The following is a 288,358-nucleotide window of genomic DNA, read 5'->3' on the forward strand; positions in this document are numbered from 1 at the left end:
CAAACTTTCTCTCATCAGCACATTTTCGAGACAAATTGGATAAAATCATTGCATTTGCCATGCAAAATGGCGGAATTGCTGTAGCAAAATCAAGCTCTTTTGCCTGCAAATATCACAGAAAATCCCGCAAAATCCTGGAGGGATTGTTAAACATTAAAACCAATCCCATCATTATCCTATTTCCCAGAATGCTCTATTGCTGGTTGATTTTCAGAATTGTTTGTTTCAATATCTGTGTTTTTGCATGTACATTGATTGTTTGATTATGCTACACGAAGATAAATAACATACATTTATAATTCTAATACTTATCCTATCTGTTAGTAGTTGGACTTATTGCACACGTTACTGAGATGGTTGTTCCAGTTTAGATGATTTAGGTCAGGCGTATCAAACTCATGCCACGGAGGGCTTACTGTCTGTTGGTTTTAGATTTTTTGCTTTCAATTAAGACCTAGACATCCAGTTGAGGAGGGATTCTATGAAGAACCCTAAATAGACCTCTCTGAAAAGGGTTCCCCTATGGGGAAAAACCGAAGAACCCTATGTGGTTCTATTTAGCATCTTTCTTTTCTAAGAGTGTAGCCAGCCTATTTGTTGGTAAATGTAATCTCATGCAAGAAAATGGACAGTGTTGCTTGAATTGTTTAAGAACCCATTGAGCTATAGCTTACTTCCAGATAGGTTGAAAATGTCGGCAAAGTTCTCTAACAGTTTGGATCTCAAACACAACTCACCGTTGCTTGAGATCGTTGCATTGACCATCTGAGATTCAATGCCATCGGGTTTGCGGTGAAAAATCGACAGCGCAGGCGCACCAGGACAAGCTCGTAGCCTGCGGAGCTGCTATAGCTCTGTGATAAAGAATCTACATCAAACCAGCCTCGGTGCACTGTTACCATGAGCTTCTTCATCCCACAGACACCTACTTATCTAGACTATTTCACTTTTGCGACCAGCTTTCATAAAGCTTGAAGCCCCGAACGACACCTCCTGACCACAGAATGCATGGGGGAAAAAGAGGTTTGGTGGCACCTCAGAACACTTTTTTGGAGAACATTGTCCGGCGCTCAAGTGGTAAGAGTTCCCTCTGTCAGTAGCATTAAATGGTTCAAATGCATGTAGAAACAAGTGTAGACTAGCCTACAATTACCAAATCTGTTGAATTTCGCTAAGGATGTCAAACGCAATTTTCTGAATGAAATGATGCTGGGCATTAATTTCATAAATTTCAGGGCAATTAGGCATAATTATTATTATTTGTCGGCGAATAAGCAGATGCAATAGCCTGTGGTTGCGAACCTGATACTGTATTTTTTTGTAGATAAGCAAGGTCTGTGAATAGCAGCGCCACTGTTGTTTATTGAAAAACTCCAAGACACCCTCTGTTGGCAGTTTATAGATGGGCCTATACAGAAAACGATCATGTGCCACTTAATAATAACTTACTGCGCTTTATGCGACGCATACAATTTATTGATGTAGCCAAGTTTATGCGTAGGCAAAATTGTATTTGTTTATCACATTATCATTTTTTTTGAACAAGGCTGTGCATAGCGTAAGGTTTTCTCAGGGACCTTCGCATTGCGCGTTGAATGTTTTGGGATAGCCTGATTGACATTAGAATGTGTGCTCCCCGATATGATTATCGCCAGAATCGGGTTGTGTCCTAAAAAGCCTTCCTTAAACGTGTTGTCCATATAATTTTCATGACTGTAAATGGGGCAAATATTCGGAGAAGATATCATTTATGCTTTTATTTATAACGAAGCCCCAAAGTTTGTTGCTTTGATAATTAATGGTAGTGATTTAAAGGCTAATATGAGTTAATGAGGCATACTTTAGTAAGCTACATTAATTATTATGAATGTAACATCAACAGCTTTTGGGATAGGCAGTAATATAAAAGCTATGTTTACTAGACCGACTATATGCAACTTAAATTTGAAATAAATATGAACATTGCATGCGACAATATGCACAGTAAGGTGAGTTATTTCAATGCGTTTTAGTCATGATATAGCCAGTTGGTTTGTGATGTGAAATTATTATTACTACCAGCCTATCCTAATGTTTCAGCGCCAGGCTACCACCTGAGAAGTGAATGAGTCAATTGAAGAGGCGCTACACTACATGACCAAAAGTATGTGGGCACCTGCTCATCGAAAGTCATTGCTGCAGGGACTTGCTTCCATTCAGCCACAAGAGAATTAGTGAGGTTGGGCGATTCATCCCAAAAGGTATTCGATGGGGTTCCGGTCAGGGCTCTGTGCAGGCCAGTCAAGTTATTCCACACTGATCTCGACAAACCATTTCTGTATGGACCTCGCTTTGTGCACAGGGGCATTGTCATGCTTAAACAGAAAAGAGCCTTCCCTAAACTGTTGCCACAAAGTTGTAAGCACATAATCGTCTAGATTGTCATTGTATGCTGTAGCATTACGATGTCCCTTCACTGGAACTAAGGGGCCTAGCCCGAACCATGAAAAACAGCCCCGGACCATTATTCCGCCTCCACCAAACTTTAGTTGGTACTATGCATTGGTGCAGGTAGCATTCTCCTGGCATCCGCCAAACCCAGATTCGTCCATTGGACTGCCAGATGGTGAAGCATGATTCATCACTCTGGAGAACACGTTTCCACTGCTCCAGAGTCCAATGGTGGCGAGCTTTACACTACTCCAGCCGACACTTGGCATTGCGCATGGGGATCATAGGCTTGTGTGCAGCTGCTCTGCCATGGAAACCCATTTCATGAAGCTCCCGACGAACAGTTATTTTGCTGACGTTGCTTCCATGCACAGTAAGGTCTCAGTTTGGAAATCGGTAGTGAGTGTTGCAACCGAGGACAGACAATTTTTACGCATTATCCACTTTAGCAATAAGTGGTCCGGTTCTGTGAGCTTGTGTTCCCAACCACTTCTGGGCTGAGCTGTTGTTGCTCCTAGACGTTTCCACTTCACAATAACAGCACTTACCATTGACTGAGGCAGCTCTTGCAGGGCAGAAATTTGACGAACTGACTTGTTGGAAAGGTGGCATCCTGTGACAGTGCCACGTTGAAAGTCCATTCTACTGCCAATGTTTGTCTATGGAGATTGCATGGCTGCATGCTCTATTTTATACACCTGTCAGCAACGGTGTGACTGAACAGCCGTATCCACTAATTTGAAAGGGTGTCGACATACTTTTGTATATATAGTGTATTTGTAACTAGGCTACACTCAGAGAAAAAGGCAATTGAGGGGTTCTTTGTCAGGGGTGAGGGTTATATGTTGAACCATTTTCACCAAAAGGTCATTTGCATATCAGGAATGGTTATTTTTTAGCCTGCTGCTGTGATGGTTGTGAAGAACCTTTTATGCCATGAAATGCTACACTGTTAAAAAGTTCCAGTAATTTTACGCTACACTACAGGCTGTAGTGAAAGTACAGTAAAGAACAACAAGTTACTGTATTCTTACAGCGGAAATAAGGTGTTATTGCTGTAAAAAGGCAGTATGCTGCTGAATGCTGATTACTTGGGACTATACTGTACCTCACTTGGGATTAGAACTCACAAACTCTTGGTTGCTAATAACCTGAATTTCCTGCTACACCACCAGGTCTGTGGCCACAGATTTATGTCTCGTTCAAAACAACTAGGAACTCGGAACTGGGAACTTGGAAATCTGACTTCCGACTTTGGTGCATTCAAAACAACTGGGAACAAGCTCTGATTTGAACGGTCATCCAACTTGGAATTCCATCTCGGGAACTCGGGCCTCTTTCTAGAGCTACGACTTTCCGACTTGAAGATCAATGACGTCATGACTTGACCTCGTATTTTTCAGAGGTCCCAGTTGTGAACGCAGCATTATTGCCAAGTAGTGCTGTCACGATACCAGAATTTTGACTTCGATACTTATACCAGTGGTGTGTTCAGTTCGCTTCAACATTTGCTAAGTTTCCAAACAGTTTGTACTGAACGCCAAGTTTCCCCAAAACGTTCTTGAAAAGACTTTGAGGTACGTTTGCTCCCATTTGGTGGGTGTGGCGAGGTGTGGCTTAAAGCAAGAAGTTTAAAGGGCCAGTCATTCAGTACAGCACCATTGCATTCTATTAAACGTTCCAAAACGTAAAAATGTACTGAATGCAGTCCTGGTTTAGTATTACGATACTTGATACCATCACAATACTCAATACTAAATGATACCAAAACAATACCACAGCAAAAAAATAGGGCATATTAGCCAAAGTCACAGAATGGCACTTGATCCAGACAGAGAAACTAAGCTACTGCTCTGTTCAATAGTTGGGCATTTTTGAGTGAAATATGATTTCATTTTAAATGTTTTGCGTCAAAAACGTTCTGCGGCAGCCATGTACAGTATGCATTTATGAATAAATCATACAGTCAATTTGACTTTGTTTTTACCAATCTAACTACATAACAACAATGGCAATCATTTATTTGCATGGTAAATCTCTGTAGCCTAGGCCTATTCACAGTACAGGTGAATGCGTTTTTCAATAGGAGTGCATTGAGTTATTGAGCTTGTTTTGGTTGATTTCGTGGGTCTACAGTTCAAAAACTATCTGTTTCCCATTTGCATAGAAGTAGCTTATTTTATAAAAGTGCGCGCTGTCTCTTTAAGAGGGGGCGGCCCATCAGAGCTCTATTCACACACACAGTCAGTTTGCTGAGGCAATAGATCATCTTTAAAAGACATGAGAGAGACAGATTAAGTGAAAGAAAAAAGTTTTGGTGGCAATCAGCTTTGAAATCAAAATTTTTTCTGTTATGGTTTGCATATAATCTCAAACAAAGTACTAGGGTAGTGAATTGATGTTAGTTTCAAAAGCTAGCAAAGAAAGTTAGCCTACAAAGCTGAAAGCTACCGGCATCTTCTTGCATTGTAAAGTGTCCTCGTCTGTGGGAACATTGTTTTGCGAACAGTAATTCAGTTTCAACATTTCTACATGCCGTGTCGCATTATTCAATTGTGCTAACAACTTTGAAGCGAGAGTGGGGAGCTAGTATGCAGCCCAGACTCCCGGTGCAGGCTAATAGGTGGTGGGCCTATGCCAAAAACAGTGAAGTTGATTGATCTATATCGAGGGAGGAGCAATTTTTTTTTGTATATGACAAATAAATATTCTTATGATTACTGTAAAATGTATTGGCACCTTAAATTCTTGCACATTTTCTCAGAAAGTCTATTTATACACTGTCTGTTCAGGCAAACTGCTGAACTTGGAACCAATCAGAAATCCCACATATACCCCTCATGATGAAGGCAGCCAATGGGCCGGCTTCTATCGAAAACGTAAACACTCCAAAGACTGAAAGAAGATAAATATCTGTTTTCGAGTGCACTTGAAGTATGTAGCATGCAATAGGAATGGTTTTGATTATATGAAGAGGTAACTCCGTTGACCATTTATCCAATTTATTGAAAGCTAGCCAATGTTACCGTTGACTAGCCTAGCCAGCTACTGTAAACGTCAATGTGTCTGCTCAGGTAGCTAGTGCTTCATTAGCTATCTCTCTGTCAGTGAATTCAATTTTGAATCATGTTTGTCATGAATGTTTCATCTCAAGTAACTAGCTGCAGGCTTAAATAAACATTAAATCATACAATTTGCATAGAAATCTAAATATAAACATGTAGATAGAATATATATATATGACAGCTGCATATGCATATTAGCTAGCAATACATAATCCCCACCCATACACATATAGCATACCTTGAAATAAAATCTTCTCTAAAATAGTTGTAAAATGCGCTATGCAATAAAATAACCAGAGTTTGATATCTAAACCAGATGAGTTCTTAAATAGCAGCTGCCAATACCATGGTGGGCCTGCATAACGTTGGATGCAGTGGAATATAAGGTATGGAGAATAATAGAGCCTGTAGGATTATAGAAAAAGCAGTAGGGAAATGAATGTTTGAGTTACAAATACTAAATGTTCTGTGAATGTGAGTATATTTAGGTGGTTTAAATTATTAACATTCCTACTAACTTTCTTAAAGATGCCGATATCAAAATCTTGCCAATCCCTTCATTTTTCTAATAACTATGACTGAGTGAGACATGTTTTCCATAATGTATGTTTCATGCATATACATTCGAACAAAGAACACCATCACAAATAGTGTTTCACCATTTATTGAGTACGGAGACAAATACTAAAGGTGTCTCAGGCAGTATTTGAAGTATCTAAATATAGTGTAACCAATCAATGTATATCAGATGCCATTAAAGGCACAATCTTACAATGTTGCAGTCCAGAAATGAGAGCTTTACCATCTGCCAAACGCCTGGGCCTCTGATGGAGACTGTACAACTGTCATCAACGCATGCTTCAGTATTCCTCCTCCTCTCTAGGAGCATTTGTGTGCCCAGGCCCCATAGGAGACAAGTGCTTTAGCAGAATGCAATCTAAAGCTTGTATGGTCCAGAGACGAACTCGACCATCTATGGCAAAAGCCTGGCCTCCTGACGGGGACAATAGAATTCTCACCACTGCATAGTAAAATAATCTGTCACTTGTCAAACTAATTCTAGATTGAATTTAGTCTTTGAGATGCTCAAACAAGCACGTGTATCTGTAGTGGGTGTTCTTCAACTCTAAAATGCACTAGACTGTGTAAGACAAAATCCACAAAGAAAAGACAACAGGCAAATGTGGTCCCAATGTCTAAATAGTGATGGCAGGGCTAGTTCAAACTGCAGTAGGTGAGTGAATCAGCCCATGCTTGGTGAATAGCACTTGGTTGATCTCTGGGAGCGGGACACAGGAGACCTGAATAGATCATGTGAGACAAAAGTGAGAGACAAGAATGAATACAATAAATCATCACAGTAAAGGAATGTAGTTTGTGAGCTAGAAAATGAACATCCTGACAGTCTGAGGCAGGGTGCTCTGCATTCATCCTACTCCAACTATAGAGAGGAATAATGTGGAATTTCTTATTTGTCAGTATGAATTAATCTAGTGGGTCCTGCCTTGTCTTTACACTGTGTATTAGCTTTACACTACCTGTCCTATAGATGTGTGTAGTCTTAAATTATTACTTGGAATAAACTGATAACTAAAAAACTTATTGTCCCGGAATGACATGCTGGCTTGCGTGTGATAAAATTCTCTGCTCCTGCTACATAGCAACAAATCTACTTGTTGTAACTAGCTGGCTAACTAGAAAGCTACCTACATTACTAAGGTTGCTGCGTTCTAAGGTGGGAGTCATTTTACAGCTCGCTTTGATGGTATCATGTTTCTATAACTAAAAAGTTAGATTACAAAACCCCAAAATTACTTTACCTGATAGAAGTTTGTCAGATGGAGATCTCTCTCGAGCTGTCACCAGCTGTCTACTACCTTAAGTACTCGGCGGCATTTGCCTGTCCAGCTAGCGAACATAGTATTTAGAAAGTATTTAGAAAATGTTTTGAAGAATTGACAACAAATGGAAATGTGTTCAGAATAAATAAATACACACAATATGGAAAAACCATCTCCTCCCTCGAGAGATAGCGATCATCTCGAAAGCTAAAGCAGATGGCTTGCTATTACCCACTGGCTATAAGTGGAGCAGGCACAGTGCTCTCGCTTGAATTATAAGGGGGACATTGTCTGTGCTGATAGACAGACTTGATCCGTGAGACACATTTGACAGAAGTACCTAAAGCAAACAAAATTCTACTACTGAAACATTTTGAATGGTCTAGTATTGAAAAAGTACAGATGTTTTGGTATACCATGCAACACTATAGCCAAGAATACAGTTGAAGTCAGAAGTTTACATACACTTAGGTTGGAGTCATTAAAACTCATTTTTCAACCACTCCACAAATTTCTTGTTAACAAACTATAGTTTTGGCAAGTCGGGTAGGACATCTACTTTGTGCATGACACACTTATAATTCACTGTATCACAATTCCAGTGGGTCAGAAGTTTACATACACTAAGTTGACTGGGCCTTTAAACAGCTTGGAAAATTCCAGAAAATTATGTCATGGCGTCAGAAGCTTCTGATAAGCTAATTGACATCATTTGAGTCAATTGGAGGTGTACCTGTGGATGTACCTGTACCTCAAGGCCTACCGTCAAACTCAGTGCCTCTTTGCTTGACATCATGGGAAAATCAAAAGAAATCAGCCAAGATCTCAGAAAAGAAATTGTAGACCTCCACAAGTCTGGTTTATCCTTGGGAGCAATTTCCAAACGCCTGAAGGTACCACGTTCATCTGTATAAACAATGGTACGCAAGTATAAACACCATGGGACTATGCAGCCGTCATACCGCTCAGGAAGGAGATGCGTTCTGTCTCCTAGAGATGACTGTACTTTTGTGCAAAAAGTGCAAATCAATCCCAGAACAACAGCAAAGGACCTTGTGAAGATGCAGGAGGAAACGGGTACAAAAATATCTATATCCACAGTAAAACGAGTCCTATATCAACATAACCTGAAAGGCCGCTCAGCAAGAAAGAAGCCACTGCTCCAAAACAGCCATAAAAAAGCCAGACTCCGGTTTGCAACTGCACATGGGGACAAATATTGAGAAATGTCCTCTGGTCTGATGAAACAAAAATATAACTATTTGGCCATAATGACCATTGTTATGTTTGGAGGAAAAAGGGGGAGGCTTGCAAGTCGAAGAACACCATCCCAACCGTGAAGCACGGGGGTGGCAGCATCATGTTTTGGGGGTGCTTTGCTGCAGGAGGGACTGGTGCACTTCACAAAATAGATCATCATGAGGAAGGAAAATGATGTGGATATATTAAAGCAACATCTCAAGACATCAGTCAGGAAGTTAAAACTTGGTCGCAAATGGGTCTTACAAATGGACATTGACCCCAAGCATACTTCCAAAGTTATGGCAAATGGCTTAAGGACAACAAAGTCAAGGTATTGGAGTGGCCATCACAAAGCCCTGACCTCAATCCCATAGAACATTTGTGGGCAGAACTGAAAAAGCGAGTGCGAGCAAGGAGGCCTACAAACCTGACTCAGTTACACCAGCTCTGTCTGGAGGAATGGGCCAAAATTCACCCAACTTGTTGTGGGAAGCTTGTGGAAGACTACCCAAAACGTTTCACCCAAGTTAAACAATTGAAATGCAATGCTACCAAATACTAATTGAGTGTATGTAAACTTCTGACCTACTGGGAATGTAATGAAAGAAATAAAAGCTGAAATAAATCATTCTCTCTACTATTATTCTGACTTTTCACATTCTTAAAATAAAGTGGTGATCCTAACTGACCTAAGACAGGGAATTTGGATTAAATATCAGGAATTGTGAAAAACTGAGTTTAAATGTATTTGGCTAAGGTGTATGTAAACTTCAGACTTCAACTGTACATTTCTGCACTTTGCTTACAGTTGCAGTAAAGTAAATGTTCAACAACTTGAATGTATTATCGCTGTAAAATGACAGTATGCTGCTGTATTCTGATGACAGTATACTCTAAAAGTATGATATTTACTGTATTTTAACTGCAACTCAGTAAGTTAATGTGACTTTATAGGATAACTTCTTTGGGCTGCAAGCCCGAAGTCGGGCACAATATGACAACAGCCAGTCCAAGTGCAGGGCGCGAAATTCAAAATATATTTTTTAGAAATATTTAACTTTCACACATTAACAAGTCCAATACAGCAAATGAAAGATAAACATCTTGTGAATCCAGCCAACATGTCCGATTTTTAAAATGTTTTACAGCGAAAACACCACGTATATTTATGTTAGCTCACCACTAAATACAAAAAAGCACTGACATTTTTCACAGCACAGGTGGCTTGCACAAAACCAACCAAACTAACCAAGAACCAACCAAACTAACCAAGAAACAACTTCATCAGATGACAGTCTTATAACATGTTATACAATAAATCTATGTTTTGTTCGAAAAATGTGCATATTTGAGGTATAAATCATAGTTTTACATTGCAGCTACAATCGGAAATAGCACCGAAGCAGCTAGAACAATTACAGAGACCAAATTGAAATACCTAAATACTCATCATAAAACATTTATGAAAAATACATGGTGTACAGCAAATGAAAGACAAACATCTTGTGAAGCCAGCCAATATTTCCGATTCTTTAAGTGTTTTACAGCGAAAACACAATATAGCATTATATTAGCTTACTACAATAGCCAACCACACAACAGCATTGATTCAAGGCAACAGTAGCGATAGCGACGAAACCAGCAAAAGATATTAATTATTTCACTAACCTTCATAAACTTCATCAGATGACAGTCCTATAACATCATATTACACAGTACATATATGGTTTGTTCGAAAATGTGCATATTTAGAGCTGAAATCCGTGGTTATACATTGTGAAAACGTAGCAAATATTTTCCAGAATCTCCGGATATATTTCTGACACTCACCTATTCTGACCAAATAACTAAACATAAACGTTACTAAAAAAATACTTGTTGTACAGCAAATGATAGATACACTAGTTCTTAATGCAATCGCCGTGTTAGAATTCTAAAAATAACTTTAGTACGACATGCAGCTTACGTTATAGCGAGACAGCGCCAAAAATCAAGGCGGAAAACACAACAACACATTTTCGACAGAAATAGGAAATAACATCATAAATGGGTCCTACTTTTGTTGAGCTTCCATCAGAATCTTGTACAAGTGGTCCTTTGTCCAGAACAATCGTTGTTTGGATTTAGAATGTCCTTTTTCCCTCTCGAATTAGCAAGCAAAACTTGCCAAGTGGCGCGAAGCTGTCCATCGTCAACAAACGCAGAGAACGGAACACGGCAAAACTCCCGAAAAAATTTCAATAATCTGATTAAACTATATTGAAAAAACATACTTTACGATGATATTGTCACATTTATCAAATAAAATCAAAACCGGAGATATTAGCCGTCTATAACAAAAGCTTTTCAGAAGCCAATGCGGAAGTCCTTTCCGCGTCTTCCTGAACAAAGGAAATTGGGGTCCTGTCATTCAAAGCTCTCTCTTTTGACCATAGAAATAGCTATACACTCCATTTCACCTCTCACAGCCTATTGACATCTCGTGTAAGGCGTATGAAGTGCATGTATACTAATAGATTTCAAGCAAATGATTAGGGAGGCCCTGGAACAGAGCCTCGATTTCAGATTTTTCACTTTCTGACAGGAAGTTTGCTGCAAAATGAGTTCTGTTTTACTCACAGATATAATTCAAACGGTTTTAGAAACTTGAGAGTGTTTTCTATCCAATAGTAATAATAATATGCATATTGTACGAGCAAGAATTGAGTACGAGGTCGTTTGAAATGGGCACCTTTTATCCAAGCTACTCAATACTGCCCCTGCAGCCATAAGAAGATAACTAATACAGTAAAATAATGTAAAAGTATATACTGTGAGCACACTTGGGACTCAACTGGGATTTGAACTCACAACCTTTTGGTTTCGAGCAACCTGAAATGTTCCTGCTATGCCTCAAACTGTGGGCATGACAAAGATTGGCCACAGATTTTGTCAATAATTGTCTGATTATTTGATGACACCAATGTAAAAAAATAGCAGTGCTAAGGGACACTTGACGTGAAGAGTGCATAAATGCTTTGGGGATATGAAGTGCATTAATGTTGTAAAATTACAATAACTGACTGGCTACTGAGTTGCATTTTAAAATACACAAAATATATATAATTTACAAGAATGTATTTTAATCAGAATACAGTAGCATGCAACAACACCTTAATTAAACTGTCAAAAATATAGTTTAGCTGTAAAAAATACAATATACGTTTCAAACTGTGTTTTCACTGCAGCTCAGTAGATGGTAACTTACTGTCAATTACATGAAAAGTGCATTATCCTATAATCATAACTGTAATTGTAAGTGAGGCATGCTGAGATAATTTACCAGACGGTCCAAAAAGTGCCCAAGTGCATTGTGATTGACAGTAAATATACATCAAAAGAATGACACAGTATGATTATTTTTTTTACACCACATTTAACAGCAATTGCCAAAAGTGTAGAGGGTTGTACCTGGCACCCAAAATGGTTTGACATGGACAAATGAAGAACCCTCTGAACAACCCTCTTCATGAGAGGGTACTAGGAAGCACCCTAAAGGGTTCGCTTACAGGGACGAGGGTTCCTCATGAAAGGGTTCTAAATGGAACTCAAAATGGTTCCATGGTTCCTCTATAGGGACAAATCAAAGGGTTCTACATTGCACTCAAAAGGATTCCCACAGTGGGACAAATGACAGATTCCTCTTATCTCTAATCTTTTAACAATCTCGATCATACCCACAGACCTGATGGTGTAGCAGGAAATTCAGGCAGCATACTGTACCTCACAGTAATAACACCTTCATTCAGCCCAAAATACAGTAACTTGTATATTTACCATTTAATGCAACCAGTAGCCAGGATTTTGTTTTTACAGTTAAATTAAAAAAGTTTTTGTTCCTAATGGAACCGTCCGCGGATGGTTACGCTATACAAAGAACCAATATTAAAGGTTATCCACAGCGCAAAGAGGGTTCCCCTACTGGGAAAAAAATAAAAACAGCCCTTTTTTGGTACACTAGAACCTTTTTCTCTGAGAGTGTAGCCTACTCAAACAGTAACTATTCAAAAAAGAATTGTTTAACACACACAAATTGAATTTGCCTCTAAAATCCGTTTTGTTACAATAAAAAAAATATATAAACACTAAACAGCAGCTGTACGGGCTATTTATGTCAGTCTTACTAATTACACATTTAAATGACAGCCAGCCTATCTGTATCCACCAGGGAATAGCTTCACATACCCTCCTTCAATAGTAAAGCTAGGCATACATTAGACAACAACAAAAATCTTGACATCTTGGCAGGACTCACATTATGCAAAATGTCTGCATAATGTTGTCATCCTGAAGTCTGCGACCGGTGTGCTCACGTTACACGAGTTTGCTCACATTGCAACCTGGCTCTAGACCCCTCCCTTTCCAGCTGGGCATGGCACCAGTGGTTTTAAGAAGTGTCATCATTACCCCTCACTACACAACATACTACCGAAAATGTATGTCATGTTAGAAAAATTATCGGGACCTAAGATGCCCATAATTACACGTCTCTCACCTGCTCATATTACACAACCTACTACTACACAATTTACCTGCGATCTCAGAAATTTACCGTGGATCCCAAATCCTTGCAAAATCTCAGTTTAAAATCGTGTAATGTATGGCCATCTTAACCCGTTATTGGGTGTTCATTTGTCTCTCTCCCTTGCTCTCTCTTGCTCTCAACTACTGTCTTGGCTACAATTACTTTTGCCCCTTAAGTGGCTTTTTAAATTAATTATTGTTTAAAGTTGGTATAATATTTAAAATGACACATCATTGATCAGCCATAGTAACTTTTAAAATGTTGTGGAATGTAAAAAAATAAAAAAAATCACCACTATGATGGGCCAATCCCGGTAGGTTTAAGCATATCCCCAAAAACAATGCTAAAAAATAAACAATGAATAGGAATACATATTTTAATTCACCCATTACTGTCTCACATAAAATGGACAAGGAACCTCTTACAAGAATTGTAATCTGAATGAGGAGTTGATGTAAGACAGGACTGACTCACAACACACCCCTTTAGAGCTTAGCGTGAGCATGCGGTGCTTTCATGCGTCTGAAAAAGATACAGGTGTAGCATTGTGTTTTTTTTTATGGACTCACTGCAGCTACTTTCAACCAGAGCAATGCCACTTTGGTTGTACTGTACTGTACATATTGATGGTCGTAAAATGGAGCATCTTGGTGCCCTTTCAACCCTCTCCCCAGTACATTTGGTTAAAAAAAATTTGACAAGCTAGTTTCATGAACCCAGTCGATGGCCTCTCCATTCTATGTTGGTGTTCACGATTCAGGACTCCAGAGTGGGATTGTGAATTGGCCTGTCTGTCCTTCAGTGCTCATCCTCATCACCTTTCAATGCACCGGTGGACACTTTTCCACTAGGACAGGTGACACATCCCCCTCTCGAAATGGCCCTCTGTTTGCCTGTTGTGGCAGAGTACGCCTCTGACCCCTACACTATAGTTGTGGCACAAACTACGATTCACCACCCAATCATGCACTCTCCTCAGTAAACAAACACTCTTTGCCGATGGGACATTCATTGTACGATGCAGTTTGGTTAGGAAACTATGGAGGGAGGTCGTCATGGTGATGGTCCTTCTGCTCTTTCCCCCTGTCACTGCAGTTCTCTGGATCATTGTAGTGACTTTTCCTCTTTTGCTCCAATGATATTAAAATCAGGGAGTGGAGACCATCATACTCATCCTTTAAAGGTTTCACCATGGGTTTGTGACATTGCATTTTGTACAAGTAAGAGGCTGAGTATGAATGACTTTAACTGAACTCTGTGGGTGGCACCTGTAGGCTGCCAATCAGTGTCTACAGTGCCTTCAGAAAGTATTCATACACCTTGACTTGCTCCACGTTTTGCTGTGTTACAGCCTGAATAAAAAATAGATTAAATAGATGTATTTTCTCACTCATCTAATCACAATACCCCATAATGACAAAGTGAAAACATGTTTTAAGAAATGTGTTCACATATATAGAAAATTAAATACAGAAATATCTAGTTTACATAACTATTCACACCCCTGAGAAAATACTTTGTAGAAGCACCTTTGGCAGCGATTACAGCTGTGAGTCTTTCTGGGTAAGTCTCTAAGAGCCTTTCACACCTGGATTGTGCAACATTTTTCAAAATTCTTCAAGCTCTGTCAAATTGTTTGTTGATCATTGCTAGACAACCATTTTCAGATCTAGTCATAGATTTTCAAGTTGATTTAAGTCAAAACTGTAACTGGCCCACTCAGGAACATTCACTGTCTTCTTGGTATGCAACTCCAGTGAAGATTTGGCCTTGTGTTTTAGGCTATTGTCCTGCTGAAAGGTGAATTAATCTCCCAGTGTCTGGTGGAAAGCAAACTTAACCAGGTTTTCCTCTAGGATTTTAACTGTGGCTAGTTCCATGCCGTTTCTTTTTTACCCTGAAAAACTCCCCAGTCCTTAACGATTGCAAGCATACCCATAACATGATGCAGCCACCACTATGCTTGAAAATATGGAGAGTATTGCTCATTTATGTGTTGTATTAGATTTGACCCAAACATAACACTTGGTATTCAGGACAAAAAGTTACTTGCTTTGCCACATAAAAAAAAAAAAAGTGTTACTTTAGTGCCATGTTGCAAACAGAATGCATGTTTTGAAATATTTGTATTCTGTACAGGCTTCCTTCTTTTCACTCTGTCAATTAGGTAAGTATTGTGGAGTAACTGCAATTTTGTTGATCCATCCTCAGTTTTATTCTATCACAGCCATTAAACTCTGTAATTGTTTTAAAGTCACCATTGGCCTCATGGCGAAATCTTTGAGGGGTTTCCTTCCTCTCTGGCAACTGAGTTAGGAAGGGCGCCTGTATCTTTGTAGTGACTGGGTGTATTGATACACCATCCAAAGTGTAATTAATAACTATTAATGTTGAAATGCGTCTATTACTTTAACTCTGTGTTGCATTTATTTGGGCTGCAGTTTCTGAGGCTGGTAACTCTAATTAACTTATTCTCTGCAGTAGAGGTAACTCTGGTTCTTCCATTCCTTTGGCGGTCCTCAGAGCCAGTTTCATCATAGCGCTTGATGGTTTTTGCGACTGCACTTGAAGAAACTTTCTTGAACTTTTCCATATTGACTGTCCTTCATGTCTTAAAGTAATGATGGACTGTCGTTTCTATTTGCTTATTTGAGCTGTTATTGCCATGATATGGCCTTGGCTATCTTCTGTATACCCCACCTTGTCACAACACAACTGATTGGCTCAAATGCATTAATAAGGAAAGAAATTCCACAAATGAACTTTTAAGAAGGCACACCTGTTAATCAAAATGCCTTCCAGGTGACTACCTCATGAAGCTGGTTGAGAAAATGCCAAGAGTGTGCAAAGCTGTCATCAACACAAAGGGTGGCTATTTGAAGAATCTCAAATGTAAAGTATATTTGATTTGTTTAACACTTTTTTGGTTACTACATGATTCCATATGTGTTATTTCATCGTTTTGATATCTTCACTATATTCTACAATGTAGAAAATAGTAAAATTAAAGAAAAACCCTTTAATGAGTAGGTGTTCTAAAACCTTTGACCGGTAGTGTATATTAGGCAAGTCCTTCTTCAGCCACGACTTCAAGAAACATAGGATATTGCAGTTATTCAGTTCCCATTGATAGGATAGTCTCGAACGGAGCTTGTCCAGTTTGTTTTCTAGTGATTGTACGTTCGCCAAAAGAACAGAGGGTAGAGGCGGTTTATTTTCTCGATGATGTAGTCTAGACAATGGACCCGCTCGTTTGCCTCTCTTGCGCAATCTATTCCAGTTTCGAGGCACGGGGATTAGGGCCTGGTCCGCAATGAGGAGTACATCCACAGCTGCCGACTTGTTGAAGTAGAAATCTTCATCCAAATTGAGGTTAGTGATCGCTATTCTGATGTCCAGAAACGGTTTTTGGTCATCGGAAATGACGGCGGAAATATTATGTAAATAAAAAGTTAAGATCAGTGTAAAAAATAACATAAAATAACAGAATTGGTCAGGAGTCCGTAAAATGGCAGCTATCCACTTCAGCGCCATCTTCACATTTGAATGTTGTTTATCCTAACCTAGTTTTGTAGGATGGGTTATAACCATGCTGTTGTAGCATGCATATACATGTGCTATAACAGCTTATTACATTTCGCTTTCATCGACAGCGCTCTACAACTTAAAATCAGATTGAATCCTCTCCTAATTCTGTGCAACCAACCATCCAGGTTGTCCTCGCAACTGTATATTGACGGTATATTGCATAGTGATCTAAAGCCTGTAATTTCATGTTTCACTTTAGGGCACTCATCACGCAAATATAATTCAGCCATGCACCTCCACTACAGGTGTAAGCCATTTTTCTCAGATGAGACTAAATCTCTTAAGGGGGTAAAAAATATATATATAATAGAGGGGCAGCAACAGTTCTCTTTTTCATTGCATATATTAAATAACTTCAGTGCTGAATAAATGCTGTTCACCCCCCTCAAATCCCAACCCCTTAGACCTGGGGGCATTGACTGATGGGGTTTTGTATCTAGTGTAAGTGTCCCTTGTGGGGTCCAGTGTAGGCCTCTTGTTTTGCACAACTGGCCATCTCTCCCCATCCAGAAGAGAGCATCTCCTTTTTCACAGGGCTTACATAAGACTACTCGCTATAGCTAGGAGCCATACTCAGCATGCAGCATGGACTGGTGCATTACAATAAATAGAAGGGGTGTGCTGAAAAATAGGGGGCGAGGGCTAAAGGCTCTATTCAATCTGTGTCGCTGAAGCGTAACAAATTGCGTGATAGAAATCTGAAGGTAATTTCTGTTTGAGCCAACATATGCAGCGTTTACCGTGAACGCAGTTTCCGCCAACACGGGAATATTGTGCTTTAGCACTGAACTTCTGCGATACGGATTGAATAGAGCCCTAAATCAGTGAATTCAATCGGACAAAAAAAAGAGACAGAGATAGACTAGAAGAAAGGTGGAAAAATGACATATGAGGGAAAGACAGAGAGGAATAGGAGGAATCAGGAAAATGGAAGATGGTACTGAGGAAACTGGGAGATATAGGTATTTATTAGACAGATCAAAAAAAACATTGGAGATAGAATAGAGATACAGAAGACAGTGTGGTAGAAGACAAAAAAGGTAAATCAGGTACTAAATTGTTTATGTTCTGGGAGGATGTCTCTTCATTTTAAGGTTGTTTTGTTTCACAAAGAGCTGACTCTTTGCTGGCACGACAACCAAACTGTCTGCCGTGGTGGCACTTTGCTTCCTGCCTCATGAATATTACAGTTGCCTTTGAATATGTATCAGTAAATCAGCTCAGATATTTCTAGTGTATACCCACTACATAGCCACATTAGGTAATTAAAATGTGCCCTGGAAGCGTACTGGCACATACAGTACCAATCAAACGTTTGGACACACCTACTCATTCAAGGGTTTTTCTTTATTTTGTACTAAGTAATCATTAATGATTTGCATTATCTCAATTAGGCCTATCATTATGCCACTGCATGACAATTTTTTTTATTTTTTTTATTTTACCGTTATTTTACCAGGTAAGTTGACTGAGAACACGTTCTCATTTGCAGCAACGACCTGGGGAATAGTTACAGGGGAGAGGAGGGGGATGAATGAGCCAATTGTAAACTGGGGATTATTAGGTGACCGTGATGGTTGAGGGCCAGATTGGGAATTTAGAATTTACAATGCACATTAATTATAACTTACAATTCTTATTGTCTTTGAAGCCAAAAACAGGATGTGTATTTGGGGGAAATGCTCTAAATAGCAAGTTGTTATTTTCATAACAATACATGAAACCAAAATTGCACTAGCCTACTGGGTAAGTTAATGAAAATATCACAACCTATATTTTAATAGTAATAAAGCAGGCTTGAGAAGCGGTGGGTGCACGATCAATATCTACCTTCGTAACATGCATGAAGCCTGAGCTGGAATGTGAAGCTAACTGCTTGCTAATTTTAGAAAAGCCTGAGTACATCTAGCATCGAGTCGTAGTTTAGGCCTGTGGTAGTGACTAGTTACGCAATCATTTGAGACTTGCTGCCACTCCAATCTGTCCCCGAAATACATTCAATTGTTGGGAAACTATTACTACCACCACCACATCAGTTAAATTGGCACAGCACTCTCACTAACGGGTGCAACAAATGTAGCCTCTTACAAGGCACACCTCAAAATATGATAATGAGCCAGAAACAACAATACCATGCACCCACTAGTGGTCAAACGTTTTTTGGCACTCCAAAAATACTGTACACCATTCAAAATACAGCAATTCTTTCCCCTCCCATATTTTTCCACAATGCACCATAATTGACAGTATGCTGCAATATGTTCCACAGTACTTTACTGTTGATAAATGTACCAATGCATTGTAGAAATCACAGTTTTCCATTACCGTGTAATATTCGTTATAATACATTTTTGTAAATCAACTGGCAACTTCAGAAGGTTTCCAGTTGACAATTCCATAATGCTGTGCTGTGACAGTAATGTACTGTTAAAGTTTCTTTGGCATTTACGCTATAATTTACCATTTACCCCTACAATCACCCAGAGTGCATTGCCATATATGGCATTTTACTGTAAATAGTGGATATGGTACTTTACTATTAGTTTTATTGTATAATACTGTAAAAACAACCAGATTTTCTTTACAGTGTAGTTATCAGGTATGTTAGCGTATTTGACTAACATAAACGTATATTAGTTTAAATGAATCGGCAAAGCTAATGTAATAACTACCTACCTTGACAATCCAACTTCTATTGTGGCGATATCCCTCCCAATAAACTGCGCTGCCTTCAAAGTGAATGATTTGCTTCAAAACTAATTTCAAAAGTTGGAGTAGTTTTCTTGGAATGATTCCTGGAATTAATAAATAAACACATTCTTGCAAAACAATATGATGCGTTGTGTATTTCTGGCACTGATATTGTTCCCATTGCATATTAACACTTTTGGATGACTGCTCATTTAGACCCTTGACAAATATGAACAATTATCTTTTTAAAATGTATTAATAGCTAAATGTATCCCATGAATTTATTCAAACACCATTAACTCATTATGATTATAGAACCCTTATTGTAAAGTGTAACCTTATCTTTTTTTCTAAACAAACCACCTTTCTAAATAGGTTGCGGTGGTACAGTTTGCGATATCAATGGTGATATACTGTACAGGTCAAAAGCAGAAGCTTTCTCACTAGTTAGGTATTCAACATTCTCGCTAAGGTAAAAGCCAAATGTCTCTTGCACTGCAAAAATACATGTTTAGATAAGTGTATTCAACAAAACAGTGTTGACAGTATGAGACAAACACAAAACAGAATGTTAATTAAAAAAACATCTTGGTGTTGAATGAATTGTATCTTTAACTTATCCCATCAACCCAGTTAACAGTTCAGATTAAATAGGGCCCTTATTCTGAGAACTGGATAACAGCCCAGCAGCTGCAGCCCTGCCTCCCACACGCACCGGGAAAACACGGTGCTACATCTTTCATCCAAAGCAATATGCCTCCTATTCATCACCCTCATGATAAGCTGTCGCCAGCACCACCATCATATCATAAGCCCACATATATGCTGAAGGAGTGTCTTTGTCACATAATAACGACAGAAGGACCCTGAAAACATTGCCGTGGTTAAGCCTGGCATGTGACGTCAATATGCATTTTTTAGCACCTTAGGTTTGGGGCAAATCTAATTCAACACATTACTGAGTACCACTCTCCATATTTTCAGGCATAGTGGTGGCTGTATCATGTTATGGGTATGCTTGTAATCGTTTAGAACTGGGGAGTTTTTCAGAATAAAAAATATACGGAATGGAACTAGCCACATGTCTTAAACGTTGCTACGTTTTGTAAATAGTGAAGAACATGTGTAATCTGCTTCACGTATTAAAGTTACTCATCTTAACTTAAATTAGGCTGTAATGATCTCCAAAACGCATGAGGTCATCACACCGTCGATATAGCAACATTCCTAGAGGAAAATCTGGTTCCTTCTGCTTTCCACCAGACACTGGGAGATGAATTCACCTCTCAGCAGGACAATAATCAAAAACACAAGGCCAAATCTACACTGGAGTTGCTTAACAAGAAGGCAGTGAATGTTTCGGCTTGGCCAAGATAGTTTTGACTTAAATCTGCTTGAAATTCTATGGTAAGACCTGAAAATGGTTGCTTAGCAATGATCAAAAACCAACTTGACAGAGCTTGAAGAATTATGAAAAGAATAATGGGCAAATATTGTACAATCCAGGAGTGCAAAGCTCTTAGACTTTCCCAGAAAGACTCACAGCTGTAATCGCTGCCAAATGAGATATTTCTATATTTAATTTTCAATAAATTTGCTTACATTTCTTAAACATGTTTTCACTTTGTCATTATTGGGTATTGTGTGTAGGTGGGTGATATATATATATATACTTTTAATCCATTTTGATATCAGGCTGTAACACAACAAGTCAAGGGATATGAATACTTTCTGAAGGCACTGTACATTTCAAGATTGACATAACACAGGTATTTTTATTGGGTTTTGATGCAAAGTCACACGGGTCCTTATTTGTTTAAATGTCAACTGCAGTAGATGCTGACGCTGAAGTCTTCGCCTTTGTGCTCTTTGATGCGTAATGTACAATGATTGAATTCCTCTGACTTTTGTATGAGAACTTGAGATTTGAATACTGACATGTTAACTATAACACACAAGCTACCCTACTGTACACATTATGGAACAACATCAGAGTGCAATGCTAAACTGCCAAACTATGACAGCGATTAGCCTGGCTGTAGTGGAGTCTAAGTTACTTCTCTGGCTGTATCAGTGATGTTGCTCTTCTTTTGTGAGAGGAGGGGAGTTTATCACCAGTGACAGTGGGCACATAATTAGCTACATCTGAAGGCTCCGATCTCGGGCCAAGATCTGGGTCACCTCAGCCCTTGGGGCCCGTCCATTCCTCTGACCCTTGACCCCTGAGGCCACTAAAGCTTTAGCCACAGTCGATCAGCTTCTATAATGAGCCCTGGACTCTTACAGATGTACAGAGTGGGAGCAAGGCAAGGAGACAAGAGAGAGTGGGAGAATGAGGTTTATTCAGCTGGAGATGGATGCTGCTGCCCCATTTAGTAGCTGTGTCAAGTACTCCTCTCTCCATCCCACCTCCTCTCTCATTCTGTCTTTGTTACTCTCTCACTTACTTGTTTCTTCACTCTCTCTCTCTCTCTTTCTCAATACACAAAAAAGGGGAATTGTGTCATCATAGGTATGTAATGTTTGGAATAAATGCCCTGAATCCATCAGAGTGCTATGCCATTGTGTCCTGTTTAGCTGTCTATTTTTGGTCTTTCCTGAAGAAACAGTTTTTTTGCTGAATCAGTTCTCAACTGGGGAGAGACACAAGAGTTACTAAAAAGTTGCTAAGTTGTGTAGAAAAAAGTAAGTGTCCTAAAACTTTAATAAACCTAGAAGCGCCAACCGGTGTCAAAAAACGTTGTAATTTCTAAACATTTTTTTATCCTAAAATTGTAGGACTTTGTCAAGCAACTAGTTACCCCCTCATTTGTAGATATTTTTACCAAAAAGTAGAACCCAACTCAGTCCCAATTCCATCTGAAAGATGAGATTCTCAACTTGGTAGAGAGCAGGGGTCTCCAACAGGTAGATCTCAAGCTACCATTAGCTCACAGTCAACCTATGAGTAACTTGCCAATCAGTTCTGAAAGTACAAGCATTTTTTTATATTCCAACTACTAGCCAATCAAAGCAACATTGACATTATCTTACCCCTAAAAAGCCAAACATAACACAATATCGGCCAATTAATTTCCAGCCAGATTGCTCCTCTCTGTCTGTTTGGTGCACGTGTTTATCTATCACGCTATATGTAGCCAGTTAATGATAACCATCGTGTGGGTAGACAGAAAGATTTTCCCCAAAACCTTCTCAATTAAATGTTAACTGCAAAGTAGGTTTACCTGGCAGAACTATATCATTATTATTTGTATCAATTGGGTGGTGATTGTTTTGAGTGTAGTAGGTGTAACAGCAAAAACACTAGACTGACACATCCCTCTCTTGCTAGATTCGCAATTAAGGGGGAATTACATGTATTTTTTATTACTATGATCATGTCTTCTGATGTGATTTAAGAATTGACATGGATTCAGAACATCTATTTTAGTTGTTTCTCTATGAATAATTGTAAAATTGAGAGTAAAAAAATGTAATATTCCCAAACCAGGAAAAATAAAACTGAGAAAAGAGAATTCAGGAAAAGAAAAACATTATTTTATGGGGCCCCCTTAGAGTTGTTTATTAACCATTATTTTACCAGGTATATTGACAGAAAATACATCTCTTGTACACCATGGACCCGGGAAAGAGTTGCAGGCTAAAGGAGATGAATGTACCCCTGGTATAGAGGCATTGACTGGAGGCTAATATGTATTTATATTTTTGAGTTACATGGGCAAAAATATGGGTGCAACTGTACAACTGCAAATTGACCCAGAAAGTGACCACCTACTAGGCATAGACTTCAGTTCTGAAAATATTCAGAACCCTTGACTTTTACTACATTTTGTTATGTTACAGCTTTATTCTAAAAATGATTAAATGTATATATTTTTTCTCATCAATTTACACACAATACCCCATAATGACCAAGCGAAAATAGGTTTTTAGAAATACCATATTTACATAAGTATTCAGACCCTTTGCTATGAGACACGAAATTGAGCACAGGTGCATCCTGTTTCCATTGATCATCCTTGATGTTTTGACAACTTGATTGGAGTCTACCTGTGGTAAATTCAATTGATTGGACATGATTTGGAAAGGCACACACCTGTCTATTTAAGGTCACACAGTTGATAGTGCATGTCAGAGCAAAAACCAAGCCATGAGGTCGAAGGAATTGTCTGTAGAGCTCTGAGACATGATTGTGTCAAGGCACAGATCTGGGGAAGGGGACCAAAACATTTTTGCAGCATTGAAGATCCCCAAGAACACAGTGGCCTCCAGAATTCTTAAATGGAAGAAGTTTGGAACCACCAAGACTCTTCCTAGAGCTGGTCGCCTGGCCAAACTGAGCAATCGGGGGAGAAGGGCCTTGCTTAGGGAGGTGACCAAGATTCCGATGGTCACTCTGACAGAGCTCCAGAGTTCCTCTGTGGTGATGTGTGAACTTTCCAGAAGGACAACCATCTCTGCAGCACTCCACCAATCAGGCCTTTATGGTAAAGTGGCCAGACGGAAGCCACTCTTTAGTAAAAGGCACATGACAGCCGGCTTGGAGTTTTCCAAAAGGCAACAAAGACTCTCAGACCATGAGAAGCAAGATTCTCTGGTCAGATGAAACCAAGATTGAACTTGTTGTCCTGAATACCAAGCGTCTGGAGGAAACCTGGCACCATTCCTACGGTGAAGCATGGTGGTGGCAGCATCATGCTGTGGGGATGTTTTTCAGCGGCAGGGACTGGGATACTAGTCAGGATTGAGGAAAAGATGAACGGAGCAAAGTACAGAGAGATCCTTGATGAAAACCTGCTCCAGAGCGCTCTGGACCTCAGACTGACGTGAAGGTTCATCTTCCAACAGGACAATGACCCTAAGACCACAGCCAAGACAATGCTGGAGTGGCTTTGGGACAAGTCTCTGAATGTCCTTGAGTGAGCCAGCCAGAGCCCGGACTTAAACCCGATTGAACATCTCTGGAGAGACTTGAAAATAGCTGTGCAGCAATGCTCCCCATCCAATCTGACAGAGCTTGAGAGGATCTGCTGAAAAGAAGGGGAGAAACTCTCCAAATACAGGTTTGCCAAGCTTGTAGCGTCATACCGTCATACATATATTGTTCCACCTCCTACATATGCGATGACATCACCTGGTTTAAACGTCTCTAGAGACTATATCTCTCTCATCATTACTCAATGCCTAGGTTTACCTCCAATGTACTCACATCCTACCATAGCTTTGTCTGTACACTATGCCTTGAATCTATGCTATCGAGCGCAGAAACCTGCTCCTTTTACTCTCTGTTCTGAACGTGCTAGACGGCCAGTTCGTATAGCATTTAGCCGTACCCTTATCCTACTTCTCCTCTGTTCCTCTGGTGATGTTGAGGTTAATCCAGGTCCTGCAGTGCCTAGCCCCACTCCCACTCCCAGGTGCTCTCATTTGTTGACTTCTGTAACCGTAAAAGCCTTGGTTTCATGCATGTTAACATTAGAAGCCTACTCCCTAAGTTTGTTTTACTCACTGCTTTAGCACACTCTGCCAACCCGGTTGTCTTAGCCGTGTCTGAATCCTGGCTTAGGAAAACAACCAAAAACCCTGAAATCTCCATCGCTAACTGTAACATTTTCCGCCAAGATAGAACTGCCAAAGGGGGCGGTGTTGCAATCTACTGCAAAGATAGCCTGCAGAGTTCTGTATTACTATACAAGTCTGTATCCAAACAATTCAAGCTTCTACTTCTAAAAATTCACCTTTCCAGAAACAAGTCTCTCACTGTTGCCGCTTGCTATAGACCTCCCTCTGCCCCCAGCTGTGCCCTCGATACCATATGTGAATTGATTGCCCCCCATCTATCTTCTGAGCTCGTGCTAATAAGTGACCTAAACTGGGACATGCTTTAACACCCTGGCCATCCTACAATCTAAGCTTGATGCCCTCAATCTCACACAACTTATCAATGAACCTACCAGGTACAACTCCAAATCCGGAAACACGGGCACCGTCATAGATGTCATCCTAACTAACTCGCCCTCCAAATACACCTCTGCTGTTTTCAATCAAGATCTCAGCGATCACTGCCTCATTGCCTGCATACGTAATGTGTCTGCGACCAAACGACCACCCCTCATCACTGTCAAACGCTCCCTAAAACACTTCTGCGAGCAGGCCTTTCTAATCAACCTGGCCGGGGTCTCCTGGAATGACATTGACCTCATCCTGTCGGTAGATGATGCCTGGCTATTCTTTAAAAGTGCCTTCCTCACCATCTTAAATAAGCATGCCCCATTTAAAAAATGTAGAACTAGGAACATATATAGTCCTTGGTTCACTCCAGACCTGTCTGCCCTTGACCAGCACAAAAACATCCAGTGGCGTTCTGCATTAGCATCGAATAGCCCCCGTGATATGCAACTTTTCAGGGAAGTTAGAAACAAATATAGACAGGCAGTTAGAAAAGCTAAGGCTAGCTCATTTCAACCAGACATTTCCATCCTGTAGTACTAACTCAAAAAAGTTCTGGGACACTGTAAAGTCCATGGAGAATAAGAGCACCTCCTCCCAGCTGCCCACTGCTCTGTGGCTAGGAAACACTGTCACCACCGATAAATCCACTATAATTGAGAATTTCAATAAGCATTTCACAACGGCTGGCCATGCTTTCCACCTGGCTACCCCTACCCCGGTCAACTGCCCGGCACCCTCCAAAGCAACCCGCCAAAGCCCCCACCATTTCTCCTTCTCCCAAATCCAGATAGCTGAAGTTCTGAAAGAGCTGCAAAATCTGGACCCCTACAAATAAGCCGGGCAAGACAATCTGGACCCTCTCTTTCTAAAATTATCTGCCGAAATTGTTGCAACCCCTATTACTAGCCTGTTCAACCTCTCTTTCGTATCGTCTGAGATTCCCAAAGATTGGAAAGCTGACGCGGTCATCCCCATCTTCAAAGGGGGTGACACTCTAGACCCAAACTGCTACAGACCTATATCTATCCTACCCTGTCTTTCTAAGGTCTTCGAAAGACAAGTTAACAAACAGATTACCGACCATTTCGAATCCCACCGTACCTTCTCCGCTATGCAATCTGGTTTCAGAGCTGGTCATGGGTGCACCTCAGCCACGCTCAAGGTCCTAAACGACATCATAACCGCCATCGATAAGAGACATTACTGCGCAACCGTATTCATCGACCTGGCCAAGGCTTTCGACTCTGTCAATCACCACATTCTTTTTGGCAGACTCGACAGCCTTGGTTTCTCAAATGATTGCCTCGCCTGGTTTACCAACTACTTCTCTGATAGAGTTCAGTGTGTCAAATCGGAGGGCCTGTTGTCCGGACCTCTGGCAGTCTCTATGGGGGTGCCACAGGGTTCAATCATCGGGCCGACTCTCTTCTCTGTATACATCAATGATGTTGCTCTTGCTGCTGGTGATTCTCTGATACACCTCTACGCAGACGACACCATTCTGTATACTTCTGGCCCCTCTTTGGACACTGTGTTAACTAACCTCCAGACGAGCTTCAATGCCATACAACTCTCCTTCCGTGGCCTCCAACTGCTCTTAAACGCAAGTAAAACTAAATGCATGCTATTCAACCGATCACTGCCCGCACTGCTCGCCCGTCCAGCATCACTACTCTGGACGGCTCTGACTTAGAATATGTGGACAACTACAAATACCTAGGTGTCTGGTTAGACTGTAAACTCTCCTTCCAGACTCACATTAAGCATCTCCAATCCAAAATTAAATCTAGAATCGGCTTCCTATTTCGCAACAAAGCATCCTTCACTCATGCTGCCAAACATACCCTCGTAAAACTGACCATCCTACCGATCCTTGACTTCGGTGATGTCATCTATAAAATAGCCTCCAACACTCTACTCAACAAACTGGATGCAGTATATCACAGTGCCATGCGTTATGTCACCAAAGCCCCATACACTACCCACCATTGCGACCTATACGCTCTCGTTGGTTGGCCCTCACTTCAAACTCATCACCAAACCCACTGGCTACAGGTTATCTACAAGTCTCTGCTAGGTAAAGCCCCGCCTTATCTCAGCTCACTGGTCACCATAGCAGCACCCACTTGTAGCACGCACTCCAGCAGGTATATCTCACTGGTCGGTCACCCCCAAAGCCAATTCCTTCTTTGGTCGTCTTTCCTTCCAGTTCTCTGCTGCCAATGACTGGAACAAACTGCAAAAATCTCTGAAGCTGGAAACACTTATCTCCCTCACTAGCTTTAAGCACCAGCTGTCAGAGCAGCTCACAGATTACTGCACCTGTACATAGCCCATCTATAATTTAGCCCAAACAACTACCTCTTCCCCTACTGTATTTATTTAGCTCCTTTGCACCCCATTATTTCTATTTCTACTTTGCACATTCTTCCACTGCAAATCTACCATTCCAGTGTTTACTTGCTATATTGTATTTACCTCGCCACCATGGCCTTTTTTTTGCCTTTACCTCCCTTATCTCACCTCATTTGCTCACATTGTATATAGACTTATTTTTCTACTGTATTATTGACTGTATGTTTTGTTTATTCCATGTGTAACTCTGTGTTGTATGTGTCGAATTGCTATGCTTTATCTTGGCCAGGTCGCAGTTGCAAATGAGAACTTGTTCTCAACTATCCTACCTGGTTAAATAAAGGTGAAATAAAAATAAAAAAATACCCAAGAAGACTTGAGGCTGTAATCGCTGCCAAATATGCTTCAACTAAGTACTGAGTAAAGGATCTGAATACTTATGTAAATATATATTTATTTTTAAAATATTTGCTAACATTTCAAAAAAAAATGTTTTTGCCTTGTCATTATGGAGTATTGTGTGTAGATTGATGAGGGAAAAAACAATTTAATACATTTTAGAATAAGGCTGTAACGCATCAAAATGTGGAAAAAGTTAAGGGGTCTGAATACTTTCCAAATGCACTGTATATGTGACTTGCTCTATCATAATCATTCACTTTGTCCCCGAAACACAGTTTTATACTGTGCTGGAAAGAGGAGAATGCTAGCTCTCTAATGAGACCAATATAATCTCTCTACTCCAAATATCAAGTGAGTTACGTGCCATTACCTGCTGATTTGGCACCAAATGTTTTAGAGAAAAACACAGTCAAAGTTTGCATTTACTTTTAAGACATTTATTCAAATAATTAATAAGAACTATTTACTTAATACCAAACACAATACATGAAATCCATTGACATGAGTGCCCATGTTCTTCTTTTTCTCACTCAGTCAATCTCACTTACACGCTAATTCTCTCTCTCTCTCACACACACACACACACACACATACACACACACACACACACACACACACACACACACACACACACACATAGAGGCTACATATAATTACATCTTGCTCTAACTATACAGACAGTGTCTGTCTGCATCGTTGTTGCGCATCCACATGCATGTATATGCATACACGTGCACATGTATACGTGCACATGTACAGTATATGTGTGCATGTGTATACGTGCAAACGCTTGCACATATGATTGTAGACATACACGCAACAAAATGTATTGGCTACATTCACTTGTTTTCACACATATGCGCATGTGCGTTCGCGCATGGACATCGTGTGGACATAGTTTTGACATAGTGGACGATTCGCTGAATGTCCTCGTAGGACAGCACCCGTTTGCTGGCGAGACGACCCCGATACCTCTTCTTCCTTGGAGCCACACCATGTTCCTTGTCGAACTTTATCACTGCAGTCAACTTTTTGTGGAAATTCTGAAACCAGAAGAGAACTGATTTAAAACATGCCTTTAATATGTGCTGAAAGGCACTATGTATTCTCAGCTCTTGTATTTCTATTCATGATACAGCCTACTACCTCATGAACTTTTGAATAATGTTGCTGCCCCAATAATAACAGAAACATCAAGAAAACTAACGCTTGTAAGAACTTGAATGTTTCTCTGCAGATTTGCTGGCTATCAAGGAACTATGATGTCCTCTGTTGTTTGGTTTCTTTTTGTTTTCTCCTTTTCGACTGTTTCCGTGCAGAGGTTAATCAAACCTGCGATCTTGCCAATGAGCACTAGATGTTTTCATCTATAAAATAATTATTTAACACACACACACACCACAATCAGTACACACTTTTTAACTAGTATTGTAGATGGGTCATGTTTGATATAAAGGTATGGGAAAATGTCATACACTGAACAAGAATATAAATGCAACATGCAAAAATTTCAAAGATCTTACTGAATTACAGTTCATATAAGGAAATCAGTCAATTGAAATAAATACATTAGGCCATAATCTATGGATTTCACGACTGGGCATAGTTCAGAGATACGATAACAAATGTTAGGCTGGGTATCAGTCAAGTAAGACCTGATGAGAATGATGATATGTGCCCTAGCCTACCACACAAAGGCACTATTGATTTATGTTCCCTGGTTGACACAGACATGCTCAGGAAAGTGATACCTGCCTTCTCGATCCTATCCCCACCAAAATAGTTTTTAATTGCATATCTGAAGAAGTATAATCCACTTCACTAAAAACTGCTATGGTGAAAATCCTTCGGAAGAAAAGTAATCTAGATTCTTCAGCTCTTACATATTTTTGGCCAATCTCCAACCTTAAGCAAAGTTCTGGAGAAATTGGTTTTAAAACGGCTGAATTATTTTGTATTTTTGAAAAATTCCAATCTGGTTTTTGGGCCCACTACAGCACAGAGACATCCTTAGTTAAAGTGGTAAATAATCTTAGAACCAACACAGATGCCAAACAGCTCTCTGTCCTTGTACTCTTGGATTTAAGTGCTGCATTAACCTGGAGAGGTTGGTTGGCCTCTCCGGTCCAGTTCTAAATTGGTTTAGGACTTATTTAACCGGTAAAGAGTTTTTTGTCACCCTTGGTGAACATAACTCAGAGAAAATACATATCACATGTGGCGTTCCACAAGGTTCGATTTTGGGTCCGGTACTGTCCGGTTTATATACTGTATGTTACCCCTTGGCAGCGTTGTCAGAAAGCACAGCATTTATTTTCACTGCTACGTAGACGATACACAACTTTATATTTCTTTGTACCCAGAGGATTTCAGCTCCACAGATAAATTATTAGACTGTATTAGTGATTTAATACTTGGATGGCTCACAACTTCCTCCAGCTAAATCAATGCAAGACCGAGGTACTTATTGTTGGAGCCAAACCACAGAGAGAGAATCTGGCTGCACATTTTAATTCACGGGTAATAAAGATAGAACACTAGGTAAAAAACCTAATTGTTATTTTAGATTCTGAACTCAATTTCGAATTACACATTAGCAATGTGACCAAAATAGCTTTTTACCACCAGAGGTACATTGCCAAGGTGCGGCTGTTTCTCTCTCAAGCTGATACAGAGACTCATCCATGCTTTCATTAAAAGCAGGCTTGACTACAGTAATGCTCTCCTGTCTGATCTACTGAAGAAAGCCGTTGGTCATCTGCAAAACATACAGAATGCTGCAGGAGGGGTACTGACCAAGACCAGACGGAGAGCACACATTACACCGGTTTTAAGGTCTCTGCACTGGCTGCCTGTGAGTTTTAGAATTCATTGTAAGATTCTTTCATTGGTTTTTAAATCAATCCACGGTTGTGCACCCCAATATATGTCAGACATGGTTTTAAGTTATGTCCCTCAGGTCCTATGGCACTGGCCTTTTAACTATCCCAAATCCTAGGACCAAGAGGCATGAAGAGGCAGCTTTTAGTTAATATGCCCCCAGCCGAAACGGTGGACATTTTTAAGAGATCTTAAAACACACATTTTTAGCTTTGCTTTTCCTTAGGGTGCTTTTTAGTCATTCAGTATTTATTGTTATTGTTTTTTACCCTCTTATGTTTGTTGTGAAGTAAATATTAAAGTTTTTATTTTTATTGTTTTTATTCATTTTTTTCCTGTGAAGCACAATTTGTTGCATTCCAGGTCTGAAATGTGCTGTATAAATAAAGCTTGATTTGATTTGATCTGGGCAGGGGTGTACTTGGCAGCCAGGCCAACCCACTTGGGAGCCAGGCCCATCCAATCAGAATGAGTTTTTCCCCACAAAAGGGCTTTATTACAGACAGAAATACTCATCAGCACCCCCCACACCCCCCCAGACGATCCCGCAGGTGAAGAAGTCGGATGAGGAGGTCCTGGGCTGGTCTGAGGTCGTGAGGTCCTGGGATGTCTGAGGTCGTGAGGCCGGTTGGACATACTGCCAAATTATCTAAAACAACATTGGAGGCAGTTTATGGTACAGAAAGTAACATTACATTATCTGGCAACAGCTATGGTGGACATTCCTGCAGTCAGAATGCCAATTGCACGCTCCCTCAAAACATCTGTGGCATTGTGTTGTGTGACAAATGTGCACATTTTTAAGTGGCCATTACACAAGGTGCACCTGTGTAATGGTCAAGCTGATTAATCAGCTGCTTGGTATGCCACACCTGTCAAGGGGAAGGATTATCTTGGCAAAGGAGAAATGCTCACTAACAGGGATGTAAACAAATCTGTGCACAACATTTTGGAGAAATACACTTTGTGTGGTCATGGTACACTTGGGATCTTTTATTCCAGCTCATGAAACATGGGACCAACACTTTAGATGTTGCGTTTATATTTTTGTTCAGTGATGATGATCATTTCATGCATTTATGTAACCAGTCTTTAGGACAAATAGGACAAATATAAGCACCCATCATGCACGCATGCATACACACACAGAAACACAGACAGACAGGTCCCATAAGTTACTGCAAATGTTTTATGCGCTACACATTCCTCATCTCTTGCTCGCTCTCATGCGTCCACACACACACACACTCACTCACTCAATTACACCCTCACCCACTCAATTACATACACACACAAACACACAAGTCCCATAAGTTACTAGCTACATAGCTAGCTAGGTTGCATGGGCTACACATCCCCCCTCTTCTCTCTAACTCTCTCGCTCCCATGCCACACATTTACTCAGTCACACACACACACTTGGCTTTAATATAATAGCAAGCTAGCTAGTCAGTTTACTTGTGCCTTATCACACACACACACACCAACACAGACACTGACAGATAGGCAGACACAGAAACACGCATACATTACACTTTACTCACTCACATCCAACTAAACTTGACTAATAGTTGAATGGCAAGCACTTACCATTGGTGAGTTAATTCATCTGGTCACTTTTCTTGACCATCTCCTCATGGATAAAAAGCAAATAGTAGGGCTTTCTTTGTTGGTCTTGCAAGTGCACCTGAACTCGTGAGCCTTTTCAATTTCTTTCCCAGCATCACTGATATATTCCCCGTTGACTGACTGAAGCGCCGTAATTGACGGATCCACCATTAACGGGGGTCTTCCTCGGTTGCCTCCTCAAGGGGCTCGGCCTCGACTTCGGTGAGCTCGTTTGAGTAGCTGTCTGCGGAGTCGCTGATGGTGACGCTCTCCGGCTTAGTGTCAAAAAGTAGTTGCCAATAAGTTGACGCCACTGATCGTCTGAACCAGTTCCCAGCACAACATTATTATATAAAAATGTCGATTTCCGATTTCTCTCTCTCCGGAATCCATCGATGCAGTAGAAAGCTAAGCTAGCTAGCTAAGGTGGCAGTAGTAACAGTGTGACTATGTGTGATGGGTTTTGAAGTGCGAGAGTGTAACCTGAGGTACACTTTGTTGTTCCATGGTTGATACGTTACAGTAGCTTTTGATTGGGCAAACAGGAAAATGAACCGATTGAATAGCCTATTGTAGCTTGATTCAAAATATATAGCTAGCTAGCTAGTTTGTAATTCATTCATGATTTCGGAATAGGGGAGGGTTGTAATAGTGCAGTTAAGATACAGCCGTGAAAGCCTGATATATTGCAAGCTAGCATCCAGCGGACCAATGTGAAAGTGCTTCGTTGCTATGTCTCATCCTACATTTATAAGATTAAAAACTATATTTATACTCTGAATTTGGCAATAATACATACAGATTATGAAAGCAAAGACATTGTTTTGTTAAAACCAGATGAAACCCCCAACAGCGACAAATGTAAATGTTAACAAAAACACCATTTATATCCAAATTAAGCTTTTGCGATTTCCGACGGATTATGATAGAGTGCATCACATATCCTCCGGGGGTTTAGTGGGGCCTCTACCTCATAGGCACCACCTGTTTAGGGGGTGCCAGAGGACTGTTGGTTATTGAATGCAATGACACACACACAACTTACTTTTTGTAACTTTTGTTGGATCCTTCAAATGTCTCATGATTTTGTCAAACAACTTGTTTTTTGTACATCCGTGTCCTTGTTTGTATTCTTTGCATCAATATGAACGTATTGGTTTTAGTAGTTGTGTTGACTGATGGAAGCATTTTCTTGTAGGAGTAATATTTAGTGGTACACACACAGTGGGGGGAGGGGAATTTGAACCTCTATCAGAGTGGTGCAATTCAAGCTCAATAGAGGCTGCACATCTTCATGTTATTTGTGTCCTAAATCTTCTGTTCATGTTCAAATACAAATACAATAGTACCATAGATTTAGTTGACATTTTTATGATTATTCCACTAAAATTCATATTTTAGTCATATTTTATTACAATATTGAAAAGACCGCTCATTAGCTATGACTGACATGCATGGAACAAGATGGAAGTCATTTTGGCTACCTGTGGCACTTTTCACAATTTGTGCCCCATATCAGGCACTTTCCGGGTCAAATTAACTCAATAATATAAATACGTATTTGGCCTCCAGTCAACATCTCTATACCAGGTTGGAAATCCCAGCTTTCAGATGCAATTGGAACTGAATTGATTGCCCATGGCATTCTGAAGTTAGAGCTGAAAGTCTGATTGGGCACCAGCGCCCATATTGCCCATATCGGCTGCCATCTTAGGTCGTACCGGTATGTCAGATCAGAGATACTGGATATAATGATGAGATGTCCACAGAGCCAAAGATTTTATAGTAGTCCATTTTCTTCTTCTTTATTGGCTGATTGCACCCAACTCGTAGGAGTCCTCACCCAGTTGACTAATTTAAAATGGTGGAAGCCCTCAATGGCAATGCCCATGCTTAAACGGGTTATATTCATGTTGAGTCCTCTATCTATCTCATGACAACAGGCACAACTCTGATATAAAGTTGTTTTATTCAAAGTTGCCGAAATGCTATGTGCGTCCACTTATATCAGTGCATTCGTAACAACCTAGTCTCTCGTTGCCATACCTCCAAGATCACGTTGTTGTCACACCTCCCTTGGAGGTCTGGAAAATGTTGTATTGCAACAACGGTTTGAGTGGTCCACTGGCTCCCAAGCGCCAAGATTTTGATTGGATGTTACATTTCAAGGACCCTCACCCCACACGCCTGTTGAAGGGGTCCTGTGTGTTATATGCATCCCTGTTTTTCATTGGGGTAGTTGTTGCCTGTGCTAGTTTCAAGTGCTAGTTTTCAAATTATCACATGTGGCCGACAGTCTGCGATTTATATTTATTTAGATTGGATTACTCTGGTAACGTCAAATGTCACAATACGTTCTAAACTGCTCTTGTGACAAACAAACGTTTTACCTTGTCTCCATTCATCCACATGGCTGCTATCTGCACTTTGCTACCACCAAAAATATTGTGAAGATTGCCCATTATTTAGTTTTTCTAAGGACTAAAAACACATAGGCAGTGGGATAACCTCTTCAAGTAAGTAAATACATGTTTTTAATGTTAAAGTATGTATTATTAGCTAGCTAGCTGGCGACAGTAGGCCACTTTGAAGGCTAACTTATCTGATCGCTGTTAGCTAGCTAACTTTACACACTGTTTAACTAAGTGAATTAAATGTCATCAGCTAGCTAACTTCCTATGAGCTAGCTATCTTGATGTAATCATTGTACATAAAAAACACAGTCCAAATGCATTTGTAGATAACAGCCATGGAAGAGGGTGAAATTGTAGCTCCACCTGGCAGTAAAGGGAGAGTGTAGGCTATTGAATAGGGCAGGTCATTTTGTGGGAGGACATCATTAAAAGATTCTCCAGTTCCAGTCCCTAGAGGGGAAAACTTTGCGGACAGAGAGATAATAGCAACATAATATTCAGTGCTGTCTAATTTGATTATAATATTTTCTGTCCTCAGATATGGAAAGCTGTGAAAGCCTGTTAGCAGATGAAGAGAAAGGTCCCAATAAATGAGACTACGGGTATATCCTATATGTTATATGTGTAGGTCTACCTATGTTAGCAAATTATGTATGCAAAAATACAGTTAAACATCACACACAATGGACAAATCTATTACAATTGGAGCAGGCCAACCCTGCTGGAGGTCTGCTGGGTGTGCAGGGTTCTGTTTCAGCCCAGCAATAATGCGCCTGATTTAACGTATAACATCAGATGAGTTTATAATCAAGTCTGCTATTGCTGGGCAGGAATAGAATACAGTAGATCAGGGATCAGTGGAGCAAGGTTGGTCACCGCTGGTATGAAGATTTGTTCACCTGAAATGATGCTTTAGTAATAATAGCCTACATGAAGCTAGTACTAAATGATCTATTGTTGTTTAGACCAATCTTTACATACCACAATGGAGGCTGCTGAGGAGAGGATGGCTCATAATAATGGATGGAATGGAGTCAATGGAGTGGAATCAACCACATGGAAACCACGTCTTTGATGTGTATTATACTATTCCATTGACTCCATTCCAGCCATTATTATGAGCCGTCCTCCCCTCAGCAGCCTCCACTGACATACGAGTTAGCTTATTTGTACATTTTGAAGTGATAAAATGTGGATTCAAGTGTTTAAACCTGTTTTAATTGTTAAACTATTATTCAAAATGAACTAGTGTCAATGTTGATTAATCAGATCACAATCCTGCAATAAAGAGGGGAAGGAGTTCTGTCTCTAATGTGTCTGTTTCTCAAATAAACACTTCATTTTTGTCTAGTTGTAAGATCTCCAATCTGTTTTATTCGATTGTCACCCTCTCTCAGTATTAAGATATGTCAATCCATTTTGCAGCTTATCCATTTTGCAGCTTATCATATGGCATGCATTGCCAATGCAGCCATAGATCTACAGTATTATGGCATTACTGGCATTGTGGGCATCTGTCATCAAGCCGAGAATAGCTAAACTCACACATTGTTTACATGTTGAGCTATATACTGAGTATACCAAACATTAGGAGCACCTTCCTAATATTGAGTTGACCCACAACCCCCCCACACATTTTTGCCCACAGAACAGACTCAATTTGTCAGGGCATGGACTCTACTAGGTGCCGAAAGCATTTCACAGGGCCCATGTTGACTCCAATGCTTCCCACAGTTGTGTCAAGTTGGCTGGATGTCCTTTGGGTGGTGGACCCTTCTTGATACACAAAGGAAACTGTTGAGTGTGAAAAACCCAGCAGCATTGCAGCTCAACCAGTGCACCTGGCACCCACTACCATACCCCGTTCAAAGGCACTTAAATATTTTTCACCCTCTGAATGGCATGCATACATAATCCATGTCTCAATTGTCTCGAGGCTTAAAAATCCTTCTTTAAGCTGTCTCCTCCCCTTCATCTACACTGATTGAAGTGGATTTAACAAGTGACATCAATAAGGGATCATAGCTTTCACTTGGATTCACCTGGTCAATCTATGTCATGGAAAGAGCAGGTGTTCTTAGTATTTTTAATATTTTGTGTATGTTCTCAATTAAATATTATACCAGTAGACAATGTATATGAGGCTAACAGATTTTGTACATCCCTTTTAAGTGATGACATATAACATTGTTTAGTGCAAATCCAACCCTTGTTATTTAGGTACAGTATGAAAATAAGGGTGACAATTAACCTGCAGGAGATGAGCGTTACAGTTAACATTTTATGAAGTTGATTTAAATGTATTTGATTAATTTTAGCAATGTTGGTTGCAAAATGATTTGCAGTTGTTCCCATGGACAGACAGTACATGGGTGCTTTATGCATCACTAGCGACTGGGCTAACACAGCTAACCTTTTTGGTCAATAATAATATGTTGTTTTTATTTAAAAAATGGAGAGAAATGTAACTACTGTAGCTATTAGCTAGCTAGTTAGTTATACCTAGGTAACGTACAAGGTTAGCTGACTTTTCTAAACACAAACCTCATTGTGACTAGATACTTTTTGTCCTTCATGCTAGCCTTTACAGTCAAATATCACTTCAGAAATATCAACATAAAATATTGATATGGCCAGCATTGTAGACCATTTCTCCCTTCTGGCTGCAGCTTTAGCTCATCTCGAAATAACAGAAATGCTTTGAAAACCAACGTGCTGCAAACACTAAAAGGTTTTGTCACCAGTGCTTGTTTTGTTGATTTTTTTTGTGCTCACGCACTAATCTGGTGAGCACCTTTGGAGATCCGCCCAAGCAAGCCATTTCCTTGTTTTGACGTATTGTGAGACGTCACTGATTTACATCGAGGTTCGACCCCACTTTAGCTGAGTTCTGCCATGGAACTTACCCAGGCTTCCCGACGAGGCTATTAAGAACCTAACTATTCCCGAAACTTCTATTAGATCAAGCCTTATGTAGCAAATTAGCAAATATTTTCTTTGTTGACCAATTTTGACACTCTCATTGACTTCCGTACAAAAATGATTCACTTTGTGGGCTTATTTTCATGGACAGATTTTAGCCGGAGTAAACCCACTCACTTTGCCTCTTCCTCTCAGGTCAGATTAGCTAAATCGCCAATTTCTCAGCCTCTGAGTATCACAGAAACACAACACTTTCAATGAATAACAGAAAAAAGTTTATGACAAGTTGCTGTGGATGAAATTGATCAAAATAACTTTTAAAAACATATATTTTTAAACATCAAATTTAACTACAAATGTGTGAACATTGAAAAAATATATTATTGATTATTTTATAATAAATATTTATTATTAAAAAAACATTGGAGGTGGGGAATTTAAACCATTTGCTTGTGTTACAAGAGATTCATAAAATGAAAAGTGCTACTGCTTGACAGACAGTGTAGTGTCTGCTATCATTACCAATTTGGAGCTTTCAAATATATAAATATGTTGGCGCTTTTAGGGTTCATAAGACAGTAAGTCTGGGTGGATTAGGGAGACAACAGAGGTAGTTACACATCTCTTTGTAGCAACTCATAGCTAATTGTAAGAGCAAAGGGATGTCAGAATAAACAGAGAACATGAATAGTATGGCACCATAGTACGATGCCCTATGTAGCAAATACTGTACAGTATGTTACATCTCCCTATATGCATTGTAGACACTACTAATAGGCCTATTGGTATTATTTCTGTGATCTAAGTAGGATGGTTTTTCGGGCAGATGGCAGTTTGCAATCTAGGGCAAGGAACCTCTCATCTCTCACACAGTTGTATACCATTTAAAGGACCAGAACCAATAATGGGAAACTATTGCTCACTGTAGTCTAAATCAACATTAACTATTTCAAAAGTTGCCTTGCAGGATAACGAGATGAGATCAAATGATCAAACCTGTATATGAGACAAATCTGCACAGGCATTATCAAATTTCTCCTGCACCATAGAAAACAAATTATGTTTAGCCTTGTGATTAATTAGACAATGTTCAGGGTGTAAACAAAACAAGGTTATTTACGGCGTCCTACTAATAACTCAAAACTACTCAAAGCAACCCCAAAATACCCAAACAACCCATTTACCATTTCCATATTTAGCGATACAAGTGGTGAAGGAACGATGGGATTTTTCTACAGCTCGGAATGTTTACACTTTATTTTAAGGGCAGGTGTGGTTTCATGTCAATATCCAATAACAATGACCACAGTTGGAGCATTTTGAGAGGTATGTCAGTTTTAAAGTAGTTATCACCTCTTAAACCGCAATGTGGGTTTACTTGTTATTTATCTACAATTGTTTACATTTTGGGACTAAACTCACTTTCTATAATTCTTTATATTTTCTGCTTTTTCCCATGGCTGTGTTTCAGAAACAAGTTTCCTGTTGGGGAATGCCCAGATAGTGGAATGGCCAGTAGTATACAGTAATGACGGGTTTTGTAAGCTGTCGGGGTACCACAGGGCAGAAGTCATGCAAAAGAGCAGTACATGCAGGTAAGAACTGGGTCTCTGTCCCTGTCCTGTCATTCATTTATTTCCACTGTTCACAGAAGCTTAACACATCCAATGACGGTTTGCACATGCATGTAATGGGAGTTGACAGTGGGAAAAGGACTAAAGCAGGTCATTACACAGTCCAGTTTTAGTACACACACAAGGTATATGTAGAATATCCAACTGCTCTGTGATCACATTTTTTTTTAAACAGTTGAATAAAAAAATTGGTTTAATTATAACCCATCTGCTGTAAGGTTTTATCCTTTGATTGATTGGATTCATAAAGCATTCATATAGGCTTCGTAAGCACTGCATAAATCACAAATCATCTATAACCTTATTTCATGCTCTATAAAAGATTAATAAATGTAAACAAATAAATGTATGTCACATTATGAATATTTATACAGCATGATGTACAGTTATAGATGATTTGTGAAGCATCTATGTAGTGCTTATATTCCTGACCCCTTCCACACATGCTTTTCATTTCATTTTTTATGTTTACAAATCTGTAAACAAATACACTGAGTGTACAAAACATTAGGAACACCTTCCTAATATTGAGTTTCACCCCCCTCCCCAATTTTGCCCTCAGAACAGCCTCAATTTGTTGGGGCCATGGACTCTACAAGGTGTCGAAAGCGTTCCACAGGGATGCTGGCCTGTGTTGACTCCAATTCTTCCCACAGTTGTGTCAAGTCGGCTGGATGTCCTTTGGGTGGTGGACCATTCTTGATACACACGGGAAACTGATGACCGTGAAAACCCCAGCAGCCTTGCAGTTCTTGACACACTCAAACCAGTGCGCCTGTCACCTACTACCATACCCCGTTCAAAGACACTTACATTTTTTATCTTGCCCATTCACCCTCTGAATGGCACACACATATTTCTCAATTGTCTCAATGCTTAAAAATCCTTTAACCTGTCTCCTCCCCTTCAGCTACACTGATTGAAGTGGATTTAACCAGTGACATCAATAAGGGACCATAGCTTTCACCTGAAATCGCCTGGTCAGTCTGTCATGGAAAGAGCAGATGTTTCTAATGTTTTGTATGCTCAGTGTATGTATGCAAAAAAAATTACTGACAATGCTGAACAACTTCCTCTGTGGATAATACTTGATAATGCGTGTGCAAATTGTGCAGTTATAAGCTGCTGCTGTTTTAACACTTTGTGTTTCCCTCTCAAAGAACTCATGAAACAGTAATGGTAATTGCGTCTTTCTGTACTTGGTGGAATGTTCAGTATATTTGTATAGTATTATCTAAGGTTTCTCTGCTCCAGTCCTGGGGGCCCCGTATACAGGATGTAATATTAACGAATCACTCCGATTAAGAAGGCTCAATTGCATGGCCGAAACAGCTGGCTTGTCCTTGTATATAAGCAAGGATTGGCAATTTAACAGTCTAACATCAGCTTGCTTGTGCTGAGGTGGGAGGGGAGGCGTTATTCATACTGTATAAATAGTAACTTTAATGGATTATAAACTGTTGGAGAGGAAATGATGAGATATCTTTGACGTGATACATTCTCGATTTAAAGTATTTTAATTAGGGTGTCCTGCACACTTGTAATGCCCAAAGGAGTGGGATTTGCTGTCATGCAGGAGATGAAGCGTTAAATTGTCCCCATGAAATTTACAACACCCCTCCCTCCTCATTTTTGCCATGTCTTGATGTCAATGCATGCTCACAGAACCAAATAGATACTTTGACACATAGCAAGAGTGCTTACGTTTCTTTACTGAAGCTGGGCACACTGAACTTGCAGACACTGACAGTACTGAGGCTTCTGAAAATAACCCCCACATGCTGCACACTGTCCTTCCTAAGAAATAGACAGACAAAGATACAAAAGCTGTTGCTATGGGGATATCTTCCATAAAAAATACTTTCTTTTTCACCTGATAATGATCAGTGTAACCAGAATGATAGGAGATAAAAGTTGGAGAGGATGGGAGGGATTGACGGAAGTGGCTTTAATTTGCAGACTTAGGCCTAGATCAGATCAGTGTTAACCGGCGGTAACTGACAATCGCATAGCATATGATTGTTTTTTTTCTTTAGGCGATGTCGGAGGTATAACACGTTGGAGCTGTCAAATTGGTGAGCGGCTCTTGTGGTCATTGTCACGAAACCCCACCCATCCTTATATCCCACCCGTGTTGTACAGTGCCTTCAGAAAGTATTCACATCCCTTGACTTTTTCCACATTTTGTGTTACAGACAGAATTTAAAGTAGATTAAATTGTGATTGTGTGCCACTGATCTACACACAATACCCCACATTTTTTTTTTAATTAATACAAAATTAAAAGCTAAAATGTCTTTAGTCAATAAGTATTCAACACTTTTGTTATGGCAAGCCTAAATATGCTCAGAAAAAATGTGCTTTACAAGTCACATAATTAATCGCATGGACTCCCTCTGTGTGCAATAATAGTGGTTAACTAGATTTTTAAATATTACCCGTCTCTGTATCCCACACATATACAATTACCTGTAAGATCCCTCAGTCAGATTCAACCACAAAGACCAGGGAGGTTTTCCAATGCCTCGCAAAGAAGGGCACCTATCGGTAGATGGGTCAAAAAAAAGCAGACACTGAATATCCCTTTGAGCATGGTGAAGTTATTGATTACGCTTTGGATGGTGTATCACTACAACCAGTCACTACAAAGATACAGCCGTCCTTCCTAACACAGTTGCCCGGAGAGGAAGGAAACTGCTCAGGGATTTCACCATGAGGCCAACGGGTGGCTTTAAAACAGTTACAGTGTTTAATGGCTGATCAAATAAAACTGAGGATGGATCAACAACATTTTAGTTACTCCACAATACTAACCTAATTGACAGAGTGAAAAGATGGAAGTCTGTACAGAATACAAATATTTCAAAACATGCATCCTGTTTGCAGTAAGGCACTAAAATAATACTGCAAAAAATGTGGCAAAGAAATTCACTTTTTGTCCTGAATTCAAAGCATTATGTTTGGGGTAAATCCAGCACAACACATCACTGAGTACCACTCTCCATATTTTCAAGCATGGTGGTGGCTGCATCATGTTATGGGTATGCATGTCATCGGCAAGGACTAGATCATTTTTGGGGGGGATAAAAATAAATGGAATAGAACTGAGCACAGGCAAAATCCTAGAGGAAAACCTGGTTTAGTCTGCTTTCCAACAGACACCTTTCAGCAGGAAAATAACTTATAACTGAAGGCCAAATATACACTGGAGTTGCTTAACAAGACGACATTGAATGTTCCTGAGTGGCCTGCTGAAACTCAGTTGTAAGACTTGAACATGTCTGTCTAGCAATGATCAAAAAACAACTTGACAGAGCTTGAAGAGTTTAAAAAAGAATAATGGTCAAATATTGTATAAGGTGTGCAAAACTCTTAGAGACTTACCCTAAAAGACAAGGGGATTCTAACATGTATTGACTCAGGTGGTTGAATACTTATCTAATCAAGATATATACGTATTAGTGTTTTATCTTTCATTAAAAAAATTTTTTTTAGCATTTGTCTTCCACTTTAACAGAGTATTTTGTGTATATCGTAAAAAAAGAGACACTTAAATCAATTTTAATCCCAATTTGTAACAACAAAATGTGGAAAAAGTCAAGAGGTGTGAATACTTTCTGAAGGCACTAAGTTCAGAACGAGAAAGTGTAGTCTATATAGAAAAAAAATACACTAACATTCTAAATCATCAAACAAAATGATAAGGATTTATATCAGCCTAATCGAGGTGTTGCCTTGTGGTTTGAGGTTAAGACCATCTTCAACATTAGACATCTTCAGCTCCTCAATTTAAACACACTTTAATCTTTTTTTCTGGGCCAGGTAGACAGCCACTTGTTGGGGTAAATCTTCACCCTCTTGGCCCAAGCAAAAGGAAAACATATTTGGCTTCACCACGGTCAAAGAATATGCGATAGTCTGATTGAATGTTTTCAGAACTTTTGAAGAGTTCTGTGCATCCTTAAACTAACATTGTGTGATGATGTGTATAACTGGACACATCCACCACAGGCAGGGAGCAGCAAAGGGTCATCCGCAGAGCAGGTTAGGGTTTGATCAGGGGTACAATGGCAATAGTTTACATGGAGAAAATATTCTGATTTAGGCTTACCATAGGATGTTAAGAATTTGAATTTAATGTTGCAATCAAAATATGAAATATTTAATCATGATATAGCGTGATACAACTGCCAACATTTAGGAAATGCTGCAAAAACACTCAAAACACAGCTTTTAAAATGGTAATCACTCTGATGTTGCATCAATGTTCCATGTTTATCCACAGTTCACCAGGGTTGGGAGGTTATCATGTTGTCAGCTCCCTCTTGTTTACTCGGGCCTCTCTTTTGTTCAACACAAGCACTGTATCAATAGGATTTGACAGTCAATGTCATCACAATCCCATGAGCAAAATTACAGTTCAGTGAGTGATAAAATGGTGTCTGTTGTGTGAATGTTCATGCCACACAGGTTTGCACGACTAACCCTCTCTCTTTGTTTTCCCCATCTGTCTTTCAAACTAACCCTACCTACCACGCCTTTTTGACCCTCTCCTTCTTTGGCTCCCGCAGTTTCATGTATGGGGACCTGACAGACAAGAACACAATAGATGAAGTCAGGCAGACCTTTGATAACTATGAATCACATTGCTTTGAAGTGCTGCTCTATAAGAAGAACAGTGAGTATAAAGATGTCACTAGCTAACATTGTCAATTTAGCATAGGGGTTTACCCCTGTAAGGATGGGGTTAAAGTGGCTACTGTTTTTAGAAACGTTTTATTACTGAAGTTCCCTCCGGGGAAAATCACATTATTCTACAGTATTCTATTCTCACTGACATTATATTATTATAATACACTTTATATACTTAAAGGTGCTTTATGCAACAATTCCACCTGCAATATTCCTAAGTATCAATGGTATGTACAGTGGGGAGAACAAGTATTTGATACACTGCCGATTTTGCAGGTTTTCCTACTTACAAAGCATGTAGAGGTCTGTAATTTTTATCATAGGTACACTTTAACTGTGAGAGACGGAATCTAAAACAAAAATCCAGAAAATCACATTGTATGATTTTTAAGTAATTAATTTGCATTTTATTGCATGACATAAGTATTTGATACATCAGAAAAGCAGAACTTAATATTTGGTACAGAAACCGTTTATGGTTCATTGAACAAGCATGGGAAACAGTGTTTAAACCCTTTACAATGAAGATCTGTGAAGTTATTTGGATTTTTACGAATTATCTTTGAAAGACAGGGTCCTGAAAAAGGGACCTTTCTTTTTTTGCTGAGTTTATGAACAAAACACTTGTTTGTTTCTTTGGTATTCATTGGGATCTATTGAAATAAGCCCCAATAGTCTCCATTTAGTACCAGGTACAGATGTAGGATCTTAATTTGATCACCCTGTTGCAGGAAAACTTTTGTGCAATGCAGGACATTTTAAACTTGTAGTGTATTTTAGGTTTTAAAAAGATTCTGAAGTTTGTAATTTCCACTTAGAAATTTCAGAATTGATTTCCCCTTATGAAATATGTATGAACCACGACAAAAATGTCCATTAATTATAATCCACATAATAATTTTCTGTTGCTGCAGGTTTATATTCCTGCTGTAGTAAACTGGCTCAAATTAAGAGCCTACATCTGTAGTTACCATTTGTGTTTAAATAGAAAGAAGTACCAGAGATGACCTAATGATACCACATATTTTCCTATTATGTAGCCTTTTACACTCCTTCCTTGGTTCCCTTCTCTTCTTTTACCCTGCAGGGACACCCATATGGCTGTACATGCAGGTGGCTCCCATCAGGAATGAGAACGACAAGGTGGTTCTGTTCCTGTGTACCTTCAAAGACATAACTGTCTTCAAGCAGCCTATTGAGGACGAATCCACCAAGGGTGAGATACCTAATATCAATTAAGTAAAAAAGTATATTCTGTTCCTACGTGACCTAATGAAGGCCTAATGAAGGCTATTGCAGCCGTAAAGTTGTCTAGTATGTTGTGGATGACATCCAAGCAGCTGGGGCATACTGTGTGTGGGCTTTCTTTATGTATTCAAAGAATCTATTATTGGCCCAGGACCTGTTTGAGGATTTGGGATGTGTATACGACTCGCACATCCTTTAAAAGTTTGTTACCTGTCAACTAATAGAACATGCTCTTGTCCCTTGTTCAGTAGGCTGATGGTTGCTTGGATGTTTTATGTTTTTGTGTTCTGGCGGTTCTGTAAAGTGGGGCTTTGTATCCGGGTCTGAAGTTTGCGTTGGTCATGGATTGGGTGAGAGGTGTCGTTAGTTATGCTGTAAGGCTTTGCACGTTGCCCTTATTTTGATAAGGGAAGGGATGTCCTGGCATCTTACAACCCACAGATGGTTTTAACTAATCACTACAAAGTTGATAGCAGAGGGCTTCTTGGAGATCACATGTTATGCACTTGAGGCCACAAACTTCAGCAGCAGAGGAGTGTTGCAAGACAGATAAGCTGTCTGCTTATGTCTGGCCATGGTTCTTTCTAGAGAATGGAAGACTGAGTGACAGGGCTCTCCTCTGGTATAAGTGATTTATGTGCAGTGTGAGATCTCTTCCTTCACCCACCTTCCTCTCTCTTGTTGGTCTCTCTTGCTAGCAGCAACATTAAACTGTGTAGTTTGTCTATCAACAGAGAGCTTTGATCAAAATATATAAGGTGTTTCATTTGAGCGAAACCAACTGGTGATTTAAAAGACAAAGATACGTTTCTAATTTGCCTTGTGGTTTGAGGTTTAGACCATCTCAAACATTGTAGACATCTTCAGTTCCTCATCTTAAACACACTTTTATATTTCTTCTGGGCCAGGTAGACAGCCTCTTGCTGAGGCAACCTTTTACCCTCTTGGCCCAAGCAAAAGGAAAACATATTTGGCGTCATCACGGTCAAAGGATATGCGATAGTCTGTTTGAATGTTTTGGGAACTTTTGAAGAACAACAAAGTAGCTTTTTGTGAACATTCTTGCACCCTCAAGGGAAAGTTCTGAGCACCCTAAAACATTGTTTGATGATGCGTAAAACTGGACAGATTTTATGTTTATACTGATACTTTTTGGCAATGTTCTTACACCTTTGCTGACAATCTAATGAAATGTTCTGGAAACATTCCCATAAGCATATTTAGTTTACATGGCATACTGTAGCTACATGTGACATGGCCACACACTGTACTTATTGGCCCAGATGTTGTTTGTCTGAATAGATGGATGTGTGCGTCTCCCCTGGGTCCACACCGACACGTCCCTGGGGATCATGTGCAGCAGTGTGACTAAGTATGTAATGGCAAGCAGATGGCAAGGACAACTCACTTCATATTTGATGGAGTGACAGATGCAACTGCTTATGTCCATCACAAAAGGAATGCTCATTCATTTAACAGCCAACTGGACCTCATTCTGTTAATTATGTTGAGAAATAGCGTACACCAACTGTCAGGATGACTGAATGTTAAGTAACTGGAATTTTCATTTGTTTAAAGGCCCACTGTGATATTTGACAGCAGTTTTTATCATTTAAATGAATATTATAACCATTGTATCTTGAAGAATGTCTCATGAGCTGTCTAGCCCCATCATAACCCAACATTTACTGCATTGTTTCTAAACAGCCTGCGGATGGGGACTTCCTGGGGCATATCTACATTATAAATGCATAAATGAAGCCATCCCTCAGCTTTATAGCTAACCAAGTAGTGGGGCTTTAATTCCTTGCAAGCACACTGCTGTGTGATACACACAGTATACAGAACAAACAGTTAGCATTAGAGATGTTGGCCTGAATAAGTTACTTTTTTTGCCCTCCCATATGGCTCACACTTTATTTGCGTGCTGAACTGAAAGGGCTGAGACAGGCCAGCAAACTATTTTAATCCGCCCCACCAATCATTGAACATGGTTGAGTTCACCCCCTTAACCCTTGAATGATTTAATGTGTCTGTGCTTCAGTATTTCTCTGCTTGCTTTTCTCTGCATTGTCGGGGTGATGGGCAAAGAAAAAAAGTCCACAAGGGACTTGGCTTAGTGATGTCATATGTTCTTGTTGTTATCGGTTTACATTCACCAAAATGACTTCAATGGAACTTTAACATTATCTTTTTTATTCATCCAAGCCAACCAGATTTTATCTGCGAAACCTACCATTGGTGTGCGTAGAAGCAGTCAACGATCATTTGAGAGAAATCTGGACTTGTAACTATGCATTCTGCGCGTCTCTCTTTTCCAAAACTCCAAAGGCCAAAGCCATCAGCCTCCCAAAGCTGTGGGAGAGTGGTTAAAAAGAAAACTTTTGGCTGTTAAATAATGTATGATAGGGATTGCATCAAACGAGACGCTCAGCTGGGTTCTCATGTCTCACACCATAATGCTGCCATTCAGTTTGAAGTCAAAAAGAGATATTGTACTCTTATTAGGTCCCTCAGGGCATTACAATCTTCCTAAAAGCTCCAGAAGAAAAGAGCGGTGGTTATGTTTGTAGCTTGTTGACAGGGACATGTAAGGTTATAGATGGAGAGCAGAGTGGTACACTACGATGCCAGCTAGATCTACTCAGGATTTTATAAAGCTAGCCAACTTCAGTTAGCTTCACATTCCAGCTCAGGCTTCATCCATGTTACGAAGGTGGATATTGATCCTCCACCTGCCGTTAACTCCAGCCAGGCTTGTAACTGTGCTCGCATGTCACACGTGGATAAGCCCAGCAAGCTGAACACCAATCCATTGGCGAGTGAGTGCCACATTTGCCAAATCAACATTAAAAGAAAAATGATCTTCCAAATTCAGCAGGCTATGGTGTGAAATAGGTTATTAGAGGTCCCCGGTTTCTTTTATTACTTATTGTTAATGCCATCTTTGGTGTGTTGCCAAAGTTTTCCTGTGCATGAAGTTTCAAATGCATCCGGTCATTTCTAAATGTGTAATGTATGCATGTATTTTAATATTTCATTTTTTTTACACAAAAAAACTATTTATTCAGTCGACTTCATCAAATAAATTGGATGATGATGCAATCATTGCGAGGGAGGGAATCTGATTTCCTTGGTCCTCAACTCGCGGCTCAAACACTTAATTCAGGATAAGTGGAGTTAGCCCTGAGTCAGCCTGCCCCAGAGCAGGTTAGTGTTAGTTCTTAAGGATTAGTTGCCATGGAAATATACCTTGCTTAAAGGTGAGCTACTTTCGTGTCAACGGTTATCCCGAGTTGAACTCATAGTTGACCAAATCAGACAACTATATCCTCTAACTCACTTTGTAGTACACCCCTTTGGTACACACATCATATCTGAATTAGATTGCCTCAGGTGGTGAAAATTAGGCTTTCTCGCTTTTGTCCATGCAATACACCAAATGGTGGTATGCCATTAGCTATATATCCTTTATAGAAGCTGGGAGACCCTATATTCTGAGACCAGAGTCACTGCAGATTGTGCCCACAAATGTGTCCTGTGGTCTTCCGGGAAGTTTTTGTCCATAAGAGGAGACCTACAGTTTAAGTTTACTAATGGCCTCTCTGATGTAAGTAAATATATGATAGAAGCAGACTCAATATGAGGCAGTGAAAGATTAAGACAATGGCGGTCAGAGAATATTATTTTTTATGGTGATTTTGCTCAATGGACTTCTGCTCATCTCTGGCAGGATGGAACAAGTTTGCCCGGCTGACGCGGGCACTGACCAGCAACAGCCGCAGCAACATGCAGCAGCTGACGCCCATGAACCAAGTCAACGAGGTCAGCCACAAACACTCCAGACTGGCTGAGGTGAGCATCTCACTGGAAAAGAATAATACAGTCCTGACCATATGTATTTGGACAGTCAAGATACATTTATAAATGTTGGCTCTGTACTATAGCATTTTCGACAGTTCAGAATGTTACCTTTCATTTGAGGGTATTTTCATACGTGTCTGTTTGACAATTTAGACATAAATCCACTTGATGTACCTAGTCCCCCCGGCAGAAGGAGTCATAAGTATTTGGCCAAATTATCATATAATTTCACACAATAACTATATCAAGGTTGTGACTCTACAAATACATTAGATGCATTCGCAGTTTGTTTTGGGTGTGTTTGGGTCATGTCTTGCCCAATAGTAGTGAATGATGTCAGTAGTCATTTTGGAGTCACTTTTTTGTAAGTGAGATTAGAAGATGTTTCTGAATACTCATGTTTCTGACAACAATCATGAATAATGATGGGTGAGAAAGTCAGAGGCACAACGGTGATACTCCCCAAAATGCTAACCTTTCCTGTTATTGGTAATGGTGAGAGGTTAGCATCGGTTATAGCCTTTCATACTCATCATCATGCATGATCCATTCTTACATTTTCTTAATCATGGCAGCATCAGGATGAATTTAAGTGTTCAGATACATCTTCTCTGTTCATTTAGAAAGAAAATGACTCAAAATCACCTTTTAGTTACTAATGTCCCAAAATACACCTAAAACAAACTACAAATATACCCAAAACAAACTGCAAATGCACCCAACGAGTTTGTAGAGTTGCAAGCTCGATGTAGTCATTGGGTGCAAGCGATATGGGACCAAAACGAACATTTAGACCATTTTAATACACTATAAAGTAGATTTATAAAGTGATTTTATGTCTAAGTGGTAAAATAGATATGTATGAAAATACCCCCCCCCCGGCAGAGGCAATCAGGTTTTTGACTAAAATGACCTGGTAGTGCATAAAGTTAATGATGCCGCTGACCCTAACGTGAGCCCCTGAATCAGTGGAAGCAAAATAGCCCCATTACATCAAAGATCCACCACCATATTTTATAGTAAGTATGGGGTTCTTCTCTGCATATGCATCTTTCTTTGGACGCACTAGTGTGCGTGGCCAAAGAGCTCTATTTTCATATCATCCAACAAATGTAAATGCCTGGAGTTAGCAGAATGGCATTGACAATTGGATTGGAACCGGTGCTATGGTCAGATTACATGGAAATAGAGCTCTTTGGCCACCCACACCAGTGGTGGGTTCTGCATCAAAATAAGGATGCATAAGCAGAAAAGAAATCCACACCTACAGTAAAATATGGTCTTGGATCTTTGATGTTATGGTGCTATTTTTCTTCCACTGGGTCCTGGGTATGGTCGTAAAGGAAAGGTATATTACTGGAAACTTTCAAAGTTTACCAGTAAACTGCCAAAATGTTGGTATATTTCAAGGATTTTATGTAATCTATTACAAGACATCTAGTGGCCATTTTAGGTCCTTCAGATTATCACAGGTGTCTGTAATAATCTCTGACAATCATTTAATAAGATGATAAAAAAAAAATAGAATGACAAAGCTGTAAAACATTGTCCTAATGTTCAGCAAGACACACATCAAAATCCACAATAAATTGTTAAATGACCACAAAATCAACATTTTGCAATGGCCATGTCAGTCTCCGGAACATTGTAAGAGGGCAGTCCATAAGCGCAGACAAAGGATATCAAGGATCTGGAAAGATTCTGTATGGTGGAATGGTGTAAAATCACTCCCAATTTGTTCTCCAATCTCATAAAACATTTTAGAAAAAGGCTCAGTGTCGTTATCCTCGCCAGGTGAGGTATTGAAAGGTATTGAAAACAGGGGTGTACCTTTGAGAAAAAAAATATTACCTGTTAAACAAAATCTCTTTCACAGAGCAATGGTATTAGCATAAAATAATATAATTACCCCATTTTTATATTCAGTGTCTGATTTGTTACTTTTGCCCATCAACCAATCGCTGTTCTTCATTATGAGGCATTGGAAAAGTTCCCTGGTCTTTGTAGTTGTAAGGGGTGCGTACTGGCGGCAGAGAAGTCAGGCACAGGAGAGCAAAAACTGTATTACAATGGCGCAGTTTAATAATAAAAATCACCGTAAACAGAACAATAAATACAATGGGTACAAAACCCGTCGCACACCAGAAATAATGTGCACAAGCACTTACAATAAACAATTCTGGACAAGGACATGAGGGGAACAGAGGGTGTGTGGGAAGACAAGACAAAACAAATGGAAAATGAAAAGTGGATCGGTGATGGCTAGAAGACCGCCGACCGCCGAATGCCGCCCAAACAAGGAGAGGAACCAACTTCGGCGGAAGTCGTGACAGTACCCCGCCTTGACGCGCGCCGACACTGGCCTCAGGGACAACCCGGAGGGCGAGGCGCAGGGCGATCCGGACAAAGACCGTGGAACTCCTGCAGCATTGAAGGGTCCAACACGTCCTCGACCGGAACCCAGCACCTTTCCTCCGGACCGTACCCCAGAGCCTTGCACTGGGCGCACACCGAGCAGGAGGAAACATAAACCCTCACGTCCTTAGCCAAGGTAGGCCACCAGTACCTCCCGCTCAAACAGCGCACTGTCCGACCGATCCCAGGATGACCAGAGGAGGGTGACGTATGGGCCCAATAGATCAACCGGTCACGAACAGTAGACAGGACGTACAGACGCCCAGCGGGACACTGGACGGGAGCGGGTTTTGCACGTAACACCTGCTCAATGTCCGCGTCCAGCTCCCACACTACCGGCACCACCAGGCAGGAGGCGGGGAGTATGGGAGTGGGATCCATGGGCCGCTCCTCTGTGTCATACAGCCGGGACAGTGCGTCTGCCTTCACATTCTGGGATCCTGGTCTGTAGGAAAGGGTGAACACAAAACGGGTGAAAAACATGGCCCACCTTGCCTGGCGAGGTTTCAGTCTCCTCGCTGCCCAGATGTACTCCAGATTGCGGTGGTCAGTCCAGATGAGAAAAGGGTGTTTAGCCCCCTCAAGCCAATGTGTCCACACCTTCAAGGCCTTGACGACAGCCAACAGCTCCCGGTCCCCCACGTCATAGTTTCGCTCTGCCGGGCTGAGCCTCTTCGAGAAGAAGGCACAGGGGCGGAGCTTCGGTGGCGTACCTGAGTGCTGAGAGAGCACAGCTCCTATCCCAGCCTCGGACGCATCCACCTCCACTATGAACGCCAAAGAGGGATCCGGATTGGCCAGCATGGGATCCAAGGTAAACAGAGCCCTCGGGTGACCAAAAGCCCTGTCCGCCTCAGCCGACCACTGTAATGGGAGCCGCTACCTGACCAAAACCCTGGATAAACCTCCGGTAGTAGTTGGCAAACCCTACGAACCGCTGCACCTCCTTTACCGTGGTGGGAGTCGGCCAATTACGCACGGCTGAAATGCGGTCAATCTCCATCTTCACCCCTGAGGTGGAAATGCGGTATCCTCGGAAGGATACGAACTTCTGGAAGAACAGGCATTTCTCAGCCTTGACGTACAGGTCATGCTCCAAAAGGCGACCAAGCACCCTGCACACCAGGGACACATGCTCGGCGCGTGTAGCGGAGTATATCAGAATGTTATCAATATACACCACTACACCCTGCCCGTGCAGATCCCTGAAAATCTCATCTACAAAGGCTTGGAAGACTGATGGAGCATTCATCAACCCGTACGGCATGACGAGGTACTCATAGTGCCCTGAGGTGGTACTGAAAGCCGTCTTCCACTCGTCTCCCTCCCGGATATGCACCAGGTTGTAAGCGCTCCTGAGATCTAGTTTGGTGAAGAAGTGCGCCCCGTGCATTGACTCAATCGCTGTGGCTATGAGCGGTAGCGGGTAACTATACCTCACAGTGATCTGGTTCAGACCTCGATATTCAATACACGGGCGCAGACCTCCCTCCTTCTTCACAAAAAAGAAACTCGAGAAGGCGGGTGAAGTGGAGGACCGAATGTACCCCTGACGCAGGGATTCGGAGACATATGTTTCCATAGCCGCCGTCTCCGCCTGTGAGAGGGGATACATGTGACTCCTGGGAAGTGCAGCGTCTACCAGGCGATCTGTCGCACAATCGCCCCGTCGATGGGGTGGTAATTGGGTTGCCTTCGTTTTGGAGAAGGCGAGAGCCAAATCGGCATATTCAGGGGGAATGCGCACGGTAGAGACCTGGTCTGGACTTTCCACCGTAGTAGCACCAACGGAAACCCCTAAACACCTCCCCGAGCACTCTCACGACCACCCCGTGAGAGCCCTCTGTTGCCAAGAAACAGTGGGGTCATGACAAGCTAACCAGGGTAGGCCTAGCACCAGGGGAAACGCAGGAGAGTCAATAAGGAAGAGACTAATTCTCTCCTTGTGACCTCCCTGCGTCACCATGCCCAGAGGAGCGGTGGCCTCCCTAATCATCCCTGACCCTAATGGTCGACTATCTAAGGCGGGGAAAGGCACAGCCACGGGAACAATGGGGATCCCTAAACTATGGGCGAACGATCTATCTATAAATTCCCAGCCATGCCTGAATCAACGAGCGCCTTATGCTGGGAATCGATACCCAGAGGAACCAACCCGGCACCGACCGGCAGTGTGACCTCTGCAGCCACAGATGGTGCACGAGCTGGAACCCCCTCCGCTCTCCCTGCGCACCGCCCCTCCCAGCTCCATGGGTATCGGAGAGAGATTGCGGGGGGATGGAACCAACAGACCCTGAACTGAACGTCCGCGGGTAGCCAGCATGTTATCCAGCCGGATGGACAGGTCCACCAGCTGGTCGAATGTGAGGGTGGTGTCTCTACAGGCCAACTCCCGACGAACGTCCTCGCGTAGACTGCAGCAATAATGGTCGATCAGGGCCCTGTCGTTCCATCCCGCGCCGGCAGCCAGGGTCCAAAACTCCAGGGCGAACTCCTGGGCGCTCCTCGTCCCCTGCCTCAGATGGAAGAGGCGTTCACCCGCCGCTCTACCCTCGGGCGGGTGGTCGAAAACTGTGAACTCCTCAAACTGGTCCAACGCCGCATCTCCCTCTCTCCACACAGCGTTGGTCCATTCCAGGGCTTTCCCGGTGAGGCACGAGACGAGGTCAGACACCCTCTCACGGCCCGAAGGAGCCAGGTGGACGGTTGCCAGGTATAAGTCTAGCTGCAACAGGAACCCCTGGCAGTTCACAGCCGACACATCGTATTCCTGGGGAAGGGAGAGACGAATCCCACTGGGACCAGGAGAAGGAGGGGCGCGTAGTGGAGACCCCGGTTGTGCTGGTGGAAGGCGCTGGTAGAACTCCCTGTCTCTCCCAGCGGTCCATTGTCTGGACAACGCGGTCCATGGTGGTGCCAAGATGGAGGAAGGGGTGCGTACTGGCGGCAGAGAAGTCAGGTGCAGGAGAGCAAAAACTGTGTTACAACAGAGCAGTTTAATAATAAAAATCACCGTAAACATAACAATAAATACAATGGGTACAAAACCCGTCGCACACCAGAAATAACTTGCACAAGCACTTACAGTAAACAATTCCGGACAAGGACATGGGGGGGAACAGAGGGTTAAATACACAACATGTAATGATGGAATTGAAACCAGGTGTGTGGGAAGACAAGACAAAACAAATGGAAAATGAAAAGTTGATCGATGATGGCTAGAAGACCGGCGACGCCGACCGCCAAACACCGCCCGAACAAGGAGAGGAACCAACTTCGGCGGAAGTCGTGACAGTAGTTTACTCCATGCTTGAAATTCACTACTCGACTGAGGAACCTTACAGAGGTTGTATGTATGGGGAAATCTTTCAAAAATCATGTTGACCCCTGCAACTTATTATGTGATTTGTTATGCCAATTTTTTCTCATGAACTAATTTAGGCTTGCCATAACAAAGGGGTAAATAATTTTACAACCAATACATTTAAGTTATTTCTATTTCATTTTCATTTGTAAACATTTATAGAATGTACTTTTCACTTTCACATTATGGAGTATTTGTCTATGCAGATCAATGACAAAGAAAATCCAAATTAAATCAATTTCAATTCCACTTTGTAACACAACGAAGGTGAATACTTATTATAGGCACTGCAAGTAGATATCAGGTAAATAGCATCTGAAACAGTAATGTAATATAAAGGGTTACTTTAACAGTCTTCCTCTTTTCTATGTGGACCTCAGGCTCTCCAGCTGGGCTCGGACATTCTCCCCCAGTACAAGCAGGAGGCGCCCAAGACGCCACCCCACATCATCCTCCATTACTGCACCTTTAAGACCACCTGGGACTGGGTCATCCTCATCCTCACCTTCTACACAGCCATCATGGTACCCTACAATGTCTCTTTCAAGACCAAGCAGAACAATTTGGCCTGGCTCGTGCTGGACAGCGTGGTAGATGTCATCTTCCTTGTGGACATTGTGCTCAACTTCCACACCACCTTCGTTGGGCCTGGTGGAGAGGTCATTTCGGACCCAAAGCTGATTCGAATGAACTACCTGAAGACCTGGTTCGTCATTGACCTGCTGTCCTGCCTGCCCTACGACATCATCAATGCCTTTGAAAACGTAAATGAGGTAGGCCCTGAACATACTTGAAATGTTGTTCTCCATAGTTTTTGACCAAGGGCATACTCAATCAGTATACCCTTTTAACATTTTTGTCCTCAGAAAGATTGATCTGAATTATGGTCCCCCAGTCAAATCAGAGAGTAGAAGGGGAGGCTCAGTTAAGTCTAGGTATGTCAGAGAAGCACAGTGATATATTTACTTTTAGTCTTAGCTTGATTGTTTCCCAGGCAACATGCATCATTTCCCTTCTGAGGCTTACTAGTAGGTGAATCCTCAGCATGGGTGGAATGCAATTAAGCATCAAAATTACTCTGAGCCAATATTTCAATAATGGGGTGCTTTTCGGTGACATCTGGGGCTTGGGATATTGTTCAATCAATTTTGATGCACTTAAAGTCCAATAGACAGAGTCTTGCTTTGGCATGTGGGAATCAACATGGACGGCAAGCTCTTGTCTCTGTCAGTATTGCCCTTTTAATTCCTGTATGAATGGGAGAAGATGTATAGAAAGGTTATTAGCCTAACAATAAATGCAGTCTCTCTTCCATAGCTGCCCACATACCTTTCCTTCATGCTTATATGGGAAAACATATATACAATACAATAAATGTGTGGGATATACTATTTACACTGAACAAAAATATAAACACAACATGTAAAGTGTGTGTCACATGTTTCATGAGCTGAAATAACAGATCCCAGAAATGTTCCACACGCACAAAGCTTAGTAATGGTTGCTGTTAATGGGCCTCTGTAGGCCTATGTAGATATTCCATTAAAAATCAGACGTTTCCAGCAACAATAGTCATTTACAACATTAACAATGTCTACACTGTATTTCTGATCAATTTTATGTTATTTTAATGGGCAATTTTTAAAAATGTTCTTTCAAAAACAAGGACTTTTCTAAGTGACCCCAAACTTTTGAACGGTAGTACACACACACACACACACACACACACACACACACACACACACACACACACACACACACACACACACACACACACACACACACACACACACACACACACACAAACACACAAACACACAAACAAACAAGACAATCACAATATAATAAACCACAGGCACCAAAAAGGCAGACCATATGCTATCCTGGGCATTTCCCTCTCTGCCACCTACTTTAATCTTACCACTTACTTTTGAGACATGCTATTATTTAGCAATTTTTTCAGTGAGAACTTTAAACTACCTATAGAGGTTATACATTTCAAATTCTTTGGAAGATTATTCCAAAGAATGGCAGCTGAGTATAAAAACGTTTCTTTCCCCATACCACTTTTAAATCTAAAAGGAACAACGTCAGTTTCACTCCTTCTAGTTGAGTAGTTATGGTTATCCCTTACTAAGTTAAAGTAGTTACACAAGTATCTGGGGACCATACTGTGGACAATCTTATGTACAAGACACAATTTTATCTGAGCAACTCTCTCCTCCTCTTTAAGCCATCTAAGCCTTTCAAAGTGGGAATAGTCAAGATGCGTAAGTGCTGGAAGTTTAAGAATAATCCTGACTAATTTGTTCTGAGATGTCTGCAATTTATTTTTTAATATCTGGGGGGCACTATTGTACCAGTAAGAGCATGCATAGTCAAAGTGGCACTGAACAAGAGCTCCTACCAATGTCCCCATTGCATTCTTATCGAGATATTTGGAGGTCCTAGCCAGGAACCTAATTTTATGGTTCACTTTGGCGATAACATTTTGTGCCATGCTCTCCCCTGTCAGATGGTTATCTAGCACACATCCAAGATACTAAACATATTATTTTGCTGTGACTACTATGTCACCTACTACCACCTTAAAATCTGGGGATTTCCTCAGTTTCACTTTGGACCCGAACAAGATGGACTCTGTTTTTCCAAGGTGAAGTGACAGCTTATTGTCATACAGCCATTTACTGACATTCAGAAGTTCAGCACTGAGGACTTTCTCAACCACTTTTTTGTCTTTGTGGGAAACCAACAGTGCAGAATCATCCGCATATAGTAAAAGGTCACATGTACAGGCAGATTTCAGATCATTTATATACAATAGAAATAAAAGTGGACCCAGCACACTCCCTTGGGGTACCCCACAGTTCAAGATTTTGGGTTTAGACAGGGTCCCATCCACATCCACCATCTGTTTTCTTCCTTGCAGGTAAGAGCTGAACCATTTTCCTGCTAAGTTGTTAAAGCCCATGGCCCTTAGTTTGATTAACAGAATGTCATGATCCACTGTATCGAACGCCTTTTGGAGATCTAACATAACCATACCTAAAAATCACCCTCCATCTACTTCCTTATGTAATCAGCCAGATATAGTAGACAGGTGTCAGTGGAATGGGATTTCCTGAAGCCAGATTGGAGCTCATAGAATAGGTTATGTAAGGAAATATAACTGTCAATCTGCTTGAACATAATCTTTTCCATGACCTTCGATAAAGCACACAGGATTGAGACAGGAAGATAGTTTCCATGATCTAACTTATTCCCTTTTTATATAAAGAAATGACCCTTGCAAGTTTTAGTTCACTGGGAAAACAGCCTAGTTCAATAGACAGATTCACAATGTGAGTTACACAGGGGGTGATAATTACCGCAGCATCCTTTAGAAATCTGTCAGTAATGTTGTCAAGACCAGTTGCTTTGGAAAGGTCAAGTTCTTTCAGCCTCTCTAGCACAGTTGACTCAGACACCTTTTCAAATGAAAAATCAGTTACTTGAATCCCCTGCTGTGAGTAAAACTGCTGGACATGACTCTCCCCATAGCAACCTGATTGACAAGGTAACTTGCTAACTAATGTATTAGCTTTAGTTGTAAAATAGCTATTCAGACTGTCTGCAACCATGGTCTTGTCTGATGTAACCTTTCCTCCAATGTCCAAGCTGAGATTGAGAGCTTTGGTCTTTAATATGTTACTGTAACCTAACAGCTTCAGACACTTCCATCATTTACTCAGATTGTTCCTATTTTCAACTATTTTGTCATTAAAATATTATTTCTTGGCCTTCTGTATCATCTTGTTGACCTCATTTCTTAATTTCTTATAGTCTATAAATATATAATCTGCCCTGGATTTCCTAAACTCCAGAAAGTGTTCATTTCTATGCTTAATTGCCTTTAAAATGTTATAATTTATCCATGGTTCTGTTCTTTGCTTAATTCTAACCTGTTTTACTGGAGCCTGCTTATCTACAGCATTATTTAAAACAATTATTTAATATTGCCCCAGGATTTCTCCACCTCTTTGCATTTCAATACAGCAGACCAGTCTAATTTGCTCAGACAATTAACAAAAATATCTGCACTATAATTTATCATAGCCCTAATTTTTATTAAGTTATGATAATTAATAACTGTTTTCTGAACCTTCCTACTACAGAAAATGATGGAATGATCACTGAGCCCATAGTTTACAACCCCACTGTTTGATATCCTTGATCTATCCGACACCCAACACAAGGTCAATGATGGTTTGGGTAGGACAGACCCTTTTGGGCTCATTAATCAGCTGGTATAAAGCAAATAGATTACAACAATTATTAAGAGCTTTAAAAGTAGCATGGCCTTTTTGAGCATATCTGTATTAAAATCACCAGTAACAATAACCTCTGATTTAAGTCTGTACAGTTGGAACAAGTCTCCTCCAACAATTCATCAAACTTGTACTGGTCTGGTGGTCTATAATAGATTCCAACTATAATAGCTTTACATTTCAGTAATAAAATGTCCCACCACACAGCTTCAATCTCATCATGGTTTAAATCTGATCTATAGTTGAACCGAATATCAGATTTTACATAAATACAAACTCCCCTGCTTGTGTGATTGCGGACTCTTCTAATTACTACATAATTTTCAACTTCAATTTCAGCTTTTTTTAATCCAACGATGTTTCGGTAAAGCAAAGCTCTCCCACCTTACAGTTACTAGAGAGTAGGCGAATTTCCTCAATCTTAGGAAGAAGACCTCTAACATTGAGATTACATTTTCTATAGTTAAGTTCTCCTCCTCTGTTGGAACTGTCAGCTGAAATTGTTCACTTGAGATGAGTGTTGACTCTGTGCAGTCCAATCGCCGCAATGAAGCTCCTTCCAGGATTCGCACTCGCATTTGAAAGAGATGGTCGTTGCTCTTTCCCTTCTGACCCTCTAAATTATAGCGAATGGATTTATCGCTAGAAAACGGGCCGGGGCACTGATGGACATCTCCAGACAGCAACAGGCATATGGTAATTATTAGGTTTCCACCATCTATTTGGCGTTTTCCCTTGACCATAATTGCCCTTTTGGAGGCCAAAATGGCCAAAATGCTTAGTGCCAATCTGGTCTTCGAACCTCATCTTCTGATTAAAACCGCATACTGTGTCAAAAGGACATCGACTTGATGTACAAAAGGGGACAGTATCGATACACGTTAATATAAAAGTGTGGATAAAAAACGCTGCCAACACGCCAAACTTTCCGGCTGCCATCTTGAAAAGCAGTGTGCTTAAACTAATAAAACACCCCAAAAAAAAAAATCTGGTCTATATTGAATACATCATTTAAACATTCACAGTGTAGGTTGGAAAACGTATGTTAACCCCTAGGCTAATGACTTCTTCAAAAGCAATTAGAGTCAGGAGTCAGCTAACCTGGAGTCCAATCAACGAGATGAGATTGGAGATGTTGGTTTGAGCTGCCTTGCCCTATAAAAAACACTCACAACATTTGAGTTTGCTATTCACAAGAAGCATTGCATGATGTGAACCATGCCTCGAACAAAAGAGATCTCAGAAGACCTAAGATGAAGAATTGTTGACTTGCATAAAGCTGGAAAGGGTTACAAAAGTATCTCTAAAAGCCTTGATGTTCATCAGTTAAGACAAATTGTCTATAAATGGAGAAAGTTGAGCACTGTTGCTACTCTCCCTAGGAGTGGCCGTCCTGCAAAGATGACTGCAAGAGCACAGCGCAGAATGCTCAATGAGATTAAGAAGAATCCTAGAGTGTCAGCTAAAGACTTACAGAAATCTCTGAAACATGCTAACATCTATGTTGACGAGTCTACGATATGTAAAACACTAAACAAGAATGGTGTTCATGGGAGGACGCCACGGAAGAAGCCACTGCTGTCCAAAAAAAACATTGCTGCATGTCTGAAGTTTGCAAAAGTGCACCTGGATGTTCCACAGCGCTACTGGCAAAATATTCTGTGGACAGATGAAACTACATTTGAGTTGTTTGGAAGGAACACACAAAAAAAGTCACAGCACACCAACATCAAAACCTCATCCCAACTGTAAAGTTGGTGGAGGGAGCATCATGGTTTGGGACTGCTTTGCTGCCTCAGGGCCTGGACAGCTTGCTATCGTCAATGAAAAAATGAATTCCCAGGAGAATGTTAGGCTATCTGTCCGCCAATTGAAGCTCAACAGAAGTTGGGTGATGCAACAGGACAACGACCCAGAACACAGAAGTAAATCAACAGAAGAAAATACCCCTTCGGGAGTGGCCTAGACAGAGTACTGACCTCAACCCGATTGAGATGCTGTGGCATGACCTCAAGACAGCAGTTCACACCAGACATCCCAAGAATATTGCTGAACTGAAACAGTTTTGTAAAGAGGAATGGTCCAAAATTCCTCCTGACCGTTGTGCAGGTTTGATCCGCAACTACAGAAAACATTTGGTTGAGGTTATTGCTGCCAAAGGAGGGTCAACCAGTTATTAAATCCAAGGGTTCACATACTTTTTCCACCTGCACGGTGAATGTTTACAATAAAGACATGAAGAACATAAAGACATTTGTGTTATTAGTTAAGCAGTGTCACGGCTTTCTTCCTGGGATGAAGGAGAGGACCAAAATGCAGCGCGGCTAGTGTTCAACATGTTTAATTAGACGAATAAACGGTAACACTAATACAAATAAAAAAATAACAAATGTGAAAACCGAGACAGCCCTATCTGGTGCAGACAAAACCCAGAGACAGGAAACAATCACCCACAAAATCCCAACACAAAACAAGCCTCCTATATATGATTCTCAATCAGGGACAACAATTGACAGCTGCCTCTGATTGAGAACCATATTAGGCTGGACACAGAAACAGACAAACTAGACACACAACATAGAATTCCCACCCAGCTCACGTCCTGACCAACACTAAACAAGCAAAACACATAAGAACTCTGGTCAGGACGTTACAAGCAGACTGTGTTAGTCTATTGTTGTGACCTAGATGAAGATCAGATGAAATTGTATGACCAATTTATGCAGAAATCACGTACTTTTTCTTGCCACTGTATATGGAAAAACACAATTTTCTTAAAGTTTTGTTTTGCAATACATTTTATATTCGTTTTACCTTTAAAGTTATTCAAGATAATTTGTGTGGATAAAAATATGGATGGGCTTGCTTTAAATTGGACAGGCACTGAAATGTGCTACTTAGGCCTTGGGGCCATGGAAACCCTTCATATGCACCCCTTAGGACATTGCAGAAGCTGCTAGACCTTTATATCAGTGTGAGTGCAATATAGGCTCTGGGAAGAGAAACATAGGGAGCGAGAGTCAGGACAGAGATGGAGACAAATGTGGATGGAGATAATTCGGAAGCTGGGAGCAGGGGTGAGTAAAGAATGATTGGAATGAAGAGGTGTGTGGAAATGCAGAGCAAGAGGGAACGGGTAAGAGCACCAGAGGTGTAAAGGAGAGAGAATATTGGAGTATTCATAGTTTACATTACAGAAACTGGACTCTGGAATGGAGAGAGGAGACTCATGGGAAATCAATATTGCCTCTCGTTATTCTGTCTCAAAGCTTTGTCCACCCAGAGCCCTGCAAGATGTGTTTCCACTGAGTGGGATCTCATACAAAAGACCACAGCAGTCCAGGAGCACACACCAGCTGTGAGAATGTCACTCCTCAATTATTGTCACCCTCACAGACACAATAGTGGTCGACCTTAAATGTGTCATCCTTTGGCTGACACTAGCTTATACACATTTTGTCGGCAAGTCGTTTCAACTGCCACTCCCAGACAACACATTTTGGTGAATGTTTAAATCAGTGCATTAATTGTTTTAAAAGCATTTTTGGTGCTGTTCATATTTTTATTAGTCTCCTGCCTATTCTGTGTGCACGTGACGGTATGCATGTGAATGGGGTTAGTTTGTGTTTGTTTGCAAATTCAAAGCAGTGTAGGCCTCAGGTCCTGAGTGCTGAGCGCTCTCCATCCCACACACACATATTTATGTTCGTCCCATAGGGCAATCTCACACAGTCCACACACAGTCATTTGAGGTCAACTTTAATATTTCAAGTGTTACAGAGGCAATTTGCAGTTCAAACAATAACAAAGCGACCACCCTGCCTCCGTTTTGGTAAAGAGCTAAGGGATGGGGCTGGAGAAATGTAACCACTCTCAAATTCATAGACCGAGCTATGGCTGCAAATAATGACCATCCATCAGATAAAATGAACCATGTTTTGAGGCTATGCAGTGTTTGTTTAGAATACAATTGTTTGACAACGATGATGTACAACAAGCTTATATTTTGGGTTCTGATGTGGTACGGCAGTTTAACTAAGCTCATGGGGCACAATAAGTGAAATACTTTAAGAAACAATGGGTGCACGGTATATCATTCACTTAAAGCTAGAACACTTAGTAGCTACATCCCTTTTTGGACTTATAAATGAATGATATAGACCCATTGATTCTTGAAGAATATAACTTAAATGCTTCATGAGCTTAGTTCAACTGTCATACCCCATCAGATCCCAAAATATAAGCTTGTTTTACTCTTTGTAAGCAATGTAAATAAACACTGTAGCCTCAAAACATGATTACATTAATGTTGATATCATGGATGGTCAGTCCTTGCATTTTTATTTAATTTAACCTTTATAAAACTTGGCAAGTCAGTTAAGAACAAATTCTTATTTACAATCACGGCCTATCAAAAGGTTAATGGCCTCCTGTGGGGATGGGGGCTGGGATTAAAAATAAAAATATAGGACAAAACACATCACGACAAGAGATACCACATCCATAGCCCTGTATATGAATGTGAGAGTGGTTACATTTCTCCAGGCCCATCCTGCAGCTTTTTACCAAAACAGAGGCGGGGTTAATGCTGTTACATTCTCCAGCAAGAAAACCAATTTTTTTTGCTAAAACAGAAGGGGGAACTAACAAAGAGTCACTGACAACAACCAAAATGAAACAGGTGGGGTTTTAAGACAATCATTGGGTGTCCATTGAAAGTTGACTACCAACAATAGCTAGGACCTAAAAGACACCCACCATGAGCATCCACTAAATTTGCCCAAGAGGCAAACAAAATAAAAAACCTACACCAAACTTAAAGATAGGAAGCAAACCAAAAAGTGGAGCAAAACAAAAACAGGGAAGATCAGATAAAGGATTATTGTTGTTTCTTCAAAATAGGGAGAGCCAACTGAAGGTGGTAACCATCCACATCTCTCAAGCCAACTGGAGCACTGGGCCAGCTGCTCTTAAATATCACCTGTATGACAAGCCAGCACAGGTGTAAAACATACTGCCTAAAGAGGTGACATCCAAACCTCAAAATATAAATGGAAGAACCAAAGACTGTAACAACGCTTTGAACTAAGGATTCTAGCTTAAAAAGCAGATTGCCCCTTTAATAACATGGGTTATATACAATAATGATGTAAGCACCGTAAATAGTTGTAGATCTCTGCCAAGATGGTGAATGAGTTACTTTTGTTTTACTCTATTTTAGTTTGATGATTTACAAACAGCTATCATCGCAATGTGCAAAAATACTGTATTGCAGCAGCATGTATGTCACTTTCGCTGGAATAAATGTCGGACCAAGGAGCAGCGGATGATGAGTTACACATTATTTATTAGAAAGTGAAACTAAGCAAAGACAAAAACAAATAAACGAACCGTGACTACAGCGTTGCTACGTGCACTAACTCAAAACAATATCCCATAAACACAGGTGGAAAAAGGCTACCTAAATATGATCCCCAATTAGAGACAACGATTACCAGCTGCTTCTAATTGGGAATCATACACAATCACCAACATAGAAAACCAAACCTAGAACCCCACATAGAAATAATAAACTAGACTAACCCCCCAGTCACGCCCTGACCTACTCTACCATAGAAAATAAGGACTATCTATGGTCAGGACGTGACAATGTACCTATTAAGCGTTTGTTTTCATGGTGACCATGAGGGGGCGATGAATTTGTATGCAGATTTATAGTACAGTATACAGTGTTAAAATGTGTTGTATGCCATACAATCACAACCATTACAAACCCATTTTGAATTAAGTTCCAACCAATCGATATGAAATGTTAGGGTTACTTAGGTCAACTTTGTGCACTGTGAAGGCTGTTCTGTGGACAGAAGATGTCACCTATTGATGTAAAAAGCATAAAAGGTGTCACTATTGTCAAAACCCACTTTCAGACATTGAAAACTTGGTCCTCTATTTATTTCAAAACACAAGGTGTGAAATCACTGCTTCCCTACTCTGTTGGCTGCATTACAGAAACAACTCACTGATTCCAGACCATTATTGAGTGTTGTATAAGAGAGACAACCCACTCAAGAGTGAATTATAGATGTCTGAGAGGGAGTGCTCTGTTGCTTTTACTCTTTATGAGTTACAATTGGAGTAAAATGAAAGTTATACCGTGTGTAGATTGGAACTACTAACCTCTTGATTAACAGTATTGATTCATTCATCGCAGGGTCCTGCTTGACTTAGGAGATGCTTGACTTCACTAAAGAGAGGCATATCCCCTTGCCTCAACATATTATTAATAAATACAAATGGCTTCTTAATGATGCAATTAGCTTAATCATTCCCTTATTGAAGAAATGGCAATATTGGTGTATAGTGACTGGTATTCATGCCTAATGAAAGATACATTTTCCAGCAGACGTCACCACATATCAAGTGAATTTAAGCAGTTTTGTGTGGGGGTTGAACAATATAAAGTTTCAATAGATTTAAAAAAATATATATTAAGGTAAATAGATAATATACAGTAGTAGATAGATCATGTATAGAAAGATATCCTCCCATGATCAAACGAGCCTACCTAGGCTTTCCTCAATTGGTGAACTTCTGTAGTGTCCTGCTAATGTAAGTTGTTATATTAACTCGTGATTTTTTGTTCATTTAGGTGCTATCCCCTATCTCTCTCTCTCTCCTGTTTTTATTGAATTAATTTGAATATGAATACCAAATGTCAAGTGTGTACGAGTGATAATAAATATTTTGTCTGTATGTTTCTGTGAAGGATCCCATCTCAGACTCTTCGGCAGTGGGGCACCTGCGAGAGTCATCCAGTTCGCAGAGGAACGCCACAAGGGCAGAAGACTCAGTTCTCCCAGTAAGCAGATTTTCCCTTCCCCTCTGTGGCCTTGACATGCCTGTCTATGTACCTTCACTTAGGCTGTGACCGGATTCTCGTACTTGCGTGTATAGTATGTCCTGTTTAGTAGGCTTTTTGAGTATGCGAGAATAGAGAGTTTTCTAGTGAAAAGTACTAAAATTGGAGTGTGTTTTAAGTGCTGGGATGTCATACTTTTGGTATTTTCATCTTGTATGAATTTACTCCACATTCAAGGAAGAGAGTCCTCTTTTCAGACCCATGTGTCTGACAACAGCTGATGATCACATAAGGGAGAGGCTGTAAAAAAAGAAATATAATAATAATAATCGCAGAGAACAACACGATTCATTGCACAACAGACATCACTTCCTCAGTATTAATGAGCAATAGTATGTTGATATTTGTCACTTACTATATACTGTTCACATCTTTACCAGAATTTTCTAAATAGTATGTATTATGGTTAGTACACACATAAGCTATACTACTAGTAAGCAGCTATGCTATATAGAATTCAGTCACAGCGTTTGTCTCAACTCCTCTATCAGGTTTGGGGTCGGTTCCTTTTCAAGTCGGTCAATTCAGGAAGTCAACTGAAATTCCGATGTTCCTAATTGCTTGAGGATGGTTGTAATAGGGATTTCAATTTACTTTAGATTGACTGACTAGATTGACTGACTTTAAATGGTATTGACCCCAGTCTTGGTTGCCACTCATAGCTAATGCTATATTGCGGCATTTCCTTCGCTTAGTTTTTTGAGCATCAAAAATGTAGAGAACCTTATTTGTGAAAGTTTTATTATGCTACAGCTACAGTCAGGTATTGGCACAAAATGTTTTGACTTTTAAATTAATGATATATAGTCATTGATTCTTGATGAATATAACTTGAGCTTAGTACAACTGCCTTACCCCATCCCCCTCTTCAAAGGGGGTGACACTCTAGACCACAGGTGTCAAACTCATTCCACGGGGGGCCGAGTGTCTGCGGGTTTTCGCTCCTCCCTTGTACTTGATTGATGAATTAACATCACTAATTAGTTAGGAACTCCCCACACCTGGTTGTCTAGGGCTTTATTGAAAGGAAAAACCAAAAACCTGCAGACACTAGGCCCTCCGTGGAATGAGTTTGACACCCCTGCTCTAGACCCAAACTGCTACAGACCTATATCTATCTTACCCTGGCTTTCTAAGGTCTTCGAAAGCCAAGTTAACAAACAGATTACCGACCATTTCGAATCCCACCGTACCCTCTCCGCTATGCAATCTGGTTTCAGAGCTGGTCATGGGTGCACCTCAGCCACGCTCAAGGTCCTAAACGACATCATAACCGCCATCGATAAGAGATGGCATTACTGCGCAGCCTTATTCATCGACCTGGCCAACGCTTTCGACTCTGTCAATCACCACATTCTTTTTGGCAGACTCGACAGCCTTGGTTTCTCAAATGATTGCATCGCCTGGTTTACCAACTACTTCTCTGATAGAGTTCAGTGTGTCAAATCGGAGGGCCTGTTGTCCGGACCTCTGGCAGTCTCTATGGGGGTGCCACAGGGTTCAATCCTCGGGCCGACTCTCTTCTCTGTATACATCAATGATGTTGCTCTTGTTGCTGGTGATTCTCTGATACACCTCTACGCAGACGACACCATTCTATATACTTCTGGCCCCTCTTTGGACACTGTGTTAACTAACCTCCAGATGAGCTTCAATGCCATACAACTCTCCTTCCGTGGCCTCCAACTGCTCTTAAACGCAAGTAAAACTAAATGCATGCTATTCAACCGATCACTGCCCGCACCTGCTCGCCCATCCAGCATCACTACTCTGGACGGTTCTGACTTAGAATACGTGGACAACTACAAATACCTAGGTGTCTGGTTAGACTGTAAACTCTCCTTCCAGACTCACATTAAGCATCTCCAATCCAAGATTAAATCTAGAATCGGCTTCCTATATCGCAACAAAGCATCCTTCACTCATGCTGCCAAACATAACCTCATAAAACTGACCATCCTACCGATCCTCGACTTCGGTGATGTCATCTATAAAATAGCCTCCAACACTCTACTCAACAAACTGGATGCAGTATATCACAGTGCCATCCGTTCTGTCACCAAAGCCCCATACACTACCCACCATTGCGACCTGTACGCTCTCGTTGGTTGGCCCTCGCTTCATACTCGTCGCCAAACCCACTGGCTCCAGGTCATCTACAAGTCTTTGCTAGGTAAAGCCCCGCCTTATCTCAGCTCACTGGTCACCATAGCATCACCCACTCGTAGCACGCGCTCCAGCAGGTATATCTCACTGGTCGGTCACCCCCTAAGCCAATTCCTCCTTTGGTCGTCTTTCCTTCCAGTTCTCTGCTGCAAATGACTGGAACGAACTGCAAAAATCTCTGAAGCTGGAAACACTTATCTCCCTCACTAGCTTTAAGCACCAGCTGTCAGAGCAGCTCACAGATTACTGCACCTGTACATAGCCCATCTATAATTTAGCCCAAACAACTACCTCTTTCCCTACTGTATTTATTTATTTATTTAGCTCCTTTGCACCCCATTATTTCGATTTCTACTTTGCACATTCTTCCACTGTAAATCTACCATTCCAGTGCTTTACTTGCTATATTGTATTTACCTCGCCACCATGGCCTTTTTTTGCCTTTACCTCCCTTATCTCACCTCATTTGCTCACATTGTATATATACTTATTTTTCTACTGTATTATTGACTGTATGTTTTGTTTATTCCATGTGTAACTCTGTGTTGTTGTATGTGTCGAATTGCTATGCTTTATCTTGGCCAGGTCGCGGTTGCAAATGAGAACTTGTTCTCAACTAGCCTACCTGGATAAATAAAGGTGAAATAATAAATTTTTTAAAAGAATCAGAACCAACAATGTACAGTAAAGCTTGAACATGGTTAAAACTATAATGTGGATGTCATGGACTGTCAGTCCTATTAGAGTCTGAGAGGTGTTACATTTCCTTAGCCCCTTTCCTGTGCTGTATACCAAAAAGAGTGGTGGGGTAGCCGTTTCATTGATTTTCGAATTGCAGACTGTAGCTTTGAAAGATTCTGGTCTATGCCTAGTAAAGTCAGCATTTCCCTACTGTAAGAAAGGAATTGGTACTATGTTGCTGTATGGGAGTGTGTATGTACCGTATTGTCTTCTGTCGTTGTCACTGTCTGGTACAGTGGGCTACTACTGTATATCTCTTTACCCTAAAGGGATTGACCCCAAACAATGATAATGACTAGCACATGAATAACCTATCCATCTACAGCAATAGTCAACATGATGTATGTGGTAGTACACATTGGTGGAGGGTGTAGTGACTGAGTTATTACTGAATGTAATTATTAATGGATAATTATTCATGGGTAATGGAATACACATGGCACTAAATATAATTTAAGTAGCCCATTGAGCTTAGGGGCTACATTAATTACAAATAAGGCATAAAGAGGATAGTTGACCATGGAAGCATTGAAGAAGTTAGGACAATGGGATCTCTAATGTACAAGCGACAGGGGCAAACATGTTATTTTTTTATGCTACCTGTCATGAAGAGAGATCAGAAGTACAGGAGTTGGAGGAATTCATCCATACAGTCCCCATATAAACTCATATATTTCCATCCAAATACATGAAATTGTGTTTTTACTGAACCTGTTTACTGATTTAGATCAGATTTCTGCTGTGTAATCATGGCCCCTTCTAGAGATGTGGGGCTGAGTAAACCTCAGTCGCAGCTGATTCAAGGCTCTCATTAGAGTTTAGTATTTGTTTTACAGTTTGCTTCAGTGCTTTTTAATTGCACTGAGTCCATAGGACAGTATTACAAATACACAGAGAGTTGCATGAGGATTTCACTGACAAATTCCCTGTCCTCATGAAATTGTGCCACATAATTTAACAAAAAGAGTGACTATTAGCATGCATTTTTTTCAAGTTGGATTATTTCTAGTTGTCCAGTGTTGTCTAGTGCAGTGGTTCTCAAACTTTTTTGACCCGTGACCCCCAAAAACAAGTGGTTCAAAGCTTGCGCCCGAAGCCCGCAGACCTAGGTCTAAATTGATGTATGAGTGGACCATATTGCAATTGCTCTCTCCCTATCTTTCTCTATATTTATCTCCATCTCCTCTATCGTTCTCCTTTCTCTCTGTCTCTAGGGCCTCAGCAGCCTCTTCAGCTCACTGAAGGTGGTCCGACTTCTCCGCTTGGGCCGCGTGGCCCGGAAGCTTGACCATTACCTGGAGTACGGGGCGGCGGTCTTGGTTCTACTGGTGTGCGTATTCGGCCTGGTGGCCCACTGGCTGGCCTGCATCTGGTACAGCATTGGGGACTACGAGGTCATTGACGAAGTCACCAACACAATCAAGACAGACAGCTGGCTCTACCAGTTGGCCACGAGCATTGGCTCACCCTACCGCTACAACGCCAGCGGCTCTGGCCAGTGGGAGGGCGGCCCAAGCAAGGACACTCTCTACATCTCCTCTCTCTACTTCACCATGACCAGTCTCACCACCATCGGCTTTGGCAACATCGCTCCCACAACAGACGGCGAGAAGATCTTCTCTGTGGCGATGATGATGGTGGGCTGTAAGTATTCATATTTATCTATGACTTTTGTGAAACTAGGTAGGTTATTCTCTTTTACAATAACTAATAGCGCAAAGTTGAAAGGCTCCTCGCCAACTAAAATTCTACATTTCAAGCCAAGAAAGACTACCAATGATCATGTGCAACTACCGGATAGAGTATGGAACATAGTCTAGGGCTGCACAAAGAATCCATTTTTATTTCAAATTGTGATATTGACATGTGCCGTATGCCATTCACCGAGTGGTGCAGCGGTCTAAGGCACTGCATCTCGGTGCAAGCGGTGTCACTACAGTCCCTGATTCGAATCCAGGCTGTATCACATCCTGCCGTGATTGGGAGTCCCATAGGATGGCGCACAATTGGCCCAGCGTTGTCCGGGTTTGGCCGGGGTAGGCCATCATTGTAAATAAGAATTTGTTCTTACCTAGTTAAATTTAAAAAAGGCATATCATAAGAGGCTGCGATTTTTTGAAACCTCACACAGCTACGTGTAAAGCCTTTGACAGTTTACTCCGTTTGTCATCTCTCTCCAGTCTCCCTCTTTCTCCTATTGCGGCTGCTTCCTACTCACACCATGCCCCGCCCCCTGTCACTCAAGCAGGCACAGTTCTGGGTCTGCATACTTATGTTAGCTAGGCCAATGCACGCAGTCAAGAAACAACAACGACTCTGTTTTCAACTTTGCTTCTTCATATAAATCCACATGTTTTCTATGTTATACTGTTAGTTTGTGTATCTTTATCTCTGCAAAACGCCTCCTCATGTGCCTAACACATGAGCTCCACATGTGGTAATGCTAATTACTAACTAACCACTATAGCACTTTCCTTGCTGTTATAAGCATGTATTACCCCTAGCTTCTTCTATAGTTTTTTTCACAGATACATTTTTTGTCAATTGACTGTAATACTGTATGTCCCCTGTTCAAACAGCCTGTTATTTACCTGCTGTTTGCAGACAGACTCATAACCTGTTTTATACAGGTTCCATGACTAGGTCTTGTGCTGGGTTTTTGCAGTTTTTTTACCCCCCTATACAAAAACGGTAAAAACACTCTGTGTGAAAGGGGTTATTGTAAGGCTTATAATATGTTTCATGTCAGGATCGTGATGAGATTATATGAAGACATTATACCCTGCACAGGGAACTTTGAAGCCACAACCTCAGGGCAGTAGGAGCTCAAAAGAGCTGTGGAGAGTAGCGCAAGTCCATACAGCTATGGAGCAATCACCACTTTTGTGCTTACTCATGAAATTAAGAGATAGGCAGTAGGGTTAACACGATCTTTCATGCAGTGGAGTTATCTGAGGGGATTTTTGAGAACATATTTTGATTTGAATCAGAGCAGTTAAAAATAATTAGTAGATCAAGAGGCGCTTGGGTTGCATCATCAAGGCTAGAGGCTTTGGGGATTTCCTGAAACCCCAGCGCAAATTAAGCCATGAGGGACTGATACAATATGGCCTGGCTTTGGATTAGATTAATGAAGGATCAGAGTTGTTGCATTAGGCCAAAGTTGTTGTGTTTAGGGTTTGGCTGGGTTAGGTTGGTAGGGCTAGATTTGTAAAGACGTTCATGGTTTTAGGTGAGGAAAGGAAAGAAAAATCATACTGGAATGCACTAAAATGTGTAAGAAGCGCAAGTTCTCTCACACTTGTTTTTCTGGATGACACAGCATGGTTTTTTTCAACACAAGATTTGTAAAAAAAAAACATATATAAATCTCAGTGTCGGCTGTCCAGCGTGCTATGAATTGAATCCCGGCCAAAATAATGACTTTTCCAGTGTTCTCCTGCAATGTGTGGTTGTGCAGGTAATACTAAATGACTAATCTAATGGCTAATGGTTTACTGTTTTAAGAGTCAAATGAGTAGCATTGATCAATCAGACATTCGGGCTAGTTGCTGTTATATCGGTGCTATAGTGCTGAAGTTCTGCTATACCGATTTAATCGAACCCTTAGAGTTCGGATCCGTCTGACCGCACATCAGATGCATTTTTATTCGACGAAGCGTTCGTTGCCCGACCTGCTATCATACTATGTTCATTAATTGCATTGGTATAAATTGCATATCGGTTCGTGTGAGGAAAAGCTCTGGGGCTTTCGTTCCAAGTTGTTTGTATTTAGATCCCGCTTTAGTCCATCTCTCTCAAAGTCTACAGGGACGGCAGAGATGTTTGTGTGTGTGTGTGTGTGTGTCTACATAAGTGTGGGCGAATACCAACGTCACTGGGACAAGGATGGAGCTCAGGAGACCTGTCCTATCTAATTAATAATAACACATACCTTACGTAACAATCTTCTCAACTCGCCTCTTCCAACATAAACAACACACCACGTTAACACACACACACACACACACACACACACACACACACACACACACACACACACACACACACACACACACACACACACACACACACACACACACACACACACACACACACACACACACACACACACACACATACACACATACATACATACATGCACACACACTTTGAACAGAATAGCCCCGTGGCAATTGGCTGGGGCTCAGCACAACACCTCTGTACTGGCGAGTATTTCATTTTAATTTGAACAGAGGCAATAGAGTACTATATGCTGACTTAGCGAGTCGTATTCTGAGCTGCTCAGTGGTGTCTCACCCACAGAGGGTGTTTATTCTGGGTCACACTGGGAACAGGTATCCCCTGTCTCACAAAAGATCAAGATGGTGATGAGTAAAAGAGGAGCTCTAGTGCCCAGAATATACGGTACTCTATTTAAAAAAAAAAAAAAAAATATTGTACCTTTATTTAACTAGACAAGTCGGTTAAGAACAAATTCTTATTTACAATGACAGCCTACCCCAGCCAAACCTGGACGACGCTGGGCCAATTGTGCGCCGCCCTGCCGGATGTGATACAGCCTGGATTCAAACTAGGGACTGTAGTGAAACCTCTTGCACTGAGATGCAGTGCCTTAGACCGCTGCGCCACTCAGGAGCCTCTGTTCATATTAAAATGGAAGAGAGGTGGCCCTCTTTGGCATCAAATAGGTAGAAACAATGCATTCTGTTCAATTATAAAGCTTTTATGCAAAAACTCCCTCATTACCTAACATTGTTACTAACTTAAAGAAGAAGTACGGGATACCATACCCACTCAGAGGGTTGGCTAACTCTTGAAATTCCTAATAAATCTGTGTTGAGGTAAAATGTAGTCTGTATCTGCTCTGTTCTCTGTTCATAATGAAACAAATAGCTAAACACAAAGAAAAACTAGACCTGTGCACGTAAGGTTTAGAGATAAAGAATGGAGAGATAAACCTGTACTTTGCAATTTACTTTAAAAGATGATTTCTGCTTGAGCCTACATGTTTGAAACCAGGCCCCATGCAGTCACTTAGAATATGTGGTCAATACTGGCCTATAGACCATTTATATGTTAAGCTAGAAAATATTCACAATTGTATTTTAGCAAGCACATTTTTTGTTTTATGTTGGATGCACAGTGATGCCGAAATGTTGGTAAGTACCCATAAATTACTGGGAAATTATATATGGAGTGTGCGACTTTCTTTATTTGGATGCACATTAGTTAACAGCTCAATTGCACTTCACACACATTCAATGTTGTGTGATGTCTTTTGCCCATACCTAGGTTCAGATACATTATTATTTAAATATTTGTATTTTAAGTACTTGTTCTTTGTTTTTTAGTATTTTCAAATAGACTGGCCAAATCAAATACTTATATTTGCAGTATTTCAATGCCTACTTGTAAAACAAAATACAATTTTAGAATGAATTTTTTAAAATACTAATACTACTTAAACTATTTTCAACTATTTTTCCCAAAATAAATGTCAAATACCCTTAAAGGTTGGGCAAAGAGGCAAATGTTTTTATACCATAAATTGATTGATTTACTTTATTTTCCCCAAATGAACTTCAGGTGTGGCAAGTCGAATAAGATAAAGATATATAAAAAATATATAAACAGCAACATTCACACATGACACATACAAATGCTTACTATATATACAAGAATAACATAAGTCACAAACATCTATATCCATTTAAAAGCCTACCGATGCCAGTGCTAAACTGTTATTGGTTCTCATGGTTTTAAGAGGTTAAGACCTGAGTACTGATGGCAGTACTGTAAATATACAGTACTAGTCCAAAGTTTGGAAACACCTACTCATTCAAGGGTTTTGCTTTATTTTTACTATTTTTTACATTGTAGAATAATAGTGAAGACATTAAAACTATGAAATAACACATATGGAATCATGTAGTAACCAAAAAAATAGCCACCTTTTGCCTTGATGACAGCTTTGCACACTCTTGGCATTCTCTCAACCAGCTTCACCTAGAATGTATTTCCAACAGTCTTGAAGGAGTTCCCACATATGCTGAGCACTTGTTGGCTGCTTTTCCTTCACTCTGCGGTCCAACTTATCCCAAACCATCTCAATTGGGTTGAGGTCAGGTGATTGTGGAGGCCAGGTCATCTGATGCAGCACTCCATCACTCCTTCTTGGTCAAATAGCCCTTACACAGCCTGGATGTGTGTTGGGTCATTGTCCTGTTGAAAAACAAATTATAGTCCCATTAAGCACAAACCAGATGGGGTGGTGTATCGCTACAGAATGCTGTGGTAGCCATGCTGGTTAAGTGTGCCTTGAATTCTAAATAAATCACGGACAGTGTTACCAACAAAGCACCCCCACACCATCACACCTCCTCCTCCATACTTCACGGTGGGAATCACACATGCAGAGATCATCCATTTCCCTACTCTGCGTCTCACAAAGACACGGCGGTTGGAAACCAATAATCTCAAATTTGGACACATCAGACCAAAGGACTGTAGTTCTTTGCAACAATTTGACCATGAAGGCCTGATTCACGCAGTCGCCTTTGAACAGTTGATATTGAGATGTATCTGTTACTTGAACTCTCTAATGAACTTATCCTCTGCAGCAGAGGTAACTCCCCTTCCTGTGGCGTTCCTCATGAGAGACAGTTTCATCATAGTGCTTGATGGTTTTTGTGACTGCACTTGAAGAAACATTAAAAGTTCTTGAAATGTTCCGGATTGACTGACCTTCATGTCTTAAAGTAATGATGGACTGTCATTTCTCTTTGCTTATTTGATCTGTTCTTGCCATAATATGGACTTGGTCTATTACCAAATAGGGCTATCTTCTGTATACCAACCCTACTGATTGGCTCGAAATTCCACAAATTTACTTTTAACAAGGCACACCTGTTAATTGAAATGCCTTCCAGGTGACTACCTCATGAAGCTGGTTGAGAGAATGCCACTGATTGGCTCGAAATTCCACAAATTAACTTTTAACAAGGCACACCTGTTAATTGAAATGCCTTCCAGGTGACTACCTCATGAAGCTGGTTGATATATATATATGCCTCCTGTCAGGCTGCATTCGAATGAGGCTCAGCTCCAAGTAGTCGATTGGACTCTGTGGTGAAGGCCCTACATTAATTAAGTGCTGTAGCATCATGCAAGAGTTTTTCTTGGGTCAGGAGATGCTGCTCCTTTGTGTGGACTCTTCAGTGAGCTGTGGTGAGAGAAATAGAGGAGAGAGGAAGAGAATGAGAGTTACCCAGGGAGGGGTTGCTAATCTTATAGTTTCTGCCCAATGCCCAGGCAATTTTTTAAATGTTACCTTTATTTAACTAGGCAAGTCAGTTAAGAACAAATTCTTATTTTCAATGACAGCCTAGGAACAGTGGGCCTTGTTCAGGGGCAGAACGACAGATTTTTACCTTGTCAGCTCGGGGATTTAATCTATGCAACCTTTTGGTTACTAGTCCAATGCTCTTACCACTAGGCTACCTGCCACTAGGCTACCTATGACCTGAGATCTAATAAGTAAAATGAACCCCCTAGTCTAAGGGTCCTGGGCTGAGTTTCTACTAAGCTAACATATGGAATTGTTTTAAGATGGTCATACCAAGGATAATTTAGCTATTTGATTTAGAATTTTAGGACCCCTGTAGGTATCAAAAACAAATATATAAAACATATTTGATGAAACATTTAATTTGGCCTTACTGCTATTAGCCCATAAAAATACATTGAATAACAGATTCATGCATGGAAATCAGATAGTCAAAAAATGTATCAAAAGAAGGTATGTTTTGACCCGTATGTTAGCTTTGACGTGGAAATGCCCTATTCAATTCTATAGATTTTTCGGCCCGGTACCAGGTTACCTTCAGATGAGTTTCATAACACCTGTGGGGGTTTTAAAGCAAAACAGAGCACAACATCGTGTTTGTCATCTTTACATAGAGGGGTCATATTAGCTCAAACCATTCAGACCTACAGACTTTTTCATGAGAAGACCAATTTTCGGGATGTCTCCTGATCTGACAAACACCGCTGTAGCTCTGCCACCTTCGTCCACAGATGTAGTGACTACAATCTGGTTTCAAGTATGGACTATTTTGGCATAGAGGAAACTACGTCACTGCCAACATCACTACTTTGTTCACTTGAATAAAATACAGACTAGTAGCTCGCATGATGGAGGTTATTTTAAATGCATCAACAACACTTTATTTACAATAGTATGTGGACACCCCTTCAAATGAGTGGATTCAGCTAAACTGCCTCTAGAAGCAACATCGGCACAAGAACTGTTCGTCGGGAGCTTCATGAAATGGGTTTCCATGGCCGAGCAGCCGCACACAAGCCTAAGATCACCATGCGCAATGACAAGCGTCGCCTGGAGTGCTGTAAAGCTCGCTGCCATTGAACTCTGGAGCAGTGGAAACGCGTTCTCTGGAGTGATGAATTACGCTTCACCATCTGGCAATCCGACGGACTAATCTGGGTTTGGCGGATGCCAGGAGAACGCTACCTGCCCCAATGCATAGTGCCAACTGTAAAGTTTGGTGGAGGCGGAATAATGATCTTAGGGTGGTTCGTGTTTCATGGTTTGGGCTAGGCCCCTTCGTTCCAGTGAAGGGAAATCATAACACTACAGCATACAATGACATTCTAGACAATTCTGTGCTTCCAACTTTGTGGCAGCAGTTTGGGGTAGGCCTTTTACTGTTTCAGCATGACATTGCCACCATGCACAAAGCGAGGTCCATACAGAAATGGTTTGTCGATACTGGCCTGCTTAGAGCCCTGACCTCAACCCCATCGAACACCTTTTGGATGAATTGGAACACTGACTGCGAGCCAGGCGTAATCGGCTAACCTCACTAATGTTCTTGTGGCTGAATGGAAGCAAGTTCCCGAAGCAATGTTCCAACATCTAGTGGAAAGCTTTCCCAGAAGAGTGGAGGCTGTTATAGCAGCAAAGGGGGGACCAACTCCATATTAATGCCCATGATTTTGGAATGAAAAGTTCAACGAGCAAGTGACCACATACTTTTGGTCATGTAGTGTACCTTAACTAAAAACACTGCAAAGGTTTTGCCTGCAAACTTTGGTTTTAGAATTGCGAACTTCTGTCATGTATGCCTCGTGGCCGGCTGCGACAGAGCCTGGACTCGAACCCAGAATCTCTAGTGCCACTGAGCCACTCGGGAGGCCCTAAACAGATGGATTTTGATGGAGATTTATTTTACTATCATGTGACTATCATTAAATGTGAAGACTATATTATCAACCCAATTCTCTGTATAATTTAATTAAGTGATTAAACTAATCATGTAACTTTAATTAACTAGGAAGTCGGGGCACCACGGAAAAAATGTTGTTTATAGAGTGTCAATTTCCTGAATATAACTCTTCAGATATTTTCATATCATATCACACAGTCGATTATTAATGAATTGTTATTACCTCATCAGTTCTCATTACTGAATGACGCAAACCCTGGATATCTGTACGAACCCTAGCATAAATTATGAATCAGCTATATACAAATTGGTTTATTTATTTATTTATTAACTCACTAATCAAGTCACAGAAATACATGAAAACACACACAATTAGTTCATACATGGGGTATTACATGATACAAAGAAAAAGTCCCTGGCGGATGAAACCGATATGACAGCTTGGTAGACAAAGGAAATGGGGTGTGGACCGCTCAAGAGCGGAAAACTCATAGCTGATAACTACACTCATAGAAATAGCTAATACCTTACATGAACGACCACTCATTCGAAAATAAATAGCAATTTACATATTTACGAGTGTATGTCTTGTTGTCTCTCTCTGTGGTCGCCAGTCCGTCTGCTGGAGAGAGTCGATAGAAAGTCTCTGGTTGTGTTCATAAGAGATCAAAGTCGAAGGTTGTTAGAATAGTTACTTCAGAGTACCATTCGGAAATCTTCTTAGAATCGGATGCATTTACCAGACTAAAGTATTTACTCAGCTGCAGTCTGAACTGTGCATTAGTTAACATAAAACAACCAATTCTCATTTAGAAGACTAAATCACATTGATATCTTTTCAAAAGTATACTTATACTTATTTATCCATCTTATACAACATTCAAAAGTAAAACTGACAGCTGGGAAATGTACACTTTAGGAGATATAGTTATGTGTGTTTCCTGTCCTTTATGAGATCACCAAATGAAACACACTCGACATGACTGTCCCTTAAGTGTCCACGGACCATTCCCACATTCTCAAAAATATAAATATTGTTTAATTCTCACATTTTGGGGATTAGGAGTTTCTAAAGAGGAGCTCTTTGTTCTCCATGGGCTCTCTCCCTCCATACTCCATGGCAGGGAAGAGAGAACGTTTCTAGCAGGAATTTATGACCTTTGTAAAAACCTGATGTGGGAGAGAGAGTGAGAGAGGGGGGAGCCACGATATACACCCCAAAAGGGCCACGTCGTGAAATGCGTCAATCAAATTTTAACCTACTTGGCAATTCTGTCAGTGTTGAGACATAGCTTCTTCAAGATTTTGTACAATGTCATATTTTTTTTTCTCTCCACATCATTCTCACATTGCACCTTCTAACCTTCACTGTCTGCACTTCTGAGCAATTTCCCACTTTATTTTCTTTATATTTATGTTCTCTTGCCCTGCCTGCCAAGGTGGGTCACACTGACGCTGAATTCTCTGGACATGTATGCAGCACGCTATCAGGCAATCATCACCACACTGACCCAGACACCAGTAGTTCCCCTGGGTCCCTTGTGACTTGCCACATTCCAGCTCTCAGTGGCATGATTGGATTCATGCTTCATGCCTGATGGGACGGAATTAGACAGCGGTGTAAGGACTGCTGTCTATTAAATGACTGAAAGGGGAAGTTGAATACTGAAGAGTTAGACAACAGGAGCTGTCTGAGGCCAGGGGCTGGAATGTTCTGGGTGGAGAGGAGGGAGTTTCAACCCACCCATTTCATTAGCTATACATTGAACAGCCCACTACTCTGCACATAAATATAGCCCCGACAAGGACAGAGGTCCATTTGATTTGAAGCCCTGATCCACTCAAAAGATCAGGTCGTTTCTACCTACATTGCAGTCGTGCCCCAACTCTCATAATGCCTGGATAAGTGTTTAACATGTCAGTTACCACATCAATATGGCATTGCAGTCTGATGCCCAACTGCAATCTAGATCAGTGGTTTTCAACCTGTGGTCCGCGAATTCTTCTTTTTAATAGATTGTTTTTCATCAAACAATAATAATTGTTGGTAGTATTATTGGTATTAGAAGCAATTTTACAATACTTTTCGCAATGCCAATTGTTTATAATAATAATAGTTTTGCTACATTCACTGATAAAATTGACTATACATTTGATAGGCAAGACATTTTATGTAATGAAATTATTTGACTCTGCGAATGGTGGTCTTAATGAGCTTTTGACGGTGATTTGGTGGTCCCCGGGAAAATAGAAAGTTGGGAACCTCTGATCTAGATGACTTCATTCAATCATTAGTTAACTGTGCAGCTTTGCAGCTGGTCTGGAACGCGGACGTTAACTTGCAAAAGCTGCATTATGTTGCTTTGTGCGCGGGCCCAATATAATTCAGATATACAGTAATTGGGAATTATAGATCTGTCATTCTCATTGAAAGCAAGTCGGATACGCGGTAGATCCATTCTATATGTGCTATTTCTATGCTTCCCCTTCTTAAGTTTTGTTTTTGCATCTTTTTACTTTCACTAACCAACCAAATCTTGCTTAGGGCCCCCAAAAGTCTAGAGTCGCTTCTGCCCGATGAGCTTCCATTATTTTTTCCCTGAACTTTCCAATACCTTTCTGATGCATTTCAGTGACTTACTGCTGCTAATATAAATTGTTACACCTTTTCTATATTCAAGTCATTTGAAACATATTAAGTTATTAGCCTTATGAACATAGAAACGTGGTTGCAGTTTCTGTGCCACAATGGTTAAATTTTTTACATTGTATCTTTAATACTGGTACTCAATTTGTTTTTATGTGTTAAGTTATATGGTTACAATTTGATTGTTTGAAGTGTGACTTTATGATTTCTAACTAAAAAGGTATTGTTTAAAAGACCCTAAAAAGTTATTGTTTACCTTTTTATATTACTAAATACAAAATGTCTATTTATTTGGCTCGCAGCCCACCACTCGGATTATATTTTGGCCCACCAAGCCCAAAATTCTTAGAACCCCTGCTCTACTCTGTACATTGCTTGTTTTTTAACATAACCTGAAATATGGCGAACATTTTAGAATTTTAGAAACCAGTTAATGGCGGAGCAATTTCAACATATTGAACCTTTTAATGTTGGGTAATGCATCTCCAGGTTGTTTGGCCATTGGTTTTGATCAACTTCCGGTAACACTTTACTTGACACCGAGAGACATAACACGTTATGACACGGTCATAACCATGTCATAACAGTAGCATAAATTGTCATAACCTGTCATAACACTGTCATGACTCATATATTTACACCTGTTATGACATGTATTGCAGTATTTATTGGCTGGTTATGACACCTACAAGAGAGTGTCAAAACCCACATTTATTCAATTTTTTCCCTGTCAAGAAGTTTCCTTTCATTTGAAAGTTTTTTCTTAAGAACGTTGTTGTTGTTGTCAAGAATTCTTTACAGTCATGTTTTTTTTCTACATCATATTTTTTATAACTTGTGAAAAGCATTATGACTATCCTGTGTCACTTTACTTTGACTAAGAACATGCCCTTTATGACACTGTCAAGAAGCATTTTGACCATCATAATCATATAAGCCAGATAGGTCTATCACGTACATGCCCTTATATCAGTCGTCAGTCAAAAAGAGGGTGTCTTGTCCTGCTCCTGAAATCTGCTCTTGCATTCATCCCAGCCATCAGAAACAGAGCATTGGGGTACGTGCATGTGTGACATTAATGTGTGCGCAATTACAGTGCATTTGGAAAGTATTCAGACCCCTTGACTTTTTCCACATTTTTGATTGATTCAACAAAACAAATCTCATCAATCTCCACACAATACCCCATAATGACAAAGCAAAAACAGGTTTTTAGAAATGTTTGCTAATTTATTACAAATAAAAAACTATCACATTTACATAAGTATTCAGACCCTTTACTCAGTACTTTGTTGAAGCACCTTTGGCAGCGATTACAGCTTTGAGTCTTCTTAGGTGTGACGCTACAAGCTTGGCGCACCTGTATTTGTGGAGTTTCTTCCATTCTTCTCTGCAGATCCTCTCCAGCTCTGTCAGGTTGGATGGGGAACGTCGCTCCACAGCTATTTTCAGGTCTCTCCAGAGATGTTGATTGGGTTCAAGTCTGGGCTCTGGCTGGGCCTGTCCCGAAGCCACTCCTGCATTGTCTTGGCTGTGTGCTTAGGGTCGTTGTCCTGTTGGAAGGCAAATCTTTGCCCCAGTCTGAGGTCCTGAGCGCTCTGGAGCAGGTTTTCATCAAGGATCTCTTTTAACTGTTCCGTTCATCTTTCCCTCGATGCTGCCACCACCATGCTCCATGGTAGGGATGGTGTCAGGTTTCCTCCAAACACAACGCTTGGCATTCAGGCCAAAGAGTTCAATCTTGGTTTCCTCAGACCAGAGAATCTTGTTTGTCATGGTCTGAGAGTCTTTAGGCGCCTTTTGGCAAACTCCAAGCGGGCTGTCATGTGCCTTTTACTGAGGAGTGACTTCTGTCTGGCCACCCTACCATAAACGTCTGATTGGTGGAGTGCTGCAGAGATGGATGTCCTTCTGGAAGGTTCTCCCATCTCCACAGAGGCACTCTGGAGCTCTGTCAGAGTGACCATTGGGTTCTTGGTCACCTTCCTGACCAAGGCCCCCCCCCCCCCGATTGCTCAGTTTGGCAGGGCAGCCAGCTCTAGAAAGAGTCTTGGTGGTTCCAAACTTCTTCTATTTAAGAATGATGAAGGCCCCCGTGTTTTTGGGGACATTCAATGCTGCAGACATTTTTTGGTACCCTTTCCCAGATCTGTGACTCGACACAATTCTGTCTCGGCGCTCTACGGACAATTCCTTCGACCTCATGGGTTGGTTTTTGCTCTGACATGCACTGTCAACTGTGGGACCTTTTATAGACAGGTGTGTGCCTTTCCATGTCCAATCAATTTAATTTACCACAGGTGGACTCCAATCAAGTTGTAGAAACATCTCAAGGATGATCACTGGAAACAGGATACACCTGAGCTCAATTTCAAGTCTCATAGCAAAGGGTCTGAATACTTATGTAAATAAGGTATTTCAGTTAGTTTTTTTATTTAAAAAATCGAAAAAACTGTTTTCGCTTTGTCATTATGGGGTATTGTGTGTAGATTGATGAGGAAATGTTTTTATTTAATCAATTTTAGAATAAGGCTGTAACATAACAAAATATCGAACAATGGAAGGGTTCTGATTACTTTCTGAATGCACTGTACAATAATGATTTAATATGGCCAATTTCAGAACCCTATAGGCTATGGTGTAATGGAATGTTTTGTCTTATGTGGTAAGTTTTGATACTTTTATGTAGGTGTCATAACCAGCCATAAAATAACTACTGTGGTAGGTTTTGTTGCTTTTTACACTTTTTAGAAATGTATTTGTTATTTTTATTTTTTATCCTTTTTCTCCCCAATTGTGTGATATCCAATTGATAGTTACAGTCTTGTCCTATCGCTACAACTCCCGTATGGACTCGGGAGAGGCAAAGGTCGAGAGCCATGCGTCCTTCGAAACACGACCCCGCCAAACCGCATTGCTTCTTGACACACTGCTCGCTTAACACGGAAGCCAGCCGTACCAATGTGTCGGAGGAAACACCGTACAGAAGGCGAACCGAAGTCAGTGTGCATGCGCCACAAGCCGCCAGAAGGAGTAGCTAGAGCGCGATGGGACAAGACCCTCCTCTAACCCGGATGCCACTGGGCCAATTGTGCGCCGCCTCATGGGTCTCCCGGTCGTGGCCGGCTGTGACATAGCCCGGGATCGAACCCGGATCTGTGGTGACGCCTCTTAGACCGCTGTGCTTTTTACAATCTTATGTATTGGTCATAACCAGCCATGAAATAACGCAATATATGTCACAACAGGTCTAAATATATGTGTCATGACAGTGTTATGATCATATTATGACAGGTTATTACCCAATTTCCTCACCATCCCCCACTGAACTATTGACTATTTCAGGTCTATCTACACATCAATACCCACTGCAACATTTACATTTACACATTTCCATGGTTCTCTTACAACAATGGTTTCTTGGAGTTTCTAGACACAGGTCTCCGGTCTCACATAAAGAGTAGAGCCTTTTACCAAATCTATTCTTTACCCCAAATTCCCAAGGTTCATCTACATTAGAACATTAGTTTCTTGGAGTTTATAGTCACATGGTCACTCTGGTCACTCTGTCACTCTGGTCTCACGGAAAGAGTAATACATTTGACCAAATCTAAAAGGATGCTCATTCTTTGTGAGTAAGACAGGATGCTGCAGGCTAGTCAGCACAGCCTCTATTCTCAAAGCAATCACTTGTCGTCTACTGATGGACCACTTGAGGTCTGTCCAAGGCGGATATGAGTACTTTTACTGGCGTGCCGAAAGACTCTCCACCAATGTATTAGGAGTTCCACTGTAATCCATACAAATCATCCGCCATTATAGAGCAATTGCACAATAATCTGAGACTGTGGTGCTTTAGTTTCCATTGCCTCAGGGAGCCAGTTACTGCACTGTGATGAGAGTGTGTTATTGACTTGGAATGGGACTAGAATTGAAACTACAAGAAAGCAGGATGAATGTAATTCTGCCGGTTCAGATCAGTAAGTTATATGCCAGTCCAGCCAAGAGAAGGCAATTTTAGCATGTCTTCTCAATCTGTGTGTAATGTTCACCCTGATTCACAGCATTAAAATTATACTTTAAAATTATACTTTAAAGGAGCCCTGCTTCACAAAAAAATTAAGAAAATATTAGGTACATAATAAGGAACTAGTGATACAAATTACAACAAACAAAGGCAGAAGCATGAGAACTGCAACAATACATAAATATATATATTTTTTTAATTAAACACATACATGTGTCGGAGCACAGTTCCTTTACCAATACCCTAAAATGCCTAAAAGGCACAAGAGCGTCCAAACGTAGGTTATTCTGAAATTTGTTCCAAGTGTATGGCGCATAAAAACTAAAGCCTGTTTTACCTCAAATTACCTAAGCCTTAAAAAGTTAATAAATAGGGGTTGTGGCAACAAAACTAGCAAAATTTTAGTGTTATTCTTTATTAGACAAGGTTCAGACTTTTTTTGCATAGTGTCTCTAATACACACTATAGGGGCAGTGATCACTGAGATCATAAGCAAAGAACCCCCTAGGCATGTATTTATGATGGGTTATTAGTACGAATTATATCAATTAATTAAGAATTTACAAATGTAAAGTTTTTTAACATTTAGAAAGGCTATCAAAAATATTTTCTTAAACAATCTAAGCTGGGGCCATCTGCACATTTAAAAGTTGGTTTCATGTTTATAGCTTAAATAGTTTAAGCGCTGGAGCGGGCAGAATAATAATAACAAAAATATGTAAGAAATCTAGAGAGGTCTTGCCTTCAGCAAGCACATTAATAACCTATCATCCCCCATGTCAGAAGCATTACAAATGTATAGCAATCCACAGAGCAGTTGTCATCAGCATTGCATTTAACCAGGCATGTCAGTTCGGAACAAATTCTTATTTACAATGACGGCCTGGCAAGAAAGATAGGAGGAAAGAAAGATAGGAGAAAATAAGGTGCAGAAGTGGATTGTGCCTGGCTGCCTGCAGGCCTAGATGTGATGAATGAACATAGACTCCTCAAGTTAGATAGATAAACCACCCAAAGAACAGAGTAGAGGTTATCCTCTTTCCCCAGAGTGGATAGAATTCATGATAAGCAATACTAACTGACTCATTTGGGTCATTGCAACTTCCAGCATGCAGTATTCCTGCTGAGCAAATGTGCATTCCATATTAGGACATGTCTATATCTAACGGCTACTTGTTTGTACTTCACAGGGGAGTTACAGAGTGTAATGGAAAAGCTAATTGTTGTCTATTTAAAATACAGTTCCCCAAGAGGTTTATTTATGCTCAAGGCTTGCAAATGCACTACTGACTCATTTTAGCTCATGTAATTGGAGGCAGTTTGTTATTGTGTCTTCTGCTTCTTATTGCGATGGATGTGCAAATAGACAACAATGCCCAGCTATCACATTTGGTTCCTTGGAAGTTGTGGGAACGTACATTTTCGGTTTCCCATTGGTTCTGGGAATGAAGCCATTCGTTTCCTGACAGGTAAAACTGAACTTTTTTTAAAAATGTTCTGAGAACAGAAGTTTAAATTTAGCTTGTTCTGGGAATGTACATTTTTAGGTTGCAGGGAGGTTACTATGGTTCCCTGAATGTTTTCCTGGGAGGTTATATTAACCTTCTGAGAACCAAAATTATAGGTTATTTGAAGGTAGTTAAATAACTTTCTGAGAACATTCTCAAAATGTTGTGAGGTTTTTTAATAACTTCCTCTGAATGTTTCAATAATACTGCTAGCTTAGGTTAACTGTTTTTAACTCCAAACACACGGCGTCAGTGAGATTCGACAAAATGCTCTTCTGTTCTCTATCCATGGAATCAGTCCACCGCGCCACCAGGATGGCGCTAGCATGCAATGGCGTTTTTTTCCTCTGAAAAGCTGTTCATTTTAGTCTATTCAGACCCCATTTCAAAGGAAGCACATGCTCATTAAGATCATGTGTGTCCAGTTAGTGGGCACACCTGAACACACTTAACAAGATAGAGGATAGAGTGAGTTTTGTTGACATTGAGAACGGAATGTATGTTTTTAAATAACATTCTTAGAACGTTCTCTGAAATTCCCAAAGAAGAACGTTGTTTCTTAATGTAAGAACAATTTGAGAACATAACTTTAAATAGAACGTTATGCTGAAGTACTGAAGAACGTTAGGCTGAAGTACTGAAGAACGTTAGGCTGAAGTACTGAAGAACGTTATGCTGAAGTAATGAAGAACGTTATGCTGAAGTACTGAAGAACGTTATGCTGAAGTACTGAAGAACGTTAGGCTGAAGTACTGAAGAACGTTAGGCTGAAGTACTGAAGAACGTTAGGCTGAAGTACCGAAGAACGTTAGGCTGAAGTACCGAAGAACGTTAGGCTGAAGTACCGAAGAACGTTATGCTGAAGTACCGAAGAACGTTATGCTGAAGTACCGAAGAACGTTAGGCTGAAGTACCGAAGAACGTTAGGCTGAAGTACCGAAGAACGTTAGGCTGAAGTACCGAAGAACATTAGGCTGAAGTACCGAAGAACGTTAGGCTGAAGTACCGAAGAACGTTATGCTGAAGTACCGAAGAACGTTATGCTGAAGTACCGAAGAACGTTAGGCTGAAGTACCGAAGAACGTTAGGCTGAAGTACCGAAGAACGTTATGCTGAAGTACCGAAGAACGTTAGGCTGAAGTACCGAAGAACGTTAGGCTGAAGTACCGAAGAACGTTAGGCTGAAGTACCGAAGAACGTTAGGCTGAAGTACCGAAGAACGTTATGCTGAAGTACCGAAGTACGTTATGCTGAAGTACTGAAGAACGTTAGGCTGAAGTACTGAAGAACGTTAGGCTGAAGTACCGAAGAACGTTAGGCTGAAGTACTGAAGAACGTTAGGCTGAAGTACTGAAGAACGTTATGCTGAAGTACTGAAGAACGTTATGCTGAAGTACTGAAGAACGTTATGCTGAAGTACTGAAGAACGTTATGCTGAAGTACTGAAGAACGTTATGCTGAAGTACTGAAGAACGTTAGGCTGAAGTACTGAAATTCCCACAGAAGAACTTCGATTCTTAATGTTCTCTGAACTATTTAAGAATATTCCCAATGTCAAATGAGTTGGAGAATGTTCCTAGAACATTACCAAAAATGTCATTGAAATGTAACCATGCTTGAACTTTTAGGAAACGTTCTGTTGAAGTAATAAAATACCAAGAAAAGTATGTTTCCTTCATGTTCCTTAAATGTGCTGAGAATATTCCAAAGCCAAACAACTATCCCGCACCATTCCCAGAACGTTGTGGGAACGTTTCAGGGATCAGGGGATCATTGTAAATAAGAATTTGTTCTTAACTGACTTGCCTAGTTAAATAAAGGTTAACTAAAACAGTTTTACAGGCAGACATGAAGCAAAGCTAGTCATTTTGCCTGTGGGAGGAATACATTAAGTCGGGATTCAAACGAACCGCAATACGCAAACCACACTGCACCTGATTTTTAAAAGTAATTGAAGCTTGAGCCGTCCTCTGTTTACCTAGAATCGTATCTCCACAAATGTCAGGGAAATTGCCTGTAATAGTCAAGTGCAGTTCGATGTCAGTTGTTACAGTTTGTTTGGCTGCGTATTGATAGGCAACCCAATTCTGATATTTCTTCACTAATTGATCTTATGACCAATCTGATCAGCTTTGAAAAAGATCTGATGTGAAAATATCTAATGTGGTGGGTCAAAAGACCAATTAGTGGAGAAAAATATCAGAATTTTTGCTGTCTGTCTAAACGCAGCCTTTGAATAACAGTCTGAGCTTGTATCCCTGTATGTATTGGTTCCTTTTACATACAATTAGCCAATCAAAAGTGGAGTAGAGTTTTGATTGGGCCTAAAAACTAAAGCCTGGCCTTTAGTGGCCGATGACTTTAGGCCTGAGCTAGGCCAACTCCAGCCAACTCCAACCCTTACAGACAAATTATGATCCCAAAACCAAAATAAATGTATTTATTTATAGGCTAGTCTTCCTCTTACAGTAACGACTGAGCTAAGTGCCATAACCCATGATTACTTAATGTGCTGACATGTTTATATATACAACAAATGGCTTCACTACCACCTATGTAAGCAGCACTCCTGTTAGCATTGGAACACTCAAGCACACACCACTCCATTCTTGCAATGCATGTCGCTAATAACCCCTCCCTCTGCCTATTTGTGTTCCAGCCTTACTGTATGCCACCATTTTTGGGAACGTCACCACCATCTTCCAGCAGATGTACACCAACACTAACCGCTACCACGAGATGCTCAACAATGTGCGTGACTTTCTCAAACTTTACCAGGTGCCAAAGGGGCTGAGCGAGAGGGTCATGGATTACATCGTCTCTACTTGGGCCATGTCCAAGGGCATTGACACAGATAGGGTAAGTGGGCAGAAACCATATTGCTCTTTCAGTCCTAGAGCTCCTGTCTCTGTTTCAGGGTCTTGTGTAGAGAGATTTAGTTTGTGACAGTACAGAATCTGAGTTTTCCACTGTGATACCAATATTGAAACTGGCACATTGGTGGCATCTTAATGGGACTCACAGCCTCATTTGTTGGTCCTTTTTTGTATTTCCTTTACAAGGAATGGGACTTAGAACTAAGTAATTGTTGGAGCAGTCTTGGAAAAAGTTATTCTGATGCATGGTTTTCCTCTGCAAATGGTTATGGTATTTCACATACTTTACCTTAAGCCTCATCGAGAGCGGTCTCCACTGTGAAAGTAATATGCAAAGACTATGGCTGAACACAACCCATCTAATTCCTGCTCAAGGTGTAGATTTTGTAGTGGGTGAAATTAGAACAGTCTTGGGAATGTGGTTGGTCAAAAGACCAATTAGTGGAAAAAAATTCAGAATTGTGGCTGCCTGTCTTAGCACAGCCTTTGAATACCAGTTTGAGCTTGTATCCCTCTATGTACTGGTTGCTTTTACATACAAGTAAGATGGTGCCGAAGAGGATGGCTGACGTTTTACATGCTCCTAACCAACTGTGTAATTTGTTCGTTTTTTTGTGTTGTTTGTAACTTGTTTTTTTACTTATTTGGTACATAATGTTGCTGCTACTGTCTCTTATGACAGAAAATACCTTTTGGCCATCAGAACAGTGATTACTCACCACGAACTGGAAGAAGCTTTTTCCTCTAACGAGAAGGATATACTGCTTTCCCGGGAACAGGCTCAAATCCCCGTCATTTGCATGAAGAAAAGACGGAGGAAAAGGGGGCGCAGGTCGAGCTGCCTTCTGAGAATCTGTAGGCGAGTGAGTAAACTCCAACTGCTATCCGTTCTACTGGCTAACATGCAATCATTGGAAAATAAAATGTATGACTTACGGTTATCCTACCATCGGGACATTAAAAACTGTAATATCTTATGTTTCACCGAGTTGTGAATGACCACACGGAAAATATAGAGCTGGCGGGATTTTCCATGCACCGGCAGAACAGAGAAGAAGCTACGTCTGGTAAGACGAGGGTTGGGGGTCTATTGGTCAATAACAGCTGGTGCGCAATGTATAATATTAAAGAAGTCTTGAGGTATTGCTCGCCTGTACCTTATGATAAGCTGTAGACCACACTATCTACCAAGAGTGTTTTAATCTATATTATTCGTAGCCATCTATTTACCACCACAGACCGATGCTGGCACTAAGACCGCACTCAACCAACTCTACAAGGCTATAAACAAACAAGAAAATGCTCATCCAGAAGCGGCGTTCCTAGTGGCCGGGGACTTTAATGCAGGCAAACTTAAATCAGTTTTACCAAATTTGTACCAGTATGTCACATGTGCAACCAGAGTAAAAAAAACTCTAGACCACCTTTACTCCACAGACAGAGATGCATACAAAGCTCTCCACCACCCTCCATTTGGCAAATCTGACCATAATTATATCCTCCTGATTCCTAGTTACGTCAAAACTAAAGGAGGAAGTACCAGTGACTCGCTCAATACGGAAGTGGTCAGATGACGCAGATGCTACGCTACAGGACTGTTTTGCTAGCACAGACTTGAATATGTTCCGGGATTCATCCAATGGCATTGAGGAGTATACCACCTTAGTCATCGGCTTCATCAATATGTGCATCGACGACGTCGTCCCCACAGTGACCATACGCACATATCCCAACCAGAAGCCATGGATTACAGGCAACATCAGCATCGAGCTAAAGGCTAGAGCTGCCAATTTCAAGGAGCGGGACACTAATTTGGACGCTTGTAAGAAATCCCGCTATGCCCTCAGACGAACCATCAAACAAGCAAAGTGTCAATACAGGAATAAGATTGAATCCTACTACACCGGTTCTGATGCTCCTCGGATGTGGCAGGGCTTGAAAACTATTACGGACTACAAAGGGAAACCCAGACGTGAGCTGCCCAGTGACGTGAGCCTACCAGATGAGCTAATTGCCTTTTATGCTCGCTTCGAAGCAAGCAACACTGAAGCATGCACAAAAGCACCAGCTGTTCTGGATGACTGTGTGATAATGCTCTCGGTAGCCGATGTAAGCAAGACTTTTAAACAGGTCAACATTCACAAAAACACAGGGCCAGATAGATTACCAGGATGTGTACTCAAAGCATGCGCGGACCAACTGGCAAGTGTCTTCACTGACATTTTCAACCTCTCCCTGACCGAGTCTGTAATACCAACATGTTTCAAGCAGACCACCATAGTCCCTGTGCCCAAGGAAGCGAAGGTAACCTGCCTAAATGATTACCACCCTGTAGCACTCACGTCGGTAGCCATGAAGTGCTTTGAAAGGCTGGTGGTCATGGCTCACATCAACAGCATCCTCCCGGGTACCCTAGACCCACTTCAATTCGCATACCACCCCAACAGATCCACAGATGACACAATCTCAATCGCACTCCACACAGCCCTTTCCCACCTGGACAAAAGGAACACCTATGTGAGAATGCTGTTCATTGATTACAGCTCAGTGTTCAACACCATAGTGCCCACAAGGCTCATCACTAAGCTAAGGACCCTGGGACTAAACACCTCCCTCTGCAACTGGATCCTGGACTTCCTGATGGGCCGCCCCCAGGTGGTAAGGGTTGGCAACAACAGGTTTGCCACGCTGATCCTCAACACTGGGGCCCCTCAGGGGTTTGTACTTAGTTCCCTCCTGTACTCCTTGTTCACCCACGACTGCATGGCCAAACACAACTCCAACACCATCGTGTTGTTGCTGACGACACAACAGTGGTAGGCCTGATCACCGACAATGATGAGACAGCCTATAGGGAGGAGGTCAGAGAACTGTCAGTGTGGTGGCATGACAACAACCTCTCCCTCAATGTGAGCAAGACAAAGGAGCTAATCGTGGACTACAGGAAAAGGCGGGCCGAACAGGCCCCCATTAACATTGACGGGGCTGTAGTGGAGTGGGTCGAGAGTTTCAAGTTCCTTGGTGTCCACATCCCCAATGAACTATCATGGTCCAAACACACAAAGACAGTTGTGAAGAGGACGACAACACCTTTTCCCCCTCAGGAGACTGAAAAGATTTGGCATGTGTCCCCAGATCTTCAAAAAGTTCTACAGCTGCACCATCGAGACCATCCTGACCGGTTGCATCACCGCCTGGTATGTTAACTGCTCGGCATCTGACAGTAAGGCACTACAGAGGGTAGTGCGTACGGCCCAGTACATCACTGGGGCCAAGCTTCCTGCCATCCAGGACCTATATAATAAGCAGTGTCAGAGGAAAGTCCATAAAATTGTTAGAGACTCCAGTCACCCAAGTCATAGACTGTTTTCTCTGCTTGCGCACGGCAAGCGGTACGGCAAGCACCAAGTCTTGGACCAAAAGGCTCCTGAACAGCTTCTACCCCCAAGCCATAAGACTGTGAAACAATTAATCAAATGGCCACCGGACTATTTACATTGTTTTGTACACTGCTGCTACTCGCTGATTGTACCTACATGTACAAATTACCTCAACTTACCTGTACCCCCATACACTGACTCTGTACTGGTTCCCCCTGTATATAGCCTCGTTGTTGTTATTTTATTGTGTTACTTTTTATTATTTTTTACTTTAGTTTATTTGGTAAATATTTTCTTAACTCTTCTTGAACTGCACTATTGGTTAAGGGCATGTAAGTAAGCATTTCACGGTAAGGTCTACACTTGTATTCGGCGCATGTGACAAATAAAGTATGATTTGACTTTATTTTGAATGATGTGGAACCAGGTTTTTCATGAAAACATAATGTTTGATTCTAACTCCGCCCCACAGTGGAAAAATATTATTAGATACCTAAGACCATATTACATCTATTCAAACAGTCATTCTTAAAAAAAAAATGTTTACCTTTGTTTTGACAGGAAGTCATGCTTAGATCATGGTCTCTCTTACAGATGAGCCCTGTAGTTACAAAAATATACATATAATATACAACTACGAAATGCAAAACAGAAATACAAAACATGATCATAAAATAAGTTTAATGCCTTTGGATAAGTGGAGGCAGCAGTGTTCTATTTTTTATTGCTTCCACGGCCGCTTTGGCCATTGATTTCGCTGTGCTGGCAATAGGAGCAGGAATAGGATAGCCCACTCTACTGTTTAAGGTTGGTAATGCTGGTTCAGCTTTGATAAGCATGACAGGAACGCTTTTATCGTGTCTGAATGCAGGGTAAGGTCAACTCTTGGGTCATGATTATATTATTAAACATAATTATACCAGTCAGAACGTGACTGATTTCCTGATTCATCGTCTTTATTGCCACGCTGAAGGAGTGTACATTAAACAGAACAGACAGTATTGATTTAACATAAAGTGCTGTCCAGCTGATGGTCTCATTCCGCATGGAACAGCGGTTGTAGATATTGTACACTTCCATTAAGTTTACGGATTGGCGAGGGACTGTGGGGCACAGCCAATGGTCATAATGAATCAAATGGATGGGTTTATTGCGGTTTAGTTAGTTAGGGTTAAGTAGTGGTTTGGACAAACTCCCAAACCTTTAGGGAACATTCCAATCAGGTTACAACTTGGTCTACAGGTAACGTTACTGTGGGAACATCACATTCGTGTTTTTAAAATCTCACTGGAAAAACGTTTCTTCCATGGCACACAGACAATGGATATCAGAACATTTGGAGAGAGAAAGTTGCAAGAATGTTTTTGACAGGACATCATATGAACATCAGCGACTAATGGTTATATGAACATCACTGGCTAGTGTTTGTGTGATGTCTTTTTTGTCAAGTTAACAGTAAGTTCCTACAGCCTTGGAGCCTTTTTAGAAAGCTTTGGTTTGCATTACACTGTTAACATGACATACATTGTGCATGTTCAACTAAACAGTGAGCACACTTGGGACCTCAACCTCACCTCAGATTTTAACTCACAACCACTTAGTTGACAGCAACCTGACTTATCCGCTAACTCACCAGACTTTATTTAACCTTTATTTCAACAGAGAGTCATATTGATACCCAAGTCTCTTTTACAAATGAGCCCTGAAGAATAAAAAAAAAACACATACAGTATTAATACGAAATGTAATCAACCAAACAATTTCCCCAGCCCATCAAGATATCAGAAGTAAATTACAAAAAACACGTACACTACTCTGTGAACATGTGTCCCACCAATGCCCTGAAATGACCGAAAGGTACTAGGCAGTCTAATCTCAGAGTGTCCTGAAATTCATTCCATGTATGCAGCACGTAAAACCTAAAGGCCGTTTCACCTACAGGTAACTGACAAAATAAAGTAAACACCAAAATAAAGTATTTTAATAGGGCGTTGGGACACTACTAGTGATGGGCATTCCGGCTCTTTCGGCTCAGCTTACCAAAAAGAGACGGCTCTTTTGGCTCCCAAACGGCTCTTTAAAAAATATATGTTTTGTATTTTTTCAAGTCAAACAGTTTGTCATAGTTTGACTATGATTGGTGTTAAAACAATTCTAATTAAATTATTAAATGAAGTCATACTCTACCTTAACCACAATGTATTTAAAATGCATTGGTTTGTTATGAAAATGGAAGCTATTAAACATTTGCATTTAAAGTCTAACTTTTTAATGTATATCAATTTCAATCAATTTTATTTTATATAGCCCTTCGTACATCAGCTAATATCTCGAAGTGCTGTACAGACACCCAGCCTAAAATGTATATTAACAAAGTACATATAAATCTAACCATTCAAAACGAATACAATCTGAACAGCATAATAGAATATTGCACCATATCAAAGAAAAATAATAACAATTTGGAAAACTGCAGCATCCCACTTAAAACATTAAACTGGTCCCTCTTTTCTCTCTCTTCTTTATTGCCATGTTATAACCAGCAGCACACAGCAATGCTGACGATATTTTGCTTTTATGAGAGATTTGCATTCAGAAATGCAAGCTGACTCACTTTCGAGGGGCTGATGCGGTTTCTTCTCTCAGTAATTATTTGTCACGTTTTCGAGAAGACCCTCAGATGTGGCCACTATGCAGAGTCTCCCTGTCATGACTTTAGTAAGCTGTGGGTAGACCAAGGCCTTGTTCTTCCACCAGCTCAGAGGATCTGCAGATCTTGGAGGAGCTCCTCCAAATAGGATCAGACCTCCATTATGACATCTGCTGAGGGATTCCTTCGTGCTGCATCCCCAGTTGCTCTCTCGTCAAACAGCATCCAAACAGCAGACGTTTGTGGCACTACTGCTGGTACTTCTGCTCCATCTGATCCCTCTTCTTCCTGTTGCCCTGGTGCCTGAGCCAGCTGACTGCTGGGGCTGACCCTCCCTGCTGCTGAGGTTATTCTTTGAAGAGCCTCATCAATCGCTCTGGCATCACTGAAAGCTTTCTCTTCCAGAGAAATTCCATAATTTTGTGTTTTGTTGATTTTGGTGTAAAACGCTGTCTCAGGCAATGCTCCAGAATCTCCCAATAGTGTTAAATTGTGTTGAGATCTGATGACTGACACACACACACACACACACACACACACACACACACACACACACACACACACACACACACACACACACACACACACACACACACACACACACACACACACACACACACACACACACACACACACACACACACACACACACACACACACACACACACACGTTATGCTCCTTTGAGACCCCTCTTTCAAAGTCACTGAGATCTCTTCTAGCCATGGTAGCCAAATTAATTTGCAACTTGGCATTTTTATACATGACTGTCAAAGGGACCGGATATTGGAGCAGCCCCTTATGGGCAATAAGTAGCAGAAGGCAGCAGAATCAGGTGCAAAATAGTGTCCAGTTTATTAACAGTGAAAGGTGGTTCCCGGTGAATGACGAAATTCAATGAAAATTTACTAAATCTACAAAGGTATTTACTAAATGAGCAGACTCTCAAAATGCAAGTTTTTAATATAAATCGAAACCCTGAGCCTCAATCAGACCTAAACTTTCAAACCAACTAAATCGGGTTAGGGTATACCAGGCTATGGACAACCTCCCCTCCCAGCTCACATACCAGAGCTAGAACATCCCTCCTGCTCACAGGTTGAACAGGTACCTTTATACCTATGGCTCCTCCCTATGGATCATATCATTAACCATGGAGCTCTTTACCCAAATATGACATATTAAATCATGTAACATTGTACCCACATTTACATATTGTACACACTGGGTGAATTGCAAAATGGTAAATGTCTGCATTTAAATATGAAACTGAAAAGCGTCACAATGCAACTCGACCAAACATTTCCTCAACACATAATTAGCCTTGCCATGATACTGGCAAAAGAGGAAAAGAACAACAGTATACACAGAACATTTAGGATAAATTAATTAGTAGATATGGGGAAACATGAACGCGCTAAACAATTTGTAAGAATAATTAAATAATGAGCATTCGTGACGAGTGCTACTGAGTCAGCTTCGTCACAATTACTTTAAGCATGATAGGATGTTAATTGCTTAATTAACTCAGGAACCACACCTGTGTGGAAGCAACTGCTTTAAATATAATTTGTATCGCTCATTTACTGAAGTGTTTCCTTTTTTATGTCAGTCAGTTACCTGTAAATAAGTGGCAACAAGATGAATGTCAACAGTTAGCCATTTCTGTGAGCGAGTTAAAGTATTTTGAACTTCTGTAGGTTATGAGCGATGTGAGGTAATATGGCAGTTTTAGCATGAGAACTTTGTAAATAAAACAATGTTAAGTTCTATGACTTGTCAGAGACGGCCAGCCCACTTTTTGATACAGATCACAGAGATACAGTTGAAGTCGGAAGTTTACATACACCTTAGCCAAATACATTTAAACTCAGTTTTTCACAATTCCTGACATTTAATCCAAGTCAAAATTCCCTGTCTTAGGTCAGTTAGGATCATCACTTTATTTTAATAATGTGAAATGTCAGAATAATAGTAGAGAGAATAAGTTTTTAGCTTCTATTTCTTTCATCACATTCCCAGTAGGTCAGAAGTTTACATACACTCAATTAGTATTTGGTAGCATTGCCTTTAAATTGTTTAACTTGGGTAAAACGTTTTGTGTAGCCTTCTACAAGTTTCCCACAATAAGTTGGTTGAATTTTGGCCCATTCCTCCTGACAGAGCTGGTGTAACTGAGTCAGGTTTGCAGGCCTCCTTGCTCGCACACACTTTTTCAGTTCTGCCCACAAATCTTCTATAGGATTGAGGTCAGGGCTTTGTGATGGCCACTCCAATATCTTGACTTTGTTGTCCTTAAGGCATTTTGCCACAACTTTGGAAGTATGCTTGGGGTCATTGTCCATTTGGAAGACCCATTTGCGACCAAGCTTTAACTTCTTGACTGATGTCTTGAGATGTTGATTCAATATATCCACATCATTTTCCTGCCTCATGATGCAATCTATTTTGTGAAGTGCACCAGTCCCTCCTGCAGCAAAGCACCCCCACAACATGATGCTGCCACCCCCGTGCTTCACGGTTGGGATGGTGTTCTTCGGCTTGCAAGCCTCCCCCTTTTTCCTCCAAACATAACGATGGTCATTATGGCCAAACAGTTCTATTTTTGTTTCATCAGACCAGAGGACATTTCTCCAAAAAGTACGATCTTTGTCCCCATGTGCAGTTGCAAACCGTAGTCTGGCTTTTTTTTATGGCGGTTTTGAAGCAGTGGCTTCTTCCTTGCTGAGCGCCCTTTCAGGTTATGTTGATATAGGACTCGTTTTACTGTGGATATAGATATTTTTCTACCGGTTTCCTCCAGCATCTTCACAAGGTCCTTTGCTGTTGTTCTGGGATTGATTTGCACTTTTCGCACAAAAGTATGTTAATTTCTAGGAGACAGAATGCGTCTCCTTCCTGAGCGGTATGACGGCTGCGTGGTCCCATGGTGTTTATACTTGGGTACTATTGTTTGTACAGATGAACGTGGTACCTTCAAGCATTTAGAAATTGCTCCCAAGGATGAACCAGACTTGTGGAGGTCTACAATTTTTTTTCTGAGGTCTTGGCTGATTTCTTTTGATTTTCCCATGATGTCAAGCAAAGAGGCACTGAGTTTGAAGGTAGGCCTTGAAATACATTCACAGGTACACCTCAAATTGAATCAAATGATTTCAATTAGCCTATCAGAAGCCTCTAAAGCCATGACATAATTTTCTGGAATGTTCCAAGCTGTTTAAAGGCACAGTCAACTTAGTGTATGTAAACTTCTGACCCACAGGAATTGTGATACAGTGATTTATAAGTGAAATAATCTGTCTGTAAACAATTGTTGGAAAAATTACTTGTGTCATGCACAAAGTAGATGTCCTATCCGACTTTCCAAACCTATAGTTTGTTTACAAGAGCTTTGTGGAGTGGTTCAAAAACTAGTTTTAATGACTCCAACCTAAGTGTATGTAAACTTCCGACTTCAACTGTATGTGCAAAATCGGTCACATGTAATAAAGGGTAGTGCACTATAATAAACAGTATCCAATAGTTTAAAGAAGTGGCAGCGGTGTTCATATAGATTATGTTGTCATAGTCTTCGGCTGACAAAAAAGTTGACTGAACAAATTGTTTTCTACTATCAAGCGAAAGGCACAACTTATTTCTGCAGTAGAAGCCCAGTTTGATTCTCAGTGTCTTTTTCTTAGCTCATCTACATGTGTTTTAAATGACAACTTGTCAACGATCCAATGACAAGGTATTTACAGTGCATTCGGAAAGTATTCAGACCCCTTCACTTTTTCCACATTTTGTTACGTTACAGCCTTATTCTAAAATTGATTAAATTGTTTATTTCCCCTCACAATAGCCCATAATGACTAAGCAAAAACAGGTTTTTAGAAATGTTGGCAAATGTAAAAAAAAAAAAAAAAAAAATAAAAAAATAAAAAATATATATATATCACATTTACACAGGTATTCAGACCCTTTACTGAGTACTTTTTGAAGTACCTTCGGCAGCGATTACAGCCTTGAGTCTTCTTGGGTATGACGCTAAAAACTTGGCACACCTGTATTTGGGGAGTTTTTTTGGATGGGGAGCATCGCAGCACAGCTATTTCCAGGTCTCGCCAAAGATGTTCGATCGGGTCCCGAAGCCACTCCTGCGTTGTCTTGGCTGTGTGCTTAGGGTCGTTGTCCTGTTGGAAGGTGAACCTTTGCCCCAATCTTTAGGTGCGTTTTGGCAATTCCAAGCGGGCTGTCATGTGTCTTTTACTGAGGAGGGGCTTCCGTCTGGCCACTCTACCATAAAGGCCTGATTGGTGGAGTGGTGCAGATATGGCTGTCCTTCTGGAAGGTTATCCCATCGCTACAGAGGAACTCTGGAGCTCTGTCAGAGTTACCATCAAATTCTTGGTCACCTCCCTGACCAAGGCCCTAATCCCCCGATTGCTCAGTTTGGCCGGGCGGCCAGCTCTAGGAAGAGTCTTGGTGGTTCCAAACTTCTTCCATTTAAGAATAATGGAGGCCACTGTGTTCTTGGGGACCTTCAATGCTGCAGAAATGTTTTGGTACCCTTCCCCAGATCTGTGCCTTGACGCAAATCCTGTCTCGGAGCTCTACGGGCAATTCCTTCGACGTCATGGCTTGGTTTTTGCTCTGAAATAGACAGGTGTGTGCCTTTCCAAATAATGTCCAATCAATTAAATTTACCACAGGTGGACTCCAATCAAGTTGTAGAAACATCTCAAGGGTGATCAATGGAAACAGGATGCACCTGAGCTCAATTTCGAGTCTTATAACTAAGGGTCATCTATTTTTAATAAATTTGCAAACAATTCTAAAAACCTGTTTTTGCTTTGTCATTATGAGGTATTGTGTGTAGATTTATGAGGAATTTGTTTTATTTAATCTATTTTAGAATAAGGCTGTAATGTAACAAAATGTGGAAAAAGTCAAGGGGACTGAATACTTTTCGAATGCTCTGTAAATGAGGGGACTCGCTCAATTTGGGCTCCATTTAACGTGCAGATATGTAAGTACTTTGTTTTGTCCGCATTCAGTACCAGTTTAAGCTCAACAAGTGCTTTTGACATGAAAAGCAGTCTGTAGATTAGGTATAGCCTAGTTCACAGAAGAGGCAGATTTGTACAGCACAGTATCATCAGCATAGATGTGTAGCTGACAGTTTTTCACTAAGGACACAATATCATTTATATACAGTAGTAAGTAAGCCCTGGACAAGTAAGCCTTGGACAAATAAGCCTTGTCCGAGCAAGAACAGACAGAATGGCCCATATAGTTTATACTGTATATAGTGTGAATAATACTAGCCTGGACATGAACCCTTGAGGAATACCTTTAGTGACCTCGAAGAATTGAGTTGACACAGTCAGCATTTTTACATTGAGATCTATCACTGAAGTACATTTTGAATCAAGAGCAATGCTATCAAGTCCGACAGAGAACAGTCTATGCAATCATGATGACTGATCCACAGTATAGAATGCTTTTGAACGCTTTTTTGCATTTTTTTGTTTAAAAAAAAGCATTCAATATCATTGTGATTCAGCAGAATGGTACTATGTTCCAGTCTAAATCCAGACTGATGTGTATTTAAGATACAGTTCCTGGTTAAGAAGGAGAAAAGTTGTGTCGCAGCCGGCCGCGACCGAGAGACCAATGAGGCGGCACACAATTGGCCCAGCGTCGTCCGGGTTAAGGGAGGGTTTGGCCGGCCGGGATGTCCTTGTCCCAACGCGCTCTAGTGACTCCTTGTGGCGGGCCGGGCTCATGCACGCTGACTTCGGTCGCCAGTTGTATGCTGTTTCCTCCCACACATTGGTGCGTCTGGCTTCCGGGTTAAGCAAGCAGTGTGTCAAGAAGCAGTGCGGCTTGGTAGGGTGGTGTTTCGGAGGACGCATGGCTCTCAACTTTCGCCTCTCCCGAGTCCTAATGGGAGTTGTTTATGATGGGACAAGACTGTAACTACCAATTGGATATCGAGAAACTGGGGAGAAAAGGGGGTAAAAAAATTATCAAGGAGAGAAGTTGAGAGTATCAATGCTTCTAATATTTTTGTCAAACATGAAAGCTTTGATATAGGGCGGTAGATGTTTAGGTCAATAGGGTTCCTACCCTTGTGACGAGGAAATACATGTCCTGCTTTCTAAACTTTAGGAATAATTCCAGAAAACAATGGGATGTTCTTGAATTGCTGTGGCATTTGCATTCCTCACCTTTACAACCATGAAAAACACTTTAAAATGACAAATGAACTCAGCAAAAAAAGAAACGTCATCTTACTGTCAACTGCGTTTATTTTCAACAAACTTAACATGTGTAAATATTTGTATGACATGATTCTTGTATAATTCCTGTATAACAAGATTCAACAACTGAGACATGAACTGAACAAGTTCCACAGACATGTGACTAACAGAAATGGAATAATGTGTCCCTGAACAAAGGGGGGATCAAAATCAAAAGAAACAATCAGTATCTGGTGTGGCCACCAGCTGCATTAAGTACTGCAGTGCATCTACTCCTCGTGGACTGCACCAGATTTTCCAGTTCTTGCTGTGAGATGTTACCCCACTCTTCCACCAAGGCACCTGCAGGTTCCTTGACATTTCTGGGGGGGAATGGCCCTAGCCCTCACCCTCCAATCCAACAGGTCCCAGACGTGCTCAATGGGATTGAGATCCGGGCTCTTCGCTGGCCATGGCAGAACACTGACATTCCTGTCTTGCAGGAAATCACACACAGAATGAGCAGTATGGCTGGTGGCATTGTCATGCTGGAGGGTCATGTCAGGATGAGCCTGCAGGAAGGGTACCACATGAGGGGGGAGGATGTCTTCCCTGTAACGCACAGCGTGGAGATTGCCTGCAATGACAACAAGCTCAGTCCGATGATGTTGTGACACACCGCCCCAGACCATGACGGACCCTCCACCTCCAAATCGATCCCGCTCCAGAGTACAGGCCTCGGTGTAACGCTCATTCCTTTGACAATAAACGCGAATCCGACCACCACCCCTGGTGAGACAAAACCGCGACTCGTCAGTGAAGAGCACTTTTTTGCCAGTCCTGCCTTACAACAGGCCTACAAGCCCTCAGTCCAGCCTCTCTCAGCCTATTGCAGACAGTCTGAGCACTGATGGAGGGATTGTGCATTCCTGGTGTAACTGCAGTTGTTGCCATCTTGTACCTGTCCCGCAGGTGTGATGTTCGGATGTACCAATCCTGTGCAGGTGTTGTTACAAGTGGTCTGCCACTGCGAGGATGATCAGCTGTCCGTCCTGTCTCTCTGTTGCGCTGTCTTAGGCGTCTCACAGTACGAACATTGCAATTTATTGCCCTGGCCACATCTGCAGTCCTCATGCCTCCTTGCAGCATGCCTAAGGCACATTCATGCAGATGAGCAGGGACCCTGGGCATCTTTCTTTTGGTGTTTTTCAGTCAGAAGAAAGGCCTCTTTAGTGTCCTAAGTTTTCATAACTGTGACCTTAATTGCCTACCATCTGTAAGCTGTTAGTGTCTTAATGACCGTTCCACAGGTGCATGTTCATTAATTGTTTATGGTTCATTGAACAAGCATGGGAAACAGTGTTTAAACCCTTTAAAATGAAGATCTGTGAAGTTATTTGGATTTTTACGAATTATCTTTGGAAGACAGGGTCCTGAAAAAGGGACGTTCCTTTTTTTGCTGAGTTTAGTTACACATCATACATGTTTTTGTTTATATTGAACTGTTTATTAATGAAAACATTGAACTGTTTATACACTGCAAAACAATAAACGTGATATGTCATATCATATATCAAAGTTGCTATGTGCAGAAATCGCTCCGCCATTTCCTGGTTGCTAAAACTCGAATAGTTCGCCTAATTTCAGTTTATGTGACAAAATAAGCTAAAAACTTAAGAACCGAAGGCATAGAAATAGAGCACATAGAACATATCTACTGCTTTTTAGACTTGCTTTCAATGAGAATGATAGATCTATAACTCACAATTCTATGTAAATTTGGTCGGGTCGCCCGAAAAGTAAAATATTGCCACTTAATGTTTATACATGTTTTATAGTACTTAGGGCAGGCAAATTGTCCAGTCGTGATAAGTAAAGTTGTAGTGACATGTTTTGCCGATCTGTAAGCAATTAAGTTTTGGGCACAACTTTCCTGCCACTTTACTATCAATAACCGTAAATATAGGTTTTACAACATGAGGACACTGGGATTCCATTGAATATATTTTAAAATACATAGGCTGGGATTCAGTCTATAAAGCTGTCAACAATGCAGCTTTAAAAGGCAATGTTCCCGCGTTCGCAGTGATCGCATTCATGATAAAGGCTGCAAATGCCGGCTCAATACGAAAAGTACATTTAAAGTCAGTTACAGTTACACCAGTCACTGTGCTATAACCTTGCTTGAATTGAGAACTGTTTTCTTTTCAAGACTGGTGTGGTAATATGGAACACACTAATGTGATTCTCACCAGCATAGTAAAATGTACAGGCTTCAGTGTGTAATATCAGGGAATCATACAGTATATCTATTCACTGTGTCTCAGCCTCTAACAAGCCCTAAAAAAGCTAAACAGTCAGGGAGCATCTGAAATCCCCAAAATGATAGACACAGGAGTATTTGTTTTTACAGTTTGGTGGCAAGCCACGAATGTGGCCCCTGGAGCAATATACATTTGACACCCCTGACTTAAAGCTTATTTCTCATTTTTGAGCTTGCTCTTGTTGAAGATGCTCTGTAACTTGTTTTTAACACTATCCCAGTGTTAGTGTGACCAAATTGTGCTCTTGTGCCCTTTTAGGTCCTGTCAATCTGTCCCAAAGATATGCGAGCAGACATCTGTGTCCACCTTAATAGACAGGTGTTCAATGAGCACCCAGCATTTCGACTGGCCAGTGATGGCTGCTTGCGCTCTCTAGCGGTTGAGTTCCAAACCACACACTGCGCCCCAGGGGACCTCATATTCCATGCTGGCGAAAGTGTGGACACCCTTTGCTTTGTAGTATCCGGGTCATTGGAAGTTATTCAGGACGACGAGGTCATCGCCATTCTAGGTAAGCACCGCTGGGATCTGTGGCACCCCTGATTAATTCTGAATCAATGAAGGATTCAACTGAGATGTTTGTCTTAAAATACCCTCATAGTGCTGTTCATGGAATGACAATCTATGAAATTGACATTTTGAAGCAATAGATCGATTTTTGTTATTATAGGGAAGGACAGTTATACTATGTTCTCAAGGCAAAGTTCAGCAGTGTTTAAAGGGATAGTTCACCCAAATGTCCTTACCCTGTAGGCAGTCTATGGACAAGGCATAAGAAATATCTATGTTTTGTTAAAAAAAAAATATATATATTTCTTTATTTTGACAGGAAGTCATGTTGAGACGAAGGTCTATTTTTCAAATAATCTCTGCAGAATACAAAATACACACATCAGTAACGAATACGAAAGGCAAGGGGGGAACACTTCAGCGAGTTTAACGGTAGCTCATGCAAGGTACACCAATCTGGCCACTATTCCAAACGCTAACGTTTTACAATTTGTGGCACACATTGTCCAAATGAAAATAAGTAACTTCATTGAGCTACACAATCAATTTGACATACTTTAGGATAATTTGGACAGGAAACTAGAAAATGCTGCTATACCTGCTGTCATACCTTGTCCACAGACTGCTTACAGGGTAAGGAAACCAATGTGTAATTTTGGTGAACTGCCCCCAATGTTCGTTGGCTTTGAACACAATCGGTTAAAAAGCCACTGATTACGGTAAATGTTGCTGACTGTCTGTATATGTATTTGCTTATCACTGATGGATTAATCAGAGTAACCAGAGTTTTTTTTAAATGTTGTGTTTAATGCCGGCAAACTGCTTTTTTAACACTGCCTATGAATTCGATTTTTTGAGAATCAATGCTGAATCAACCATTGAACAGCAGGGAATCTCCCTTGCATGAGTTACCGTTAAAACTCCCTGAAGTGTTCCCTCTACCAAGTTCTAGATTTTGAATTGTGGAATAACTACACACACAACAATCACTGTGCTCTGTCATTGTGCTTAAAGGCCCAATGCCGCTGTTTTTATCTCAATATCAAATAATTTCTGGGTAACAATTAAGTAGAAACAAAAATAGCTTCTGAGCAAAGAACCATTTCTCAACCAAGAATTTTGTTCTTGGAGTGGCCTGAGCAGGGAGGGGAAAACTGATAACAAAATGTTATTGCCAGAGAGGTTTGGAACGCTGTTTCTTATTGGTCTAGTAACGTTTTTGTCTGCACCAGGCCTTTAAGTTTGAAAGGCTGGAGAGGGTGGCAAAGCAACACTTTTCCTTAAGTTACTCTGTTGATGACACTAACCAACTAATTTTATAAATGCAAACAGATCATTTGTCAGAGTAGGCACATTTGCTATTTAAGGCTACAGTTTTTGCGACAAAATTACACATTGAACTTTAGATTTTGACATTTGTGTGCACTACATCATCAGGTACTGGTTTTTATCAGCAAAAGTCAGTTTGGTGGAAACACACCACTGGTGGGAAAATGTGCATAGTTTCTTTATGCCAATTTTAGAATATTCGCATGAAAATCTGCCACCAATTAGAGGGAAACCTAACTAGTAACAAATTGTTTTTGGGTGAGTTTTTTTCAAAGTAATGCTACTTTTCCTCTTCCCCAGGTAAGGGAGATGTGTTTGGGGATGTCTTCTGGAAGGAAGCCAATCTGGCACATGCTTGTGCCAATGTGCGGGCTCTCACTTACTGCGACTTGCACGTAATTCGGAGAGATGCTCTGCTGAAGGTGTTGGAGTTCTACACTGCTTTTGCCAACACATTCTCCCGCAACCTAATTCTCAGCTGCAATTTGCGCAAACGGGTAAGGAATATGCACATTCATTAACACAACAGACAAGACAGCAGCACACCCGGTTCCTATCTCAGCTGGTAGAACGTTCTATATTGCAATTCAGCTTCTGCACATTTAGAGTTTTTGGGGCAGGTTCAGTTGATAATTTCATATTTAAAAAAATATGAGTATGTGTATGTGTGTCAATGTCTCTCTTCATGTCTCATGTCTCCTTTCCTACGGTTCATAAGACATTCTACTCGAGCATGAATGCATTGAGTTTATGTTTTCAAATTGAGGTCCATGAACGATTCAAAAATAATCCATGAATGACAGAAAGCCTGCAGTATTACGACCGTGTGTCACATAGGAAGCGAGACCATTTAACTTGTCAAAAATACTTCCCAGGGATACTGTTTGGTCTGAGTTGGTCTGTGTAATTCAAACCTGGTGCATTTAACTATTTCTACAATACACTTTCACAGGTCTGTTTGATTTCCACAGAAGCATGTCTTGGGAGGAGGGAGTTGACACTTGATATAGAAATGGTCAGTGCTGTGGTTTGTAGATGACCTCGCTAAGTCAGACATGACAGCAAACCTGGCTGAAAAGTTCATGAGTGTAGCCAGTGTTGGCTTTGGGATTTCTAAATCTAGAGTCAACTTCCACCAACTCGGACATGTTGCTGTACAAATCAAACACACTAGTGGAAAACTTGTAGAAACAGGAGACAAAGGTCTGTGAGACATGGGTTTGGTTCTAGACACATGAAAAGTGGGATGTATACAGAGGTTACGGGGCAACAGAAGACGAACAGCAGAGGGGCTAATGACCTTGGAGATGGGAAAAGGGCCGATAAACCAGGGGAAAGTTTGCGGGACTCCACCCGGAGGGGCAGATCCCGGGTGGACAGCCATACCTTCTGCCCGAGACGATACCGGGGAGCCAGGGTCCGGTGGCGGTCCGCTTGTTGTCAATACCTGGAGGTGGTCTTGAGAAGGGCCGTCCGGGCTCTCTTCCAGGTATGACAACAGTGGTGGACAAACATCTGGGCCGAAGGTATGCCGACCTCTTCCTCTTGCTCAGGGAAGAGTGGGGGCTGATCACCCAGGGAACGCTCAAAGGGCGAGAGACCTGTGGCAGAGAAAGGAAGGGTGATGCAGGCGTATTCGACCCACACTAGTTGCTGGCTCCAGTCGGTGGGGTTGGCGGAGACCGAGGCAGCGAAGAGTCATCTCCAAGTCTTGGTTGGCTCGCTCCGTCTAGGTTGGCTTGCTCCAACGAGATCTTGGTTGGCTCATTGGACTGGGGGTGGAACCTGGAGGACAGGCTTGCCGACGGACGAGAACTGAGGACCCCGGTCGGAGACCATGTCCACTGGGAGTCCATGGATCCAGAAGACTTGCTGCACCATGAGCTGGGCCGTCTCGTTGGCAGAGGGTAGCTTGGGGTGAGGAATGAAGTGGGCAGCTTAAAACCGTTCCACTACTGTCTGTCAGGATGACGGTGTTGCCATCAGACAAGGGGAGACCCATGACAAAGTCCAGGGATATGTGAAACCAGGGATGGTGAGGGACAGGCAGAGGTTGAAGGAGACCAGCCGGAGCTTGCCGAGGAGTCTTGTTCTGCGCACAGATCGTGCATGAGCCGACGAACGCTGAGACGTCAGGAACCATGGTAGGCCACCAAAAGCATTGTTGCACAAAGGTCAGGGTCCAACGGGAGCCCGGGTGGCAGGGTGGGCCCTCTCCAGGACCGAGGAGAGGACCCATCAGGAACAAACATCCAGTTATCTGGGTCCCCCCCCCCGGGGTTTGGCTGGGAATGCTGCGCCTCACGAACATGCTTCCCTATTCTGTCGCCATGCACGAGGTGCTGTCTCCAGGCACGAGGTGGGAAGGATGGTCTCGGGTTCCAGGGTTGTAGCCATGTGGCTATAGCGGCATGACAGTGCATCCGGTTTTACATTCTTGGATCCCAGTCAATATGAGAGGGAGAAGTTGAACTGTGGGAAAAGCAGGGCCCAACTAGCTTGCCTGGAATTGAGATGCTTGGCGGTGCGGAGATATTCCAGGTTCTTGTGGTCAGTCCACACAATGAATGGATGTTCTGCCCTCTCCAGCCAGTGCCTCCACTCCTCCAACATCATCTTCACAGCGAGAAGCGGTCTTTGTACTCCGCGGGAATGGCGGACAGGTCCGGGGCAACTTCCGAGCTCCCAGGAAGACGTCCTGGGGCAGGCTGCGCTGACTTTAGCATGGCAGAACGGGCTCCAACCCGTGATGGCACCAGCAGACCAGTCAATAAGAGGATTTGTGTTGCTGGAGCCAAGAGAATCCCAATACCACGGGAACCGGAGACTTAATGAGCATAAATTGGATCGTCTTGCTGTGGTTCCCTGACACACGTAGGTTGATGGGGGGGCTATTGTGGGTGATCCGGCCTATAGAGAGCCTGTCCAACGCTCTAATGTCCAAGGGAATGGAGAGGGGCTGACTGGTGTCGTGTCTTTGGCATCATTAAACTGAAGATGAATCTTTATCAAAAATTCTCTGTAATTATTATATGATTAAACTACTTAATTATGTAACTGTAATTAACTAGGAAGTCGGGGCACCAAGGAAAATATTCAGATTACAAAGTTATAATTTTCCTAATATAACTTTCAGATATTTTCATATCTGATCACTTAGTCTTCTGATTAATGAATTATTCTTTACCTCACGTTAGTCTCATTCCAAACGTCGTAAATTGTTGGTTATCTGCACGAACCCAGTCTTCACTATGAGTCATCCATACATCAATTGTCTTAAAATAATTTTTTTACTAACTAAGTACTCACAGAAATGCATCACACAAACAAACAAAGTAGATATGGTTACAAATAAATGATAGGGGGATGTGCCCTAGTGGGCTAAACCGGCATGGCGGCTTGGTAGACAGAGGGACTGATAAGGGCGCGAAAGATAAGAGACACTACAAAGTGGATAACTATAACAATTGAAATGCTAATCCTTTGCACATGAACGCTCACTCATTCGGTAATAATTGCAATCAATATAGATATTTACGCTCAGTGTGTCGTCGGGATCTCTGTTGAAAAGTTGGTTTCTGTTGGAGAGTTTGTCCGCCCTCTCTCTGTCGTGGTTAGAATGGATAGTTCAGAGTGACATTTCGGCGGTTGTCGGTCTTCTCATTCAATGATGCCGAATTCCTAGCTGCAGATTAGTAATTAATATCAAATACTTGTTCTTATTCTGTCGGTATCGATAGTCTAAGAGGTTAACCACGTGGGATGGTTAAAAGATTCAGCAATCTACTTAAACCTTATTTCCCTTATTTCCCTGATAGAGGTACTGGTCTCGTCTCAACCCTTAGCCCTCTCATAATTGAGGTAAGCTTGGTCTGGTGATAGAAAATCCAGGTGTGGGTTTTATTCGGGACATAGAAAAAGGCTGTATCATGATGCCAGGTCCTGTCTGTGCCCCTGGGGGCGTGCCAATGACTTCGTGAAACTTTAACTTCTTGACTCATGGATCCCTTTAGCGGGATCATTTTCGTAAACAACCGCTGAATTGCAGAGCGCCAAATTCAAAAAATATACAAAAAATATTTATGATCATGAAATCACAAGTGAAATATACCAAAACACAGCTTAGCTTGTTGTTAATCCACCTATCGTGTCAGATTTTGAAAATATGCTTTACAGCGAAATCAATCCAAGCATTTGTGAGTTTTTCGATCACTAGACAAAACAGTAAGAACAGCTAGCCGCAAATTAGCTTGGTCACGAAAGTCAGAAAAGCAATCAAATTAATCGCTTACCGTTGATGATCTTCGGATGTTTGCACTCACGAGACTCCCAGTTACACAATAAATGTTATTTTTGTTCAATAAAGATTATTTTTATAACCAAAAACCTCCATTTCGTTTGCGCGTTATGTTTAGAAAACCACAGGCTCGTGCCGGTCCTGAAGGGCAGACGAGGGCAGACGAAAATTCCAAAAAGTATCCGTAATGTTCGTAGAAACATGTCAAACGTTTTTTATAATCAATCCTCAGGTTGTTTTTAACATACATAATCGATAATATTTCAACCGGACTGTAAACTATTCATACTACAGAGAAAGAAAATGTCGAGCTACAACTCTCGCGCGCATGAACTAATCAAAGGACACCTGACGCGTTTTGATAAATTTTGCTAATTTTTCAAAATAAAAGCTTGAAACTATGTCTAAAGCCTGGTCACAGCCTGAGGAAGCCATTGGAAAAGGAATCTGGTTGATACCCCTTTAAATGGAGGATGGGCAGGCAATGAAACAGGGATTTTTCCAAATAAAAGGCACTTCCAGGTTGGATTTCCTTCCGGGTTGGATTTCCTCAAAATCAGTCACAGACAATATTTTGACAGTTTTGGAAACTTTAGAGTGTTTTCTATCCTAATCTGTCAATTATATGGATATTCTAGCATCTGGGCCTGAGAAATAGTCCGTTTACCTTGGGAGTCAGGCGCACCCACTGGGAAGCCAGGCCCAGCCAATTAGAACAAGGTTTTCCCCACAAAGGGCTTGATTATAGACAGAAATACTCCTCAGTTTCATCAGCTGTCCGGGTGACTGGTCTCAGACGATCCCACAGATGAATAAGATGGATGTAGAGGTCCTGGGCTGGCGGGGTTACACATGGTCTGCAGTTGTTAGGCCGTTTGGAATATTAAATTCTCTGGCAACAGCTCTGGTGGACATTCCTGAAGTTAACAGGCAAATTGCACGCTCCCTCAATACTTGAGACATCTATGGCATTGTGTTATGTGACAAAACTGCATATTTTAGAGTGGCCTTTTATTGACCCCAGCACAAGGTGCACCTGTGTAATAATCATTCTGTTTAATCAGCTTCTTGATATGCCACACATTTTAGGTGGATGGATTATCTTGGCAACGGAGAAATGCTCACTAACAGGGAGGTAAACAAATTTGTGCACAAAAATGGAGTAGAATAAGCTTTTTCTGCATTAGGCACATTTCTGGGATCTTTCATTTCAGCTCATTAAACATGGGACCAACACTTTACATGTTGCATTTATATTTTTGTTCAGTATATATGGATACTCTATGGAGGAGTTAGTTAAATCAAAATTAATTAATGAGTTGAATATTTTCAGGGCAGTGTTGATAAAATTGGTCACATAAAGCATAAGAGATCATTAAAAATACCCTTTTGTTAGATATTACATGGTCTCGATTACAGAAAGATAAAATAGTCTCTCAAATGTATGTGTGTGCTGGTGTATGTGTGGTTTGGGTGGGTAAGGCGGTGGGGGAGGACTGTTGGTACATTAGGAGAGGAGTTGGAGCTTAAAAAACATATAAAAGGCGCAGCGCCTCAAAGTGCAAAGAAGTGCTTTGCTTTTTGTTCTTTTGTGTTCCCTGTTAAATGTTTTCTCAGCCTACATGTTCACATGTTCTATATATGTAATGTATACAATAACTACAGTATGTATTCATACTATGAATCTCCCATATCCATGGGATGTCCACTGCCTTCTGCAAAACATTTTTGTATTATGTTTATTCAATGATAGATCAAACATACAGGGTTAACTTTGATTGAACATTTAAAGAGGAGCTGGATTGTAGAGGCCTATGCTGCCACCTACTGTATTAACAGCAGAGGTGTAGGCATCCTGATAAACAAGAATATACCATTTTCCCTTATATCCCAGCACATGGACCAAGAAGGCTGTTTTCTAATTTTGAAATGTACATTACATTATTTTTTTAGATAGAATTCAAGCTATGTTTAATCAAATCCAGACAGGAACTATAATTTAAATCACACATTCCACAAGTTAAATAGACACAGAAATAAAAAAGGCAAATTCAAGGAGCCTCCAAAGATGCTGAAAATGTTAATCTCCACAAATAATTTACAGGACACCTGGAGATTACTATTCTCAACTACAAAAGACTACTACAAAGTAAGAAAATCTATTCAAGAATTGACTACATTTTTCTTTCCAAAAATGCACTCAACAATATACTGGGTTAAAAAGTCCATGACGTAGTGATATCGGATAATTATCCTGCATCATGCATAACTACACCAACAGAAAATACAATTAGTGACATATGGAGAATGAACAGAACACATCTTCAAGACCCGACATTTACTAAATATGCAAACAATTTTTTTTAAACTTTACCATTACAAATGTAGACATAGAGGACAGAGAAAAACTGACCCCCGACATATTCTGTTAGAAATTAAAATGAATGAAAAATAAATCACCATTTTAGAAAAGGCCCATAAAAAATATTTACAAGGTAAAGAAGAAAATACAATTTCTGAACTTAAGAAAGAATATGATCTTTTATTTTTTAAGAGAGCCAACAACTACAGGTTAAATTCAAATAAAGCACACAATTGAATGGCAAATAAACCTGGTAAACACCTCGCAGCCCTCACAAAACGAATACACGTCAAACCAGTTATAATTTTAAAATATGATACAAATGCTTTAATTAGAAACAACAATGCTATTAATTACCATTTTAAAAGCTTCTATGAAAATTCTATATACTGTTATGTTTTTGTCCTGTCTAATTCTTTCTGCTAGCGGTTTAATTGCAAGTGCAGACAGGAGGGGGGAGAGAGGACATCCCTGTCTTGTGCTCCTTTTTAAAGCAAGTTAATCAGATCATGTATTATTTGTATATTTTTTTTCTTTATGATATTTATATAACATTTTAATTAAATGTATTATTTGAAAGCTGGAAGGCTGAAGGCTTCCGAAGTTTTGAATAGAAATGGCCATTCGAGACGGTCAAAAGCCTTTTCAGCATCAACAGCCATTATTGATAAATCTACATCTTGTTTTTTTTAGCTTATTGTATTATACTGAACATGTCCTTGTATTTGTTCGCAAGTGTCTATTTTTAATAAACCCTATTTGATTAATATGGATCAAGTCTGGTAAGAACTTTGCCATTCTGTTTGATACATGGAATTAGGAAGCACTGAATTGAGTGACGTGTTGTCAAATATTTTGTCCCAGAATGTTGACTAAAATTCTATGGGAAAGCCGTCCATACCTGGTGCTTTTCTCGGCATGAATATTTTAACAGTGTCTAATATTTTGTTATGGTTGATTTCTATTTTTAGTGATTTGTTTTTGTCTGCTGATAGTTGCTTCAGGGTTGTTGAGTCTAAGAAAGCTGTAGGATCAGTCCAACTGTTGTTTAATTCTGATTTACAGGTATCAGTATTGGTAAACATGAATATAAACTAAATGTATTTGCCAACGATCTTCTGATATACCTGACTAATATTGAAAACTCAATGCCCCCCTCAATATAAATATTTCCAGAATACTCTAAAATCTCATGATATAAAATGTATTTGGGAATAAACGTAAATAATGGCAATAGGAAAAATCACTCATTATCTACAGCAATCCTTTAAGTGGATCACAACAAATATTTAAGATGCGAAATAAGTGACAACAAACAACACATATATAAAGATAACTTTATTCCATTACTCAACAACATAAAAACAGATCTAATTATATTAAACAATAGGAAATACAATTATTTTCATTACAGAATTCAAAAGCAATTTTGGACTGATCAATGTAGACATTTTCTAAATCATGGAACTTAAAAATGTTATATCACAACATTTTTATCTGAAATCTTTTGAACATCAGAGCAATGTTGAGGGAATCCTATTTCAGTCAGAAAAGTATACTCATATGATATGTAAGATATACAAAACCTTGCAGAGAGTCTATATTGGAACCAACATTTAAAAATAACTGATATTTGCGCAAGATCAAATCAAATTTATTTATATAGTCCTTCTTACATCAGCTGATATATCAAAGTGCTGTACAGAAACCCAACCTAAAACCCCAAACAGCAAGCAATGCAGGTGTAGAAGCACGGTGGCTAGGAAAAACTCCCTAGAAAGGCCAAAACCTAGGAAGAAACCTTGAGAGGAGCCAGGCTATGAGGGGTGGCCAGTCCTCTTCTGGCTGTGCCGGGTGGAGATTATAACAGAACATGGCCAAGATGTTCAAATGTTCATAAATGACCAGCATGGTCAAATAATAGTAATCACAGTGAACAGGCCAGGGTTCCATAGCCGCAGGCAGAACAGTTGAAACTGGAGCAGCAGCCCGGCCAGGTGGACTGGGGACAACAAGGAGTGATCATGCCAGGTAGTCCTGAGGCATGGTCCTAGGGCTCAGGTCCTCCGAGAGAGAGAGAGAAAGAAAGAAAGAGAGAAAGAGAGAATTAGAGAGAGCATACTTAAATTCACACAGGATACCGGATAAGACAGGAGAAATACTCCAGATATAAGGGACTGACCCTAGCCCCCCGACACAAACTACTGCAGCATAAATACTGGAGGCTGAGACAGGAGGGGTCAGGAGACACTGTGGGACTGATAGAACACTCCGATGGAGGGAGTGATAGAACATAATTACAGTTAACGAAAATGCACGTTTAATCCAGTATAAACGAATGTACAGAATGTATTATACAAGAGACAAAATTCACAAATTCTACAGCACAAAAGTCTCTTCTTCTTATTGGTGTCCTTTAGTAGTGGTTTCTTTGTAGCGATTCAACCATGAAGGCCTGATTCACGCAGTCTCTTCTTCTTATTGGTGTCCTTTAGTAGTGGTTTCTTTGTAGCGATTCAACCATGAAGGCCTGATTCACACAGTCTCTCACATCTGAACAGTTGATGTTGAGATATGTCTGTTACTTGAACTCTGTGAAGCATTTATTTGGGCTGCAATCTGAGGTGCAGTTAACTCTAATGAACTTATCCTCTGCAGCAGAGGTAACTCTGGGTCTTCCTTTCCTGTTGCGGTCCTCATGAGAGCCAGTTTCATCATAGTGCTTGATGGTTTTTGGGACTGCACTTGAAGAAACTTTCAAAGTTCTTGAAATGTTCCGTATTGACTGACCTTCATGTCTTAAAGTAATGATGGACTGTCGTTTCTCTTTGCTTATTTGAGCTGTTCTTGCCATAATATGGACTTGGTCTTTTACCAAATAGGGCTATCTTCTGCATACTCCCCCTACCTTGTTACAATACAACTGATTGGCTCAAATGCATTAAGAAGGAAAGAAATTCCACAAATTAACTTTTAACAAGGCACACATGTTATTTGAAAAGCATTCCAGGTGACTACCTCATGAAGCTGGTTGAGAGAATGCCAAGAATGTGCAAAGCTGTCATCAAGGCAAAGGGTGGTTACGTTGAAGAATCTCAAATATATTTAGATTTGTTTAACACTTTTTTGGTTACTACATGATTCCATATGTGTTATTTCATATTTTGATGCCTTCACTATTATTTTACAATGTAGAAAATAGTAAAAATAAAGAAAAACCCTTGAATGAGTAGGTGTGTCCAAACTTTTGACTGGTACTGTACATGTTTTTAAATAATATTCTTAGAACGTTCTCTGAACTTTACTAAAGTTTTCTTGTGTGTTTTTATGGAACGTTTTCTGAACAATTTGAGAACATGACTTTAAATAGAATCATGAGAGAACCTGTAGGAAAAGTTATGCTGAAGTACTGAAATTCCCACAGAAGAACATTGTTTCTTAAAGTTCTCTGAACTATTTTACAAAATTGTCAATGTCAAACCAGTGGGAGAATGTTCCTAGAACATTACCAACATTTAAATTAAATGTAACCACATTTGAACTTTTAGGAAATGTTCAGTTAAAGTAATGATTTTTTTTTGTTAAGTTCCTTAAATGTGCTGAGAATGTTCCAAAGCCAAGCAACTATCCTGCCCTGAACAACCATGCTCTCATCAAGCTTTAAAACCTCTTACGGATCGGACCCCATACATACATTTTATGTATGGGTGGTCCCGGGAATTGAACACACTACCCTGGCATTACAAGCACCATGCTCTACCAACTGAGATATAAAGGACCACTGTTGTTTGATGCAAGAAACCACTTTACAAAATAAAATGCATTATTATTCCCATACCATTATTACAGAGAATCAGACAAATCATGCTACCCTCTGCCTATTGGCTATTTAGCTTCTTCAAGCCTTTTTTTAAATACAACAATGCCCCTTTAAGACAAAAAAGCTATTTTCATACTCACTTGTGAAAGATGTTTAGAAATGTACAAAGGATAAGAACAAATGTGCACACTTGGCTACATGCAGCTCCCGCTTTGATCTCAAAACAAGCGTATCTACTCATGACCGCACATGCTGTAAACACAGTCCAGTTCAACGTGAATGGCACAGATCCATATATGGCAATGGTCTATTTGCATATAGGCCTACTGCAGCTCTGATTGTTTTTTTTGCACTGGTCTGTGTAGAGTACGGGCTGAGTCTTGAGTGTCAATGCAATAGAATTCTACTACGATGCCTACAACAAAATCTCTTGCATAGTTAGTTCTGCGAACGAAGTCTTGCATAGTTTGTTTTGTTTCGGTATGTTGCATTGAAAGTGGATAATATTGCGTTAATTCGATCACAATTCCCACAGTAAAGGGAAACGTAGTGTGTTCACTAAAGGGGAAAACTCTAGAAAGTTGAGTGAAGTAGTTCAATCTCGTGCAGGTTGATATTTCTTCTGTTTGGCAGTCCCGGGGAGTTGCGCTCCGCAGATTAGAGGGAACATTGCTCAGGAAAAACAGACGAGTTTCTCACTACTAATTACCAGTTGGAGGGCCGTTCAAGTGGATTTGTCCAAGTCGTATGTGATAAATTCCCACTTGGTCATTAACGCAGCACACTTCCATGGTTGTTTTTTTGTACCTTTATTTAACTAGGAAAGTCAGTTAAGAACAAATTCTTATTTACAATGACAGCCTAGTGGGGAACAGTGGGTTGATTGCCTTGTTCAAGGGCAGAACGACAGATTTTTACCTTGTCAACTCGGGCATTCAATCAAGCAACCTTTCGTTTACTGGCCCAAAGCTCTAACCACTAGGCTACCTGCCGCCTCATTGACTCTCCCATTTAACTGCCCCTAATTGACACTTTTTTTGCTACAAGTCCATTGGAGAGGATCATTTTGAGCAAAGTGAGGTGTAGAATCACTGATCTACAAATAGTGTAGAATCACTGATCTACAAATAGTATTCCCTGCCTAATAATAGATTTTGTGCAGTCAAGATTCGCAGAGCTATGCCTCCCCTGAGCCCGCCAAACACACGCACGCACACACGTACACCAGGAGGCTGAAAGCAGCATGGGTCAGCCGCAGAACAGTGCTCCTGGAGCAGATTAGGTAGTTAAATGGCTTGCTCAAGGGCAAAAAGGCAGAAGGTGGCACCTGAAACTCTGATGCCAGCAACCCTTCAGTTGCCAGCTCACTCCCGCCAAATATTTCCTTGTCCGTTATTGGGTCCAAAACAGCAAAGCTCTGGTTACTGGCCTGCTGAAATATCCAACAATTCACAGACTCCCCCCAACGTGACATCTGTGATAGGATATCGAGTAATATATATCTGATGGGCGTACATATAATGAAATCGTCTCCATCCCCTTTTTCTCCATCTCTGGACCCTTTTTGACTCTGGGTTTCTGTGCTGCCCTTAGTGATGCTTTGATTATATACAGTATTACTTAGATCAGTGCATTCGGAAAGTATTCAGACCCCTTGACACTTTTCTAATTTTGTTATGTTACAGCCTTATTTTAAAATGGATTACATTTGTTTTTTTCCTCATCAATCTACACACAATACCCAATAATGACAAAGCGAAAACAGGTTTGTAAATGTATTACAAATAAAAATCAGAAATACCTTATTTACATAAGTATTCAGACCCTTTGCTATGAGACTCAAAATTGAGCTCAGGTGCATCCTGTTTCCATTGATCATCCTTGATATGTTTCTACAACTTGATTGGAGTCTACCTGTGGTAAATTCAGTTGATTGCACATGATCTGGAAAGGCACACACCTGTCTATATAAGGTCCTACAGTTGACATTGCATTTCAGGGTACCCCAAAAAATTCTGCAGCATTGAAAGTCCCCAAGAACACAGTGGCCTCCATCATTTGTAAATGGAAGAAGTTTGGAACCACCAAGACTCTTCCTAGAGCTGGCTGCCTGGCCAAACTGAGCAATTGGGGGAGAAGGGACTTGGTTAAGAACCTGGTGGTCACCCTGATCGAGCTCTAGAGTTCCTCTATGGAGATGGGATAACTTTTCAGAAGGACAACCATCTCCATAGCACTCCACCAATCAGGCCTTTATGGTAGAGTGGCCATGGGTTGACCTTGAGAGAGGTTGGGCAGAGAGTGCAGCCCAATCTGAGCCGCTTCACCGTAGCGTCCATCATTCCATCATCTGGACGTTCCAAAAGGATAATAGGTACGTACTGCAGACATTGGACCTATCTACTACTTTTACTACTTGACAGTAGAACAACGTAAAGCACAGTAAAGACGGTAGATTCCAATACATACTGTAAGGGGAAACAAAGTCAATGTTTCATGTATTACTGTATGCATGTATGAAATTGACAGCTATATTACTTTGTAACATGTTTAACTTTTATACTGTATTACTGTAGTGTTCACTGTACTGTATACTATTTTGTTATTGTAGAACTGAAAGACGATCATCACTTGGAGGTAGAACGCGTCTATTTACAGACTAACAGGAGGCTGCCACTGTGCAAATGTCATAAGACTGCGGGAAATCCAACAACAAATTTTTGAAAACCCTGCCATTTTCCAACCATAGCCTGCATCCTTAAGGAACACCATCTCCGAATGAAGCAAATCTACAGAGTCCCATTTGAAAGGAATTCCCAAAGAGTGAAGGATAAACGGTACAAATATGTGCAAGTAAGTAATGTACTAGTATTACACTCTTGAAACATTGCCAGTGAACTCTACTACACAGCAATTACAGTATTCACTGTCATTTCAGAGAATCATGGATTTGGATGCAAGTCCCATGCCCCAGGAAATCAAATTCATAGATGAGGCTGGATTCAATTTGGCGAAGACGAGGAGGAGAGGAAGGAACATCATTGGTCAACGTGCCATCATTGAGGTACCTGGCCAGTGCAGGAGAAATGTCACCATATGTACAGCTATGAGCCACAATAGGGTCCTCCATCGCCATGCCACCCATGGGATCATACAACACTGCCCATCTCCTTAATTTCCTGAACACCTTACACAACAATCTTTTTCTATCGGGATGCTCAGGTCTACAACTGGTTCCATGACTATCCTAGGTTTACAATTCTCTATCTCCCACCATATTCCCCATTTCTCAACCCCATTAACAAGTTGTTTTCAGCATGGCGGTGGTAGGTGTATGATCGCAAACCCCATGAACGTATGGCCCTTCTCCAGGCAATGGCCTGTGGTGACATTCCAGCAGAGTCCTGTCAGGGGTGGATGTGTAATGCCAGAAGATATTTCCCCCGCTGTCTGGCCAAGAAGAATATCACCTGTGATGTTGATTAAAATCTGTGGACGGACCAAAACAACAGACATGACTGATTTTGTATTTGTTTCTTGACTTATGATTTAGATTTGACAGTTTCTTTATCTATTCCGTACGATTGATCTAACATACAGTACAGTAGTACAAATAGGACTATTTTTCTTCCTTTACATATGCAAAATATATTTACTGTATGTTTGCATTTTTACTGTATGTGTGCTTACAGTTTGCTGTTTGACATGTATTGATTCATGTTGAAATATAAAACATACATTTTTGCATTTGTATTCCTTTCTTGTTTGAGTACACACACAATATACAGTATCACAGCAAAATCTTTGTCTTTACAGTGAAATAGGTTCTGATAGTAGTGTTTTGAATATGTCACATTAGTGTGATCTGGGTTTCACTAAGTTAGATTCATTTGATGTGTGTGTCTCATTTGTATGCAGAGTTTAATTTTGAGCAGGGAGTACATGATTAATGTGTTTTATTTTGCAAGATATCTGTGGGGTTTGGGAAATTGGCAAACTGTTTTGTGTTTTGTGTTGAGAGTTTTGAGTACCTGAGATGTAGTTTCAGCAAATGTGTGTTAATAATTGGTAAAAACTGTAAGTGCCTGAAGGTCCCACAAAGATGACGTGTGTTGGCCAGAGCAGTTACAATGACATTAGTTTGGGCAACACTGGACTGACAGTGAGAAAAACAATATTTGGAGTAGTAGCCTCTGTTTATTAACTTACATCAGAGTTTCACCTTCTGCCATTTGTGCTCTTGAGCAAGGCACTTAACCCCTAATATGCTCCAGGGGCGGGGGTATAGCCTGAGCCAGGGGAGGCGTAGCTCTGCGAATCTTGATTTCACAAAATCTATTATTTGGCAGGGAATACTATTTGTAGATCAGTGATTCTACACCTCACTCAAGATGATCCTCTGGGGCATCCCGAGTGGCGAAGTGGTCTAAGGCACTGTATCGCAGTGCTAGCGGTGCCACTCGAGAAGCTGGAGTCCAGGCTCTGTTGCAGCCGGCTGCGGCCGGGAGACCCATGGGGCGGCGTACAATTGGCCCAGCGTCGTCCGAGTTAGGGGAGGGTTTGGCCGGGCAGGGATGTTCCTGTCCCATCGCGCACTAGTGACTCATGTGGCGGGCCAGGCACAATGCACGCTGACATGGTCAGCGCTTCCTCCGACACATTGGTGCGGCTGGCTTCCGGGTTAAGCGGGCGTTGTGTCAAGAAGCAGTGCGGCTTGGCTGGGTTGTGTTTCAGAGGACGCACTGCTCTCGACCTTTGCAGCGATGGAACAGGACTATAACTACCAATTGGATACCACACAATTGGGGAGAAAAAGGGGTAATAAAAAAAATGATGATCCTCTACAACTGACTTGGAAGTAGTAGAAAAGTAGTAGAAAAAAGTATTTGTCAATTAGGGGAAGTTAAATGGGAGAATCAATGAAACCAACCATGGTAGTATACAGGGAAAAAAATTGGAAATCCAAGATCAGAATTTTTGTTTCTGGACACGGCCTGGGTATCACAGCAGCTCACTCACTTTCTGTACAGCACTTTGATATATCAGCTGATGTAAGAAGGGCTATATAAATAAATTTGATTTGATTATCTTGGCACTGTGGCACGGTATGGACAGCTATTAATAGATTAATTAATAGACAATAGATTAATAGAATGGATTTAGAACTCCTATTTTGTAAGGGACAGGAAATGTTGCCTGTGCATTTGGCCAATGACAGGCATTCCACATTTAACACCAACCCACATGTGAAAATCTAAATATCAAGTATTTTGGGGGGTTGTATGCAAAAACAAAAATGTTTCCGTTTTTCGATGTCTATCCAAGAAAAACGAAGTCCCCCCCCGCTGTTTTCTCACTCCTGATTGCCTCGATTTAATGCAGAAAACAAATGATCCCAACTTACCCTTGGCAGCCACTATCTTTTGATCTTTCTCTCCTCCACTCTTAGTCTCCAAAGCTACTACACTCTTAGAGGATAAGGTGCTATTTAAAACCGTAAAGGGTTCTTCTGTTGTCCCCATAGGAGAACCCTTTGAAGACCCTTTTTGGTTCCAGTTAGAACCATTTTGGCTTCCATGTAGAACCCTTTCTCCAGAGTAGATAACAAGCGGTACTTGCTGCTCTATTTTTACCTCTATCGAGTGCCTGAAGGTCTCACAAAGATAGTCCAGTGTTGCCAGAACTGACAGTGAGAAAAACATTACTTTGAGTAGTAGCCTCTGTGTATTAACTTAAATGATAGATAAAGAAACGAGACATAACACAAATTAAAAATAAATCCCACATAATGAGATGCCTCAGGTTCTATTGTGGTATTATCAAATACAATAATCCCAAATGGTTCCTAGAGAAGGTGCTCTTATCCTCGTTAATATAAAGATTAGAAAGCTAAGAAGTAACTATGTGTCCACTCTAGTTTGTGAAGCTGGTCTGGTTATGCCTGCCTGGGTCATCAGTAAGAGGACTGAAAAATGTATTAACACCATCGAATTAATACTGTATGTAATCAAAGCATCACTAAGGGTAGCACAAAAACCCAGAGTCAAAAGGGTACAGAGATGGAGAGAAGGGGGTGAAGACGATTTCATTCTATGTATGCCTATCAGATATGCATTACCCAATAGCCTATCACAGATGTCACGTTGGTTGGGAGTCATCAAAGACGTTGCTGATGTCATTTTAAATATGCCACTAGGTGTCAGTCTTTCATTGTTTAAACTCAAGGTGTTACCATAGTGTATATAACAAAATATATATGTGACAATCTCAAGTTATTAGATAAAATGATCTATCATTTGCTATAATTGTATTTTCATTTTACTTCAGATGCATCAGCATTATGAGCATTATTATGAGATGTTTACCAGCAGATTTACACTGTGTGCAACAATATTGACATAGGCACTATACGGTGATTGGAAAATGCAGATCTGCTAAATCTGTAACTATCACAGATGTGCATTTTTGTATTTTTTCCTCTCAAGACAATTTCGTGTCCGTCTAATGTCGCTAGACGTTAGTACTGAAAAATCTATAAACTTAAATCTTAACAGTGATTTGTTTTTCTCTAGGTCTATGCAGCACAAGTTTATGCCTCTTCAGGTTTATATTTTAGCTTCAATAATTTGCGAGTAATGGCAATACTGTATCTAGTGAACATGCAATCAGTAACACTGGAGAGTTCAGTATGTGCATGAGTTGTTTTGGTGCTTCGTTTAGTTGCTAGTTGTCGACATATTTATCACAATTATAATTTTTTTGTGTTCATCCCATTAAATTATAGCATCATATTTTTAATTGTATGGTGGTTGGAAAAACATGCCTTGCCAGAAGCGTAGTATATGCAAGACAGTATACAAGACATTTAGATTGTAAAATCTAGTACTTGTGATTAAGGCATGTTCTGATTCACCAGCCTGTCCTTACGCATAGATCTCTCTTCCCCTCGCAATATCTCTGCAGATAATCTTCCGAAAGATTGCCGATGTGAAGAAGGAGGAGGAAGAGCGCCGGCAGCAGAAGAATGAAGTAATGCTCTCCATTCCTGTTGACCACCCGGTTCGCAAGCTCTTCCAGAAGTTCAAGCAGCAGAAAGAGATTCGCATGCCAATCCAAGCTCAGCCTGACCTGGAGCGTAACCGGCTTCAGGTTGAGCACCACCACCCCCTTACCAATCTCCCACACCAACAGTGTCAGACTCACCCCTTGCAGCACCAAAATGGCTCACCGATGCAGAATGGGGCACCTGGCACAGGTGGAGGGACTACCAGCGGTGGCTCCAGTGTAGTTACTGTCTCCCAGATCACCCCGTTGCAGAGTTCACTGGCCTATGTCCACACTGGGGAGCCCATTCACACTGGTTGTCACGAGGTCAAGGAGCTGAAGCCCAGTGTGGTGGACCAGAACTGCCTGAGGGTCACCAGTCTGGTACGGCCCAGGAGTGGAGGTGGTGGTCAAGGCTGGATGCGGTTTAAGAATGCTACTACAGCGGCAGTGCCCCTGGCCCCTGATGAACCTGAAGGGCCACAGCAGAAAGAAGAGGAGGAATGGGGTGACGTGTCCCAATCCTCAGAACAGTTGACTGAGGACAGCAAGAGCCAGGAGGCAGAAGGTGGGGAGAGCAGCAGCGGGGGTGGCGCCAGCAGCACAGGAGAGGGGGGCGACGAGAAGAGCGCACTCCACAAGACAGACTCCTGCGACAGTGGCATTACCAAGAGTGATCTTCGGATCGACAGGGCAGGGGACGCACCAAGCCCCTATGAGCGGAGTCCAATGGGGAGAAGTCCTTTTGAACACAGCCTCAGGGTTGGGAGTGTGGGCGTGCTTGGCCACCCCTTCCAACCCATGTCTGAACAGGTGCTGCTCCAGTCCACTCTCCAGGAGGCCAAGCTGGAGCTGAAGGGAGATATCCAGATGCTGAGTGGCCGTTTAGCAACACTTGAAGCCCAAGTTAGTGAGATCCTGAGATTGCTGTCTGAGAAGAGGAGGCTCTCACTGCCGCAGACCTCTACCCCCAAGGCTAAGATCAAATGCCAGGACATCTTCACCGTGTCAAGACCTGTCACACCGGACATTGAGAGAGACGATGGACCTTTTTGAATTACAAAAAAACATTGATGTATTTATTTGCCTTTGACTTCCGTGCCCAATCTTTTAATTTAATGGACAAAATGAGGTAACTGGACACAGAATTTTCGTGGGAAATAGTTTTAGTGTAAATAACCATTTGCATGTCCAGCTGGATTCTGGCCTGCCAAAGACATTTTCAAGAAACCTTTGGATTGAAATTGCTTGTACATTTATGCAGTTGACTGCATGCATAGATGATTTTAAGATACAGATTTTTCACTGTACAGTACCTTCAGTACAGTACCACAGGGATTTAACAATTTTTGACTTTGTTGATGTACTTTCATGTTGTCTGTTCTTCCCAGGTCCAGTCTATAGACCTTCTATACCGAGCACAAACAGCTAAGCAGTAAAGCGATTTGTAAGAGCTTGGGTCACATAAACAAATACATTACCGGAAAAAAACTGGATTCAGGCCACCTTTTCCAACTTCCCTCATTTAGGTTAACACGGCCATGGTTAATCTTTAGTTAGCATTTGAATTGGAAATTAAATATTTACATTTTGTTGACTTATTTTTGTGTTGGCAGCCCTGGTTTTAAGGGTTGTTGTGACCACACCATACAGAAGCAATCTGTCAATATAATAAAGAACAATCTGACAATAAGAATCAGACAGAAGGCCCGCTAGTAGGTCAGAAGGTTGTAAATCACTGATTCATATCGTGATCAACTAGTAAGTCAGAATGTTGTAAATCACTGATTCATATCGTGATCCACTAGTAGGTCAAAATATTGAAAATCACTGATTCATATTATGATTGCAAAGTGCAATGCTTAGAGTAGTCAATAATCATCTTGTAGACTTCCTGGTTGTTATTACACAACTGTATAAGATCTAAAGCTGTTTTTATTGATCAGATGTTCAAGCTGACTGTACCGATTGACAGAAGGTTGGTTACCAGTGGGCCCAAAACAAAGAAATGCTTGACACACAGGTATAGTCTAACACTACAAACCTGTATTGATAAGATCTAAAGCTGTTTTAATTGATCAAATGTTCAGTACATCAATGCAGGCTCTGACATGAAAACAGGCCCTGTTTAGGCAAATAGCCTCTGTGACTGTCTAATTGACAGAATCAGAATCACCTTTATTCGCAAAAAAATACATTTTGCTGTGGAAAACTCGATCCAAAGATTAAGGCAGAGATGATTTAATTATATAATAGAAAAATATTTAATCAAGCAGTTGCAGGGGAGATGTATCTCTGATTTCACAGGGAAGAACTCAAAGAGTAAATGGTTCCATGTCCCTTCTATAGTGGGAGGTGATAATACAATCATATTGTTACACAACAGTTATTTTATACAAGCAACAGTTCCAGAACACAATGCCCTTCTTTTAGGATGTAGACATAACAGGAGTCTATGAAAGGCATAACATCACAGTCCGACACAGAACATATCCTTTGAGAAGTTACAACAGCTCACCCTAAATTCTGCCACCACAATTTGCAACAGGAATTTGAAATGGTGCTGCCACAATAAACAGAAAATACAGGCAGACAAACAGAATATATGTATGTACACTATGAACAATGAAGCCAAAAACTACAGACTACACTATAAAAACTACAAGCACACTATAACGATGCATGTAGAGATGAATAAAAAACTCGACCTAAGGTAAATCTTCATGAGATAATGATTAGCACAAATGTATTGTAAATTTGATATTATTGCATGATTAAATCTGTGCCTTAGTTTCTCAATTACCACCTCCAGTACAACATGATTTAGTTACGTTTAAAGAACAAATAGTAGTGTAAAGAACTTACTAAGCTGTTTAATGCAGAGGTTTTTAATACATTGTGGTTTCAACCATACACTCCCCTTAGTTTTTCGTTATACTAAAAATGTTTCATACAAAAATGTTAATTCCAATTTTACAAAGATACAAAACTGTTTGTGGATTATGCTTGCATAGAGAGGACTTTCATGCATGTGCTTGAGATTTATTTTCCCAGATGGAAATTAATGGAAGCATCCTCATTGTTTACCATATCATATTGTTAGCCACCACTTTGTGTAGAGTGGCCATGTCCACAACTGATTGAATGCATTTTGGAAAGATGACATATCTACAGAAATTGCCTTGATAAGACACCTTATTTAACAAACATGAACACAGAGCCGACACTATATAAAGACTATGTAAGCATGACTAGGCCAGATTCAAGATGCTGATTCAGTCCACATTTATTGTTTGTGTTTGCAAAAATGTACAACTTTCATTAAAATCAGAATGACTTTGTTTTATCTTGTATAATTACATGCATTAAAATGTTGTTAGCTGTTGCACAGGAACAATGTGATTTCTGCAGAATAAGTTTGATCGAATTCCCGACTATGGGTCATTCAGTGTGAATATAACGCTGTGTGCTGAGATTTGGGAAGCAAGTTCAGGGAGTGAGTGTTTTAATAAAATAAACAGAACAAAATACAAAACAAGAACCACTAACAGACCACAGACATGAAACTGAAACAGAAACAATGACGCCTGGGGAAGGAACCAAAGGGAGTGACATATCTAGGGAAGGTAATCAGGGAAGTGATAGATTCCAGGTGAGCGTAACGATGGTGACAGGTGTGCGCCATAACGAGCAGCCTGGTGACCCAGAGGCCGGAGAGGGAGCACATGTGACAGTGTAACTGGAACAAAAATATACCATTGGGTTTTGGATTTTTCTGAAATTTAGTTAATAGAAAGGAACTTTGAAGGAATTTTGGGGGGCATATTTGACATTTGTTTGCTGAAGGATTATTGAGAAATGATTTTTGTTGGGAAATTTGGTCTTATCATGGCCTCATTTAAGACACATTTAGTCTGTATTGGTGCCATCTGAACCTTCACCGTGTGCTCTGAAATATGAGCAAACACAATAATATATCAAACAAAATGTTTGAATTTAGCCAGTTTTAGCTAATTTGACTTCTCTAGGGTGTTTCAACCAAACCATTTAGAAATGTGTTAGCGGGTCATATAGCAATGTCCAGAATCATACTTTTGGGGAATGTAGCAATGCTAGTGGAAACAGTTTGTATCAGTTCCCAATGGGCACAGAAATCTCATCAACATCTAGTTTTGAATTACAATTGGTTGAGGTTTCAACTAATGTGAATTCAATGTGAAATCAACTAAAAGGTCACCATGTCATTGGATTTAGGTTGAAAGTTGGGTGAAAAAAATAAGAAATGGCCTTATGTTGATGATTGTTTGCAAATCCGTTTTCCATGTTGAGTCAATGTCATCATAGATGTTTTTGGTAGAAATAATGTGGAAACAATGTTGATTCAACCAGTTTTGTCCAGTGGGTTAAAGGGAATGGGGTATACCTAGTCAGTTGTTCAACTGAATGTATTCAACTGAAATGTGTGTTCCGCGGGTTAGCAGTGCATTCAAAATCAGCTAATTCTAATACAATCCGTTTCCACTAGCATGCTCATGGATTTCAGTTTGTATTGAATGCTATGTTCCTGTAATAAAACTTGAACTTGATTTTTACCTTCTCCAAAAAATATTAGCCAAATTATTATGGAGGGTGCTAAATAACCAGCTAACACTTAAAACGTTTTGGGTGAAACAACAATACCTTTGTGAAGTCGAAAATAAACTACAAGATTTTTTTATAATGCACCCAATTTTGCTAAATAGGTTTGGCATGTTTTAAGTCCACATTGTTATTCTTGGCTTCAAGTAGGCCTACATGTCTTTACGCAGCACATTCACACTTCTCAAGAACTAAGAACAAAATATTAGGCTCCTATAAATTGTATTTTAAATGCGAGGCACGTTCTAAATAGCAATCCGTCAATGCAGAAGCAATCCGTCAATATAGTAAAGAACAATCTGACATCACAGTCCAACACAGAACATATCCTTTGAGAAGTTACAACAGCTCACCCTAAATTCTGCCACCACAATTTGCAACAGGAATTTGAAATTGTCCTGCCACAATAAACAGAATATACAGGCAGACAATAAACAGAAAATACAGGCAGACAATAAACAGAATATACAGGCAGACAAACAGAATATATGTATGTACACTATGAACAATGAAGCTAAAAACTACAGACTACACTATAAAAACTACAAGCACACTATAACGATGCATGTAGAGATGAATAAAAAACCCGACCTAAGGTAAATCTTCATGAGATAATGATTAGCACAAATGTATTGTAAATTTGATATTATTGCATGATTAAATCTGTGCCTTAGTTTCAATTACCACCTCCAGTACAACATGATTTAGTTACGTTTAAAGACCAAATAGTAGTGTTAAGAACTTACTAAGCTGTTTAATGCAGAGGTTTTTAATACATTGTGATTTCAACCATACACTGACATTAGTTTTTCGTTATACTAAAAATATGTTTCATACAAAGATGTTAATTGTATTTTATATGCAAGGCTCGTTCTAAATAGGCAAGATAAATCCGCTGTTGATATGGTATTATAGGACTGAATAATGTAAATGTTTGGAGGAGCACGTCTTTGAAAATTAGGTGTATACTTGAACATGCAAAATTAAGTATGCAGGCATGTGAATTGTAAAAACCTCCAAAACATTTCAAAGCACTCTCACGAATAGACAATTTCAAATCCTTTTATTGATAGGCTACTTGGCCAATGCATGGACAGGATAAAAAAGACGCAATGACGCGTTGCCGTTGAACCAAACTTCGTTATAAACTCAGCAAAAAAAGAAACGTCCCATTTTCAGGACCCTGTCTTTCAAAGATAATTTGCAAAAATACAAATAACTTCACAGATCTTCATTGTAAAGGGTTTAAACACTGTTTCCCATGCTTGTTCAATGAACCATAAACAATTAATGAACATGCACCTGTGGAACAGTCGTTAAGACACTAACAGCTTACAGACGGTAGACAATTAAGGTCAAAGTTATGAAAACTTAAGACACTAAAGAGGCCATTCTACTGACTCTGAAAAACACCAAAAGAAAGATGCCCAGGGTCCCTGCTCATCTGTGTGAACGTGTCTTAGGCATGCTGCAAGGAGGCATGAGGACTGCAGATGTGGCCAGGGCAATAAATTGCAATGTCCGTACTGTGAGACGCCTAAGACAGCGCTACAGGGAGACAGGACAGACAGCTGATTGTCCTCGCAGTGGCAGACCACGTGTAACAACACCTGCACAGGATCGGTACATCCGAAAATCACACCTGCGGGACAGGTACAGGATGGCAACAACAACTACTTGAGTAACACCAGGAAAGCGCAATCCCTCCATCAGTGCTCAGACTGTCCGCAATAGGCTGGACTGAGGGCTTGTAGGCCTGTTGTAAAGCAGGTCCTCACCAGACATCACCGGCAACAACGTTGCCTATGGGCACAAACCCACCGTCGCTGGACCAGACAGGACTGACAAAAAGTGCTCTTCACTGACAAGTCGCGGTTTTGTCTCACCAGGGGTGATGGTCAGATTCGCGTTTATCGTCGAAGGAATGAGCGTGACACCGAGGCCTGTACTCTGGAGTGGGATCAATTTGGAGGTGGAGGGTCCGTCATGGTCTGGGGCGGTGTGTCACAGCATCATCGGACTGAGCTTGTTATCATTGCAGGCAATCTCAACACTGTGTGTTACAGGAAAGACATCCTGCTCCCTCATGTGGTACCCTTCCTGCAGGCTCATCCTGACATGACCCTCCAGCATGACAATGCCACCAGCCATACTGCTCATTCTGTACGTGATTTCCTGCAAGACAGGAATGTCAGTGTTCTGCCATGGCCAGCGAAGAGCCCGGATCTCAATCCTATTGAGCACGTCTGGGACCTGTTGGATCGGAGGGTGAGCGTTAGGGCCATTCCCCCCAGAAATGTCCGGGAACTTGCAGGTGCCTTGGTGGAAGAGTGGGGTAACATCTCACAGCAAGAACTGGTAAATCTGGTGCAGTCCATGAGGAGGAGATGCACTGCAGTACTTAATGCAGCTGGTGGCCACACCAGATACTGACTGTTACTTTTGATTTTGACCCCCCTTTTGTTCAGGGACACATTATTCCATTTATGTTAGTCACATGTCTGTGGAACTCGTTCAGTTTATGTCTCAGTTGTTGAATCTTATGTTCATACAAATATTTACGCATGTTAAGTTTGCTGAAAATAAACGCAGTTGACAGTGAGAGGACGTTTCTTTTTTTGCTGACCTACTGAAGGCTTGGTTTTGATTCAAATAAAATGGAAAACAAGCAATTGTTACAGGAAAACCACTTACATTTTTCTAAATACGAGGGTCACCGGCATCATCACATCTGTCGTTCCATGAAAAACCTAGACATCCGAAATAATAATAGGAGCTGGCTAAAATAAGGTAGAATCAGTGGTGATTTTAGCATGTAAATCTTGGTGGGGCAAACTCCCCAAAAATGGTTTAGATGCATGCCAGTCCCAACAGCAGTCCCAACACCATACCACTGCCACACCTGGCTATACGAGGAGCGTTGTCTGGCAGCGAAACATTCAGCCTAATTTACTGCCTTTAAAAAAAACATAGCTGATACGGCTGACTTGCTTAGACAAATGTGGTTTCTACTGCCAATTGAGATGTACAAACTATGGCATAAGGGGATGACGAGTGGATAAGAGGCAATCTGTAATTTCGATTAAGACATTAATGAGCGAGTTCGGACGGACGTAGTCAATATAACTATTTGTTCAGCACTTTTGGAATATACAACGACACAATTCAGAACATGGGCCGTTCTTACAGTATTCTCCCTGTACACCAAGTCAGAACTGTAGGATAAATAAAGGGGGAATATAAGCAGAGAACCAAATCAAATCAAATATTATGTCACATGCGCCGAATACAACCTTACCATGAAATGCTTACTTACAAGCCCTTAACCAACAATGCAGTGCAAGAAGTAGAGTTAAGAAGAAATATACGAAATAAACTAAGGTGAAAATAAATACAGGTTAGTCGAGGGCGTACAGGTTAGTAATTTGTAAAGTGACTATGCATGGATAATAAACAGCAGGGGGAGGGAATGTAAATAGTTTGGATGGATTAATTGTTCAGCAGTCTTATGGCTTGGGGGTCGACGCTGTAACCTGTTTGGGATAGGGGGCAGCATTTTCACTTTTGGATGAAAAGCGTGCCCAGAGTAAACTGCCTCCTACTCAGTCCCAGATGCTAATATATGCATAGTATTAGTAGTATTGGATCGAAAACACTCTGAAGTTTCTAGAATTGTTTGAATGATGTCTGTGAGTATAACAGAACTTATATGGCAGGCAAAAACCTGAGAAAAATCCAACCAGGAAGTGGGAAATCTGAGGTTTGTAGTTTTTGAAAGCTTGGCCTATCGAATACACAGTGTCTATGGGGTCATTGTGCACTTCCTAAGGCTTCCACTAGATGTCAACCGTCTTTAGAAACTTGTTTGAGGCTTCTACTGTAAAGGAGGGGCTCATAAGTGCTCTTTGAGTGAGTGGTCTGGCAGAGTGCCACAAACTCTGACGCTCGTTCACGTGAGTGGTAGCTCTCGTTCCATGGCTTTTCTACAGACAAAGAATTTCTCCGGTTGTAACATTATTGAAGATTTATGTTAAAAACATCCTAAAGATTGATTCTATACATCGTTTGAAATGTTTCTATGGTCTGTAACGGAACTTTTGGACTTTGTCTGGACGTAGTGCTCGCACCTCATGACGATAATGAACTTTATCGAAGAAATCAAACATTTATTGTGGAACTGGGATTCCTGGGAGTGCATTCTGATGAAGATCAAAGGTAAGTGAATATTTATAATGCTATTTCTGACTAATGTTGACTCCAACATGGCGGATATTTCTTTGGCTGATGTTGTCGTCTGAGCTCTGTACTCCGATTATTGCATGGTGTGCTTTTTCCGTAAAGAATTTTTGAAATCTGACACAGCAGTTGCATTAAGGAGAAGTCTATCTTTAATTCTGTGAATAACACTTGTATCTTTTATCAATGTTTATTATGAGTATTTCTGTGAATTTATGTGGCTCTCTGCAAAATCACAGGATGTTTTGGAAGCAAAACATTACTGAACGTAACGCGCCAATGTAAATGGTAAGATGTCTGTTGACCTGTTTAAAGGTCTTGCTCACATCGGCTAGAGCGTGATCACACAGTCATCCGGAACAGCTGGTGCTCTCATGCATGCTTCTGTGTTGCTTGCCTCGATGCGAGCATAAAAGGCATTTAGCTCGTCTGGTAGGCTCGCATCACTGGGAAGCTCGCGGCTGGGTTTCCCTTTGTAGTCCGTAATATTTTTCGGACTACCACATCCGGCGAGCGTCAGAGCCGGTGTAGTAGGATTCAATCTTAGTCCTGTATTGACACTTTCCCTGTTTGATGGTTCGTCTGAGGATATAGCGGGATTTCTTATAAGCATACGGATTCGTGTCCCACTCCTTGAAAGCTGCAGCTATAGCCTTTAGCTTGGTGCGGATATAGCCTGTATTCCATGGCTTTTGGTTGGGATATGTACGTACGGTCACTGTGGGGATGATGTCGTCGATGCACTTGTTGATGAAGCCGGTGACTGAGGTGGTATACTCCTCAGCGCCATTGGATAAATCTCGGAACATATTCCAGTCTGTGCTAGCAAAACAGTCCTGTAGAGTTGCATCCGTGTCATCTGACCACTTCCATATTGGGCGAGTCACTGGTACTTCCTGCTTTCGATTTGCTTGTAAGCAGGAATCAGGAGGATAGAATTATGGTCAGTTTAGCCAAATGGAGGGCGAGTGAGAGCTTTGTATGCGTCTCTATGTGTGGAGTAAAGGTGGTCTACAGTTTCTTTCCCTCTGGTTGCACATGTGACATGCTGGTAGAAATTAGGTCAAATGGATTTAAGTTTGCCTGCATTAAAGTCCCCGGCCACTAGGAGTGCCGCTTCTGAATAGACATTTTCTTGTTTGCTTATGGCCTTATACAGTTCGTTGAGTGCGGTCTTAGTGCCAGCATCGGTTTATGGTGGTAAATAGACAGCTATGAATAATATAGATGAGAACTCTCTTGGTAGATAGTGTGGTCTACAGCTTATCATGAGGTACTCTACCTCAGGCGAACAATACCTTGAGACTTCTTTGATATTAGACATCACGCATCAGCAGTTATTGACAAATAGACACACACTCCCGCCCCTCATCTTACCAGACGTAGCTGCTCTGTCCTGCCGATGCACTGAGAAGTCAGCCAGCTCTATATTATCCATATCGTCGTTCAGCCACGTCTCTGTGAAACATAAGATATTCGTTTTTAATGTGCTGTTGGTAGGATAGTTTTAATCGTAGATCGTCCAGGTTGTTTTCCAATGATTGCACGTTGCCCAATAATACAGAAGTAAGTGGTGGTTTACCTACTCGTCGGTGAATTCTTACAAGGCACCCCACCCTCCTCCCCCTTGTCCTCTGTCTTTTCTTCACGCTGATGACAGGGATTTGGGCCTTGTCTTGACAAAGCAGTATATGCTTCACGTCTGACTCATTAAAGAAAAAAGCTTTATCCAGTTTGAGGTGAGTAATCGCTGTTCTGATGTCCATAAGCTCTTTTCGGTCATAAGAGATGGTAGCAGCAACATTATGTACAAAATGGGTTACAAACGATGCGAAAAAACAAACAAAATAGCACAGTTGGTTAGGAGCCTGTAAAACGGCAGCCATCCCCTCCAGCTCCGTTATATTAATGAAAGCTCTTACAATATTCGATGATGACAATTCTCTAAAACAGGCTATAGGCTACACGTTTACCACCAAGTCAGAACAGTAGGCAAAGTTATGAGGGGAAAAGGGACCAAATGATTAGGGTCAGGCAGGGCTACTAACAGCTTACTACACAACATACACTTAATTTATGCAGCAGCATACAATACATTTTTGGACTCACCTTGTTGTACTTTGCTCACTTGAACAGGACGGTGTTGTGGCGGTCCTTCGTGGGCAAATTTTGTCATCACACTTTGCCATCAAAGTCTGGCATTCTCTGGATTTATGGTGCTTTCAAGACAACTGGGAACTCGGAAAAAAACAAGGATGACTCATGACGTCAGTGATCTTCAGGTCGGAGCTCTAGAAAGAGGCCCAAGTTCCCGACTTGGAATTCCGAGTTGGATGACCGTTCAAAACGTATTTTCCCAGTCTGAGGTTGTTTTTTGGGGGGTTTCCAGTTGTCTTGAACTCACTAAAGTCTGAGATTTCCCAGTTCTGAGTTTCTAGTTGTTTTGAATGCGGCAGATTAAAAGGGGATGTCCACTTACTGTTTTGCTGCTCCCAAACTGTCACGTTTTGACCTTAGTTCTTTTGTTATTTCTTTGTTTTAGTATGGTCAGGGCGTGAGTTGTGCGTTTTTCTATGTTGTTTTTTTCGTTTGGCCTGGTATGATTCTCAATCAGAGTCAGGTGTCGTTAGTTGTCTCTGATTGAGAATCATACTTAGGTAGCCTTTTTCCACCTGGGTTTCGTGGGTGGTTATTTTCCGTGTCAGTGTTTGTCCCACACGGAACTGTTTCGGTTTGTTTTTCACGTATCGTTTATTGTTTTGTTTCTGTGTTCGTTTGTATCATTAAAATATATTATGGACACATACCACGCTGCGCATTGGTCCTCCGATCCTTCCTACTACTCCTCAGAAGAACAGGACGAAGACGAGCGTTACACAAACGTGATATTTTAATAAAGCTTTGGTGATTAAGATTTATTTCAAGGCAGTCCCACGAGCAAAACCCTTTATTGATAGGCTTGGCTACTTGACGAATGCATTGGGCACGACTAAAAACCAACTTATTTTTAGGAGAGGGCAAAATGGAGAAAAAAACACATTAATTTTTTATGTTCCTAAATATGTGGTTCACCAGAACAAAAAACACATCTTGTTCCATGACATATTCGGGACTGTGCGTCACGACCGGATATGCTGTACTTACACTCTTAAAGTTTATGCCATTGCCAACCGTGTTACCGCGAAGACATGCTTTTGGTGGGTCTTATATCTCCCCATTGCGCTGCATGAAATTGTCACCTTTGCAATTGCTTGTAAGGACTCACCTCAAATATGTAAATTCCTCCCTCTCAGTGTAAGCCAGCTGATGTTAAACAAGTAAATTGACAAACTTTGCGCAAGGGGTAGAAAATGCCATAGCGCCAAATTTTAAACACTGAAATTGACATCAAGGCTCCATTGCCTCCTCAGCTCCAGCCGAAGGTAGAGCCCTCTCTATCCAAAATCCCCACCCATAACATTTCAGTAGTATCTCGCACCCCGCACTAGTATGTCCATCAGTAGCCTACTGCTCTTCACAAGTTAATGTGTGGGCTAATGTAAAAAAAACTGACCTCACAAATACGGCTCTTTATTTCAAAATAGACCTATGTTGCAGAAAGACAGTCAAATAATGTGAGAATATGATTCTCTTTTTGGCCTGCTGTTATTTTAATAACCTAGTAGTCCATCTTCATGTGTTTCTAAATAATGATATAGTCAGGGGGAGGGGATGCTAGTCGGGGATTCTTTTCCTTTCCTGCAGTCAAATGAGCAAATCGCCCCCTAGTGGCCTCATGGGTGGACTGTTATTCACGTCTTTCCTAATTTCCTAATTAGTAAACATCGTTTTTTTAAACCCACCAAAAATCCGTTGCTTCTATGTGAAACAGTTTTGTTATATTTCAGTCTTCTGTGATGTAAACTTTGCAAAAAAAGAAATGTCCTCTCACTGTCAACTGCGTTTATTTTCAGCAAGCTTAACATGTGTAAATATTTGTATGAACGTAACAAGATTCAACAACTGAGACATAAACTGAACAAGTTCCACAGACATGTGACTAACAGAAATGTAACAGTCAGTATCTGGTGTAGCCACCAGCTGCATTAAGTACTGCAGTGCATCTCCACCTCATGGATTGCACCATATTTGCCAGTTCTTGCTGTGAGATGTTACCCCACTCTTCCACCAAGGCACCTTAACGTAAAGAAAATGGAGATGGTGTTTGACCCCAAATCTGTTAGTGACCATGCACCTATAGTTTTCACAATGCCAACATAGCACATGTTAATTTCTACAAGTACCTGGTTGTACATAAGGACAATGTGCTTAGCTGCAAGGTCCAAGTACAGAGTGTCTGCTCCAGAGTCCAACAACACCTCTATTTCCTACGTAGACTCGGAGTTGACCAGAAAATAATGCTCCTCTTCTATCATACGGTCAAATTAAATCAAATTGTATTTGTAGAATACACCGAATACAACAGCTGTATACTTTACCGTGAACTGCTTACTTACGAGCGCTTTCCCAACAATGCAGAGTTAAAAAGTAATAAAAAATGTGCAAAAATGTAAAAAGGAAATAGTAACACAATAAAATAACAATAATGAGGCTATATACAAGGAGTACTGGTACCGAGTCAACTACCTCACACTTCTGCACATTGACTGGACTCACACACACACAAACACTCAGAGAGACACTTTCACACTCTTTCACACTCATCACGCTGCTGCTACTCTGTTTATCTGTTTATTTGGGAAAAACCATTCACTAAACCCTAAACCTCAACTAAATCTTGTAATGAATAATGTGGAAATTGAGCAAGTTGAGGAGACTAAACTGCTTGGTGTAACCCTGGATTGTAAACTGTCATGATCAAAACATATTGATGCAACGGTAACGAAGATGGGGAGAGGTCTGTCCAGTAATAAAGTGCTCCTCAACAAAACAAGTCCTACAGGCCCTAGTTTAGTCACACCAGTACTACTACCCAGTCATATGGTCAAGTGCCACAAAGAGAAACATAGACAAATTACAGTTGGCCCAGAGCAGAGCAGCAAGGCTGGCCTTTAATAAGGTCGATGTCCGCGCCCTGCGAAATTCTAATTAACATAATACAAAAATCCCCATGTCGCTGTCAAGAGAATTTTCAATCCCAATGATAATAACTGACAATCAGTAGCTCTGACCAATCCCCGAGATCTATAAGACCATGAGTTTAATAATAATTAGTCAAAGACTCAGCTAATGCAAAAAGATAGTACAGTTTATTCAGAGAACGTTCTAAAATCCATTATACAAAGACATCCATTTTATAGCTGCCACATACTTCCACACAAACAGTAGATATCCTACGCACATACATACACACGAACAGTAGGTGAGTTGTATCCACTGTTTATCACTACCAAGCCGGCAGTTCCATTCCCCCGAGATTAGAGAAACCTTGAGAAGTACTCCCTATGCTATCATAAGTTCCTTAGAGGCCTAGCCAGGTCGGTCCAAACACAGTTTTAATTGTTCTTCGGTATTTTCCTAGGCACCCACATCCAAGTTCAAATCCTAACCTACGCCTTGCTCAGACAGTCTGTGTTTTTCCACTATACAGATACATTGTTTAACCTAATTCCGACTAAAACTACACACATCATCAGATTATAATTGTATGATTCTAATCAATTTCATACAGTTATAAGGTTTCAGAGTGGAATTATTTTATCATTATCTTTCAACATATACATTATTTTATCAGTCGCACTTCTGCATCTACAGTGAAAGGTGACATAACTAGAGCGGTGTTTGCCAGACCATGAGGCATCCCGGAAATCCGTGTTCTCGCAAAATCGTCTGTTGCGTCTGAACGGTTTGGCCTACAAAACTATCATCACCTCTATGAGAAGATGAGACTCTCACAAACACAATGCCATGTTCGATCCGTTTTGCTCTACGACTCCAACAAGCGTCTTGGGACTCGTCTAAAGTCGGTACAGCTGATCTGCCATATCCTGTCTGTAGCGTCAGAACGTACATTTCAATTGTTTTGCTCTAGGATGCCCACAGGCCTCAAAAGACTCATCTGAAGGTCCCCCGGTACCAGTTGAAAAACATTATGGAAGTATATACTGTATGGAGACTGTTTCGTGCCAAAAATAAGGGGTTAAATACATGTCCAAAACAATAACAAATGTTTCCCGATATCTCTCAGATATAGGACAGACACTTCAGAACAAACTTCCTTTAGATTTATTTGGGGGGGACTATTAGCAGTAAGGCCAAAAATAATTTTTGTATATATTTTTTTGATACTTCAAGGGGTCTTAAAATTCAAAATCAAATAGTTAACATCAATGACATGCATGTCAATCTCTCTTGGCTCAAATTAGAAGAGAGATTGACTGCATCACTACTTGTCTTTGTGAGAAGTATTGACATGTTGAAAGCACTGAGCTGTCTGTTTATTGGCACACAGCTAAGACATCCATGCATACCCCACAAGACATGCCTCAAGAGATCTCTTTACAGTCCCCAAGTTCAGACAGACTCTGGGAAACGCACAGTGCTACACAGAGCTATGACTACATGGAACTCTATTCCACATCAAGTAACTCAAGCAAACAGTAAAATCTGAAGAAAACCCCCCCCCAGATAAAACTACACCTTATGGAACAACGCGGACTGTGAAGAGACACACACACATGCACACACTGTCACGCCCTGACCTTAGAGATCCTTTTTATGTCTCTATTTTGGTTTGGTCAGGGCGTGAGTTGGGGTGGGCATTCTATGTTTTGTGTTCTATGTTTTCTATTTCTGTGTGTTTGGCCAGGTGTGGTTCTCAATCAGAGGCAGCTGTCTATCGTTGTCTCTGATTGAGAACCATACTTAGGTAGCCTTTTCCCACCTGTGTTTTGTGGGTAGCTGTTTTCTGTTTTTGTGTCTGCACCAGACAGAACTGTTTCGGTTTCGGTCGTTCTCTTTGTTGTTTTTGTTATTCAGTGTTCAGTTTTATTAATAAATCATGAACACTTACCACGCTGTGCTTTGGCCCTCTTCTTCAGACGGCGGTTACACACACACAATCACGCACACATGCTAGCACAAGCACTCTACACAAGTATGGTGGTATTATACATGTTGTATTGTAGATACAGTATGTAGTGACGTAATAATGTTATATGATGTACTGTTTTATGTTTTGTTTTATGTGTGATGTAAGTGCCTAAATGTGTTTGGACCCCAGGAAGAGTAGCAGCAGCTAATGGGGATCCCTAATAAATACAAATAGGAGGGGTCTGAAATAATTGTCTGCGCTTGTCTGATAACGGTCTGTTTAAAAATAGTCTACACAGAGGGACGACTACAGGAAATGGTGGGCCGAGCACTCCCCCATTCACATGGACGGGGCTGTAGTGGAGTGGGTCGAGAGCTTCAAGTTCCTCGGTGTCCACGTCATTAAGGACCTATCATAGTCCAAACACACCAACACAGTTGTGAAGAGGGCACGATAACGCCTCTTCCCCCTCAGGAGGCTGAAAAGATTTAGCATGGGGCCCCAGATCCTCAGAGTTATACAGCTGCACCATTGAGATCATCTTGACTGCCTGCATCGCAGTTTGGTATGGTAACTGCTTGGCATCCGATGGTAATACGCTACAGAGGGTAGTGTGCACTGGGCCGAGCTTCCTGCCATCCAGGACCTCTATACCAGGGGGTGTCAGAGGAAGGCCCTATAAATTGTCAAAGACTCAAGACACCCAAGTCATAGACTGTTCTCTCTGCTGCCGGACGGCAAGCGGTACCGGAGAGCCAAGTCTGGGACCAAAAGGCTCCTGAACAACTTCTAACCCCAAGCCATAAGACTGCTGAACAGTTAATCAAATGGCTACCCAGACTATTTTCATTGACCCCTTTTTTTTGCACTTCTCTTGCACTGGCTCTATGTACACTCACTGGACTCTACCCACACACTCATAAATACTACACTGACACTCCACCATTCACACACAAACACACACACACAAACACACCCTTCACATACGATGTGGCTACTCTGTTTATCTATCCTGATTGCCTAGACACTTATACCCCTACCTACATGTACATAACATGTACAGTACCAGTCACAAGTTTGGACACAACTACTCATTCAAGGGTTTTTCTTTATTTTTTACTATTTTCTACATTGTAGAATAATAGTGAAGACATCAAAACTACAAAATAACACATATGGAATCATGTAGTAACCAAAAAAGTGTTAAACAAATCAAAATATATTCTATATATGAGATCCTTCAAAGTAGCCACCCTTTGCCTTGATGACAGCTTTGCACACTCTTGACATTCTCTCAACCAGCTTTATGAGGTAATCACCTGGAATGCATTTCAATTGACAGGTGTGCCTTGTTAAAAGTTAATTTGTGGAATTTCTTTCCATCTTAATGCGTTTGAGCCAATGAGTTGTGTTGTGACAAGGTAGGGGTGGTATACAGAAGATAGCCATATTTGGTAAAAGACCAAGTCCATATTATGGCAAGAACAGCTCAAATAAGCAAAGAGATATGACAGTACATCATTACGTTAAGACATGAAGGTCAGTCCATCTGGAAAATGTCAAGAACTTTGAAAGTTTCTTCAAGTACAGTCCCAAAAACCATCAAGCGCTGTGATGAAACTGCCTCTCATGAGGATCGCCACAGTAAAGGAAGACCCAGAGTTACCTCTGCTGCAGAGGATAAGTTCATTACAGTTACCAGCCTCAGAAATTGCAGCTCAAATAAATGCTTCAAAGAGTTCAATTAATAGACACATCTCAACATCAACTGTTCATAGGAGACTGCTTGAATCAGGCCTTCATGGTTGAATTGCTGCAAAGAAATCACTTCTAAGAAAAAGAGACTTGCTTGGGTCAAGAAACACGAGCAATGGAAATTAGACCGGTGGAAATCTGTCCTTTGGTCTGATGAGTAAAAATGTTGATTTTTGGTTTTTGGTTCCAACCGCTGTGTCTTTGTGAGACGCAGAGTAGGTAAACGGATGATCTCTGCGTGTATGGTTCCCACTGTGAAGCATGGAGGAGGAGGTGTGATAGTGTGGGGGTGCTTTGCTGGTGACACTGTCTGTAATTTATTTAGAATTCAAGGCCCACTTAACCAGGATGGCTACCACAGCATTCTGTAGCATTACGCCATCCCATATGATTTGCGCTTAGTGGGACTATCATTTGTTTTTCAACAAGACAATGATCCAACACACCTCCAGGCTGTGTAAGGGCTATTTGACCAAGAGGGAGAGTGATGGAGTGCTGCATCAGATGACCTGGCCTCCACAGTCACCCGACCTTAACACAATTGAGATTGTTTGGGATGAGTTGGACCGCAGAGTGAAGGAAAAGCAGCCAACAAGTGCTCAGCATATGTAGGAACTCTTTCAAGACGGTTGGAAAAGCATTCCAGGTGAAACTGTCTGAGAGAATGCCAAAAGTATGCAACGCTGTCATCAAGGCAAAGGGTGGCTACTTTGAAGAATCTAAAATATTATATGTATTTTGATTTGTTTAACACTTCTTTTTTTCATAGTGGGGTATTAGTTTGTAGCCCAAACAATTCGGACTCTAGAGACATTTTCTTGAGAAGACCAATTTTCGGGATGTCTCCTGATCTGACAAACACCGCTGTAGCTCGATCACCTTCCACCGCAGCTGCAGAAGGCTGACATAGGCGGATGCAGTGGATTGAGACTCAGCCCATGCAAAACATTTTTTTATTATTATGTTACTTAGATTGATGCACATGTGTGTCAATAGACTCTTAAGGACTTAAATCAAATAAAAATGTGTCTCTTACATTTATCTTGCATTTGTATCCTTTATGTGTCAATGTTGCTGTTTACTATGTGTTTACTATATGTTTACTATCTTATCCGACTTGTGTTGGTCAATTTCTTCAACAAATGATCAGGTCTTTATAATTATCAATCATACATTAGTAATGGAAAGGAAACACAGAGTCTTTGTTTAAGTATTAAGATACTCCTTTAGTAATACAATTGTATGCAGAAGTCGGTACAGAGTACAGAATAACAGTATATGATAGTTCTCCCCAAGTTCTGCAAAATGTCTAAGACATCCTGTAACTCATATAGCCTCTCCCAGTCCTCCTTGTGTGAGTTTTCCTGGCAACAACAGAAGTGGGTTTGACAGAAACTTGACCTTTCATCACTAGTATAGAGTCATAAAAATATGAACGAGTGTAAGCATCTTCTGACAGGTGGCTGGTTTCATCAGGTCTGTGGCAGCCTTGTGTTCTCAGAAAACCAGATAACCACAGTGGGATCCAGACAAGGGGAGTCTGAATGTAGACGCCCTCTGATAGTGTTTGAAGGTCACAACACTCAAAAAACAGGTTTTAACACACAGAGACAGTTTATCAAAACATAATTTATTAACCCTTTTGAAAGGTATAAGGCCTTGGTTTAACCCTCTTCACTTGCTACAACGGAATTTATTTCTAGAAGTAATTCTACGCCTATTCCTAAAAAACAACAGATTTAGGCTGAATCTCAAACTTAACACTTGAGCAGTCGAGTGGCCACTTGCTGATGTGTTAGACAGTGATCACTCGAGTCTACCACTGTTTTGGTCAAAATTAGAATTTAGACGATGCATCCACTTGTCAATTTTCCCAAATTCTTTATTTTATTGATATTTTTTATTTTTTTCTCCCCTTTTTCTCCCCAATTTCGTGGTATCCAATTGTTAGTAGTTACTGTCTTGTCTCATCGCTACAACTCCCGTACGGGCTCGGGAGAGACGAAGGTCGAGAGCCATGCGTCCTCCGAAACACAACCCAACCAAGCCGCACTGCTTCTTAACACAGCGCGCATCCAACCCGGAAGCCAGCCGCACCAATGTGTCGGAGGAAACACTGTACACCTAGCGACCTGGTCAGCGCGCACTGCGCCCGGCCCGCCACAGGAGTCGCTAGTGCGCGATGAGACAAGGATATCCCTACCGGCCAAACCCTCCCTAACCCGGACGACGCTAGGCCAATTGTGCATCGCCCCATGGACCTCCCGGTCGCGACAGAGCCTGGGCTCGAACCCAGAGTCTCTGGTGGCACAGCTAGCACTGTGATGTAGTGCCTTAGACCACAATATCACATTACACAAGAACCTTATAATTCTAACAGCTTTTTTGTTAGTAGAGTATTTAATTGTCTTAAAATACAGTTTAAAATGTGTTTTTTTGTTTGTAAATTTACATTTGTGAATATGAAATTTGGCCAAAAGAATAATGACATTAATTTCATTATCTAGGTAAAGAATCCAAGCAGTACATCTCTCCACAAAAGTGTAAGATCTTCATAAATGTGTTCAATTATAAATCAACTGATGTCTTGACACAGTTTTCTTAAACGAATACAGTGCCAAAAAAGATGTAACAAAATGAGTCATAAGCCTTCTCAGTGCAGCTATCTGACGTAAGAAAATGGGTTATACGTCATTGGGTTCAATGTGGGACTTTTATTTTGAAGACGAACCGCCTATTGCTCCTCATCGCTAAAGCTACTCACTTGGTGGTGGTCAAGGCACTGACGTCGGCGTTTCATTCACACTATTCCACTACTATCTGTTTTTTCAGATTCTACTTTAGCTAGCTTTTTAACCAATAAGTTAGCAGTTTGTTTACTTGCCAGAGTTCACTAACGTTATAGCTATAGGTTCTAGAGGATTTGGTAAGTAGCTAGTTCATTTTAGTTAGCGTTACGCAGCATCTCTGTTGTTGCATGCCAACCAAGGTAGCTTGCTAGCTCTACCTTACGACGTAAGGTTACTAATTTACGTTAGATAGCTGTCTAACCGGCTAACTAGAGCTAGCTAGGGGCGTTGTGACAAAACAGAGCTTGTGATGTAATATTTCCATGCAAGAGTCAAATGTAGCTAGCGAGCTACTAAGCAGTTGGGCAAAATGCATCCGAAATTGTCTCAAAGCTAGGTACTGTAATAAGCATTACTGTTGATATATTTAAGTATCAATAAATTAAAAGTCATGAGAGCAACATTAGCTAGCTAACGTTCGCTAACTACGTTACTCTTAACTTGATTTGAAGCTGTGCATTACATCATCAGTATGTTTGTTTCATCAAGAACACTCCTCTAGGTGTATGCTAGGCCTATATTCTGATATTCGGTTTTAATATCATAGCTAGTTACTTATTAAACTGTACGCTGAAGCTTTGTCATCCATCAAGCATACCCCTCCAATCTCTATCCATCCATTAACCCCTCAAACCTGACATCCATAAACATTTCCAACCCGTTTTTATCCATATCCCACCCATCAACCTGTCCACCTATCTAGCGGTGCATTCAGGATGCTGTGAACGTAGTCTGATTAAACAGGCTGTTATACAGTTATACACAGCCTGAAACGTATGCCTGCAAAATCGTGTTAATGTCCCTTACAAGCCAGAATTTTGAATACAATTACGTTTGAACTTTCTCTACCAATGGTCTGTGCAGTTTGTCCTTCAGATGCTTGAAAATTGAGACAACATATCTACTGGAACGTATTGTTTAGAGAGCCAGTAGGTATATGGTTGGTTCAGCACCCAGGTAAAGTTAGCATGTTTTCTCTCGTCAATAGACCTGTTGGTTGTTTAGCAACAAAACTGAGCCGTTGGCAACTATGGGGAAAAACAGATGGGGTTGGCTTAGATTGTTGACAACTTGTAAGCTTTATTTAGTCTCCAATGTTTATTGAAAACATAAATACATTTGCACAATGAGCAAAAACTATGTGGACACCCCTTCAAATTAAAGGATTCGGCTATTTCAGCCAAACCCATTGCTGACAGGTGTATAAAATCAAGCACACAGCCATGCAATCTCCAAAGACAAACATTAGTAGAATGGCCTTACTGGAGCTCAGTGACTTTCAACTTGGCACTATAATAGGATGCCACCTTTCCAACAAGTCAGTTTGTCAAGTTTGTCATTTCTGCCCTGCTAGAGCTGCCCTGGTCAACTGTAAGTGCTGTTATTGTGAAGTGGAAACAATGGCTTAGCCGGGAAGTGGTATGCCACACAAACTCACAGAATGGGACCGGTCGCGTTTTGAAACGCGTAACGCATTAAACTCGTCTGTCCTCGGTTGCAACATTCACCAAAATGCATTTGGAAGCAACGTCGGCACAATAACTGTTAGTCGGGAGCTTCATGAAATTGGTTTCCATGGCCAAGCAGACGCATACAAGCCTAAGATCACCATGCACTATGCCAAGCGTCGGCTGTAGTATTGTAAAGGTCGCCGCCATTGGACTCTGGGGTAGTGAATCATGCCTCACCATCTGGCAGTCCGACAGGTGAATCTGGGTTTGGTGGATGCCAGGAGAACTCTATCTGCCTCAATGCATAGTGCCAACTAAAATTTGGTTGAGGAGGAATAATGGTCTGTGGCAGTTTTTCATGGTTCCCTCTAGGCCCCTTAGTTCCAGTGAAGGGAAATCATAACGCTACAGCATACAATGACATTCTTGACTACTCTGTACTTCCAACTTTGTGGCACAGTTTGGGGAAGGCCCTTTCCTGTTTCAGCATGACAATGCCCCTGTGCACAAAGTAAGGTCCATGCAGAAATGGTTTGTCGAGATCGGTGTGGAAGAACTAGACTGGCCTGCGCAGTTCCCTGACCTCATCCCCATCGAACGCCTTTGGGATGAGTTGGAACACCGGCTGCGAGCCAGGTCTAATTGCCCAACATCAGTGCCCGATCTCACTGATGCTCTTGTTGCTGAATGGAAGCAAGTCCCCGCAGCAATGTTCCAACATCTAGTGGAAAGCATTCCCAGAAGAGTGGATGCTGTTATAGCAGCAAAGGAGGGACCAACTCAATATTAATGCCCATGATTTTGAAATGCGATGTTCGGCGAGCAGCTGTCCACATACTTTTGGTCATGTAGTGTACATCGTTATAGGTTTTAGCTAGCTAGCGAATTTTTGCCATATTTGCATTGACCTGAAATCAGTCAAAACACCTCAAAACAAGACTATGCTATCAATAACAAGATTAAACAAGCCGAGTGGCGCAGCAGTCTAAGGCACTGCATCTCAGTGCTAGAGGCGTCACTACAGACACCCTGGTTCGAATCCAGGCTATATCACAACCGGCCATGACTGGGAGTCCTATAGAGCGGCGCACAATTGGCCCAGCGTCGTCCAGGTTTGGCCGGTGTAGGCTGTCATAAGAATTTGTTCTTAACTGACTTGCCTAGTTAAATAATGGTTAAACAAATTTTACGATTCCCAACATGGCAGTTTCTTGTCATTCTTGCTAGCAATCTGGCCATCCAGAATCACAACATGCTGACTTTTGCCCCTTGGAAGCGCACACATCATTTTTGTGATGTTGTCAGCTAACCCATCTATAACTATTGAACCATGCATGCCATGATAATGAAAAAGGTATATTCTGAATCGGGAGGATGGCGAACAATCCAGACTTTTTTTATTTAAAAAGTGTATAAATATGAAGAGATTCAGAATATACAATTTTCATTGCCATGACATGCTTGATTCACTAGCTATTGATGAGAGAAAGTTTAATATTTGGTTCTATAATTAATAGCCTTTGAACCAAGCATGACAAGACAATGAAAATTGTATATTCTGAATCAGGAGAGGATGGAGAACAATCAACCCTTTTCAATCTTCAAAAAAAAAAAATGTGTGGATTGTTCTCCAGCCTCCCCTGATTCAGAATATACCATTGTCATGGCATGCTTGGTTCAATATCTATTGGCGAGAGGAAAACAATTATCCAATATAAAACTATACAATACTTTCCTGTGAATATTTTGTAAAAAAATTTGGGCAGTTGAAGGACAAACCGCAAAGACAACAAGAAGAGTAGGTTTTAAATGTAATTTTATTCAACATTCTGGCTTGTAAGGAACATTTATATGATTTTGCAGGCATTAGTTTCAGGCTGTATATACTGTACCAATTAATTTTGTATTACAGCCTGTTTAATCAGACTACGTGAACGTAGAATGACAGTGTTCAATTGAATGTTTGATTTACAGACCGTTGTCAGTAATAAGAGAAGAATGTGATTGTGCTCTGCATTAAACATTGCGCACACATCAAAACTATTACCTGCTTTAGTTTACTGCATGTTAATCGTTAGATGTTTTCTGACAAATTTTTGCTCAGCAGTAATTGCCTTTTAGGCAAAGAAGAAATCATGTTTGTGCTACCACAAAAGTAAATCTGTCCTCTGGCCTAGACAGTTATAGGAAAGAAATAGTTACAAACATGATCACTTACATTTTTTTGATTGTTCTGCAAAGGCAACTTAATTGATTAGCACATTTTTCTTGTCATTTTATAGGATAAAGCTACCCAAAAAAGAGATGGGGGCATTTTTGGACAAGCCAAAGATGGAGAAGTTCAATGCCCACGGAGAAGGAAATGGCCTACGCTATGGCCTGAGCAGCATGCAGGGCTGGCGGGTAGAGATGGAGGATACACACACGGCTGTCATTGGCCTGCCCCATGGCCTCAACCCCTGGTCCTTTTTTGCTGTGTATGACGGCCATGCTGGCTCTCAGGTGGCCCGCTACTGCTGCGAGCACTTGCTAGAGCACATCACCAGCAACCCAGATTTCAGGGGTGGGGGTGCAGGACCAGGAGGTGGAGAAGAGGGCAGGGCAATTCTGGATAGGCATGGACCAGAGCCATCTGTGGAGAGTGTGAAGAGTGGCATTCGCACTGGCTTCCTGCAGATTGATGAGCAGATGCGAGCTATCTCGGAGCGTAAGCATGGTGCGGACCGCAGCGGCTCTACTGCAGTGGGAGTCATGATCTCACCTCGCCACATGTACTTCATCAATTGTGGCGACTCACGGGCACTCCTCAGCAGGGGAGGCCGGGTCCATTTCTTTACGCTGGATCACAAGCCCAGCAATCCATTGGAAAAGGAGCGCATCCAGAATGCCGGTGGCTCTGTCATGATTCAACGTGTTAATGGATCGCTTGCTGTGTCTCGGGCCCTTGGTGACTTTGACTATAAATGTGTACATGGCAAGGGCCCCACAGAGCAGCTTGTGTCACCTGAGCCAGAGGTGTATGAGATTGAAAGATCTGAGGCGGAGGACGAGTTTGTTGTGTTGGCGTGTGATGGTATCTGGGACGTGATGGCCAATGAGGAGCTATGTGACTTTGTGCGTTTACGTCTAGAGGTGACAGAGGACTTGGAGAGAGTGTGCAATGAGATTGTTGACACATGTTTATACAAGGTAAGGTCAGCTAGATAAGATTTTACAATGGAGAGGAGATTTGAATAGTGTGCTTTGCTGTTGAATTGACTACTACAGCATATTTCCCAGAGATGGAACACTATGGGCCAACTTGAGTCCAGGAGTTTTCCTGGATTTTTATGACTTCTTGTAACTTGTATTTGCACTTGAACTGGATAGGCTACTATGATAAGCAGAATGTTAGCACTACTGGGTGGAGTGAGGGTTCTGTTCTCTAGCAGTGGGAAGGATGCGCCACACACAGCCCACATCAGCTGTGGGGCAAGCAAGCAATGTGTGTTTGCAGACAGGCAGGCTTCGCTCCGCCTTCGATCAAAAGCTACACATCACGCAAGCGACTCTTTTGCTTCTCCGCAACCACCAGCCTACTATTTATCTTTGCCTGGTTAAGAAATACAAACTGTTTTACGTAATTGAAAACAATAGTACTGAGTTTAATAGTAAAACAACAGTCTGTCTCTCTCTCTCCCGTATAGAAAAGTAGGCTGTCTTTGAATTTGTTGTCTCGCTCTACCCTCCCAATTTCCCACCTGCAGACCATAGCCAGTTTCTGACAGGACTCCTGTTAGTTTTCCCTCTGCATTAAAAAAACATACACGAATATCAGTTGCCGATTACAAAAAAGTAGCTGATAGCATGTTAGAATTATTGTAAATAGTAATCTGGTAAATCTAACAGGAGCGATAGCCAAATCTGTTTAGAGACCATTCATCCCTTCAAAACATCATTATTGATTTGACATAACTATTGAACATTATATAAAAAATGAAATGTGTGTGAGCCTGTGTATGAAGAACGTATTTGTTTCATAAGCTATTGCATATTGCAGGCAATTATGACCATTGGCCAACAGGAGAAAAATATTTGCGTTACTTCAATGCTTTCATGAAAATCTTCCCGCCAGCCGGATACTAGTAAGTTCTGGCAGATTTCTTATACCAAATCCGAGCCAAATTAATAGAGGCGCGAATCTAGCAACAGACGAGCATCGAGACAGCAACACGGCAGTACGAGCGAGCAAAAAAACAGCGGTAACCAAAATGCCAAATATGTCTAAAGCACGCCAAATCATTAGTTTAGCTTTCAAAAGTTTTTCAACCGATGGTGCAAAGATTGTGGCGCAATGTCAAATATGTAACAGAAAAATAGAAGAGATCGAAACCACGTCGAACTTCAAAACTCAGACCAAGTCACTCAGACTTGAGCACTTGGACCAGGACTCGAGCACTGGGACTGGACTTCAGCCATAGGGACTCTTGACTGGACTCATGACTCAAACATTGGTGACTAAGACTTGGACTCGACTCGGACTTAGCCAAAGGGACTCGTGACTCGAGCACAGGGGACTTGGGACTCGACTCGAGGTTTAGTGACTCGACTACAAAACGACTTTGTGATTTGCTGCAGACTGTATTGTTTTTTAGTATACTGAGCAAAAATATAAACGCAACATGCAACAATTTCAAAGATTTTACTGAGTTAAAGTTCATATAAGGAAATCAGTCAAAATCAGGCCCTAATCTATGGATTTCACATGACTGGGAATAGACATATGCATCTCAAAAATCGTCCTCACAATGGGCCTCAGGATCTTGTCACAATGCATTCAAATTGCCATTGATAAAATGCAATTGTGTTCGTTGTCCATAGCTTATGCCTGCCCATACCATAACCCCACCTCCACCATGGGGCACACTGTTCACAACGTTGACATCATCAAACCGCTCACCCACACACCTGGTCTGCGGTTGTGAGGCCGGTTGGACGTACTGTTAAATTCTCTAAAACAATGTTGGAGGCAGCTTATGGTAGGGAAATTAACATTCAATTCTCTGGCAACAGCTTTGGTGGACATTCCTGCAGTCACCATGCCAATTGCACTCTCCCTCAACTTGAGACATCTGTGGCATTGTGTTGTGTGATAAAACTGCACATTTTAGAGTGGCCTTTTATTGTCCCCAGCACAAGATGCACGTGTGTAATGATCATACGTTTTAATCAGCTTCTTGATATGCCACACCTGTCAGGTGGATGGATTATATTGGCAAAGAAATGCTCACTAACAGGGATGTAGACAAATTTGTGCACAACATTTGAGAGATGTCAGGACCCGGTGCGAGAAACAGTCACTAAATCGGCAGAACCCAGAAGATGAGGCAGACACAGCAGTACTAGAGATGGTGGTTTAATAAAAAATAGATAACTTCCAAAATACAAAGAAAATCCACAAAGTGGTAAAAACAGCAAGGGAAAAAACAAACCTAAAAGACTAATCCAAAATACAAAAGAACAAAACCAGAGAACCTCTGGAAAATCCAACAAGAGAAAAATATATGTTCACAACAAGGCTTGGGCTGGGTGCTAACATACAAACACTGAGCAAGGAACTAAGGAACACACAGGGATTAAATACTAACAAGGGAACGACATACAGGTGCAAACAATAATAGAGCAAGGGAAAAACAAAAGGTACAAAAAAGGTGCAATGGGGACATCTAGTGACAAAAAAACAGAACAGTCCTGGCCAAAACCTGACAAGAGAAACACGCTTTTTGTGCATATGGAATATTTCTGGAATCTTTCATTTCAGCTCATGAAACATGGGACCAACACTTTACATGTTGCATTAATATTTTTGTTCAGTGTAAATGGCTCAGTTAAATAATGATTGTAAATTAGCCAGACAGTCAAGCACAGATAGTTAGTGGTACCTCACAAAGCTATCAAGATAAATTCAAGTGTTTGCCAGCTTCAATTTCAATACTTTTTAAAATCAGATATCAAATTAGATGTCCAGCAGCCATACCACCCTGCATCCCACTGCTTTCTTGCCTCTAAAGCTAAGCAGTGTTGGGCCTGGTCAATCCTAGGACAGGACCCAATGCTGTTGGAAGTAGCGTTGGCGGGCCCTCCACTCTTCACTAAAGATCCCATGGCATTTGTTGCAAGAGTAGGCGCGTTAACCCCACTTTCAATCCCAATTCTATGTCCTTTCTCATTTAAATGTGCACTCCTCCCCACACAAATCCAATTTAAAAACATTGGCTTGGTGTTTGACTGAAGTTTTGAATGAACTGTTAGAAAATGTAATGTGCTGTATATTTAATATATGCCTTGAATTTATTACATTCTAGAGTTACTAATTGACCCTTCGCTAAGGCCCGCCCCCCTTGCAACCTCAGACAACATTTTCACAGGAACCCAATTCCCCATTCAAGCACTGGTGAAACTGTGTTTCTAATACACAAAGAAATTAAACGCAGACTACCCCTTGCTAATCAAGAAACTCTTTGGTATGTTGTGGTGGACTGTCATTAAAGTTGCTTCATGGGAACTTGTTAAAAATGATGTTTGTAGTGTAACTAGCCACTGAATGGCTTTTTAATTCACTGTCAGCATTCAGTCAAAGCTATAACGACTTTTGGAGCTAACTTGTGCTCTCAAATCGTATTGTGATGTCGATAGCAGATGGGAGTTGTATTCATAACATTGCTAACATTTTGAGAAAACAAGTTATATTAAGTGGCTAGCTAACTAGCGTATCAACATGTTGTTGTCAATGAGACCATCTAACCAGGTGAGCTAGCAAATAATGTAACAAATGTATAATTTCGGGTTTTGAAAAAAATACTCCCAACAGGCTCTGCTTTTCAAGAATCACAGTAGCTAGTACTCCTGGTGCACTGTTCAATTATTTAGCAATTGAAATGTAATTTTTTGTTGTTGATTTTTTTTGTTTTGCCATAGCCCTCACTGGCTTTCATGCCATTCAAATGTGAGCTTGTCTGAGGTGTCAGTCGTTGCTATCCATTAGAGCGCTACGATTGGTTGCCCAAAATTCTGGGGGGGGGCTTTGGGAAGGGTCAATTGAAGGCATTCAAGAGACGTCTTGTGATTTTGTTCACGCTACATACAGTATGTCTATGTAAATCCACTCAAATAAGCATCATTTCAGTTTTTACAAAAGCATGTTTTATAGCAAAATGCATAACTTGCATTTCTTCTCTGCTCAACTCTCCTCTCTGAACAGGGAAGCCGGGACAACATGAGTGTGGTGCTGGTGTGTTTCCCTGGTGCTCCCAAGATCTCGCAAGAAGCTGTGAAGAGACAGGCAGAGCTGGATAAGTACCTGCAGAGCAGGGTAGAAGGTGGAGCCTCTAAAAAGAAATGAGTTATGTTACACATTTCAAAAGAGCGAGACACCTATTGTTGTTGCGTAAACTTATGGTAGTACTTATTACTTACCAAAACAGAAACTAAATATAAAAGTACTCACAGAACCCCAATTTTAAGTGTGAAGGCACTTGAGTGTCTTTATAGGCAACATACTTTTTAATATGGTTTATCCTGGACTTAAAATGTCCTCAAGGGAAATGTAGCACATTTTAACTTTAGAATGCCTAACATATATACATATATATAAAATAAAATCGTATTCTTTGTCAAAATGTATTTTTTCTCACAGCTTTTCCAATGAAGCAAGCTCAATATTGTATCTTCTGGACCTGGTTTTACAAAACATTTTATCTTGATCAGAATGATACGGATTCTGTAATCCCTTATTTTGAAATCCAGGATCATATAAATCCAACAGATTTTTTTGGCCAGTGTTTCTGAAATAGGTAGGAAAGGACCGTTCTGATCTACATATAAAAATGTTAAGAATCTAGATTACCTGTGCTTTGAATATGTGTAAACCATGCCATCTACTGGGCAGGTTATATTACTACATACATGAAGAAAGGTTCACTTTTTTTACAATTTTTTTTACCAAATCTGTGTTCTGGATGTATGTTAATGTTAAAAAAGTGTTGAGGCACTTAAAAAAAAAAAATGTTTTTGAGAAACATGCCCCATCAGCGATTATACTTCCTCATGTTTGTTCAGCAGTTGTAGGGGCATGATAAAACATGAACAAAGGCTCCAAAAACACCCAAATACGTCCTTTTAAAAGTGACGCTGTATAGTGTTGCTGGTCTTTAGATGTTATACACATGCAATTGTGTCATTCCGAAATTTATCCGCAATGTTATATTCCATGTTGTGTGACTAGAGCTATACTTTTCTGTGAGCGCATGTGCGGGCTAGACAGAGAAGTATCGCTGGAGAATGTAATGTTGCGCATAAAGTCACATTACTGCTTTAATCAGCTTTAATATTGCAGATATATTGTGGCTTCTAGCAATGTAATTGTCTGCATAATTTCCAATCCCCCATATATATTTTTTGTAAATATATTCAGTACCAGTCAAAAGTTTGGACACACCTACTCATTCAAGGGATTTTCTTTATTTTTGCTATTTTCTACATTGTAGAATAATAGTGAAGACATCAAAACTATGAAATAACACATATGGAATCATGTACGAACCAAAAAAGTGTTAAACAAATCAAAAAAATATTTTCTATTCTTCGAAGTAGCCACCCTTTGCCTTGATGAGAGCTTTGCACACTCTTGGTTATCTTTCAACCAACTTCATTAAGGAGTCACCTGGAATGCGTTTCAATTAACAGGTGTGCCTTGTTCATTTGTGAAATTTCTTTTCTTCTTAAAGCGATTGAGTCAATCAGTTGTGTTGTGACAAGGTAGGGGTGGTGTACAGTAGATAGCCCTATTTGGTAAAAGACCATATTATGGTAAGAACAGCTCAAATAAGCAAAGAGAAATGACTATTGACTATGATATTTCAAACACCCAGCAGTGCTACTTGCAGAGTTGGTTCCAATTAAATGTTGCAATTTTTCAGCCATTCCTGAACCTGCAACCAAAAACAAGCTGCATATGGGCAGTACCAAAACAAGTAATCTAATGATTCTGACTTCGCAGCAAAATCTGCAGAGCTGGGATTTGTGTATCCCCCATACATATAACATTCTATTGGTTGCAAAATTGTTGTATAATAATTTACATTGAAAAACTATGTTTTTAATCTGGTGTCATTTTGTGTATCAGTTCATAGACCATGTGCCATAGAATCGGTACATTGAAAATCTCCAAGCAATTTTGCAACCTGTATGGCGCAGCTGTCCATTTTTTGGTCCATAAATGAAACTGATATACTTTTTTATTTATCAGAATTGTCTTTAGCATATTTTGGTCTTTAATGCAGGACTGACAGACAAGTTTCTTACCTTCTCCCCTTTCCCACTTGTCTCCTCCATTTTTGCAGTAATGCTGCAATCAGTTGTTTGTAATTTTGGATAGAGCGGACATTTCCATATATTGTTTGTTAACTGCATGTGTGACAACTACACCAGACCTATTTATTATATAATTTACAAAGATTATAGTTTCATATATTTTTTCCCCCCGAATGTTTAAAAAACAAATCAATTAGTACATTTGAGTTGAACCATAATATTTGTTCTAATATTTGGTCTGTTTTTTTTCTGGTGGATTAAGCTGAAATTTCAACCAGCTTTATATTGTTTGTTTTAAAAATAGTTGTTTTAAAAATAGTGATATTGTGGAGATGATTTCATTTTCAAATTACCGAAAGTGAGAGGTTGTTATGTGAATGAAGGGAAAAGGGCCGTTATTGAACTCTGGGTGAACTATTTCTTACTAATCTGCTAGAGAACCAGTTCGGATTTAAGAATAGTTTTTGTATGACTGAAGCCTTTAGTGAGAGGTCCAATGCTTTAATATTTAACAATTTCTGCCCTCCGAATATTCATTATATAAATAGGCCTGTTTAATTGTCTGGCTTGCCATTCCAAATAAAGTGGAATACTTTTTGCTCATATCATTTTAAAAACCAAGTTGTTAGGTGTGGGAGCCTTTGTTCATGTTTTATCATGCCCCTGCAATTGCTGAATGAGCATGAGGAATTATATCGCTGGTGGCGTAAGTTTCTTAAAACCAAGTGAATTGCAAAATAAAAGTGTCAGGGTACTTCTATAACATGTCATTTACATCCAAAAAGATTTGGTGAAAAAAACAAAAGTGACCTTTTCCTTTAACAATAATAGAGCCTGCATCACTGAACTTCTGTGACACCTATAATGCTTTCAATTTAACACAATTAAAACATTAAATACAGACAGTCGGCTAAACTTAGGTTTTAAGATGTAAGAATGTTTTACAAACATCCCCACCTTAGTTACTGTCCTCATAATAAATGTAATGCTGGATGTCATTATGGATGCATGCATTCACATGTTTTCCCCCTCTAGCACATATTCAAAAGTCTCTGTACAGCTATTTAATTACACAGGGTATTTACAAATAAATGCAAAAAGTTGCGTATGTACGCATTCTCATGCGCCAAAGGCGTGTCTCAGCTATTTTAAAAGCTGCACGGCTACTCGATGGCAGGGAAATTCTTGAAATCAAATATTGTTCTGTATGGTTTTCCCTGTGGCTATCTATTCTGAAGTCTTAATTTTACTCCCAGAAGAAAATGCTTACAAAAACATAATTTGGAGCTAGCTTTTTCTTACTATGTAGTTTTGCCATTTTTGACTATCTTCGGGCAAAGTGCTGTTGAACTCAGGCATACATGTATGTAGCTATGAACTTTTTAACTCCCTCTTTTAATATCTGCCCTCTGATGGCCATACATTTGCTCAAATACTCTTGTATACAATTTTGTTTTCAGTCTCCAGTAATTCCATTTAAAAGCATGTGCCTTTTATTCTAAATTAATTGTCCGAATGCAGTTTGGATAAGTGTGGAGTATACGGTGCCTTCGGAGAGTATTCAGACCTCTTGAGTTTTTCCACATTTTGTTACGTTACAGCCTTATTCTAAAATTGATTTAAAAAATCTACACACAATACCCCATAATGACAAAGCGAAAACAGGTTTTTAGAAATGTTTGCAAATTCATTAAAAAAATGAAAAACTCAAATATCTTAGTATTCAGACCCTTTGCTATGAGACTCGAAATTGAGCTCAGGTGCATCCTGTTTCCATTGATCATCCTTGCAGCCCACCTGTGGTAAATCCAATTAATGGTACATGATTAGGAAAAGCACACACCTGTCTATATAAGGTCCCACATTTGACAGTGCATGTCAGAGCAAAAACCAAGCCATGAGGTTGAAGAAATTGTCTGTAGAGCTCCGAGACAGGATTGTGTCGAGGCAAAGATCTGGTAAAGGGTACCAAAAAATTTCTGCGGCATTGAAGGTCCCCAAGAACACAGTGGCCTCCATCATTATTTAATGGAATAAGTTTGGAACCACCAAGACTCTTCCTAGAGCTGGCCACCCAGCCAAACTGAACAATCGGGGGAGAAGGGCTTTGGTCAGCGACCAAGAACCCGATGGTCACTCTGACAGAGCTCTAGAGTTCCTCTGTGGAGATGGGAGAACCTTCCAGAAGGACAACCATCTCTGCAACACTCCACCAATGACATCCACTTTGAGTTTGCCAAAAGGCACCTAAGGACTCTGAGACCATGAGTTGAGACCAACAAGATTCTCTAGTCTGATGAAACCAACTCTTTGGCCTAAATGCCAATCGTCACATCTGGAGGAAACATGGCACCATCCCTACGGTGAAGCATGGTGGTGGCAGCATCATGCCGTGGGGAGGTTTTTCAGGGGCAGGGATACTAGTCAGGATCGAGGCAAAGATGAACGGTGGAAAGTACAGAAAGCTCCTTGATGAAAACCTGCCCCAGAGCGCTCAGGGCCTCAGACTGGGGCGAAGGTTCACCTTCTAACAGGACAACGACCCTAAGCACACAGCCAAGACAATGCAGGAGTGGCTTCTGGACAAGTCTCTGAATGTCCTTCAGTGGCCCGGCCAGAGCCCGGACTTGAACCGGATCGAACATCTCTGGAGAGACCTGAAAATAGCTGTGCAGCAACGCTCCCGTTCCTACCTGACAGAAATTGAGATTATCTGCAGAGAAGCATGGGAGAAACTCCCCACATACAGGTGTGCCAAGCTTGTTGCGTCATACCCAAGAAGACTCAAGGCTGTAATCTCTGCCAAAGGTGCTTCAACAAAGTACTGAGTAAAGGGTCTAACTACTAATGTAAATGTGATATCAGTTTTTTATCTTTAACGAATTTGCTAAAATTTCTAAATCTGTTTTCGCTTTGTCATTATGGGGTATTGTGTGTAGATTGCTGAGGATTTTGATTTATATAATCCATTTTATAATAAGGATGTAACAAAATGTGGAAAAAGTCAATGGGCCTGAGTGGTTTCCGAAAGCACTTTATATTAGGCCAGAGATTGCTTTAAGCGATTTAATAAATAACAGCAAGCATAAACAAATAGTTGCATTACTCTTTCAACATTTTTTTGTGAAGTTGGGCCTTGTTTTAAAATGTCCTTATTAATGATCTAATATTTTGAGCAATAACTATTTTCTTTTTCACTGAATAGCAAACACAATTTATTACTAAAAGGTAACACAACTCTAGGTGAATATCTTGATGTGCCCTGTATTTATATACTTTTTCACATTAAGTTAATTTAATTTTTGCAATTTTAGAACCCTTCCATGATCAATGCAAGTTATTATTTCAGATAAAATACAAAATAAATCAAGTTCCCCTAGCCGTTTGAATCGGCACCTCCTGGAGCAAAAATACATTCTTGCCTCACATACCACATATGCCAACCTTAGAACAAACAAATTAGAATGTCTGACAGGTTGATCAGAAGTGTTTGGCTGTGTCTTGTCCTATACTTCTTATTAAGACAATGAATGCACTAGTGTGTCGTTCCTTTGCCTTAGTGTGGAGTAGGTTACCTTAATACCTTGTTCTGCATGCATATGTTTGACTTAGTCATCCATTTTATTTGCACAAGAACGACAAGTTTGTCAAACACTTTTTTTTCTCTAAGTGATATTTCAAGAAGTTGGCAATTAAGCCATTTTTTTTTACCCATTCAACTCATGGATACCATTTTTATGTCTCTGCATCAGAGTATGTGAGCAGAGTTGAGCATTTGGAAATCGCTCACAAAGTAGTATTTGCGCACCACACCAGCACTCAATGTCATTTCCCCACTCCGTAAAAAAAAAGTCACTCAGCGCTCACAGAAAAAAAGAAAGATAATTCAGCAAACAACCCCATCTACTTTTGTAACTATGTACCATTTGGTTTTGAAGTAGGCTATCGTAAGAAGCTTCAGCATTTCAACAACATGTCGTAGGCTATTTAACAAGGACCTACCTGATGATATGCGGCTGCTGTGTAAAAAAAAAAAACGTGCTTTTTCTCTAATCTATTGATGATCAGCTGTAACTGTGGCTCTGTTGTGCTCACATTTTACAGTTGATAGACAACTTTCTTTAACACTGTTCCAAACGTACACTCTTATTTTTATTTATTTATAATAGCCTATTTAAACATCTAAATATCTCTGATGCTGCTGCATGTGCTCATTCCTTGTCTTGCTATCAATTACACAGGTTGTGTGACCTATTTCTTGGTTGAGTCATATCAACATCTCTGCTCATTAGTGGTAGGGTAGGCTTAATAAATACAATAGAATATGTCTTATTATAAGAACAGTGATAAAGGAAATAAAAGATGCTGGGCAGAACATGCCCAGAGCTTGTGGATGAGCGGTACCTGAACATTTTTTAAATATGCTCCTGCGAAATTACGCACGCTCCGCTACTCGCTCCAGTCACATCCTCTGCTCTGTATGCAGTTTAATTTCTGGAGATATTGCAAATTCCAGAAACGACCTTAAACTTCCTTCAAACTGCATGCAGAGACATACAAATGGTATCCATGAGTTCATCTGACTCTGGGTAAGTAGAAAAAGGTTTAATTGCCAAAATCTTGAATTGTCCCTTTAAAAGATTTGCTACTTTGTATTTTTAAGGGAAATTAAGCAAGCATAATGTGTCACAGAGACTGATGCTATATTTCTACATTGGTATCTGTATGTCTGCTGGTTTGCTTTGAAGTTAAATCAGTGTTTCCCCTATATGCATTCGTGGCCGCCACTGCAAAAAAAATATTTTTTAAATACTGGAATATTATTATTTTTATTTGAAAATAATTTTTGGATGCTAGAACATTTTCAGTGTTAACTTAAACGACTAAAGCGAGATATGAAGTATGTAGAAAAGATAATGGCGCAATATACAGTAATTGTACAAAACATGCTCTTTCCACTGACCAGGCAATTGAGACATGGATTGTGTGTGTGCCATTCAGAGGGTAAATAGGCAAGACAAAATATGTAAGTGCTTTTGAACAGGGTATAGTAATAGGTGCCATGTGCACCGGTTTGAGTGTGTCAAGAACTGCAACGCTGCTGGGTTTTTCACGCTCAACAGTTTCCCGTGTGTATTGAGAATGGTCCACCACCCAAAGGACATTCAGCCAACTTGACACAACTGTGGTGAGCATTGGGGTCAACATGGGCCAGCATCCGTGTGGAACACTTTCGACACCTTGCAGAGTCCATGCCCCGATGAATTGAGGATGTTTTGAGGGCAAAAGGGGGTGCAACTCAGTATTAGGAAGCGATTCCTAATGTTTTGTACACTCAGTGTATTTTTTTATGAGATAATCTTTGAAAACTAACAATCACCAAAAGTATAACTAGACAGTCAGGAAGAATCTAAAATTCAAACAATGTCATGGAATGGGGCCCACATTGATTTTCTTATAATGTTTGAGTCACTCCGATAGCAAAATAACAAATGTGTATGAAACATTTGTATAATTGCAGGAAATTAACTTTAAAACCGCACATTTTCTCTCAGCCCCATGGCAAAATGTGTAGAATTGCAGGAAATTAACTTTGAAACTGCAATTTTTCTCTCGGCCCCATGACAAAATGTGTAGAATTTCAGGAAACTAGATTTGATACTGTAAAATGTTATCGCTGCCCCATGACAAAATGTGTAGAATTGGTGAAAATATGCTTTAAAAAAGCTAAATGCTATCTCTGCGGCTAATAGGAGGCCCTCTAAATCCACGCCATTGGCCACAGCCACTACCCGCTAACTTTGCCACCACCGCTGAAAAAAATCCTAGGGGAAACACTGAGTTGAACTTTTGCATGTCAGGCAACCATAATGAAAAACGTAATTTTTCAACTGTGCATCATTTGGCTACTTTACCTTTTGAATGAACGTCTTGGTCCCCAATCTTAAAGTAAAAATGATATATATTCATGAAGGGTAGTACATTGGCATGCATGGTACCAACTGCACGATTTAACAAAGACAATAGTTTCAACCTGTTTGCAAAGACTGTTTCTATCTTGATAGCGTTTAGTTTTTGCACTGTACACAATAACCCCCACCTGCATGATTTAGTCAAAGTTAATTTACACCTCTATTCTAAAACAAACGGAAAACCATGACCATACAAATGGCATAGGCCTATATAAATAAATTGATGAAAGGACAGACAAGGGATTTATTCTAACAATTCAAAGAAAAATAAATAAATAGCATGGGAGCATCTAAAGCTACTGTTTGGGATTTGGAAAGCTGTTTGATGGCCATTTAAATTCTTGTTATGTACCATTTGGTTCTTAAAGAGTATGATGAGCTTAGCACAACTGTCTGTCTTTATCATAACCCAAAATATAAGGTTCTGTTACTCCTTTGTTTTGTTGGTCGACTGACAGGGGGTGTATCTTGGGGATTGGCTCGACCGCGATGTCTTCCACTGGGAGAGGAATTCCCCTGCTGGAATGATATATTGAGGATGTCAGAGATGGGTTGGCTCAACTCGCAGGTAAATTCTTGGAGGATCTGCCATGGCATACCGTCGGAACCTGGGGCTTTGTTGGTTTTGATCACAGTCAGCTTATCATGAAACCTCCCAGGCTTTAGGGATGCTGCAGGGCAGGTAAAAATGGGAGGACTGTCATGTCCAAGAGCAGTTGTAATTGGCCGACCAGTGAGAAACGGGTGTTAGTTTCATTCATTAGGCTATTCTAACTTCTTTGTTTTGGTCATTGCCAGGAAAGCTAATTTTCAGAGAGGCCTTTCATTTCAGGCATGATTTGCAGGGTTCTTGCAGAGGCAGGTCTTGACTTGGCGATGGTCTTCCACAGCTGATAGGCCAAGGTGTCGAGGCAGTTCAGAAAGGCAGTAGTAATGGAGGGAGCGTTGATAGCACAGGGAGGGAGAAGTGTCAGTCGCATAGACAGGCATAGATATACCACCTGGCCTTTACAAAGTTGGATACAGATCCTCAATTTACGTTCTCCCTTCACTTTACTCACCAGTTCCCATTCCAGTCCCGTATTCAGGCCAGAGCAAGACTCACGGATCAGACTAAGAGGAATGTTGTTTAACTGCCCTGTGTGTTACAAGACTGCAGTTTAACATTGATTGTAATTCCTGATTTAACATTGGCTTACATTTGTGTTGCCTACCTCAGGGGTTCCCAAATATTTTATTTTAAGTTAACTCATCTTCTTTCAGTATTATTTCTATATTAAGTCGAACTTTGAGCAGCCTCATTAATCAGACTAAAGGGAGTATTTGGAGACTTCTGGACTGTACCAGATTGAGCATATATCTTGTTATCTGAATGCATGTACATTTTAGAGTAATGATGTTTGGTTCTGAGCGTATCGGCAAAGATATTTTATAACTAAACCAAGATAGACCACAGCACGTCGTTTCAAATGGGAACAAATGAGTCATAGTGGGCAGAACAAGCAAGGAGGTGGGCAGAGCCAAGCATAAGCTAGCGAGATCCTATTGGCGCATTCTTGCATGAATTTGCGTATTTCCATTAGGGAACGCCTAGCGTGTGCAATAACTCAATTCGTCTTTGCACTCCTTCTAAACACCTTCTTTTCTTCTTCTTTTTGACAAAGGGTTAAAGTCTAAAAAAACTTTGTCCACTCTGTTCGTAATAGATTCTAGTTTTGGGAACAGATAACTGTATTGAGATCAGATGTCTCACCGATTAGAAAATTAGCAGAATGTCGGCCAAAATCCATTTCGTTCCATCTACTCCCACTGCCGGCCACTGGGCTTCCTCTCATTAAGCGGATGCTTCACATTTATACATCTGGTGAAATATCTGTCTCATTGTTCCATCTGTGATACTGGTGCATGGAAAATTCTGAGACATTGCTCAAAACTCTCATAAGAGAAGCATAAGAAAGAGGTGACACACAATGCTCCATTTAACTTAAAGGGATAGTTCGCCCAAATTACAAAATTATATCGGTTTCCTTAACCTGTGATCAGTCTATGGACAAGGTTTGACAACTATCCATGCTTTAGTTATGTTTACCTGGCCACTGTTTCCAAATGCTAACTTTTGAGCATTTGTGGCACAAGTCCAATGTAAGTCAATGGTACCGATTTTTTGCCTGACGACTAAAACGGAATTCTTCCGCTGCTTTATTGTTTGCTGCATACTTCAGTCTGAGACTGCCATCTTTGACGTCGTTTGTGGTGATGTCAAAATGAGGAGTGTTGTTAAAAGAAAAATCAGCGATTGGATCATCTCTAACCGATCAGAGTATGACACATTTTCAAAACTGCTTTACCCACGTGTGTTCTGGCTCTGGCCCAGCCCATTGGTTCTTGGGACCATGCTCATTGAGCTATTAGTGTTTATCCCAGTTCGCAGATGTTGTAGCATTGAAGCTGGCCAGTGTTTTTTGGAGATCTGTGGTGTAAATGGATTGGTTGCTCTTGGAAGCCGTCATATCAATGTTTTATCCTATGTACCAACTAGCACAATGATGGTGCCACACATCCCAAGGTTTCTATCTAGTGCGTAGCAAAGGGATTGTTGTTATGACTGCAATTAGGCCTACCTCATTTAGAACATGGCTAGCTACATATTGGCCTCTGAGCAATAACTCATTGAATTTAATTTAATGTATTTATTATTAATATAATTTATGTATCCTGCATTCACACTCATAGTAGACTGTCCATGCACTCAGTTACAGTAAATATATAAATGTATTTTTTAAAGCACTACTAATGCAAAGAAAGAAATTGATTAGGCTATTTTCTTTGTTATTATTGTTGTCTTAAATAAAACTGTCTTGGTTGGTACGCATCTACTGCAGCATTGTTCAGGGTTAGTTTCACCAAAATTACACATTTGTATGATTTTTACACTTCTTTAGGCTGTTGTCGATCAACCCAAACAGTTTTTATACTGTATGTGCACTCTGCAACATTTTATCATTGTGAATAATAATAATAATAAGAGATGCATTTTTCCCTTCTTGTTTGGAGTGGTTGAAAAAAACATAGGCTCCACAGTAGTAGGCCTACTACACAAATAACAGAGGACAGGATGACATGAAATATAACAGCCATGTCTCTGAGTAGGACTACTGATCTACGATCACTTATGCCTTTTAGATCACCTCTCCTACTCTTTATAAGGGATCTGTTATTCATTTTTGAGTAAGAAATGCAGAAAACAGATTAATACTCTTTCCTTATCATAATCCAAAATAAAATGTGTTCTTCCTGACCAGCCACTCTCACATAAACAAGCATTTATTTTTTATTTACAATCTCAAGTTATTTTATTATTTTACTTGACATAAAGTGCTATGTGCCAGTAGACTTTTTTTTTTTTTTTTTTTTTTACATCATAGACCTTTAGGAGTATTATTTATATTTATGTAATAATATAATATTTGGGTTTAGTATATCATATACAATGTACTTCAGACATCCACTGTTTTTCATAAGAATTTGCTTAAATGCAGTTTCTACCTGATTTCATTCTCCTCCAATCAAATCTCTGTTAGCAATACTCCCAGTTAGGTCATGTTTGATAGCGCAATTAGGAACAGTGATTAGATTGGATGCGTTTTGGTTAAATAGTTTTTGTTGAATAATGCCTAGGAAAAGCAGTGGATTTTGGGAAATTCTAAACGCTAGCCAGAGGTTGCTGAAACAAACTAAATACCCAACTATGTATTTAAATCTGTCTGGGTCAATAAACAACAGCCTAAAAGTAAGTGAACAAACCCATTAATGGAAGCACCATTTGTTCTGTGTCATGAACTATTTTTAAGGAAATAGGCTAAATCTTTTCATTGAACATGCATAACATTTGTAAGATGAAGGAATAATAATGTATTTGAAAAGACTTCCCCCTGCCATCTACACAGACTATGTTGTCTATAGCTTTATATGTAAGATGATGTTTTCAGAAAGCTCATTCCAAGGTCTTAAAAGTTAGTTTGAAGGATTTATTTGAACTTGTATATCCAAATATCAGAAATATAGACAAATGTGATGTAATTTTTAGATGTTTACTATGATTGAAATAAAGTTATTTACTGAACATTCTGAGATCAAATATAGCGCTGGTCTTGTCCATGTTGTCTTTGTTGTAAAATATACATTTCCAATTTACACAGATCAGGGGAGGTTACAAAAAAATTCCAAGAAACTAAATATTTCTTTAAGCATGGTCAAGTACTGTAATTTATCTGTGGATGGCGTATCATGTCACCCTTGCACTGTGAGGCTTAGCCGAGGGAAGTAGGGGTGCTGCAGCATCCCCTGATAAGCACTACCAACCCAAAACATCTTCCCGCGGCCATGCTGTGAGGATCTGGCTAACCATCCTAACTGAGCTGCAGGAGAAAATAGAAACTGCTCAGGGATGTCAGCGTGGCTGTGTTTTGGCTGCATTTAAACAGGCAGCCCAATTCAGATCTTTTTTCCACTAACTGGTCTTTTGACCAATCACATCAGATCTTTTCACATCAAGTCTTTTTCAGAGCTGGTCAGATGGGTCAAAAGACCAATTCATGAAAAAAATATCAGGTTGCTTGTCTAAGGCTGTGTTCACACAGCCAGCCCAATTTTATTTTTTATTAATTGGTGTTTTGACCAATCAGATGAGCTCTAAAAAAATATCTGATGTGGTTGCTGCAGCACACTCAGCAACCCTCCTTCCCACGGCTATGGTGGTAGAAAAATGCTGCATCAAGTTCACAGTATCTCTCATAAGTGTTCAATTGGGTTGAGATCTGGTGACTGAGATGGCCATGTAATATGGCTTACATAAACAATTCAGTGACCACCCGTTCCCTGTGGATGGGGGCATTGTCATCATATGGGAGCATAGCTATGGTAACCAAAATAATCGCCTGCCCAGCATTTCTATACATGACCCAAAGCATGATGGGATGTTAATTGCTTAATTAACTCAGGAACCACGCCTGTGTGGAAGCGCCTGCTTACAATATACTTTGTATCCCTCATTTACTCAAGTGTTTCCATTATTTTGGCAGTTACCTGTAGCTCAGTATTTGCGCTATTCTTTTTTTATTTCGTCGGTTTTGCTCATCTTTATTAAGGGTGTCAATAATGTTGAAACCCACTGTAAATCTTAAGTGATCGCGTTTTCATGAATTTGATTATATAATCTTGAAGCCCATTCGAAAGACCCGGGACATGACCCCGGAAGTATGACGTAGTATCATGTCACTTACACATCATATAGGTGTGTGATGAACAGGCTGAGCTGCAAAATACATTTTATAAGGAACGCCCACACGAGGAACCTCGGCAATGATGTCATTTTGCGGGGTGTAATGACGCAGCTGTCCAAAAATATTATTATTCGACAGAGGGGTTTCTGAGCTGTCTAGAAATGTCAGGCTTTTGTATTATGACTTGTAAAAGTGGGAAATACATTTTGGATTTTATTTTCAGTCTTTGTCAAACTGAATGTGTCTGAAAGCCATTATTTTGCTAGACAAGCTATATTTACTTTTAAGAGGATATAGAGAACTTTTATTTCTGGGTTCTCTTGAGCCTTAAGGGGTCCCCTAAATTGACAGATTTGCCACTAGGCCTCTCCAAGCGGATCCTAATGAATCAAACCGGGGCTTGAATACAGAACCATATGACTGTTATGCCAAAAAAAGCAGAACCTCTTGACATCACGTTCCAGAAACTTCCGAATTTTGGCCATACAGACCAATACTGTATTAAAATAGTTATTAATTTCACATGTCATATGTATGTTAATGTCCATAAAAAAAAAGCTTATTTTTTAAATGTTGAAAGCGACAAATTTTGTTAATATTTTCATTTAATGAATGTTTAGAATCAAAGGTTCATGTAGCTTTGTGGGGATCTGACCAAATTCACGTAGAAATGCCAGTTATTACGATGGGAGGAACTTACACTTGGTTAGCAATTTAGGAGCCTGGCAGGGAACACTGAATGCCCCACCGAAACCGACGGGGAGGCCGTGGAGGGGTGGAGTCTAAAACTAAACAACAAAACGCACGTTGTGCATACAAACTTTTGAAAGACCTTATTAATACTACATGCTACCTAGATATTTCGTGGCAATGATGAGAAGCTCATCAAACAGGGGCAACTAAACTCAGCAAAAAAAGAAACGTCCCCTTTTCAGGACCCTGTCTTTCAAAGATAATTCGTAAAAATCCAAATAACTTCACAGATCTTCATTGTAAAGGGTTTAAACACTGTTTCCAATGCTTGTTCAATGAATCATAAATAATTAATGAACATGCACCTGTGGAAAGGTTATTAAGACACTAACAGCTTACAGATGGTAGGCAATTAAGGTCACAGTTATGAAAACTTAGGACACTAAAGAGGCCTTTCTACTGACTCTGGAAAAACACCAAAAGAAAGATGCCCAGGATCCCTGCTCATCTGTGTGAACGTGCCTTAGGCATGCTGCAAGGAGGCATGAGGACTGCAGATGTGGCCAGGGCAATAAATTGCAATGTCTGTACTGTGAGATACCTAAGACAGCGCTACAGGGAGACAGGATGGACAGCTGATTGTCCTCGCAGTGGCAGACCATGTGTAACAACACCTGCACAGGATCAGTACATTCGAACATCACACCTGCGGGACAGGTACAGGATGGCAACAACAACTGCCCGAGTTACACCAGGAACGCACAATCCCTCCATCAGTGCTCAAACTGTCCGCAATAGGCTGAGAGAGACTGGACTGAGGGCTTGTAGGCCTGTTGTAAGGCAGGTCCTCACCAGACATCACCAGCAACAACCCCACCGTCTCTGGACCAGACAGGACTGGCAAAAAGTGCTCTTCACTGAAGAGTTGCGGTTTTGTCTCACCAGGGGTGATGGTCGAATTTGTGTTTATCGTCGAAGGAATGAGCGTTACACCGAGGCCTGTACTCTGGTGCGGGATCGATTTGGAGGTGGAGGGTCCGTCATGGTCTGGGGCGGTGTGTCACAGCATCATCGGACTGAGCTTGTTGTCATTGCAGGCAATCTCAACACTGTGCGTTACAGGGAAGACATCCTCCTCCCTCATGTGGTACCCTTCCTGCAGGCTCATCCTGACATGACCCTCCAGCATGACAATGCCACCAGCCATACTGCTCGTCCTGTGCGTGATTTCCTGCAAGACAGGAATGTCAGTGTTCTGCCATGGCCAGCGAAGAGCCCGGATCTCAATCCCATTGAGCACGTCTGGGGTCTGTTGGATCGGAGGGTGAGGGCTAGGGCTATTCCCCCCATAAACGTCCAGGAACTTGTAGGTGCCTTGGTGGAAGAGTGGGGTAACATCTCACAGGAAGAACTGGCAAATCTGGTGCAGTCCATGAGGAGGAGATGTACTGCAGCTGGTGGCCACACCAGATACTGACTGTTACTTTTGATTTTGACCCAAAAGGCCAGCGGGGACAGGGGCGGGGACAAAAATATATAACAATATAGGACAAAACACACATTACGACAAGCAAGACAACACAAGACTACATAAAGAGAGACCTAAGACAACAACATAGCAAGGCAGCAACACATGAGAACACAGCATGGTAGCAACACAACATGACAATAACATGGAAGCAACACAACATGACAGCATCATAACATGGTTCAAACATTATTGGGCACAAACAGCAGCACAAAGGGCAAGAATACAACAATACATCACGCAAAGCAGCCACACCTGTCAGTAAGAGTGTTCATGATTGAGTCTTTGAATGAGAGATTGAGATAAAACTGCCCAGTTTGAGTGTTTGTTGCAGCTCGTTCCAGTCGCTAGCTGCAGCGAACTGAAAAGAGGAGCGACCCAGGGATGTGTGTGCTTTGGGGACCTTTAACAGAATGTGACTGGCAGAATGAGTGTTGTGTGTGGAGGATGAGGGCTGCAGTAGATATCTCAGATAGGGAGGAGTAAGGCCTAAGAGGGTTTTATAAATAAGCATCAACCAGTGGGTCTTGCGACAGTGATGACCAGTTTACAGAGGAGTATAGAGTGCAGTGATGTGTCCTATAAGGAGCATTGGTGGCAAATCTGATGGCCGAATGAAAAAGAACATCTAGCCGCTCGAGAGCACCCTTACCTGCCGATCTATAAATTACGTCTCCGTAATCTAGCATGGGTAGGATGGTCATCTGAATCAGGGTTAGTTTGGCAGTTGGGGGTGAAAGAGGAGCGATTACAATAGAGGAAAACAAGTCTAGATTTAACCTTAGCCTGCAGCTTTGATATGTGCTGAGAGAAGGACAGTGTACCATCTAGCCATACTCCCAAGTACTTGTATGAGGTGACTACCTCAAGCTCTAAACCCTCAGAGGTAGTAATCACACCTGTGGGGAGAGGGGCATTCTTCTTACCAAATCACATGACCTTTGTTTTGGAGGTGTTCAGAACAAGGTTAAAGGCAGAGAAAGCTTGTTGTAGATGGTTTAACACAACATTCAGGGAGGAGCCAGCTGAGTATAAGACTGTATCATTTGCATATAAATGGATGAGAGAGCTTCCTACTGCCTTGGCTATGTTGTTGATGTAAATTGAGAAGAGTGTGGGGCCTAGGATTGAGCCTTGGTGATAGGCAGTGGCTGAGACAGCAGATGTTCTGACTTTATACACTGCACTCTTTGAGAGAGGTAGTTAGCAAACCGAGCCACAGACCCATCAGAGACACTAATACTCCTTAGCCGGCCCACAAGAATGGAATGGTCTACCGTATCAAAAGCTTTGGCCAAGCCAATAAAAATAGCAGCACAAGATTGCTTAGAGTCAAGGGCAATGGTGACATCATTGAGAACCTTTAAGGTTGCAGTGACACATCCATAACCTGAGCGGAAACCAGATTGCATACCAGAGAGAATATTATAGACATCAAGAAAGCCAGTCAGTTTTTCCAACACTTTTGATAAACAGGGCAAAATAGAAATAGGCCTATAACAGTAAGGATCAGCTTGCTCTCCCCCTTTAAATAAAGGACGAACCGTGGCTGCCTTCCAAGCAATGGGAACCTCCCCAAAGAGGAGCGACAGGTTAAAGAGGTCAGAGATAGGCGATGATAGGGGCAGCAACCTTAAAGAAGAAAGTGTCTAAACCATCTGACCCAGACGTTTTTTGGGGGTCAAGTTTAAGGAGCTCCTTTAGCACCTCAGACTCAGTGGCCGCCTGCAGGGAGAAGAGGTGTTGCGGGGCAGGGGGAAAAGAGGAAGGAGCATCAGGGCTAGTCGCATTAGACGGGCTGGGAGATGAGGAAGTGTTGGATGGGCAAGGAGTCATGGCTGAGCCTATAGGAATCCTGATTTAATGAAGTGGTGATTAAAGAGCTCAGCCATGTGCTTCTTATCAGTAACAACCACATCATCAACATTAAGGGGGGTTTATTGTCCATGTCTTTTACTGTTTTCCAGAATTTATTGGGCTTAGACCCACAGAGAGAGAACTGCTCCTTAAAGTAACTAACTTTGGCCTTCCGGATAGCCTGAGTGCACTTATTTCTCATTTGCCTGAACGAGAGCCAGTCAGCCTGAATATGCGTGTGCCGAGCCTTTCGCCAATTACAATTCTTGATGGGAGCGTGTTTGTTAACAATACCACTGAAAATATTAAAAAAGATCGTCCAAGTGTCTTCGACAGAGGGGATCAAGGTATTCTATACCATTTTACAGAGATCAGATCATGAAGGAAGGCTTGTTCATTAAAGTTTTTTAGCAAGCGTCTATGACAAATCAGGACAGGTTGTTTCACTGAGCAGCCATTATGAACACAGGCTGCAAAACAGTGATCACTAAGGTCATTACAGACTGATACCTATCAGGATTATTTGTGAGGATAACATCGAGGAGAGTAGCCTTTTCTGGGTGTTTGGAGTCATTCGATGTGGGATTGGTAATAATCTGAGAAAGATTTAGGGAGTCCCATTGCTTTAGGACTTGGTCAGGTGGTTAAGCATGTCCCAGTTTAGGTCACCTAGCAGGACAAATTCAGACTTAGTGTAAGGGGCCAGGAGAGGGCTTAGGGTAGGTAGGGTACAGGCCGGTGCTGATGGAGGACAATAACACCCAGGAACAGTCAACAAAGAGATATTTGAACGTTTCATGCTTAAAACCAGCAAATCGAACTGTTTGGGGACAGACTTGGTGGAGACAACTGAGCACTGAAGGTGATCCTTGGTGAAGATTGCCACTCCCCCACCTTTGGAAGATCTTTCTTGCCAAAAAAGGTTATAACCAGAAAGGTTAACATCAGTATTCAAAACACACTTCCTTAACCACATCTCAGTAATGACAAACACATCTGGATTGGAGCTGTGAACCCACACTTCCAATTGATCAATTTTAGGTAATAAGCTTCTAGTGTTAACGTGCAGAAAACCCAGGCTTTTACAAGAGCTGAAATCAGTGAAGCAGATATCAGAGCACAAGTCAGAATTGGGGCTAGCAACAGGAGATGGGCCAGGGTGTACATGCACATTTCCAGATATCAGCAGTAATACAATCAAGGCACTGCAGAGGACAGGGAGAGCTCTGCTGTGTTGATTTATGACATTTGAATGTGCATTAGATGGCAACAAGATCATATTGTACAGCAATTTCATCAGGTAACATGAATACAAAACCGGCGAGAGGTGGTTAGAATAGGATGGGAGCCCAAAAGTCTGTGTAACCAAGAGAGAGAGAGAGTCCCGAGTGTTGGAACAAACGGTCTGTCTCACTGTTGGGTCAACAAGAAAGTGCATAGTCAACAAAGCATGCAGGAGTCATGAGGCAAATTGCAAAATGCACAATAAACATTTTTAATATAAAACAACTTGGGGCTTCAGAGTCACTCGCCCCAACAGTGCTTGTGTGCTGGTGGCGAGTGAAAGCTCGGGAGAGAGGTGGGGAGTGTGGTGGGGGTACCTGTACCAGACGGGGAGACAGTCCAGGGCAGACGGTGAACAGATCACCAGGTGGAATGCAAGCAGCAGTACAGCAGGCAACGGGAGTAGGTGTCACACCCACTTGGGAGAAGCTTTTATTTCTGGAGGCAGATTTCTTGTAGAAAATGCCAGTGGGTGGTCTCTGAACAGCAGGAGGGGGCTTCAAAGGCCTCTGGATATGGATAGGGCAGGCTGCGAGAGACTCCTAGCACTTGTTGGGCCCAAAGGCCTCTACACCTCTTACTTCACACCTCAGTACTAATTTAAGTTGTATCTTGTCTGTTCAAGCAAACCTGGAAGTCTTAACTCAGCATTCAGTCCCCATAAAGTAAAATATATCATTGTAATGTACTTTATTTTTCATTTTTCTTCTTCTTGGCTTTCAAAATAACTTCAGACCAAACACTACCCACTCAGTTCCAGGTTGGATGGTGTCCTTAGGAGTGTGCAATTGGCATGCTGACTGCAGGAATGTCCACCAGAGCTGTTGTCAGAGAATTGAATGTTAATTTCTTTACCATAAGCTGCCGCCAACGTTGTTTTAGAGAATTTGGCAGTACGTCCAGCTGGCCTCACAACCGCAGACCACGTGTAACCACGCCAGCCCAGGACCTCCACATCTGGCTTTTTCACCTGTCGGATCTTCTGAGGGAGGGTGCTGAGGAGTATTTCTGTCTATAATAAAGCCCTTTTGTGAGGAAAAACAAATTCTGATTGGCTGGGCCTGGCTCTCCAGTCAGTGGGCTTGGCTGCCAAGTGGGTGGGCCTATACCCTGCAAGGCCCACCCATTGCTGCCCAGTCATGTGAAATCCATAGATTAAGGCCTAATTAATTTATTTCAATTGACTGATTTCCTTATATGAACTGTAACACAGTAAAATCTTTGAAATTGTTGCATTTATTTTTGTTCAGTATAGTGTCTTTAAAAAAAAAAAAGAATTCACCTTTATTTAAACCAGGTAGGCCAGTTGAGGACAAGTTCTCATTTACAACTGCGACCTGGCCAAGATAAAGCAAAGCAGTGCGACAAAAACAACGCAGAGTTACACATGAGATATACAATCGTACAGTCAATAACACAATAGAAAAATCTGTATACAGTGTGTGCAAATGAAATAAGGAGGTACGGCAATAAATATGCCAATAGTGGCGAAGTAATTACAATTTAGCAATTTACACTGGAGTGAGATATGTGCAGATGAGGATGTGCAAGTAGAAATACTGGTGTGCAAAAGAGCAGAAAAACAAAAACAAATATGGGGATGAGGTAGGTAGTTGGTTGGATGGGCTATTTACAGATGGGCTGTGTACAGCTGCAGCGATCGTTAAGCTGCTCTGACAGCTGACGCTTAAAGTTAGTGAGGGAGATATAAGTCTCCAACTTTTTGCAATTCATTCCAGCCATTGGCAGCAGAGAACTGGAAGGGAAGGCGGCCAAATGAGGTGTTGGCTTTGGGGATGACCAGTGAAATATACCTGCTGGAGCGCGTGCTATGGGTCATCTATGACTTATAGATGACCTGGAGCCAGTGGGTTTGGCAACGATTATGTAGCGAGGAGCCAACGAGAGCATACAGGTCGCAGTGGTGGGTAGTATATGGGGCTTTGATGACAAAACAGATGGCACTGTGATAGACTGCATCCAATTTGCTGAGTAGAGTGTTGGAGGCTATTTTGTAAATTACGTCGCCAAAGTCAAGGATCGGCAGGATAGTCAGTTTTACGAGGGTATGTTTGGCAGCATGAGTGAAGGAGGCTTTGTTGCGATATAGGAAGCCGATTCTAGATTTAACTTTGGATTGGAGATGCTTAATGTGAGTCTGGAAGGAGAGTTTACAGTCTAGCCAGACACCTAGGTATTTATAGTTGTCCACATATTCTAAGTCGGAACCGTCCAGAGTAGTGATGCTAGTCGGGCGGGCGGGTGCGGGCAGCGATCGGTTCTAGAGCATGCATTTCATTTTACTAGCATTTAAGAGCAGTTGGAGGCCACGGAAGGAGTGTTGTATGGCGTTGAAGCTCGTTTGGAGGTTTGTTAACACAGTGTCCAAAGAAGGGCCAGATGTATACAGAATGGTGTCGTCTACGTAGAGGTGGATCAAAGAATCACCCGCAGCAAGAGGGACATCATTGATATATACAGAGAAAAGAGTCGGCCCGAGAATTTAACCCTGTGGCACCACCATAGAGACTGCCAGAGGTCTGGACAACATGCCCTCCGATTTGACACACTGAACTCTATCAGAGAAGTAGTTAGTGAACCAGGCGAGGCAGTCATTAGAGAAACCAAGGCTGTTGAGTCTGCCGATAAGAATACAGTGATTGACAAGAGTCGAAAGCCTTGGCCAGGTTGATGAAGATGGCTGCACAGTACTGTCTTTTATCGATGGCGGTTATGATATCGTTTAGGACCTTGAGCGTGGATGAGGTGCGTCCGTGACCAGGTCGGAAACCAGATTGCATAGCGGAGAGGGTACGGTGGAATTCGAAATGGTCGGTGATCTGTTTGTTCACTTGGCTTTCGAAGACTTTAGAAAGGCAGGGCAGGATGGATATAGGTCTGTGACAGTTTGGGTCTAGAGTGTCTCCCCCTTTGAAGAGGGGGATGACAGCAGCCGCTTTCCAATCTTTAGGAATCTCAGACGATACGAAAGAGGTTGAACAGACTAGTAATAGGGGTTGCAACAACGGCGGCGGATAATTTTAGGAAGAGAGGGTCCAGATTGTCTAGCCCAGCTGATTTATAGGAATCCAGATTTTGGGCCAGTTGCTGCGGGGGGTGCAGAGCTGTTGACCGGGGTTGGGATAGCATGGCCAGCCGTAGAGAAATGCTTGTTGAAATTCTCAATTATCGTGGATAATCTCCATAATCTCCATCTCCATAGACTTTACAGTGTCCCAAAACTTTTTGGAATTAGTGCTGCAGGATGCAAATTTCTGTTTGAAAAAGCTAGCCTTAGCTTTCCTAACTGACTGTTTGTATTGGTTCCTGACTTCCCTGAAAAGTTGCATATCGTGGGGACTATTCGAAGCTAGTGCAGTACGCCACAGGGTGTTTTTGTGCTGGTCAAGGGCAGTCAAGTCTGGAGTGAACCAAGGGCTGTATCTATTCTTATTTATACATTTTTTGAAAGGGGCATGCTTATTTAAGATGGTGAGGAAAGCACTTTTAAAGAACAACCAGGCATCCTCAACTAACGGGATGAGGTCAATATCCTTCCAGGATACCCGGGCCAGGTCGCTTAGAAAAGGCCTGCTCGCAGAAGTGTTTTCGGGAGCGTTTGACAGTAATGAGGGGTGGTCGTTTGACCGCGGACCCATAACGGACACAGGCAATGAGGCAGTGATCTCTGAGATCCTGGTTGAAAACAGCAAAGGTGTATTTTGAGGGCAAGTTGGTAAGGATTATATCTCTGAGGGTGCCCATGTTTACGGATTTGGGGTTATACCTGGTAGGTTCCTTGATAATTTGTGTGAGATTGAGGGAATCTAGCTTAGATTGTAGGACGGCCAGGGTGTTAAGCATATCCCAATTTAGGTCACCTAGCAGTACGAACTCAGACGATAGATGGGGGGCAATCAATTTAGGGCACAGCTGGGAGCTGAGGGGGGTCTAGAACAAGCGGCAACAGTGAGGGACTTATTTCTGGAGAGATGGATCTTTAAAAGTAGAAGCTCGAACTGTTTGGGCATAGACCTGGATGGTATGACAGAACTCTGCAGGTTATCTCTACGGTAGATTGCAATTCCGTCCCCTTTAGCAGTTCTGTCTTGATGGAAAATGTTGTAATTGGAGATGGACATTTCAGAATTTTTGGTGGTCTTCCTAAACCAGGATTCAGACACGGCTAGGACATCAGGGTTGGCGGAGTGTGCTAAAGCAGTGAATAAAGCAACGTTAGGGAGGAGGCTTCTGATGTTAACATGCATGAACCCAAGGCTTTTCCGGTTGAAGAAGTCAACAAATGAGAGCACCTGGGGACACAGGGCCTGGGTTAACCTCTACATCACCAGAGGAACAGAGGAGGAGTAGGATGAGGGTACGGCTAAAGGCTATAAGAACTGGTCATCTAGTGCTTTGGGAACAGAGTATAAAAGGAGCAGATTTCTGGGCGTGGTAGGATAGATTCAGGGCATAGTGTACAGACAAGGGTGTGGTAGGGTGCGAGTACAGTGGGGGTAAACCTAGGCATTGAGTGACGATGAGAGAGGTTGCATCTCAGTTAAGCTCAGTGTGGTCTCCGCATGTGTTGGGTGTGGGACAAGGGGGCTATCTGAGGCATGTTGAGCAGGACTAGGGGCTCCGCAGTAAAATAAATAATGAGAGCTGCCCTAAACAACAGTATACAAGGCATATTGACATTAGAGAAAGGCATAAAGCAATCACAGGTGTTGATTGGAAGAGCTAAGACAACAACGGGTGAGACAACAACGGGTAAACAGCTAGGACAACAACAACGGGTAATGTCGATGAATGGGCAGAGAGGGTCCGTTAGCTACACACAGGGCCTGAGTTCGAGGCTGGGGCAGACAGATTAACAAAATGAAGTACCGTGTTAATGAACAGTCCAGCAGGCATCAGCTGTGTAGCCGAGTGATCATAGGGTCCAATGAGCAGCAATATATGAAACAGGGAGCCGTTCGGTAGTCGATTACTACGCTAGTCGAGCGGGAGACACGGCATTCAGGAAGGTAGCAGGCCGGGGCTAGCAGATGGATCATCAACATCCACGATGCAGAGGCCGGTTGTGAGCATGTCGGCCGAGTTACGTCAGCAGAACAGCAGACCAGTCGTGATGGATCGGCGGGGCTCCGTGTCGACAAAGGGTCCAGGCCAATTGGTAAGAGAGGTATTGTCATTGGTGTAGTTCGTTTGCTAGCCAGGAGATGGGCCTAGCTCAAGGCTAGCTCGAGGCTGACTGGTGCATGCTTCTGGACAAGGCCGTTAGCCACTCGGTAGCAACTAGCTAGCTGCGAAGATCCGGTGTAATGTTCCAGAGCTTGCGGCAGGAATCCGGTGATGTGGTGGAAAGAAGCAGTCCAATAAGCTCAGGGCTGGTATCGCGCTGTGCAGACTGGCAGGTATTATCTGTGCTATCCGGGCTAAAGCGGCTGGGCTATCCGGGCTAAAGCGGCTGGAGTCCGAGCTAAAGGTAAAGACCGCTAGCAGAGGCTAACAATGACTAAATAGCTAGTAGCTAATTAGCTGGCTAGCTGCTGATGGAGGTTCCAGTTTTAAGGTCTAAAAAAATAGCAGATCCGTACCACATTAGGTGAGGTGGGTTGCAGGAAGGTATATTTAAAATCGAAAATGGAAAACAGAGATTGGAATATAATGAAATGTATACAAAAAAAACGAAAAAGACAATATTTACATGGGACGAAAACACACACGTCTTACTGCTGCGCCATCTTGGATCTTGGAGATGATTCGAGCAGAAATGCATTGAACTGGGCCTGGCAGAAAGCAAAACTTGTAAAAACAGCTCATCAGAGTAGAGAGGGGGCGAATCTACTACAACATACTGGACAATATGAACCCGGTCAAGAACTGAGGTAAAGTAGGTTTTATATCAGATATTTAACAGACATTTGCCGTTAGCCTATTTAAAGGTTGACAACCATTTCCATTCCTCTCTGATTACTACTGTTGGATTCGAAATTTTGAACATTGAGATATTAAAGACATGATAGATCAGACACATAGTATATTAAGGAGTGAGATCTGTAGAAAGACAGAGTGGCTGTGGAATGTGCTGGGTGGACGGGAGGAGATCAAAGGATTTCTATAGGGGAGACAGATGGATATCTGTGGACTAGGCGAAGAAGGGGTTGAGGTCAGGAGGTGAGGTCAGATCCCCTGAAGGGAGTAATAAAGGTTTACTACCCTTTTCCTGTGGAACCATAAGATGTAAGGATTGGAGAGAAGGAGGAGTGTCTTAAGGGGAATATACTGTATATACCTGTGATGGGAGAAATGTTGGGTTGTCTGAATTACAGCTGTACAGATCCTTTGGGAAGAATTAAACTTGGTTAAAGCGTCTCTAGTGTCCGTGAGTTATTTACTCTGAAAAATAAGAACCTAACACTACAAAGGATCTTTCACGAGCACATTTCGTTTGTTAGGGACCAGACAGATAAAGTCAAGTGTTGATTTGATAGAAATAATCAAATTAAATAAAAATACATTTAAATCTCTTGTTCGTAATTACCTTTTCATTGATTGTCATAGAAAGATCAGCACAAGTGCAAATTGTTCTGAAAACATCTGGCCTACTTTTACAACCTTTGATTTGCATGAAAAGTTGTGGTGATATGATAGAAATAATCAGGTTATATAAAATTGCATTTTAATCTCTTATCCTCAATACATTTTTCATGGATTCCAAAGCAAAATAATATACAGTATCAGTAAAAAGTTTGGACACACCTACTCGTTCAAGGGTTTTTCTTTTTTTACTATTTTCTGCATTGTAGAATAATAATGAAGACATCAAAAGTATGAAATAACACATATGGTATCTTGTAGTAACCAAACAAAAGTGTTAAATAAATCAAAATTGATTTTATATTTTAGATTCTTCAAAGTAGCCACCCTTTGCCTTGATGACAGCTTTGCACACTCTTGACATTCTCTCAACCAGCTTCATGAGGAATGCTTTTCCAACAGTCTTGAAGGAGTTCTCACATATGTTGAGCACAGTCGTATTCCTGGTCGTAATGCTGGTAATGCTGGTGAGTTACCATCGCTCTGATATCCAAAAGTTCATCCCGGCTGTAAGTAATAACACACAAAAAAATATGGCCTAATAATAATGTAAGAAATAACACATAAAAAAACAAAATACAGCAAAGTTGCCTAGGGGCTAGAAGTACAGCTGCCCTCTCCCCTTACACAGGCTGGAGGTGTGTTGGGTCATTGTCCTGTTGAAAAACAAATGATCGTCCCAAAAAGTGCAAACCAGATGGGATGGCGTATCGCTGCAGAATGCTGTGGTAGACATGCTGGTTAAGTGGGCCTTGAATTCTAAATAAATCACAGACAGTGTCACCAGCAAAGCACCATCACACCTCCTCCATGCTTCATGGTGGGAACCACACATGCGGAGATAATCTGTTCACCTACTCTGCGTCTCACAAAGACACGGTGGTTGGAACCAAAAATCTCAAATTTGGACTCATCAGACCAAAGGACAGATTTCCACCGGTCTAATGTCCATTGCTCGTGTTTCTTGGGTCAAGCAAGTCTCTTCTTCTTATTGGTGTTTTTTAGTAGTGGTTTCTTTGCAGCAATTCGACCATAAATACCTGATTCACGCCGTCTCCTCTGAACAGTTGATGTTGAGATGTGTCTGTTTCTTGTACTCTGTATAGCATTTATTTGGGCTGCAATTTCCGAGGCTGCGAACTCTAATGAACTTATCCTCTGCAGCAGAGGTAACTCTGGGTCTTTCTATCCTGTGACGGTCCTCATGAGAGCCAGTTTCATCATAGCGTTTGATGGTTTTTGCGACTGCACATAAAGAAGTTTGCCGCATTGACTGACCTTCATGTCTTAAAGTAATGATGGACTGTCATTTCTATATGCTTATTTAAGCTGTTCTTGCCATAATATGGACTTGGTCTTTTACCAAATAAATATATTCTGTATACCACCCCTACCTTGTCAAAACACAACTGATTGGCTCAAACGCATTAAGGAAAGAAATTCCACAAATTAACTTTTAACAAGGCACACCTGTTAATTGAAATGCATTCCAGGTGACTACCTCATGAAGCTGGTTGAGAGAATGCCAAGATTGTGCAAAGCTGTCATCAAGGCAAAGGGTGGCTACTTTTTTAAGAATCTCAAGTATAAAATATATTTTGATTTGTTTAACACTTTCTTGGTTACTACATAATTCCATATGTGTTATTTCATAGTTTTAATGTCTTCACTATTATTGTACAATATAGAAAATAGTGCAAATAAATAAAAACCCTTGAATGAGTAGATGTGTCCAACCTTTTAACTGGCACTGTACATTTTTTCACGGTTTGGGTTGTCATAGGAACATCAAACCAAATCCAAATTATTCAATCCAGACCATCAATGGAGCTGACACAAGCCATTACCGCCATACATAAAGTTTCGGCTTTACAAAGGATGTTACAGAATTATCTGCCGGTGACTCTTAGATAAACACCATCGAATAGACCTCTCTCAGAGAAAATATGTAACTGGCTCTTCACATCTCTGGCCCTAATCAAACCGATTGATTGCTAGTGGCCAGGTTGCCAGGTGCCTTATCACACTGTGGAATCAGCCAATCACAGGCAGTCATCTTGGGTACCAGATCCCCAATTACTGCCGCCCCCTCTCAGTCTTCTTCAAGCAGTTGCAGAGAGAGCATCAAGCCCCTACACCTCTTCCCTGCCCAACACAACTGGACACATTCACATACCTTGACATGTGGAATGGTGTCTGTGTATAAAGTAAGTTGAAGGAGGGAAATCGTATTTGTGTATATTACTGCTGGTTGTTCTGTACAATATTAGCTTTTAATTATGTCCAGTTATTTGCCATTTGTTTCTACTCTATTCTGTAAGGTTCTGCATCTGTGCATTCTTGCCCTGGTGTATTAATTTGGTATGTGAATATTCATTGCCTATATTTTCTCCTGTTACAGAACCACTACCATTCCACTTTCCATGTCTGCCAGTGTATGTCAATAAATTATCCCTGTGTGTAACTTTGAGGTTGAATCATTCCCCATGTCCTCTGAACAGGGCCGGGGCTAGCGTGTCACAGACCAGCAAAATATGGAGATCCAGATCGCACTCTTTCAAATGATGTGACATTACTGGGCAAAATGGTGTGCAATTAATGATTTACATAATTACAACATGTTTAGGTCCCCTTGTCTGTCCAGTGCCCCGATCATTGTCTTGTTTCAAGGTACTTATGGAGACAACACTGCCAAAATAACAACTCAACCCTGAAGACATCCACCCGGCTGCCACAAGCTCGCTCAGAACAAGCTGCAGAAGTCATGATTAATTTGGAGTAGAAAATGCTGTATCCCACATGCTTCAAGTTGCACTGGACTAGTGTTTCTGTAATGGGATTTGGTTTGTTTGGTTGATGGGAGGAGTGTGAATGATGTTTGCTGTACTAATGATTCTGATGTGCCGTTTGAAACAAGTCATGCAATGTAAACCAAGTGCCCAAATGATGGTCCAAATGCAAACCCTCAACCCAGCCATATACAGATACTGTAAGTACGGGGTAGGTCATCGTTTCATCCACGCTGGTATGACGTGAAGTCTCCTCTGTCCTCTCTCCGTCTGTCATGGCCCGGTATGTTGCTACTCGCCTTTGTGGGACTTTTACAGTTCATGAATTGATGTGCACATATGAATTACATGTTGTGTCTGCTACATACTGTATTTGAATAGCTGTTCTTGGAAAATGTTAAACTACTATATGAATCTGTTGCTTTGAGGTTCTGATGCTGTAAAACGAATTGTCCATTTCTTTCTGTGGACTATGGAAGAAGAAACTTTTTATCTTTTCAAATTTAACCAGCACAAACATGTAGTTCCACCAATATCTAGTCTAGACATCTTTCACTAAATATTATGTTACATATGGATTGGCACAAAATACAGTTTCAGATGATCATCAAATCAAAATCAAATTGTATTTGTCACATGCTTCGTAAACAACAGGTGTAAACTAACAGTGAAATGCTTACTTACGGGCCCTTCCCAGCAATGCAGAATGCAATAAAGACATTCAAATAATAATAATAAAAGAAAACTAGAGAAATAAATGCACAATCAGTAATGATAGCTTGGCAAAATACATGGGAACCAGTAATGAGTCGATGTGCAGGGGTACAGGGACATTGAGATAGATATGTGCATATACTGTAGTTAGGGGTAAAGTGACTAGGCAACAGGATAGATAATAGACAGTAGCAGCAGCATACTGTATGTGATGAGTGTGTAAGTGTGTGTGTGTGTGTGTGTGTGTGTGTGTGTGTGTGTGTGTGTGTGTGTGTGTGTGTGTGTGTGTGTGTGTGTGTGTGTGTGTGTGTGTGTGTGTGTGTGTGTGTGTGTGTGTGTGTGTGTGTGTTGGAGTGTCAGTGTAAGTATGTGTGAGTGTGTGTATAGAGTCAAAAAGAGTAGAAGGTCAATGCAGATAGTCCGGGTAACTATTTGGTTAATTATTTAGCAGTCTTATGTCTTGGGGGTAGAAGCTGTTCAGGAGCCTTTTGGTCCGGTACCAATTGCCGTGCTGTAGCAGAGAGAACAGTCTATGACTTGGGTGGCTGGATTTGTATGGCCTTCCTCTGACACCACCTGGTGTAGAGGTCATGGATGGCAGAGATTTCGACCCCAGTGATGTACTGGGACATACACACTACCCTCTGTAGTGCCTTGCGGTCGGATGCCGAGCAGTTGCCATACCAAGCGGTGATGCAGCCAGTCAAGATGCTCTCAATAATGCTGCTGTTTAACTTTTTGAGGATCTGAGGTCCCATGGCAAATATTTTCAGCCTCCTGAGGGGGAAGAGGCGTTGTCGTGCCCTTTTCATGACTGTGTTGGTGTGTTTGGACCATGATAAGTCCTTAGCAATGTGGACACTGAGGAACTTCAAGCTCTCAACCTCATCCACCATAGCCCTGTTGATGTGAATGGGGATGTGTTTGGCTCTCCGTTTATTCTAAATATGTCTAAGTCCCGCAGGGAACTAATGGGACTTTTCTGTTTTTTATATGTTGGCCACTAGGGGGAGATGCATTGTTCTTCTTCTGCATTAGGCTACCAGGAAAATGGAATGGGGGGATGGGGGCGTTGACCAGGCTCCTTCACTGGCATTCTGGAGATGGTTGTAGACACAACATGGACCATAGCTCCAGCCACCTCTCCCAGTCATCCACCTCTTCCAGTTCAGCTTAAGTTAGTGATTTATTAAAAATATTGAAAAATACATTTTGAAATGTTTGAGAAACTGCCATGTCAGTGGATTATAAAATGAAGTATGAGTGAGTGAGTGAGTGTGAGAGTGAGAGTGAGAGTGAGAGTGAGAGAGAGAGAGAGAGAGAGAGAGAGAGAGACGGGGACAGGGACAGGGACAGGGGGTGAGGGTGGGAAAGGGATTTGTATCCCAAATCAATGGCGGGAAAGGGATGTGAGTGACCCCTCACTTTCACATCGTATTACAATGCCATGCTGCCTTGATAGTGTACTGTATATTTTTGTGATTGAAAATCAAATAATTTCGCTCTGTATAATTTCTGCTCTGTATGTAATTGTGTCTCTTTAAGCTGTTTTGAATTGTTGTTTGTGGTAACACAGGGCACCATTGAAAAAGAGACCCTGGTCTCAATTAGGATTCTCTATATAAATAGTGGTTAAATAAAATTAATACAAATGTTATGTTTCCAATCAAATGTATGAAACAATGTTTTTGTATCAGAATATTCATAAACATTGTGATTGGAGGACAACTGTGAGTGTTATCGGGATCAAATCCTCTCTTCTCCTTCATACATTCTTCCAAACAAGCTATTGTCCAATGGATTGATGATCATATTATGAGCAACAAGATCTGCTCTTTTAGTCTGCAAACGGTGTCAGTGGTGGAGGTGTTAAACCTATTGAAGTCATTACCTGATGGTAAATCTACAGGTTATGGTCTTATGGACAATTTGCTTCGCTGTGCTGCTCCCCAGATTGCAGTTCCACTGAGATACATATTTAATTGGTCACTGAAAAAGGGGATGTTTGCAAATGTATGGAAGCATGCGAAACTGTGTCCTATTCCGAAAGACTGCAAAGAACCCATTACTCCTGCCAATAGTCGACCAATTAGTCTACTCCCTACACTTAGTAAGATATTGGAGGGTATTGTGAGTAGACAAATATGGGAGTACATGGAAAAGAATGATCTGATTACAGCCAATCAGCATGCTTATCGCAAAAACCATTCAACTACCACTGCATTGGTTGACATGACTGACCAGTGGCTCAATGCTATGGATAATGGCAAGTTTGTGGGTGTACTATTTTTACATTTCAGTGCAGCATTTGATTTAGTGGATCATGAAATAATTTTGACAAAATGAATGCATTATGGTTCTAAGGAGGTAGCATTGAATTGGGTACAGTCATATCTAACTGACAGGAAACAGTCCACCTATATCAATGGTTCATTTTCTTCCCCTCATGTGTTAAACTGTGGAATACCGCAAGGCAGCTGCCTTGGGCCACTGCTTTATTTAATATATACCAACGACCTTCCCTATACCTTAGCTGAAACTCAAGCTACTATATTTGCAGATGATACTACAATTTATGCAGCAAGACAATCGGTTCAACAGGTACAGCAAGCTTTACAAGGAGATTTGGAGAATATCAGGGAGTGGGTTTGCCAAAACAAACTTGTTTTAAACACCAAGAAAACCAAAGTTATGTTGGTCTGTTCCAATAGGAAAAGGCCAAAACAGCATGGGATACAATTAAGTATGGGAGGAGTACAAATTGAAGAAGTGGCAGAAACCAAACTATTGGGAGTGCAGCTAGACAACTGCTTATCATGGTCTTCTCAAATAACTAATCTATGTAAAAAAAAATATTAAAACAGCATGCAGAATCAGAAGGATAGCTAAATATTTACCAGGAAAAATTATTCAGCAAATAACACAAGCATTAATTGACAGTCAGGTGAACTACTGCTCTGTGGTCTGGGGAAATGCATCATCAAGTGAAGTTAGGAGGCTGCAGAATGCACAGAACAAAGCAGCAAGGATTGTTTTAAGGTGGAGATATGGTTCTTCTGTTGCAGTCATGCGCAGTGTTCTTGGTTGGCCATCAATCGACAAGATAATTGAAAAAAACATGCTTATTTTATTTCATAATATACATCATTTAAAACGGCCAAGTTCTATTCACAACGGTATTCAGTTGGTAAGAGACAGACATTCAGTAAATACTAGGAATAGATTGTCCACCATCTATGCGTTATCCAGACAGAAAAGAGAAATAGGCAAAAGAACATTTTGATTTAGAGCAATAAAGAAATTGAATAAATTAGCTGAGCAAACCAGAAACCTTTCAATATATACATTGAAACATTATTTTAAAACGATTTAAATATAATACATAGAAATGTTGTGGGACTATAGTAGATGAAGAATCAATATTTTTTAGATTGAGTATTTATTGGGTAATTATGTTAGTATATTATGTATGTTTGTAATAGTGTGTTATATGTGAAAATGTGTTTGTATTAGAAATTGTGTTTTAATGTTTAAGGACTCTTGGAAGATTAGTCAAAATGGGGACTAAAAGAGATCCAAATCCAATCAAATCAAATCTCCTCAAGCTCATTAATGATAAAATGTTCATATTTGAACATTGCCAAAAGTCTCGCATTGGCCCGGGTATCCCGCGAACCAGACCGAATTTGATCTAAATCGAGACAGCTCGAACGGATTCCCTCAAACAGGCTGATTGTCATGATTAGGCAATAAGGAGCAACTTTGCCGCTGCTGGAGATGGCAGCTCGTATTTTCACTCAGGTGGTTGAGAGGAAGAAGGCAGAAGTTCTGCTTGAAACTGCGCATCAGGAGAAGATGAGAGCATAGACTCGGATGAAGGAAGGATGGCGCAGGCAGATGTGGAATATGAATCAGATGGCAGTGGAGGTAAGGAAGAATGGACCTTTGTCCAAAAGGACAGGGAAATAATCAAAGTTGGGATGGGAAAGAGAGCACCTAGTGTTAAAAAAAGACCTCATCACATTTGGTGGAAGTCCGGTTTCTGGGAGAATTGGGGCCCGAATTGTCAAATTCGTTGGAAGTATCCAAGATGGTGGAGAGAGGTGTAGGTAAAGTGGAGTCGGTGAGGGTCACGAGGAGTGGGCTGGTCTTGATTTTTTGTGTTTCTTCTGAACAGAGGAAGAGTGTCTCGGCAATCAGACAAATTGATGACCATGCTGTATTGTGTTTGAACTAAGGAGAAGAGCACCTGTCAAAGGAGTCATTGCTGGAGTCTCTGAGTAAGTGGGCATCGAGGAGCTGAAAAGTATTCCTGGAGTGGTTAATGCATGGAGGATGAATCGTTGGGTCAATGGCAAGAAAGAAAATAACTTGTCTATTATTGTGTCCCTCCCGATCCGAGTGAAGCTGGGGTATGTGCACTTTCCTGTAAGAGCTTCTACTTCCAGGCCGTTGCAGTATAAACGGTATAGAACGTTTGGACATGTAGAAAGTGTCTGCAGGCGGAGGAATCCGAGATGTGGAAGTTGTAGAAAAGAAGGTCATGGTGAGAGTTATGAGGAAGATGTGAAGTGTCGCAACCGTTGTGGAAAGCATGTAGCTACATCTTCGGAGTGCCGGACGAGGGCGAAAGAGAATGAGGTTGCCAATGTCAGGGCCATCCAGAGAATTTAATGTGCAGAGGCCTGCATATTAGAGACCTTAAATGCATGCTGCGGAGTTGGCTTCCCACCAGCAGGATCCAGGGATGTTACACTTTGTGATTTGTATGGCAATGGTGATCAGTGGCATGGCTAAAGTGGAGGGAAAGTCCAGGAAGACTACATTATTGTGAATGCGGCAGAGCAGTCCCAGGGAAGGTGTAACACGAGGTGCTGTCACGAGCAGTCCTACACTCTCAGAGTGTAGCAATGGAAGATGGAGGAAATGAGGGAGTAGGTTTTGTTAAGATATTTTGTTGTGTTTTATGTTATGCGGATTAGCCCCCCCTCCTTTTACCCCTGTACAGTTGGTGGCGGTAATGCACCATAGATATTGGATGCCAACCACCGTTAAACTCCACCGAAGATGAAGAAGATTAGGCAGTATAATGAATTCATACTACAGAGTAGTAGACTTTACTGAAGTAGAGCAGTGGTCCCTCAGGTGAGGCTTCAAGTTTTCAGTTGAGAAAGCATACTGTTTTTTCTAGAAAGAAGGTTGGGGAGGACATATACTTGAAGTTGTGTGGCGGTAATCTGGAGCGGGTGGGAGTGTTTAGATTCCTGGGGGTCTGGTTTGACACTCGAACGACATGGGCAGGGCATATTCACAGAGTAGTTGTCAAAGGAAAGAAAATATTGATTGTGATGCATTGCTTGTCAGGAATGGAGTGGGGGGCAGATAGAATGCCATTGAAAGTGATATATAGCGCAATTAAGGTCATCAATGGATTATGGAAGTATAGCAAATGGATCAGCAGCTCAGACATCTTCAAAAAACTAGATTTGTTATCCAGGCCCAAACCCTAAGAATCTGTTGTGGAGCACTTAGTACCTCCAGTGACAGTGATGCAGGTAGAGTTGGGAGAGATGCCGTTAAAGTTAAGAAGACAACAGCTAACCATGACATATTGGGTAAATCTACAATGACGTAAGGTTACACATCCTACAAAAAAGCTGCTCCTAGAGTGCTGGGAACATAAACAAAATCTGAATACAAGCTTTGGGTGGATAGGCAATTGCATGGTGAGAGAGATGGGGTTGTTTGGGAGGGAGTTTAGCCCCTCTGTGGTTCTTCCTGCTATCCCACCTTGGTTTCTCCCTCAGCCAGTGATAGATCTAGGGTTGCTTGAGAGGGTAAGAGATGTTGAGGAAGGAGTAGATTCAGTTGTAAGTGAACATTTAAGAACACAATACTAGGCTTTCTTGAATATATTCACAGATGGATCTAAGGACCCTAAAACAGGGAGCAGCTTTTAGTGTTCCTGAGTTTAAGGTGGCAGTGACAAAAAGAGCAACGGATAATTTATCTGTTTACACAATGGAGTTGTTGGCCATACTATTGGCTGCAGAGTGGGTGGAGGAGGTGAGGCCAGACAGGGTAGTCATCTGCTCTGACACCTGTACAGCACTGATGAGCTTAAATTCATGTGTGTCTCAGAGCAGACAGGATGTATTGTATGAGGTTTTGCAGTGTTGGTATAGGGTGAAACAGATGGGGGTATTTGTGATGTTCCTCTGGGTACCAGCTCACGTGGGAGTAGAGGGGAATGAGGAAGTGGATATTATTGCCAAGCAGGCTCTTAAACATCCTAATGTTGAGATGGAATTGTCAATCAGTAAAGCAGAAGCCAAGGGATTAATAAGAACAGTGGTTGAAAATAAGTGGCAAGAGATGAGGAACAGGAAGAGTAAGGGAAGACACCTGTATAAGATCCAGGAAAAGGTGGTGGCAGGGAGGTCCTCAGGCCGAGAGAGAAGGGAGGAAAGTGTAGTCACAAGGCTGAGACTGGGACACACAAGGCTAAATAGTACATTGAAAGTGGTGGGGAATCGTTCGACTGGGAGGTGTGATAATTGTCAGGAGGAGATGGAGACCGTGGAACATGTTCTATTTCAGTGCCAGAAATATATGAGAGAAAGGGGGCGATTGTTATTAGATTTGAGGAGTAATGGGGCTGAAGAGCCAGGATTAAGTGAACTCTTGGGGAAATCTTCAGGAGATGTAGTATTTAATGTATTTTGTTTCCTTCGGGAGACGAGATTATTGGGTAGGATTTAGACCGTCACTGTCTCTGGTCCACAGTCCAGTTGGTGGCAGTAATGCATATTAAAGTTGGTTGCCAACCGCCATATAATATCCACAGAAGAAGAAGAGCAACGAAATTAGGCTGACGCACAGCCCATACAGAAGCTGTCAGCTTGCACCCATAACATTTGTTTGCAGACCGCAGTAATATCGAATAAAACGATTAGGCACTGACTGCAAGCAGTTGTATTGAAACGGTCGCATGTTGAGCTCAGAAAGGCACGCCAACTTCACTGAAAACGGTAGCCAATCACCATACTTCTGAAATGCCGAATGGTAAGTAGGATTGCAGCACCACACTAGTGAGTTTAACTATACCTTTATTTGGTGTTGAGTTTAAATATATCGTTAATCAGGTAAAGCGAAGGATCGTTTTCTGAAGCCACTTGTAGCAGACTACGAGGAACTGCTGGGTCGTTTCCAACAGACGGAATCTGTGCGGTTTGAGGAATTTACTGCTGTTTGGAGAAACATGGGCTTCTCAAGTGTATTTTAGTAAGTCCCTTTCCTCTTCATCAGTCGTCTCTTTAAGATTACCTGCCGGCCTACCTAGTGTCGACAATTTGTTGCCAAATATGCATTTGCCATAATGCACACTTTTTTCCCCCCTTTTTTTTTTTTTTTTTTTTTTAAACATGCTAATTATTATTAGACCACTGCCAATCTGTGCCTGGTTTTCCGATAACGATGGAATTTAGGCTTACTGGTGTTTTAACGATGCATCTTTCCTACAACGGCCGAATATTTAACAAGAGTTTTCCAAAACGACACGCAGCGAACAACGCTAAGTGCGTCGCCGGAGTGTTTGTCGATACTGATCGGATGGAAAGAAGGGCAGCGCTACTCTCTGGTCAACTTTTTTCAGTTAAAATCTTACATTAATATTAGAATTATTTCACAATACTGACGACGGATGAGCTCCTAGTGAGAGCTTACAATCTTATATTAGAGGTTTTAAAATCCAGAGCATTCAACACTCCCTCACCTTGGGTGCTACATATTACAGCTTTTCTTAAATAATGAGGTTTATTCCTCCGTATGAAGTTAAATAATTTAGTTTCAACCATTTTAGTTACTGACAGAGGAACATCCAAGGCAAGGTGGGCATGAACTAGTCTGGACAGACCTTCAGATTTTGATTAAAGTACACGTCCAGATAAAGAAAGATCTCTTAATAACCAAGAGTTCCAATTTTCTCTACAATAGGAGAGATTTAAATTGGCCCTTTCTGATCTTTGCTAACTGTAATCCCAAGATATGTGATCACATCTTTTACAGGGATATTACATACTGAGTTTAAGTCACATATTTTCAACGCAAATAAATCACATTTCCTAATATTCAGAGATAAACCTGATACATGTGAGAAGGCATTAATAAACTCAATAGCTTTCCTGGCTTCATTATGATCTTTCAAAAACAGTGGTGTCGTCAGCCAATTGAACATTTTATATTTTATAAAATTTTAATTAGCCAATGTCCAGAGTGGTGAGTCTTACTACTGATGACCTTTAAATGCACCTCTGAAAACTGCTAAACCTGCAGAGTGGTTGTTGCCATATGATAACCAGATATCGTTACCCCATTGATTTTTCCAAAAAGATAGATCGGAAGAACAAGCATGAGTCTCTTGTAAAAAGTAAATCTGCATTAAACCGTTTGCAATACAGGAAAATAGCCTTACCCTTGAGTAAATTATGAATACCCTGACATTAATTGAACAAAGAGATAAAGACACAAACTTCAACCAACAACCTTGTTATGCAAATATAAGCTTTTCCTAAGGATATGTAACGCAAAAGGATTTCCATTCCATTATTAACCTCTCCAACAAAAAAGCGAACAAATATTGGTCATAAAGTATTCTTACTCCCACAAGGGGGAGATATTGTGTAGTCTTTACAATAGGCAGTTATTCACCTATAGTTAGTGTTTAGTTTACCAATTCTCAGGTCAGCCTTTCCTCATTCAAGTGTTTGTGTACATTTTTTATAATTAAAGGCTGCTTTTCACCTGGCAATCAGTTTTTTGTCCTGACCGTTCTCTCCGAGTTACTCTGGCTCTCTCTCAAATGTTCTGATTTGGCCGCATTTCTTTCCCATCGATCACTCTTGAACCGATTTTAAAAATGCAGTTTTCCCTGCCTTTTGAGCTGCAGCCACCATCGGCCACAGTTTCTCTCTTGTCACTTTGTCTGCTGAGGTCAGATCCTCCGTGAACCTCAATTTTTGCTTGATGAGGAATTCACAATTCTTCGCTCGCCTCCAAAGAAGATCCCGTGTAGATCTGTTGTTGAACCGGATGATGGTTGTCCTCGGTCTCTTGTCTTGATCCTTGAGTCTTCCCAAACAATGGACGATGTCTACGTTTTCCTGAAGTTTGGCTTTTGAGTCGGGAATGACCGCTCCGCAGATGTCAACAACTCTGCATTTGATGTCCTCACCCGCCTGTTCTGGAATTCCATGGAGCCTCAGGTTCTACCTGCGCTGGTATCTCTCCGCCTTATTCACCTTTTGCTCGAGTTCAGCCACCTTTTCATTTTCCTGGCAGATAACTTCCACTTTCTTCATGCCACTTTTGAGGGTTTTCACTTCTCCAAAGATAAAGTCAACAGATTTAATTCTCCCTAACCATGACCTCCAAGCCATTTGCCCTTTCATCTATATTCGCTGTCAAAAGCATTACAATATTGTTTTGCATCTCAAGAAGTGACACCCTCTTGGCCTCATCTTTTTCCCCTGGGGCTTGATTGGAGTGCCGGGGTTGTAAGGTAACGGCCTGAGCTGCGGACTGGAGGGGCGCATGTTGTGAGCATTGTTGTCCGTGCTCACCACATTTTCATCACCCACAGTTACATTCTGAAGAGGAGTACCCAAAATCATACTATCGTTTGTGGTTAATTGGCCATCTGACGATCTCTCCATGTCTTTCCTTTTGGTTCTGGTCATGGAAGTTTCCATGTATGTTCGACAAGCTAGTTTTTGAGCTAGCTTCTGGCTATCTAGTGTTGTCACAAATGTAGTTTTAGAGGTGAATAACTTGCAGAAAGTAATCAATTACGTTGGTAAATAAACAAAACCATATTCATACAGGGTTTTATGACCGTAGAAATTATACAATGGTTATAATTGGGTAAGGAAATCCAATAATTCCTTCAGGTACCAAAACAAATGATCTGCACTGACCGCCATCTTGCGCGCCAATCATTCATTCATTCATATGCCTTGGGATCGTGATATAAATGAGGAAGTGGATATTATTGCCAAGTGTGTGTGTGTATACACGCCTAAAGGCTGAGACACTAAGACAGTTGCAGAATAAATCCAACCACACTTGTTTCATCACAAATCCAGATGGAAACCTCAAGTCCACAAAGCATATTGCATGTACAGTAAGACAGTTACAAGACCTACAGCATGGCCAAGCAAGTTAATTGTTCCGACATTTTCGTAGCACTTAACAACTATTGATTTAGAACCACAATGAGTTACAAGTGGCAAAGAAAACAGAAGCTGCCTGCACTATTTCAACACCAAGTCACGTCTAATACAGTGACAACTAAAAGATAACAAAATAATTGTCCAATCAACGTAAGCTGAGTATGTTGCTCTTCATGGTTCAGATTTCTGTGTATGTTCGTGCAAGTAAAAAAACATGTTGACTCTACTTGTAGAGAAAGGCAAATGCCGCCATCCTCTTTCCTGTTAACGAAACGGTCTATATCACTGTCATACAGTACACGCTTGTATTTTTTGGTTGTCCTAGGCTACCTGGCTAAAATGCTTGCTCGCAAGCGTAACTTCCATTCATGGGCAACGTTAGCTAGTTTACGTTAGCTTTTTACATCTACCTACGTATTGAGCTTCCATCCTCTCAGGCTAAGGGCACAACAATGTATGAATCAATGGTTGCATCAGAATTGCCATTATAATCATTGGCCAGTACGGAGAATTAAGTAAAACCACAAGTCAAAATCCCTATCTCTATCCATGGCTAATTTAGGAAAGGGACAATTTTAGCTAGTTAGCCACAGGAGGACAGCAACAAAGTGAGATGCAACAATTTAAGTTATGTCCGTATGTTCTCAGTGTGATTTGATAGGAGTGACTCAAATCCAAGCCTGCTTCCCTTTACACTTTAAAAAATGTAGGCGAGCCAGAACCATTTGCTTTTGAGCTTGTTCAATTTAGCTCAATGCTGAGTGAATTATTAAAAAAAAAAAATATATGTATCGGGGGAGGCCAAATGCTCACTGGCTTCCCTGGCCTTCAATGTCATACTCGTTTGGACCAGACCGCATCAGATGGATGTCTTAAATTTGGCGAGACAGAGGGATGCTGTTATGCTCGCTCGAATGCTTTCTCCTGTGAGATGCATTCAGCCTCTTGCGATTTTTGAAGGAAAATTATGAAACCGAGAGACAAAATAAATTGTTCATTTATTTTCTTGGTCAATTTTTTTGGGGAAACCTGGCTTCCCTTGGCATCCATGAATACACGCCACTGCCTTGGGCATGGTTGTATGGATTGTTTAACCGTAGAATTGCCAGAGGCACCAGAAATGCTTAATTCTGCAGGGATTCATATTAATGCTGCAGTATGTGAGAAGTTATAGACCTACAGTCTGTCCAGATTTCAGTTTCCATTTAACCCATCTGAACAGTAGGCTACAGTCCCTTTGACTTGAAGTCCCCGTCTTCTGACTGTTGAATTTGCATAGCGCCTCACAATGATCTCACGTAACATAGCCAGCACTGCTAATATCCTCCTTTACCACTTTCCCAAACATTACTTTTCTGGCCCTCCCTTCTCTTTATTTTCACCTATCCATTTTGCAGCTTTTGTCTTATTGAATTTAACATCGACATTGTCCTTTTTGCCTCCGTGGATCGACGTCCACTTTTTCTGCCTGTTCCTAAAAGCGTTTGGCGTTTATGCTATTAGGCGCACATACAGTTAGACCCTAAAGCTTAGGCCTGCGCACTAATGCCATATAGGCTAAAATAATTAAAGGAAATCCTCAATGTAAGAATGATATACAGTTGAAGTTTACATACACTTAGGTTGAAGTCATTAAAACTCGTTTTTCCAGCACTCCACACATTTATTGTTAACAAACTATATTTTTGACAAGTCGGTTAGGACATCTACTTTGTTCATGACAAGTAATTTTTCCAACAATTGTTTAGACATTATTTCACTTATAATTCACTGTATCACAATTCCAGTGGGTCAGAAGTTTACATACACTAAGTTTACTGTGCCTTTTAAACAGCTTGGAAAGTTCCAGAAAATTATGTCATGGCATTAGAAGCTTCTGATGGGCTAATTGACATCATTTGAGTCAATTGGCAGTATACCTGTGGATATATTTCAAGGCCTACCTTCAAACTCAGTGCCTCTTTGCTTGACATCATGGGAAAATCAAAAGAAATCAGCCAAGACCTCAGAAAAACAATTGTAGACCTCCGCAAGTCTGATTCACCCCTGGGAGCAATTTCCAAACGCCTGAAGGTACCACGTTCATCTGTACAAACAATAGTACGCAAGTATAAACACCATGGGAACACGCAGCCGTCATACCAATCAGGACGGAGACGCGTTCTGTCTCCTAGAGATGAAAGTACTTTGGTGCGAAAAGTGCAAATCAATCCCAAAACAACAGCAAAGGACCTTGTGAAGATGCTGGAGGAAACGGGTACAAAAGTATCTATATCCACAGTAAAACGAGTCATATATCGACATAACCTGAAAAGGCCACTCAGCAAGGAAGAAGCCACTGCTCTAAAACTGCCATTAAAAAAGCCAGACTACGGTTTGTAACTGCACATGGGGACAAAGATTGTACTTTTTGGAGAAATGTCCTCTGGTCTGATCAAACAAAAATAGATCTGTTTGGCCATAATGACCATGTTTGGAGGAAAGGGGGGAGGCTTGCAAGCCGAAGAACACCATCCCAACCGTGAAGCACGGGAGTGGCAGCATCATGTTGTGGGGGTGCTTTGCTGCAGGAGGGACTGGTGCACTTCACAAATGGATGGCATCATGAGGGAAGAAAATTGTGGCTATATTGAAGCAACATCTCAAGACATCATCAGGAAGTTAAAGCTTGGTCGCAAATGGGTCTTCCAAATGGACAATGACCTCAAGCATACTTCCCAAGTTGTGGCAAATGGCTTAAGGACAACAAAGTCAAGGTATTGGAGTGGCCATCACAAAGCCCTGGCCTCAATCCCATAGAAAATGTATGGGCAGAACTGAAAAAGTGTGTGCGAGCAAGGAGGCCTACAAACCTGACTCAGTTACACCAGCTCTGTCAGGAGGGATGGGCCAAAATTCACCCAACTTATTGTGGGTAGCTTGTGGAAGGCTACCCGACACGTTTGACTCAAGTTAAAGAAATAAAAGCTGAAATCATTCTCTACTATTATTCTGACATTTCACATTCTTAAAATAATGTGGTGATCCTGACCTAAGACAAGGATTTTTTACTAGGATTAAATGTCAGGAATTGTGAAACTGAGTTTAAATGTATTTGGCTAAGGTGTATGTAAACTTCCGACTTCAACTGTATTTATTTTTTTAAAGGTGTTTTCTCTTTATTCAACCCACCCTTTATCGACATCATTTCATGACCTTAAACCCGCCCGACCCGCGGGTATAACTGTGGGGAATACGGGTTATGAGTCGACCTGTGCATCACTAATGGAGGACTTCATAGCATACATTTTGTTGGAGGGGAATTATATTTAAGAACATGCAATTACAAAATATAGGCCTAAAATCGGACGACTCGTTATTCTGGGGCCTGCTTCCCAAAAGCATCTAGGTAAAAATGTGCTTTAATAAAGTTACATGTTGCTTTTTGAACGACTACCTCATCCCCACACACACAATTATCTGTAAGGTTCCTCAGTCGAGCAGTGAATTTCAAATGCAGATTCAACCACAAAGACCAGGGAGTTTTACCAAGGCAACTATTGGTAGATGGGTAAAAAAAATATACAATCAGGGATATTCAATGTATGCTTATTATATTTTTCAATAATAGTAAAAAATTCCTCTGCTTAGAGCAACAATGAAGTGGGCAGGGCAGTACAGATTTCTTCTCGTTCAGACGCTGCTTGCAGATGTAAATCAAACAGGATGGCATTGTCTCCTCAAACAATGCAATGGATACTGCTATAGGTTTCAGGCTGCTTGCTTACCACTCTCTCCCAAAATACATCATCCAGGAGGATCCTCTTGATGTGGCCATTTCTTGGAGAGACTCCTTCCCCCCAGGAGACTGTCAAACATGATGACAACACCACCCCAACGGGTGTTGCTGGGCAGCTTCAATGTGGTGCTCTTATTCTTCTCACTTTGCTTGGTGAGGTAGATTGCTGCTATAACTTCACATACCTAACCATTTCCTTGGCTCTCTTGTAGAGTGTGTCTGTTTTCAGTGCAATGATGTCCTTGAGGAGCAGACTCAATGCATGAGCAGCACAGCCAATGGGTGTGATGTGAGGGTAGCACTGCTCCACTTTAGACCATGCAGCCGTCATGTTCGCAGCATTGTCTGTCACCAGTGCAAGTCTGTCTTCAGCTCATCTGCAATGTAGAGACCGGTGTGTCTGTTGTCCCTTGTGTCTGTGCTCTTGTAGAATACTGGTTTAGGGGTGGAGATGTAGTTAATTATTCCTTGCCCACAAACATTCGACCACCCATCAGAGATGATTGCAATAGTCTGCTTTCTCTATGATTTGCTTGACCTGCACTTGAACTCTGCATCCAGCAAATGAGTAGATAAAGCATGTTTTGTTGGATGGGTGTATGCTGGGCGAAGAACGTTTAGAAATCTCGTCCAATACACATTGCCTGTCAGCATCAGAGGTGAACCAGTTGCATACACAGCTCGAGCAAGACATTCCTCAGCATTTCTCTGACTACGTTCCTCCGTTGAGTCAAAACTTCTGATTCCAGGAGGACCATGAGCTGTTGCTATCGATAAGGTATCTGACTCATTTTCACTTCGAATAGAAGTAGAGGGACTTTTGTCAGAGGTTGCTTGTTGTGCATAACGTTCACTCAGTGCTTACATGGCCAGATGATTCTGCATCTTTTGTTTTCACATGATTTGGCACAGTATTTGCAAATGTACAGTTTTTCCTTCTACATTAGCTGCAGTGAAATGTCTCCTCACATCAGATAATGCCCGTGGCATTTTCCTGTAAAGATTACAATAAAATTAGTTTAAAAAAAAATATATATATATATATATATATATATATATACACAATTCCATGTACAGATAAATAGTTAAGCAGTTAGATTAAACAACTTTGTAATAAATGTTTTAAAATGAAACATGTATGGAAAAAGGTGAATTAACACTCCGTTAGCAGGCTCAAGCAAGCTAAAACCCACATGTTGGCAAAAACTAACTAGCAGAAATTGTTAAGAAGTTAGAAATGATTTAAACACATGTTGCTGTAGGCTACTATTTACTAAACTCAGCAAAAAAAGAAACGTCCTCTCACAGTCAACCATTTACTTTCAGCAAACTTAACGTGTAAATATTTGTATGAACATAAGATTAAACTGAACATTGGGGGGGGGTCAAAATCAAAAGTAACAGTATCTGGTGTGGCCACCAGCTGCATTAAGTACTGCAGTGCATCTCCTCATGGACTGCACCAGATTTGCCAGTTCTTGCTGTGAGATGTTACCCCACTTCCACCAAGGCACCTGCAAGTTCCCGGACATTTCTGGGGGGAATGGCCCTAGCCCTCACCCTCCGATCCAACAGGTCCCAGACGTGCTCAATGGGATTGAGATCCGTGCTCTTCACTGGCCGTGGCAGAACACTGACATTCCTGTCTTGCAGGAAATCACACACAGGACGAGCAGTATGCCTGGTGGCATTGTTATGCTGGAGGGTCATGTAGGAAGAGCCTGCAGGAAGGGTACCACATGAGGGAGCAGGATGTCTTCCCTGTAACACACAGCGTTGAGATTGCCTGCAATGACAACAAGCTCAGTCTGATGATGCTGTGACACATCGCCCCAGACCATGACGGACCCTCCACCTCCAAATCGATCCCGCTCCAGAGTACAGGCCTCGGTGTAACGCTCATTCCTTCGACGATAAACGCGAATCCGACCATCACCCCTGGTGATACAAAACCGCGACTCGTCAGTGAAGAGCACTTTTTGCCAGCCCTGTCTGGTCCAACGACGGTGGGTTTGTGCCCGTAGGCGACGTTGTTGCCTGTGATGTCTGGTGAGGACCTGCCTTACAACAGGCCTACAAGCTCTGTCCAGCCTATTGCGGACAGTCTGAGCACTGATGGAGCGATTGTGCATTCCTGGTGTAACTCGGGCAGTTGTTGCCATTCTGTACTTGTCCCGCAGGTGTGATGTTCGGATGTACCGATCCTGTGCAGTTGTTACACGTGGTCTGCCACTGAGAGGACTTAGGCATCTCACAGTATGGACATTGCAATTTATTGCCCTGGCCACATCTGCAGTCCTCATGCCTCCTTGCAGCATGCCCAAGGCACGTTCACGCAGATGAGCAGGGACCCTGTTTTTTTTTCTTCTTCTTCCTTCCCCAGAGTCAGTAGAAAGGCCTCTTTTAGTGTGCTAAGTTTTCATAACTGTGACCTTAATTGCCTACTGTCTGTAAGCTGTCTTAACAACCGTTCCACAGGGTCCTGTTAATTGTTTATGGTTCATTGAACAATCATGGGAAACAGTGTTTAAACCCTTTACAATGATCCAAAGATCTGTGACGTTATTTGGATTTTTACGAATTATCTTTGAAAGACAGGGTCCTGAGAAAGTGATGTTTAGTTAACAAAAATAATGTGTGCCATTTATAAAATATTTTCACCCCACCCAGTGTTATAATCAGAACTTACCAGAAAGCATGTAGTCCTTGGCTCAGACAGTGTAGTGTGGGCTCAATAGCATCTAATTAGTGTGCAAGAACTTGAGTCAGCTGTACATGTGGTGGAAGAATTTCCTGTGCATACAGAGGGTTGCAATTCCATTGAATTTTGACATATATTTTGGTTAAACTATCCCTAAGATAGGTTCACTGTTATAAGCTAACTTTTTTTGCTGAATTTAAGAACATTTTCCCAAATTCCTGGGCTTAACTTCCCATGTAAAACTTCTGGAAAATTCCAGAAATTTACCGGAAAGTGTCCTAACCTTTCCAACTCTACTGGTGAGTATGCAGGGAATGGATGAACTGGGACATTTTCAGCTTCTGGGAATTGTGTACAGATCCTTGTGACGTGGGGCAGTGCATTTTCATGCTGAAACATGAGGTGATGGTGGGAGATGAATAGCATGACAGTGGTCCTCGTCACGGTGTCTCTGTGCATTCAAATTGCCATTGATAAAATGCAATTATGTTTATTTTAGTAAATGAAACATGGGACCAACACTACATGTTGCGTTATGTTTTTGTATATTAAGAAGCAAAGTGGAAACGGTATCGTGGTTCTCAACATTGTTGCACAAGCTTATTAACCTTGCAGACTGAACGCAAGTGTCGTGGTTGATCAACAATAAATACTCTCCTTGAGTGATGGGGTGGGGCTAGGTCTGTATGGAAAGCGGCAGAGAGCTTAAGTATTGGAGTAAACTATAAAAATGGACGTTACACAGCATATCACATTTAACAAAACCAACATTCAAATACCGTTATAGAAGTTAAAGTAAAAACCCAAACCACTCTGTGCATCAATACCTAATATATGGTAAACTATCAATACACCCAGTCACTACAAAGATACAGGCGTCCTTCCTAACTCAGTTGCCGGAGAGGAAAGAAACCGCTCAGGGATTTCAGTATGATTCTAATGATCATAGGGGAAATTGAGGATGAATTAACATTGTAGTTACTCCACAATACTTACCTGAATGAAATAGTAAAAGGCCTGTACAGAATAAAACATTGTTTTTGCAATAAAATTGCAAAAAATGTGGCAAAGAAATGAACGTTGTCTTGAATACAAAGTGTTGTTTGGGGCCAACACATCACTGAGTACCACTCTTCATCTTTTCAAGCATAGTGATGGCTTCAGTGTTTTTCTTAGGATAAAAAGGAACAGAATAGAGCTAAACACAGGCAAAATCCTAGAGGAAAACCTGTTTGTCTTTCCAACAGACACAATGTCACCTTTCAGCAGGACAATAACCTAAAACACAAGGCCAAAAATACGAGTTGCTTACCACAATGACATTGAATGTTCCTGAGTGGCGTAGTTACGTTTGTGATTTTTAAATCGACTTCAGTCTATGGCAAGACATGAAAATGGCTGTCTAGCACTGATCAACAACCAACTTGGTTGGCAGAGCTTGAGGAATTTAAAAGAATGTGCATATATTGGACAGGTGGGCAAAGCTCTTTGAGACATGCATTGAAAAACTTAGCAGTAATCGCTGCCAAAGGTGATTCTAACATGGTGTTAATACTGTTAAATTTTCAATAAACTTTATTTCACTTTGTCATTATGGGGTTTTGTTTGTAGATGGGTGAGGAAAAGTATCTTGAATTCAGGCTGTAACACAATGTTAAGGGATATTAATACTTTATGAAGCTGCTGTAAGCCTATATATTTCAATCATATTGTAATCAATTTCTTTTTCATTTGGTTTCTAATTTGCTAATTGTAGGCTTGTGTCTAATTTTAGCTTTCATGGTGTGTAACGTGCGCAATGATGTGCCATATCTGTGATTTAGTCTGTTATAGTGTAGGCTAGGGCCTAAGCATTAGAATAAGCCACCTCAATTTTTGCAGCCATAGCCTGTACAGTAGGTGCCTATATCTCTCTAGGAGCTGATCTGTCAGTGTTGTGGAACAATTATATTAAGGTAGGATTTGAATAGAGAAAGCTCATTCGAGAGCAGCGCTGTCTTTCTTTTGATCCTATCAGTGCCGACACATGCCCCAACTACGCACTTAGTGAAAGTTATCCCTATGTAGTGTTTTGGGAAACGCATGTGACGCATGGAAACGCATGGAAACGTTTCCATGCCTCCTCGCTTCGCGTTCCTTGGAAAATATGCAGTATTTTGTTTTTTTACGTGTTATTTCTTACATCGGTACCCCAGGTAATCTTAGGTTTCATTACATACAGTCGGGAGGAACTACTGAATATACGATTAACGTCAACTCATCATCGTTCCTACCAGGAATATGACTTTCCCGAAACGGATCCAGTGTTTTGCCTTCCACCCAATACAATGGATCTGATCCCAGCCGGCGACCCTGTGCGACGCCGAAAAAGGGGAAAACGAGGCGGTCTCGTGGTCAGGCTTCGGAGACGGGCACATCGCGCTCCACTCCCTAGCATACTACTCGCCAATGTCCAGTCTCTTGACAATAAGGTTGATGAAATCCGAGCACGGGTAGCATTCCAGAGAGACATCAGGGATTGCAACGTGCTCTGCTTCACGGAAACATGGCTAACTCAAGGGACGCTAACGGAGTCGGTGCAGCCAGCTGGTTTCTTCATGCATCGCGCCGACAGAAACAAACATCTTTCCGGTAAGAAGAGGGGTGGGGGGGTATGCCTTATGATTAACGAGAAGTGGTGTGATCATCATAACAACACACAGGAACTCAAGTCATTCTGTTCACCTGATCTAGAACTCCTCACAATCAAATGTCGACCGCATTATCTACCAAGGGAATTCTCTTCAATCATAATCACAGCCGTATATATTCCCCCCCAAGCAGACACATCGATGGCCCTGAACGAACTTTATCTGACTCTTTGTAAACTGGAAACCACACACCCTGAGGCTGCATTCATCGTAGCTGGGGATTTTAACAAGGCTAATCTAAAAACAAAACTCCCTAAATTCTATCAGCATATCGATTGTGCTACCAGGGCTGGAAAAACACTAGACCATTGTTATACTAATTTCCGCGACGCTTATAAGGCCCTCCCCCGCCCCCCTTTCGGAAAAGCTGACCACGACTCCATTTTGTTGATTCCAGCCTACAAACAGAAACTCAAACAACAAGCTCCCGCGCTCAGGTCTGTTCAACGCTGGTCCGACCAATCTGAATCCACGCTTCAAGACTGCTTCGATCACGCGGATTGGAATATGTTCCGCATCGCGTCCAACAACAATATTGACGAATATGCTGATTCGGTGAGCGAGTTCATTAGGAAGTGCATTGACGATGTCGTACCCACAGCAACGATAAAAACATTCCCAAACCAGAAACCGTGGATTGACGGCAGCATTCGCGTGAAACTGAAAGCGCGAACCACTGCTTTTAACCAGGGCAAGGTGACCGGAAGCATGACCGAATACAAACAGTGTAGCTATTCTCTCCGCAAGGCAATCAAACAGGCTAAGTCTCAGTACAGAGACAAAATCGAGTCGCAATTCAACAGCTCAGACACAAGAGGTATGTGGCAGGGTCTACAGTCAATCACGGATTACAAAAAGAAAATCAGCCCCGTCGCGGACCAGGATGTCTTGCTCCCAGACAGGCTAAACAACTTTTTTGCCCGCTTTGAGGACAATACAGTGCCACTGACACGGCCCCCTACCAAAACCTGCGGGCTCTCCTTCACTGCAGCCGAGGTGAGTAAAACATTTAAACGTGTTAACCCTCGCAAGGCTGCAGGCCCAGACGGCATTCCCAGCCGCGTCCTCAGAGCATGCGCAGACCAGCTGGCTGGTGTGTTTACGGACATATTCAATCAATCCTTATCCCAGTCTGCTGTTCCCACATGCTTCAAGAGGGCCACCATTGTTCCTGTTCCCAAGAAAGCTAAGGTAACTGAGCTAAACGACTACCGCCCCGTAGCACTCACTTCCGTCATCATGAAGTGCTTTGAGAGACTAGTCAAGGACCATATCACCTCCACCCTACCGGACACCCTAGACCCACTCCAATTTGCTTACCGACCCAATAGGTCCACAGACGACGCAATCGCAACCACACTGCACACTGCCCTAACCCATCTGGACAAGAGGAATACCCATGTGAGAATGCTGTTCATCGATTACAGCTCAGCATTTAACACCATAGTACCCTCCAAACTCGTCATCAAGCTCGAGACCCTGGGTCTCGACCCCGCCCTGTGCAACTGGGTCCTGGACTTCCTGACGGGCCGCCCCCAGGTGGTGAGGGTAGGTAACAACATCTCCACCCCGCTGATCCTCAACACTGGGGCCCCACAAGGGTGCGTTCTGAGCCCTCTCCTGTACTCCCTGTTCACCCACGACTGCGTGGCCATGCACGCCTCCAACTCAATCATCAAGTTTGCGGATGACACTACAGTGGTAGGCTTGATTACCAACAACGACGAGACGGCCTACAGGGAGGAGGTGAGGGCCCTCGGAGTGTGGTGTCAGGAAAATAACCTCACACTCAACGTCAACAAAACAAAGGAGATGATTGTGGACTTCAGGAAACAGCAGAGGGAGCACCCCCCTATCCACATCGACGGGTCAGTAGTGGAGAAGGTGGAAAGTTTTAAGTTCCTCGGTGTACACATCACGGACAAACTGAATTGGTCCACCCACACAGACAGCGTTGTGAAGAAGGCGCAGCAGCGCCTCTTCAACCTCAGGAGGCTGAAGAAATTCGGCTTGTCACCAAAAGCACTCACAAACTTCTACAGATGCACAATCGAGAGCATCCTGTCGGGCTGTATCACCGCCTGGTACGGCAACTGCTCCGCCCACAACCGTAAGGCTCTCCAGAGGGTAGTGAGGTCTGCAGAACGCATCACCAGGGGCAAACTACCTGCCCTCCAGGACACCTACACCACCCGATGTCACAGGAAGGCCATAAAGATCATCAAGGACAACAACCACCCAAGCCACTGCCTGTTCACCCCGCTATCATCCAGAAGGCGAGGTCAGTACAGGTGCATCAAAGCAGGGACCGAGAGACTGAAAAACAGCTTCTATCTCAAGGCCATCAGACTGTTAAACAGCCACCACTAACATTTAGTGGCCGCTGCCAACATACTGACTCAACTCCAGCCACTTTAAAAATGGGAATTGATGGAAATTATGTAAAAATGTACCACTAGCCACTTTAAACAATGCCACTTAATACAATGTTTACATACCCTACATTACCCATCTCATATGTATATACTGTACTCTATATCATCTACTGCATCTTGCCATCTTTATGTAATACATGTACCACTAGCCACTTTAAACTATGCCACTTTATGTTTACATACCCTACAGTACTCATCTCATATGTATATACCGCACTCTATACCATCTACTGCAACTGCCATGCCGTTCTGTACCACCACTCATTCATATATCTTTATGTACATATTCTTTATCCCTTTACACTTGTGTGTGTGTGTAAGGTAGTAGTTGTGGAATTGTTAGGTTAGATTACTGTTGGTTATTACTGCATTGTCGGAACTAGAAGCACAAGCATTTCGCTACACTCGCATTAACATCTGCTAACCATGTGTATGTGACTAATAAAATTTGATTTGATTTGAATTCTTCGGCCGTTGTAGGAATGATGCATTGTCAATACACTCAAACCTAATCGCTATCGGGAAAAGGGGCTTTGTATGTTGCCCCACATGCTTGACTAGAAGTTCAGTTCTTCTTTCTAGTCAACTGCCATATGCCAACATGTTTTTTTATTTATTTTTTATCGATTTGCTCAATGGAATAATTAGTAGTACAGTGACACATTCCATCCCTAGATTGAGGTATGTTTTGAAACCATTTCACTTCTTTCACCGTGATGTAAACATATTGTTTTGTGGCTGTTTTAGACTAACGGGAAGTACTGAACCTCTAGTCTGTTAACTGTACGCATACTGTGTAGAGTTACCATCTGTGGACACATAGTATTTGTGTTAAGTCATACTGAAATGAGTGTACCTGTTTAGCAGCATGTCACACGTTGGGTATATCTGTAATAATTGGTAGAAAGTTCTGATTTTAAAAAGGCATTTACCGAGCGCCCAAGAGAGCATGAAATCAAGTTGTTCCAATCTAAAATCCATTCCATGTTGTGTTCTTGCTTATTGTATACACACCGGTCTCACACCTGTTTTGTCCTTGCTAATCATTACCAGTGCTACTGTTGTAACTCCCACTCTTCTTAATTTTCCCTCTGATCTCCATTTTATTTTAGCGGTTCACTTGCTGGTAATGAGATGAGGGAATTCTGCCACCTAACCCTGACCATGGCCTTCAACTACTTCTTGCCCCCATATAGCTTCCAGATCAGAGTGGGGGGTCTGTACCTTCTCTATGGCCTATACCACACACAGCTCGCTTCACCTAAAGAGAAGGTGCTGAAAGACACTTACTTTGAATCTCATTATTCCAATAGTGTTTTCAAATTATTTCTTTTCACAATTGACTTGATATACTTTTCCACTTCCTAAACTAATATGCTGTACTGAACAATGTCTGTGGAGAATCTGAATTGTATACTCCTCGCCGCCTCCTGAAAACCCATTTGAGAAGGTCACGGGGATGCACCTTTTGGCTTTCTCATTCAATGGGTTTTGAGGAGGATGTGAGGGGTATGCAATTGAGATTCTCCCATAGTGTGCAACAACTTGCAGACAGCCCTAGTCTCGGAATGTCTGGGTTTCCCGTACAATGACTGTAAATCTTCCAGATCCAAGTGGTCACGGTCAATCCATTTGAAACGTCACATTTGTGTAACTCATCAGAAAATTCTATCTGATACATATGGGTGAAATATGCATATATGCATGTTCCTGACAGTAATTATCCCCAGACGATAGCTCGTGAAGTATATCCATATGAATTTGCTGTTGTCACTTGAGTCATTTTGGGGACATACCCCAAACACAATAATATCCCACTTGGGCTATCTGTTCTTGATTCTTGTGGTTGGATGATAAGTTGAATGAAATGTATCCAACTTGTTGGGTGCTTTGTTAGATGTTTTAGGGGGACGAAGTCATGCACAATATGTCAAGATGAGTAAGTGTGTTTTCCCTCCCAGATCAGGATTGCCCTGAAGGACTGGGAGCAGATTCAGAAGTTTTACCAGGATTCGGTGAATTCGCAGCACTATGATGCAGTTTACATTATCAGGAAGCTAATAGCTGAGAATGCTGTCCTTTACACCGCCATGCCTCAAATGGTAAGGCACTCCCAAATTACATATTGTAATTTAAAAGTATCCCTTAAGATGTTTTGTAATATTACGTACTTGGCAAAAGCGAATATAGAAATCCATTTAATGTCTACATATCTTCCAAAACTTTTTAAACGATGTAGGAGTACAAAATGGCAGTGCAGTAGCTTAAACAGTGCCCCCTGTCAGTCATCTGATGTTTATTTACATCATTGGGCAAAACAAGAGATGTTAACAAAATACAACTAGTTGAAACAAGCCACCTATGATTCACCTCAGCAGCATTCTAGTCAATGTTGCTATCTGACTGACCCGAATGACAGCCTTGCACCTCAGTGCCAGCGTCCTTTTTTGTTGTGATGTCAGCCCATCCATCTATCTTCATAGGAAAATAGAGTAATTGGTGTCAAGTTTTTGGCAAGCTATAAAATGTTTGTTTTTCATTAAAACGTCATGTTGGTCAGTGTTTATGCACAATCTTGTACAGATATATAAATCATGCTATGGGCCTCCTAGGCCCATGTTGTGCAAAGGTGTAGGTTCCATAGGTTGTGCATCTAAGGCTTAAATCATTTCAACAAATATATTTATTTTCATTATAGCAGGGCTGTCTGAACAGTGACCTGATCAGCTTGAGTGAATTGAATTCAAATTGATTTTGTTGAAATCTTGTTGGGGGGGAATTTACCTGACATTAAAATTAATTGACCTGGAATTAGAATTTCCTTGATGTAATTTACAGAGGGAATTTAATTAAAAGTACATTTGTTGAATTGACCCTGACCCCAACTTGAATCAGTCTGATTCCATTAGTTTTACTCTAATTCAAATCCCTTTTTGATGATTCAAGTATTTACAAAATAATAATTTACAAACGAAGCATGTGTTTAGTGAGTCCGCCAGATCAGAGGCAGTAGGGATGTTCTGTTGAGAAGTGTGTGAATTGGACCACTTTCCTGTCCTGCTAATCATTCAAAATGTAATGAGTATTTTCGGTTCTCAAGGAAAATGTATGGAGTAGAAAGTACATTTATTTTCTTTAGGAATGTAGTGAAGTAAAAGTAGTCAAATATATAAAGTACAGATACCCCCAAAAACGACTTAAGTAAAAATACTTCAAAGTACTACTTAAGTCCTTTACACCACTAGAATGCCTTCAAGTTTTCTCTTTCATTTCTGCTTCTCTCACGGAGTGAGGACGTTTAAGGAAGCGGGGTGAGAATGCAGTAACTCAAACAGCTGAGATTTCTCATGCAAAATGTATGAATGACATCAGTTTTAAGAAAATGAAATTCTGTGAAAACGATCCAACGATTTCAGTTTGTCATGAATGCATTTCCAATTTGTGGTTGAAATACTGGTAGCTTTTATATTGCTGAAAAACAAAGTTTATACACTGTCCCTAAAAGCCCATTTTATGCTTATGTACCAATGCGTGGGGCTCCTTATAGCTCCACATTGACAGGATTGGTTGATAAGTGGGGGCGGGAGGTCCTGTGTAAACACACTCACTTCCTTCACAACAGCTCTGCTCCGTGTAGCGCAAAAAGTAGGAGTGCCCTGACTTCTGCGGAGGCCGCATCACTGTAAATTCTGCACTTCCAATGCAGATGTCGGATTGACCATGCAGCGCATTTAACCACACATTCCTATTCTCTCTCTCAAGATGCTGAAAGAAATCATATTTCTCCACTCCTGTTCCCAAAACAATGTTATTTGGTATATCATTTTACTGTAAGAAATAATTAATTCTGCAGAAGTTTATATTGTATTGGGCTACATGTGAAAGGTTCTAGGCCCAAAGTCGGTGTCCAGATTTCAGTGTGTTCCATTTAACCCATCTAAACTTCAAAGGTGCGTAGACCATGGGGTGCGGCCGCTCATGTCACAACCTACTTCCGCTGTCTCTGCGGGCACACACCAAACTTGGCTCCATTTAAGCCAATCAGTGCAGCAGAGTACACGTGTATAGACCCTCCCCCTTAGTCTTGTAGGTTCAATACTTTTTTTACCAGAAATGTTACTTATTGTACTTGTAATTGATTTAGATGGAATTAACCCTATACTGTGGTTCACTGTGTCCACCTGTAGTTGACCTTCCGTGTGAAGAAGAAGTCCCAGCATCACAAGGTGTGCGAGGAGTTCCGTGACCGACCGGAAAGGGTCAAAGACCTCATCTCTACAGATATGCTACTAGTATGGCTTTTCCTCTATTAAAAACTTTGTTACAGTAAAAACGGTTCCATGTCACACAGGGGAATCGGCACATTTCCCATGCTGAATCTGTAGATCTAGACTGAATGTGTGAATAGGCCTTTTGAACATCAGTAGGCTATAATGCAGGTGTGGGGGTGTATGTCTAAAGCCTGTCTCATACCATCCAGTCAAAATGTGGTCGGGCTGTTTTGTGCATATAGACTGAACAAAAATATAAACATGCAACATTTGTTTTGTTTACCGAATAAGTTCATATAAGGAAATCAGTCAATTTAAATAAATTAAGCTCTAATCGGTGGATTTTAAGATGCCTAAAAAAAATGTAGGGGTGTGGATCAGAAAACCACTCAGCATCTGGTGTGCCCACCAATTTCCTCATACAGCACGACACATCTCCTTTGCATAGAGTTGATCAGGCTGTTGATTGTGGCCTGTGGAATGTTGTCCCACTCCTCTACAATGGCTGTGTGAAGTTGCTGGATATTGGCGGGAACTGGAACAAGCTGCCCTGCTAGAAAAGGTTGGAGACCCCATCTAACGTAAACTCGTACATCGCCTTGGTCTGTACAATTGCCCTTATTTTAGCGCCCTAAAAACGTAATACTTCCAGATCAACTGTAATGTCAATACCATTGTAAAGCACAATTTCTCCCCTTTCCAACAGAATCAATTACATGACCTAAACGCTGCCCGTTTCTGCATAATTCAAGCAGGCAATGAGCCCCGTCGGGTCTTTTTAAAAATGGCGGGTGGGGAAGCAAAACTAATGCGTGATAGTGAGAAGGACAGATGTCGTGTGGGAAAATTGCTTTTTTCACTCGATCTGTCCACCTTATCACCTCTAAAATGTAAATAAAACACGAAAGAGTTTATATAATGTGTCATTACATACCTATTTGAAGGTTTGTGTGGTATTTGAATCGGGTTTTTAGGGTGGTGCTAAAGTGATCTTAGAAGTAAACAGCGGCTTTGAGAATGATGATTGCATGCAATGATGACGCAAAAAATGACGATGTATCCCCCCTTACCCCCGTCACTGTACATTTCTTGTTTTTAAAGGATGAGAGAAGTGCTACACCTGGTGGAGAGATTGTAAGACAGAAATAGTTGCTTTATGCGTGCTGTACGTTACGACATGACATGTAACGGAGGGTCCGTTTTTTTCAACTTTTCTCCAGTACTATAGAGCCATTACCATGTCGATCAACGCCTGAATAGAAACCTAGTTCACACCCCTGATTTTGAAGTCAACACAGTCGCTACAGTCCCATTAGTTTTCTTTGTAGCCTCGTTTGAATGTTGCGGTTGCGCACATTTGTACGGAATGGGGTGAGTTTACGTTACTGTAGTTGGAGAAAACATCAGGGACGTAATGCTGCTTTAAAAGTTGATAACGTGTAATCCCATTTAGGAGAAAAAGGCATTCAAACATTTTGCTGCGATTTTCACACTTGCTCTACATTAATCATTGGGAAAATAATAATTTAAACAAATTACCTAAATGGATTCTCTGAACATTCTCACCAAGTTCCCTCATTAGGCAAACCATTAACAGTATTAGATTAGTTCTTGTTTTATATTAAAAATAACATTTCACATTGAACAGCTACAGTGCTGCTCTTTATTTTTGCCCATTTAGTATCTTTCACACCCTCTTAAGCCTTAGCTTGACCACCTCTTACAGAATTCACATAGGAACATGTGACTGTGGCCAAGATTTCAACATTAAAATACTTTATCAACATCAAGTGCGAAAGGTAGCCTACAATTAGGAAAAAATTCAAACACATAAAGGCTTGGGTAGAATAAACTACCTATGCCTACAGTAAATTTGGAAAGTACAGACCCCCTAGACTTTTCACATTGTTACGTTACAACCTTATTCTAAAATGGAATAAAAATATGTATTGAATCCATCTACACACAAACCCCATCTACACACAAACTTCCTTGACCATGGCCCTTCTCCCCCCAGCTCTAGAAAGTGTCTTGGTGGTTCCAAACTTCTTCCTTTAAGAGTGATGGAGGCCACTGTGTTCTTGGTGACCTTCAATTCTGCATACATTTTTTGGTACCCTACCCCAGATCTGTGCCTCGACACAATCCTGTCTTGGAGCGCTATAGACAATTCATTCCACCTCATGGCTTGGTCTTTGCGCTGACATGCACTGTCAACTGTGGGACCTTATATAGACAGGTGTGTGCCTTTCCAAATAATGTCCAATCAATTGAATTTACCACAGGTGGACTCTAATCAAGTATTAGAAACATCTCAAGGATGATCAATGGAAACAAGATGCCCCTGAGCTCAATTTCGAGTCTCATAGCAAAGGGTCTAAATACCTATGTTAAGGTATTTTTAAAATAAATTTGCAAACATTTCTGAACCTTTTTGCTTCATCATTATGGGGTATTGTGTGTTTTAAAAAAATATATATATATTTTTTACCTTTTAACTAGGCAAGTCAGTTCAGAACATTCTTATTTACGATGACGGGGTACCGTAGATTGAGGGAAAACATATTTAATCCTTTTAGAATAAGGCTGTAATGTAACAATGTGGGAAAAGTCAAGGACTGAATACTTTTCGAATGCACTGTATGTTACTGCAAAACTTGTTGCAGTGGTTTTACGTAGGTATTTATTTTTATGTAACAGTTTGTCAAGAGAAACTATTTTCACACTGAATGTCCCTCTGGATTAATTTAGCATATCGCACTGTTCGGTTGTTTGTTTGTTTGTTTTGTTTGCATTGCACATAGGAGGTGGCTAACATTCAGGGTCACTATGAGCGGCTGAAGGCATCCGTCTTAGAGAGGTCATCCATTGCGGTGACCAAACAGGACCTGCCGGCCCGCTTGCACAGCTGTGTGCTTGAGTTCCTCCACTGGCAGGACAGGCAAGAGGTGAGCCTCTTCTTATAGCGCAGCGAGAAAGCATATTTCAATGCAGCAGTGTTTAATTGTCACTGTTTCGCACTATAAACATTTGTTGACAATTCATCAAATGTAAATTTCTACTCTGAAGAAATATTTGAGCCCAGAAACTGGGTGTGATTTTAAACGAGGCTTTTTGTTGTGCTTAGAACCGTGGAGATGCAGACCACTTGGTTTATGCTGAGGAAAAAGCCCAGCAGGTCGAGGTAAGCTTTAGCATAGTTAGCCTTTTTTTGTACTGTAATGAAATAACGCTATGACTATTTGGGAACTTGGCATAGACCGTTAAATGCTAGAAAGCCTTCTGCACAGCACTGCTTGTTTTGCTACTGTAGTAACATTGCTAGAATATAGTACATTGACTAACAAACAAACAAAAAAACTTTGGGAGTGTGCAATGGTTTTACGTCAACACTGGTGAGTACCACAGTTGGCCAGATGATGACATTGCAAGCATTGAAGGTCTTATCATTTCCTGAATAAGCTCTCTTTTTGTCCAGTCTTCCAATAGGGCACAGCTTCTGGCATCCATCAAGACAAAATCATACGGGTGTCTTGCAGAGGTCTGCTGAACAAGTTATTTTTCACACTTAATTTCAAGTGCCACTGTTAAGTGTCCAATGCATATCTGTCAAACTCCAGTCTTTGAGGGCAGAGTGTCTGCGGCCTTTCGCTCCTCCCTTGTACTTTATTGATTAATTATGGTAATTGATTAGTTAAGAACTCTGCTCACCTGGTTGTCTGGGTATTAATTGGACATTAACTGAAAGAAAATGACAAACCAGCAGATATACATCCCTCCAGGAATTGAGTTTGACACTGCTTGTCCAATACATAGTTTATTTCATACACCACTTTATAATGGCTATGCATGTGTTTTATTAATATAAAATGATGGGCAACATTTTTCTCATGCTTAAAGGTGCACAATGAGAGAAAAAATCTGAGAAATGACTTGTTTCGTATTTTCCGCTCACCTGTAGGTGTCTGCACAGATCTTGGCCATGTTCGACATCAAATACTGAACACCTTGAAAAACATCAGCAGGCATTTCTATTGTTTATCCCCATAATGCACCACACATTGAATGTCGCTGATCACTGCTGGAGAACCAACTTAAATATATCTGATCAAACGTGCCCCTTGCCAACTTTCCCGCAACAGAGGTGAAGCAACAGGAAGGTGTATTGGAGTCGGCTAATTAGCCTTTGTTCATTTAGTGATTGGCATGGCAACACTTACAAAACTGGGACTGTGGCTTTTGCTAATGGAGTTAAGGAAAATGTTGCCCTACATGTGGTATATTTTTGCTTGTCTGCATCACATGCATCTGGTTTATCAATTCTTACTTTATTGCATTACTGGCTAGTGGATATACTCAGTGTCCTATTCAATGGAATACTTTTGAACTGATTGGTCATTTTTATGTTTATCCACAGGCCTCGAAGTCACGGCGGCATCGCCAGGTGCAGATGGACACATCCATTTCTGGAACAGGCTACATTAAAGAGGCTCCCAAATATCACAAAAGTAGGGCTCCATCACTCAGGGCCCGAACCTACAAGAAACTCTGTGGGGAAGGTCAGTGTACCTCTTGTTTGATGAGAACTCAATGTTTTGTGGGATGCAACAGAGCCGCGCCCCCTGTCACTCTACAAGGTGGTTGAAAGTGTTACACAGGTGCTGGCCCATGTTGACTCCAATGCTTCCAACTGCTGTCAAGTTGGCTGGATGTCCTTTGGATGGTGGACCATTCTTGATACACACAGGAAACTGTTGAGTGTGAAAAACCCAGCAGCATTGCAGTTGACAAAGTCAAACCGGTGTGCCTGGCACCTACTAACACACCCCGTTCAAAGGCACTTCTCTTTTGCATATTCACCCTCTGAATTTGCACACAAACACAATCCATGTCTCAATTGTCTTGTTTCATACCCTTAATCTACACTGATTTGAAGTGAATTTAACAAGTGACATCATTAAGGGCTCATAGCTTTCACCTGTTCAGTCTGTCATGAAAATAGCAGGTGTACCTAATGATTTGTACACTATGTATATGGCCAATATAAGGGCTGTTCTTATTGCATGACGTATAGTGCCTGCATACAGGCATTAACCGTGGTATATTGTCCGAATACCACAGTGGTGCCTTATTGCTATTAACTGCTTAACACCATAATTAGAAGTCATTTTGCGTCATACCCCTTTCTGATATACCGCGACCCAAACTACCCGGTTTGATATTATGAATATACAGTACCTGTCAAAAGTTTGGACACCTGTTTTCTTAATTAAATGTTTTTTGCTCACATGGTTAGCAGATGTTATTGCGAGTGTAGCAAAATGCTTGTTCTTCTAGTTCTGACAATGCAGTAATATCTAACAATTGCACAAATACCTAATACGCACAAATCTAAAGGGATGGAACATATAAATATATGGATGAGCAATGTCAGAGTGGCTTAGGCTAAGATGCAATAGAATACAGCATATACATATGAGAAGAGTAATGCAAGATATGTAAACATTTATTAAAGTGGCCAATGATTAAGTTATGTAGGCAGCAGCCTCTGCTAGTGATGCCTAACAGTTTGATGGCCTTGAGATAGAAGCTGTTCTTCAGTCTCTCGGTCCCAGCTTTGATGCACATGTACTTCCCAGAACATATTGTGGAGGCCAGGTCATCTGATGCAGCATTCCATCACTCTCTTTTTGGACAAATAGCCCTTACACAGCTTGGAGATGTGTTTTGGGTCATTGTCCTGTGGAAAAACAAATGATTGTCCCACTAAGTGTAAACCAGATGGAATGGCGTATCGCTGCAGAAGGCTGTGGTAGCCATCCTGGTTAGGGGGCCTTGAATTCGAAATAAATCACCAACTGTGTCACCAGCAAAGCACCCCCACACCATCGCACTTCCTCCTCTGTGCTTCATGGTGGGAACCACACATGCAGAGATCATCCGTTGACCTACTCTGCATCTCACAATGATACAGCGGTTGGAATAAAAAATCTCCCATTTGGACTCATCACACCAAAGGACATATTTCCACCGGTCTAAAGTCCATTGCTCGTGTTTCTTGGGTCAAGCAAGTCTCTTTCTATTAGTGTCGTGTTTTCTTTGCAGCAATTCGTCAATGAAGGCCTGGTTCATGCAGTCTCCTGAACAATTGATGTTTGTTACTTGAACTCAGTGAAGCATTTATTTGGGCTGCAATTTCTGAGGCTGGGAACTGTAATGAACTTATCCTCTGCAGCAGAGGTAACTCTGGGTCTTTCTTTACTGTGGTGGTCCTCATGAGAGCCAGTTTCATCACAGCGCTTGATGGTTTTTGCGACTGCACATAAAGACATGTTCAGAGTTCTAAAAATGTTCGGCATTGACTGACCTTGTCTTATAGTTATGATGGACTTTAATTTCTCTTCGCTTATTTAAGCTGTTCTTGCCATAATATGGACTTGGTCTTTTATCAAATAGAGCTATCTTCTGTATACCACCCCTACCTTGTCACAACACAACTGATTGGTTCAAACGCATTAAGAAGGAAAGAAATTCCACAAATAACAAGGCACACCTGTTAATTGAAATGTATTCCAGGTGACCTCATGAAGCTGGTTGAGAGAGTGCCAAGATTGTGCAAAGCTGTCATCAAGGCAAATGTTGGTTACTTTGAAGAATCTAAAATAAATCTATGATATAACACTTTTTTTGGGGTTACTTTATGATTCCATTTGTTATTTCATAGTTGATGTGTTCTATTATTCTACAATGTAGAAAATAGTAAAAATAAAGAAGCCCTTGAATGAGTAGGTGTGTCCAAACTTTTGACTGGTACTGTAATATCGTGCAGTTGAGGAACAAAGGGAAAATAATTCTGCTTTGAAAGTTGACTAACTTGTTACCTCACTTTTGAGAAAATGGCCCTTCAATGTTTTGGTAGACCTACTGGAGAGCTTGTCTTTGTCTAAACCCATTCAGCATCGTTCACACCCTCTTAAGCTTTAGCCCCACCCAGCTCTTTAAAGATTCACACGTGAGGCCATGCACTAAACAACCAATGATTTCAAGACTAAAGGCTGGTTTATACTAATGGTGTGTTTTGTAAATTCATTCTGGATTGCCAGAGTTCGCTTATTGCGCTCTGGGCATTTGTAAACTCAGCGTTGTCAGATTGTCGTAAATAAAGAGTGTTTTGCTCTTGGAGCTTTCAGAGCCCACACTGGATGCGCTGACCGGGGAGTAGGGTTGATCCGAGCGTTCTGGACTAACCGCTGTCAAGCACCCAAGCTTATGTTGGTTAGCTTGCTAGCTACATCCAGACACAAATGAGAACAACTCACCATTTTACTCGCCCTAGCACTTAGGCTGTTTTTGTTATCCAGAGCGTTGGTGACCTTAACTGTGCTGCTGGCAACAATTTAATTACGCTTTTTTGCCAACGTTTACTGACACCGCTCAACACTTGTTGAATATGGCCGTTCGCAAATTTGTCAGTTATTCGGCACTCTGGCACACTCAGACGAGAGTGCTCTGAAATCGGAGTAGATAGACGTAGCTGGTAAATTCACTCTGGCCATCGACAGTTGTTGCAGTGACATCAATTTTATTGAAATGGTTACTTGCATAGTGGAGTCTTTGTTTAGACATGTAGCTAGCTAAATAACTAACCATAATAACTCATAACGCTACTACCCTGCATGAATCTGCAGGTAACTAACCTACCAAGATCAATGCTAGCTAACCTTAGGCTATAACAAGCAATGCAAATGGCTCTGAGATACAAATAATGTTACTACACAGATTTACGTCGACTTCAGCTAGCCATCTAACTTTAGCTTGCTAGCTAACGTACACTAACTTGAAACAAGCTTTCTGACAATTTGGAAACGTGTAATATCTGAATGTCGCTAGCTAGACTATCTTATGCGTATACATGGATGGACGGTTCTCCCTCGGTCACGGATGCCATGGTTTCCCTTAGTTTGAAGATGTAATCCAAAGACAAGTGCTTAATCCAACAGCCTTCTGTGTGTTTTCAACTCCCTCTGCATATTTGCAATCAAACACCAGAATCTCCTGAGCTATCATACTCTAATTCCACCGGAGAGCAACACTTTTGCCTTTTGCAGTTATTATGTGATATCGTAAAAAAATATATAAAAAAAAGCTGCATTACAGTATTACGTACATATACTGACCAGCTCACATTATAGACCGAAGCCTGCTACATGGCAGACCAATCCAAACTCATCTCTTGGCATGTCCAGTCCACTCATTATCTCAGCCAATCATGGCTAGCAGGAAGGTTGTCGTCTTTCTGTGGCTAAACCAACTAGGCTCGTAATTTAACAATTTTTATTCCATCTGTAAATGTGAATAAAGTTTTGTTATTAAGGCACATGAGTTCACATTTTCCAGAGAGCATTTCTGCCAAGAAACGCTTAAAAAATATAGGGGGAAAAATGTCTTTACTGTCAACTGCGTTTATATTCAGCAAACTCAACATGTATGAACATGATTCAACAACTGAGGCATGAACTGAACATGTTCCACAGACATGTGACTAACATAAATTTAATGATATGTCCCTGAACAAAGGGGGGTGTCAAAATTAAAAATAAGTCAGTATCTGGTGTGGCCACCAGCTGCATTAAGTACTGCAGTGCATCTCCTCATGGACTGTACCAGATTTGCCAGTTCTTGCTGTGAGATGTTACCCCACTCTTCCACCAAGGCACCTGCAAGTTCCCGGACATTTCTGGGGGGAATGGCCCTAGCCCACACCCTCCGATCCAACAGGTCCCAGACGTGCTCAATGGGATTGAGATCTGGGCTCTTCGCTGGCCATGGCAGAACACTGACATTCCTGTCTTGCAGGAAATCACACACAGAATGAGCAGTATGGCTGGTGGCATTGTCATGCTGGAGGGTCATGTCATAATGAATCTGCAGGAAGGGTCCCACATGAGGGAGGAGGATGTCTTCCCTGTAACACACAGTGTTGAGATTGCCTGCAATGATAACAAGCTCAGTCCGATGATGCTGTGACACACCGCCCCAGACCACGACAGACCCTCCACCTCCAAATCGATCCCGCTCCAGAGTACAGGCCTCGGGGTAACACTGATTCATTTGACAATAAACGTGAATCCGACCATCACCCCTGGTGAGACAAAACCGCGACTCGTCAGTGAAGAGCACTTTTTGCCAGTCCTGTCTGGTCCAGCGACGGTGGGTTTGTGCCCATAGGCGACAGTGATGTCTGGTGAGGACCTGCCTTACAACAGGCCTACAAGCCCTCAGTCCAGCCTCTCTCAGCCTATTGTGAACAGTCTGAGCACTGATGGATGGATTGTGCGTTCCTGGTGTAACTGCAGTTGTTGCCATCTTGTACCTGTCCCGCAGGTGTGATGTTCGGATGCACCGATCCTGTGCAGGTGTCGTTACACGTGGTCTGCCACCGTGAGGCTCCCTGTAGCGCTGTCTTAGGTGTCTCACAGTACGTACATTGCAATTTATTGCCCTGGCCACATCTGCAGTCCTCATGCCTCCTTGCAGCATGCCTAATGCACGTTCACTCAGATGAGCAGGGACCCTGGGCATCTTTCTTTTGGTGTTTATCAGAATCAGTAGAAAGGCCTCTAGTGTCCTAGGTTTTCATAACTGTGACCTTAATTGCCTACTGTCCTGTATGCTGTTGGTGTCTTAATGACCTTTCCACAGGTGCATGTTCATTAATTGTTTATGGTTCAAAGAACAATCATGGGAAACAGTGTTTAAACCCTTTACAATGAAGATCTGTGAAGTTATTTGGATTTTTACGAATTATCTTTGAAAGACAGTGTCCTGAGAAAGGGATATTTCTTTTTTTGCTGAGTTTAGTACGAAATTGATTCGGGAGAATGTTTCGTGCCTGTTTGAATAAAGTGTACTCTTTTAGGGTTATGAGCTCGCCAGGCGTCAATGAAGTTGTAATCAGATAGTATATGTTGGAGAGCCTTGGTTGCCTGTGGATTGTTGGTTTTATTAGATTTGTCCAGAATGGCATTCATGTCTGTCCCAATAACCAGTTGGTGTTCAGTTAATTCTAACAATTATGCTGTTCAGAGGATCATATGAATTTGGAGCATACACATTAATAAAGGCAATTTTATTTCCATTATGGATACATTTAAGGAAAGTGATAATGCTTTCTTGGTCTTTGCCTTTACCAAGGATAGTGAATTTGAGTTTACCTATCATTGTGATTCCACGTTTGGTTTTGTTTGTACAAATGGTTCTCTATTCGGTCTCTTTGGAGCAGGTGTGTTTCTTGGAGCATTGCTATATCAATATGGTTTCTTGCTAGAATGTCAAGACTGCTTGAACACTTGATAGGAATATTAAGGCCTTTGAAATTCCAGAAGCGAATAGCTGATGTTGCCATTGTTTTTCTAAAATGTAAGTAGCAGTAGCTTCTTTTGGATACGGAGTGACCAATGGGTGGGTTTCCCTGTGGGTCCTACTTTTTATTTTACATCCATGGGCTTATCAACACTAAAGATACTAAACTAAATAAGTAACAAATTCAGACCTTTACAATTAAGTTGGCAGACTTGATGAGTAAGGGTGGGTAATGACGAAAATTAAACTTAGATATGACATATGCAAGCCTAATCCCTTAACATTCAAAACAAAGTATAGCAGTAGGATATTGTTCATTAATTGACATGGTGTCATCACTGTGTAAATGTTCTGGAACATAGGCAATATAATTACAAGTTCAATGCTCAGCAATAATAGTAATATTGTACCCAAACATGAGGGGTGTACTCATTTTTCTTATGCTGAGGGCAGCATCATAGCAATAGGCTATGCTGCATGACTGTGCATGGATAGCATACCTGAATGAGCCAGTCATGGGGTTCCATCTGTCAGCTTGTCCGGTTGTGTATTGGGTTTTATGTACTCCTCAATGAAGTCCTTTGGCAGTGCAAATAGTGTTTTGTGTTCTGGAAGATTAATGAGTTTAGCTGGGTGGATGAAGCCGCATCTCAGGTTTAGCTTTCGTAGCTGTAATCTCACCTCGTTGTAGGTCTCCCTTGGATTTAGCAGTTTGTCACTCAGGTCTGGGTAGATGCTGATCCTCTTCCCTGCATAGGTCAGACCCCCGGATTCTGCTGCAAGGTGAACAATTCGCCGCTTGACTTCGATGCTGTGGATCCATACAATCATACAGCGAGAGCTGTTGCGGCGTTGATCTGTGTGGTGCACAATGTTAATGAGTGGCATGGGACCCAGCTTCTCCTGCCCGAACAGCTCATAGAAAAGCTTGCTCATGAAGAAAGTTGTTGCCCGCTTCCACTATAGTTTCAAGTCCTGTGATCTGCACATTGAATTTACGAGAATGATTTTCAAGTGATTCCATTTTCTCTTTTAGGAGTTTGATTATCCCTTCCAACTTAGCTTGTGCTGTTTCTAGGTCATGGAGTCTTCAGATTTCCCACTTTGGTTGAATAGGTATCTATTTTAGCAGTGCACACTGCCATTTATTTCAATTACCGGTTTTAATTGTAAGTCGAGGGCAGAGAATCTCCTCACGAACAATCTCTCGTATACTAGTGGCCTGCTATTTCTGTTGCCTGGTATTGAGAGCCGCCATGTTCCCACAGTTGAATTGTGGATGGACAATTTCTAGCTGCTGGGGCGTAATAGACCTGGTAGTTATTTCTTGCCACACAATGCATGTCCCACACCTTAATATGGTATTTAGTATTGAAAAGGTTTAGGAAATAAGTCAGTTAATTCATAGTCATTTGCCAAAGAAAGCCACAAAGGCCATGTGTTTCAGTGTATGCCAGCTGACTCTTGAAGGATAGATGAATGTGTACTGTGTTGATGCATTTTACCTGTCTGTCCAGGCTTTTAAGTCACTTGATTGATACCAGGTGAGGCTGGTGGGAAGAGCTATAGGAGGACGGGCTCATGGTAATGGCTATAATGGAATACATGGAGTCAAGTGGTTTTCCGTATGTTTGATACGGTTCCATTCCAGCCATTACGATGAGCCCGTCCTCCTACAGCGCCTCCAACCAGCCTCCTCTGATAATGTTTATTCATATTTACCTCAAGCCAAGTTATGCTATTTATTTCACTGATTAACTCCGGTCTTCACCAACGTTACAATAGCTTTTTGTTCTGCTGTGTCCCTTTCCATTAGGGGATGAACAGAAGATCCAATATTGGCTCCTTAGTGCTGCAGAGGAGGACAAGACTGCATGTAAGAACAGGCCAATGCCACTTACCAATGTGAATAGGGGATTATTTCAATGCAGATCCATACAAAAACACTTGTAGTCCATGTATTGTGTTCAAAGTAGTTCCCTCCCACACATTTACCTGACAGCCAAGTAGGGGGGGCAGGAAACAACTAAGTGTAAGTCTGGATTTACACTTAACCAAGCGTTCTCCTTAGTAATATGTCATTGATGCTTTTATAAAGTTATAAATTCTGGCATGCATCAAAATATCACGATTCACATGTCAGACAATTTTTTTTTTTTAATACATTTTTAGGTTGTGTATTGAAAATGAAAGTTTGAGCTGCACAGTATGGCAGGGTCAATGATATCCAATGAATTAATAGCAATGGTGATCTCCCAAAGAAAAGAAACACTGACAGAATTTTCTGTCTTAGGTGTAAAAACACTTCTACGAGGGACAAATGCAGCGTGTTTTGGAATATATATTTGTCTCACAGAATAAAATAGTTTGACTTTTGTACTATGGGGGATAGTAGACTGACTTGTTGTTCGTTAGGCCTCATCTTGTTGGCTGACAAGGTAAATGTGGACTGTTCTTCCAATATCTTCAATATGCACCTTGGAATTGGATAAGGATGCGTGCAGTTCCGTCCCTGTGTCTCTCGTCACTTGTAGCCTGTGAGAAAGACCCGATCACTTTGATGGAGAGCCGTGAGGGGTGATTTGGAGCATGCAGCACTCAGGGAGAAGGGCACAGCGGCCAATGGCCGCAAAAGGCATGGATTTTTTGGGGGGGGTGTGCATTACGGCCACACAAAGGGGATGCCACCGTGAAATTCTAGGCATTATCAAGTGCTTGTCAAATTGTGAATGAGTAACTGATGTAGTGTCCAGCCTGCACACAAAAAAAACCAGCTCATGCCTTTCAAGCTACTTTTTTCCAATCATCATTGGCGTCATATCATGCAGCCTTGCAATGTATTAAAAATCAAAACATAAAGCCCAGTGTTTGTAGAACAACTAAAGTTAGATTAATTAACTCTAAATTAAGCAAAAAGGAATTCCTATTTCTTAACCACTCAACACAGAATAGTCCATGTGCACACTCCCTCAAATAATTTGGAGGAAATATCCTTTCCATTTTATTCAGCATTGTTCCATTGTATTCTTCATACTATAAAATAATGCCACGGAATTCTAAGCAAATCATGTCTGCTAAATTAACTAGTGTAGCCCAATGCTGTATGGCATAGCCAGATCAGGGCCTAACACATTTAAATGTAGATGTTCCGAAGGTCTGCATCAGTCAGTGGCTTGTAGGCTATGCGTGGAAGCCAGGAGATGGTAAATGTATTTGTAAATTAACAGTCAATTACTGTGAGACCGACAGTTATTTGCTTGACAATCACTGGCTGACACAAATACGTGAGCGCCACAGCCCTATCCCCAGCCGAGTCATACCAAAGACATTTTTTATATTGTTATGGTATATTCTCTCATTATTTGTGCATATAGATGGGCCCCAATGTAATGAAGACACTCAAACCTGCTGTTTCCATTCTCCTAAATTGCTTTGACTCTCTCTTACATTTTGTTTCAGTGAAAAGACAGAAGCGAAAACACAGTTTCCGGTGGTGAAGAGAATGCGGAGGATATGGGCTATAACTGCTGCACTTTTGGAGAGGCTGGTTTCAGACAAATGTAATACATTAGGAGAACACTAAATCTCCACATAATGAATATATTCATCAAGTTGTCTGAGTGCTTGAGCCAGTTAATTACTGTGCATATAACAGGAAATGTAATTAATAGCGCACACTTGTTTTTTGTTTTTGTGTACAAATAAATGTGGCACCAAATTTGCATCATTTTATGAATTTCCAAGCATGGATCGGTAATCCTTTGTCCTTCTAACAATAGTACTGTACTGGGTATGGCCCATCCTGTGGGGTCCCCTTGTTTTTAGTCGGTCACCCTACCTGAAAAATACTTTTGAGCCAGGGTGGCATTTTTACCCCAAGTTCCCCTACAATTGACCCATGTTACATTTAGCTCCACTCTCCCCTATCACTTATAGTGAACTGCGGAGCGTTAAAGTCCTTAAGTCTTTTGATGCATCTATCAATCTAAGTTACATAATAAATTAAAAAATCCATCTGTCAATTTAAGATGGAGAACTCTATTTTTGCATTGGCTGCGTCCCAACTAGAGGTCGACCGATTAATCGGAATGGCCGATTTCATAACAATCGGAAATCGGTATTTTTGGACACCGATTTGGCCGATTTAAAAAAATTTAAATTAAAATGTAAAAAAAAATGTACACCTTAATTTAATCTTTATTTAACTAGGCAAGTCAGTTAACACATTCTTATTTTCAATGACAGCCTAGGAACGGTGGGTTAACTGCCTCGTTCAGGGGCAGAATGACAGATTTTTACCTTGTCAGCTCGGGGGATTCTATCTTGCGACCTTACAGTTAACTAGTCCAACGCTCAAACCACTTGATTTACATTGCACTCCACGAGGAGCCTGCCTGTTACGCGAATGCAGTAAGCCAAGGTAAGTTGCTAGCTAGCATTAAACTTATCTTATAAAAAACAATCAATCATAATCACTAGTTAACTACACATGGTTGATGATATTACTAGTTTATCTAGCGTGTCCTGCGTTGCATATAATCGATGCGGTGCGTATCGTTGCTCCAATGTGTACCTAACCATAAACATCAATGCCTTAAAATCAATACACAGAAGTATATATTTTTTAAACCTGCATATTTAGCTAAAAGAAATCCAGGTTAGCAGGCAATATTAACCAGGTGAAATTGTCACTTCTCTTGCGTTCATTACACGCAAAGTCAGTGTATATGCAACAGTTTGGGCTGCCTAATTTGCCAGAATTTTACGTAATTATGACATAACATTTGAAGGTTGTGCAATGTAACAGGACTTAGGACAGCAGCAGGCTCGTAAGCATTCATTCAAACAGCACTTTTGTGCGTTTTGCCAGCAGCTCTTCGTTGTGCGTCAAGCATTGCGCTGTTTATGACTTCAAGCCTATCAACTCCCGAGATTAGGCTGGTGTAACCGATGTGAAATGGCTAGCTAGTTAGCGGGGTGCGCGCTAATAGCGTTTCAAACGTCACTAGCTCTGTGACTTGGAGTGGTTGTTCCCCTTGCTCTGCATGGTTAACGCTGCTTCGAGGGTGGCTGTTGTGTTCCTGGTTCGAGCCCAGGTAGGAGCGAGGAGAGGGACGGAAGCTATACTGTTACGCTGGCAATACTAAAGTGCCTATAAGAACATCCAATAGTCAAAGGTTAATGAAATACAAATGGTATAGAGAGAAATAGTCCTATAATAACTACAACCTAAAACTTCTTACCTGGGAATATTGAAGACTCGTGTTAAAAGGAACCACCAGCTTTCTCATGTTCTGAGCAAGGAACTTAAACGTTAGCTTTCTTACATTGCACATGTTGCACTTTTACTTTCTTCTCCAACACTTTGTTTTTGCATTATTTAAACCAAATTGAACATGTTTCATTATTTATTTGAGGCTAAATTGATTTTATTGATGTATTATATTAAGTTAAAATAAGTGTTCATTCAGTATTGTTGTAATTGTCATTATTACAAATACATTTAAAAAATCGGCCGATTAATCGGTATTGGCTTTTTTTGGTCCTCCAATAATCGGTATCGGCGTTGAAAAATCATAATCGGTCGACCTCTAGTCCCAATCCACCGCATACGCCTGTCGGCCTTCCGCATCTGCCTTGAAAGGTGGCTGAGCTACAGCAGTGTTTGTCAGACCATGAGACATCCCGAAAATTGGTCTTCTCAAGAAAACGTCTCTGTAGCGTCCGAACGGTTTGGCCTACAACTCCCACAAGTGTCACGGGACTCGTCTTAGGGTAACCCGTACAAATGAATAGAAGTATGGAGGCAGTTTTGTGCCAACAAAGGGGTTAAATATGTCCAACAAATGTTTTTTAGCATTATTACGTATCAAAGATATAGGACAGACACTTCAAAACTTGAACCCTTATGATTTAATTTTGTCTTTTTTTTTGTTCCATTTATCAATGCGTTTCTATGGGCTTTAGTATTAAAGGCCTAATTCAATATTTTTGATACCTAAAGGGGTCCTAAAATTCTAAATCAAATGGCTAAATGATCCATGGTATGACCATCCACCAAAACAATTCCATATTGCTTTGTAGAACTAGCGTTAGTGCAATGACTTGAAGTGTATTGGTATCTACTACCATGCTAGCAGATACCATGGACTTCCAGTCATTGCACTAATGCTATTTAACATTGGCTCGCAAAACTACCTCAAACTTCCTTCATACTGGACGCAGACATAAAAATGGTATCCACGAGTTCTTCCGACTCTGGGGAAGTAGATAAAGGGTCTCATTGCTTAAAGGGATACTTTGTGATTTTGGCCATCTCACAAAGTAAGGCATAAGGCTGTTGTAGTATCTGTCAAGATTAATGTGATGGCAGGGATTGCAAAATGATTGATTAATACCAATCATATCTCATTCTGCCAGGTAGGCCTACTTTGCAGTCAACATTTCAATTTGAGGTCTAATCTCTTAGAAATGTACATTTTAAACATGACATGATTGAATTGCGCATTGCGAAGATTCAACCATGACTTGGACCAACCTTTTTGAATACCTGGTGCGCATACCTATTGACACCGCAACGGCTCTCAAGGAACTACAATGGACTTTGTGCAAACTAGAAACCGCATATCCTGAGGCCGCATTTATTGTAGCTGGGGACGTTAGTGAAGCAAATCTGTGGAAAACGCTACTGAATTTGAATCAACACATCAACTGCGCTACTAGCTCATCAAGAATTCTTGACCATTGCTACTCCCCCTTCCAGGATGGCTGCAAGGCCCTCCACTGCCCTCCCTTCAACAAATCAGATCACGCCTCCATTCTGCTCCTCCCCTTAATATAGGCAGAAACTTAAACGGGAAGTACCCGTGGTAAGGACGGTTCAAAGTTGGTCTGACCAATCAGAATCTATGCTTGATTGTTTTGATTGTGCGTACTGGAATATGTTCCATGTTGCCTCAGAATAACATTGACGTATACACTGGCTCTGACTGCGTTCATCGGGAAGTGCATCGATGATGTTCCCACTGACGATTACAATTTATCCAAACAAAAAAACGAGGATAGATGGCATTTGCGCAAAACTGAAAGTGTGATACACTAAATTGTTAAATGTGTTGTATGTACACTTCTGACCCACTGGAATTGTGATACAGTGAAATAATCTCTGTGAAAAATTACTTAGGACATCTACTTTGTGCATGACACATCTGACTTGCCAAAACTATAGTTTGTTAACAAGAAATTTGTGGAGTAGTTGAAAAACGAGTTTTAATGACTCCAACCTAAGTGTATGTAAACTTCCGACTTCAACTGTATGTAGCAGAGATTCCAGCCAATCACGGATTATAAAAGGAAAATCAGCCACGTCCTCAACATGGGTGCGTGCTCAGCCCCCTCCTGTACTCCCTGTTCACCCATGACTGCGTGGCCACACACGTCTCCAACTCGATCATCTTGTTTACATACGATGCAACAATGGTAGGCCTGATTTACCAACAACGGCGAGACATCCTACAGGGAGGAGCTGAGGGCCCTGGTGGAGTGGTGCCAGGAAAATAACCCCTCCCTCAACGTCAACAAAACAAAGGAGCTGATAGTGGACATTGACGGGGCTGCAGTGGAGAGGGTGAAATGCTTAAAGTTCCTTGCCGTCCACATCACAAACAACCTTGAAATGGTTCAGCCACACAGTGTGGTGAAGAGTATTCATTAAAAGGAGGCTGAAGAAATCCGTCTTGGAGCCTATGACCCTCAAACTTCTACAGATGCACCATTGAGAGAATCCTGTTGGGCTTTATCACTGTCTGGTACAGCAACTGCTTCGTCTGCGACCGCAGGGCTCTGCAGGGTGGTGTGGTCAGCTCAACGCATCACTGGGGGCACACTGCCTGCCCTACAGGACATCTACAGCACTCTGTGTCACAGCAAGGCCGAGATAATCAAGGGCCATGGCCTGTTCAACCTGCTACCATCTAGAATGCGGAGACAGTAAAGGTGCATCAAAGCTGGGACCGAGAGACCGAACATATTTCAATCTCCAGGCTATCAGATTGTTAAATAGTCACCACTAGCCGGCCTCCGCCTAGTACCCTGCCCTGAACTTTAGTCACAGTTACTAGCTGGCTACCACCCGATACTCAACCCTGCACCTTAGAGACTGTTGCCCTATGTACATAGTCATTAAACACTGGTCACTTTAATGTTTGCATACTGTTTTACCCACGATATACTGTTTTAGTGAATGCTCAAACCTATAACTATTGCTGTACACCTTCTCTATTCATATACCATCATAATGTCTATACACACCATATACATGTATATTTATATGCTGACATTGCTGGTTCTAATATTTCAATATTTATTTTCCTTTACATTTTTGGGGGTTGTGTCTATTGTGAGGTATTACTGCACTGTTGGAACTAGAAACATAAGCGTTTTGCTACATCTGTGATAAAATGGGCAAGATAAGTGTACGTGACCAATTTTAAAATTAGATTTTTTTTTAAATTTGCATACAATCCTGTATATAAACCCTGGATTGCTGATGCTATGTACTGGCCATTGAGAGGTTTTGAAGCCACCGGTCGGCCATATTGGCACATTGTACAGTATTTAAATGTTTCAAGGACAATAGCATGTATTGTTTTGTTGTGGGGACAGTAAATAATCTCAAAACATGTACTTTTTAAGTAAAATATTTTATAGTTATACAGTGCTAGTCAAAAGTTTGGACAGCACCTCATTTCTTTTTTTTTTACTATTTTCAACACTGAAATAACACACATGGAATCATGTAGTAACCAAAAAAGTGTTAAACAAATCAAAATATATTTGAGATTATTCAAAGTAGCCACACTTGGCCTTGATGACAGCTTTGCACGCTCTTGGGATTCTCTCAACCAGCTTCATGAGGTAGTCACCTGGAATGCTTTTCAATTAACAGGTGTGCCTTGTTAATTTGTGGAATTTCTTTCCTCAATGTGTTTGAGCCAATAAGTTGTGTTGTGGAAAGGTAGGGGTGGTATACATTAGATATCCCTATTTGGTAAAAAACCAAGTCCATATTATGGCAAGAACAACTCAAATAAGCAAAGAGAAATGACAGTGTCATTACTTTAACACATGAAGGTCAGTCAATCCAGAAAATTTCAATGACTTTGAAAGTTTCTTCAAGTGCTATGATGAAACTGGTTCCCATGAGGACCGCCACAGGAATGGAAGACCCAGAGTTACCTCTGCTGCAGAGGGTAAGCTCATTAGAGAACTGCACCTCGGATTGCAGCCCAAATAAATGCTTCACGGAGTTCAAGTAACAGACACATCTTAACATCCACTGTTCAGAGGAGACTACTTGAATTAGGCCTTGGTAGAATTGCGTTGTTGAATTTCTGCTAAGAAACCACGACTAAAGGACACCAATAAGACTTGCTTGGGCCAAGAAACACAAGCATTAGACATTAGATTGGTGGAAATATGTCCTTTGGTCTGAGTCCAAATTTGAGATTTTTGGGTTCCAACCGCTGTGTCTTTTGAGATGCAGAGTAAGGGAAACGGATTATCTCTGCGTGTTGTTCCCACCGTGAAGTGAGGAGGAGGTGATGTGGGGGTGCTTTGCTGGTGATTTATTTAGAATTCAAGGCACACTTAACCAGCATGGCTACCACAGCATTCTGCAGCGATATGCCATTCCTTCTGGTTTTTGCACTTCGTGGGACTATCATTTGTTTTTCAACAGGACAATGACCCAACACCTCCAGGCTGTGTAAGGGCATTTTAACCAAGAAGGAGAGTGATGGAGTGCTGCATCAGATGACCTGGCCTCCACAATCACCCGACCTTAGCCCAATTGGGATGAGTTGGACCGCGAAGTGACGTAAAAGCAGCCAAGAAGTGCTCCGCATATATGGGAACTTCTTCAAGACAGTTGGAAAAGTATTCCTTATGTAGCTGTATGAGAGAATGTCAAGAGTGTGCAAAGCTGTCAAGGCAAATGGTGGCTACTTTGAAGAATCTCAAATATAAAATCTATTTTGATTTGTTTAACACTTTTTTTTTTGTAGAAACATCTCAAGGATGAACAATGGAAACTGGGTGCACCTGAGCTCAATTTCGAGTCTCATAGCAAAAGATCTGAATACTTGTAAAAACCTGTTTTCGCTTTGTCATTCTGGGGTATTGTGTGTAGATTGAGGAAAACACTTTTATTCAATTTTACAATAAGGCTGTAACGTAACAACTAGAGGTCGACCGATTTAATCGGCATGGCTAATTTATTTAGGGCTGATTTCAAGTTTTCATAACAATTTGTTAATCGGCATTTTTGGACGCCTATTATGGCCGACTTACATTGCCAGGCTGACCACCTTTTACGCCAGTGCAGCAAGGAGCCAAGGTAAGTTGCTAGCTAACATTAAACTTAGTTTTTTATAAGATATCAATCTTAACATAATCACTAGTTAACTACACATGGTTGATGATATTACTAGTTTAACTAGCTTGTCCTGCGTTGCAAATAATCAATGCAGTGCCTGTTAATTTATCATCGAATCATTGCCTACTTCACAACGGGTGATTTAACAAGCGCATTTGCGAAAAAAGCAGTCGTTGCACCAATGTACCTAACCATAAACATCCATGCATTTTCTTAAAATCAATACACAAGTATATCTTTTTTTAAACTGCATATTTAGTTCAAAGAAATGCATGTTAGCAGGCAATATTAACTAGGGAAATTGTCACTTCTCTTGCGTTCTGTGCAAGCAGAGTCGGTATATGCAGCAGTTTGGGCTGCCTGGCTCGTTGCGAACTGTACTAATTTGCCAGAATTTTACATAATTATGACAACATTGACGGTTGTGCAATGTAACAGCAATATTTAGACTTATGGATGCCTCTCGATTGATAAAATACTTAAGGAACGGTTCCATATTTCACTGAAAGCATAAACATTTTGTTTTCGAAATGATAGTTTCCGGATTTGACCATATTAATTTTCTAAGGTTCGTATCACTGTTTATTATATTATAATTAAGTCTGGTTTGATAGAGCCGTTTGATAGAGCCGACACCCTTCAAATTAGTGGATTCAGCTATTTCAGCCACACCTGTTGCTGACAGGTGTAAAATCTAGCACACAGCCCTGCAATCTCCATAGTCGAACATTGGCAGTAGAATGGCCTTACTGAAGAGCTCAGTGACATTCAACATGGCACCGTCGTAGGATGCTACCTTTTCCAACAAGTCAATTTGTCAAGTTTCTGCCCTGCTAGAGCTGCCCTGGTCAACTAAGTGCTGTTATTGTGAAGTGGAAACATCTAGGAGCAACTGGACATAGCTGCGAAGTGGTAGGCCACACAAGCTCACAAAACAAGACCACCAAGTACTGAAACGCATAAAAATCTGTCCTCGGTGGCAACACTCACTGAGTTCCAAACTCTCTTTAAGCAACGTCAGCACAATCACTTCGTCGCGAGCTTCATGAAGTCTGTTTCCATGACCGAGCAGCTGCACACAGGCCTAAGATCACCATGCGCTATGCCAAGTGTCGGCTGGAGTGGCGTAAAGCTAGCTGCTATTGGACTCAGGAGCAGTGGAAACACTATCTGGAGTGATGAATCACGCTTGACCATCTGGCAGTCCGACGAACTAATCTGGGTTTGGCGGATGCCAGGAGAACGCTACCTGCCACAATGCATAGTGCAAACTGTAAAGTTGGATGGAGGAGGAATAATGGTCTGTGGCTGTACATGGTTAGGGGCCTAGTGCTCCTTAGTTCCAGTGAAGTGAAATCATAAGCTACAGCATACAATGACATTCTAGACAATTCTGTGCTTCCAATGTTTTGGCAACAGTTTGGGTAAGCCCCTTTCCTGTTTCAGCATTGCAATGCCCCCGTACACAAAGCGAGGTCCATACAGAAATGGTTTGTTGAGATTGGTGTGGAAGAACTTGACTGGCCTGCGCAGTTCCCTGACCTCAACCCCATCAAACTCCTTTGGGATGAATTGGAACGCTGACTGCGAGCCCGGCCTAATCGCCCAGCATCAGTGCCCAACTTTACCAATGCTCGTGGCTGAATGGAAGCAACTCCCCATAGCAATGTTCCAACATCTAGTGGAAAGCCTTCCCAGAAGAGTGGAAGCTGTTACAGCATTAAAGTGGGACCAGCTCTATTAACGCCCATGATTTTAGAATGAGATGTTAGACAAGCAGGTGTCCATATACATTTGGCCATGTGTAGTGTTAAATAAAAAAATACTAGCATCCATGCGACAAAAAAAAGAGTAGCGTTGCCAAGTCAGAGCTCCCAAATACGAGTGTTTTTGGTTGCAGTTGCTGTTTTCCCCGTGATTGCAAGAATCGAGAGGAATCTCTCGCATCGAACACAAGTCGACTAGGTAAATGGATAAATCAGACAACTTCATAGTAGAATAGTTTATCTATTCATTACTTGTTTTGTTTGCAGAGAAAGTAGATTTGGACTGTTCTAACATCTTCAAAGTGTGCCCCAGCAGAAATATTGAGTTACTGTTCCATATTTTTGGGGGCTATCATTTTGGGGGCTATCATTTTCTGTGGCGCAGTGCCACAGCTAAATGACAGCAGCGGAAACAATAAGCCCATCATTGGTATGTCCCTTTGCCTTGGATTCTCAAGGGCTATGGTAGTCCTTAGGTAGTTATCTACCTGGTCAGACTAGCAAGCTAGTTAGCTAGCATTGTTTTTTTCAAACAGACATTGGTGATCTAGACAAGGTTTGGTAAATGTGCACCAAACTAAATGCAAAGAAATTGGTACGAGTGATGTAGCCTAATAAGAGACGTATTCAATCATTACATATTCCTAAGTGTTCACGTGTTTTTTTTCTTTTTCTGTAGGATTCCAGTTTTGAAGAGCAAGAGGAAGGGGCACAGGCAACGTTTGCTAAAGAATTGGAGGAAGACCTTGAGGGAAGGCTCCGTCCATCTGAAACGTTCTTCTGAACTCACTCGGGGCGTGGCTTTAAAAAAAATTGAACTTTTTTTAACTAGGCAAGTCAGTTAAGAACAATGTCTTATTTACAATGACGGCCTACCGGGTAACAGTGGGTTAACTGCCTTGTACACGGGCAGAATGACGGATTTTTCGGTTACTGGCCAAATGCTCTAACCACTAGGCTACCTGCCACCCCAAAGTGGCTACTTAACTTTTAATCATATCCTTTGCCCATTATCTCATAGGAATGTGATTTTAGGAATCATATCTTAAATACTTGTCAAACACAGCTGCTAAGACGACCGCAGACTGCTAAATACTTCAGTCCAAAGATGCCTGCAATTTACAAAGCATGACTGCTGCCATTTCACCATTCCACTATTCTATTTATTTACTACCAAGTATGTTTACATAACAGTTGAACACTTTCTACGACTACGCTGTTATATCCCCAAGTAATTTTACTTAGTGATTTTTTTTTTTTTTTTCTTCTCCCATGGTCTGGGTGATATCAGTTCAGTACTTTGTTTTCCTTACACTGCTTTTGTATTTGAGGTTAGAGACTACCTTCTATTCTTGTTTTTACTCCCTAATAAACCTTTTTTTTGACCAGGTGTAATCGGACCAACTTGTTTATACTGTATTTACAACGGGGTAGTCCATCTTCTTGCAAATCTACCCTCTTGTAGGAAACCTTCAGGAGCGTAGATATCAGGAAGAAAGTACAGTTTAGTAAATTAATATAAAAGTACAATAATGATGCCTAAATGCTAGATGGAGTGCACAAATATTGTTTATTGTCCATACAAACTTCCCCTATTTACATAGTCATGACTCTCCTGTGAAGATCTGAAGGATCAGGTTAGTGGGTCCGCTCTACAGCGCACTCTCGTAGAACGGGAAGTCGGCTGGTTAACTCCTTTCCCCACTCTGCCAAAATGAAAGTTGAGAATCCCTTTGTTACCACAGAAAGACTGCAGTACGGTAACCTCAAGGATGAATAATGTAACAATATTTCTGTATTCCAACCAGTTGGACTTGTCTGTGGGTATTTAAAGAACAATCCTGTCAAACGTGTTACTAATTTGTGATGTAACTAAAGACGGTAGTTGTCCTATCTCTTAATGTATATACACTGCTCAAAAAAATAAAGGGAACACTTAAACAACACCAATGTAACTCCAAGTCAATCACACTTCTGTGAAATCAAACTGTCCACTTAGGAAGCAACACTGATTGACAATAAATTTCACATGCTGTTGTGCAAATGGAATAGACAAAAGGTGGAAATTATAGACAATTAGCAAGACACCCCCAATAAAGGAGTGGTTCTGCAGGTGGTGACCACAGACCACTTCTCAGTTCCTATGCTTCCTGGCTGATGTTTTGGTCACTTTTGAATGCTGGCGGTGCTTTCACTCTAGTGGTAGCATGAGACGGAGTCTACAACCCACACAAGTGGCTCAGGTAGTGCAGCTCGTCCAGGATGGCACATCAATGCGAGCTGTGGCAAGAAGGTTTGCTGTGTCTGTCAGCGTAGTGTCCAGAGCATGGAGGCGCTACCAGGAGACAGGCCAGTACATCAGGAGACGTGGAGGAGGCCGTAGGAGGGCAACAACCCAGCAGCAGGACCGCTACCTCCGCCTTTGTGCAAGGAGGAGCAGGAGGAGCACTGCCAGAGCCCTGCAAAATGACCTCCAGCAGGCCACAAATGTGGTTGTAGCCCCCCCCACTTTCAACAACATTTCTGAGTACTGAGGTTTTTACAATTCGCGAGAGCCACCAAGTCTGACAATAGGGAAAGCTCGGGTCCTTCCACACTCAAAGGTTTGCTAACTGTCCTGTGTTGAGTGGCGACGTATCAAAGTTGTAGTAGCTCAACCATTGTTGGTGGCACTTCAGGGAGTCTTATGTATTTGAAATAATTTGTGAGTATTTTGTCTATAGAATGTCATTATCAGTGCAGAACCGTAGTGTTGACATCTGATAAATAAAACCGCAATAACGGGTATTATATTGTAATGACTTCTAATAATGGAGATTTGTTTGATTTTATATCATACGTATCTTTTTCACAACCGAGAGGACAACTAAGCGCTAGTTCAAACACGCTCATATCGCCATATTGAACTAAAAAAATGTACTTGCTTAGGAAGAGTGGTGAGAGTGCCGTATGAAAACATTCAAGAGTAGATTACAGAATTAGGTTGCTGTTTAAACATTCTGATGTTTCATCCTTCCAACTAAAAGTCCCAATACGACATCACTTTTACATGTATTTTCAGAGATTTCTATTTTATCTGAATTTGAGCAAATTCATGTGGGAAAAGTGACTTGAAGAGGAGCAATGCAGGAGCCATTGTCCACATAAGACTGGAAAGACCCACATCATTCAAAGTCCGCAGAATAAAGCCTATTTACCATTGACCATATCCTGTATCTTTTCTTCTTTTTAGCTTTTAGCATAGCCCCTTTTACACCCCTGCTGTTACGCCTACTACCTTTTACACCCCTGCTGTTACCACCACTATCAGCCTTGAAACACATCACTTATTACTAGTTTAGCACATCAGCATTTCTCGTACTGTTACACTAAATCAAGATAAACCTTGAATGTCTATAGGCAAACTGGCTGAAACTCTGTTGACCGATGGTAGCTAGACATGATAACCTGAGTGCTACTACTTGCAGTAGTAAATTCAGGTATAATTGGTAACACATTGGCTACCATGATATCTTGGTACTTATATTGGAAGGTCAGGCAGCTCAGCAAAAATAAAGACCTTGAAATAAACAATGACATTAATCCGATTTGGTAAATGACCATTCATTTCTGCAAAATGTGCAGTATTCTGTTGGAGTTGTTGTAGCTAGCTTATTCCTTCCCTAAACACCACTCTAGATCAGTGTGAATGGGTCGGTGCACTTAGCTAGCTTTCTCTTTTTCTTTTTTATCTAGCAGCAAGATTTTTATTTCACCTTTATTTAACCAGGTAGGCCAGTTGAGAACAAGTTCTCATTTACAACTGTGACCTGGCCAAGATAAAGCAAAGCAGTGCAACACACAACACAGAGTTACACATGGAATAAACATACGTACAGTCAATAACACAATAGAAAAAAATCTATGTACAGTGTGTGCAAATGAGGTAAGATTTGGGAGGTAAGGCAATAAATAAGCCGTAGTGGCGAAGTAATTATAATTTAGCAATTAAACACTGGAGTGATAGATGTGCAAGTAGAGATACTGGGGTGCAAAGGAGCAAAAAAACAAAACCAAATGGGGATGAGGTAGTTGGATGGGCTATGTACAGGTGCAATGATCTGTGAGCTGCTCTGATAACATGACAACTCTTTGGCCACTTCAGTACCTACCCGATTCAACGCCATCGTTGAAGCTGCCCGCTGTGGTGTCAATGGACTTGGAGCCCACATTGACTGTGGGCACAGAACTGTTTTTTGTTTTGTTTTTTTGCTTCAGCTTCATGGTGAATCCATTCTTCTGTTGTTGGTAGCCATCGTAATCGTTTGGGACTAAGTGAGATCCAAATATGATTGAAGCGCCATGGGTTCCCGTGACCCAGTCTGCCATAAGCAGTACGACTTTCCCATCTTCTTGCATTTCGACCGAAGATGCATGGTGGTAAACAGTACACTGCCGCCACCACCAGGCCATTCCTCTCTTGATGCCGAAGTCGCAATGTATTGTTGCTATATAAGTTTATCAATGTAATTCAAATTGCGAAAATAGAAGTCTATAATTTGTAACTTATGCATAATGGTATCTCAACAATCTTAGTTAGATTTGTTGAAATATATAGGGCAACCTATCCTTAAATGCGCCTCGACAGGCTTTTGACAATGGTTTGTCAGAGATGCAGCTCTTTCAGGTCCTCCCGAGTGGCGCAGCGTTCTATCGCAGTGCTAGAGGCGTCACTACAGATCCGGGTTCGATCCCATGAGATGGTGCACAATTTGGCCCAGTGTCGTCCGGGTTAGGGGAGGGTTTGGCCGACTGGGATGTCCTTGTCCCATGGTGGTCTAGCTACTCCTTGTGGAGGCCGGGCGCATGCACGCTGACTTCAGGTCGCCAGTTGTACTGTGTTTCCTCCGACACATTGGTGAGGCTGGCTTCCGGGTTAAGCGAGCAGTGTGTCAAGAAGCAGTGCGGCTTGGCGGGTCGTGTTTGGGAGGACACATGGCTCTCGACCTTCGCCTCTCCAGAGTCCGTACGGGAGATGCAGCGATGGGACAAGACTAACTACCAATTGGATATCACAAAAAAAGGGGTAAAAAGTACCTGCATGGTGCCGGTGAAGCTCTCCTGTTTCATGCACCTCGCCAGAGCAGTTCTTCCACTGTCCTGAGAAATAGTCATGCATATTAACATATGTTAATTGGATGCAAATAAAGGTTACTTCACTACCACACCCACAACAGAAGCACAATCATGGTCTTGGATTCACAACTTCTGTGAGAGGTCGCTGTTTTGCCTGAATTCGACTGCTATCTGCTGCAGTGTTGAGTGGGTGTATGAAATCAATTGCTACCTTAAGCAAAGCTCTTAACCATGCCAGCTCGTTCTTAATTTCTATTCAGTTCGACTCGCCAGCAAAGGGTGCTTTACTATTTTTAGGCATTGGAATTACTTTAGCTTCCTTCCATGCCTGTGGACACACTCCTTTAGGCTTTGGTTAAATATCTAGTAAATAGGGGTGGAAATACAGTCTATCGTTCTCAATAGTTTACCATCAAGGTTGTTTATACCTGGTGGCTTATCATTGTTGATGGATAACAATATTTTCCACCTCTCCCACACTAACTTGACCAAATTCAAAACAGCAATCTAAATGGTTAAATGAGTGGTAAATAGATGTCATTGTTGCAATAGTTTGTGAGTGGGCAACATAGTACAGTAGTATCTTAAATTTACATGTTGAAATAATTTGCCATATAAAATGTTTGTATATTCTGCTAATTTCCTTAATGTGGACAGTTTGTGTTACTACCTTACACAAGCTTGCATTTTCACAAAATGTCTGGTAATGTCACACCGACTCCCGCTGCCTCTCTCCAGCGCTCGACGTCGCCGGTCTACTGACCACCGGTCATGGCACCATCAGTACGCACATCTGCTCCTCATTACGCTCACTTGGACCTACCTTATCACCTTGATTACACTCCCTTTATTTAGCCCTCAGTAGCCTCCGTCATTAGGAAGTATTGGTTTTGTTCACATTCAGTACGCTTCTCTTTTCATTAAACGTACCTTCTGCACCTGCTTCCTGACTCCAACCGTTTACGTTATTAAGCCATTAAATATAGAAATCACTACCCTTATTTCAATATTCCGTCTGTCTAATCACAGTCTTTTGGGTCCGTAGATCTATGATCTCCTTCCTAACTTAAACTCTTCACTTCACTTTCTGAGCTATACATGTCATGTTCTTAACTGTAAACAATTAGTTTAGTGCTTATTTATTAGAACTGACCCTTAAGTCAATCTAAACCAAATTCTTATGGGTTTTAACCCTAAGAAATACCATAAACAGGAAAAATTATGGTACTGTACTTAGGAAATACCTTAAGTATGGAATATCACAATTTCCTTTCAAAATCTTGGTCTTGCAACTTTGATTACTAAATAATGTACATTTACCAAACACTACAATATCACCTTAAAATGAGCCTGCAAATTTTACCCAATTTGTAGATGAATAGGGCAGCGAGCTGATAGTATGACTAGGCAACAGACAACTCCTTTTATGTAAGGATTTTTAATAAGGTCCCTCTATTAGTAGTTTGGCCAAGGAATGTCTGGGTCAAAGCTGAAAAAGATGGGTCAACTTCTTCTCATATCGCTTTCATCCGGGTCACATCACTAGATTGTTGAGGAATCAGGCAGAACTCATTTATCAGCAATAAGAGTTTATTCAAGCAATTGCAGTTAAGTTTACACTCAGGATGAAACCGGAGAGAAACTTAAAATGTACAGAATCGCGCAGTAATTGTATACACCTACACAAATAACTGCTTTTCCCTCCCTTAAAGCATTAGACCAAAAATAACAGGTTCTAACCAGTTCTCACAGCCTACAGTGCAATCAAAGTATTCATACCCCTTGACTTTTTCCACATTTTGTTATGTTACTGCCTTATTTTAAAATTGGTTAAGATTGATGCCGGGAAAAAAAAATCTACACACAATACACCATACTGACAAAGCAAAAACATGTTTTTATAAATTTGAGCAAATTTATAAAAAAATAAAAATATTTTTTTTTTTTACATAAGTATTCAGACCATTTATTCAAACCTTTGCTGAAGCACATTTGGCAGTGATTACAGCCTCAAGTCTTCTTGGGTATGACACTACAAGCTTGGCACACCTGTATTTTGGGAGTTTCTCCCATTCTTCTCTGCAGATCCTCTCAAGCTCTGTCAGGTTGGACGGGGAGCGTTGCTGCACAGCTATTTTCAGGTCTCTCCAGAGATGTTCGATTGAGTTCTAGTCTGGGCTTTGGCTGGAACACTCAAGGACATTCAGAGACTTGTCACGAAGCCACTCCTGCATTGTCTTGGCTGTGATCTTCAGGTCGTTGTCCTGTTGGAAGGTGAACCTTCACCCCAGTCTGAGGTCATGAGCGCTCTGGAGCAGTTTTTCATCAAGGATCTCTCTGTACTTTGTTCCGTTAATCTTTCCCTCAATCCTGACTAGTCTCCCAGACCCTGCTGCTGAAAAACATCCCCACAGCATGATGCTGGCACCACAATGCTTCACTGTAGGGATGGTGCCAGGTTTCCTCCAGACGTGACGCTTGGCATTCAGGCCAAAGAGTTCAATATTGGTTTCATCAGACCAGAGCATCTTGTTTCTCATGGTCTGAGAGGCTTTAGGCAAACTAAGTCGGCTGTCATGTGCCTTTTACTGAGTGGCTTCCACCTGGCCACTACCATAAAGGCCTGATTGGTGGACTGCAGCAGAGATAGTTGTCATTCTGGAAGGTTCTCCCATCTCCACAGAGGAACTCTGGAGCTCTGTCAAAGTGACCATCGGGTTCTTGGTCACCTCCCTGACCAAGGCCCTTCTCCCCCGATTGCTCAGTTTGGCCGGGTGGCCATCTCTAGGAAGGGTCTTGGTGGTTCCAAACTTCTTCCATTTAAGAATGATGAAGGCCCCTGTGTTTTTGGGGACCTTCAATGCTGCAGACATCTTTTGGTACCCTTCCCCAGATCTGTGCCTCGGTACAATCCTGTCTATGAGCTCTACGGACAATTCCTTCGACCTCATGGCTTGGGCTTTGCTCTGACATGCACTGTCAACTGTGGGACCTTTATATAGACCAGTATGTGCCGTTGCAAATCATGTCCAATTAAATTTACCAAAGGTGGACTCCAATTTAAGTTGTAGAAACATCTGAAGGATGATCAATGGAAACTGGATGCACCTGAGCTCAATTTCGGGTCTTATAGCAAAGGGTCTGAATACTTATGTAAAAAAACGTTTTTGCTTTGTCATTTTGGGGTATTGTGTGTAGATGTATGAGGAAGATAAATAATTTAATCCATTTTAGAATAAGGCTGTAACGTAAGAATGTGAAAAAAGTCAAGGGGTCTGAATACTTTCCAAATGCACTGTATGTATTGCTATAGGCATGTTTGTATTGTTATCAAGGAATTGCCTGAATGTGTCTCTTCTGTCTGTCTCTCACTCTGTTCAAATGATTGAATTGAAAACAGGTTTATTTGTTACTGTTTTTCAATCTCATGAATAGCCTTGCTTCTAAAACTTGATGCTGTGCCCCAGCCCCCAGCCTCTCGGGTCACTGCCCAACCACCAGCTCCAAAGGCAAGTGCTTAATTAGCCATTTTTGATGACCCTCCCACTCTGTCTGCTGAATTCTTTCACTTTGCTCGTTTTCCTGAATAGGATGTCAGTAGGAGGAGCTGAGAGGTCGTCAGCGAAATGTGACACACCTACGCTCGGGTGTGTCCCGGGGATAAATACACCTTTTTGCCGTTCATTGAGGAGACTCTCTCCACGCAGACACACTTGTGTTTTGGTTGTGGCATTTTGTGGCTTGTTTGTTTTGGCACCTCAACACCCCTCATTATCACCATCTATGTACGCAACCACTCACTCACACTACTGACTACACACACCATTGTTAATTGTATATGTTTTGCTTTAGTGAAGGAATAACACATATTTTATCTCCACGTTGTCTCCCTCTTTGTTTTCGGGCTATGAGCCGGTTCGTGACACATTCAAAACGTGTATTTGTCATCGTTTAACATTGGAGAGTGCTAAGATATTAGTGTATCGTCAACATTTATACAGCCAGGACCATCGGCAGAGGGGATTACCCCTTTGGGCATAAGTAATTCCAGGCTGCAGGCCTGCAGAGGAGGTGGCACCTCCAGCATAGACATGGTTAAAGACCTGACTGTGTTTGGGAGGGAGGTGATTGCTACCCATGGATTATCTGGAAATATTGGAAATGCCAATAAAGAGACTTCAGCAAAGCTGACCCTTGATGAGAGAAAAGTCTAACTGATAATTGGTAAGGGAAACATTTAGATCCTAATGCAGCACTAAGTTATTTCCAGTGGGAAAACCCATTTAACTCAAAATGTTTTACTTTGACCCAATTTGGATTTGTGGAAATTGTGCAAAATAAGTTTCCAGATATACCCCCCCCAAAAAAATGTTTTTTATCCGAGCAGCACTGAGGGAGAAGATGAACGATATAGGTTTATATACCTTCTTGTCAATGTACATGTATGTTGAGTTTTAATATACACATTTATTCTGTGTTTGAAAAAAGAACGCTTACTTGGGCAACGTTTCCTTTAACCCCAAATGACCCCTTATTCAGTTCTAAACTCAGCAAAAAAAGAAACGTCTTCTCACTGTCAACTGCGTTTATTTTCAGCAAACTTTACATGTGTAAATATTTGTATGAACATAACAAGATTCAACAATTGAGACAAGCTGAACAAGTTCCACAGACATGTGACTAACAGAAATTGAATAATATGTCCCTGAACAAAAGGGGGGTCAAAATCAAAAGAAAGTCAGTATCTGGTGTGGCCACCAGCTGCATTAAGTACTGCAGTGCATCTCCTCCTCATGGACTGCACCAGATGACCAGTTCTTGCTGTGAGATGTTACCCCACTCTTCTACCAAGGCACCTGCAAGTTCCCAGACATTTCTGGGGGGAATGGCCCTAACGCTCATCCTCCGATCCAACAGGTCCCAGACGTGCTCAATGGGATTGAGATCCGGGCTCTTCGCTGGCCATGTCAGAACACTGACATTCCTGTCTTGCGGGAAATCACGCACAGAATGAGCAGTATGGCTGGTGGCATTGTCATGCTGGAGGGTCATGTCAGGATGAGCCTGCAGGAAGGGTACCACATGAGGGAGGAGGAGGTCTTCCCTGTAACGCACAGCGTTGAGATTGCCTGCAATGACGACAAGCTCAGTCCGATGATGCTGTGACACACCGCCCCAGACCATGATGGATTCTCCACCTCCAAAACGATGCTTGTCCTCCAGCTGGTCCACATGAATGGTTGATACCACCCCCCTCCAGTCTTATTCAGCTCCCTGATTCTCTTAGCTCCCTTCTTAGCAGCCGACTTGATGTCGGACCACTTCTTTTGTACAGCGTGACTGCCTCTTGCCATACCCCCAACGGCAGAGACAGACTCGGCCACTCTCGCCCATCCTCTCTTTTTCGTCTCGCAGTGACCCCGCAGTTATCGAAGTTTCCCCAACAGCAACCGTTTCCTGGCTGCTATTTCCTCCATCACTTCAAGCTCTTGTTTACTGAAGTTTTTTTATTGCGCTTTCCTTGGTTATCCATTTTTGGTTTTGATATAACTAACGTAAGTCTGATGGCTATAATGTGTGAAAAATAAAGTTTTTTTTGTGTGTGTATAAAGAGTTTGCGAGCCAACTAAAAAAAAGGTATTCTCGAGACAAAGCAAAAAAATGAATGTAATAAAATGGAAATATCAACACTTTAATATAGAGGGCCAAATCCTATCATCCCTATCACAGGTTCATTTATTGGTTTCAAGAACGTCACTAATGTCAATGCCACATAAGAAGATATTTACAAAGTTCCTACATTTTGCACTTGAGAAATAGCAACTTTGCTTAGCTTTCTTCATAATTCCAAGATAACTAAACCCTTATAAGCTAATGAAAGCAATTAAATGTTTAACTCAAACTTCATCTGAAAGTTTCAGTGTTTACTATTTGAAACTCAACATGTTTTAGAACTAATTTCAATACGCTAACATGATTGCTATTGCTAACTAAATCGGTTGCATAGCGACTCATTTTAAGACGCCATTTAAGCAGTTTGTAAGAAGGTATTTGAGAAGTTCGTAAGAAAATCATAATCTTAGTTTATGTGAAATTACTCCATTTTAAGATTTCATGATTTTCATATGAACTATTCAAATATGGTTAAATAGTTAAGCAAAGTTGCTATTCCTCAAGTGCAATTCCTCAACAATATCTTATGAACTTATTTTTATTTTATTGAGTAAGAACTGTTTTGTGAATCTCTAGACCCAGCTCTCCAAACGTTAATGTCAATACGTTCCGTACTCACCAAAATATGGAGTTTCGTAGAGCATCTATCGTCATTACTGTCCTTATGTACTTCCAAAAAAAGGTCTAAGTAAACATTTAATCAATGATCTTTCGGGATACTGTACTGCTGCTGGATCAGCCGACCTGCGTGGTAGTAATTCGTCATTTTATTCGAGGTGCCTAAGGTGGATTTGGTGAACTGAATGTATTTTAATTATGGAACAACATTCCAACCTTGTTTGGCGTTGTCTAGTCGTCCATGCTTCCACTATTGTTTTGCCTTTGCGTCACTTTCAATTAGGGACTTTTATTTTGAAGTCAACCCGCAAATTCCAGTATTGTTGTTAATCGTTATGGTGGTTAGCTTCACATAGATCATCGAACGCGCCGGCCACAGGCATAACTGGTCCGGATTATTTTGTGACTAATAGCTAGCTACCTACCTACCTACATCGGACCCCCCTCACCCGATCTAGCTAGCTAAGGGACATTTTCTATTCCAACGACTTTTCAACTAAACTGGACGTTATAGTATTTCCTCTATTTTGTCTGGGAAAGCTACCTACAGTAGCGAACGAGACTCCATCTTGCATGTGATTTGGAAGGCGGCTAGCTAGCTAAACTAGTTTGTCAGACGTACTATGGCGAAAGATCTAAAAACGATGTTCATACGGTGTTGTGGGTATTTGCAAGATCCGCACCATGTAGCATCATTTCAAAAGCTCTGTGGTGTCCAAGGCTCATTTCCAGTCAAACTGAGCAGGAAAGAATGGGAAAATGAATTTTTTGTTAACGGTGCCTGCGTGAAACGCCACCAGGACCAAAGTGGAAACGGCGAGGGACATGTTGGCGGACAGCAAATCGAAGGTCCTCTGCAAAGAAAAAGCGTAACTGCCGGAGAACAACATAACGACTGTTCAAACAAGCTGCAACATGGAACAGCTCTGGTGTCTGGAATAGGGGAGACAACCGAACAACAGACTGTCTCCCATGAGGGAAACAGACAAAGTAGCGGCGGTAGATTGACTGGGAAGTTGTCCAAAGCTGTTGAGAGTGACCGCGAGAATGGGGACTCTAGTGGAAGGGTCAAACCTCTTCGCAGGAACTCACTGACTGGGGATGTAGGCCAGGAGTTTATTATTCAGAATAAGTTCCTATTCTACCTTTTCACATTCGGGTCCGAGCTTGGTAACGAGATGTTCTTCATTGTTTTCTTCCCCTTCCTAATTTGGAATGTAGATGCTTTTGTCAGCCGGCGAATCCTTGTGGTCTGGATTTGGAATCTTTTCCTCGGCCAATCTACCAAAGACATTGTCCGCTGGACGCGACCAGCATCTCCGCCTGTGGTTAAAGTGGAGGTGTTTTACAACTCAGAGTACAGTATGCCGTCAACGCATGCCATGTCCGGGACCGCCATCCCTTTCTCTCTCTTCCTACTCACGTATGGACGCTGGCAGGTAGGCTATGCATCAAACCTAGCCTATGATCACAATTTTGAAAAGATACGATTTGTTTACAAACAATTTAGTATTCTGGGATTCTGATGTGGTATTGACAGTTGAACTAAACTCATGAAACATTTATCCACCTCATTCTAAAGGCACTGTAAATATATCCCCACGCCCACACATTCGGACTGAGCATTTAATAAGTGGCTCAGGGAAAAAAATTATGACCAAATATATTTGAGTTATATAAAGAAAAATAAGCTGATTTATTAAATAAAGTGATGATTTAAAAAATAGACTGCATGGGGGCTTTAAAATTACATGGTTTTGTAATGGAGTGGCAACGGGATACAGCGTTTATGTATCCCAATTTGCCCAGGCTAAAAAAAATACGGATATTTCTGCGCATGTGCATGATAAAAAAAAATATATGTATATTGTTACGGAGTGCTCGGCGGCGACGCCCCCCTCCTTCATCGCCTTTGTCTCGTCGCTATGGAACGACGTTTGGGTCTTTGCGTGTCAAACACGTCCAATAACACAGTTCTATTATACAATGTTGTGTGTAATGAATTGGCACGTGCAATCCAAGCGCCACCACTACTGTCAGTAGCACTGTCAAAGCTGGCCACCAACGATATGTTTGTTTACTGTATAATAAGGCATTATTTGTTCGACCGCAATTTATGGGGTAGCTAGCTAGCACCAATACAACCAGCCTGAAAACAATGACCAGTAGAAACTGCAGTCATTTTCATTATTCTTAACAATGATCTAGCCGGAATCCTTGTAAGTATTGTTGTTCGCCTATTGAAATTGAACTTCAGTTCATGAAAATAAATACCTAGCCAGCTACTTAACCCTGTTGCCCAAAAACGAACGTTATAAGCAGCCAGCTAGCTTCATCTGGCTAGTGAGGCTCGACCAGACCGGGTTATGTGTTGTGAAAAAAAGGCACAATAGTGCAATTTGCGGTTTGTCTTCAAAATAAAAGTACATCGTTGAAAACGATGCAGAAAGTTACAATTGGTGGAGTCGTGCCATATTTAGACTAGATAATGTTAAACAAGGTTGGGATGTGAAGCAATGAAATGGGGTATCAGTGTGACAGCCAACAGAACACAACTGTGAAAAGTTGACGCAAATAATAGTGTTGTAGCTCTTATGTGAAATCACCTTCCCAGTCAGCCTATTGTGTGTATTGACATTCATATTGCACTGTACAGCTTTACCTAAGGATTGGAGATCAATGAAATGGGGTATCAGTCTACTCAATACCCAAGATATTTTTTACCAACGTCCTCCTCAGTTATCAGACTCCAAAACATCCACACAGTATTGTTTTTCCTCGGGAATAGTGTTCAATACACATAGGTTGACAAGAACTGTGGCTCAATTCACAGTTTGAGTCCCGCAATAAGAGCTACGACGATGTCTCTGGGTGTTGCTGAGTAGACTGATCCCCCATGTCATTGATCCACAATCCATAGATAAGGCTGTACAATGAAATAAGTATGCCCTCAATGCAATTCTAAAGTATAATACATCCAGTGTGATTTCAACAGATTTTTGTCAAATTAACAAATTGTTGTTTTTCTATAACATTCCAACCTCGTTTAGCATGATTTATTCAGTTATGGTATAATTCTACTATTTGTATTCATTTACATCACTGTCAATGACATACTTTTATTGTGAAGGCTAAACGCAAAGTCCACTATTGCGGCTAATCCTTATTGTGGCTAGCTTCACATAGATGTGTCTGACCACCATTAATCAAATAAGAACTGTTTTATAAATTAGGGTTATTTTAGATGATGACACCTAGCTATATAGTTAGCTAGTTAACTATTGCAACTGAAACAGATTAAGTCATTTTGCTAAGTTTTTGGGAAGAACATTCCATGAGCTATGAACGCCTTAAATTATTATTTGACATATATCATTTTTGACACGCAAAGACCCAAACAGCTTTCCATAGTTAGCTGGTGTAGCCTTCAACATTTATGGAATGTCGTTTTGGTCTTTACGTGTCAAAAACTATACACTATTTGACGGTCAAATAAGCTCTTAATTTGACACTTCAAATAACACAATTATTTTAAAGAATGTTGTGTGTGCTGAATTTTAGCTCCACCACTACTATAAGTAGCTCTGTCAATAAAAGTCAGCAAACAAGTACCCACCGGCCAAGAATGATAAGAAGATGGCACCGGAGGAGATTGTTTCAGTATGATATGTTGGATAAAGGAATAAAGACAGACACCAATGTCAAGTTCAATAGCCTTGTTATGCATTGTACAAATCCCTACGCGTGGAGTCTGGGGAACAGTCCGGCTAGTCGAATACCTATCAACTAGACTCCGTAACAGAGATGGCTGCCGTTTTATTGGCTCTTAACTAACCGTGCTATTTATTTTTTTGCAATTTTTACTGTACATAATATTTCTGCTACCATCTCTTATGACCGAAAAGAGCTTCTGGACATCAGAACAGTGATTTACTCACCTCGAATTGGACAAATAATTTTTCTTCAATGAGTCGGACGGGAAGGATATACTCCAAACACCCCAACAGGCCCTCATCCCCGTCATTCGCAGGAGAAAGTAACAGATTTTTCAGAAAGAGATCGGGGTGCCCAGTGAGGATCAGGCGACAAGTGGCTAATCTGCCTTTGCCATCCGTACTGTTAGATAACGTTCAATCGCTGGAAAATAAATGGGACGAACTGAAAGAATGTATATCCTACCAACGAGACATTTAAAAACTGTAATATCTTGTGTTTCACTGAGTCGTGGCTGAACAACAACATTAACATACAGCTGGCGGGTTATACACTATCGGCAGGATAGAACAGCAGCCTCTGGTAAGACACGGTGTGGTGGCCTATGCATATTTGTAAACAATAGCTGGTGCACGATATCTACGGAAGTCTGGGTTTTGCTCGCCTGAGGTAGAGTATCTCATAATAAGCTGTAGACCACACTATCTACCTAGAGAGTTTTAATCTGTATTTTTCGTTGCTGTCTACATATCACCACAGACTGATGCTGGCACTAAGACCGCACTCACTGAGCTGTATTCCGCCATAAGCAAACAGGAAAACGCTCATCCAGAGGCGGCGCTACTCGTGGCCGGGGACTTTAATGCAGGGAAACTTAAATCAGTTTTACCTAACTTCTATCAGCATGTTAAATTTGCAACTAGGGGGGGAAAAACTCTAGACCACCTTTACTCCACACACAGAGACGCGTACAAAGCTCTCCCTCGCCCTCCATTTGGCAAATTGACCATAATTCTATCCTCCTGATTTCTGCTTACAAGCAAAAACTAAAGCAGGAAGTACCAGGTCTATTAAAAAGTGGTCAGATGAAGCAGATGCTAAACTACAGGACTGTTTTGCTAGCACAGACTGGAATATGTTCGGGGATTCTTCCGATGGCATTGAGGAGTACACCACATCAGTCACTGGCTTCATCAATAAGTGCATCGACAACGTCATCCTCACACACATCCTGCTATGCCCTCCGACTAACCATCAAACAGGCAAAGCGTCAATACAGGACTAAGATCGAATCGTACTACACCCGCTCCGACGCTCGTCGGATGTGGCAGGGCTTGCAAACCATAAGACTACAAAGGGAAGCACAGCCGAGAGCTGCCCAGTGACACGAGCCTACCAGACAAGCTAAATAACTTCTATGCTCGCTTGGAGGCAAATAACACTGAAACATGCATGAGAGCATCAGCTGTTCTGAACGACTGTGTGATCACGCTCACCGCAGCTGACGTGAGTAAGACCTTTAATAAACAGGTCAACATTCACAAGGCCAGGCGGATTACCAGGATGTGTACTCTGAGCATGCGCTGACCAACTGGCACGTGTCTTCACTGACATTTTTCAACCTCTGTCTGAGTTTGTAATACCAACATGTTTCAAGCAGACCACCATAGTCCCTGTGCCCAAGAACACTAAGGTAACCTGACTAAATGACTACTGACCTGTAGCACTCACATCCGTAGCCGTTTGCAAATTACTTTGATATACAGATATTTTTTGTGCCTTCTGCGGTAGCTAGCTTTAACTTGGTACCTAGCTAGCACCAATGCAACCAGCCTGAAAACAATGACCAGTAGAAAGTGATAATTTTTTTCAATATTCTTAGCAATGATTGATTTAGGAATCCATTTGAGTAGGTATTAGCTAGGTAGCCACTTGTTGTTGAACTTCAGTTCATGGAAATGACTAGCTAGCTTTGGGCAACAGGGTTACGTAGCTAACTAACGTTATAAGCAGCCAGTTATGTGTTGTGAAGCTAGCCACAATAAGGATTAGCCACAATAGTGGAATTTGCGGTTGACTTTCAAAATAAAAGTCCATCTTTGAAAGTGACGCAGAACATTCCAATTGGTGGAATTATGCCATATTTAGACTAGATAATGTTAAACGAGGTTGGAGTGTTGTAATGTGGAGTAATGAAATGGGATATCAGTCTACTCGGTGACACCCACAGAACACAACTTTGAAGAGTTTACGCAAATATTAGCGTTGTAGCTCTTTTCTGGGACTTTGACTGAGGGAAATCACCTGCCCAGTCACCTTTATTGTGCGCACTGACAATCATATTGCACTGTACAGCCTTACATTTACATTTACATTTAAGTCATTTAGCAGACGCTCTTATCCAGAGCGACTAAGGATTGGGGATAAATGATACGGGGGTATCAGTCTACTCAGTACCCAAGTGCTTTTTTCCCCAATGCCCTTCTCAGTTATCGGACTCCAAAACATCCACGCTGTATTGTTTTTTCCTCTGGAAATTTGTTCAATACACATTAGGTTGACTGGTACAATAAATGTGGCTCAATTCAGTAGTTTCAGATTCTCTCAATAAGAGTTACGATGCTAAACTTCTCTGGGTGTCATTGAGTAGACTGATACCCCCATGTCGTCATCTACAATCCATAGGTAAGGCTGTACAATGAAATAAGTATGCCCCCAATGCAATTCTAAAGTCTAATACATCCAGTGTGATTTCACATTTTTGTCAAATTATTGTTATTGTCTTATATAACTTTACAACCTCGTTTAGCATGATTTATTAAATGATGGCATAATTCCACTATTTGTAGTCCTTTGCTTCACTGTCAATGACAGAAATTTTTCACTAGTGTGGCTAATCCTTGTTGTGGCTAGCTTTACATAGGTGGGTCCGACCACCGTTAATCAAATAAGAACGGTCTTATAAATAAGGGGTATTTTAGATAGTTAGCAAACTATAGGTACTGAAACAGATTATGCTGTTTATCTATGTTTTGGGGAAAAAATATTGTTTTCTTCCATGAGCTTGCTAGCTTTTTTAAACTTCCGACTTCAACTGTATATTTTTGGGAATGTTCGTTCAAATCGCTGCTGAATTAATTTTTTATTTCAGCTGTTCAGAAATATGTTCAGCTACATTAGAAAAATGAATATGTGCCTAAAATAACCCATGCGCACAATGTGATCTGTATGCTTAGATTTCAGAAAGAGGTTTCCAGAGGGGCGAAACTCCGTAGCCACTGCCTATTATTATTTTTTTTAACTGAATGTCTAGAATGAGCTTTATGATACATTTTCATAACACTATCAAATTCTATGGCAGCCATGTTAGCTCCATTAACATTACATGGGGAATATTTAAACAATGCTTTAACTGAATGTTTAGAATTGGAACAATATTCTAAAAGTTGGCTTAACTCTCTAAATATATGGCTTTGGGTACACTTACCCGTAGGATATTAAAAATCAGCTTTTCTGTGTCGGAACGGTGTGGGGTTACCCCAACAACAGAATGCGTGGGTGTATACCGGTCATTAAAGGGGAACTGCACCTGCTTATTTGGCCTCGTTTTTTAGCTTGCTCCTCAAAGACTGGATGCCATGACAGAAGCCAACTCTGAGTTGGCGTGGGGGTGTGATTTGATATGTGTGTTTCTTGGGTGTGTCCGCCACCAAGACACCCATCTGTCTGATCCTTGCTCACAGCGCGCAAACCATCTGTGTAACATGAGCCCCAATTAGAGGCGGGGGAGGAGAGGGACACAACAGCCAGAATGACAGAGGGATTCATGTGATGTGGTTTTATAACAATTCACAGCACATTTAACATTTGCTGGACATGTTTTTTCGGCAATCCCAAAGTTGTCTGTCTGACCGCCCGCAGCATGAACCATTCCAACCACGGCTCAGACTTCTCTGTCGGGTCCTGCGGTGATGCAGGGCTCGATTGTGAACACAAGGTTAGGTAGAGGGTACCTAGCTAGCAAATGTTAGCTAGCCCAAGTGTGGCTTACAGCTAGCTTCCTGGCGAAATTGATTTTGAAAATTGTCTCAATACTCTCACCACTTGAGCGCCATACATAAATAAAGATCACTGTAAACAGTAGTGTCGTTACAAGGGATTTATTATAGATAGACACTGTTTTCCATATAGTTAGCTGTCTTCTCATTCTGCAGCAAAAATCTGGCTGACTGCCGACAGTTGTCACTGCAGCGCAAGTGAAAATTACTTAAAAATCCAGGCTCCATTTTTTCCCCCCGGACTGGATCAAATGTAAAACATGAAATAGTTCCGATTGTGGTCTCAACATTACAATATCATGCATGGAGCACAGAGATGTGTGAAATTGTGCAATTTAATCATAACTTTGAACCTTTTCAGATGTTTTTATTTAACTGGGCAAGTCAGTTAAGAACAAATTCTTATTTGCAATTTATGGCATTTTCCAAGGGAGCATGTTGACATTTGATCATGCCCCTCATATCAATGATCCAAAATCTATTCTGACCATATTATTGCAGATCATTTCATGATGTACTTAGATTTTTTTTTTTTTTTTTACCGTTATTTTACCAGGTAAGTTGACTGAGAACACGTTCTCATTTGCAGCAACGACCTGGGGAATAGTTACAGGGGAGAGGAGGGGGATGAATGAGCCAATTATAAACTGGGGATTATTAGGTGACCATGATGGTTTGAGGGCCAGATTGGGAATTTAGCCAGGATAAAGGTATAAAGGTAAAAAAACTAAACAGGGAAACCTGTCACCTTTAAAAAAATTGCTTAGGCCTAACTCAACATCCTTGCCTTGCCTCCTTCCATTCAGTTTGATCGCTCAAATTAGCTAATTATCCAGTGAAAACACGGAGTGAAACATTTGTGCCTGCTTACTATTGCACAATAGCCTGCTCTTTAATGCTGTATGCTCACTGCTTGTACATTAGCCCCGACAGCCCTCCCCCATATCCTAGCAAGCAATCTTACTGGTTCAGTCATATCAGGAGAGATGTGTTGTGATGCTCTCTTAATGGGAAAAGTAAGAGTGGCTAATCTCAGAACCAATATGACTGAACATGTGTGATAAGAGAGAGAACAGGCTGTTTCATTATCTCTTGTGTAATTGAGCCACAGACTCAGTTCAGCAGGTTTAAAGAGTGTGTTGATCCAGCGAAGAGATGTTAGCATCTCCCTGCAGTTTTGGGTGAACGGTAGCCTAGTCCATGTGATGGGATGTCCAGGCTTCTGTCACAGCCTATCCCCACTCATGAGATTTCACTCATGACATTGTCAATGGCATTCATCAGAATAAGACCTTCTACTCCTCTCCATTTTTATGGTTCGATATTATCTGTTTAGTTGACCAATGAGCACAGAAATGGATGCAATTTGCTTAGCCTATTTGGTCGAAGACAAGACATTTGCTTCGAATTCTGATTTACAGTAGGACTGTTTCAGTATCATCTAGGCCCGAAATGGCCAACTCCAGTCCTTGGGGGCCTGATTATTAACACTGCAATAATCAACTAATCATAATCTTCAGTTTAGAATGGAATTAGTTTAACTTCTTACGTCTGCGATATGACAACAGCCAATGAAAGTGCAGGGCGCCAAATTCAAAACAACAGAAATCCCATAATTAAAATTCCTCAAACATACAAGTACTTCACACCATTTTAAAGATAAATTTCTTGTTAATCTCACCACAATGTCCGATTTCAAATAGGCTTTACAGCGAAAGCACCACAAACGATTATCTTAGGTCACAGCCAAGTCACAGAAAAACACAGCCATTTTTCCAGCCAAGGAGAGGAGTCACAAAAATCAGAAATAGAGAGAGAATGAATCACTAACCTTTGATCTTCATCAGATGACACTCATAGGACTTGATGTTACACAATACATGTATGTTTTGTTCGATGAAGTTCATATTTATATCCAAAAATCTCAGTTTACATTGGCGCGTTACGTTCAGTAATGTTTTGCTTCCAAAACATCCGGTGATTTTGCAGAGAGCCACATCCATTTACAGAAATACTCATCATAAATGTTGATGAAAATACAAGTGTTATGCATGGAACTTTAGATAAACCTCTCCTTAATGCAACCGCTGTGTCAGATTTCAAAAAAGCTTTACGGAAAAATTACACCATGCAATCATCTGAGTACGGCGCTCAGAGCCCAAACAAGCCAAAAAGATATCCGCCATATTGTGAAGTCAACAGAAGTCAGATATAACATTATAAATATTCACTTACCTTTGATGATCTTCATCAGAATGCACTCCCAGGAATCCCAGTTCCACAATAAATGTTTGTTTTGTTCGATAATGTCCATAATTTATGTCCAGATAGCTCCTTTTGTTAGTGTGTTTGGTAAACAAATCCAAACTCACGAAGCGCGTTCACTAGGAGCAGACAAAGTCAAAAAGTTCCGTTACAGTCCGAAGAAACATGTCAAACGAAGTATAGAATCAATCTTTAGGATGTTTTTAACATAAATCTTCAAAAATGTTCAGGAATGCAATGGAACGCAAGCTAACTCTCACGTGAACGAGCGTGGCCAGCTCGTGGCTCTCTGGCAGACCTCTGACTCATTCCCCTCTCATTCGCCCCCCCCCCCCCTTCACAGTAGAAGCATCAAACAAGGTTCTAAAGACTGTTGACATCTAGTGGAAGCCTTAGGAAGTGCAATATGACTAGTATCCCACTGTATCTTCAATAGGGAATGAGTTTAAAAACGACCAACCTCAGATTTCCCACTTCCTAGTTGGATTTTTTCTCAGGTTTTTGCCTGCCATATGAGTTCTGTTATACTCAGACATCATTCAAACAGTTTTAGAAACTTCAGAGTTTTCTATCCAAATATACTAATAATATGCATGTATTAGCAACTGGGACTGAGTAGCAGGCAGTTTACTCTGGGCACCTTATTCATCCAAGCTACTCAATACTGCCCCCAGCCATAAGAAGTTAATCAGCTGTGTTTGCTAGGGATTGGGAACAGGTGTGACACCACTCCGGCCCCCTAGGACTGGAGTTGCCCTTCCTTGATCTAGGCCTACATGACCCCTGACCATATTATTGACACTTCTGCCCCTGCAGTAAAACCATACCTCTAAGGGACAGACCATAGAATTAACTCAAAATAATGTTTACGACCACAAATGACAATAACGACTTTGCCACTTCAGCATGCTTTTGTGGCACAGTCGATGCCACGCAGGGACAGAAGGTTGAGGGTTCACCGACCACCACAGATGAGCTCACTCTCCCTGCCTGTTTCATTACACTACGATCAGAGCCAGCTGCAGACGATGACCAGCTAGGTGGAAATCAGATTTTTAACATTTTGATGGCATAATTATATAAATTATATACAACACATTTTTCACCGATATGTTTGTGCCAATGCACCACACAACCAATAAACAAAGCATACCGACTTTGGGCACTTCAATATCATGGTTTGCATTTTCAGCACCACAATAAATAGACTAAACAGAAAATACATTCCTCCCTAACTTGTCTTGACAATCTCTGAATGTCTTTTGTAACAGATGTCTCTTTCCATTCATCAAATTGTTGCTGCACAGTTAGGATTGATTCGATTTTTGTCAGTAGGAAAAAAAACATATACACACAGATTTTAAGTGACTGGGATTGCACAATAAAGTCTGACTTATTTCCATAAATACATATATAATTGCATAGATACAGAGACATTACAGCGATAGAGACGAAGAAATGCTCAACCTCCAGATGAGTATGGGGGAGTTTAAGTGCAATTCTTACAAATTTATTTGGTTGGTTTGTAGCTTATTCTTTAGGTGTTTGGGGCTGCTGGTGAACAATGATGTGCAGGTATAATCAAAGTGACACTGGACACTTACAGTCTTTATGGTGTCTAGCTGGGTTCCCATCCAATTGGCGACGGATTTTAATGTGAACTGTCTAAAATCTTCTTAACAAGTATGCCATTTCAGAGTTTCCTTCAGTAAATGTTATTTACCGGACATTCGAGAAATTGAATGGACATCCATATGAATTCAGATCCAACCAGCCCAGCCAGCGCCACCAATAAACAAGGGATTTTGGCCAAATTAGCCACATTTATGTGTCCTAAAAAACAGCCTATTACAAAAACGCTATTCCTTGTATTTCAATGTGTAGCATATGTAAAAGTTTATAGCCAATTATATTTTTTTAGGGGGGGGTTTAGGCTACATTCCTAAAACAATAATTGTTCACCTGTCATAGATTTGAGCACAAATTGTATCATGGCATTGCATGCAAAGGCCTATAGGCTTAGGTGTTCACTGTATGATATTGATATTTTAATATACCTACATAGTGCATTCAGAAAGTACTGCTCTTTTTCTACATTTTGTTACGTTACAGCCTTATTCTAAACTGAATTAAATTGTAAAAAGTCCTCAATCTACACACAATTCCCCATAATGACAAAGTGAAAACAGGTTTTTAGGAACCTTATTGTTACCCTGACAGAGTTCCGCTGTGGTGACGAGAGAACCTTCCAGAAGGACACCCATCTCTGCAGCACTCCACCAATCAGGCCTTTATGGTGGAGTGGCTAGACAGAAGCCACTCCTCAGTAAAAAGCATATTATAGCCCGCTTGGAGTTTGCTAAAAGGCTCTGACCATGAGAAACAAGATTCTCTTGTCCGATGAAACCAAGATTGAAGTCTTGGCCTGAATGCCAAGCGTCACGTCTGGAGGAAACCTGGCACCATACCTATGGTGAAGCCTGGTGGTGGCAGCATCATGCTGTGGGGATGTTTATCAGCTGCAGAGACTGGGAGATTCGTCAGGATCAAGGCAAAGATGAACAGAGCAAAGTACAGAGAGATCTTTGATGAAAACCTGCTCAGGACCTCAGACTGGGGCAAAGGTTCACCTTCCGACAGGACAACGACCCTAAGCGCACAGCCAAGACAACGTAGGAGTTGCTTCGGGACAAGACTGAATGTCCTTGAGTGGCCCAGCCAGAGCCCGGACTTGAACCTGATCGAACATCTCTGGAGAGACCTGAAAATAGCTGTGTAGCGACGCTCCCCATCCAACCTGACAAAGCTTGAGAGGATCTGCAGAGAAGAATGGGAGAAACTACCCAAATACAGGTGTGCCAAGCTTGTAGCGTCGTACCCGAGAAGAATTGAGGCAGTAAAGTACTGAGTAAAAAGAAAAGGGTCTGAATACTTTTTTATTTTTTAAAAACTTTTATTTTGCAAACATTTCTAAAAAACTATTTAATCAATTTAAGAATAAGGCATTAACATAACAAAATGTGGGAAAAGTCAAGGGATCTGAATACTTTCTGAATGCACTGTATAGAAGGAGGGTAATTCGTTCCTCCCCAAAGCCCCCAAAAAGTTTGACAACCCTCCCCTATTATGGATCATGCCAGTAAATTTAGATCTGTCCCAAACCAGACTCAAGAAATATCTTAATGTTACAAACATCTTAACTTTATTTACAAATGTCAAACATATTAACATCCTTCTGCCAAATAATCTTTCTATGGATTACAGTGGGGCTCTGCCTATAAATCTATACCAAATCACTCAAATATTTATGACTAATTTCAGAATCTGTTTTTCTTGAAGGGGAACGGAGACAAAAGCAAAGACCTCTTGGGGAAAAGCTGCCTTGTCTATGGCATTAAAATGCATGATTCATTGTTAATCTGTCCATCACAAACATTTGGGTAGGCCTGTTCTGATACTTGAAAAGAGTCTCATTGCTGTACATTTTTGACAATGGGGCTTTTCAATCCTGACCCTCGAAGGCATTGTACAACTTGTTTTCTTTTCTTCCTTGTGGTTAGTCTAATAGGTTAGTCTAAATGACTCCTTGATTGGCCTGATAGTTCTCCCACCTGGTTTCACCATAGACATTAAAACCAGTAGATGGCGCTGACGTCATCCACGTATACCTATGACTATGTAAAACTCCCGATGCTGCATGAAGCCGGGAATTATTTTAATTTGAAGCGCGCCATATTGCTGAATGGCACCAACAAATCACTAAGGATCATGGTGAAAATGGCCGTAACTAGCAAAGGATCATGGTCGATATAGTCTAGTCCCGTGTGGCTTAGTTGGTAGAGCATGGCGCTTGCAACGCCAGGGTTGTGGGTTCATTCCCCACGGGGGGACCAGGATGAATATGTATGAACTTTCCAATTTGTAAGTCGCTCTGGATAAGAGCGTCTGCTAAATGACTTAAAATGTAAAATGATATAGTCGTTTTCATCCTGCCTGAAATCCTCCTCGTAGCTTGCCAGCCCGTGATTGGTCTATGTCAGCACATGTGACGACAGGTCGCAGGTCTGAATCAGTCTCTGATTAATGAATAGCCTAGCCTAATGAACAACCAATAGGCCTATTGCTGTGGCCCTCCAGGACTGTAATTGAATAGCTTTTTACACACTTGAGATAGAACACACTGTAAATGTGACTGATTGGTATTCAGCTTGTTAAGCACATCTAATGATATGTATAGGCTGAACTTTTTAAATCATTAATGTGAACAATAGTAACCCCCCCTTTTCCCCCCTTGCTCACAGTACCCTTTCCTGTTTGGCTTGAGTCTGGCCATCTGCTGGAGTTTCCTCGTCTGTGTAAGCAGAGTCTACATGGGCATGCACTCTGTCCTGGTAAGTCAATAGTATTTTAGACCAAACAAGAACCTTTCTTGAAATATGAGGGGGTTAAACATGCATTCTAAGAAATGTTCATACATTTGTTGTTGAAGACATTCAAGGTTTAACCTGCAATCCAAACCGAATCCATGCTCCGTTTCACAATAGATTCACCTCGTGGTTTCCGTCTTGCCATGCCTTCATTGAAACACCTTATTCTAAAATAGGATCTCTATGTTAAAATCAATCTACTTTCACTCCTGCTTGTTCAATACAGATGTTCTGTACACACCAGGGTGATTTGAAAATTATGTGATGTTTTTCATATTGTGTTGTAGTGCTTTGGGTGCATGAAAGCACTTAATAAAATAACTATTATTATTATAACCACCACACAGAATCAGACAGAAATGTAGACTATCCTCTGTCCATTTGCTTCAGTGCATATTCAAGCCAGGCTCAAAATATACACTGCCGCTTCAGAAAAAAAAGCCCTGTACCCTGTACCTGACTCGCGTTGGACGTTTACAGAAGTTAACATCGTCTTTTGAATGTCATGTGATTATATATTTTTTTATAGCTCTGCCTTTTTTAAATTCATGCCCCCTTTGACTTTTCCTAAATAACTCTATTTAACACACTGATGTTGTTAGAATGTCTTATCACTAACATAATTTGTGTTATAAGTGGTGTTAGGAGGACATGTCACCCCCCCGCCCCTCCTTCACCCAACAGTTGCCTGCCCAGCTGATAATGGCCCATCAAAACTACAACTAAACTATATCAAAGTTAATTTCACACACATAATAATAGATGTAGCCTTAAAACCAGATTAAATTGACAGTCTGATGGTTGACAATATTATCAATTGTCAAATTGTGACTGATGAACAGCGCAGCGTGTGGAATTGAGACGGGAAAAACTAAAAGCAAGTCCTTCTACAGAGTCGTATAATGTACGATTTTATTTTGTCTTTTATAAACAATACAAAACATACACAAACAAACAACAGCATTCAAACATCAACTACATCACACCTGCCCAGACCCACTAGCACACACCCCGTCTCCAGAACCCACATCACTTAATGCCACATGGCCTGAAACGGCACCATTTTGTTTCTCTCCATAGCCCACGCACATTCAATATTTTAAATAATAAATCATTCGATTTTTCCATTGTTAATGATAGCAGATTTGATTGATTTTCCAAGTTTTTGGTATCTGTGTTTTCAAGATGAGTGATGTAGAGAATTGTCCAACCCATCGGGTTTCTCACTACACCCCCATATACCATGTCTTGAAATAGGCAGACAAAGATTAAAAGTAACTTTACATTATAATACTTCTGACAACCAACGTTCCAGCCCTGTCAACAACTTCCAGACCTTAAAGCATTCCCAGAAAGCATGGATTTTTCACTCATTATATGTTTAACACTTAAAGGAGAAATCCACCCAAAACCACTCATTACTATAATTGACTGTTTCAAAAATGTTTAATTTTGTCATTATAATAAGGTTGGTAGCAACATGTGAAAACCGTTGTGGAAATCTGTTTCAACTCGAGTCGACTACAGAACCCACAATGCAATTCTCTCTCTATGGGGTAGCTGTAACTACACACAATAATACTAAAGTCAATATCAGCATGTGGAGTAACAGTTTAAGGTGATTTTTACAGCTATCAACTTACACGTCTACAATCTCACAATGTTCAACCTGCAGATTGATGTGCCTCAGAGTGGAGGCCCCCACCCCCCCAAAAGTTTTTTTTTGTTTATTTTAAATAACATTATAGGATTTTAGTTTTTGGTACAAAAATCGCCAGGAATTCAGCTATAAATTACTTTCATTTCACTTTCATTTTGTTCAAATATTCCCACAAATAAAAGAGACGTGATCATGTCCCAATGTAATCAAGGTATGAAATGATTGTATTTGAAAATGACAATCTCTTTAGTTGTGGTCATTTTGCAGAGTACAAATTATTATAATTATGTTCCGGCCTCCCGACCATCCGGTCTGACAAAAATCAGCCCATGGCTGGCTCTAGTTGCCTACCCCTGCTCTACAGCTTGATAATATGCTCAATAAAAAGTTTAAGTTGAATTACTGAGGCTTGTCTTAAATCATGTAGATTCATCTTGGCCTCTGTTTCACTAAAACAAATGTTGTATAATGGAAATGCACAAATAATTTTGTTCCATTCTTTCTCATGTCATTCAAACAAGTCTGGTGCTTCATGCTCTAAACGACTCAATTGGCTAGTTCTGCTGTCTGTAAAGAAATGGGCGGGCTGTCGGTTGATCCTAATGCTTCGATTGGACAGAGCGCAGCTTCATCTCAGTTCACTCGCTATTCATTGCATGACAAGTTCCACTCGCATGTTTTTCTCAGATCATTTAGATTGGCGCTGCCAACTAGGTATATGATTAATCAGTTGGCAAGGATGTTTGCCAGCAAGCTAATAATGTGTATAATATCTAACAAGCGGCATGAGCGTAGGAAAAGGATAAAACGTCGATACCGATTTCTGACTGAGTTGACAGCGAACTCACATGCCATCTGCTAGTTTTGAGAACTCACACACATACCTCTTCTCCTCCTGCAGCTTGTCGTGGTCTATAAAGGTGCAGAGAGATGATTTAAGTAGGCCTAGGTTATTGACTACAACCATTTTAAAATATGTTATGACACTTCTGTTTTTCATCATTAGGGGTCCTAGCACTCAAGGTTAAAATAAGTGATGGGCATTTTGAGTCTTTTCAGTGAGGTGGATCATTCGGCACTTTGTCAGTAGTATATCCGATTTTTCCAAATCAGCCCATCTAGTGACATTTTGACTTCTGAGGTAAAAATGAAGGTCCTTGTGCACACCTATCACTGAAATTGTTCAGTGAAGTTCATGCTTAACCCATTCAAGTGTGTGTGTGCACATGTCTTTCCAAAGGTAATAAGGGCAAAGTTCAGTTGAGGGCCAACCTCACCATGCTGGATGTCTTATCCGGGCCATTTTTTATTTTCCTTTTTTTCCACCCTGACACTTTGTTTCATATTCCACATCATGACATGACTCTTGCACAATGTTTACTCTTATCTGTAAAGAACCTTGAACTTTTTCTGAACATCTCTATAGCTTGATAAGATGCTCAATAAAAAGTTTAAGTTGAATTACTGAGGCTAGGCCTAACCTAAATCATGTAGTAGTGCCTCTTTCACAAGCCTTTGCCCCAACATTTAGTTTTCAATCAAAGATATTTTGTATAATGGAAATGCACCAATTATTTTGTAGCATGAAGTTCATTATTGTAAATTGATTATGGGTGTGCCAAGTACTCGGGAAAAAACAATTATCATAATGGATATGGAGAATTTTCCGGATACAATTATAATACACACATCTTTCTCTTGTCGTCAAACAAGTCTGAGGTGCTGCCTGCGCTAAATGCTCAATTGGCTAGTTCTGCTGTCGATAAAGAAATGGGCGGGCTGTAGTTTGATCCTACTGCTACAATTGGATAGAGCGCAGCTGTATCTCCGTTAACCTGCTCTTCATTGCGTGAACATTTCTCATGTTCTGCTCCTATCATTTAGACTGGTGCTGCCAACTGGTTATATGGTCAATCGGTTGACGAGGACATTTTCCAACAAGCTAATAATGTGTTTAATTAAGTGATAATGCCAGAGAAGCTGTGGTTTGGAGGATATATTGGCACGGTGTTCGTCTTGGGCTGGCAAACCGTGCCAATATATCCTCCAAACCCCATGGCTTCTGTAGCGTTATCACTTTTATACACCGGGTTATCAACCTATTGAAATAATGATTGACATATTTCCATTTAACATTATTTTGATTTAATTTATTCATACTATTTCATCCTTCCATGAGGATATTGTCCTGAGGTTGCTACCCAAGCCATCTGGTCGTTCATTCCATTGTATTGTTTCCAGTTAAGGTTCACTGGTCGTTAGTTCGATTGGGCAGGTTGCTATGTGTCACGAACCGGCTCAAAGCCCGTAACAAAAGGGAGACAACGTGGAGATAAGGAGTAACAATATATATATTTATTAAGTAAAGTAACTAGGTATAATATACAATGGTGTGTGTAATCAGTAATCAGTAGTGTAAGTGAGTGTTTTGCATGCATGAATGTGATAATGCAGGGTGTTGAAAGATGCTAAAGTAAACAACCAAAAAACCACCAAGAAACACAACAAAATCTATAAAGGTGTCTGCATGGAGAGAGTCTCCTCCATGAATGGGGAAGTGGTGCATTTATCCTATGACACAGCGGGCCCAGGTGTTTCCCATGTAGCTGATGACCCTCCCAACTCCGCCCACCGACATCCTAATAAGGAAACAAGAACAAAGAGAGAATACGGCAGACAGAGTGGGAGGGTCGTCACATATGGCAAACAAAAATTGTTGCTTTAGAGCCCCCCCAGCTAGCCAACTACACAGCTAACACAATCACTCCAGACTGAAGCTGGAAAGATGCCGAACTAGCTGCATTTAGTTTTTCTATTGACAGGTCTTTGTATACAGTGCCTTCAAACTATTCACAACCCTTTACTTGTTTCACATTTTGTTTTTACAGCCTGAATAAAACATTTATTAAATGTAGATTTTGTATCACTGATCTACACACAATACTCAAATGTCAGTGGAATTTTGTTAAAAAATGTGTTTACAAAAATTTGCAACGCTAAATTGTCTTGAGTCAATAAGTATTCAACCCCTTATGACAAGCCTAAATAAATTCAGGAGTAAAATGTGCTAAACAAATCACATAAGTTTCATGGACTCATTCCATGTTCAATAATAGTGATTAAGATTATTTTTGAATGACTAACCCATCTCTATATCCCACACATGCAATTATCTGTAAGGTCCCACAATCGAGTAGTGAATTTCAAGCATAGATTCAACCACACCAATTGCATGTGCACCAATTGATATATGTGCAAAAAAATGTAAAAAGCACATGCTGAAAATCTCTTGAGCATGGTGAAGTTATTAATTACACTTTGGATGGTGTATCTATACATGCAGGAAACCTGTACAGAAGAAAAAATATTCCAAAACATGCATCCTGTTTGCAACGAGGCACTTCTGTCATAATGCAAATGATGTGGTAAAGAAATGAACTTTTTCTCCTGAATGCAAAGCATTTGGGGCAAACACAACACATAAGAGTACCACTCTTCATATTTTCAAGCATGGTGGTGGCTGCATAATGTTAAAAATATGTCATCATGGGAGTTTTTTAGGATAAAAATGAATGGAATACAGCTACAGTGCATTCGGAAAGTATTCAGACCCCTTCACTTTTTCCTCATTTTGTTACGGTACAGCCTTATTCTAAAATGGATACAATTTTAAAAAGTCAATCTACACACAATACCCCATAATGACAAAGCAACTGTTTTTTGAAAAAATCCCAACTGATTTTACATTCACATAAGTATTCAGACCCTTTACTCGGTACTTTATTGATGTACCTTTGGCAGCGATTACAGTAATGAGTCTTCTTGGGTATGACGCTACAAACTTGGCACACCTGTATTTGGGGAGTTTCTCCCATTCTTCTCTGCAGATCCTCTCAAGCTCTGTCACGTTGGATGGGGAGTGTTGCTGCACAGCTATTTTTAGGTCTCTCCAGAGATGTTCGATCAGGTTCAAGTCTGGGCTCTGGCTGGGCCACTCAAGGACATTCAGTCTTGTCCCGAAGCAACTCCTACGTTGTCTTGGCTGTGTTCTTAGGGTCGTTGTCCTGTTGGAAGGTAAACCTTTCCGCCCGTCTGAGGTCCTGAGCACTCTGGAGCAGGCTTTCATCAAAGATCTTGCTGTACTTTGCTCCGTTCATCTTTCCCTCAATCCTGACTAGTCTCCCAGTCTCTGCCACTGAAAAACATCCCCACAGCATGATGCTGCCACCATGCTTCACCATAGGAATGGTGCCAAGTGTCCTCCAGACGTGATGCTTGGCATTCAGGCCAAATAGTTCAATCATGGTTTCATCAGACCAGAGAATCTTGTCATGGTCTGAGAGTCTTAGGAGTGGCTTCTAGCTGGCAGCTCTGCCATAAAGGCTTGATTGGTGAAGTGCTCCAGAGATGGTTGTCCTTCTGGAAGGTTCCCCCATCTCCACAGAGGAACTCTGGAGCACTGTCAGTGACCATCGGGTTCTTGGTCACCTCCCTGACCAAGGCCCTTCTCCCCCGATTGCTCAGTGTGGCCAGCTCTAGGAACTTTTTCCATTTAAGAATGATGGATGCCACTTTGTTCTTGGAACGTCAATGCTGCATGCATTTTTTGGTACCCTTCCTGAGATCTGTGCCTCAACATTCTTTTGACCTCATGGCTTGGTTTTCGGACCTTTATATAGACAGCCGTGTGCCTTTCCAAATCATGTCCAATCAATTGAATTTACCACAGGTGGACTCCAATCAAGTTGTAGAAACATCATCAAGGATTTAAACAGACTTTGCTGTAGGCTACGATTTACTAGTTAACAAAAAATTATGTCATCTAAAATCTATTCACCCCACCCAGTATTGTCATCAAAATTTACCGGAAAGCATGTAGTCCTTGGCTCAGACAGTGTAGTAGTGTGGGCTCAATAGCATCTCATTAGTGTGCAAGATCTTGAGAATAAGCTGTACATGTGATGGAAGAATGCACTGTGCATGCAGAGGGTTGCAATTCCTTTGAATTGGGGATAGTTTAACCAAGATATGCCACAAGACCTAGAATTGCCTTGTGTATCCCACAAGAAAGGTTCACTGTTATAAACTAACTTTTTTTTAAATGAATTTAAGCAAAATTCCCACAATTCCAGGGCTTAACTTCCCATGGAAAAATTCTAGAAATTTACCGGAAAGTTTCCAACCCTTTGCAACCCTAGGCCTGAATACTTTCTGAATTCACTGTATGGAATGGCTCGCATCAGGTGCGCTGTTTTTCCCGGTAATTTGCATTTTGGAAAATGTTCGAAAATTACATTTTATTGGCTGCTTCATTACAGGAGTTGCATTTTCTGATAAGATGAATTACCATATTCTAAATGTGAGTTCTGTCATTCTGAGCACCGTGGGTGGACACCCTAATGGATTACACACCCAATATGGGCCCGGTACATTTCTCAAATGACTGGGAAATTCAAATATTCACTGTCACGTTGTCTGGCACCTCATTTTCCTAAAGGCCTTCCCACACTGTACATCGGATTCAGTCTTTTGCGATTATTACATGTCACACTTTGCGTTGTTACCAAATTTAGCGTCTCAGGAGGCTGAAGAAATTCGGCTTGTCACCAAAAGCACTCACAAACTTCTACAGATGCACAATCGAGAGCATCCTGTCGGGCTGTATCACCGCCTGGTACGGCAACTGCTCCGCCCACAACCGTAAGGCTCTCCAGAGGGTAGTGAGGTCTGCACAACGCATCACCGGGGGCAAACTACCTGCCCTCCAGGACACCTACACCACCCGATGTCACAGGAAGGCCATAAAGATCATCAAGGACAACAACCACCCGAGCCACTGCCTGTTCACCCCACTATCATCCAGAAGGCGAGGTCAGTACAGGTGCATCAAAGCAGGGACCGAGAGACTGAAAAACAGCTTCTATCTCAAGGCCATCAGACTGTTTAACAGCCACCACTAACATTTAGTGGCCGCTGCCAACATACTGACTCAACTCCAGCCACTTTAATAATGGGAATTGATGGAAATTATGTAAAAATGTATCACTAGCCACTTTAAACAATGCCACTTAATATAATGTTTACATACCCTACATTACTCATCTCATATGTATATACTGTACTCTATCATCTACTGCATCTTGCCATCTTTATGTAATACATGTATCACTAGCCACTTTAAACTATGCCACTTTATGTTTACATACCCTACATTACTCATCTCATATGTATAGACTGTACACTATACCATCTACTGCATCTTGCCTATGCCGTTCTGTACCATCACTCATTCATATATCTTTATGTACATATTCTTTATCCCTTTACACTTGTGTGTGTATAAGGTAGTAGTTGTGGAATTGTTAGGTTAGATTACTTGTTGGTTATTACTGCATTGTCGGAACTAGAAGCACAAGCATTTCGCTACACTCGCATTAACATCTGCTAACCATGTGTATGTGACAAATAAAATTTGATTTGAAATTTAAATCTTTATCTCAAACTGGCCAGATTGTACAATTTGCTTCAGTTCTGTTGTCAAATTCTGCGATTGGCTTGCAAGGCTACGTCAGCCGACCTAGGCTACGTCAACTGAAGCTGTGTTTGATCTGCGCAGGTGCCAGCACCAGCAGTGCAAGCCTCCCAAGTGAGTTCGGAAAAACTGGAAGTATGCATCTTCAAAATATTTTTCACAAAACAAACTTTATACCCTGAGTATACAAAACAATAAGAACACCTGCTCTTTCCATGACACAGACTGACCAGGTGAATCCATCTGAAAGCGTTGTTCCCTTTTTGATGTCACTTGTTAAATGCACTTCAATCAGTGTAGAGACGGGTTAAAGAAGGATTTTTAAACTTTGAGACAATTGAGACATGGATCGGCAGACCTAGACCCTGTCACACTGAATGGGCCAAGACATCGGACAATTATTTACGACCTAAGAATTTGCCAACAATGTAGACATTTTGACTGGAACTACAAAATTGTTGCCTAGGGTGGCTAAATTCATGCAGTCTGTTCGGGCCTTAACGGAAACCCTGAAGTGTGCTTGCTTCAGTTTCTCAACGGCATAGCTAGGAGAGCTCAAAAAAGCACCAAATACAGGGCTACAGACTGCGATCATTTAGTCGCATTTTGCGACCCTTTGCCTTGGCTGTACGAGTAAATACAATATTAGTCCCATCAGCGTGAGCTGCACAATTTACATGGTCACCTGCAGGCAAGCTCATCAGAAATTTCTGGAATCCTATTTTAACAGTAAAATATAACAACAATTGCCTAATTGTCAACCCAAAATGCATGACAATCACTGGATTACGGTGCACATAAAAATATTTTGAATCACAACATAAGGATGATGAAACAACTTATTTATCTCAGTAGTCTATTTAAGCAATAACATATACCACGGCTAAGGGCTTTTCTTTTCTCTTTTCTAAGGGCTTTTCTCCAGCATGACACAATGCGGAGTGCCTGGATACAGCCCTTACCCGTGGTATATTGGCCATATACCATGATGGGTTCTGACTTCTAAACTTGTAAAATGAAATATCCTTGTTCATGGTATGGAGGGAGAGAGGGGAATGCAGAACATGTTATTGTTAGACATCAGGTGTCCTGTGGAAAAGAGAAGGGCTGGATTTCCCTCCGATGTCAACAACTACAGACCAGTATCCCTTCTTTCTTTTCTCTCCAAAACTCTTGAACGTGCCGTCCTTGGCCAGCTCTCCTGCTATCTCTCTCAGAATGACCTTCTTGATCCAAATCAGTCAGGTTTCAAGACTAGTCATTCAACTGAGACTGCTCTTCTCTGTGTCACGGAGGCGCTCCGCACTGCTAAAGCTAACTCTCTCTCCTCTGCTCTCATCCTTCTAGACCTATCGGCTGCCTTTGATACTGTGAACCATCAGATCCTCCTCTCCACCCTCTCCGAGCTGGGCATCTCCGGCGCGGCCCACGCTTGGATTGCGTCCTACCTGACAGGTCGCTCCTACCAGGTGGCGTGGCGAGAATCTGTCTCCGCACCACGTGCTCTCACCACTGGTGTCCCCCAGGGCTCTGTTCTAGGCCCTCTCCTATTCTCGCTATACACCAAGTCACTTGGCTCTGTCATATCCTCACATGGTCTCTCCTATCATTGCTATGCAGACGACACACAATTAATCTTCTCCTTTCCCCCCTCTGATAACCAGGTGGTGAATCGCATCTCTGCATGTCTGGCAGACATATCAGTGTGGATGACGGATCACCACCTCAAGCTGAACCTCGGCAAGACGGAGCTGCTCTTCCTCCCGGGGAAGGACTGCCCGTTCCATGATCTCGCCATCACGGTTGACAACTCCATTGTGTCCTCCTCCCAGAGTGCTAAGAACCTTGGCGTGATCCTGGACAACACCCTGTCGTTCTCAACTAACATCAAGGCGGTGACCCGTTCCTGTAGGTTCATGCTCTACAACATTCGCAGAGTACGACCCTGCCTCACGCAGGAAGCGGCGCAGGTCCTAATCCAGGCACTTGTCATCTCCCGTCTGGATTACTGCAACTCGCTGTTGGCTGGGCTCCCTGCCTGTGCCATTAAACCCCTACAACTCATCCAGAACGCCGCAGCCCGTCTGGTGTTCAACTTTCCCAAGTTCTCTCACGTCACCCCGCTCCTCCGCTCTCTCCACTGGCTTCCAGTTGAAGCTCGCATCCGCTACAAGACCATGGTGCTTGCCTACGGAGCTGTGAGGGGAACGGCACCTCCGTACCTTCAGGCTCTGATCAGGCCCTACACCCAAACAAGGGCACTGCGTTCATCCACCTCTGGCCTGCTCGCCTCCCTACCTCTGAGGAAGTACAGTTCCCGCTCAGCCCAGTCAAAACTGTTCGCTGCTCTGGCACCCCAATGGTGGAACAAACTCCCTCACGACGCCAGGTCAGCGGAGTCAATCACCACCTTCCGGAGACACCTGAAACCCCACCTCTTTAAGGAATACCTAGGATAGGATAAAGTAATCCTTCTAACCCCCCCCCCTTAAAAGAGTTAGATGCACTATTGTAAAGTGGTTGTTCCACTGGATATCATAAGGTGAATGCACCAATTTGTAAGTCGCTCTGGATAAGAGCGTCTGCTAAATGACTTAAATGTAAAAAATGTAAAAAAGGGCCACAGTCTGGTTTCTACACCAGAAGGTAATGGTTATCTGTATATGGTGGGGTCAATTAAGGTTGGATATGAGCCAAGGGCTTGGAATGTTACTGAGTAAGGGAAAGGCAATCACATGCTTGTGGTCACTGATAAGGGTGGATAGCTGTGGATTAGTGAGGAATGGGGGCCGAGGTCAGGTCACATTAAGGGAGAAGGAACAGTTTATTACCCACATCACTTAATTTCCTGCCTAGCAATAAGGATGTAATGTTTAGAGAAGAGGAGATTTCACCTAAAATGGGGTATAAATACCTGTGGGAACATGTTTTTGTCTGTTCAACTGTCTGACACGTTTGGTGAATAAACATGGTTTGAGCTTTTCATAGTTGTCCGTTAGGTTCTAAATAACAGAGTAAAAACTAACAACCACAAACCGCCGAGGTGCCTTATTGCTATTATAAACTGGTTTCCAACGTAATTAGAGCAGTACATATACAAATTTTGTCATACCAAGGCTGTCAGCCAATCAGCATTCAGGGCTTGGATAATTTTTTATAAAGCATTGTGAATGCATTTATAAGATGCTAAAAATATATATATATATTGCGTGATTATAAGAAAAATCATGTGCAGTTCCACCAGGGGAAAATGTTAGTCTGGAGCCCTGACCTAATAGCTTTTTCCATGAGTCATAAAAGTGCATTGAAATTACTTAGGTGTGTGGCTACTTGGAGACACCAGTTAGACCTCTCACTCAAACCCATGTCATTGTTTTGTCTGACGTTGCACATGCCCCAAATGTTCCATGTATACTGTAAAACTTCAATTAATAGCCTGGGCGTTTATTTGTTTAAATCATTGAACAAAACAGGTGCTTGTTAGACAGGCTACTATTTGAGGCAGGTGTCTATTTCCTTAATGCACAAAGCTTTTACTAATTTGCATAGTTAATTGTTTAATTTCAGAATTAATTTCCAGTATTTTAATACATTTCTTTATTTTGTCTAAGTTGCCAAAAAAATAAAACCTTTTTCTTGACAGAATAATTATTTTCATTAGACTGCGTTTTCGGCATTACTTTTCTGGAGGTCTGAACTCCCGAAGTTGTTGACTGTTTTTGTACTTGCCAGTTAGCTAGCAGTTGTTGTTGCTGTTAGCAGCCAATGCCTAGAAGTTTCTTACTGGTGATTTAAAAATGGATGAATGCCATAATTTTTAAGTCATTATTGAATGTAACAAATCAAACATTAACCTCATAAACAATTCATGGTAACTCATGGTAATCTTGTAAACAATTAATTTTGACGTAGCATTTATTTGAAACAAGCGTTTATTTGCTGAAATGTGTTTAGTTGCCGAGCTATTAAAAGGGACAGGTGGCTATTTGAGACTCAGCATTTAATATAATTTTTAAGGTATTGTTATTATGTTACAGAATGTGTCGAGAGTATTTTCAGATTTTGTTATCAACAAATTCTGGGGAAAATGTCAATGTAGAATGCACAAAGTCAGGTGTAATGTTTGGATTCAGTCTTGTCAGATGGACTGTTGTGTCGATTTATGCGTATGCTTTTCATATTTCTTCTGTAAGAAACATTTCAATTTTGCCTTATCCATATAGGCCAATTCCCAGAAGTATAAAGGGTTAATTGTTACATAATTCAAATATGTTGTAGACAAAATAATGAAAAGGGATGTATGCTAGCCACAATAAACAGACCGATTTGTAGGCTACTTCAACACGTACATTGAATGTAGTTTGTTTTTTGCTTGACTTGAAAAACTCGTGACTCGACTCCATCTTACAAAGCAAGACATGGACTTGACTCGAGTCTCGACCCGCTCTACGTGGGACGCGACTTGAGACTCGGGCCTTTTGATTTGAGACTTGCTTCTGACTCGAATAACAGCGACTTGGTCCCACCTCTGCCTGGGGGTATGAAAAACAAATGCATAGAAATTATTTTATTAAACCTTTAAATTGACCTTTATTGCCATTTATGTTACGCCATTATCTCCACGTTACACTGAATCTGAGGAATGGGAGAACACCAGCCATGCCCACCTATTCTCCTCTCCATTCTTCATTTTCATCCAACAATAACTCTTTCATAAAACAGCGAGGGGGATGATCATTGTTCTGTGGGAAGTTGATATATCTGAACAAGCCCTCTCCTCACTATATCACAGTGCTGGTCATCACCGATATTCTGTATTGGCCAGGGGGATTGTCTATTATATTTACAAAATATTCAAGTGACCGCTCTAACAATGGAAATGCATCAAAAGGTGGGAAGAGGTGAGATCAGGTGTGACCATTCTAACCACTGAGACTGCAGATACACGTGTGAACAATAGGCCATAGAGATAGAGGACTCCTCTTTGTATCTCTGCCATTATAGCATCTCTGACAGCATGGGCAGCGCCATTGAGCCCATCTCCATTTTCAAGTAGTCCATTTTTTTCTTCATTGGCTGATTGCGCCCACCTCAAAATCACCATCCAGTTGACTACTTTCAATGGCAGTGTCCATGCTGCCCTCAATGGCAGTGTCCATGCTAAAAGGGGTTATATCCATGATGGGTCCTCTATTTATCTCCGATATAAAGTTGTTTTTGGGTAAGTTGCAGAAATGCCACGTGCCCCCCCCCCCGGATGTCTGGATCATTCTTGATACACACAGGAAACTGTTGAGCATGAAAAACCCAGCAGCATTGCAGTTCCTGGCACCTACTACCATACCCCGTTCAAAGGCACTTGAATATTTTTTGTTGTTGCCTATTCACCCTCTGAATGGCACACACAATCCATGTCTCAAGGCTTATAAATCCTTCTTTGTATTTAACAAGTGACATCAATAAGGGATCATAGCTTTCACCTGGATTCACTTGGTCAATCTATGTCATGGAAAGAGCATATTTTGTACACTCAGTGTATATCAGTGCATTTGTATCAACCTAACCATTACGAAACTTCTATTAGATCAAATAAGCCTCATCAACAATGATTAAATTTTTTTCAAATTCGACTCATTGACCGTCATACAAAAATTCCTCACTTCGTGGGTTATTTTTCGTGAACAGATTTTGGGCTGAGTAAAACCTCTAGCTTTGCCTCTTACTCCCTGGTATAAATTATAATGGATTTATATATTTTCCACAATCTGCCTTTTTTTCTGGCCTGTAAATTAATTTTGACAAACACATTTTGTGCAGCCCTCTGTTGAATTTCAAAATCCCAACACAGCCCTTGAGCCAAAAGGTTTTCTTAACGGCGAAAAAAACAACAATCTGTCTATGGTCCACGGGGGCCCTCTATCGTCCAGGGTCCCGTTTTTCAGCGTGTGTGTCAGTCAATCAGTCCAAAGTTGACTGAAGAGGAGGATGTGGATTACTTAAGAGAGCTGAGTTCAGGTTTTGGGATCAATGCAAGTTTGCAAACTTGATTTTCTGGTTAAAATCACTTCATTGTATTTCAGATGACTTAATGTCTTTATTGAGGGAAAGATAAGGGACAATTGAATGGCTAATGAAGTTATTTAAATACAGTGGGGCAAAAAAGTATTTAGTCAGCCACCAATTGTGCAAGTTCTCCCACTTAAAAAGATGAGAGAGGCCTGTAATTTTCATCATAGGTACACTTCGACTATGACAGACAAAATGAGGAAAAAAAATCCAGAAAATCATATTGTAGGATTTTTAATGAATTGATTTGCAAATTATGGTGGAAAATAAGTATTTGGTCAATAACAAAAGTTTATCTCAATACTTTGTTATATACCCTTTGTTGGCAATGACAGAGGTCAAATGTTTTCTGTAAGTCTTCACAAGGTTTTCACACACTTGCTGGTATTTTGGCCCATTCCTCCATGCAGATCTCCTCTAGAGCAGTGATGTTTTGGGGCTGTTGCTGGGTAACACGGACTTTCAACTCCCTCCAAAGATTTTCTATGGGGTTGAGATCTGGAGACTGGCTAGGCCACTCCAGGACCTTGAAATGCTTCTTACGAAGCCACTCCTTCGTTGCCCGGGCGGTGTGTTTGGGATCATTGTCATGCTGAAAGACCCAGCCACGTTTCATCTTCAATGCCCTTGCTGATGGAAGGAGGTTTTCACTCAAAATCTCACGATACATGGCCCCATTCATTCTTTCCTTTACACGGATCAGTCGTCCTGGTCCCTTTGCAGAAAAACAGCCCCAAAGCATAATGTTTCCACCCCCATACTTCACATTAGGTATGGTGTTCTTTGGATGCAACTCAGCATTCTTTGTCCTCCAAACACGACGAGTTGAGTTTTTACCAAAAAGTTATATTTTGGTTTCATCTGACCATATGACATTCTCCCAATCTTCTTCTGGATCATCCAAATGCTCTCTAGCAAACTTCAGATGGGCCTGGACATGTACTGGCTTAAGCAGGGGGACACGTCTGGCACTGCAGGATTTGAGTCCCTGGCGGCGTAGTATGTGTTACTGATGGTAGGCTTTGTTACTTTGGTCCCAGCTCTCTGCAGGTCATTCACTAGGTCCCCCCGTGTGGTTCTGGGATTTTTGCTCACCGTTCTTGTGATCATTTTGACCCCATGGGGTGAGATCTTGCGTGGAGCACCAGATCGAGGGAGATTATCAGTGGTCTTGTATATCTTCCATTTCCTAATAATTGCTCCCACAGTTGATTTCTTCAAACCAAGCTGCTTACCTATTGCAGATTCAGTCTTCCCAGCCTGGTGCAGGTCTACAATTTTGTTTCTGGTGTCCTTTGACAGCTCTTTGCTCTTGGCCATAGTGGAGTTTGGAGTGTGACTGTTTGAGGTTGTGGACAGGTGTCTTTTATACTGATAACAAGTTCAAACAGGTGCCATTAATACAGGTTAATACACGAGTGCCATTAATACACGAGTGGAGGACAGAGGAGCCTCTTAAAGAAGAAGTTACAGGTCTGTGAGAGCCAGAAATCTTGCTTGTTTGTAGGTGACCAAATACTTATTTTCCACCATAATTTGCAAATAAATTCATAAAAAATCCTACAATGTGATTTTCTGGATTTCTTTTCTCATTTTGTCTGTCATAGTTGAAGTGTACATATGATGAAAATTACAGGCCTCTCATCTTTTTAAGTGGGAGAACTTGCACAATTGGTGGCTGACTAAATACTTTTTTGCCCCACTGTATATTGCCTCTGTCTTTTGATGTCTTGTAATCTCTCACCAAATAGAAAGTAGAGTAAAATGGTGTTTGAACTATTTTGTTATCATGTCATTTGAACATGGATTTTTTTTAAATCACAGATCAATAGTAGTAGTTGAAGTAATTATAGATCCTGTGTGTGTTAAGACTAAAAGAGTGTACGGGTGCTTCCAAGGTTGTTGGGTTTCTATCTGTCAGAAAAATCACAATCTATCCATCAACCATGGTCCTCCTTGTTTTTTTTAATTACCAATTTACCCCTTTTACCAAAGAGCACCTGCTAATTACATAGAACTACTATTGTGTACTCTAGCAGCACTTCCCTTCTTTTTTTCAACAATTTATCCATCAACCAATTGAAGATGTAGTAGCGTTTTTCCAAATAGTTTCTCCCTACCACACTGCTGCGTTGACATGTGTTTAATGTATTTTGGTTTCAAGGCCCCCTAATATCCTTTGCAATCTCTGTTTTACAGGAGGTCATCACTGGCTTTCTATACAGCCTGCTGATCCTGGCCGTCTTCCAATCAACGTTGGACCAGATTGACAGTTTCTACCTGACGAGCCACCATGCACCACTAGTCATTGTCATCCTGCACGTAGGCTTAGGCTTCCTGGCCTTCACCCTGGACTCATGGAGCACCTCGCGGGGTGACACAGCGCAGGCTCTGGGCACTGGGGCCGGGGCTGCCCTGGCCTCCCACCTCAACCACCAGCTGGGCCTGCTGGCCGACCCACCACTTTCCTCCCTGCCCCTGGCACTGCCCCCCCTGAGTGCCGCCCTATTGGCCCGCTCCCTGCTGCGCCTACTGCTTGGGGTGGTCGTCCTGCTTGCCACCCGGGCTGCAATGAAAGCAGTCACCATTCCGCTGGCCTGCCGGGTGTTTGGGCTGCCTGCTGGCGATGTACGGCAGGCACGGCAGCACATGGAAGTTGAGCTATCTTACCGCTACATTGTCTATGGCACTGTGAGCTTCAGCTGCGTCTGTCTGGTTCCCCTCCTCTTCAGCTACCTGAACCTCTCCTGAACACACTCGATAATCTGCTAATCAGCCTCCTCCCCTTGTGCTTAAACAGTACATATGTACAGCAGAGACATGGCCACATGCCTATTATATTATGGTGATAAGAAGACCGGGAGACTAAAAAGCAAATGTCAACTCTAAACGTGTTCACCAACTTTTTTGGGAGGGGTTGTCTTTTTCATCTCTGTCACCAGTTGTCATGTTGTCTCAGTCTGTGCCGTTAAAAGTAAGCCCAGCTAGCACATAACGTTCTGAGAACCATATGTTTCTTAGAGCTTGGTGAGAGTGTGGTTGTCTCGTGGTTATTTTGCATACAACCTTCCCACAAGTTTCTGGGAATGGCGCATGATAGTTGCTTGGCTTTGAAACATTCTCAGCACATTTAAGGAACTTTATGTGCTGAGATATTTCATTACTATAACAGAAAGTTTCCCAAAAGTTCAAACATGGTTACATTTAAATTTTGGTAAAGTTTTAGGAACGTTCTCCAACTGGTTTGACATTGGGTATGTTCTCAAATAGTTCAGAGAACGTTCTTCTGTAGGAATTTCAGTACTTCAGCATTACGTTTCCTCAATGTTCTATTTAAAGCAATGTTCTCAAACTGTTCTAGAATGTTATTTAAAAAATAATAATAATAATAATAATAATTCTGTTCTCAGCGTCAACAGCATCTTTGTTAAGTGTGTTGGTCGCGCCCTCTAATTGGCCACACCTGATCTTAATGAGTGCTTGTTTCCTTTGAAATGGGTTCCGTTTGAATAGACTAAAATCAACAGCGTTGTATGAGTAAAAAAAAAACATTGCATGCTAGCTCCATCCTGGTGGCGCAGTGGACTAATTCCATGGATAGAAAACACAAGATCATAGGTTTGAATCTCATTGACGCCATGCCACAAAAAATAAATGTGTTCGCATGATTTAATGCCTACGCAAATTAATGTCCATGTGTTCTTCCTGTGCTCGGAGTTCAAAACAGTTAAACTAAGCTAGCAGTGTTATTAAAAACTCTTATTGAAATATGTTCTTTGAATGTTATTTAATTAAGTTAAAATCAGAATGTTAATAAAACCTCCTGGGAAACTTTCAGGGAACCATAGTAAAATGTTCTCAGAACCTCTCTGCTACCTAAAAATGTATGTTCCCGGAACAGGCAAAAATGTTCACTTCTGTTCTCAGAACGTTTTACTGGTCAGGAAATTTATGGTTTCATTCCCAGAACCAATAGGAAACCAAAAACGTGCGTTCCCACAACTTCCAATGAACCAAACGTGCTAGCTGGGAGGTGTTTGTTTTATATCAGCCAAAATCCATCTCCTCTTGATTACGCTCTGCTCCCAACAGAAGGCCCTTTAATAGAAACACAGATACTGGCCCCAGTCTTTTCAAAACATTTAAGCCAGATCAAAACGATCCTGTGTTGTTCAATTCTGCTCCCCGTTCAGATGTAGTCCCTCATTTTTGTATGTAGTTTTTAAAAGACACTGAAGCAAATCTCTAACATATCACATGTGCTACAACAATGATGATCCCATGAGATTTGGGTAGACTTTCTTTTTTTTTTTTTTTATGTGTGTATCTTTCTAACATTAAGGGGAACAAAGTTGATTGTGGAAACAGGATTGAGACAAAATATCCCCTCTGTTCCATACAGGCCCTTATCCTGCTCACTACATCAATATTATTTACCCTTGAAACAATAAACTGGACTCAATTCCAACCCCTACAAGTGCAGTTTGATGTCATTTCAGTTATCATTTTCCCTTGGATTTATATTTTTGTTCATAGGAACATACCACAAAAATGGCACCTTACCATTTGAGAGAGACCATGCCCCTCCTGGATGTTTTTCCCCTCTCAGAAATATGTGAGATTTGCAACTTGCAAGTGGAAGGAACACTTATCAATTGAATAATGCAAGTATGTAAAATGTTTAATACATATACAGGTTGGGCAGAGTAGAGCATGGTGGGATGTGGAGGCATGGGCAATGAAATGTTGTGGCGTTCAGAGCTTGAGTTATGTGGTTGACTAAACAGTCGATTATACTCACTGTGATCTCAAGGCATGATTATTGGGGCATTAATCTGATGTAATTACAATGGTTGTGTTTACACACGAGGCCTACTAATAAGATTTTGTTTCATATTCAATCCTTTTGTCTGGCTGTCCACATTCAGTTTTACACATTTACATTGCACATACACATTGATGCTGCCTCTGAAATAGCACACAGACGCAATGAACATTTACTGTCACTGTTCCTTTCTATCTTTTGGTGATTTTCTTTTCTATGTTATGTTAGGTCTTTAGCTAAACCTCTTTGGTTTTATTTATAAGGTAGACTACTGTAACAGTTTTGTGATATCTCTGACGGGCTGACATGCTTGCAACCAAGATCAGGGTTTGTTCCTACCTTGTGACACTGAGAATGACACAAAAATATCAGTTGAGAGCAAAAACATCTGAGCGTCCAGACTCCGGTCACATGTAGAGCATTGGAAATGTATAGGATTTTAGTACCACATACAAATGTGGTACTAAATTGGAACTCAAAAGATCAGGGACCTCATTTATAAAACATTCTTATGCACGTATTTGATTGTACATTTAGCTTACAATGAAATCCACAACAGATTATTATTTAAAAACCTTAATGTGTGTACTTCTAAGTAAGCAACAGACCATGCTTACAACTGTATTGCAAGCAAGATGTCATTTTGCTCCTTTGGACAAATGGAGGTGTATGCCATAGGTTATTATGTCAACACACATGATCCAGTACATTTCATTCATAATCAATTAACTGTAAGGATGTTGATCTTAGGATTTGTGGTCTATGAATAAATATTATAATGGTTATATTAAGACAAAAACAGGAAAATGAAATAAATTGTTGTCCACTTCATGAAACAATTTGGTGAGTTGGTGAAAGCACAGTATGGGAAAATGTTATTTTTTATTTTTATCTTAATAGTATTGCAGGATAATTCTCGTCTGTTCTTACATGACAAGCTTAAATCTGTAGTGCCAAATGCAACCAACATTGGCCACCATATTACCACAAGGGGATCTCTCGTTAAACCATCAATTCACACTAAGATCACCCGCACAGGGATCTCAATTACTTTCAACATTTCCTGCTCCCTTAAAGTTGAGCTACGCGCTAGGTTGGTGTGATCTTCGTCTGCTTTCGCCCAAAATGGTTCACTTTTTTTCTTGACAGGGTATTATTTGTGGTATACACCTGGTCATTGAGCAGACCAAGCGCAGATTTACCTATTTGACAATCATTCCGTACAACTGAAATAAACAATTTCCTCATTTTCCATGCAAAATCTACTGTGGCAATTTACCCTACACATTTTATGAATGGAAAACTCATGTGTACGTACTTTTCCATTTCCAATTCATGTAATACATTAACAACAACTTGTCTTAATACCGTATGGGCATTTCTTATCAAGAGGATCAATTAACATATCCCAGAACAGTCCACTTCTGAAATGTGTAATTAAATCAAGACGATCACAATTGAGTTAATATAATCTGTTTTAATTAAATTGTTGTCAAATGAAGTTGTCAAATGAATTTTTAAATTCTAATTATGTTGAAATTTAAGATGAAATGTTTGAATGAAATATTCTTACAATGAAGTACTAGCTTTGCAATTTTCTATGTTCTAATGGGTCAACTCTTCATTGGGGTTGGGAGTAGAGAACCTAGACAACACTGTCTGGTATCAAACTGACTTGACACGATGACAACGGGAGATCAACTAATATACAGTTGAAGTCGGAAGTTTACATACACTTAGGTTGGTGTCATTAAAACTCGTTTTTCAACCACTCCACAAATTTCTTGTTAACAAACTATATTTTTGGCAAGTCGGTTAGGACATCTACTTGGTGCATGACATAATACATTTTTCCATCAATTGTTTACAGACAGATTATTTCACTTATAATTCATTGTATCACAATTCCAGTGGGTCAGAAGTTTACACACACTAAGTTGACTGTGCCTTTAAACAGCTTGGGAAATTCCAGAAAATTATGTCATGGCTTTAGAAGCTTCTGATAGGCTAATTGACATAATTTGAGTCAATTGGAGGTGTACCTGTGGATGTATTTCAAGGCCTACCTTCAAACTCAGTGCCTCTTTGCTTGACATCATGGCAAAATCAAAATAAATCAGCCAAGACCTCAGAAAAACAATTGTAGACCTCCACAAGTCTGGTTCACCCTTGGGAGCAATTTCCAAATGCCTGAAGGTACCACGTTCATCTGTACAAACAATAGTACGACGCAGCCGTCATACCGCTCAGGAAGACGACGCGTTCTGTCTCCTAGAGATTAACATACTTTGATGTGAAAAGTGCAAATCAATCCCAGAACAACAGCAAAGGACCTTGTGAAGATGCTGGAGGAAACGGGTACAAAAGTGTCTATATCCACAGTAAAACGAGTCCTATATCGACAACCTGAAAGGCCGCTCAGCAAGGAAGAAGCCACTGCTCAAAAACCGCCATATAAAAGCCAGACTACGGTTTGCAACTGCACATGGGGACAAAGATCATACTTTTTGGAGAGATGTCCTCTGGTCTGATGAAACAAAAATATAACTGTTTGGCCATAATGACCATCGTTATGTTTGGAGGAAAAAGGGGGAGGCTTGCAAGCCGAAGAACACCATCCCAACTGTGAAGCACGGGGGTGGCAGCATCATGTTGTGGGGGTATTTTGCTGCAGGAGGGACTGGTGCACTTCACAAAATAGATGGCATCATGAAAACGGAAAATTATGTGGATATATTGAAGCAACATATCAAGACATCAGTCAGGAAGTTAAAGCTTGGTCGCAAATGGGTCTTCCAAATGGACAATGACCCCAAGCACACTTCCAAAGTGGTGGGAAAATGGCTTAAGGACAACGAAGTCAAGGTATTGGAGTGGCCATCACAAAGCCCTGACCTCAATCCTATAGAACATTTGTTGGCAGAACTGAAAAAGCATGTGCGAGCAAGGAGGCCTGCAAACCTGACTCAGTTATACCAGCTCTGTCAGGAGGAATGGGCCAAAATTCACCCTACTTATTGTGGGAAGCTTGTGGAAGGCTACCTGAAACATTTGACCCAAGTTAAACAATTTAAAGGCAATGCTACCAAATACTAATTAAGTGTATGTAAACGTCTGACCCACTGGGAATGTGATGAAAGAAATATACCTTAGATAAGTATTCAGACCCTTAGCTATGATCCTCAAGTGCATCCTGTTTCCATTGATTATCCTTGATGTTTCTACAAGTTGATTGTAGTCCACCTGTGGTCAATTCAATTGATTGGACATGATTAGGAAAGGCACACACCTGTCTACAGTATATAAGGTCCCACAGTTGAAAGTGCATGTCAGAGCAAAAACCAAGCCATGAGGTTGAAGGAATTGTCCGTAGAACTCCGAGACAGGATTGTGTCGAGGCACAGATCTGGGAAAGGGTACCGAAACATTTCTGCAGAATTGAAGGTCCCCAAGAACACAGTCTCCATCGTTCTTAAATGGAAAACATTTGGAACCACCAAGACTCTTCCTAGAGCTGGCTGCCCAGCCAAACTGAGCATTCGGGAGAGAAGGGCCTTTGTCTGGGAGGTGACCAAGAACCCGATGGTCACTCTGACAGAGCTCCAGAGTTCTGCTGTGGAGATGGGAAAACTTTACAGAAGGACAACCATCTCTGCAGCACTCCACCAATCAGGCCTTTTATAGTAGAGTGGCCAGACGGAAGCCACTCCTCAGTTAAAAGTGCATGACAGCCTGCTTGGAGTTTGCCAAAATGCACCTAAAGGACTCTGGTCTGATGAAAGCAATATTGAAGTCTTTGGCCTGAATGCCAAGCGTCATGTCTGGAGGAAACCTGGCACCACGATGAAGCATGGTGGTGGTAGCAGCATGCTGTGGGGATGTTTTTCAGCGGCAGGGACTGGGAGACTAGTCAGGATAGAGGGAAAGATGAACAGAGAAAAGTACAGAGATCCTTGATGAAAACCTGCTCCAGAGCGCTCAGGATCTCAGACTGCGTCAAAGGTTCACCTTCCAACAGGACAACGACCCTAAGCAAACAGGCAAGAAAATGCAGAAGTGGCTTCGGGACAAGACTCTGAATGTCCTTGAGAGGCCCAGCCAGAACCCGGACTTGAACCCGATCGAACATCTCTGGAGAGACCTGAAAATAGCTGTGCAGCGACGCTTTCCAACCCACCTGACAGAGCGTGAGAGGCTCTGCAGAGAGGAATGGGAGAAACTCCCCAAATACAGGTGTGCCAAGCTTGTAGCGTCATACCCAAGAAGACTCAAGCCTGGAATCGCTGCCAAAGGTGCTTCAACAAAGTACTGATTAAAGGGTCTGAATACTTATATGTAAATGTGATGTTTCAGTTTTACATTTTTAATAAATGTGCAAATGTTTTTGCTTTTTCATTATGGGGTATTGTGTGTAGATTGATTAGGGGGGAAACTCATTTTAGAATAAGGCAACAAAATGTGGAAAAAGTCAAGGGGTCTGAATACTTTCCGAATGCACTGTGTATATATATATATATATATATATGATGGCAGTGTTTTTAAAAGTCTTATTGAAACATGTTCTCAGAACGTTATTTAATTACCTTCAAATAACGTAGATTTTCTGTTCTCAGAAATTTTTGGAAAATTACCTTATTTTGTCAATTCTTGTCCTAATCCATAGCCTTATATAGCAAATAAATGTGTAACTTGTTACCATATATGGTGAGTGAGGGGTGTTTACCAAACGGAGGTGCAATGCTCATGCATGTGCACTCCATTTTATAAAAATTTCTGATTTTATATATATGTTGTATAATCAACATACATACTCTGACAGACATAAGCCACCAGGGGTCTCTTCACAGTCCCTAAATCCAGAACGAATTCAAGGCAATGCACAGCATATAGCGTTCTATCTCAAATTATTTAAGCAAACAGCAAAATTAGCTTTAAAACACAAATAAAACACCTCACAGTACAACGCCTCTCCCCTATCTGACCTGGATAGCTTTTGGACATACAGTGCCTTCAGAAAGTATTCACACCCCTTGACTTTTTCAAACATTTTGTTTTGTTACAGCCTGAATTTAAAATGTATTCAATTGAGATTTTGTGTCACTACCCCATAATGTCAAAGTGGAATTATGTTTTTAGAAATGTTTTCAAATTAATAAAAAATGTCAAGCTGAAATGTCTTGAGTCAAGTATTCAACCCCTTTATTATGAAAATACTAAATAAGTTCAGGAGTAAAAATGTGCTTAACAAGTCACAATAAGTTGCATGCACTCACTCTGTGTGCAATAATGGTGTTTAACATGATTTAACATACCCACACACACAAAAACTGTTGAGTGTGGAAAAACCCAGCAGCGTTGCAGTTCTTGACACACTCAAACTGGAGTGCCTGTCACCTACCCCGTTCAAAGGCACTTAAATATTTTATTTGGCCAATTCGTCCTCTGAATGGCACACATACACAATCCATGTCTCAATTGTCTCAAGGCTTTAAAATCTTTCTTTAACCCGTCTCCGAACCTTCATCTACACTGATTGAAGAGGATTCAACAGGTTACATCATTAAGGGATCATAGCTTTCACCTGGTCAGTGTAGGTCATGGAAAGAGCAGGTGTTCCTAATGTTTTTGTTGCTTACCAAGATTATATTGAATGTTCCTGAGTGGCCTGGTTACAGTTTTGACTTAAATCGGGTTGAAAATCTATGGCAAGACTTGTAAATGGCTGTATAGCAATGATCAACAACCAACTTGACAGAGCTTGAATAATTTTTTCAAGGAATAATGCAAATATTATATAATCCAGGTTACTTATCCAGAAAGACTTACAGTAGTTGTAATCGCTGCCCAAGGTGATTCTAACATGTATTGACTCAGGGGTGTAAGTACTTATATAAATGAGGTATTTCTGTATTTCATTTTCAATACATTTTCAAAAATGTCCAAAAACATGTTTTCACTTTGTCATTATGGGGTATGACATAAGAGGATTGAGTCATCTATAGTTGACTTCTGAAAAACTCAAAAGGAGGTAAAAACAAGTGGAAAGAGGAACTGCTAACAGGGGATCCACCAAAAGGTCAACACAGAGTTTAGGATCGGTGAGAGAAAGCAATTTAATTTGAATTCAGGCTGTAACAAAATGTGGAATAATTCAAGGGGTATGAATACCTTCTGAAGGCATTGTATGTACTGTATGTGTGCTGATGTGTGGGTAACTTAGCAATGTGTGTAGCTGTCAGTGGGACCTTTTTTTTGGTTCTATTGTTATTTTAAATGTGTGTAGTTCAATCCTTGAGCTGTTCTTGTCTATTGATGTTCTGTATTATGTCATGTTTTGTGTATGAGTAATAGACTGTTCTCTCTACTACCGCATGGCAAGCGGTACCGTAGTGCCAAGTCTAATACGAAAAGGCTTCTCAACAGTTTTTACCCGCAAGCCATAAGACTCCTGAACAGGTACTTAAATGGCTACCGGGACTATTTGTATTGTGTGCCCCCCCCAAACCCCTCTTTTACGCTGCTGCTACTCTCTGTTTATCATATATGCACAGTCACTTGAACTATACATTCATGTGCATACTACCTCAATTGGGCTAACCGGGCTATCTGCATTGTGTCCCGCTACTCACCACCCGCCAACCCCTCTTTTACGCTACTGCTACCCTCTGTTCATCATATATGCATAGTCACTTTAACCATATCTACATGTACATACTACCTCAATCAGCCTGACTAACCGGTGTCTGTATGTAGCCTCGCTACTTTTATAGCCTCGCTACTGTATATAGCCTGTCTTTTTACTGTTATTTTATTTCTTTACTTACCTGTTGTTCACCTAATACCTTTTTTGCACTGTTGGTTAGAGCCTATAAGTAAGCATTTCACTCTAAGGTCTACTACACCTGTTGTATTCAGCGCACGTGACAAAAACTTTGATTTGATTTGTTGGACTTAAAGTGGGTAGTTCATGCAAAATCTATATTTGGGTCAAATTCCTCTTACCTTAAATTGTGGTTGAATGCCAATTGTGACAGAATCCACAATAATCCATTATTTACTTCTGGCTACAGATTTCATGAATGAAAACAGCCGAACCGATGTTAGCAAAGCTGCACTGAAAGCCAAAACTTCCTCAAAAACACTTCCTCACAGCCTAAAAATATGAGTAATGTAAGATATGTAAACATTATTAAAGTGGCATTATTTATAGTGGCATTGTTTAAAGTGACTAGTGATCCATTTAGTAAAGTGGCCAGTGATTGGGTCTCAATGTAGGCAGGCTCTCTGAGTTAGTGATTGCTGTTTAGCAGTCTGATGGCCTTGAGATAGAAGTTGTTCTTTAGTCTCTTGGTCCCAGCTCTGATGCACCTGTACTGACCTCGCTTTCTGGATGGTTGCGGTGTGAACAGGCAGTGGCTTGGATGGTTGTTGTCCTTGATGATCTTTTTCACCTTCCTGTGACATCGGGTGCTATATGTGTCATGGAGGGCAGGTAGTTTGCCCCCGGTAATGCGTTGTGCAGACAACACCACCCTCTGGAAAGCCTTGCGGTTGAGGGCTGTGCAGTTGCCGTACCAGGCTGTGATACAGCCAGACAGGATTCTCTCAATTGTGCATCTGTAAAAGTTAGGGATTTGGGTGACAAGCCACATTTATTCAGCTGCCTGAGGTTGATGAAGGCGCTGTTGCGCCTTCTTCACCACAATGTCTGTGTGGATGGACCATTTCAGTTTGTCTGTGTTTCGCCCCAGTGTTGAGGGTCAACGAAGTGGAGATGTTGTTTCCTACCTTCACCACCTCGGGGCGGCCCGTCAGAAAGTCCAGGACCCAATTTCACAGGGTGGGGTTGAGACTCAGCTTGATGATGAGCTTGGAGGGTGCTATGGTGTTGAATGCTGAGCTGTAGTCAATGAACAGCATTCTTACATAGTTATTCCAGATGGGATAGGGCAGTGTGCAGTGTGATGGCTATTTCATCGTCTGTAGACTTGTTGGGGCGGTATGCAACCTGAAGTGGGTCTAGGGTTTCTGGGATAACGGTGTTGATGTGAGCCATGACCAGCCTTTCAAAGCCTTTCATGGCTACAGACGTGAGTGCTACGGGTCGGTAGTCATTTAGGCAGGTTACCTTAGTGTTCTTGGGCACAGGGACTATGGTGGTCTGCTTGAAACATGTTGGTATTAGACTCAGACAGGGAGAGGTTGAAAATGTCAGTGAAGACACTTGCCAGTTGGTCAGCACATGCTTGGAGTAGACGTCCTGGTAATCTGTCTGGCCCAGCAGCCTTGTGAATGTTGACCTATTTAAAGGTCTTACTCACATCGGCTGGGGAGAGCGTGATCACACAGTCGTCCATAACAGCTGTTGCTCTAATGCATGTTTCAGTGTTACTTGCCTCGAAGCGAGCATAGGAGTTATTTAGCTCGTCTGGTAGGCTTGTGTAACTGGGCAGCTCTCGGCTGTGCTTCCCTTTGTAGTCTGTAATAGTTTGCAAGCCCTGCCACATCCGACGAGCTTCGGAGCCGGTGTAGTACGATTCGATCTTAGTCCTGTATTGACGCTTTGCCTGTTTGATGGTTCGTCGGAGGGCATAGCGGGATTTCTTATAAGCTTCCGGGTTACAGTCCCGCTCCTTGAAATCGTCAGCTCTACCCTTTAGCGGATATTGCCTGTAATCCATGGCTTCTGGTTGGGGTATGTACGTACAGTCACTGTGGGAACGACGTCATCAATGCACTTATTGATGAAGCCAGTGACTGATGTGGTGTACTCCTCAATGCCATCGGAAGAATCCCGGAACATATTCCAGTCTGTGCTAGCAAAACAGTCCTGTAGTTTAGCATCTGCTTCATCTGACCACATTTGTATAGATAAGTCACTGGTACATCATGCTTTAATTTTTGATTGTAAGCAGGAATCAGGAGGATAGAGTTATGGTCAGATCTGTGTGTGGAGTAAAGGTGGTCTAGAATGTTTTTCCCTCTTGTTGCACATTTAACATGCTAATAGAAATTAGTTTAAACTGATTTAAGTTTCCCTGTATTAAATCCCCGGCCACTAGACGCCGCGTTTCCCTGTTTGCCTATGGCGGAATACAGCTCATTGAGTGCAGTTTTAGTTCCAGCCTCAGTCTGTGGTGGTATGAATGAAAACTCTCTAGATAGATAGTGTGGTCTACAGCTTATCATGAGATACTCTACCTCAGGCGAGCAAAACCCTGTGACTTCCTTAGATATCGTGCACCAGGTATTGTTTACAAATATGCATAGGCCCCCGCCCCGTTTCTTACCAGAGGCTGCTGTTCTATCCTGCCGATAGTGTATAACCTGCAAGCTGTATGTTCTTAATGTCGTCGTTCAGCCACGACTCGGTGAAACACAAGATTTTACAGTTTTTAATGTCTTGTTGGTAGGATATACATGCTTTCAGTTCGTTCCATATATTTTCCAGCGATTGAACGTTAGCTAGCAGAACGGAAGGCAAGGGCAGATTAGCCACTCGTCGCCTGATCCTCAAAAAGCATCCTGGTCTCTTTCTGCGAAACCTACGTTTCCTTTTCCAGCGAATCACGGGGATCTGGGCCTGGTCAGGTGTCCATGGTATATCCCTCACGTCCGACTCATTGAAGAAGAACCCTTCATCAAATTTGAGGTGAGTAATCCCAGTTCTGATGTCCAGAAGCTCTTTTCGGTCATAAGAGACGGTAGCAGCAACATTATGTACAAAACAAGTTACGAACTACGCAGAAAAACAAAAAAATAGAATGGTTGGTTAAGAGCCGATAAGACGGCGCCATCTTTTTATCATAGCTAGTACAACCTAGCTCTTACTAAGCTGGTTGTAGGAATAAATACACATTGAATATCAGAGTATCAAAGCAAAAAATAAAATTGGCACACAACTTACTGTCAATGACTATGGATTTAAGGAGGGATGATTCTGCTCTCCTTTCCCTGGGATGTGGAAGAATAGGTCACTGGTAACTGAGTGGGTGGTCAAGCACTGCTGTAGAGGCCATGCATCAGGTTATTGACATGTTTCAGGAACTGTAAAGACGGGGACAAATCATGATTAACCAATTAATTACCTAAGGTTTTCCATATTGTTAGATTTAGCCTAGCAAGTACATTGACTCTGCTGTCCCTCATCAATCTGGCAGACAGATGGAGAGAGAAAGACATCAAAACATAGGCTATATACATTTATTAGTCAGCAGGTTGGATAACTCATGTACTTGTTCCATTTGTTCCCTCCTCCATCCTTCCATCCAAGCTAGAAGATTCCTGCTAAAAGGATAATAAAACATTGAAAAAGGCAGTTAACCCGTAAGAATCTCAGCCGGGAGGGGGGGTTCTACTAAACTATATGGAATTGTTTTAAGGTCTTACCAAGGATAATTTTTCTGTTTGATTTAGAATTTTTAGACCCCTTGAAGTATCAAAGAATATATGTACAAATTATTTGATGAAAAATTGTGTTTAGCCTTCCTGCTATTAGCCGATACAAACACAATGAATAACAGATTCACTGATTCACATGTTACAAAAGATAATGCCCCCCAAAAATCTAAAGGAAGTTTGTTCTGAAGTGTCTGTCCTATATCTGAGAGATATAAGAAAAATCAAGAAACATTTGTTTTATAGCTATGTGGAGTTGTTTTAAGATTGTTTTAAGAAAGTCATACCAAGGGTAATTTTTCTATTAGAATTTTAAGACCCCTTGAAGTATAAAAAAATTGAATGCATTCGGAAAGTATTCAGACCCCTTGACTTTTTCCACATTTTGTTACGTTACAGCCTTATTCTAAAATGTATTAAATAAATTAAAAATCTCATTAATCTACACACAATACCCTATAATTACAAAGTGAAAATGGGTTTGTAGAAATGTTTGCAAATGTATAAAAAATAAAAACAGTACTTTGTTGAAGCCCCCTTGGCAGCGATTACAGCCTTGAGTCTTATTGGGTTTGATGCTACAAGCTTGGCACACCTGCATTTGGGGAGTTTCTCCCATTCTTCTCTGTAGATCCTCTCAAGCCCTAGAGCATGTTTTCATCAATGATCTTTCTGTACTTTGCTCTGTTCACCTTTGCCTCAATCCTGACTAGTCTCCCAGTCCCTGCCGCTGAAGAAAATCCCAACAACATGATTCTGCCACCATCATGCTTCACCGAAGGGATGGTGCCAGGTTTCCTCCAGACATCCAGACAAGGCTTGGCATTCAGGCCAAAGAGTTCAATATTGGTTTCATCAGACCAGACAATATTATTTCTCATGGTCTGAGTCCTTAAGGTGCCTTTTGGCAAAATCACAGCAGGCTGTCATGTGCCTTTTACTGAGGAGTGGCTTCTGTCTGGCCACTCTACCATAAAGGCCTGATTGGTGGAGTGCTGCAGAGATGGTTGTCCTTCTGGAAGGTTCTCCCATCTCCACAGAGGAACTCTGGAGCTCTGTCAGAGTGACCATCGGGTTCTTGGTCAACTCCCTGACCAAGGCCCTTCTCCCCAAATTGCTCAGTTTGACCTGGCGGCCAGCTCGAGGAAGAGTCTTGGTGGTTCCAAACTTCCTCCATTTAAGAATGATGGAGGCCACTGTGTTCTTGGGGAACATCCATGCTGCAGAAATGTTTTGGCACCCTTCCCCAGATCTGTGCCTTGACACAATCCAGTCTCAGAGCTCTACGGACAATTCCTTCGACCTCGTGGCTTGGTTTTTGCTCTGACATGCACTTTCAACTGTGGGACCTTATATACTGTAGACAGGTATGTGCCTTTCCAAATCATGTCCAATCAATTGAATTTACCACATGTGGACTCCAATCAAGTTGTAGAAACATCTCAAGGATGATCAATGGAAACAGGATGCACCTGTGCTCAATTTCGAGTCTCATATCAAAGGGTCTGAATACTTATGTAAAAAGGGTATTTCTGTTTTTTTAAATATATACATTTGCTAACATTTCTAAACTTGTTTTCGCTTTGTCATTATGGGGTATTGTGTGTAGATTGCTGAGGATTTTTTTTCTTGTTTAATTCATTTTAGAATAATCCTGTAACGTAACAAAATGTGGAAAAAGTGAAGGGGTCTGAATAATTTCCGAATGCACTGTATGTACCTTTTTGGGCGACCTGACCCAATTCACATAGAAATTAGTTATGGATCTGTCATTCTTATTGAAAGCAAGTCTAAGAAGTGGTTGATCTGTCCTGTGTGCGCAATTTCTATGCTTCTAATTCTTAAGTTTATTTTTTGCGTCTTTTACTTTCGTTTTTGTACACAAGCTTCAAACAGCTGAAAATATAATATTTTTGGTTATGGAAAAGATACTTCACATCGGGTTTAGATGGTACACGAATTCTCTACACTATACTTGCTTGTTTTGTCACATAAACTGCATTTAGCCAAACTATTTTTTTAGCAACCAGGAATTGGTTTAGCAACCAGGAGTTGGTGGAGCTAAATTCTAGGGACCACAGAGACACAAATTGTACCCTGTATTATTGTGCATGTTTATCTTACATGCTGGTAGCCTGGAACAAATGTTATGGATAATGAATGTGCACTTTTCAATTGCAAACTACGAAAAACACTGCCTTAGCTAGTAAAAGCAATAGCAACAGAGATTCTCTAAATTATGGACCATCTCTGATAGCTATAGTACTGCAGAGACACATTGTATCTGGCAAATTCGATGACTCGGAGGTGAAATATAGCACATTTCTTTGCTTTTTTAATTGGTATTTCATCACCTGCCGAATAAAAATTTCAAATGGCCCTACTCCTGAAAAAGTTAATTGGGCTGGATAAACTGAAGTGGACTTGGCCTGAGTATCATTAGCCGGAGCCCAAAGTAATATGATTCTGCCGGACTTGGTAAGAGCTCGGCCTGCATGAAGACCCCCGAGTCTCAACCGGAATAGGCCAAGAGTGATAACTGGGTACAGTATGCCACGAAACCCTAATCCATTTTGGTCCGTACTGCCAGCTGTTGTTTGCCAACTGTGCTAAGCTGAATCATGCAAACCCTGATGAAAAATAACATTACTCCAATTTTAATAATTGTAATGGTTCTAGTGTCTTATATCTAATGGGTGCATGGCCCACAAACACTATGCACATGTTTATATAGATTGGTGTCTATTAATTGAG

At 41.2% G+C, this 288,358-nt stretch overlaps 4 protein-coding genes across 7 annotated transcripts; all 4 read left to right on the forward strand.

Annotated features, from left to right (window-relative positions):
- Positions 1-560: 560 nt before the first annotated feature.
- Positions 561-125,044, forward strand: kcnh5a (potassium voltage-gated channel, subfamily H (eag-related), member 5a). Its single transcript, XM_071370390.1, has 12 exons — positions 561-1,077; positions 39,426-39,549; positions 44,160-44,266; positions 45,368-45,496; positions 49,262-49,383; positions 55,552-55,944; positions 66,245-66,337; positions 70,519-70,948; positions 89,394-89,593; positions 104,445-104,697; positions 106,326-106,522; positions 123,468-125,044. Exons 1-12 carry the CDS (start codon positions 1,005-1,007, stop codon positions 124,602-124,604), a joined length of 3,258 nt encoding a protein of 1,085 aa, XP_071226491.1. The 5' UTR covers positions 561-1,004; the 3' UTR covers positions 124,605-125,044.
- Positions 125,045-143,991: 18,947 nt separating this feature from the next.
- Positions 143,992-153,168, forward strand: ppm1ab (protein phosphatase, Mg2+/Mn2+ dependent, 1Ab). Its single transcript, XM_071370392.1, has 3 exons — positions 143,992-144,136; positions 147,793-148,699; positions 152,751-153,168. Exons 2-3 carry the CDS (start codon positions 147,815-147,817, stop codon positions 152,889-152,891), a joined length of 1,026 nt encoding a protein of 341 aa, XP_071226493.1. The 5' UTR covers positions 143,992-144,136; positions 147,793-147,814; the 3' UTR covers positions 152,892-153,168.
- A 35,257-nt stretch (positions 153,169-188,425) lies between these two features.
- snapc1a (small nuclear RNA activating complex, polypeptide 1a) lies at positions 188,426-221,770 on the forward strand. 2 transcript variants are annotated; one of them, XR_011671121.1, is made up of 12 exons: positions 188,426-188,651; positions 188,732-188,870; positions 204,532-204,691; positions 205,381-205,521; positions 207,607-207,711; positions 210,495-210,638; positions 210,818-210,874; positions 211,169-211,231; positions 212,108-212,249; positions 217,075-217,168; positions 219,869-219,928; positions 221,512-221,770. XR_011671121.1 is itself a non-coding variant. In XM_071370393.1 (11 exons), the coding sequence occupies exons 1-11, from the start codon at positions 188,642-188,644 to the stop codon at positions 221,547-221,549; spliced, it is 1,059 nt and encodes a 352-aa protein (XP_071226494.1). In that variant the 5' UTR covers positions 188,426-188,641; the 3' UTR covers positions 221,550-221,770. The 2 variants fall into 2 exon arrangements, 1 of the variants encoding a protein (XP_071226494.1); XM_071370393.1 differs by lacking the exon at positions 217,075-217,168.
- Positions 221,771-242,006: 20,236 nt separating this feature from the next.
- On the forward strand, positions 242,007-276,804 carry sgpp1a (sphingosine-1-phosphate phosphatase 1a). Of its 3 annotated transcripts, none has more exons than XM_071370403.1 (3): positions 242,007-243,098; positions 255,998-256,087; positions 265,980-268,657. In XM_071370403.1, the coding sequence occupies exons 1-3, from the start codon at positions 242,283-242,285 to the stop codon at positions 266,772-266,774; spliced, it is 1,701 nt and encodes a 566-aa protein (XP_071226504.1). In that variant the 5' UTR covers positions 242,007-242,282; the 3' UTR covers positions 266,775-268,657. The 3 variants fall into 3 exon arrangements, with proteins under 3 accessions (XP_071226504.1, XP_071226506.1, XP_071226505.1); XM_071370404.1 differs by lacking the exon at positions 265,980-268,657 and adding an exon at positions 272,581-276,804 and having other exon boundaries at positions 242,016-243,098; XM_071370405.1 differs by lacking the exons at positions 255,998-256,087; positions 265,980-268,657 and adding an exon at positions 272,581-276,804 and having other exon boundaries at positions 242,015-243,098.
- The last annotated feature ends 11,554 nt before the right edge of the window (positions 276,805-288,358 follow it).

This window comes from Salvelinus alpinus, chromosome 27 (genome assembly GCF_045679555.1).
Source record: "Salvelinus alpinus chromosome 27, SLU_Salpinus.1, whole genome shotgun sequence".
Lineage (NCBI taxonomy): Eukaryota > Metazoa > Chordata > Actinopteri > Salmoniformes > Salmonidae > Salvelinus > Salvelinus alpinus.

Coding starts and splice junctions, on each gene's coding strand:
- kcnh5a (XM_071370390.1), top strand. CDS start 1,005: ATGCATGGGGGAAAAAGAGGTTTGGTGGCACCTCAGAACACTTTTTTG. Junction 49,384..55,551: donor AACACTCCAGACTGGCTGAG/GTGAGCATCTCA, acceptor TGTGGACCTCAG/GCTCTCCAGCTGGGCTCGGA. Junction 70,949..89,393: donor GGCGATGATGATGGTGGGCT/GTAAGTATTCAT, acceptor TTTGTGTTCCAG/CCTTACTGTATGCCACCATT.
- ppm1ab (XM_071370392.1), top strand. CDS start 147,815: ATGGGGGCATTTTTGGACAAGCCAAAGATGGAGAAGTTCAATGCCCAC. Junction 148,700..152,750: donor TTGACACATGTTTATACAAG/GTAAGGTCAGCT, acceptor CTCTCTGAACAG/GGAAGCCGGGACAACATGAG.
- snapc1a (XM_071370393.1), top strand. Junction 210,639..210,817: donor ACTGGCAGGACAGGCAAGAG/GTGAGCCTCTTC, acceptor TGTTGTGCTTAG/AACCGTGGAGATGCAGACCA. Junction 210,875..211,168: donor AAAAAGCCCAGCAGGTCGAG/GTAAGCTTTAGC, acceptor CTTTTTGTCCAG/TCTTCCAATAGGGCACAGCT.
- sgpp1a (XM_071370403.1), top strand. CDS start 242,283: ATGGCGAAAGATCTAAAAACGATGTTCATACGGTGTTGTGGGTATTTG. Junction 243,099..255,997: donor TCACGTATGGACGCTGGCAG/GTAGGCTATGCA, acceptor CCTTGCTCACAG/TACCCTTTCCTGTTTGGCTT. Junction 256,088..265,979: donor TGGGCATGCACTCTGTCCTG/GTAAGTCAATAG, acceptor TCTGATAACCAG/GTGGTGAATCGCATCTCTGC.